The sequence below is a fragment of the Molothrus aeneus genome, chromosome 7 (genome assembly GCF_037042795.1).
Source record: "Molothrus aeneus isolate 106 chromosome 7, BPBGC_Maene_1.0, whole genome shotgun sequence".
NCBI lineage: Eukaryota > Metazoa > Chordata > Aves > Passeriformes > Icteridae > Molothrus > Molothrus aeneus.
This window is the reverse complement of record NC_089652.1, coordinates 27,807,211-28,095,568: the sequence shown is the minus strand read 5'-3', so window position 1 is coordinate 28,095,568 and position 288,358 is coordinate 27,807,211. Positions and strand designations below refer to the sequence as shown.

The 288,358-nt window shown below is 42.2% G+C and overlaps 1 protein-coding gene across 1 annotated transcript; it reads left to right on the top strand.

The window, feature by feature from the left end:
* Positions 1-93,352: 93,352 nt before the first annotated feature.
* Positions 93,353-283,312, top strand: SEMA5B (semaphorin 5B). The gene is made up of 23 exons (XM_066553378.1): positions 93,353-93,445; positions 102,754-102,814; positions 154,080-154,285; positions 168,488-168,587; positions 183,394-183,439; positions 206,676-206,738; positions 215,814-215,912; positions 216,642-216,855; positions 219,417-219,702; positions 223,980-224,115; positions 227,584-227,791; positions 229,898-230,105; positions 244,393-244,510; positions 250,007-250,188; positions 253,195-253,338; positions 254,802-254,949; positions 256,198-256,423; positions 257,064-257,282; positions 259,143-259,313; positions 260,209-260,358; positions 261,263-261,307; positions 264,430-264,635; positions 281,544-283,312. The coding sequence occupies exons 3-23, from the start codon at positions 154,132-154,134 to the stop codon at positions 281,697-281,699; spliced, it is 3,279 nt and encodes a 1,092-aa protein (XP_066409475.1). The 5' UTR covers positions 93,353-93,445; positions 102,754-102,814; positions 154,080-154,131; the 3' UTR covers positions 281,700-283,312.
* The last annotated feature ends 5,046 nt before the right edge of the window (positions 283,313-288,358 follow it).

The following is a 288,358-nucleotide window of genomic DNA, read 5'->3' as shown; positions in this document are numbered from 1 at the left end:
ACTCACATCAGAGGGAAGTTGAGAAGCATACGAAGAGAGAGGCAAGGGACACACATGGATCATGGAAGTTAAAATATGAAAAGCTATGCACCTACTGAGCACCCTCTACCCTGTACACTGAAAAAGGAAAGGGATTGTGGGGAAAAAAGTGTGGTCAAATATTAACAGATGTCTGTTTATCTAAGAAAACCGTTTTAGAGGAAACGAGCAGTGACAAGACAAGAATGTGTTCAAAAACATTCTGCCAAGCCTATGCAAAAATGTGTTAAGGACCCATAAAACAGAGATAATGATACTTTTCCTTGCAAGAAAAGTGCTTGGAGAACTGCTGGTGAAATCTGCTACAAAACTTAATGCATTTTTCTTTTCACAGGAACTGCAAGATCTTACCAAGTGACTCCCAGATAACTCAAAGGATGAATCTGAAGACAATTTTAGTCAGTGGGAAGTTAGTTAATTTCAGGGATTTTGGAGCAAAATCCGTGAGCCATCAAACCCAGTTCAATTTTATGAAGTGGCTTGATGTCATGAACTGTACACCCTAGAGACAAAACCACAGAGTTGAGGTTATTAGGGTGACATAAGCCAGGATCTGGGTTTGGTTTATTTCTTAAACAAGCCGTGTCTTGGCAGCAACCCAGAAAAAAAGCAATATACATAAAAACAATAAGAGAAAGGATAGCATGGTCATAAAACAGCCACTGAAGTTTGTGAAGTATAAGAGGGGGACAGCACTGAGTCTCCACAAAGGCATTGTCCAGCTGAACTAGTAAAAAACAATAGAACAAGGCTTAGCTGGGGCTGCTGGGGTCACCTCAAGCTCATATCCCCACGCATGCTGCAGAAGGAACTTAGCTGAAAGGGACAGGGATTTTTCACTTTTGTCAGTTATCCAGCGGGAAAAGTGAGCCCCTGCTGAAGGCTCTTGCCAGTGACAATCAGCAAATGGTAGCACTAAAAGTGCAAGGCAATACAGTGAATGTGATCTGAGAAATACAGGCCGACAGTGAAAAATGCTGCAGATTTGAAGTGCACCATAGTTCTCCAAGTTTATGAAAGCAGTACATCTGGACAGCCCACAGGGGAGACAATGACAGGGCATGTCTGTGATGTTACTGTGGAAAGACAGAAAATGCAAGGTGCTACTCATCATTTAGAAATGGAGTCTTACTGCGATAGTGAAGAAAAGAGAACCACATTACCCCTTTTGGTCAAATTCCTGGGCCAATCCTGTTGCCAGATTTGCAGGTCCTGCTCTAAGTCAGCTGGACAACTGTTCCTAGTCAAAATACTCCTCAAGAGGCCAAGTACCCAAAAGCTTCTGCCTGTCACTGGCAAAAGATGCATTCCTCTGTGAATTCCCATGTGTAAGCTTTTATCTCACTTTGCATATGGCTTCTCTGAGCCCCACGGAAAAGGGCTCCATGTACATTAGTGCTGAAAGTAAGAGGGAGTTACTGTCATTGCAGCTCCTCTGTGTAGGTGAGGGCTTGATGCACTGGGTGTGCAGAGTCTCCAGAGGTAAAGGGACACCAAGTATTTTCTTGAATAGGTTATGCTTAAAGCCAGCTCTGAGGAGAGCATGAGCAATGAGGGATTCAGTGAATTTGCCTCAATGAAGAATTACCAAACACTTACATTCTTCTAGCAGACCTCAAGACAAGAGCTCTAAGGTATAAGCACTTTAATTCTGCTGTCATGTCTTTGGAAGAGGAATCTCCTTTTCACATCTTGCACTATAGTGTTCTGATCTGATTAGAAAACCTTCACACTGCTGTGTTGCAAGTAGTAATGGTAATATTTATTTTCCTTTTCCTTTTGATTCAGTCCTGAAGTGGTCAGAAAAAGACAGAAATGGAAATATTCAACTATGTGTCATCTATGAATTCTTCCTTATCACCTTATCTTCCACCTTCCTTACCTTGAGTTTGTGCCTTTCCCTGTTCCATTAGTATCTGATTGGTTATGTATGCATAAATGCCAAACTTTTAAGTAGGAATGAACTTATTTTTAATATTGTGTACTTACAGGAGGATTTTTAGGGCAAAGACCTTTTCTTTAATTGGCACATAGATATAATGTAATTGTCTGATAAGGAACATAGATATATTTGGATGACATAAATCAAAACACTCAGTGTTTATACCACAAGAGGGATGATATGCCTTATGCAATGGAAAATCATGACTCTCATATCTTCTGGAATTAAAACCCACAGCTTTAATCAAAATCTTTTGGCTTTTTCCTGTTAATACTAAAGTATTACAATACATGCAAGATAGAGACATATTGAGACTCAGCAAAACAAGTTAATTTTTCTGCAATGTCAATTCATGTTCCTTTCTTAAGGCATGTTGTGTGGAAAAAGCACAGCTGACTTCTGATACAGTTCTGCTTTTGTAATTGGATTTACATACTGTAGTAAGATGCCCTTTTAAATTTCCTTCTTTCCAAATCTGTTCATTGTTTTTCTCTTATCATGTTGACAATACTGCCACAAAGCCTATTTGATTTATAACTGCATTTTGGCAGACAAATTTGTTAACATAAACATCACTTTTTTTTGCCCACATTGCTAGTAAAAAATATTTAAAATTATTTTAAAAATCCATTTGACCTTTCACTTTTGAAATGTCGTAGAGTTCTGAGGAATTTCACCAAGTGTATGAGTAAGACAGCTTCCTTCCTTTGGATTGATTTTATGTTTTATGCAATAAGAAATACAGGGAAAATAAATGTTCTTTGTTTACAAACAAGAGACTCCTATTCAAGTGTTGAACAACAGTTATTATTAATTATTTACATTGTTATAGCTCTGCAGAGATACCAGCATGGAGCATGGCTCTATTTCGTTAGCTGCTATACAAACATAGATGAAAAAGATGATTGGGACTATTTCATATGCCCAATATGCTAAGTTGCTTAAGGTAACAATGATTTGTCTATAAAAAGCAGGAAAAGGCTTGGATTAATCCAAACAAAAAACCCTAATTGTTCTGCTAAAATAATTTGTGGTAAGGAAAAGGGAAACACAACTAGAAAACAATGTGCTGCATTAACCTCACATCTGTTTACTTCTAATAGAGGGATCAGCTATTCAAACCATCAGAAGGGCCATTAAAAAAACAAGACTGAAGAAGAATTAAGGGGGTCATGAAAGGAAAGTGAGACATTTTTAAATGGCTGCTTCCTGCATCACCTTTGTGCTGAATTACACCAAAGCACTGCTGGAGCAGATCAGGCTCTGGAGGAAGCCCTTGGTGACTTGTGACTTTTGCCAGCTTTGGCCTAAACCCGAACAAGTGCTGAGTTCCTGTTCATTGAATCACTGAATCACAGAATATCCTGAGCTGGAAGGGACCCACAAGGATCATCAAAGTCCAACTTCTGGCCCTACACAGGATACCCCAAGAGTCACACCATGTTCCTGAGAACATTGTCCAAATGCTTGTTGAACTCTGCCAGGATTGGTGCTGTCACCACTGCCCTGGGGAGCCTGTTTCAGTGCCCAAATACTCTCTGGGTGAAGAACTTTTTTTGTGATATCCAACCTAAACCTTCCTGGACACAGTTTCATGCTGTTCCCTCAGTTCCTGTCACCAATCACCAGAGAGGAGAGATCAGTGCCTATCCTGTTGCTGTTTCTACTGGACCTTTTTTCTCTCCAATCTCTTTCTTCTGTATCTTTCTGTTTTTAGCTTTTTTTTTTTTTTTAAGTAAGGGTCCTGAGTCAGCCAGGATCTCAGGCCTTGTTGCTGGGACACTAAGTAAGCTGAGATCCCTGGATTCAAAATCCCAAATCGTGTTTAAATTTTTAAAACTAGACATGGACACACTTTAGATTCACTTATCCTATCAAATTTTTAAAAAACAGTGATGCAGGAATCTACAATCTAGCAGCACTGCACTAATCTAAACTTATAGAAAGACTATTGTATGTTCTAATTTTGGACCCAGAACTATTTAAAAGTGTTTCTGTTATTGATAAAACCAGCATCAGAAGGTGTTAATCCCTAAGAAGTTTCAGGTTTAAAAGATGGATGTAGGAAATCTGTGGCATACCAGGACACTGAAGTCTGTAAAACTACAGGCTAGCATTATCATGACTGGATTTCTTTCTCCTAGCACATTGCCTTTCCAGTAGATTTGATTCATTATTGTTGCTTCATTTTCAGTAAAATGCCAGTTTCTGGGACAGCCAACACAATATACTGGGTTCCACTGAATTGTCCAGAAACAACAGCCCCCCACAAAGACCCACTCCCTTCAGAATGCCTATTGAAGATGGGATTTGTGTGTCAGAAAACAGTCAGGCATGCCTTTCTCTGTATGCCTGCTAGAAGATATTTAACATACTGTGCCAGAATCTAGAGAAGGCTGTTTTCCCCTACAGAGTTTTTCTGAGGAAAAAATTGCTTCCTTTCTCTCTAAGAGGGTTGTTTCCATCAAGCTTTTGGAGAAGCAATCTCTGCTAGAAGGCATGATCATGATCATAAAGGCATCTCAGCACTGCAATTCATGTATGAGAATTGGAGGGAGCAGCCCCCATCATTTAATCTGATTCACAGGGGGCTGAGAAAGAAGCAGGCAGAAGCAGTGTCTGCTCAATTTGTCAACAGGAAATCTGACCAAAAACTGTGCAGTTCTAGTCTGGTTTAGGTGAAAAGCTGAGCTTTTGATAGAACTGTTTTAATTAAAAAAGCTTCTGGTCAATGGTGCTTGTTCTCTGCAGAGAAATGCAGCTGAAGCAGTGAGAATAATTCTACAATTACAATTTTGCAACATTACTGGGTCTTTCATATATTTACTCTGGTTGTCTTATACTGTTCTTTTTAGGCTGTGTCATGCCTTCATTGTGTTGTGGACTGCTGTGATGCACCATTTCCTTGTACAAATAAAGTGGAAGAGGAGGGCATGTTGGTCTACTTATTTATTACAGGGAACCTAACCTACAATGAAGAATATAATTTTGCAATACCTGGACTACATTTCCCAGGAGACAGAGCAGCTGTGTTTAGGAATCAAAATATTTTTCTTTTTTCTGCCATTTCAGGCTATTTTGTACAAATCAAGGTCTCCTTAACTGCCCATTTTCCAGGCAGTGCTAACCAAGGATCCACAACGACACAATAGAGGAGACCTACTTAAGGGAAAAAAGAAACCTAGACTTTTTTTCATATTTCAACATCTTCTAATGAGTTTATTTTCTTTTATGTGAGGTACTTAGACTGATTCTTCAGAAAAATTGGAAGTTAATAATGATCAATCTACATTTACTCTGCACATAACTGTAGAGGTTATGATGCATGGCATAATTGCAGTGTACTGAATGTTTCCCTTCTACAGCTGGCTGCAGAGACTGTAATAGCCTGTTACTCATTTCTAGATGAAGGAGTTCCTCCTTCAGTTTAGGAATTTGTGCTTCTGCTGCTGAAATGTCTGAACTTGATCCTGACTGGTAGTTGTAGACAGCTGCATTTAATTATCATACAAACAACATTTATTTATCATTCTCCATTCAAAACAACCCAAATACACCTGACAACAGTACTGTATCAAATAAGCCAAAGATGCTCTTGGAAAGGAAGTTTTCCTTAACGCCCTTCTTTACAGCTAGTAATTCATCATATGCTTTAAGTGCTCTTGTTTCTTTGTTTCATTTCTCTTTCCCTCTAAGACAATAAAGAAGCAGAGAAGACTCAAGGTTAGATCTGGCATAACTCCAACACCAGTTTGCCTCTTATTCACCGATTAATTATTTATCTATTTTCCTGAGAAAGACAAACAACATGCAAACAAAATCAGGATGTATTATGTGTATTTACAAGCAAGTGAAACACAACTAAGATAAAAGAAAGAATTGAAAATTTAAATTATTCTTGAGGAAAAGACACCAGGGATGAAGTGAAATTTCTGAATGCATTCAAGTACTTTGGCCCAAATCCATGCCAGCTATTAATCCATAGCTTGCAGATGAATTTGTTTCACTGTTATTTGAAAAGAGAACAAAACCTGAACTGGAGCTGTTACAATGAGCTGACAATCTCGGCACAGAGCACAATGTAGTGGATTAGACCAGAGAAAACACATTTCACTAGAGAGCTGTCGCCAAAGAGTCAGGATGAGCTTGTGGCTATGGCTTTAGTGATGACTGGGAAGGCTGGATTCACATCTTGTGACATGAAAATCTCCCTCTCCCTATGGGTCTGTTCCCTGAGTAAAATAAACCAATTTTTACCATTCTGCCCCACGCAAACCTTCAGTGAAGATGAGATGTGCTGCCATTTGAGACAATGCCTGGGCTTTGGAGAGCAAAAGCCCTGCACCTCTTCTGCGTGAAGGCCAATCCCAGCATTCTCCCAGGTCCTCAGGCATCTCAGCCAAAACGCGGCTAAATTGCTAAATTTTGAAGGGAAGGACGTGGAGATGCTGTTATCTGTGCTGGCCCACAGACGGGATGAGCAGACCTGGCCAGAGATGCTGCACAAGAGGAGTCGCCCCTCAGGGGGAGTGAATCACCCCTCAGGAGGAGTCGCCCCTCAGGGGGAGGGAATCGCCCCTCAGGGGGAGGGAATCGCCCCTCAAGAGGAGGGAATCGCCCCTCAAGAGGAGGGAATCTCCTCCCCTCAGGGGGAGTCGCCTGGGGGCAGCGCAGTCCGGCCGGAGACCCTGGTGCTCTCCCTGGGCGATGCTGCTCCCCGGACAGCCGTGCCCGCATCCCCCTTCCCTCGGACCCGGTGTGGTGCCCTGACGATGTCGGGCATGCAGGCAGGCGGAGCCGGGTCCTGCTGCCATCTCAGGAGCTCTCCGGTGGCTGGCACCCAGGAGGAGGTAAGGCTGGAGGCAGGGTGTCTGTCATCACTGGGGGCATGGCAGATCATGGTGTTCAGAGCTCCACATGCTCGTTTATAACTGATTTAGAGAACCTGTGAAAGGGTTTCCTGGGTTTTTCGGGGGAAGCCTTAGACTGTCCCTCCTGACCAGGAGGTCTCCGGGTGGCCATCGGGTCCCTGTCACTGCTTGCCTGACCCAGAGGTGTTTTCATCAGTTTTGAAGGGACAGGATGGTTTTGAGGAAGTGCTGCTGGAAGGTCTGAAGGGAGCCCCTGGAGCCCAGAGGTGCTGAGGGCACTGGCCCTGCTTGGCAGAGCAGCCTCTGGGAATGTCCCACTCAGGGCAGCAGTCAGCGCTGAGGGAGGGAGCTGCCAGCTGGTGGGGGCCGGGGTGTGTTACAGTAGGCTTCTCTATGAATTCATAACAAATATTTGGGGAGGGGAAGGAAAAGAGAAGCTTTATTGTGCTTGTTCACCAGGAACATGTGACAGGGAGCCATTAGAAGCGGCCCCTCCCTGGGTTCTGGAGGTGGCAGGACATCCCTTTCCAGGGACCACAGCAGTGGGGGATGCTGGGCAGCTCCAGCTCCAGGCACAGAGTAGCTCCCTGGGTGCAGGGATCAGCTTGATAGGACCCATGGACAGAGCTGTGGGGAGCTGGAGACCAGTGCTGTTGCATCCCCACGGGCAGGAACTGAGGGCTCCAGGGCCGATCAGAGCACCCAGGTCTAAAAGTGCACTCAGGGCCCTGGCAATGGGCTGGAAACTACTGCACAACTGAGTGAGAAATTAAACAGCAGAGAATTCGCAAAAGGAAGCATCTGATAAAAATAAGCACTTTTGCTGACCATGGAACATACTGTCACAGAAAGCCACTGATGCCAATACCTTAAAAAGATTGAAGAGGGTTTGGTCAGTTATGTTATAGTAAGATTGCCCAGCTTTGGCATTATTTATGTCAGATTTCAGAGAGATTTTAAAGCATGTGCTCCAGAGAAGTATTGAGTCTCTCAAGAGATTAACTTGAGATTTAAAGCAGAAAAAAAAGTACCAGATTATTTCACTGCCCTCTTAGACTACAATTAGAGAGGATACTGATCTGAACAGATTGCCAAGTTGAAAACATATGACAATTCCTATACTCTAGGCTGAGTGCAGCCCTGGAAAACAACAGGGAAAGTGAAAGGGACGTGATTTTGGATTTTGCAAGGCCTATGGCAACTTATCTGCTGGCAATGGAAAACATATCTGACCTGAGCATCTTTCAATCAGTGAGGTTCCATCCTTCAGGAAGGAGGAATAACTGACAAAAGTGTTATTGCTTCCACAAACTAATTCAGGTTTCCTGCTCTTTCATCTGGTACATAGTGCTTTGTTCTCTCTCTCCTGCCCTCGTTTTTTATTCTTGTATGCATAGGAGACAGGAATGCTCCATCACTTAGGTAATCTCTTGTATTTACAAAACCAATCTGGTCTTGTAACATTTCTGATGACACATGAAAAATCACCTCTGGATGTGCCAGTGTATCAGCACAGCAAAGAATAAGCAGGACATGGATTCCTTTGGCAACTCACACATCAATTTAGAAAAGTTATAATACAGGAATATGGGAAGAAGGGTGCCATTCCTACCAGCTGTCCTGCTGCCCTTCCCAGTTTGGCAGTAATATGGGGTTCTTTAAAATATACAGGCTACAAATTGACCTTAAAGAATTCCTGGGTAAGCCTTAAAGTTAAATTTGCATTAGTTGTATCAAGCTTTTCCCATAAAGCATGCATCTGTGTAAAATGTAATAAATTAGAAATATCTTTCTTTATATACTTTAAACTCCACATAGCAAAATGCCCCAGCACTTTGGGGGCTGTTGGGATCCTTTGCCTGTCACTAAAGTGCAGTCATTCCTTGGCTGCAAAACAGCAGTTGCTGCAAGATCCACTAATGAACAGTTTGAATATTGTGTGGGAAGAATATTATCTCTTGCTGAAACCACATGGCAAATATGAACAGTAATGCATGAATTTACTGATTTTCAAATACTGTGCCATCACAATCTGCACCTCAGATCTTTCATGGATTCTGTTTTTCTTTCCAGTGTCACAGCCTTTTTCTCAATACTTTCTAACATACACTGGAGTTGCCATAAAAATAGTTAAGCAAAATTAGAGTGACTATTGGCAACAATATGAAACTGAGCTTCCTTCAACAGGAGGTGTGCATCTGCTTTGCTGCACCCTGTCATTCAGCATTCTCTTGGCAGAAGTGTTAGGAATTTACACTTGTTACTGGGGACTTTTTTTCTATTGCATGCAGACACACAATTTTCTCTCCAGGTCACTCAGTGTGTTGGTTCCTTCCTCTTGTTTGTTGCCCTCTTGTTTTCAGCACCGGCTGAAAGTTTGCTCATAGCTGGATTTTTGCCAGAGATACCTGATATAGACACAGCTCAAAGAAATATTCTGATTTCAGAGTCTAGCTGGTCAAAAAAACCCCAAAACAAACCAAACAAACAGAAAACCAAACCCCAAACAAAACAACCAAGCTTCAGGACAAAGGGAAAAAAAAAAAAAAGAAAAACAAACTCAAAAAGCTTTTGGAAATCTTAAATGAATTGACCTGAGCTCCAAGCAGCAGCAAAACATCAGAGCCTTGAAATTGACAGATGTTTTACTACTCTGGCAGCAGTGGTCTTAGTAGACTGGAATTTGGGAACTGCTGCATTTGCTGATTGCCTGGAAATGGAACTGCTAAATATTTGAACACCTATGCACAGATCTTGCCTGGCTTCCTCTTGCTGTTCAGAGGAAGAATTAGGGATGGAACACAGGTGAAAATCTGGATTAAATTGAATCTGAACTCTCATAAAATGTGTCTGGCTCTGTCAAAAGATGTGATTATTCAGACCCAGCTTTCAAACTTGGGAGCTGAGAGAACGTAAATTCTAACACTGTTGTTGAGGCTCATCCGCTGATCACCTCTGAGTAAGTACAAGTGGGTGTAAAGCAGGACATGCAGTGGTAAGAGGTAGAGGATGGTGTTTCAGTGCTGACCACTGCACCTCATGAACCCTCAGCACCATCATTTGTAGCAATGTGGCACCAATTTCCAAGGCTTGTTTCAAATCACGCAGTGGAAAATTATTGGTGCTTAGGCTGGATAATCTTTTCCCTTGTTATGTCAGGAGCAAATGACAGTTTGAAGTGAGTACTGCTGCTTCAGCTCAGCATCTGATGGGTTTGCTTACCTGATGCAGTGTTCTTAGGCAGTGATTAATGACAGCTCTTGAGTCAGAGCCTGTAACTGTGATGAGCATTAACAGGTAAACCTACAAACAATAAAGGAAAAAGCTCCTGAGACAGCCAAAGGTACTGACTGGCATCTCAGTCTGACTGCTTATATATTGGTCCCAATCAGACTGTTCAGAAGTCACTACATTTCAACCAAAGCATCTTAAGGGTCTAAAGATATTTAATCATTAGAATAAATGTTTATAGCCAAATCTGGCCCTTACAGAAACTGGTGGCTAATTTCTCTGGTTTAATCAGACCCAGGCTGAGAACTCATATTGGAATGCTACTTTTCTTCTGTGGCAAAATCAAAAATGCCAGCAGTATAGTTCTATGTAGAAACAAGGAGATGCAGAAATGCCTGCAGTGTTAAAAAAAGATGGTGGAAGGTCCCTGTTTTATACTCAAGGATGTACAAATAAAAATACCCCAGATCATTATGCATTTAAGCACATGCCTATCTAAGCAAGTGCTTGAATATCACTGTCCTTCCCTGAACTTTAATGGGACTTTGGGCCTCTGTTCAAGGATAAATCTATATTTGTGCTTCTTGTACACCTGAGATGGGCTTGCTTATGCCTTTTTTTGCTTTGCTGGATCAGGGTTTATAACCCTCTAAGTTGATTTCTATCCTAGTCTGTTTAAATATTTCAAACACATACACAAAAATAAACCTAATCTTCTTCCAATATTCCACCTCTCTGGTCTCATGACATCCAGGAAACAAACCACTGATCTTTCCAATGATCTGACTTACAAATCTAGTTTTAGAAGGTACTGGCAGCTAATCACTCTGCAGCTGGAATACCTGCATTACTGCATCTCTGTTGCATGTGACTAGCTTGGAAAATGAAGTTAAACTTGTACAATAGAAGTAATTTAATACATGATTTAGAACTTTAACCATCTTACTACAAATTAATTTGCATGCCTACAACCCTTTACTTGTATGAGTAACCGTATGTGTTTTGATGAGGAAGGAATATTATGAGCCTGTTGACTGTAGAAATGATTGTATCATAGATCCATGATAATATTTACATGAAATGTAGCAGTTCCACTCATTGTTCAGGGCAGAACAGTTTCTATCTTTTGTCTTTTCTTCCTTCATTACTACTGCTGAATCTCACATTTTTGAAGGAAAGGAGAGCAGAGTCAAGGTTTGTATATTTCATCATGTTACAATAATCTGAATATAATATATAGGCAATCTAATAATTGATTTCACTTAACCTGATTACAGACCAAATCAAATCAGAGCTAAGATTTAGGTAGGTCACTGCTATAATAAGCCATTTCTGTTGACCCCTGACAAGACTTGAGCACCTTGTATAGCTAGTGGAAAGGACACTTAGTATCTTATGGAACCGCATTTTGTGAGATGCATTCATAGAAAACTTTAGGTTGGAAGGCACATCTGGAGTTCTGTATACCAAGCTTCTACTCAAAGCAGGACTAGCTTCAAAATCGGATCAAATTGCTCTAAGCCTTGAGAAGTTTTGAAAACCTCCAAGGGTGATGACTGAACAGCCCCTTTGGGCTCCTGTTTCAGTGATGCTCTAGTCTCACTGAGATGATTTTTTTCCCTTCCCAATTAGTATTTCCCTTGTTGAAGCTTGTGACTGTTGCCTTTTGTTCTTTTGCTGTGCACCCCTGAGAAAAGTCTATGTCTGTCTTCTCCAATGGATTAAGATAGTGGAAGACTGTAGCTACATCCTGTCTTGGGCTTCTTGTCTCCAGCCTAAGCAAGGCAGTGGCCTCTGCCTCTCTTTGTACCTCAGGTGCTGTGGTTCCCTTATTGCCTCAGGAGCCCTTCCCTGGGGTATCTCTGGGCTGTGAGCAGCTGTTGTTGTGTGAGCCCCAAACTGCAGCTCTGGGGCTGTTTGCTTAGCCCTCAGGCTGGCCTGGCACATGGGGCACTTCTGATCCCAGTGCACAACTCCATCTGGCTTTGTTGAACCTCATGAGGTGCCAGCTAGGTTGCTTCTCTGGCTTGTTGAGGTCCTTTCAAATGGAAACCCTGCTCTCTCCAGTGTTCCACTCCTCCAGTTTGGGTGTCACTTGATGAGGTTGTGTTGTGTCTCAGCATCCAGGGCCATATGGCATAGCAGCAGAGTAACATATTGACTTAGTCAGCGAGTGATAATTTTCAGCTTATCTGGCAGGAATAGAATTCTTGATAGTTGTTGACCAGAATTCATGGAATATTTTTGGCCACTAGACTAGACTGAGTATAAAATATACTTTGCAGTATGTGTTACACTAATTAAAAGAGAGAGAGAGAGATTGTATTTTGATTATACATATCCAAATGTGTTTTAATCTAGTAAAGGTTTTTCCGATGAACAAATTTGCATGGAAAAGAAATGGAAAATAGATAATAAGTAATATATCATTACATACACAGTGTAATGAAATGGTTGGGATTATCTGAGTAGAATAACAGTGCATTGCTTAATACCTGGGACTTAATACCTGACTCAGTACCTGACCCTGCCTGTTCCAACACCCTGATCTGTGTGGCTGCACCACGTACCTTCAGAAGGCACTATGAAGCTCTTGCTGGCTATTGAGATGCCATCACTATATGTTGAGATGGCCAAGCTGAAGGAAAGATGTGGTGTTTTGGAGAAGTTGCAGTGTTTTTAATTATTGAAAATACAAAGCAGAAAGCTTCTCTCAGTGCACTAATCTACTGTGCTGCAATCATTTTCCTTTACTGACACTCCTGGTGAAGGGAAGCACGCACTTTGTTAGGAAGTGCAGCCTAATGTGACAGTGTGCCTGGCTTTCTGTTACTGCAAGGTTTGCAGTATGCCACAATCCTTTGCTGAGGTACTGCAAGAAAAGAGTTGTCTATGTCTTTCAACTTTTTTCTCGAACAAAAACAGGTTACACACTGTAGAAACACCCAGGCCAGCCTATTCCTGATTTACCAATGATAAAATAACAAGGAACACTCATGTTTAACATATTACTTCTCAACCTAGGCCAAAGATTCTCCTTCATCACAGAGCTTCTTCCACCACTCTACTCTTTGTGTGGGTGAGAAGCCACCTTGCCTCACTGAATCAAACAATGAAAAGGGCAGAGAGGGCTTTTTTGGGAGACTTCGACCTCTTCTCCAATGCAGGGCCTTCCATTGCGTTGCCAAGTCACAAAGGGGGACACTGTTTGCCAGTTCAAGGGGGAACATGGCTACAATATTTCCCTAAAATAGCAGGAAGAGCTTTTTGTGACTTTTCAGGTTTGTTGTTGGGAAATGTCTCAAGCTGTGAAATTTTAGCTAACCTGTCTATGAATTTGGAACCACATTTTCCCAAAAATCATTGACCTGTCTGCATCAGTTCCAAGGGGCCTATTTCTTAAGAGATTAAAGACTTGGTGACTTAATCACAACCACTGTAGGTGAGAGTACAATACAGTTTCCCCTCTAAGCCCTTATTTTCATTATCAATCTGAAAACCTGCAAAATGGAGGGCTGAAATCTAAGCTGGTTGGCATCTGCCTAAGGATAAAAATATGTGTTTGAAAGCACTTTATATTTTGATTGAGAATACTAAAAAAGTTCAATTTAAAAAATATTTTTCTCCTGGTATTTTAGTTTAAACAGCCCTGCGGCCAAAGTGGGTGAGATTTGAAAATCAATTTGTTTTGATTTGAATTATAAGCATCTGAATATCACAGACTGAGTAGGTACAGTATGTTTCTTAGTTAAGTTCATAAAAAAAAATGCAAGTATGTAAGGCCATTGTATTAACTGAGCGCTGTGAACTTCTTAAATCCTCAGAATGGCTTTCCAGATCGTGAGTTTCAAATACTACAACAGAACTACAATCTGCAGAACAGATACTCAGTTTTATCAGCATGTTCACATTCCCATTACACTGAGAATTTCATTTTCCAAACCAGACACTGCAAGTTGCATTATCAAGACATTGGTCACCATGTAAGCAAGTGGAGGAAGGAATAATAATACTTGCAAAACCTCCTCACATTTAGACTCAGAATTTTCAGCTTGCTGGACATGACAGTTCATTGTATAAGTGGGTCCTTGTAAAGCTTTTTAATTTAGCTTTTCAAAGGAAAATTAAAATAAGACAAGGTACTGCAAAGGCTGTAATGGGAACTTGCAGTGTTGAGCTCATCTTTCAGCTGAATTGCCTAAGGTGGGATATGAAGTCAGTAGATAAGCTGTCAACAGTCCTGAATTCACTTTCAATTAAAATGTGTTTTTTCTAGAGAGTGTTTAGTCTGATGTGATGTGATGTGTTTAGCACATCAGAGATGTCTGATGTGCTAAACGACATGTCTTTAAATAAAGGTTAAGGCTAATTGTAAAGGTACCTCTAATTCCCAGAGAAAAGAAAATAGAATTCCCACTTGTATTTAGCAAGGAAGTTTTCAGTCCCTCAGATAATATGTGTCTAGGGCCACCATAAATGTGTTCGGTGCTAGGTTTTACACTTCCAGTCTCAAGGCAAAAGTAATATACCATAAACACAGTCACTAGGCTGAAAGCTTGAGTTAGAGGAGGGGAAAAACAAGTTTTGATGTAGTGTTAAACCTCCTAATGGTATTGTTAAAAAACTAATTTTTCACTGCTCTTTTTTATCTGCCAACAAAGAGGTGACTGCTAGGTGCTGTATATCTTACCTCAGTGTGGATGCTTACTGGGCAACAAGAAGTATCTCAGTTTAACTTTCCCTTCCTCCTAGTGTATCATTGTGTTAACGCAACTTTTATGTTTCACAAGTCTTTGTCTGCAAAGAGGGAACTTTCTCCTTTTGTGAGACTCAGTGGGAATACTCCGGCCTGCCTTTATGAAGTGTGATGACATTTGCTGACTTTGTCATGTCGAGTGACATATGAAGGTTGGCCCCTTCATATGTCAGGGGGGAAACAACTGTACAGCACTGGTCTGTAGGCTTCAGATGCAATTCTCTGAAAATAAAGCAGTTGTCCCAATTTAAGCCCGTTTCATTTCTTTCCAGAGAAGTTAAATACTGTTACTCTGGTGACAGTGTCAAGTCATCCCTATATATTATTCTATTTGTTTCATCACAGTGTCTTTTCTCCAGGGAGCTCATTTGTATTCTCTTGCATTAAGGTCATCTGACTTTTTGTTAGTGTCATGGATTTAAATTCGACTTATCTTTAGTAAAATCTAAAATGTTGCTGTCACCACCAGACTGAGCCTGGAAACCACAACTACTGGCTATTTAGCAACCTATTTTAAATTCAGGAAAAAAGCCATATACCTAAATATTTTATGGCTAGTTGCCATTTGGCTTTAGATCTAGATCTCAGTATTCAAGATAATGGTTACTATTGCTATTGCTGCATGCCGCTGCTTCTGAGTATTTGCTGATACTGTGTTTAGCAATGTATTTTTTCTCTTTTGAGGAAACTGCATTAGAAGGGCATTTGGGCTCCACTCGGGGTCAGGCATTTGAATCATCAGAGATAGTCTGCTGCATATATTTTGACTGTTTATTTTCATGGCAACTCTGCTTCTTCCCTTGCAGTATGATGGGGAAACAAAAATGTGTAGTTGGCCAGTGTAGTGATTGTCTGAACATATGTGTCCAGCTCTAAATTCCAGCATAGTTTAGAATTTTTGCCACTGATATATGCACTGTCAGTCTGTGTGAAATGGTCTGGGTATCTACAGCAGAAAGAATTTTCTAATGAGACTGTTGCTAGTGTGGAGTCATGGTCCAGGCATCAAGTGTGGGTCAATGTTGTTCCCTAGCTTCCAGACAAAGAGGCCAGGGTTGATATTCTTCTAGACTGCCCTCTAAAACATCTACCAGGAAAGCTTATCTGAATGCCCAAAACAGCTTAAGCTCAAGAAGGTCCGTGCAGTCAGTTCAGTCATGAACAGACTGACCTGTGTGCAAATGGGGGCTAAAAGATGCTCTGGTTAGGTTGCAAAAATACCATTCTATCTGCAATTTGGGGGACTGCCTTTAGATGACCCAGCTCATAAAAAGCCTGAGTTTGGTCTCTTCTTTCCCAGAGAGGTCTGTTCTACCCTTGCATGTCCTCGTGCCCACGAGAGCCCAGCTGTATCTGTTACCCTGCCTCCTTCTGCCCTGTAGCCCAAAGCGCTCCCATCCGACTCCTGTCCCTCGTCCCTACAGCGTTTCCGCTCTACTGAACTCTCCCCCATCCCTCTCCGTGCTCTGCACCCCTGAGTTTGAAGGCAGCAAAGGTGGGAGCCCCTTCTCCCTACAGCGTTCCCGGGACGCCTGTGCCATACTCGCCGCTGCCCTGGCTGGCCAGGCAGGCTGCTCACACGAGTGCTGCAGAACCCACACGGGGTGCGGGCTCCCGACTCACGGGGTGCGGGTCCCCGGCTCACGGGGTGCCCCGCGGTCCGGCTGCTCCGCACCGGCAGCGGCGTGAGCGGGGCCGGCGCTCCGGGAGGCACCAGCAGCCCCTAGCGGTGACAGCCGCGCCGAGCGCCCGCTCCGCCGCAGCCACTGCCACAGCCACAGCCACAGCCACAGCCACTGCCACAGCCACAGCCACTGCCACTGCCACAGCCACAGCCACTGCCACAGCCACAGCCACTGCCACTGCCACTGCCACTGCCACAGCCACAGCCACTGCCACAGCCACTGCCACAGCCACAGCCACAGCCACTGCCACAGCCACAGCCACAGCCACAGCCACTGCCACTGCCACAGCCACAGCCACAGCCACAGCCACAGCCACAGCCACAGCCAGCCGCGTCTCTTCCCCCGGCGGAACGGGCGTTTCTCCAGCGGCGGTGGCTCTGGACAGGGTTACAGTTCAACACCTCTGCGAGCAACTGTGAGGAGGCTTGCCATGACCTCGGCCTCCGCCAAGCCCGGAATAGGAACCCGGTACATCCTCTCCTTAGGAGAATGGAAACAAATTGTTTGATACAGATCACTTCACATGCAATACCCTGACTTTTCCCATGACATTTCTCTCTTTTTCATAGAATTGTAATTGTAGCGCTTTGCGTCACAAGCCCTTTACTAAAAGGATTTGAGTAGTTTCTCTGTCTGGCCGGTGATTTCCCGGATACCATGCTGTGTAAAGGCATTAAGGTGTCAGGACCTGACTGTCCATGGAAACATTACAGAACTTTTATTTATGTGCACATTTTATTAGTAAGTCTTTGAGAAATGCATACACACACATGACCAACAGAACTGATCCCAGCCTAGTGGGGGAAACAGCAAAGTAGTAGCAGGAAAATGCTAGAAGATTTTAGGACAAACAATCTTTTCTTTAACAGAAAAGTACTATCCATTATATCTTTAAATGTTGACAGACATTTATGTGGTCTGAAGTTCAATGCTCAGTGCTGCATCTTGAAGTCTTAGGATGAGGAAAGGTTGAACTGTCTTCTGGAAATTGCATATGAAGTTGTGGCATTTGATGAGGTGATCCTGAGGCTTAGATAACCAAGTGACTCACTCTACAGTAAAACTGCAAAAGGAGACAAATAGTGTCCCAGCACACAGCACAACCTTCACTGTTCTGCTCTGTCCACCCAGGCTGTTGTACATCATTATTTAAAATTCAATTCACTAAATAGAAAGATATCATCCTGTATATTAAAGAAATGGAGGGGCACTTACTTACTATTCACATGTAAATTAAGACAATACTCTAAGAAGATACTATTACCAAAAAAAAATCAGCCAGAGTTTTTTCAGTATTAGGAAAGATGGGGAAAAAGAGAGGCACAAATGTGATGACACTGTGAATGAGGCAGTTTACTCAGCACTTTCCAGACTATGTCTGACTCAAGTCTTCTTCCAGAGTTTGAGTTTTGAACAGAATACATAGGTAAATTGCAATTGTTTTGTATTCTTCACCTGTTCTATGCTTTCCAGTGTGAGTTTTAAAATGGAAAACAAATAAAAAATGATATGCGTATAAATAATATATTGACTGCTTCACTCAAGGTATCAAAAAATACATTACTGCATGAGCAGATGTAGTGATATAGTTCCTTGGTTAAGGAAGAACTGAGAAATTATGAACAGGCAAACAATTACATGTTGTATAATCATCATCTCAGCGGATCTATGCAGTTACTTCTCTGAGATGAGAACTGGGAGCACACCCACTGCCGCCACAATTGGCTGTCACAGCACTGATGAGCCATCATACAATTACACTGTTTTTATATAGCTATAACATACTGTCAACATGAATGACAGGATCAGTTTACAGAAGGAAAAAAACCCCAGCCTCATTATGTATGCACATATACATATGCAACGGCATCAGTGCAGGCCGTTCTATCTGGGGATTCAGCTGATAAATAACTGAGGCTCCTATCTGGCGATTTTAAAATGTCACTAGACCAGCCCAGATGTGTTTTTATCCTTTGACTGCCGGGCGGCTTGTCCATCAGCAGGGTCCATCCTATGGCTTTATGCGGTTGTCGCTAACGGCGTTCGGGCGCTGTGCATCAGCCTTCCCAAAACCACATTTGATGCAGCCCCCCCGGCCTCGCAGCGATTCCCCGCGGGCGGCCCCCAGGCAGCGGTGGGGCCGCGGAGGGACAGCGCTGCTTCTCCCGTGCGCTCCGCGCCGCGTTCTCTCCTCATCGCGGATTTTCCGCCGCTGTCTGCTCTTCGGCGTGAGAAAACTGTCGCTTCTCTCCCCGGGTTCATCTCGACCCCATTAGCCTCCGGCAAACAAGGGGACATCGGGGAGACGTGGCCACAGCCCCGGGCCCCAGTGAGGGGGCTCAGTCAGGGCAGGGGACCGCGCTCTGCTCCGCGCTCCGTGCAAGCCCCGGCCGGGCGGCGTGTCCGGGCGGCCGCTGCCGCGGGGGCTGCAAGGGAGCCCGGAGCCCCACGGCGCCGCTCCGAGCCCCAGCGCAGCCGCTTACCCGCGCCCCTCTCCCATCACAGCCACAGCAACGCAGCCGGCCCTGCCCCTTCCAGCGGGGAGGGAAGAGGCTGGATTTAAACGCAAACATCGCTCCGCCGCTCGGTGGATTATTTTCGCTCTTGTCTGGTGCCTCACCTCCACCCTCAGCCCTCCCCACAGCGGCGGCACTTGAACCTGCCCGCCTGAAAAGTGTGCCATCCTCCATCCCCGACCCCCTCCTTTTGGGGCCAGCCCCGCCGGCTCCCCTCCGCAGGGTCCGGCCGGGAAGTGCCGCTGTGCTCCGCGGGACCCCCAACCGGCCCGGGGAGGCCGGCTGCGACCAGCGGGGAGGGCGGCGAGGGCGATTCGCTCGCTAGAGAAATGCCCTGTTGAACTTTGAATATATTAGTTGACATCAGTGCGAGTTGGGGCTGCCAGCCCCTAGCTCCCTCCTCCTTCCCTACCTCCTCCTCCTCCGCCTCCTTCTCCTCCTCCTCTCGGTCTCCGATGGAAAGAGTTGAAGCCGTGCTGATAGGAGCCGCTTGGAAGAGACAGCGGAGCGCCCGGGAGGACTTCGGTCCCAACTCCGGCCGCACCGCGGGGACGCTGCCCGCCGCCGCTCGCATGGCCCGAGGCGGCACTCCCTGAGCGCCGGGCTGGGCAGAGCCGCCGCTCCGCTCCCCTGCTCGCCCCGAGCCGAGCCCAGCCCCGCCGAGCCGAGCCCAGCCGCGCCGCGGCTGCCCCCGCTGCTGCGGCAGCCGGAGCGCGATGTGCCGGTGAGCCCCGCACCGGGAGCCCCGCGGCCACCCCGTAAGCGCAGCGCGGCGGCGGCCCGGGGGGCGGGCGGCGGGACGGGCCGGGGGCGCGCAAACTTCCCAACTTGGCGGGGTCGGGGGGAGCGGGCGGCGCTGGGAAGGGGATCCGGGAAGGTGGGAACCCCCGGGCAGCTGCGCGTCTCCGTCGCCCCCGGAGCAGCGCCCGGTAATGGGGGCCGGGGGCAACCTGCGGGGCGTGGGGGTGTGTTTGTGCCCGGCGCTCGGCGCGCCGTCCCCCTGCCCGCCGGGGAGCCTAAGGGGCTTGTTTTTTGTCGCTGTGTTCGCGGTCCGGCAGCGCTGGAGAGCACGCTAGCTCGGAGGTAGCAGTGGAGGTGTTTTTTTTTCCCTCCTCTCTCCGCCACCTTCCCAGTTCTTCTTAAACCCGCTGAGGGAGGCTGTGGCGGGAGCGAAGGGGTGCAGTGGTGGGAAGGAGGATAGCCTAGACGAAGGGATATCAATGATTTTTGTTTTTCAGATGGTAATTTGTCTTTGTGGTAGGGGTGGCCCATTAAATTTCAGCTCACGTCCAGATGGAGATCAAAAGCGAAGGGGAGAGGGAGAGGGAAGCAGAGAGCCTTGTGCTGCTCCTTAGATCCGCTCATTGTTAGAAACTTATGGGGAGTATATGGGGGGGGTAGGATTTCCAGAAACAACCTTTGTAGATCCAGCTCAAATATCTACACCAAAGTTGGAGAGCTGTATTTTCCAGCACTACCATCTGCTCCTGGTGCTGCCCAGGAGCACGCTTACTGTTATGCCTCAGAGGAAACAAACAAAAGGTGTGCTTGGCAAGTCGGTCCTGAATCTGTCTCTTCATGGGCTTTTAGGTGGAGCATTAAGTATCGAGGAGTATATATGTCCTAAAGGTTCACTGTCCTCTGTTGGCTCAGTTTAGACTCTTTGATAATTTCCTGTCCTTAAAAAAGGTCTCCAAACATGGTAGATGCCAGGTCCTGTTTTATTGTTTGGTTGGGGTTTTTTTTCCTAATTTATTTATCTTTAAAACTATTTATGTATGGATATATTGGTTAGAAACCACCATACTAAAGTTCCTTATTTTATTGTGGAAGTGCTCCCTCTCATTACAAAAAACACTTCCTAAATTATAGTCTGAGCTGCAAGAGGTTTGATGTCTTTGCCTCTGGATGTGTTCAGTGGTAGGCTAAGACCCTGGCTGACTGCACTGTGGACAAAATAGAAACCAACTAAACTGGAAGTTGTAAGGGCTTTGATTCTTGCTGCTGCTTGAGATCACTAGAGATCCCAGGTGAGCGAAGGAGGAGGAGTGAGGGTAGCTGGAACAAACTACTCATACAGAAAAGTACTGTTGTGATTATACATCTGATTTGTAAGCACCCAAGGTAGAAAACCGGTCATAACTGCAGACAAAGTGGCAGTGGATAAGGAAAATCCTGAAATCCTGCTGATATTTAACTGGATTTTTAACAGATTCAGTTTTTAAACAGACATTTGAATCATCCCTATCTTTCATCTTTTCTCCTTTTGCACTAAAACTTTTCTGATGGATTGGGACTCGGCACAAGGCAATAGTGGGGAATCTCTGTGTTTTATGTTATGCTTCTTGCATTTTCAGTGAAGTCTAGGCACATTGTTCTGTTTTTCTCTCTACCTTTTTTTCTTTTATTAAAAAGGCCAAGTTTTTGTCCTCCCCTGCCAGGGACTCACTAATCCTGAAGTCATGGGGGAATGAGATCCCACCCATCAGAATATAGATATTTGCTTTGTTCATCCCCCCCAGCCTGTTGGCTGATGGAATTGGCGGTGGCTGCCCTCTGTGACCTCCCTCCCTTCCTGCAAAAAGCTGGGGCAACCAGGGAGGAGAAAATGTGCAAACTCCAGCAAGTGAAAAAGCGCAACCCCAGAGGACAAAAGGCTTGAACAGAGAAGATGCGGGGGATGAGGTTCTGCACAGAAAATGACTTTTAGCAAACTGGCCTTGATCAGTTCACATTGACTGGAAACAATGGCATGGGGATGGGTTCGGCAGGAATGTGGTAGCCCAAGAGAAGCTCGATGCAAGGGTGCCGTGGAATTTTAGTTGCTTTGCAGTAAGATTAAAAAAGTTTCCAGACAGAATGGCTTTGGTCATCCACTGTGATTGCCCTTTATTCCCCAGGCCGACAGCTGACCTGGGGGAACATACCCCCAGACTATAAACTCTTCTTCTTACCTTGTAGTCAGTTGTAAAAGTGCTGCTTGACTTGGGCTGACACACCATAGGGCCCCGTAAGAGGGAAAGTTCCTGGGAAGCAGGCACTCTGTGACATTAAACATGGCTCAAACAATAGATTTCTATTTTAGTCAGGACAAATAATCATGCGAACAGACATACTAGGGTTAAATAAGACCATCTGCATGAATATATCTTCCCGAAAACAAATAGATGCCGGGCAAAGTTTCAGAGTGCAGCCGGGGCTGTTGCCTTGCTGTTCGGCAAAAGGGGGCAGTATCCAACAGTGCCAGGGAGCGATCTGCCGCTGCCGCCTCCCTGCCTCCCGCGCTGGCTGCTGCGTGCTCTGTCAACTGGGATCTGGGAATTTAGGGTGTTATCAGGTAGCCCGTATTCAGGTGATGCCTTGTAACGACATCGAAGAGGTTAATTGACTGTCTAAAAGATGCAAGATCAAAGCTGTAATTGTTTTACTTTGTGGTTGCATCACTTCCATATGCTGGTGAACGACTGGAAATTAAGGACAATGCTGTATGATTGCAAAGCTGGTTTTGTTCACATTTAGTAGTATGACAGCAGTAACCTTGCCCTGTTTTTACCGTACTGTTTTTAGGGAAAACATGGTGAAGCCTTAGCTTTGAAGTGCTGTTGGTATAAATGCCCTCCAAGGAATTATCACCACTGTTTCTGTAGTAAGAAAACCAGACAATTTCTTCTCTAAATTTAACTTTCTTTGAGAACTTGTTTGTTTCCAGCCTAGAGAAATATATTGATCCATCTCATAAAATACTGGTTTTAGAATGCATTTAAAAACCTTTTCACCTTTCATTTATCTGCATGCCTGCATTATTAGATTAGCATTTCTTAGTTCATTTTTTACTAGAAGCCATGGGCAGTTTTACTGAGGGTCTGTCATTGGGAAGCCACGCGCTGGACTCCAGCTTTGTCAGGTCTCCTAAGTGCTGCTCACTGCCTTCATGACAAGAGCTGCAGCAACAGGGGCAGACTGGCCCCAAGGGAGGGGACGTGCTGAGGAGTGGGAGGTGTTCCACTGCTGGAGTAGTGCTGAGATACAGAGTTTAGGTGTCAGTGTGAAGTCTTCAACTGGATTTTCCTTGCTGCAGATCATGCCCACAAGATAATTTCTGGTGTAAAGCTGAAAAAGGGAAATTTAATTACCTGCAGAGAGTGGTGGAGACAATTCAGAATGGTTCTCTATGGGTAAAATTCATCAGTGTTCATTGTGTGTAAGTACCAAATCACACTGAAGTCAAAAAGTTTTAAGTGATGGACTTACCTTTTACAGACTGACTACTGTGAAGGTGAACTGCCACAATTTTGGGTTGGATCCCTGTGATTTAGTCCAGGAGACAAACCGTGGCATATTGCACTATCCCTGCTGTGCCTTGAAATGGGCTGTGTCCAAGCGTTGTTGCTTCTGAGGATCAAGTCAACAGCTCTTTGTTATTGTTCTGTTACTTAAGGAAACAAAAATCCGCTCACTGAAGACACTGTGTCAGTTTTATTGTTGGGATTGTTTCTCTTGCTTTTAGACTGCTGACTTGTCCAGTGTGCCCAGTATCAGGAGTCATCCCATCTCTGTCCCTGTTGGCAATTTTCATTAGTTTCAGTTGGAGCTAACTGTTAGACTTTGACTTCTTTGAGCCTGCAAATGTTTGGACAGTGCTTTGCTTGCTGGAGATTATTCTTCAAGCACAGTTAACCTCAGTATTTATTTCCCCACTGTTCTCATTGTTGTCCAAAAAAAATTTACTTCATGACAGCCGTTTTTTCTTACCCCAGGCTCAAACCATGAGAGTAAAGTGCAGCAGAGCTCTGACTGCACAACTGTGACTTTCAGCACGCAGGGTCTCCTTGACTACAGCGCCGCGACTCCCAAAGTTACCTCTGCTTCAGAACTCATTTAAAGCACAATTTTTTAAGGTCCACAAAAAATCACTCAAGGTGATTTTCTGAAGATGAGTATATCACTAGTAATAGTCCAGAAATATTTCTGTTGTCAAAAATGTATCTACAAACCAAGTGGGTTTGTTTTGTTTCTAAATGTAATTACTCAGGGAGGTGATTTGCATGTGAAGGATGTTACCAAGTTACAAAGTATGACTCTGAATTGGTGGCAGGGCTATTCATGTGCTTATAATTAAACATGTACCAAAGCGCTGTGCTGGTTAAGGACTGGTGTGTCTTTATTTACTTTTTAGTGAGCTGTAAATCAGACAATAAGTAAACATGCTGATTACTAGTTTTAATCCCCAAATCAATTGTCAACACCTGTAGAGTTTATAAATCATATGTGTAATTTCATTGGTGTTCAGAAAGGGGTCATTTGTGGAGAGAGCACAGAATATTTTCTTCCCAGAAGCTGCTGTGAAGAAGCTTGATCTTACAAGGTGCTGCATGTTCCTCATTGTTGGTAACGCGTCTCCAGGAAACAGCACCCGGCACAACCAGACCCTGATAAACAGAAACTGCAGCAGTGTCTGACCTCCGTGGCTTTGTTGAGCAGGCAAAATACTTATGGGCTTGTTAGTCTAGTTAACATACTCCCTATTAGGCTGTTGCTGCAAGTTAAATAAATTGCAGAGTGCCAGTTTCAAAGGTTTGACTTTATCCGTGATGCAGCAACACGTGACCAGCCGGGACATAGCCACCTGCAGAGAAGAACCTCAGTCATATGTTTTATTTCTGCCAAATATTGTGCTGCACTCAAAAGCTTCATCACAACTTCAGACTGATGAGGCAAACCCATTCCATAATTGAGAATATCATGTGAGCATCTGGTGATGCAGAATTGATCCTCCAGTAGCCTTGGACCCTCTGCTATGGAGGATGTACCCTGATGCCAGATTGTCTTAGATGTTAAGCAGAGATGCCACCTGCAGTCTTGCAGAACAGCCCAGCCAAGTCCTGCATAGATGATCTCTAAGCCATTTGCAGTTTAAGGGTTTGTAGCTTTGGACGTTTGTGTATTTTCCAGATTGTTTGTGCCACAGTCTTCAAAAACTGTTAGCTTTTAAGACAACCAGATGGCTTTAACAAAATATATTTGCTGGCACCTAGAACAGGTGGATCTGGAATCAATTTATGCAGTGTAATTTTTTCCACACCCCTTTTGGAATAATTTTATACCTTGGAGCCACCTAAGGTGCTTATTATGTAGCCAATAGGGAACAGCTTCTGTCTGACTACATAAGATTTTACACATCTTTTATAGCTAATGCCTAGATTGAAATGCAAAATTTAGTGCTGGGAGTGCATGTGAATTTGTGAAACTCCCTGGAGAAAATGTGGGTGCATGTATCAGTGAATGAATTATGCTTCTCCACAGACAGAGAGAGTTTTTTTTAGTGGTAACAAATGTCCTGTGTTCAGTGTTTGTCATTTTAAAAGCAGTATTTTTCATTTCAAGTGCAAACCTTGTGCAAACCCTGTGCAGGTTTACTGATGTAGAGTGAAAATGAAAAAAATAGCTTCAAATTTATTTGAAAGGATAACAGAATGAAAACTTCTTATGTGGTATGAAATTGTCCTGACTCAGAGATCAAATTGGTGGTTCCATAATATGGCTGTGACAGTTATGACTAGTTTTGTGGGAAAGAAGCAGATCCTGCCTGTTTTCTCAAAGTGCAGAAAACAAACTTCCATGAGATTTTGGCCACATCCTCATTCTTGCAGCAGATTCAGGGACAACAAGTTTACCCAGATGTGTGGATTCATAGTAACTTCAAAGGGGTTTTGAGTGGGTGCTGTGGAACCATCTGCACAACTCAGAGGTAGGATTAGAAACTAAATCTGGGAATACTTTGGCTCTTAAGGGAAGAGGAGTTTGACTACAGATGGCCTGTTGGGCAGGTTTAATTGCTTTGCTGTGTTGCTTGGCCACGTGGAAGCTGTTTAGCCTGCTGTTTCACCTAAAGGTTGCTTATTTTTCTCCTATGGTGCTGATTTACAGCACATCAAAGATAGGAGGAAAAAATAAGGCAAGAAAGGAAAGAAGAAAGGAAAGGGTAGGAAGTTCTCTCTGGATAACTCAGTTTGACAGGATAATATAGTAAATTCAAGAATGCCGAAGGAGATGCTTTTGGGGCCTGTATATATATATATATATGTATATATATATATATATATATATATATATATATAAAACACATGGAAGGAAAACTCGGCTAGGTCTCAGAAGTTTGTTAGAGTGATTACAGATTCCCCTGCCCTGCCTCATGTTCCTTTCTCTGCTCTCCCTTCCTGACTAAAGATTGTCTGCCAGAAGGAGATTTTCAAACATGTGGTTTGGACAGGGCAATCAGTCTATATTTGTAAAACACTTAATATTTCACTCTCTGACTTTTTCTGGTGTCCATTCCACATATGAAGGGCATTTTCATTAGAAACACAAAGCTGAGACTCATTTTTTGCCTGCATCCAATGTGCTCCTCCACTCCAATAGAGCTTAGCTTTTAGTTGTAATTGCAGCTTGTAACCACCTACTTAAAATAAAAGGCAACAGGGGGAAGAATATCATTAGTGGCTTGTGGTTGGATAAAGATACATACTTGCTGAACATGAGCAAAATAGGAATATGCACTGTGACCATGTGCTGTTCTAATACTGACAAAGGATGAGGTGAGGTAACACATAATATGAAAAATTTCACAGTTCCTGCTTTGTGAGGATAATCAAGTGATATAATAGTACAACTTAACCTTATTTCCATTTTAATATCCACGCTCAGCAGTCAGAAGTAATAATCATCAGGGACAGAAAGTGAGGCATAAAAGGACTGTGGCCTGGAGAATTTTGTGCTCATCTGTTAAAGGTATCATGAATAATGATGCAGATGGGCGCCAGGTAGGGTTGCCAGCGACTGAAATCTGTACAAATTAAACTTTGAGGTCTGTAAAAAGCTGGTCTTATGCAACTTGCTCAAGGTCATAGAGTGTGTTAGTGGCAGAGGCAAGATTACAAGCCCTGAAAAGAGTTATTCAATTACTTAATTCTATAAGTGTAGTTAAATCCTATGAATGAAATGTTTCATCTTGTTGCTTTCCTGCCTCAAAGCCCTAAACTCGTGCCTTACAAGACTATGCATTTATCTCCATGGTCAACATTGCCAGTACATAAGTTTATTGTGCAAATCCTTTACACAACTAAACAGTTCAGTGTAAGTTAGTGCAACTGTGGTTCAAGAAAATAAGTACCCTGCTTGCATGGGCACTGTCGGTCCCAACATTTTCAAGATGAGCTAGAGATTATTCCTGTATTTTGCATTTTCATATGCATACCAGACATGCATCTATACAGGTTGAAATAAAACAAAAACAAGTGATTAACATCTTTAAAATTTAACATTTCCCCCTCTTAACCAACAGAAATTGCTCCCAAGAGAGTAATTTACTAGATACATTCTGTATTTGTCTAGGACTGTACATCAGTAATACAAACCATGAATTTGCTAACGCTGTGTGCTCCCTCTAATGAGTCTTTGAAATATTAAACCAGCTTATATTTGGAATGAGTTTTGCACACTTCCTTGTCTATGGTAGCTTTGCAAATCCAGGCTTCACTGTTTTGCCTCAGAGAATTATGAGTTTATTATACTCCTGGAATGCTAATAGCGCTTCATTTTCCCCCTAAATTTCTTCTTCATATTTATTTATTGATTCTTCATTTGAGCACAGTTTCACAGATAATGATGGTACTACTGAGAATAGCTGGTGTGAGTTAATTTTAAGAAGGCTGCAGTTACAATGCCATCCTTTTTTGCCAAAAATTTCTCTGCAAAGTTCATACGCTAAGGCATCCAAAATACTGAATTAGTTAAGATGACTGGATAAGATTACTGCCAGTGCTTTATTTCATTCCTGGTTTCATCAAAACAAAGCACATCAAGGCTGACAAGTTTAAATTTAATTTTGCATTGAAAACTCATGGACACATTTGAGGGTGATGTGCTTTGGGCAAGCAGTCTTTGGTCATTTGGTCTTTATTCAAATGGAGTTCATTGACCTGTGAGAGTACATATATGAACAGGGTTTCTAGCATTTTACCCTTTAATTCTTACCATTTTACTTTTGATTCCTAGGGTTCTTCCCCATCTAGTCCCTCCTCCCACAGTGATGGACTCCAGAAAGGTGCTTCCAGTCATTTTTTTCTGCCTTCCCTGAAGGCAAAGAACTTCCCTGAGCCAATTCATGTTCAAGCTTGTCAATTTTTCTAAACAAACATCCAATTTTGATTTAAATATTTATGAAGAGAGACAACATCTTGCAATTCTTGGTTAAGTGTTTAAAATGTAGCAATTCTTGTGATTATGCTGCCCCTTAGTTGCTAGGTTCTTGGCCCTGCTATGCTTTTATCCAAAGAGGAAAGCATCACATTTTCTTGCTGTGGAAGTACTTTGATCTGCAGTCAAGTAATATCTTAATTTTCTGTGATACTTCAGTATGATTCTGGATTTTCCAATGGTTTTTGCAATCCTTATTGCTTGATGGCTCTTCTCTGAACTTTCTAAGGATGCTAATGGCCAAAGAAGGCCGTAGAAGTGACAGCTACAAAGGTTTGGGAGAACTGAAACAGCAGAGGTTGTAGAGCAGAACTGAGCAGATAGACATCAGGAGATAAGGACTGCAGAGTTGGAATGCAGAAGAAAAGGATAGTGGTGGAGGAATCTCTCGGCATGAGAGGCCTGGTGTGTTCCATGCCTGGTGTAGAGCTGGAGTGGCTGCAATGGTTAAAGGCAACAGCAGGTTTTTACTGGCAGAGGAGCATGGCTTGGAGCTGGGTGGGGATTGCAGCAGCAGCACTGCTTGTAAATCAGAGCAGTGTTGTATCAGGGGAACTCTGCAGGGAAATGTCAAAACATCTGTCTGCACTTTGCGTGGGCATAACCAGACTCTCATTCAGGAGCACTGCAATGCAGGCAAGGTAAAAAGAGACACTTTAAACTAACTGAGGGCAGAGTTCAGGCAGAATTTCTGGTGAAGAAGACATTCTATTCTTGCAAGTGTAAGATCTGAGCCTGCAGAATAAAACTCACTTTTGCAATCTGTACAAATTCATTTTAATTTCAGTAAAATGACCCGTGGATGAGAGTTTAATGGCCTGAGTTCTTGATTGCTAACACAAGGCAAATTATTTGAAAAAGTTATAGTAGTATCAGGTTGGCTTGCACTAACCTTAACTGTGATACCTGTGGTTAGAGAGGACTAGAATCTTCCCATAAGTACTACAATTTCTGTTTTTAGTTTGGAAAGATGTTATCATTTAATGAAAACCCTTTGTTTTCTGGCAGCCTAATCTGCTATCCATTTACAAAGCTCTCAGAGGGCTTGGATGTCCATGAGAAATGCAAGAGCCCAATTCTACTCACAGATAGATGAATGCAGCCTCAGTGAAGAGCTGTGGTTGTGCTTGGCTGAGGACTGCAATGCAAGCCCAAAAAATCAAAGACAAGTTGGTACCTATGGAACCAGATTGCATAGGGATGGTATTGGTCTGGAGAAGCTCTCCTAAATGAGGTCTGCCAGATTGTGCTGTTGCAAAACCCAGCACCAAGAGAAGTATTTTTAGTTTTAATTAAAACAAAAACGTGAAACAACGTAATCTCTATTTCTGCTGAATTTTTGGCTTCCACGTGTTTGAGCATAAGATGCAGAAGTAATTGATTAGAAACAGAAGTAAAATAATGAGGATTGCTTTTTTTTTTTTCTTTCCCAAACTGATTCAACTGAGGAAAGAAAAAAAAAACCAACTGCTGAAGAGTTAACTTGAGATGAGTAAGACTTTTCTTCACAAATAGACCAAATGAACTACTGAAGTGCTTCAGTGAAGTTATCACAACAGCCTTGAGCCAGCAGGATTATTTCCATGGCAGACTCCTATTTGATTGAAACAGGGGTTTGAATTAGCAGTTTAAAGAATTGGAAAGAATCTGATACATGTAGTTCTAATGGTCTAAGATATTTGTTGAAGATACAAGAGCCTGGCCCTGCAACAAGGGACATCAGTAGGAAGAGTTCAATTCTTGTGAGTTAAAATTTGATTTTTCATCTTAAAAAACCCCAAAAAGCTTGCATTTTTCAGTTCTTATCCAATATTTGGTTTTGAAATTGGCATACTACCTGAGTCAGAGCTGCATGAGATAGCCCCACGTTTTCAACCTGACAGTGCCACTTTAAAATGCAGTGGTATAATTTAGGCATCACTTATTTGTTTTGAATAGCAGAGCTTACATGTCTGTCAGTCACAAAGACTTGATAGACATGATTAGAAGGCAGGAGATCAGGAAATGTGTGCTTACCACAGCCAGCTCTCCCCAGTGAAGAAGTGAGTGGCTTGGTAGCATATTTACAATTAAGGTGTAACTGAAAGCTTTTTAAAAACTGTGCTTTGTAGACTGCATTGAAATAGTGTTTTCTATTATGACCAGTTTCTGGAACAGATTATCGTGATTGTAGGAAGCACTTCAAAGCAGATTGATTTAGGAAGATCTTTCACCAAAAACTTCAGCTTCTCTGTAAAACAGAAATCTACAAATGTGTCTGCAATCTGGGTTGTTTCAGCTACAACAGCATTTATTTTATAGAAATGGTCTGCTCTTAATTTCCAAAGTACTACAAAGCTCTTTTTATTTTGCTGGCCCCTCCATTTCACAGTGGAGTTCAAAGGTTGTGTTTCCTTTCTCCCATATCCTTCTAAATTTCTCTTTGGTATTTTTAAAAGGCTAAGATTTAAAGATTATAATGAAATACTGAGCTGCATCTGATAAAGTCAGACACTAATTTAATATATTGGTGGCCAGACTTTCATAGAACTGACTGTAACATGTTGTCCAGTCCATTCCCCCAGCTCAGACAGCATCAACCAAACCTCCACCATTTAGGTGAACACACGCTCAGCTGAACTAAACCATGGTAGGAACTGGAAATGCCCTTAAAATGTATTAATTTCTGAATTTTCACACAAAAGGCTAGTGATATTGCATTTCATGAAGACTGCTAAAAATTTTGCTTGTAGGCTAAAGTCTCAATTCTCTTTGAGAATTGAAGTCTTCTGCTTACTAGCAAACACCGGAGCAAATGTGAAAAGTCATTTTTCTGGTTGGGATAAAACCAGGTGGTAACAGCACATTGAACTGTGGTGGGATGCCAATAAATTCTTCTTGGTTTTCAAGGATGTTGAAAAGAGAGGAAGCTTGTGCAGAAAATAAAAGGCAGCTGTAAGAACAAAGAATCAATTAGAACTGTCTTGCTCCACTATATTTAGTAGCACATGCAGAGGACAGGAAGAAGAATTTACAAAAACAGTCATCATTGTTATTTTGTGCCTTATCCAGCTGTAATATAACACACTCATTGCATTGTCCTTTATGAGTCTTAAGTGAACAAATTGATTTTTACCAGGGAAGAAGATGAGACAAAGAGAAGTCAAGCTACTTGTCTAAACTCGTAGAGGGCAGCAGTGAAAGACAGTCCTGCAGCCACAAACATTTTTTCTTGTTTGACAGCAGAAATCTGATGGATTCTTTATATTAAAGAGGGGCCTTGAAATAGTCCCTGTACATTCTGGGAAATTATTTTTTTCCTATAAAGCAAGGCTGAATGATGTTGAAGAATATATTATGAATACTTATGGTAAGTGCTAAAAAATAAAAGATTTTTTTATCCTCAGTGTCATTAAATGAACAATTCTGACAATTCAGAATACAAGTTATTTATCAAATGTGGTGAGTAAGTTAAGTTATCTTATGCAGAGGACTTATTCTGGTTCTTTCTGAAAAAGTACAGATCACACTCAAATAGGCTTCTAAACCAGACAACTCTGTGAACACTTCCTTACCATTTCTTTTCTCCAACATAGAAAATTAATAGCCAAGCACCAATTTTGTCTCTATTGTTAATGAGCATAAATTAATCTACTTAATATGTAGCATGCTTCTTGCACTTACACATAATTAAATCATATTTGCTCTTAGAAGCTATTCATCCTGTGTAAACCTGCTTCCTGAGTAAATATTTCTTTAATTACTAGAACAAATAGATTGTGGGATTTGGAGTTGATTATCACAGCATTTCTTTCCCTGATGTGTGCTTCAGATGTGCACAGCAGAGAGGTGTGCTAAACACAGCCAGGAAACACAGCAACCAGCTTTTTTGCAATTTGAAAATAAATATGTCTTATGAATACTTCACACCTACAGAATGCTTCATTTGGGGATTACAAAGTGCTTTGCCATGCTTTGTGGATATTATTTATTTCCATTTTTGGGAAGGATAAAGGGAAAGGAAGAGAGAGATTAGGGCCCATTTGCAACATCCCCATGTTGTATTAATAGAGGTAGCTGTACTAAAATGTATATGGTTATATGCTACTTGTGTAGAACAGCAGAGGACATGGCTTTTCCTACAGGATAATGAGGTACAGCCTCTGTTTTTGTATGTCTGGTAGTGCATTTCTGGTCTCAGGGGTCCTGAAAGCTCAAAGCAGGGGGAAGTCATGCAGAGTTAGAGATACTAGGGATCTCAGAACCATGTGTCTCCAGCAGGGCACCTCAATGGCTTATGACTGGGGTGTGCAGTCAGTGGCAGAGCTGAGAGAGAAGTGCAGGTGTCCAGTTTCCTGGACATGCTGTGCCAGAACAGAACAATTTAGTCCCAAATGCATATCCTTGTCTTCACTGCACAACTCATCTAGGAGGTTGGAAGCTCTGTGTGAATAGTACAACAGCAAAGCCATGTGCCTGTCCTCAGTGCCTGTGTGCTTGCCTCTGGGAAGGTGTGTGTATCTGTGGGTGTCACTGTCTCCCAGGACTTTTTTTATGTTGAGACTATATAGGAGTAATTCCCCAGAAGTTATGGGAGAAATATATTTCCTGTGGGAGGAGTGTTTAAGAGTTGTCAGCATCTCCATGTTTCTTAACTGCAGAGTAAGGAGTTTCTGATAGGGGAGGGTAGATTTTGAGCTCTGACTTTCTCCTGCAGAGTTAATTAACTGGAGTTTAAAGCACTTCCTCTCCTGAACTGGAGTTTCTTATGTGGGAAAGAGAGGTAAGAGACCATAGTCAAATGAAATCCCCAATTAAGAATGCAGGTGAACAAGGCTTGTAAATGACTGTCTTGAGTCTGAGCAGAAGACCGTGTCTGCCAATAAAATACTGTTTGGATATACCCTTAATGAAAAGAAAAGGTTTACTGGGGAGTCAGCAGCAGCCAAACCACCCTTTCTGCTGTTAGAGTGCAGCATGTCACATGTGCTGAGCCTCTTCTTGGCTTTTCTTCAGGATTGCAGGGAATGGAGTAGGCATTTGGAGGAGACTTTGGAATATCAGAGCTGAGAGGGGCAGTGGGATACTGCATGATACCATGTAACTGGGAAGAGTTTTTGGCACTTGTCTTTTGATGGGTTAAATTCATAAAATCATCATCACTCACACGTGTACTTACAGAAGCCTTGTCTTCTGACAGTTGCTGGTTTATTTTTTCCTCACTGGAGCTTTTAGAAGTAGCTGAACCTGGTCAGATGATAGACTGTGAATGAACAAATATATCACTTAAACTAAAACCTCTTTAGCATCTTTAGGTTTAGGGTTTTATTTCTCTGTGCACATCAGCTCCAAAAGCTCACTGTTTCTTCATGGCCCCTGAGGGCTCTAGTTCAACAGCAAAGGTGTCAAGTGCCCAAGTAGGCACCTGGATGTTGGTAGTGCTAATACAGCCTGTGCCTTGTCAGCTATCACAGGTATACCTACCTGTGCAGGGGGTTGCATCTCCTGCCTGAGGTGGAATGGTAACTGAAAACTGCCTTTTTGTGGCTTAGTGTAATCCTCTCAACCACAAGAAGATACTCTGGCTGTGCAATGCAGTATCCACTCAGGGAGTTAATAGGAATTACCTATTGCAATTGAGATTTACATTATTGGGCAATAATTTCCTTTTTGCAGGAAGCTCTAATTGACACAGAGGTCAGATGATGCTGGGACAGGAAGTTTAGACCAGCTCCAGGAGGATGTCTGATGAGTACTCTCTGCCTCAACTTTCAGTGAATGAGTATTAGAGTACTTTTAGTCTGTTTTGGTTTTTTTGAGATCAAAAGTTCTTTGGGGATGAGAAGTTACTCTGTGGATAGCAACTTGTGCAGTGGCACTCATGTGGAACATCTGCCTGACTCTAAGTCAAATAGCAATGGAATCCATCTGAAATCCAAGCACCTTGTGGTTTAAGGGCTTTCTCTGTGTTTTCAGATACCAATCTCTTTAGCTCTTTGAGGCATTTAATGAAAATTGTTTTAACAGGACTGCAGCATCAGAGAGAGCATTATGTGTGTTTTCATGCAGTGGGGGGTGCAACCATACAGTACAGCTGGAGCTGGAGCATTTTACTGTGCTGTGACAGGTAGCATCGATTTTACAGTTAGGTGAGACTGATTTCAAATGTTCCCTTGTTGAGTTTATTGGCACCTACAGCTAACAGTGTTAAAAGGTTAAATGGTATGTACGTTACACTGCACACAGCCCCAAAATTTGTTTAGAGAACAAAACAATAGTCTCTTGTGACTGGTCCTTTCACCCTACAAAATTTCTGTATGTGGATGTCTGTCCTTAATGAGGTTGTCTGAGAACACACCACCTTACATCTTCTCTGAGCCTCTTATGGAGAACATTTCTGGCTGAAAACTGAACTGAAGGAAGGGCAAAATGGACTCGTGAGCTGAACATTGGCTGAAGACTCAGAGAATGTCGCGTTACGTGGGGATGGTGAGATGAAACATCGAGGTTTCATGCAGCAGAGAGAGATTATGGGTCTACGCAGCTCTTTATAAAGGCCATTCAAAAGACTCTGGATTTGACTCTGACTGGTTACCACCCAGCCCACTGACCAGTTGTTACCTGCTTGCATTTATATCAGGGGTTGGCTCTCTAGCCAAACCCTGCTTCTCTTATGAGGCATACAGACCATCTGCATGCTGTCATAAGAGAGCCCTTGAAACACCTGGGAATGACATGGACTCCATGGCTAGCATCAAGTCCTGTCACATGCTTACTCTGTGAATATGAACATGTCCCATGCACACTCCATCATTCGCTACTCAGTCCCCTTACAAAGCAAATAGTACCTCACAGGGATGTTGTAAGGCTTTGGTATCTGGGATTTGTAAAGCTCTGGGAACACTGATTCTGGGCCAGCTATAGAATTGCAAGTATTAATATTGGTTGCATTCAAGTAATTCTGTATAAATGTCACCTGCCTTAGTCTGTGTTAACAGTTAGAAAGGGACATGAATTGACTGAGAGACATGTGCTGTGATTGCTTAAATAAAAACCTGGCAGTTTGTGAGTTTTAACTTCTAAGCTCATCTCTACCAGCAGCTCACTCAATGCCTTGGGCAAACACTGGGAAGTCAGTATCAGGTTTCTCTGTTGAAGTAATAATGCTTAGGGGGGAAAAAATGAAGGTAGACATCATTTTCTAGAGCTGTAAGAATTAATCAAAGATTGTTTTAGAGGATTACCTGAAAAGTGCTATGTATTTTATTTTTTTTCTAATCCCTGTATATTAGTTATATACATAGGAAGTAATCAGTCTGAATAACAGCTCCCATTTGGTGAAATCCATTTGAAATGACCCATCAAAACAGCAGAAAGGACAGATATGTGCTATTAAAAACAAGATGTTCTACTTCAAACTGGCAGCATTATCTCTGAAACCCGTCCTGCTGGAGCAGTACTTTCAGAAAAAGTAGATTCCCAGCAGTTAGCTGCTGCTAACTCTTCAACTTAATTCCCCAAGTTTTTTGCAGAACAACTGGTATTAGCTGCCCTTACTTCCTTTGATCCAAGAAGTTTGCATTTCCAGTTCTTAGATTCCTCCACATCTGTGCTCCCAGTAACAAGCAGTGATCAGTGGTGAGTCACTTTGACACATTGAGTGTCTAGTGTTGGCTTTGCTCCTAGTGACATGTGCCAGCCTGGGTGGAAAAAAAAAGAAATGAAAAGAACATAGACCCTAAAGGCATGGTAACTTGAATTATTTCCCTTCACCTCTTCCTGAAGTGGAAATCCAGCTTGCATATGGAGTTCACGAACTGGAAACAGGCTGCTGATTCTGTGGCTGCTGTTGGCCATGAGCCTCCAAACCTCAGCATTCAAACTGAAAGCCAGACCTCTCTGGTGCATTGAGACTCGCAAGCTAGCTTTAAGTGTTGAGCTTCCTTTCAAGACTAAGAGATTACTAAGGAGTTGCCAAAGCTCTCTTGTCTGTATTCCATGTTCCTGTGATTCCCTAGATAACTTCACTTTGAAGTGGGCTGCAAATGAAGATGCTCCCCATTCTCTCTTCTTCAAATGTACATCCAACAGCCGCTGAAGTTTCCATCAGCTTGATTAGTTGGCACCAGCTCTGACATGTTCTGAAATGATGACAGCAAGTTTTCTTTATAGACTATCCCTTTAAAAGTTACTCAAGAAGTTACTGTATTTGTTCCTCCTGAATTTAAAACCTATGGATTGCTATGAACTTCCAGCTATGGACCTGATGCAAAGACCACTGACATAAAAGGGAGAGTGTGTATTAAAATTCCTTCCACTGTCTTCAGGTTAGGTTGTCTTTTGAATATACTTGTCTTCTAATCTCAACCAAGTGTTCTTGAGGACTGTGCATGTCTGTACTGTTTCAGAGTTTTTTCATTTCACTCCTTTCATGCATGCCCAGTTAACAGTTCCTCTCATTTAGAATGGCTTGTGGTCTGTAGAAGCAGGTTGGTTTTCATTACTGCATCCGACATGGATGGCTACCAAGATTGTATTTTAATAGAAGGTAGAATAGATCAATGCTGTACAATTGAAGTTGCAACCAATAGCATATTTTACCTTTAAACTAGTGAGTCTACCAAAGTCAGTATTCTTTAAATTGGAACAGGGACTGTACATCTGTGCAGTACAGCTGGAATACACATCGTTAAGGGCAGGGTGTCCTCTCCAGGGCCTGGGTGTAGCACTTTATATGCAGTCCACCTGCGAGGGACTGTTTTCACTTGGCTGCACTCGACTGTGGTCATGGTTGAAAATAAGCAGATTTGTTATTTAATACCTTTGGCAGTCTGACAGGTATTTTAAGTAAAAAATCTAAAGCATGCTTGGTTGGCATCCTCTTCCCATCAGGAAGGACTCATGTAGCCAGAGATCCCTGTGCTTGTCCTCTTCTGCTAGGGGTGTTATATCTGCTAGGGAGGGAAGGACTTCTAGGGTGTTGCTGTGTGTTGAAACCAGTTTGAGAAGAATAATCACAGTCACTGCTTCTCAGAAAGAGCCTTTTGGCTCTGGCTGCCTTCATTGGTCAGGGGTTTGAGGATAGTGTTTCTCAGCCTAGAGTTCCTGATGCATGCAAGTGTTTTTGTGTTAGCCTCCCCTTAGAGGTTGTGGATCTGTTCTGCTGAATGCAGGAGGGCAGGTCTCTGTCGTTTTTCTGTCAGAAAACCCCCCAAGAGGGAGAGCAAACTTCAGTTGAATTGCCTCTCTTAGAGGCTCTTTAAATTATGTGGCTCTTTTAGATGGAAATGGGCTGAGCTCCAACCTCTCTCATGCTGTTTGCCCTGTAACCTCTGTTCCTTTCCCAGTTCCCATCTGCATTGTCAGAAATGGGCAAGCTCCTGTCTGCTGCAGGCTGGGCTGCTGCTGACAGGATTGCTGCCCTTCCAACAGGGCAAGGCCCTTCCCTCCCTCTGCCCAGTCCTTGCAGACTGCAGTGCTTGGATGTTGTCCTTTGCTTTCATCCTCAGAACTGTACCTAATCCAGTGAATACAGCTGTTTGTGTTCCACCAGAAAGCCTCCCCATCTGTCTGGGGGCAGGTTGGGTGGTAAGGGAACGAGGAGTTTTCAGCTACTCCAACCTTGGGCTGAAGTACAGACTTTTAATGACATTTTCTCCTGAATGTTAACGTTAGCTGGTTATGAAGCCAAGAATGTGTCTCTTCATGCCACTGGAACACTTTACTGAGGGTGAGGGCACGATTAGTCATTCAGCAGGCAAACATCTGGTGCTTTTGTGTGCCCTGCAGCTCTTCCTAGTCGGGAGGCCTCACCTCGGCCTGGCTAAGCCAGGAATGTGTTACCACAGGCATTCTAATTTTATGCTTTTAACCACCATCATACACGAGCAGGGAGTAAAACTTGGTTTCTCATGTGCTCTTTTTCAGCTCCGTACCCTTGTATTTCTAGATCCCAGTTCATTCTGCACAACAATTTGTCTCTCTAGGTATGTGTGATAGATAAGAAAAATAGGATTTTCAGAGAATTCCTAAGCCACTAGCTCTGTCCTTTCATGCAGAATAAGCATCAGAAAACTAGGGAGAATAAAAGATGTCCATATTCAATCTCTGCTCCTTTCCTTCCCATGCTTGGCTTCTCTTCTGAATCCCAGACTTACCCTTTGAACATGGCAATTCATGACTGATAGTTGAATCATTGCAAAACCTCCTCCTTTTATTTCTTTCCCCTGACATTGTTTCCTTCCTTTCTGCTAACCCACACAGGCTTTTAATTCTAGAGTGACAACAAGTTTCTTTGTTTTCCACAGATGGGGAAACTTCCTTTCCAAATGCCTCTCCTTGCTGCTTGCTGAAATAACTGGCTTCTCCAGCACTTCCAGCTCTTAGCACACCTTTTTTCCCGTCTGTACATAAAGCTGCTCTTTTTGTCTTTTGTTTGTGTCGTGTCATCTTCCAGGAGCTTTGTGAGATGTGCCTGGGCTCTTAGTTCACCTTGTCTAGGGCTGACGCACAGTGTGTTGAAGTTTGGAGCCTGAGCTGAAAGTGCATTACAGCTGCTAGGAATGCAGACAGTGTCTGTAGCCAGAGCCCGGAATTGCTGCAGGTATCTCAGTAGATCTTAATCACAACCTGTTTTCTTCATCCAGGCATAACTTCCAGGCACACTCAGACTCAAAAAGACAGGGTGCAACTGCTCTGTTGTTTTGAAAAGTGCAAGGAGGTCTAGTTAAAGCGATCCTCACCATCATTTGGCAAGTAAACTCTCTGTGGTGAAAAGGATTCACTGCATTTCAGTAATTGCAAGGTGATAGTGCAACACATTGTACAGGGAGAACTTTTACTCTCTGTCTGTTGGGTAGCCTGCATTTATGGAGACCAGTAAGAATAGTGGGGGTCTGAACCTTTTAACCCAAAGAATTATTAGTAAATCATAAACTAACTAGAACTGGAAAAGGCTGTTAGCCTATCCACTTTATCTATTACTTCTGTGGAATTGTTCCCTACAATGCATTCTTTCCTGTTGGCTTTAAAAAACCAGGCACCTGTTTCTTCCCTGGGGAAGACATATAATGGACCAGTAGTGAACTCTAACAACCAGCCTAAACGTTCCTTAATTTTTTGCCCATTCCCCCAGTTAACTCTTTCAAGACTTTTACACTTTTCCAGTATTTGTAGATGGCTCTGTTGCTACCATACTTCGTGTGAGTAATCAGTAAGCTTCATTCTTATAAATTACAGCTTAATACTGCTACAAGTTTCGCTATGGAGATGTACATCTTCCACTGCCACCACTTAATGCTCAGCTCAACCTCCAGCATGTCCTTTGTTAAACCAGCTTGTGCATCTTATGGGCTCTGCATAAATCTCTTTCTTCGGATACCTTTGAAAATGTGGCACTACAGGCTTGGAACAACATGAGTCTGTGCTGTGGAAAGCCACTAACTCCCTTTTTTTTGATATGTGAGCACCTGTTTATTTCGTTGCTCTAGGAAAGTGATTTTGCTTGAGAAGTCAGGACAGCTTCTGAATAGAGGTTTGTGCATGATTAGTACAGATTGCTGTTACAAACTATGTCTGGGCATGTCTGTGTGTGTGTGTGTGTGTGTGTGTGTGTGTGTGTGTGTGTGTGCGTGTGTGTGATACATGGGTGCAAATGAGATGCTTCAGTCTTCCCAGCTCTGAGTTAGGAGTAATGTCAATTGCAGGGACTATTGTAAAACTTCACAAACCAAATACTAATCACTATTGTATCAAAAATGTGTCTTATCTTCAAGATAGGCTCAGCTACCACCAAATCCTGGAGAAACCTTTCCTTTTGTCTTTACCAGATCTGCATTTGAAAGGTTTCAGAGGAAATACTTCATTTTAGGCTATCTTTGCCATCCTTCAGCCTAGTAATTAGGCCACCATTTTCTTTTATTTCAGCTCAATGACCAAGCTATCTGGAATTACATATCAACCCCTGTTTCATATATTTTATGACTCATTGTAATTTAAAAAGAGTCCTTTATTAGAAGCCTGGAATTTTACTGGTGGTTGAAGATCCAGAAAATCCATTTAGAAGAAAAAGACTAGTAAAAGTAAGAGAGGATAAGAAGCATCAGTGGCTGTGTCTTTTGGTGTAAATCACATTCATTTCATAAAAGTCTCGAACACATCTCTTAAACTTTAATACCAGAATTTCAAGCCCAGCAGTCAGTGGAGTTTTTAGCACCAGCCAGAGAGTGCTCATAGTTGGCAGGCAGATGGTTCTTTCCCCTCTTTTACATTCTTTTAACACACTATCGCTGCCAGTTGGGCATTTGAAAGCCTCATTACTTTTCCTTGCCGTTTGGCAATATGACCTTGCTTGTTCCTTCCTGTCTTCCATTACAGAAACCTGTGAAGTTTTCAGATTGCTCCTACCTGTTGTTTTGATGTGGGGCTGGATTATTTGCCTTGCTCAGGAACCAAGTGGTGGAGAGATGTTGAATGATGTAGAAACACGCTGAGATGTGGTGTCAAAAGCACAAGTGGTTAGAGTGTGGAGAGGAGAAGTTTGGTGTGTTGATGCAAGGAGGGAATTAGAAATGAGAAGGAAAAGGACATGTCAAGACAATATTGATGTTAGATCCAGCAAATTCAGAGAAAACTCTTTTCTCTGTGTAAATTGTCTGTGCTTTGACGCTGTGGAATAACGGTGGTCTTTTTCTCTACTTTCTGGGGAGGTTTCAGGTTTCTGTGAAGCTCTGGAAGTACACTTAGCTACAAAAAATACTAGTTTTGCTGAACTTCTTTTCTTCCCCCCCCCCCCCCCCCAACAGAGAAATGCTTTACAATGTAGCCATCTTTAATAAAATGAATCTGAGAAGTGACAGCATGGGGCCCCATGCTGAGTGGTTTCGAATGGGACTATATCTCATTATCCAGGTTACAGGGTAGATTTTTGATTACCTGGCCTGCAAACTCATTTTGAGACAGGTGTGTTAAAAATGCATGTGTCCTTGGTTACCTGGAGAGAGCAGAGGTTCTTTGTAGCTCAGAGTTAAGTTAAACGACTAAAGCCTGTATTATTAATCAAGACAAAATCATTTTCTGAATCTGGAAGAAAAAAAAGCTGTCTTGTCTTTGAAAATCATTTTTCTGGCCTTGATTTTCCTCAGGGCAGCAAGTAGAAGTCAAGTTTAAAACAGAGATTAAAACTCTTTTTCAGTGGGATCAAGAAAAGTAAATTGCCAGCAGAACCACTTTTGATCAAATGAGTGTCTGCTGCAGGAATTGACTGTGCTGCCTGTGCAGCACAATGTTACAGCGTTCATCTGCTCTCCAGTCAGTTAGCACCGCTTTGTGCTCTCCTCATGGTGTGCCTGGCAAATTGAGAGAGATGGATGTGTAAAAAAGGTTTTGTCTTTCTGATGTGGACTTCTTAAAGGTGAAGAGCTCACTGATAGATCAGCAGCAGTTGCCTCTGTCAGCACAATACAGAGAAACCAGAGGTGCTGGGGATTCGTGGTACCAGCACCTCTGCTGATATCTCAGCAAACAAACAGTCCCTTGTTCTGTCACAGCCTAAAGAGGATGTGACTGGCATTCTGCAGATCTCTACCTGGGGTGGCATTGTCTGGGCTCTCACAAGTTTAGAGGAGCCAGATACAACCAGATCTTCAGTGCAGAACTGAGAGTGATAATTATTGTTCATGTGTTGAGTTCCTCTGCCGAAGGGTAGGATGTTGCTGGAGTCATTATCTTTAAGGGACGAAGTAATTCTGATAATCTGAACTGTCTTATCACAGTCAGTATCCATCCATTTCATACCTCAGCGCTCTTTGCTTTTGAGTCCCTGAGTCCTGACGGGTGGCAAATTGGATCAATTTATATTCTTGGTGCCACAGTGAAATACAGAGGAGAATAAATCTCCAGAGAAATGTGTGTTGGGTTTGTGTGTGAGTAGGTGCTAAGCAACGTCACCAAGGGGACCAGGGCAGGCACAACTGGGGGGAATGTGTGTGGCAAATAAAAAAAGTAATATATTGATTGATTTTCTTGAGCTTTTACACAAAGAGAGAGGGGCTGTGCAGAAGTTTCTCCATACAAATAATTAGAATTGATGAGTTTGGATAATCTGTATTCATATTCACTGTTGGTTTATCAACAATGCCTCTCTTTTAAATTACACTCCTCAGACTTGTTACAAGTAAGCTCATGAACCAGCTTGTGAGACACAGCAAAAAATAATATATATATTTTCCCTAAAAATTCAGTTGATCTCTTTTAATTCTTGATGCCAGTGATATTATTATTTTTTCATTGATTCTCTCCTACCATACTGGTAGTTAATAAGGTAAAACCAGAAGAGATACAAGGAGTAATTTTAGCCTCTTCTCCAACAGGAAGCATTCCAGGTGCTCCCTACAACAGGAATGTTCAAGTTAACCTGTATTTGAGTCTGCTTGTAATTCTCCATAGCATTTCAACTGGTTATGGTGTTCTTTCTCTTCTCTCCTAAAATATTTGTGCATCTGTATGATATACAGGTAAACAGGAACCTGTAACTGTATTGCTGGGCAAGATGGAATGTCTTCTAAGGATAGTTCACAAAATACTTCATCACTCTGAGCATGAGATAATTCTACCATGAACAGCATATATCCTGCCTTCTTAATAATTCTCAGACTTGTTTTCTTTTAATGGATTAAAGAAAACCTACTATTTTTCTTACTCTTTTGTAAGCTGTACTAGTTGTCACCCAGATTCTTGCAATAGCATTTTGTTTGGCTGCTTTTTCTTCTTCATTATATACCAGAACTTAATTGAACTGAATGAGCTATACATGAACATGAAGTGGTGATTACTCAGCCCTGCTCGTGTTAATTCCCAAATATAATTTAACAATTTAAAAAAGTCTTAACTTCACTCAGTAGTTTTAGAGCATCAATCACAAAATTAATTAAAGCTTTCTAAATACGTCATGCAAATTATGCTTTACACCCCCAAATACATAAATCATATAGAATTCATAAGTGTCAGGGAAGGTTTATTGCTGCAGCTGCCTGCAGTACACTGGTGTGACTACTTACATCATAGCACCACAGTGTAATGAACTACTCTTTGATGGCTGATTCTCTGCACAGTGGAGGCTGCCATCAAATGTGTTGTAGTTGGAGTCGACCTAGAGTAAGATGTTATCACTCCAGCTGCTTATCTCCAAAACCTTGCTAGAGGTTATTTATTTTGGTTTACATGCTTCATTCATTTGCAATGGGCTAGGAGCACTCATGGAGTCAATTTTTTATGTTCATCTGCCAAGTGGTAACATGTTAGCACAAGATTTACTGTTGTTTCTTTATTGTATAGACATAGCTATTGCTTAGACTGTAGCTGTTGCATGTTTTTATTTACCTTTTTATTAATGCTCCTGTTGTTGAAGTCTTTTCTTTCTCAGGTGCTACTCCCCTCCAATCATTCTGCTCTCAAATCTTGTAATCTTCCCTTAAATTTTGGCCAGATTGTTTTATTAGTTTTTAAGTAGGATGCCTTTTGAATCTATCAGGTAAGAAAAGACATAGGAAAGCTGCAGGATACTAAGAGTCCATAATTTTGTTATAAGCCCATGGATGGTGGGACTTTTGTTCCTCACCAAGGCTGGGAAGTCTCAAGTACCCCACAGGATAAGACTGGGATGACATCTCCAGACTACTGACCCTGCTCCCTGTTTTTGATAGATGGTAGGTTGCTCAGTCCCAGCAAGAGTCACTATTAATACTTGTGTTGTTCCCACTATTCTCACTGGAACATTATTAAAGAAACTCAGCCCTTTAATAGCCAGAAATATTTTTGAAGGTGTAAGTTAATACTATTCAGAGACAACTAATATAATTTCATTTCTTGTATGAACACTTCCTATTAATCTAAATAGCTATTTTGTACTGATATATTTATAGTTAGTAATCTTTTCCCCTCTCAACTTTTGTTCTCCTTAACCAATCTAAGCTCATGAGATCCATAAACTGTCTGATAGCATGAGTAGTTTTTCTCTGGGCCTACTGAAGTTTGAATTCCTCTGCTTTGGGTACAAGACAGTACTGCATTGAACAGCTCTATTAATGCTTTTTCACCTCTGTTAGAAAAATGGTTTTTTTATACAATGATATAGCTTCATTTGTCTTTGTAACAGCTATGCCCTGATAATGGCTCAGGTGGCTTGTGAATGCAGTTATGAACCCAGGTCTTTCTCTTTTCAGCCGCTTATATCCACAATATTCTTGCTGGGTTTTAAGTACTGTACCTTGCCCTTTGCTTTATTTAACTTCTTGATTCATACCTCTTATGTCATGTATGATATCACTCTTCCCTGCTGTATCACTACATTTTTTGAACTGTGAATCAGCATCACCTTTGTTTAGAACATGCTGTTGAATTAAGAGCATGTGAGATGTAGAACTGGGGCTGCAAGTTACACCATAGCTCTTGCTGAAGTCTGCCTCATCTGCAGAACTTAGACTGTAATGAAGCTACAGAAGTTATAATCACAAAGTTTTCATCTTTCAGTTCATGGTAGCAGACAACTTAGCTCTGAATATCTTCAGTTAAATCCCCAACATACCTGTCATGTTGGTTTCCACAGTGTTGTAAGATCTTGTGCTGTGCTGGACTATTTCAGTGTGTGCACGCTTCAAGGTACTCAGCATATGCTAAGACAAAGCTGCTTTGCTCAGGGTAGCTTTTCAGCAAGATACATTTCTAGAGGTGCCCATGCAGAATTCTTTGCAGGACAGTAGCCTAAATCACTTTCAGTTTGATTGTAATACAGAATCACTTTCAGTTTGACTGTAATACAGATGCAGCCTATGTCAGGCTGTGTAAGGGTGTTTGTGCCTCCCTGTGTGTGCAGAATTTGGAGGTCACCTGCTGCGACCCACTATCATTCCACTAATGAAACTGGAGCAAGCATGATTTACTTCAAAGCAGTGCAACTCCATACGGACAAAATTTATGCCTGTATGGAGCTCTTCAATAAAGCAGGATTTTATGCAATATTACTCGATCTTCTAATCTAGACAAAGACTGGAAATTCCGCTTGTTGGCAAAACCTGAAACTGGTCAAATTCCGTATTAAAATTGTCTATTGCAGGATCCCACTGTCCTATTCAGTAATTCAAGTGAGGTTACACCAGGGGATGAGTCTGGCCAGTTAATTTACCCTTGATGACAGCAGTTGTGCTGCTGATCTACACAATTGGATTGTGTTTTGGCATTGGAGGGACTCCGGGGAATCTCACGTGATCTGTGCTGTGAAATTAATTTGATAATGCACCATTGTTTTTCCTGAGCTTGCTCATTCATTCCCTGCTGAAGCTAAGGCCCTCAGCATCGGATTCATCACGTTTAGAAACCAACTACAGCTTTCCATTTACAGGATGTCAAAATCCCTGTGTGGTCTTTCTCTTAGGGAAAAAACAAAGCACAGCACTGTGCAAAAGGAGGCCTGACGGAGGTTTCTGCCAGTGAGGGGCACATTATCATCCCTCAGGCTTTGCAGTTTACTGGGAGCACTGTAATCCATAATCACTGCCCCATGAAAAACTGGCATCATTGAGTTTCCTCAGAGCTGATCGTGGGTGAATCTGCAGGTGCTCATTCATGAAGGAATTGATGCAATCCATTCTGATGAACGTGAATCCTGCCAGGTTCAGAGGGAAGCATCCAGTCCCTCCAGGCTGCTGTCTTTCTGTATCATGCCTGCAGATTTTAGCTGTGCCAGCTGGAGGCATGGGGCCAACTCCAGCCTTGGTGTAAATCCATTAACATCAGTGGAGTTGCCTGCACCTACACTTTGGCCCACTGTGGTTAAACTTCTGTGAGTATTTCCGCTAAGCCCTTTTCTTTATTCATGGGTTTAGAAGCTGGCTGTAAAAATGTGCTCCATGCTGACATTTGGCATACAGCATCTCCTCATCCTGGGAGTACAGAGTACAGATTTTCTCCTTCTGCAAAACAAAATAAAACAAATAGAGTAGCCAAACCCCACTGAGGAATTTTAGTCTGATTTCCTGGATTAGAAATAAGTAGGAGTTTGTTTCAGACTTTTTCGTATTCACCTGTGTCTCTGGGGTGGATTTGTGTTAAAGATTATCATACCAATCTGTGTGTACATACGGAGAATCTGGGTTTTTTTCTCTCATCTGTGTGTGATGAGAGCTTATATTGCCTGTTTTGGTAGTTGGGGTGCCATGACCCTTTCAGAAAATGTAATGTGTTGCTCAGGCCACTGCATCCATAAATCAGTGGCTTGTGCTAAACAGGGAGCTTCTTTGTGATTTGAGATCCCTTATCTAAATCACAGCAACTGCTTTCAACAAGCATAGCTCTGGTTTTTGTCTTCACACAGGGATTTGTGACTTGATAAATTTGTTTGTTACTTAAAGTAAGTGTTCATATAGGCTTTTATGGAGACAAATCTCAGTTTTAGAGTTGCTTTAGAGTGGCCAATTGTGGTTTTGCATGGCTCTCATTTGTTGGTGGCCTCTGGTGTAATGTACACAAGCCACATGTGAATCTGTCATCAGTCTGAGTGAATGAGAGAAGTGTTCACTAAAAATGGGGGGCTTAAATGAGTCCATTTTGCAGATGTTTATGCCAAAGCATATTTACAGGAGCATTCATGAAACTGCTAGGATTTCCTCAGTCATAGTTCTTCGTCTGTTTTTTGGGGTTTTTTTGTGGGGTTTTTTGGTACAAATGCAAATGCTTTATGTACTACAATAAAATCAGCCCTAGAGCTGTCTGTATACTGAAATGTGTTTGCAGTGCTGGTTCACAGGAATTGGCTGGAGGGAGTTCAGAGAAAAAGGGAATGTGCCCAGTGCTACTGCCAACACCCAGGGCTGAGATCAGTTGAGAAGTAGGTGCAGTAGAGGCAAACTGATTTCTGCCCTCAGTTCTGTCCTGGATCCACTATGGTTACAACAGACCACACAAGGGTAATTAGGAAATCTAGGTGTGGAAGGAGTGTGTCTATTAGAATATTTATCTATTTCACCAGGATATTTTGAAAGATAGTCATGTCCATGCATTTTAAACAGCTGTACTGATTTAGCTTGTTACTGTCTCTCAGCTGTTCATTATCTGCTGCTCAGCTGACTGATCATGTAAGTATTCCTAATTTGTTTCAGTACAAAGTGAAGCAATTCATTTAATGAAGCTTTTAATGAAGCTGATAGCAACAAGGGATGGCCAGACCTTAAAACACAATTGTTTTCTGAAATAAAGATAGGGCAATAACTGCAACATTTGCAAAAGTTGAAGGTGCAGAGGAAGAAGTGATGGTTTAGTTCATATTTTTAAAGACGTGTCTTGCCGTATATCCATAGGATATACTGTTTTTAAAACATTTTATGGCTTGCTTTCTTTCCTTTGTAACAAAATACAAGGTCCTGGAAAATAGAGCCAAAGAAAACTGGGAAAAAAAAAATGTCCTTGTAAAGTGCAGACTTATTGGAAATTAAACCCAGACATTACAGGAAAGCTGTAGATTCAGACTTAACAATACTCATATTCCTTATTGCAGCAGTGTTTACATGGCCAGTGATGGAAAAACCCCAGTGTTCACAGATCTTCTTTTTTAGACTAGAACCTTCACAGATTTATGCAGTGCCTTGCCATTTTTTAGCTCATAAATCATCTGTCCTGGGGAAGCATATGTCCATGGACCTGTGGGCAGCAAGACCTTGTTTGGTTCTTTGTAATGGAAATATCACAGCCCATCTGCTTTTCCAATTGTGGAGCTGTCCTGGTCGGTGTCTCACTGGCAGAGGAGCTGCAGGGAGCACTAGACAGATACACATGTAGTATTAATGTATACTACACATTCTAGTACCTTTCACACGCTCCTTTGATAACCCTTGTGCTTTAGTTTTCAGTGCTTCTGAGGTTAGTGAAATATCAGGCCCTGAGGATATGCTGGCTCTACTTTTGAAGACTTGAGCTTCAGAGGCAGCCAGTGGAAGCTGTGGGGGCTCAGGACCTCTTAAAGCTAAGCCACAAGTTGTGCTGTGTTTGCTCATGCAAAATTAGTACCTCATCTGCAAGTACTTCCGCTTGCTTCAAAGCAATCCCCAGTCGAAGGAGGTGCTTTGCTGTAGGAGTGAGCCCTGGGGCCAGATGGCTGGAGTCGCTGAAATAAAGAGGGGTGCCCAGGGATGTCTCAGCTCTTTTTGGAAGGGTCAGTCCAAGGATGCCTTGGATCCTGATAAGATATTTCTGCATGCTGTGCACCCACACCAACTGAAGATCTATGGCCAAGGGATGAACATATTCTGCTGAATGAAGACCTATTGTTATATTACACAATTGTTTTCAAAATAGAATGTAATACCCAATGTTACCATTATGTTTTACATATGTTTTTTGGTTTGGGTCAAAACCTCAAAGCTAGTTTGACTTTTATCTTTAATAAATTTCCCTTTCCAGTTCTGTGTTTTCTTCATTACTGTTTTTCCTCTGTACTCCTGGAATGATTTTAAATATTTGCACAGAAATAAAAACAAGTGGAACTGTTTCTAAGAGTCTCCTCTGTAAAGAAAATCTTGATATTGTTATAAATGTAGGATAAATAACCAGTTTAACTTTGAAAGCACTTTGTGATGCTCAGCATATCATAGAACATGTATTTGTTAAAACAATGCAGCATTTTTCATGGCCACTGGTTTTTACTGCTCTACCCTCTGAATGTCCTTCACTGAGTTTCTGACCATTTTGGTGCCTGAGCACATTAGAGTACCTGATGCATTAGAGTATAATGGATTTGTTTCTTTGCTTATTAAATATATGACCTAGTTCAACCTGAAATTATGTCCAAAATGCAGGAATTGCAGGTGATAGTCTGTACCCTGAGTAATTCAGAAGGTCATCATAGCTTAATCTGTCTGTAAAATATAACAATTTGTCTAAACTTGTGCAAGTATTTTAAAGTACTGCAAGGTACAAAGTAGTCTAAACACAGTGAAGAGCCACCATTCGAGAGGAAATGACAACAGCCTGGCTTGCTTGGCCCGGCAGAGCGGAGGTGGAAAGTGTTCATAAATATATCACGAGTGTTAATGCCAGGGAAGGAAAGAACAATTTAAGCTAAAATACTAGGCTGGCACAGGATTAAGAGTGTATCCACTGGTTGTGAGTTCAGACTGGGAACTGTAATGTTCTGGCCACTAGAGAAGTGAGAGGTAGTTTTCTGTCACAGCTTCTGAAAGGGAGAGTGTGTTTAGTGGGGATCATGGTTGTTTATGAAAAGGATCAATAGTGTGGTTGTGTGCGAGAGCGAGAGACTGGATGACCCAGCAGAGTTCAATAAAGGAGCACAAACAGCCAAACTTTTGTTACAGGCACTGAAGTGTCCGATTCAAACAAACCCCAGCAACACTGCAGCTCAGCTCATCCTTAGCTTACCCCACTGCACATATTTCCATCACTTTGTAGAGCTGAGGTCTGGATATTATATGTAAGATTTTACCTTACCTGTAAAGTAAAACTTGACGTTCTCATGATAGCCAGAAGACTGCATGGTAAGAAAAGAAGTATGTTTTCCTGCTTGCCATTACTTTATTTAGACATGATTGGGTAGAATAAATCTCTTGAGTTATCTTCCATGTGCAGTACTCTGTATCTTGAGTGAAGTTTAATGAGAAAGCAAGGTCACAGAACAATAATGGGAAATGGCTGTGTTCAGCTATGAAGAGAAAAAGATTGATCCAGTCAATAGCCATTCAAGTTGGAGGAAACCTTTACATTGATTTCAATGAAACTGGATCAGAGCCTCAGTGAGTAAATTACTGTCTGCTCTCAGCGCTGTGTCTGTCTAGTATCGTGATATAACACAATTATATCTGTGAGGACATTTTGCTCAGTGTTTGTGCTGTAAGGCATTAGGAATAAAAGAAAAAGTGATCCCAGCTGGAGCATTCTCTACACTGCAGAGGTCATTAATTTTTATCTGGAGCTGTGAAATATAATTCAGAACTCTGTAGAAAATGGACATTGGCGTTTGTGAGCTCTTTTTTAGAAACACTCATTTTCCTTCTCAAAAAATAAAGCAGATAATCACTTTTCTTCGATCAGTAAGGAGAGCTCTCTATATGACTGGTTTCAATCAAATGAGGAATTTTCTTCCATGGTGATTTAAACTACAGATGAGTCCAACCTGAAATGTTGGATCCTAAACCTATGACTCTGGGACAGGTTTTTAGATTTCTACAGGTGTTTAGTTGAGACTACCAGGGGAGTGGCTGTCTTAGTTTATTCTTGTTAGTCTAGCAAAAAAAAGCTGCATCTGAAGTGAGATCCACAGAGTGGTATTGTTATAGTTGCCCAAAATTGTTGGTACTTTTTCAGCTGTAGCACAAATCACATTGCCTACTTAGAACTCCATTTTTGAAATCCATTTTCAAGATGATAACCAGGGCTGCAGCCAAGTCTGAGGGACTGAGCAGGGGTCAGTGGCAGAACCAGTACTGACCCTGGATTGTCTGTGTTGCAGTATTTAATTCTAGACACCACCATTTAGGTCACTGAGCTGCATTTTAAATTTATAGCTTTCTCTAGCCTCAACAGGCTCCCGTGTCTTCTGAGTGTGGAGGAAACAGCATTTTTAAGAAAAACCTTATTTTCTCTCATTAACTCTGAATGTTTTTAGAATGTGGTATGTTGGAGGCTTCCAATAGAAGTTCCTTTTTCACCTTCTGTGTTATCAGATAACAGACCAAAGCCAAACAAAGGAGAAGGAAAATCACATGGCAAATTAAACCATATGGCAATTCTGAACATTTTAGGTATGCCATCCTTTTTTCCTTATGCAGACAAGATTGTCCTATATAAATTGACCTATCAGGTCTTCAGGGATGGGACCCTCCCATTAGAACACTGTTTATGTGTTAGCATTTTGTTTCTGAGCCATCCACAGAGAATACTTGAATCTGACTATTGTGTTTGTCTGGGCAAAGAGACACCTCATGTATTCTCTTTGGTAGCACTGCAAAGCCTTCACTTGGGATGCACACACTGAGGATGGCTTAACCTGCCCTTTCCCCCCATGGAATATGTATGGATCCTGGATGCATTTGCATGCACTTACATTGAGCCATTCTGGCAGGTTTTTATTTTGTACAATCACTGTGGGTTTTCCAGGCCACAGAGGGATGGCTCCATGGGTGAAGGAAAGCTGATAGTCCTCTGCTTTACAACAGATACTTGGATGTATGTGTTTAACCATTGCTGAGTCAGAGGCATAAAAATTTTCACTGTTGTGTGAGAAAATACTTTGAGCAGTGAGGATCACGGTCATGTACTGGTCACACCTGTACTGGCTGCACATCCACAGAGAGCTCTCTTTATCCCTGAGAGCCATCTGCCATCCATTGGCTGAGGAGTGCTGGGACCTCTGCCCCATTTGGTGAGCCCCTGTTGAAGGTGCACCTTGTCAGTGCATCCTTCAGCTCACCAAGGGCCTGTGCTTGGAGAACAGGGCCAGCACAGTGTTGGACCCTAGCATGGGCGTGTTTCCCAAAGGTCTCCAGAGCTGTGTGATCCTGTGTGTCAGGCATATCCTCTGTGTTAATTGCCGGAGGAGAGGAAACAAGGAGTCTCCAAGTGCTAAAGTTAGAAGCACGTTCTCTCGAATTGCTCAGAAATGTAGAGGATGTTCCCATGGTACTTCTGCTTCTCATCTTCCATCGTCCTCAGAGAGTTCAGAAAATACAGAGCTGTCTTCACCATTTTCACTCTGTTTTCTCCAGCTTTTAAATGTCAAATCTGTGTTCCCATATTGTCTTCAGGCTCCAGCTCTGCTGGTGTTACTGCCCTCTTAGGTCAGCTGCTCATTAGGTGGTGTGAATGCACCCCACTGTTGTGGTGCAGATGAGCTGCAGTTGAGTATCTACTGTTTCAACCTAAGTTAAATGACATTTCTGCTTCAGCTCTCCGTTTGTTGCTGAGGTATGGCTTTGCTCATCCCACTGCAGTGGGAGCTCATGTTGAGTTCCTTGTTTGTTCTGACTCCCTGACTCCTTTCCTGGAAAGCAGTAGGTCTGCAAGCAGTTCTTTAGCTTTCCAGGATGCATTATTGTCTCTAGATGAATTATCTTCTCCCAACATTTGACTAAATTAACTGTATTTTTTTTTAGTAGAACCAGAATATATAGAAGTCTGAAGCATATTGTACACGCTTGGACTGTGAGGACCAACTGAATACATCTCTTATCAAAGGCAGCTCCTACTTTCTCTCATTCCTTAGCCAGGTCCCTTTTTTTGGCTTTGGTGGCAATCTGTTCCTCAAGAACTGAGGGTATGATCAAATTCAAACAGTTAATACCTGTGGACCCAAGAGTTACTATTCCAGCTAAGAGCCCAGCTCCATGTTCCGGGATCCTCTTTGGCATGCGTTAGCTCTGCAAGTGTTCTCTCTTGTCACTCTTTGTCAGATGTCACTTGTCACTGCTATCACCTCAAGGCCATTGGGGTCAGACAGCTCACATGCTGTGAGGAGAGCAGAGCTCAAATGCTGCAGTGCTCAAGAGTGCACTTTTGAGATGGGCTGAAGCAAAACTGTCAGGGAAAAAGAGACCTGGTGAGTGTGCAGATTTGAGAGATGTCTGTCTCCCCTCTCCATATTGATGAGTTTAGCTTTAAACTCTGTAGCTCCACTGTGTCTGGCATTTTCAGCAGTGCCACAACACTGTTGGTAAGGCAGGAATTTCTTTAGGAGCTCAACATGGAGAGTTTCCCCTTCCCTAAACCGACATTGAACATACCCAGCAGAGAGAACTCACAGGAGTCTGGCTGTTAATGCAACCAGAACTGGAACAAATAGGACATATGTGTGAATCAATTCCTGACTTCCCCATGCATGTCTTTATACTCTCCCATTTCAGCAGTGTGGTGGAAACAGACAGTATCCTGAAGCTATTTCTTCTGCTTTAGCATAAAACACGCAGGATACAGTAGAGATCAAATCAGAAATGCATATAAGCATATTTTATGCACAAGCTAACTTGATAATCTCCCTAGGTAGGAGGCATTTAAAATTATCCCAGTACATTCAGGAGCACTAATGCAACAGTTAAAGGAGTTGATTGTAGCATCTTCTTGAAAGATAAGTGTAGCTTAGTGTATTTGGTGCTGGCCTAGGACTGGGGAGCTGAGGTTCTGACTCTGCTGTCAGTTCTTCCTGTGCAGTTTTCCTGTTTGTAAATAAAGACTTATCTCCTTCTGGAGAGCTTTAAAACCAGTTAAGGAAATTCATGGGAGAGCTGTAATAATAAAGAGACATCTTCGTTCTAGAAAACAATCTGGAATTTTAAATTTTTGTATTAATATCTAAGCAGGCTCCTGTTCTTTCTTGCCTGGGGGGTCTCTGTTAGGAGTTCAGACCAAACCCTGAACAGAGGGGCAAGTGTTCTGTGCAGCTTTACAGACCCCAGGCCCTGTTGCAGTTAATAGGACACTGTTTCCATAAACAGTTTGTGGGATGGATGGATGCCTAATTAAAGACTAGAGGCAATAAGTGAGCATTGCAGTAGCAGAGGAATGGAGAGGTAACTGGAATAAATGGGAGTAGCTGAGCAGTCCAGATTGCTCACAACTGGATTTCCAATTCTGGTTTCACTTAGGGGAAAAAATCAGCTCTCTATGCATGCACTTCTGCTTCCATTTAAAACTAAAACTATCTTTAAAAACTATGTTTATCTTCAGAAACCTGTTTCTGCCTGTTTTCATTTAGTTTTTTAAATTACTAGTTTAACCCAGTAAGACTTACCATGGATTTTCTTAAGGGGAAGAAATGGATTCTGCAATTTCAAGCCAATAATGATCTGTCCGTGTATAACATGAAAGAAAGAAATGGAAGGAATTTTTTGACAAGGAACAGACGTCTCTGTAAACTAATCTTTTCTAAGCCAACTGTGGAGAGATTTAGCTTTCTGGTGTTTCCCATGGAAGCATACTTAACTCAGTGCTGCTGAGTAGTTTCAGGTCACTTAATGGAGTATAATTAGCAATACGTAATGAACTGGTGAACCTACTGCTGGTCTTGCCAGAAAAATGTTTAGGATTATGCAAAATGTCCTTTGTATATCACAGGCAATAGTTGGATGCATTGAGATATTTCTCCTCAGTTCAGAAGATGCATTTGATGCACATATACATGTGGTGTGTATATGGGGCATGGTGCAGTTACAGGAGAATGTGACCACATCAAAATTGGTGCTTCACTAACAATTTGGGTTTTGTGAGCTGCCACCACTATTCCCATGGATGGGCTAGAGAAGAGAAGCTGCCAGGGTAGGATGGGAAACAGAGAACCTTGTGTATAAAAGAGCTGTGTGTGTGTGGTGGTAAAAAAGCCTGAGATAAGTGACAGAAAACCCCTCAATGAGTACTCAGGGATTGCCTGATTCTGCCCATCATTAGAGGGAGAAGGTCCGTGGGAGAGCAGATGTCTTCTCCAGAACTAGTCACTGGAGTTTGGAAAGGATCTCAGGGAAATCCGCTTTATACTCAAAAGCACATGTTTTCTGAAATGCTTTCTGACTGTGCATGTTCAGCACTAGCAATAATTTAGGCCCCAATCCAATACCCACAGAAGTAATGGGTGTCTTTCTGTTAACTTCTTTTTAATAGACCAGCCCATAAAGAGAAAACAAGCATATTTTTAAGAGCCTGCTAATCTGTGGAGCATGTGTTACTTTGAGTGAAATCCCCTAGCACACTGTGAATGGAATGTTTCCAAAAAAAAAAAAAAGGAAATAAAGAAAAAAAAGTAAATATCCATTTGTGGAAGCTAAGAAACTGAGAAACTGCAATGGCTGAAAAAGGAAAGGTCAGCTGCATTCCAGGCTGAAAACTGATGATCTTCATGGTTATGAATGTGCTTTTTCCATGTGGGAATTGTGAAGATGCCTCAATATTAATTTTATAGGGGAGAAATCAACAAGAAATCCATCCAAACAAAGCCCTAACCTCCTCACTTTACCTCAAAATAAATTGCATGAGTGGAAGAAGCAAGGGAGCCAACTTCCTTACAAATAGTTGGAAAAATGTTTTACCTGCTGTTTTATAATCAAGCTTTTTTTTTTTTTGCAAAGATGTATTCTAAATGTCAAAAAGTAATGATAGTGTTGTTACTACATTGCATGTTTTTGTAATGTTATTTCATATAATTTCCATAACTTTATTGTGTACTTATTTTTCTTTTTAAAGCAGAACAGCCTCTGAGTGTCTAGTTTGATTTTCTGTAAAACTTCAGAATATGGAATTTCATGGGCTAATTCTGGCATTTAATCCAATAATATATGACTGTCTTAGAACATACCTGTACTAGGGAGAAATTGACACTTTTGCATCTAAGAAATTGACAGTATATGGCATCCTGTGTTGAAGGAGTAGGTAAAGAGTAAAATGTCTGCTTTTTCCAGTTTGTTTGTCTAATTTCACCTTCTAGTGCTTTGATGTGCCAGATTAAAGAACTGCCTAGGACCAGATACTGTGCAGGTACTTAAAGACTGTGATCAAATCTTCTCTTAACCTGCTCTTTGATAAGCTAACATGATTGAATTCTCTACATCTCCCACAGAAAAATGTTTTTTCCAGACCATAAGTCATTCTTGGCCATTTGTTTGATACTGTTGCACCGGTGTAAAATTGGAGGTGTCCAGTGGAGAATCAAGCTCTGTGCTTTATTCATTTTGTAGAGGCTCTTGTTCTTTGAAAAATACTAGGCATTAAATACCTTCCAAAACGTGACCAGCTCTGTATTTTTGCCTTAGAAAAACTGACAGTTGTCTAGAAGCATCTTCCCTTGTGTAAATCCACAATTTTAAGTATTTGCACACTGGCAAATGTTTCAGAAAGGCAGTTATGGTGAAGTCATATGCACTGAGCCTCTGGGGTGCCTGAAAAGCTCAGAAAGAACCAGAAAATGTTATGGCTGGACCAGTGTGGTATGAATGCCCACATGATGTTTTTATCAGCTAGGTAAGTGAATCATCTGTCTTGATGATCGTGTTGGTGATGAAATCAGTTTGAGGAAGTCCTCCTCAAACTCCCATGGCAGGAAGAGAGTATCCAGCCACTGCCATCTCCTTGGAGGCTGTACCTGCTCAATCCAGCCATCTCCATTCTGTGACAACTGCACTTCTTGGGAAATCCAAGCATTAAAGTATTACTGTGCTAAAGTAAGTACTGACTTTTTGCTGAGATCTGGCTGCAGATTTTGCTGGCCCAGACAGAAGGAGGTCCTTTGTTGTTTGTTCAGTGTTCCAGTAAAGAAGGAAAGTTGCCTCTTGGTTGCAGTAGTACAGGATCAAAACTGACAGCCATCAAAACCATCAGAGTTTAGAAGTTCTCCTCTGGGTCATTCACTAGACATAGCACTCTAAAGCCCCATTTCTCCTGGTGTCTGCTCTGACAGCAGGCAGCTGCAGATGCTCAGGGCAGAATCTATGCAGCAGGCACTGCACCAGTGTATAGAGAATTCATCCCTAGAAAGCCCTCCTTGCATCCAGGGGTGATGTCTTCTTTAGTGCTCCCACCTTAACCCATTTTTAAGTTATATTGTTTGAGCTCATCTTCAACAGAAGATAAATCCACAGGATTTATCTATTTCCTAGATAAATTTCCTTTCTATTTCCAGCATTAGATTTAGGAATACAGGTTTGTTCAACCCACCCGTCGAGATGGTGGTTAAAGTTTTTGAGTCCTTTTTGTCTAAACTGTGCCATTTGGTGTATGGTTTGGAAGCTTATGTCTTGTGGATGAGGAGATGGGTTGCAGGATTGAGGGATTAAGGTTTAGCCAAAGAAACATAATATGTGTCCTCACATATATATTTAAAGGTGGAAAGTAGGTTCTAAAAGGAAACTCAGATCCCTTATCTGACTCTAATTAAAGGCAAAGGTGCAGTGTACAAAATTTTGCATCTTATTTCCTGGCTGTACAAAGGAATAATTCATGTGATATTGGGGAAGTTATTCCTGGTTGATAACCAAGTAAATGACAGCAGAAGCTAGCAGTGAGCCTCCCTCTCCTACAGACAGGTTCCCCAGAGTCTGTAATTGAAAAACTTCCTGGGACTACAAGCAGTCAGTGAGAGCTGAATGCATTCAGGGTGTTAAAACTTATATACCATGAGCATAAGGGGTTTGGTCAAAGCTTTAAGGTAAGGTATAATCATCTGTGCTAAAACAAGTTTAAATTCTTCCCCTGTAGGCAGGAAGCTGCAATGCATAACGCGTACATGAACACTGTCAATATCCAGCTACTACAATTAGTACAACTTTAGCTGAAGTTGCATTGATCCTGAATGAAGAATTCCTGTTTATGGCTGGCAGAGGCAGCTTGCCTGCAGGATCCACTGGGGTTGGCACATTAAGCACTCTTCGGCCTAAATGCATGAACTTCAGCCTCTTTTGCTCTGCTTAGGTTTGCTTATATTTCAGATAAACCACCAGCAGTTTGATGTTTATAGTGGAATGCAATCTGAAAATCAATGTTCCCTTGTCTGCTTTCGCTATTGTGCTCCGTTGCTCTTTGTGGTGTTATGTTATTAAAATTACATCAGGTGTGTGGCTGTATTGTTTGATTTGGTAGTTGAAACACAGATAACACTTGGATTATTGGGTCAGACATATTTATTATCTGTTCAGAGGCTGGATATCTGATGTGAATTTCTGGAAGTGTCTGAGTCAATTTTGCAGGATGAGGACAGCTTCCCCACCATTGGCTGCTGTGTGCAGACAGTCCTCTGGCTGCCGCTTACCTTTCCTTTATCGTCTGCTCCACTGGAGCGTAATGAGCATCTATTGGAAATTGTCTGTGTGGGGAGAGGCAAAAACCTGTAGATGGAATCTAGCATCCACTGATTCCCTGGCAGAGGAAGAAGGGAATAGATGTTTCTTGAACTTTTGTACATGCCATGTGGGGCTGGCACTTGGCTTTGAGCTCAGACATTTCTGTCTGCACTTACTGAGGGTCAAGGGAGTGGCATGTGTTGATACAGGAAAATATCTCCATTGAGCAGGACAGTAATGGGCACTGAGCAACTGGGTGTGTTACAGTGACGTCCTGTGACAGCTGTGTCACTGTTACCTTTCTGCCGTGTCCACGCTGCACTCACGCAGTGTCTGTGGATGCACACACAGCTGGGTGTGTGCCTCGGGGCAGGTGGGGCAGCATCTCCCTCTGTCAGGCAGGAGTTCCAGCTGTGGGCAGCAGCAGATGGTTTGCTACGGTACACAGCTCACCTCGGGCAGAGCAGCATTTCTCAGAAATGCCCAGGTGAGCCCAGGAGGTGCCTGTTTAGCAATGTAGAGCCAGGTGACGACACCAGGGTGATACCTTTTTGGGTTAATTAGTCTTCCTTGGAAGCAGGTTGCATCAGCTTGGCAGTGTGGTTACATTGCTCCCAGGTGCCAAACAGAAAGCGATTATGTTTCTCTCAAGGCTCAGCGTAGCTTGTCGAGAGCTGTCTTGGGTGTCTGCCCAGCAGTGCACTCCCGACACCTACTCTTGGAGATGGAGGCAAGTTTAAACAGACTCATCTTTGCATGGTGAAGAGAAGGGAATCATCCAAACCAGCTTCACAGTGTGTGGCTAGACTTGTGCAAAGGAGTCACAGCCAGGATGAACAATTTGGCCTCACTTTGGAAGCTGAGTAATGGAGAGGTACATGTGTGCCTGGTGGCCTGGTTTATAGGAGCCAACACATGAAAAATCCCCAGCCTCTTCCCTCTCTTCAGTCCTCTGTTCACAAGCAGAACCCTGCAGGTTCAGAGAGACTTCAAATGATTGAATCCCTTACAAACTCACATTCAGCTACCTTTCCCTCCCCAAGAGCCAGCTCCCTGCTCAGCCTTTTCTTTTAGGAAGATGCAGGGTTGTCCTGCACCTCAGCTTCTTCACTCAGGTGCCAGCAAGCTGGAGAGGGGAGGTACAGTGCCTTCCAAGTGAGGAGGTGTACTCAGCCAGCAGCTGCTGAACTTCCCTATCAGGAGCTGACACTTACAGACATAAAACATTGAACCCAGGTTCACCTGAATTCTTAAAAATACTTTACAAAGCTGTATGCATATTACTCACTAAAACAGATTGCACCTGGCCAGCCCTTGCAGCTGTACATCAAAGGGATGTACACAGAGAGGAGGGAGGGAGAAAGGGAGCTGGGGAGAGATTTCTCATTAGATTATCTAGGAGATGATGCTTGGCTCAGCAAGCCTGTTGTTCCAAGGTTATAGCTGAGATTTTATTTTTTTGCTGCCACTGTAAATGGCTTCTGGCTTCTGAGTATAACTTGTCAGATCTTCTCCCTAGGATCAGGTATGGTCTTTGTCATACACTTATTTGGCTCTTCTCTGGCAAGGTCCAGTTTGCAGGGCAGCTCTTTTTGTCCTAATCAGCTCATCAGGAGGGACCTACCATCTTATGAGTCATGTTTGTACAGAGCTGTCGATATCAGTTGGGCTCAATCCATGCTTCACTGTCTTGGACTTTGAGATCCTTCTCATGCTTCCTTCAAGGTCTTGTTTCCTTCTTAATCAATTCCACCCTTGGGCCTGCATACAAATTTTTAATGATTCTTTCCTTCTCTGCTAGGTCGGTTCAATTCTCCTCAAAGCCAATCTGGTAAAAACAACAAGCTCTTGGTATCTTGTGGTTTTACCACTTGCCTCTGGGCAGCTGCAGTGCTGACTGCCCCTGGGAGCTCTCTGTACTGAAGGAGAAGCTCAGGCTGCCATGTCCCTGTCTGCAGGTGCCAGTGGCACTAAAGAAAGGAGGCTCACACATGACTGGGGAGAGCCCAGATGTTGCTCTCCCTCAGGAGAGGAAATAACTGGTGCTATCAGCCCAGTGCCTATTAGTGTGCCATACACCACAGTGGATATTTCTATAAGCAGTAGTGCCTGAATTCATTTTGATCTACCTTGGTTCTGGATTAAGCTTTTGCCGAGTCCCAGTTTTCTTTTTGTGAATCCAAATTTCCAAAGCAAAGGGAACACCTGGGGTGGAAGATACTGCAGATGTCAGAGATTCAGGCTATAAAATTATAGGATAACTTATTTTTCTCAGTGTGTGGTTCAGCAGCAGCTAGGCATCCAAGTATTTAATTTTAAACTATTAACACATAACATGGATTTGAAGCTCTATTTTCAGTGCAAATATTTTATAAAATATTGAAATTTAACACAGCTCTATATTCCTTGTTACAGGATAGTTAAACCTATAATGGCAGTTTCTTTCTTCACCAAATCCTGTAGAATCCTATTAGCTGTTGAGCTATAAAATCCAATTGGCCTTTTTCCCGTAAGATCAGCTGAGAAGATGTGATATAAATTCAAAATATTAGCACAGACTTTAGCCTAGGGCAAACACTGTTCTCTGCAAGGATATAGGGCCTTCACCGTACTTACACTAATATTTGTGACATACCCTTTACCCTCAGTTTGAGACTTTGCTTTCCCAATCAACAAACCTGTCAGCTTGAGACTTATTTGATGAAGCAGTTGAAGCATCCTGCTGTGAAAATAAGCACAGCATTCAAGGGTCATTTGAAGTCCAGCTGACCAAGTCCTTTCTTTAAGACCACTTGAAGAGGGAGGGAAAATTGGAAAAAAACTCTCTGAAGAGAAAATTTACACCAAAGGAGCAATTTGAATAAAAATATTAGATAGCTGCCTGAAGTGGTAGAAAAAGATGACCAAACAGGGTTAATTGCATCTGCAAAGTGTTTTCACATTTAAAGAAAGAAGAAAAATGTTAAATCCTACACTTTTTCTTGTCTGCCAAGTCCATTTATAAGCTTCTTAAACTGGCATGTAGCTCTGTGAGCTCTTTCAGGCCATAATCATGTTACAGGTGTGGTCAGGGTGGCCCACAAGACACTTGTGTTTCCCGTGGGAGAGGGGAGAATGTGTGCTGTAAGCAGCACACTGAACAGGGGGTCAGGAATGGTTCTGGCACAGCTGGAAGCAGGAAATGTGGCTGGGGCTGGGTCCAAACCCGCAGAGCACTCAAAGAGCTCTGTGGCTGCAGCCCCCATGGGCCTCATGTACAGAAAGATTTCCTTACACTTAGGATTTGCTTGTAAAGGACCTCTGTGGGGACTGAGCATGTAAGCTCAGCCTAATGAGATCTGGGGAGCTGGTGCAGATCTTTTCAGCTTTGTCTCAGAGCTGGCCATGCAGCATCCATGCTGATTGACAGTAGTGAGGTGTCTTTATGATTTTCATTTTGTTGTTGTTGTTTTCTGTTTCCTGGGATATTCCAACTTCTTGTTACTTTGGATAGCAGCATGCAGAGGGTGTATGTGATCAGGTTTTTTTTCACATAGCTAGAACATAGGAATTTAACACATACCTTATAATTGGCATTCATTATACCAATAAAAACAGCAATTAACCTGCTACCCTTGTCTGAGGTTGACAAAACAAGGAATTAAAGTTGTTGCCCAGCAAAATGGGATCTTTTACTTTCTCTCAGAAATAGGAAAGTTTAAAAGGCAATTCACTTGACATCACAAGAAAAACCAACCATCAAGGCACTTGCACCAAGGAACTTGAAAACACATTGATGGCTTTATTGCTAAAAATCTTGTATTTCCATTACATTAAGGTATAGATGAAATATGTAAAAAGAAGCTTGCATTGCCAAGCTTCTTGCTTAGTGAGTTTAGTAGCATAAACACCTCCCTACTTCATCCTGCAGGTGAGGTCTGGGTTGTACACACCCAGTAGGAAGCAACTTGAGGGTCAGAGATGATTCTTGCATGAGATTGTTACTTCTTTGGCAGGATGTGAGTCAGCAATGGGTCTTGTCTAAAAGACATGACTGGAGGGGGTGAATTGGGCCATTTTCAGTGATCAGCAGGACAGAAAGCCCCAGCTCCCAGCAGTGTGTAGTCACAGCCTTGGGCACATTGTGCCCTTGCCAGATCTTGTATAGGAATTTATATTTGAATAGGTCTGGTCCTAGAGAAAGACTCTTTAAAGGTGTTGGCAGATGATGACATGGATGAGAGAGGTGTTCCTGATGAATTGGTCAGGCATGGTGTCACTAGTCCTCCCCAAAATACATAAATAAAGTTTCTGACATTTGAAATCATTAATTATCACTTAGCATTTTTCAGAAATGAAGAGGTCCTTGTTCCATTTTGCATAGTTATTTCTTGCAGATATAATAGACTAAGAATTCATGTAGGATTTTCTTCTCTGTACCATTTAACAGCAAATGTGTATTAAGCAGTGGCCACAGTGATCTCTAGCTCCAATCCTTCTCCAATTCATCCTTTTTCATACATGAGGCCTGAATTAATTCAGTGTAGAATTGTGGCCATAGTGTATAAGACACCATTATATCTTCCCAAGGAAAGTACTGTACAAATTCAAGATCAGTATTTTAAAACGCCCTCCAGGTCTGGACTCCTGCCTTAAACTCTATCTGAAAATAAGCAGAAGTGCCAGACACTGCCTGTTTTGCCCTGCCGCTGGCTCCCCGCCTTCAGAGCAAATTAGGAACAAATGTGGAACTCACAGGCCTGCTTAAACACTCCAGCAAGTTTAAAAGCAAACATGATGATAAAAAATCAACAACCATTTCATCGAGTTTTAACTCTCTCTAACTCATTAGTAATGATGGAGATGTATTATGTAAAATAGAAATGTAATATATATTCATTTCTTCATGATGTCTCTTTATAGTTAGTAAAGGAGTAATGGGGTAATTGAGGGGAGGTATTCATATATTGTTGGAGGAGATGAACGAACTTTTTCCTCACTGATATCTCCTCCTGTGAGAGAAAACACATTCCTTCTCTGATGATGTTGTGACTTTTGTCACGTTCTGCTTCTGAGAGTGTTTCTTAATTGGCACCTCTCAGATGAGCCTGTCTGTCAAAATCACATGTAGCACCTGGATGCATAGTGTAACAAAATACTCCCAGTATTTGAAAGGAATCCAGATTTAATATCATATTCTATAAATAAAGACTCCTTGTTGATATGAGATTGATGTGATATGCCTTTAATCATAAAAATGAAAAGTCTCTCTGCATTTTCTTTCTAATGTTGAAGCTTTCAGATCCCAGATCAAGACAGAACTTGGACCCACAAATAAGCACCACTGAAATCAATGACCCCTAGACATATGCTGAATTTGAAGTAAATGCTTCTTACATGCTTAAAAGTGAGGCCCCACTTTTCATTTTTGGACTTTATTGGTGCCGTAATTTCCGTGGATTTGGAAATGTCCCTAAAATGGGGATAGACTATACAGTTTCCACAATACTGCTTTGGCCACCATTCTGCAGCCACATCCAAAGAGTGCAAACTATTTTCATAGGAACAGAGGTTTCCTGGATGCTGTACAAATCTATAATCCCCTTCTTCACTTGTAGCAAGCTAAACTTACATCCAAGAACATATGATCATGCAACCCAGTTCACGGAAAAAATCATTGACATTGGAGGAAGGGCTCTCTATTAGCGTGTGACATTTCCCAAGTGAATTACATTGTCTGTTCTCATGTCCTGTGCTCCATATTAGCAGCTTTGAAGGTTGCAGGTATGCTTGAACCTCTTGTTTAGTGATAATGACTGAAATAATTGAACACAGAGAATCTCAGCTAAAGACTGTGGGGTCAGTGAAAAGGTCCTTACTGACTGGTTTTGATGATTACCTTGTTTTCTCTTCAGACCAAACACTGAAGTAGGAACTGAGTTTATGAGAAAGTGTCCAGCACTTCATGCTGAACACAGGTGTGAGTTTGGAGTCGTTTCCCTGGTAGGTGGAGATCTGTGGATATTGAAAAGAGAAGTGTTCTGCATTCTTACTTGTGTGCACAATGTGGGAAGGCTGGAGAAGCATGTGGCTGAGCATAAAAATGAAGGATAAAGTGCTTTCCTTGCGCTGATGAGAGTGAACACACAGACAGAGAAATGCACACAGACAGAATGAGCCCTTTCATGCAGGGAGTGATGATTTACTGATGTGCTGACTGCATACCAAGTACAGCTGTGACAGGAGCAAGGCTCTGCCCCGCGGGAGACTGGGGGCAGACACCCAAACACCTCAAGTCCTGTTTTCTTCCTTACACCAATATTGTTCCACTGACTGCATGAATTTCCTGCTGACCTGTACCAGTATGACAGTTACGATTTAAGCCCCTTCTCACCTTCTCTTCCCTCTATTTCCAAACTGGTGTAAAAGGCAGTCAGTTGATACCAGCAGTTTGCATGGCTGTCAGTATAATGTGCTTTGCTCAGGTGTGAATAACTTTGGTGGCCGAGATATGGACCTATTTCCTTTAGTACTGATGATCACTTACGTTGCTGTAGACACCACTGGGTCCCATTCTGCTGGTTATTGCAGTGACTCTGAGGAAGAGGCAATCCCTTTGCCAGATCAAGGGCCTGAATCTGATTTCACGTCCTCCGTGACAGGTTAAATGGGTTGAAGTCAATGGAGCCATGCAGGGTGAGAGGAGAATGGAGCATCCAGGGTGATGGATCTACCTACTTAAGGAGTTTTTATGGCTCCCAGAGCTGTGATGTTTGAATGCCTCACAAACTTAAAGACCACTCCTGTGAGAGATGGAAGCACTGTCATCTCAGCCTAACAGCTGGGGAGCTGAGATACAGTGAGATGAAATACCTTGGCCAAGGTCACTGTGGAAATCTGTGACAGAGCAAGGTCTGCCAAATTAAGCCTTGCCAGGTTTCAAGCTGGTATGTGGACGACTGGGCCAGATTTCCTCTTAGCATGAGGTGAATGGGCTGTTCCTGCCTTCTGTCCCCCTCTGCCCCTTCTCTTTCTTGAGTTGTGATGGTGGGAGCTGCCTACCTGCAGGCCACTGAAAAGGATCAGCCTTTGAGATGCTCTCTCCAGCACAGGTTGGCTGAGGTCCCCTGAGGTGCAGCCAGAGGATGGATTCCTATTTCCCAGGAGTGTGGGAATCTGGGGTCAGCACACCAGCAGCCTGTTCATTACCAGAGTCTGAACTGTAGCACCTTCCCCTCTCACATTTCTGTTATTTAGGGCGACTAATCATAATAACAAATTGATTAAGGTTAACTGGATAAAGTCATCTAAGTCATATTTACTGCTAAACTAACTGCCCAGGGAGGTGAATTAATGATCTTTACAGAAACCTTTTATGGTTATTTGGCCACAAGGTGCGATCTGGTTTGATCTTTTATGCAACATAAATCAGTTTAATGGTTAAATCTGTGCAGCTAGCTGTTGAATTTAAATGAGGGCTTTTTAAATGAAGTATGATGCTTTTTCACACACAGAGGGACATTGAGCAGGTGTATATTGCAATTAAATGGGAAAACTTACAATTAGATAATGTTAAGTTTGTGACACTGGCTGACAGGAGCCCAGAGATTCATGGTGAAGGTCCATGATCAATCATTAATCCCTGCCACTGCGGAAGAAGTAAAATTGCAAATGGTTTCAGCTGAGGTCAGAGCAGTGTGGGAGAGTGATGTGGGTCGTGCAGCGGATGTCTGATATCAGCCATTCATTTCAGTAGCCTTGGGTTCAAATACTCTGTTGAGTTACAGATGGAAATTATTTGATCTTCTGAGACAGCTCTCAGCCTTCTAGTATTTATGCTGTTTTGGTTAACACCCAGGAAGGTCTGGCAGAAGCCAGGATCTGTTACAATAGGAAGCTACAAACACGTCCTGATGTCCTGGGAGATGGCTTCAGATGGTTGCAGATTTTCCAAGGTGGGAAAATGCTAAAAAGGCATTGGTAGCTCTCCCATCCTTCCTGCACTTTAGCACTGCTCCTAAATTGCCTGATGTAGTCACAGCCTGTCCTCCCTCATTTAGATAGCAGTAATATCTTTCCCAAGGGCTTGTTGTTTAAATAATGAATGCACTTGGGGAGGCAGAGGCTGACAGACCTGTGCCAGTGCACCACAGATCAACAACCCAGATCTGGAAATGAAACCAGAGCTTCTAGTCTACACAGCATTGCCTGCTGGGTCTCCCATGAGTCCTGTCTTCACCCAAAGATGGAAAAGGGATCAACTGTTAGACAGGACAGCTTAGCCATGAGCTACTTCCCAGGGATTTGCTGGACCTGAGAGCATCTGTTAGACACACCTGTTTGCTCAGGTGTTTCCTAAAGAAAGGGAGGAGTGTTTGGGATGTTGACTGAGCACTGGGGAAAAGCTGTTTGTATTTGGGAAGGCATGGAGAGGAGTGAATATTTCCTGTTTGATTGACTTCTGTTCTGAGAGGTCCTATGTTAATGTTTTACTGGAGATATTAAAGAATAGGCAAACAGCTGAGATGGGTGGATGTAGGTGAAAGGATTCAAAAATGCTCAGAGGAGGATTGGCCCAGGCACAATTAGACACTTCTTTCCCATCCAAGTGGGGCATGATCCTCCTAGTCTTGTCTCCTTGTTGAGCAGACAGCAGTTCCTTAGTTTTTCCTGTAGAGCTTGTAGTCTCGAAGTGATTTTTAAAAAAGTGATTTGGCCAGGTCTTCCTGCACGTTTACACTCCCTGGTGTGACAAGGACAGGCAGCACAGCGATGTGCCCACAATATTGAGCTGGGACTTGGTCATCCAGTTACAGCCTTAACTCTTGTGTGTTCCCCACCCATGTCCCATCATGGCAAACAGATCTAGTAATGCAGAGTTCTGGGTAAATACTGCTTTCAAGTATGAGGATGAAAATGGCTGTGTAAGAGTTAAGTCTGCTTCTCATAGCTGTGTCTTAAGTTTACTGCTTGAAGATATAAAGATCCACCTGTGTGCAGGGTCAGAGTGCATCATGGGCACTTCTTGGGTTAGTTTTCCAGAACTGCCAGCCAGTTTGCTTTGTTCCTCTCTAGTGGTTCACCTGTGCTGAAGTTCTCTCCCAGTAAAGTTAGGAATAATGTTTTAACACTTACAGTAATCATTTACATCTTCAAAATGAGTTGCAAACACAAATGAGGAGGTGTTTTCAACCAAGAAATCAGTTTTGCCTTTTTGATTTTCAACTTACTTTCTTAAAAACCCTACCTGAGTACTGTAATAAATGCTGCTCATAGAACAAGGAAAGGAAGATTCTGTGGATTTCTTTTTGTCTGCTTTTTCTGGTCAAAGTTGTGATTGACAAAGTTTTAATTCATTTTTTTCTTTATTAACTGGCTTGATACACAAAACAACATGAAAAAGAAATTAGCTGCATTCCCTCCAGCCTGGTTTTGCTGTGACTTTGCAGTATTGGAAACTGGGGCTGTTTGGATTCTAATGCTTTTACCTTTAGTTCATTACCTTTTTGTGTAGAACAAAATAGAAAGAACATCACAAAAATGTGTGATTTTTTGGAGCCTTAAAAACAGAATGGGGAGGTTCAGGGTAGTGCCTGAAACTGCTTCAGACATTATCTTTTTGAATTGCATTAAAGTGCAAGTTGGTGTATTAAATCTCCCACCACTTTGGTGAGGTAGGTAAATATTATGATCCTATTTAACATATGCCTCAAGCCATATAAAAAACCAACTAGAGACTTGGTGTCCTTGGAAGTAAATCATTAAAACTGCAGCTCATTAAATGAAGACTGAATTTAGTCTGAGGAGAGGATGTTAGGACTGGAATTAGACTTGGTCATCGACCCATCTCCAGTCCACCAAACTGTGATGTAATGACACAGTGACATATGAAAAATGGCACTGATGATTCTGATGGCATTTCAGATGCTCACTGTCATGATTTTCCCCTGTTTTTATATTAAAGTTCATAGTTTCTGCTGTGCTTGAGCTTGTATAAAGGGTCATAACCAGCCTTAGATCTGTCTGGCTTATACTCAGGGGAGTTATTGCCTGGAGCCCTGGTACTGTGTGAATCTGGGACCTCAAAACAAAGTTTGAAAACTTGACTGGCTCCAAGTTCAGTCCCTGTCATGGAGAGCATAGGATTTCCACCAAAGTCCATGAGGAGGCTTAAATGCATGCAGAAATTTTTTTAAGCATGAAGCAGGGCTGTTGTGGCAAGCTTGGAAAGTGGTTTTGTTTGGAAACAACCTATTTTCTGTAGAAAGGCAGTCTGAGGCTGGGCGGAGAATGTCGGGTGCCAATTGCTTTGTTTCTTTACCACTTCACAGAGAAATTGGCTTATTTATTTTATTATCAGGACTTTCAGGATTCTGAAAATGAACATAATGATTGCCCTGTGCCAAGCCTGCACTGGTCTATCAGTAACTTTTATGTATATTTCAGGATGGAAATGAAATCAGAAATCATAGACATTTTGTTTCATTTCCAGACTAATAAAGTTGGCTTGTTCATGTCATTTTGATGTGAGGTTTACATTTAAGAAACCTCCAGATATGGCAGCTAAATTCTGTCAGCAGAGAGAGTGAATAGTAGTCATCTGAAATATCTGGCCCTGAAAAAATTACTCAGGGATGCATAGATCAGTCTCTGCTTTGATTATATGATTTGATTTTCTTAATTTGATGTTTCAAGACTGATTTTAAAAATATAGTTATCCCATTCTGCTGAAGAAGAGATGTAGTCACACATCACCATAGCCTCACAATTTAGGAAGATCAAATGCATTTTCTTCTTTCTGTCCCACCTCTCAAGGAGGAAACCAAGAGGAAAATGATTGTGTGGTCACTCTCTCAAAAGACTTGCAGAGTGTCAGCAGTTACCTGCCTCAGCTGTGCTTTCAGGTTTGCCCTGGCAGAGTTGTCCAGTTAGAAATAAAAAATAGTGTTGGAGCCTTACTGTGGAACTCAAAGAAAATGCCAAAGTTAGTAAGCATTCAGCACTGCTCCCAATTAAAACTGCTATAAAACACAAAGCAGATGTTCAGAGGGGATGCAGGCACTGTGAGAAGCAAAGCAAGTGAAGGTAAATCAGCTCTGCTTGCTCAAATGTCCACATCTCCATAACTCTGCCAGATATGCTACAGAGAGGGAATGGGGAAGTGATCCAAGCACTTCAGGAGCTGGAAGCAGCTTGCAGCTGAGGGAAAGGAGGTCTCTGGCTGTAGCACATCTTCATTAATTGTCAAAAAAGTTTGCCCACTTGACACAGCTGCTCCAAGTGCTCTGTTTTCAGTCCCGCCTGGCTGTGCTGTAACTCTCATTTTCTGCTTGTGCTGCAGGAAGGGAATAAAGCAGCATTGCCACTTTCCCTGTTTTGCCCTTGAAAGGTGAAGACACTCCATTAGAGGCAGAGAGGAAAGGCCTGTGGTAAGGGCACTATCACAGGACTTGGAGGATTCTGGTTTAATTCTTGCCTTTGCAACAGATGCTTGTGTGACCCAAAGGAGTCTCCATGTCCTTTCAGTACTGCAGTTGTAGGGATAATCCTTCTCCAGCCTTTTCCTTCCTTGTCTTGCATATGAGCTGCTCAGGGCAGTCGTGGTCTCAGCTTCCTTTGCCTAATGCAGTAACTTAGGGCTCCGTGGCTTGCAGGAAAAATGGAACAAAAACCCAGGCCACTGTGAGCTGATTCAGGCCTCAGACAGATGGAATCAGAGGGTGGAGAGCTGGTGCTTGGCAGATTTGTGAGAACTCTGCCCCATGGGTGTCTGCAGGAATGTTTCTCTGGGGAGAACTCTCACAGTTGTGCTGAATGTCTCTGTGTTGTGCTGGAGGTGAGGACTCTGTGACGCTGCAGTGCCCTGTCAGTCACAAGGGATAATGAGGTGCTCTGCTGATAGGAAAAACTATGTGTGTGCTGGGCAAATTCCTGTGGGTCCAGATTCCAGAGCAGTTTCTAGGCAATAAAATTCTACTTGCAGTTTTCGTTTCATTTCCCAGGCCTGGGACTTGCTTTACTTACTGAGGTTCACAGCACATCTGTTAAGGTTCAGAGGAACCTAGAGGCTAAAATGGGATTTGTAACTCTGTAGGACAGACACCATTTGAGTTCAGCCTCATGCTGGAAATGACAACAAGAGACTGAGTTCTTATGGTGACAAGTCACTTCCAAGCTGGAACCTGAAACAGTTTGCCACAAGTCCCAGTGGCTGCATTTTAAATGGCCTCGTGGTGCTAGGTCACCCTTACACATTGTACCTGTTACAACATCTGGGGCTGGCAGTAACTCAGTGCTGAGCCCTCCTGAAACAGAAGAGAGATTTGTAAGGCAGCTGCTCCCCAAGACAAAGCAGAGCACAGAGGGTAGGAGAAAACAAACAACAGCAGAGAGAGATGGCTACTGGCCAGGTTTGATGATACAATTTTTAGGAAATTGTGAATGTATAGAGAAGACTTCTGTTTTCCCTGACGTGTTAATGATTCTTGTTGCTCCAAAGCATTTGAGTAGAGAGGCAGCATGAGAACCTCTATTCAGTTCTGTGGGAATAAATAGAAACCTTGTAATGCTGTGGGACAGCCCCAGCCCTCCTTTGCAGAGGAATCTGAGTAACAAACCAGAAGTGGCCCAAGCACATGTTGTGAGCCTGCAGACCCAGCCCTGCTGAAAAGCTCTTGAGCACGTTTTGAGTAACCTCAGAAGGGTTTGTATGTTTGATTCGGATCTGGCATTACTTCTGTCACAGCCTTGATTGGCAATGTCCCTGCAGTGACTGGGGCCTGAGCAATGTGATTTACAAGGGAAGTTGCTATGTTAAATAAAAGTTACATAAGGAATAATTTACCCCCAGCCGCGCACAATAATGCTGCTGTAATGCCATCAAGACACTGTGCTGACTTCAGAAACTGCCCGTGTGAAGTTGAGTATCTTGTTTTTCTCTCCAGGCCTCACAGAGGGGCTTGGAGCCGCAGCTGTGCTGCTCTGCTGCCCGTCCTCCCCTCGCAGGCAGGCGCAGCACGGGAGGCACGGGCACGCAGCCCTGGCAGCAAGGAGCCTCCCAGCACCAGCCATCCCCCACGCAGGGTGGTGCGGTTTGGAGGGGGAATTACCCCATCTCTCCACACTTCTGGCTGGCTGGGTGCAAGTCAGCTCCAGCCCCGAGGCTGCAACCGGAGCCTCGGCATGGCACAGAGCTAAGTGCCTCCTCGGGACTTATTAACAAACTCCCCTTTGATGCTCTTTGAAATACAGTTCTGTGGCTCCTGGTCTGCATCCAGAGGGCCCGGGGTGTGGGTAGACCGTAGTATGAGCGCGCACACCTGACCTGCAGGCGCGATCGGCAGCGTGCCAGAGCAAAGGCCTTGCGGGTCTGAAGGGCAGCTCTGCCGCCGGGCTCGCTGGATCCTGACATCTGGCTGCCAGTCCTGCAAAGGGCTGGGATTGTGAGCTGGGAGTGTGAGCTGGGAGTGTGAGCCATGAGTGTGAGCCGGGAGTGTGAGCCATGAACGTGAGCTGGGAGTGTGAGCTGGGAGCGAGAGCTGGGAGTGTGAGCCATGAGTGTGAGCTGGGAGTGCAGCTGCCCCGTGCAAGAGTGGCTGAGCCTGGAGCAGTTTAGAGCAGGCCCTTGTGCTGTTCCCTTCCTTGGGCCCCTTGGACTGTTTGCATGCTCATGACCCCCAGACCCTCTCCAGTGGGACTGCAAGCTATAATGTTTCAAATGAGAGAAGGATGACGGGGGGGATAAAGAGGAGCAAGGGAAAGGCACCTAATACGATTTCAGAGAGCCCTCTGGCAGTCTGTCCGTGGGAGGCTGCCATGTATAATAAGGAAACAATTTGTCTGGGAATGATTCAGCATGTAAAATTCTCCCTCCCTGACCTCTTTCTAAGTCCCCAGCATGGGATTGCGGGAGGTTTCCAGCAGAGGAGAGCCGATAAGGCGCAATAGTTTTCATATGCTTGGAAGAGAGGTCAAAGTGTCCATGCTGAGGCAGCATTCTCACTGCCATGTGGGGCTGCGTGGAGCCTACATTTCACCTTTACTCCATGGAAGGAGGTGAATTTTGCTTTGCTTAGAGACACATTAACCATCAGAGAGCTCTCCTTCCCAGCCCTTGGGCTTGTCCTTCCCACAGCCTCTCCCTCTGCCCTCGGGACCATGGTGAGCAAAACCCCACCAGCAGCTGCAGAGCTCCCTCCTGGCTGATTTTTGCAGGGCTGCCTTCTCACTCTGAGTTGGCCCATTGGTATTTCCCTGAGGTTTCCTTCCCTTTTGTGGAGGAACCACAGGCTGGAGGCTGGAGCAGCTGCCCTGTGGGATCCTGGTACTGAGGGCTGGTTTTCAGCAGGGGAAGTTCCTATGAATTTTTTGGAGCTTGCTCTAGATATGAGGGTTGAGACATTCTTGCTTCTCAGGTGCTCTGGGAATTCCTTCTGTCCTGCACTATAAGCCTGACTTGCACAAGTGATTACAAGACTACTGTTTCTTGGCATTTGGATTTTATAGGTTGTCAGGCTCTCCCATCAAGTGTGGGAGGGGAAGAGGAGAGACAGCAAGAAAGTAAACTCAGCCACCCTGAGTTTGCAGATGCTGACTTTTAATGCAGTAGCCACCTGTGTGGGCTTCTCTGTACCCTAATATGCACCTGACGTTTGCAACCTTCTTTCATTGAAATCCTTATCTTCTCTTGGGGTGGGATCTTCTTTTGCTGCTTGTTTTCTGCAGTAAGTTATACTAATTTAAAAAAAGATATGGAGTGTGAGCAAATCAAAATGGGCAGCCTGAGGGGGCTGCAGGTCCCTGCCTGCTGCCACTGTCATGTGGGGAAGGAGCAGCTGTGTTTTGAGTAGTTCCCTTCCAGAGCACTGCAGCTGTGTCCAGACCTAGGGTTGCTCCTTTCCTGGAGCTGAATGTAGAGATGGCCAAGATTCCTGACTCTACAAGTTCTGGGCAGTCCAAATTCTCCATGTGGCTGAAGGCCATGAAATACGTACAGCATGCCTTGGGGAGCTGGAGGGGGAGCTGAGCCTAGTTCAGAGATGGGAGAAGAGACAAGATCTGCAAAGGTGTGACCATTCTGCTGCAAGACAAGGCTGGAGTGGGCATGCAAAGGGGTTTCAGGGTGAAAAATGAGTGACAGTCAGCTCACTTCACCTGCAGCAGTGACTTATGCTTATACCTGCTGCACTGCTGGCAGTGTAACCTGCTCAGCCTGGAGGCTGGGTTTGAAATAGTTCTGAGTGTGCAGCTCAGAAGCTGCCTGTGGGCACCCCAGGCTTAGTGAATTCACAGGGTACAAAGCCAAGGTGAATGAGGCACCCAGTGTTAGCCCACAGAGAGGTTGATGCTCAGCAGTGAGGAAGATGTCAGAAGTTCAAACCAGGGTTTATGAATTCACCTTCTGAATGCTTGGCTTTCCAGGTCCGTCAGAGATACAGCATGGACTGCAAGTGAAATAACTCTTTTCTCTGTTATTAGGTGATATCTATTACCAGATACCTCAGTTTCTGTTCCGCTCCTGATGGGGACATTTTGGCCAGAAGCAGTTTCCACTCTGGCAAGCACAGCAAAAGTATTACAGGAAGGGAGAGAAGTCCAGATCCATGGAGGAAATATTTTTATTCTCTTCTTCTTGCTGGTTTGAAAATAGCCCCTAAGCAGGATATGTCAGCCAGAAACTGAATTGTTTCAAGTTCCCTCTTCATATGTATCAGCTAGTAACAAGTCCACTCTGCACTTCTGTCTCTTTTCTGATTTTGGTGGGAATTTTAGAAAAATCTGCCCAGATCTGGATTCCTGCTTGAGCTGTGCATCTGCTGGGTCTGACACTGGTAAAAATTGGCTGCTTTGTGGGGTGTGTGCATGCAATAAATGGGTCTCTGTGAATGTCTTCTCCCAGCTCCTAATATCCAGGGACTGGCTCTGAAATGGGTAGCATTTTGCCAAAGCTTTTGCCTCTCCCTGTCTACAGTTTGCCATCACAAAGCTGGATAGACTTGTTACCAGTATGAATGCCCAGTCCCAGCTCTGTGTTTTGTACTTTCTCCACATAGCTGCCAGTACAAATGTATTGCAGTCTGTCACAGCCAGGAGCAGAGGAAAACCAGGGAGTGTGGAGGAAATTTGGCGACTGTCTGTCAGTCATCATCTTCCTTGCTCTGCTGTTCACTTTTGCTGTGTAGAACAAATCACATAACCTTTCTGTGTCTCAATTCCTTCCCATATAATGAGGACAAATATTAATTTGTCTCCTAGTGACAGAGGTGTGTTCATACTCACAAAGTGCTTTGGTAATCACAGGTATTCCATCAGTGCCATGTATTGTTATACAGCCATCTGAATGATCAGGGTTTCCTGACATCTGGCCACATGGAGCTGGCTCTGTGTCGTACTGCAGACCAGCTTCCTGCTGTACCCAGGTGCTGAGTGTGTGACAACCAAGAAATGGTGGGTCTGGATGTGGCACCTGGGTCTGTGCTGCTGCTTTCTAGCCTGGTGCATTGTGAGCTATGGAGCTGCTGTGGCAAGGACAGTGTGTAGCTCCATGGGGAGAAAAGAGGATGTACAGATCCCTCTTTCTCTTCCCATCACCCAACCCCAACCTTTTGTCATCACTTGCTCTATGAGCCCCTGTGAATTCTCTGGTATGCAGCCATGGCTTGTGATGGGATGGTCAGCAAACCCATCTGCTCAGGCTCTGTGATCCTGTGCCTTGGCATAGTGGGGACTTGCTCAGTGGTAATTAACAATGTGCACTTCATTAGCACTTTCACCATGACTTTTCCGAGCAGTCTGTGTCACACCAGTGCTTTCTTCATTACCTTTTCCCACTTCACTGTTGAATTAATTCTTTCAGACCTCTTCCCAGAGGAGCTACCGCTCACTCACTGATATATTGGTATTTCTTAAAGCCCAGCTTTTTCTGGTTTTCATACCTTGGATATTGTTTCCTATCTTACCCTGCCTTCCCTAGATATTTAACACTTTGCATTTCTTTTACAGTCCCTGTCTGATATTTTCTCTCTGCATTTTGTCATCCCAGTCTTCTTTTTTAGTTTTCCCAGTCTCACTCTTTTATACAGGAAAATGGAGTTTTGAGCATTCTTAAATCATCCTGTAAAGTTCTGCAGAACACAAGTTCCCAGCAGCAGCATCCTAGGTGCTGGGAAAATTATTCCCAAAAGCCTTTCATTCTTTTCTTTAAATACAGGTTTTGGTCCTTTCTGTAGACCATGGTTGCAGTACTGCAGAAACTCTTAGTTGCATTTATGTTCAGAAGCCCAGGACTCTTCCACATGGACATCTGTGCAACCACAAGGGAAATACTTTATTTTAATTCTCCTAAGAGCCTTACAGAAGGTAATCTTCACAAGAACCCCAGGATCTGGGGTCTTGCACAGGTGGGAAAGCTGGAACACAGATGCTTAACCAGGGTCACAGGAGGAAATCAAAAGCAGAAATGGGATTGGGATTTTTGCACTGCTGCCTTGAAGACATTGTTGGAAACATTCCAACAACATGTTCAACAGTTTTTCTGCTGCTCCAGTGCATGCACACCATCTACCCTCTACCAAATGCAATGGAAACTGCCACCAGGCATGGACAGCTGGCAGATTTTGAGCAATAGGTCTGAGGTGCAGCTTTGGGAGGAGCATGGATTTATGATGACACATGGTACATATTATGATGTATGACACGTAGGATACATTTTGTGAAATGTCCCTTAGTTGACTAAAAAAAAATCAATTACTTGCATCCAAGATTCCTGCCTGAAAGGATTTCTGTCTACAAATGGCCAAACAGCATAAAATTTAACTGCTCTAATGTAGCAGGCCATTTGCCCTCACACCCTATTGTTGATCTGAAGAATAGTGGCTTTGCACAGGGTGGGAAATCTGTATGGGTCATTTTTAGCACTGACTTGTCAGGCTGTCTGGAAACTTATCTCGATGGGTTTTCCTGGGCTTTGCATCTCTGGCAGCACCCCCACAGTGCAGCAGCAAACCAGGACTGGCTCTGCCCTTGGCTGCAGGCAGCAAGTTACGCTCCCTCCCCAACACAGCTCTTCTCCCTTCTCTACTGCTCAGGGTATGGTGGGGCTATCTTAAATGCTGCAGTGCTCTGGCTGAACAGGCATTTCTTCTTGTTCCAGATGAGATCTGGGACTTGGGCTAGTCTGCTTTAGGTCACCTTGGCTATATGTGATGGTTACTGCAGTGCGTTTCTTTGACCTATCTCTGCACCAGTGGTCCCAAGCTGCTGGTTTGTACACAAGAAGCTGGGATGCTGCCGCTTGCCGAATATTGTCTTTTGAATCTTGCTGCAGAGTGAGCAAACCAGAGTATAGATTATCTGATCATGTGGCATGTGGATTATTGCTTTTTAGTCATAAATAAAACAAAGCAGAAAAACTGAGATGTGATGTAGAGCATGAACACATAACCAGTCTGGATGTTCGGCTTTTGCAGCTCAGGCCAGTACCTGCAGAACACAAAGGGTTAGTTATTCTTGCAGTAGCATGATTAGGTGCTATGAACACTAATGATCCAAAAAGCTCAGTTTTAGCTTACGTGAGAATTGTATCCAACTTTTTCATGGCTGTTAAGTTTGCAGACAGCAGAGTTCCAACAGGAGGCAGAGATCCAGGCAACTACATGAAAACTTACTGCAAATGCACGTAGTGTCTGACTAGACCTGTGGTCCGTGGTGGGGAGTTAGACAAGGTGAGACTGTAAAAGGCTGTAATTGTACACAGGAGATGGCCGTGATTGCTTTGAATGTGGAGCCATTGTCAGGAACACAGAGGGAAAAGCACTGCCTATTTGAGCACTCTTATCTCAAACTTCTGGCTAAGTGAAGTCAGGAAATGATTGGGGGGTGCTGTTGTTGTCTGTACATTTTCACCCCTAGGACTGAAGAAACTTGGGATTTTGTGCTGCCTTTGGCATGGCTTTGTTACCTTTTGCCAAGTTTCGTTAATCAGCAGCCAGGGGTTACATGAAGGGTATAGTGTCTACCCGATGGGAATTCAAGGACCACAAGGAGAGGTTTCAGTAACGTTTGTTTAAAGGCACTTCAAGGTTTTTAAATTATTTTTGGCTCCTGAAACATAACTGCCATCCTTTAACTATTAGCAATGGCAGTAGAGCTTCACACAATAACAGCATGCTGGGATCCATGAGAGTGTCAGACTGGCTTGCTGTTATATGAAAAATGTCACATCTTTCGGCATCTCAGCTCTTGATTTTTGTCTGGTTTTTAGCACTTTGGAATTTGATGCCGTCATATTATCAAAGGGAAAAATGTCTCAAATTAGAGCCTGCTTTAAACAGATGCTTGCAGTCTCGGATAAGTACAATTTGTAGACATTACTCAGAGAAATTTAAATGTTGAAGGCAGCGACCCTCACCAAATTGCTGGGATCCACCTAAACTGCTGAATTTTTACTTCAGATTCCCATTACCCTGTGAGGAGATCTTTTCCTTCTGAGGCATTCCCCTCAATTTGCTGTTATCCCTGAGACTCTGGTATCTTCTGTGCTGAACAGCAGCACTATCCCCTTGTCTTTGAGTCTCCTATGCATCACTGTTCCCAGTTGTGTGATGGTGGTGTTGCACTTCATACATCTCTCTATGTGGACAGAAAGCTTAATTATGGCACATTAAATGGAACAATATGTAGAGCCTGGGCTCAACTCTGGGATATTTTTAGTCTTTGTTGGCCTTGTCATGGCCCTTGCTGTATTTCTCTGGGAAACAGTTGCTGAGTATCATCATTTAGCTTGTCCCACATAACTCCAGGCTCTTGGAAAGCCAGTTTCCTGCCAGGCTTGAGACTTCTGGGATGGCTGTTTTCCCAGTGGGAATGTGCCCATTTTAGCATATAAGACCTCATGCTTTATTAATGTTTTGATGAATGTTTGGGGTGGAAAGGCAATCTCAGAATTAGTGTTGTATTTGGGGGGAGTAAACCCCCAAGGTAAAGAGTTTAAACCATGGCTAGGTTATGTGTAGCTAACATCTGCATCCCCAAGCTCCTTTTGCAGAGCAATTGGATCACTGGATCCCTGCTATTGATGGTACCTGGTGCACAGATACTCCCCTGGAAAGGGACAAGAAGCATTCCTGTGACTGAAAAATGAAAACGCTGTAGTCAGGTGGAGGACAGGGAGCCAAATCAGTGCCTCCATGGAGAAGCAGCCATCTGAGTGCCATGGTGGCTGACTGGGCTGGGCTGTCAGCTCAGGCAGCATTCAGCTCTGCATGCCAGGCTGTTTGGGGAGAAAAACATGTTCTGGCTGGGGCTGTGGGACAGAGTCTGTCATGAGGGAATGTCAGCAGATTTGGAGGAGGGATGTTGCAAGGGCAGGGTGGAATTACAGAGGACATTGAAGAGCTGAGGTTATGGGGTGACTGAGCAGGGAAGCCAACCTGACCTGGATCCTATGGCAGCATGAGCATTGCAGCTTCCAAAACAGCTTGTGTGAAATGCTGGGGTGCAAAATGAGGGTGCATGAACCTGGGGCCAGAGAGCCAGAAATGTGGCTCCACTGTCTGTCCAGCCCTGTCTGTCAGGGCCCTGTTCCACAGCAGAATAGGCAGAAGGGAAGATAAGCCTGGGCTGCCTCCAGCTCTGTGCAAAACCTCCCCTTTAGCTCAAACCTGAGGCTGATGGTTGTGCACTGAGATACGTGGCTCTAAGCTGTTGTGCTTAAGTGCAGACACATGTTCTGCTCTGCCCATTGCCTCAAGCAATGGAAACCTCTAGCAAGTGGTTGAGGCAGCCATCTGGGGATGGTGATGTCTTAAACTGCTGTAACATGATTTGCTAGGGCTGGTCTGGTTTTTGAACCTATGGTATTTTTGCCTTTGCATTCTCCTCTTTCTTACTCTGTGCACTAAAAGCTTTTTTTTCTCCTTCCTTTTTTTTTTACATTTGGTCTAATGAGAATTTTGTGTAACAACATGGCTCCAGGAACTGCAGCTTTATGAAGAAGAAAAAGTTATGAGAGATCGTATAAAATCATGCTCTATTATATTACATAAAAATTAAATAACGCCACACTTCAGAGACAGACAAGCACTTTTATTAGCTGAGAAAACACACGTGAAATTTGAGTTTTACATGCAACAGCACACGGGGTGGGTAGCAGGACTGGGAGCAGAACAGACCTCTTCCATATCTTAACACAGGGAGGGGAAAAAAAGAGCAGCTGAAGATCCTGAACATGGAATTCTTCCTTTGCTGGGCAAAGAATTAAATTAAGAATTAGAGCAATTTATTTTCTGCAGTCATTAAACTTGCTTAGCAAAAGCAGACCTTCTATATTCTACTTTAAAACTAATTGTCCAGTTTTAAAACTTCTAAGAATCCAGGGAGTGAATTTAACACAGAGTTTTTTGAAGAAGACACTGCTATTCCCAAATTGAACCAAGACTTAGATTAATCACAGTCTTCTGTGCAATAGAAGGCATTTGAGAATCCATCTAGTTCATGGGAAAGTGATCTTGGAAGAGCAACAAATAAATAATATGACCTTTTGACTCTGCTAGCCCTGGAGCTGTGGTAAGTTTGCAGTCAGGCACTTGGTTCCAGACAGGAATTTTCATTGCTGCAGTGAAGTAAATCACCATGAGGAGGAGGCCTCTTTGGCCCTGTCTGCATGGAGATATTTTCAGAGCTCTAATTCTCTGTGAGTGCCCCCTCCATCAGTGATAATGTAAATGAAAGCTGAATGGTAGACCCGCTCAGGAAGCCTGAAATACTGGCATCTTAAGCCACCCTAGTTGAGGCAATACCAGAAATGCCAGCTTTATCTCTGCTGTGGTCTGCAGTGGGTTTTGGCTAAATCCCATCGGTATGGGTTGGATTTATCCCCAGGGCAGATTTAGTGAGGGAACAAAGAGTACTGTAGTGCCTTTCGATAGCATCATCTTGATGTGGCACTTGTAGGACAGATTCTGTTTGCCATTCATGTGCACATATCTTTAGCAATTCAAAGAGGCTGAATTAATGATGGGAAAGAAAATAACTTTTGGAAAAACCATTGGTTTTCATGATTATTAATTCAATGATCCTTAGAAACAAATGGTTTCTAAACCTTATGTTTGGGAAAGGTAATTTCTCTGAAATTAATGTGGCTGAATTTTGTTTCTTTGTTTTGCTTCTGTAGCCAGGCAGGGCTGTGTCTTCCTCAGTCTCAGTTCACATTTCAGCTTTTCCTGGAGCTATATCCTGTCCAGAGCTTGTGTTCATGAAATTTGTGAGAACATACTTATCCTGGGAGCCTCCACTCTTCTCTGCTCTGGATAAAAGCTGGTCCATGAGTTCTCAAGTTAGTAGGAAGAAGAGAAAGTCATACTGCAAGTTTGGCCTCATTTCCTTAGGAACCAGGCACAGCACTCATTTTTGTGTAACTATAGAAACCAGTGCTTTAAAGAAATGACCAGCCAGTGCAAGATTTGGGATAAAATTGAGCATTGACAATGATGGTTTCTCCTGATAGGTCATCATGCACAAGGGAATAAAAGGCCTGATTACCACTGAGGCTGCTTGAGGAGACAGTCCAACCAGGCTGGATGTTGTTTTGTTCTGCTTGATTGCCATGGTCTCTGTGAGGGCTCAGTGTGACACACCTGTCATGTGAAGAGAGTAAGAGGGGTTTGTGCTCTGTGTAGTCATTGCCAGCTTGTCCAAGGAAAATGTGAGGAAAACAGCTTTTCTCAGCATTGCATCTCCTATTAGAGAACCTTCTGCACCAACAGACTTAGTTACTCACTGGTACAGCTGCATGAACAGGCACCTGCAGCAAATGTTCCGTCTTTGTCTTTATGGGCTGTGTGGGCTCTGTCCCTACCCTCAGTACAAGACTAGCCATGTTAAACATGCTGAGAATACATTAAAATGAGTCCATTTCCTCTAATGTTTGCAAAACTGGTGCTCTCATCACTGTCATCCCTGGAAGTCTATTATGGAACAGTTCCTAGGATTCAGCTTCCGAATAGTAGAAACCCCTGGAAAAGTACCACAGCCTCTGCTGCTGGCTGTAGAAACCTCCTCTCCTTCCTCAGCATATGTGCTCAATCTGAACCTGTGAAATGCTGAAGAAACAACAGCTATAAACTCACTTCTCTGAAATACTTCCTTTTCCTCTTTTCATCCTCTCCCATCTGCTCTTTTCTTGTACTTCTCTCCTTTTGGTGATGACAAAGACCCCCCCATATTCATTTTGTGGTTTTCCTCTCCCTTAGGCAGCCAGTGAAAAGTACAAATGGTATTTGATGTAAATCAGAGTAAGATTCTGCTAGGTTCCCCCTGCCCCCCTTTCCATGCTCTAGGCATTAGTATAATAAAGAAGGCAATGATTGTTATTTAATTTACATTCTTTAAGGCAGATGCCTTTGACCTGTGAGGGATGGGAAAAGACTGGTCAGTGTGGCAATGTGTGAATGTCTTAAGTCTGGACTGAGGGTCATTTTTCATGCATTTAGGCAAAGACAGGAATGTACCCCTGCCTTCCTTCTGCAGATCATCCTCACCTGCCATACCCTCCCTTGTCACCTCTTTGTGGGCAGTGATTCATGGGCTCCCCAAGAACAGGGCAGCTGCTGCTGGTTCCAGTTCCAGGAATGGTGATGACAACTGCAGCACTGCTCCCGCACCAGCTGAGAGACCCTCTGTAACTGGCCAGAGCAATCACTCAATGAAAGGAGACATCCCATGGCTGAGAGCTGTGCCAGGGATTTTCTTATGCTATGCACAAAAAGAAGCCAGACTGGAAGAGCTGGGTTGGCCTGACCTGTCCCTGTGCATAGGGAGTAGAGTCTACTCCCCCACTGTGTTGTCCACAATATTTCCTCCTGCACTGGCTCATTTCCCCATAATGGAGTGAAGGGAAGCAACAAGCTTGGTTCTGCCCCTTGTTTTCCCTGTAGAGTGGCTGCACACAGCCTGATGCTTAGCGTTTCTTGCAGTGAAGTGGATACAGCTTTTCTCTGGCAAGACTGAGGGAACTGGAACTGCCTGTGCCACAATTTGTTCCTTGGATTCTGCTCACTGGGAAAGCTGGTGCCAGCCTTTATCAGAGCACATGATGTCTTACAATCAAGATGTAAGTGATTGCACTATTAGGATTTTTTTCCAAGTCAAAAATGGCCCTCCAATGACTTAAAATATTTCATCCTTGATCCTACTGTCATGGGTGCATTGTAGTTCTTCTGCTCCTCCAGCACATCTTCCATTTCATATACAAAGGTACACCAATTAACTCATTTACGATGTTTTCTGTCTTTTAAATATTCCTTAAATTTCCATCACTGGGAAAACATTTAATTGCCCTAAGCCTGCAACATGGTTTTGAGACTGGTTTGTTGAGGCTTTGAGGCCAGACAACTTTATTAACAACAGTGGCTTGCTTTGCAGATAAATCCTCCTTTTCAGAGAACATATTTACTAAAGAGTTTTACAGCTGATTATGGACACAAATAACTCATCAGAAAAAGTTACTGATACTCAGTGCTTGGCAAGCCCTGAGTCATTATCCAGTTAATGCTGTGGCACCGTGCATTTCCAGCTGTGTTGCAGTGGCATGCAGACCTCAGCAGCTGTTGCAGAGCTCATCAAATGGCTGTTGAGCATCATCCTTGATTTGTCATAAACCTGAAGGTTTCTCTGGGGAGTGAATGTTATCGCCTGCCACAGCCTGGCTACACTACAGTGGTGATCCGGCACTGTCGTTATCTTACATACACTGCTTGTTTGAATGCTTTCCCTCTCCCTTTTGCTTTCATTATTTCTCCTGGTTGTTGGGATAGTTGGGATCAGATTATTCATAGCCTTATGCTTCTAACTGGCTTGTCTGAAAATGCAGTCTGGTGTACGCTTAGTGCTGTCTGGCTTCATGTCTTCCTCTCCAGATGAGTTTATATTTAAAAAAAAAAAAATTTAGATGCCTAATAAAGAGTCACAGAACATTTGGTGAACTGCTCAGGTACATTGTCCCTACAAAGAAGAATGGAGTTTTAGGTGTAAGTTATGGTATGGACAAAAGCTATGTTTTATGGAGGATTTTAATGTTTGCACTTATTCTGAATAGGATCAAACACAGACAATTTCAGAACTGGAAAGAAAATTCTTAGGTGAGGGAGGGAGGAAGCTTTGTATGGGGTTCACAGAAATGCTTTGTTTTAAGAAATGTTTATTTTCAGATGCATAATACAGAACATGCAGAAGCAAAACCTTATTTCAGAATGTTTTGTGCTTCTCAAAGCTTTTCCATGTCTATTTTCCCCTTTTCATAACTTTCCCAGTTTTCTTCCCTTTTTTGTCTTTCAGACACAATTTTAGCAGAACTGATAAGGTACCACAAATTGTTTTGGCTGAAGGAAAAAAATTTTCCAAAGATTTTCTGACCATTTCAGCCTTACTGCTGCTGGAAACCCTATTTCAGTACTCATGTGCTTCCTAGAGACTTGAAAAATCAACCCCATTTTCTGCTGCAAAAGGTGTTTTGCAGATGCAAGAGATCACAGTTAAGTTTCTGATCCTGGTGGCCAGATTGCTTAGACCCTCTATGCTTCACAAATTTTGTGATATTATGTGAACAACAATAAAGTTGTTTTTCTTTTTGGCTCCTATGATTGTCTCTGCAGGATCTGAATTATTGCAGTGCCAAATTTCAGAGCTCAGCTTTTTAACTCAACCAACACCCCCTCGGTCTTTTACTTTGGAAACACCTTGTTCAAGTCTCTGCTAAGTGGCCCTTATGTTTGTATGGAAACCTTATCATCAAAAGAGATGGAAGTCACTCCTGGCCACATCTCTTCATCTCTGAGAAACACCTTGACAACAGTATTTTCCTCCCTTATGTTGCACTGTAATTGCAAGAGATTTGCAGTGGTCACTTCCAGGGACACCCAAGTGTCTCAGAGGAAAGAATTTGTGTGTTTTCACAGAGAATTGTTAATTGTGTGACTGTAGTTCTTGCAAAACTTGCCTGTCACCATGATTGAGCCGTGAGTGTCCCTGTGATTGCTCCATAAATAGCCTGGGTGGACAGAGACCAAACAGAGCACTTAAGCAGTAAGGACTTCTCTGTTGGGCCTGCTGGGTTTGTGCAGATTGTCATTGTCACTGTCAAAAACAGGCTGCAAAAAGTATTTTCAGCTGCTTGAGATAAAATGGGCAGAGGTGGAGACTTTGTTTGGGCTCAAAACATTGAGATGCTTTCAGGCCAGAAATGTTCTTTCTGCTGCCAGGCTCCTGAAGACTTCTTTGGCCTGAAGGCTCATGTGTTACAGCTTATATATTAGCCCAATAAAAGATTCACGATCTGCCTTGTCTTGCTATCAGTCCATCTCCTAAAAAATGTTGCTGCAGCTAATAGTGGCTCATATTTGATTTCTATCCAGGGTATTTTAAGGCTGCAAAACCATGTAGCAGGATAGGTGTCTGTCTCAGTGCTATCCTCTGCCTGTTATTATGTGTGTTTGTATTAATGATGAGATATCCTGCAGCATTAGTTGATTTAAATATTGAAAACAAATGTTCTCCTATTTCTCTGCCTTGGGGCTAGGAGTAATTATTCCAGCCTCTTCAGTGTACAGGAATCTGCATCTGTTGAGGGCTCTGTTCTGCTGTGAGTCCAACATATGAGCTCAGTTTGCAAATTCATGCGAGAAATGCTAAAATCGGCACCTAGTTCTGCAGGTACCTATACCAGTACTATCCCATGGTCAAAATCCTGCTGTGCTTTAGAAATGCAGGTTTTTTTAGACTTGGCCACTTGGGTCAACATCCTTCTGTCTCTATTGTTTACATCTTGATGTTTCAGTATCACCAGGAAACATTATTATGACCCTGGGATGCAAACAGTCCACTGCTGATGGTTTTTTTTAGTAACTTGGCAACGTTATCTAAAGCAAAGCAGACTCTTGAAATTGGGACATACTGCAATTCACAAGGACAATAAAAAGTATTTGTGGTACAGAGTATTTTGCACATTTGAAATCTCTATTGTATCAATCTTAATCAGAAAAGAGTGCCTGGAGCAAAAGAAATTGCAGTTTAATATTTCTGATAAAAGTAGTATTTGCAAAAAAATACATTTACAAATGGTATAAGAGTTTCACACAGTAGCCTTAACAATGTTGATAGTGTTGTTTATAAATATGTGGTTAGGGAGACATAAAATTGTAGATCATTGACTTGCTAAGTTATAATATCATTTCCCGAGCTATTTAGGTGTGTCGACTGAATGAATGTTTAGAATCCATGCAGCACATGTAGTAAAAATTTGCATGAAGACCATATTGATTTCAGGTGCAGGGGAAACATTTCAAGGCAGAATAGATGAGCTGCTGGATTTATCTGTATTCTCAGTTGTGAGAATGCAGAATTTGCCCAAGGGACCCCTTCTAGTCCTAATGTGAGCTGGTGCAAGGCAGGGAGAGGCATCGCATACGAGATGTATCGAACATCTGCAAGCTGCATCTATTGGGTTTGGTTCCTGGCCTCTCCTGTATATCCCAACAAGGCATTCTGTGGTGGATTCCATCAAATAGCCTCATTTCTACCCCTTCACACAAGGGAAAGCTGCTCCCACAACTACACCCAGAGAGGTAGAAGTAGATGTTACTCCTGAGTCTGCTCATGACATCAGTCTAGTGCTGAGTCACCAGCACTTTTTGGTGGCTGCGTGCTGGTTTTGGCATTTGGGGCTGCAGAGTTGGGATACCAGCAGCAGGAAAAGGCACAGCCCTTGCAGAGCAGTGGGTCAAGGGAGAACCTACATCCTTAGTGAGTGGGCAGTGAAGAGAGCTGGAGGAAAACAAGAAAGCATGGGGAATGTTGCTATTAGTTGCAGAGAAGTAACAGGAATTGCAAAAAACTGATGTTCATGTGGTGATGTGCCTTTTATGATGAAGTGCCTCAAGTTGTCAAGATAATTTTGAACATTTTGTTTCTTCAAGCCAATGTCAAGATCTTTTTGTGTCCTCAATCTGGTGCTCATTAAGTGTATGACGCATGAAAAATTCTGTTTATCTCTTAATAATGTGATACTGGGGAAAACAAACTCTTAACCCCATTTTCTGTGGGACACCTTTTGTATTCCAAATTCAATTTCTTTCATATATGTGCACTCAAGTATTTGTATACATGTCTTGCTGTGTCTCAGTGTGAATTTGAAAGTTGTTCTGTGCAGAAATCTCACCTGGGCATTGAGAACAAAATACATAAGCGCATAGCTCTGTCCACCTGAGATGGCCTGGGATGGAAACACCCCCTTACTGCCAGTGTTACAGATGGGTATTTCTCTGGAGGGAGATAGTGAAGGATGCAGTGCATTTAGGAGTTTGTTGTTGCCTTGCTTCAAAGTGAGGAGAGAATCAATAATTTGTTAGGCTGTGAGCTGACGTCTTGTCTGAGTGCCAGCTCTGGTGTCCTCCAGGATAAGCTGCCAAAATGTCTGAGGGAGCAAAGCGGGATGTAAATTCCACAAGTCATTTTCCTGAAACTCTTATGTGGGAAACCTTTAGAAGCCTCTCAGTAAGGACAAAATCCTTCCAGGCTTAATGCTTGTTTGAGCAAAATTCCTTCTGAGGTCAGTAGACCTAATCCTGAAGTCTTATCACTTGTTTACCTTGATGGGATTTGAGTATGTGTGGGGGGAACAGAGGGTCTTGGGACAGGGTGTGCTGGAAATGCTTTCTTGGGAGGCTGGAAGAAGCCTGCCAGGCTCTGCAGAAAGGCATGTTTGAAAGGGAGGCTTGCTTCAGTAAAAATCACCTTGGTTTCCCACTTTCTAGGCAGTGGTAGAAAGGGCAGGTGAGGATCTGTCTTTCCTCTGAAGGCTGTTTGGTGCCTATGGATGGCCCAGCCCCATCTCTCAGGGACGGTGCATCTCCCAATTCCATGTGTGTGCTTCTAAAGTGGTTTGCATCTCAGACTTTCTTTTGCATCCTAGATGAAAAAAGCTTCCCAGGCTGGCAACCCCCTCATATCTTTTTAATTGTAACATAGCCCATCAGAGTGATAAATAGTGTCAGATACAGAAGCAGATAAGAACTGAGATGTTGGTTTCTCTTATGCTTAAGCTGGAAAACAAGCTCTGGGTTTGCCGTGTGGCTCTGGGGGAAGAACCTTGCAGGGGGCTTTGGAGCAGGTCCTGGCTCTGCTTGCCCCATGTGCTGTCATAGTGAAACCCCATAAAAGGCCCCTTGTCCCTGCATTACAAGTCATGGCGTGCCAAAAGTGCCCTCAGCAGAGATTTTTCCTGCCTGTCTGTTTCCCTCCCCTCTTTCTTCTTGCAAATTGAAATCTATCTCCTTTATAACAGACTCAGCCTTTATTAGCCAAAGATCATGCCTCTTTATTAACCTTTCAGTAAGGCTACATCAGCTGAGTGAAACACCATTCAGCAGAGCATATGGTATCATAAAAGTCACTGCTGGTGTCACACAGCTGTGTACAATTTTGTTTGGTTTGAGGCTTGTTGCTTTTCAGTAAAGAGATGGAAAATGTTCTTTTCTTCTTTTCTGCTTTCTGGTGAGTGACTTATAAATAGTCTGTATGAAATTGGCTCTGGAAAATATAATCAGAAAAATATATATAGGCTGTTGCATTGTTTTTCTGAATTTCAGGTCATGGTACAGGGGAGATTCTGTGGTAAAGTTTCATTAAAAGTAAAGAAAGAACACTAAAAGCTCTGCAACTGACCCAGGAAAAGTAAAACATTGTCAAGACAAGTAACATTGGGCCATCTTGTACTTTATTCCCTGCTGCTTATCTAAAGCACATTACTTACATTCAATAGATTTCTACTTCTGGTAGTTTATAAGTCCCTGAGTTTAAGAGCCTTTGACTAATTAAGAGCAGAGAGATTTTCACCATGCTGTCATAGCCCTACTGGAAGAATAATTTTCAAATGTTTTGTTCTTTGGGGGCATATGAGGCCAAAATTACAAATAAGTGTCTGTGTAACTATACATATATATTTATACTTACATACATAAATATGCAGACATGTACATATATACACACATACATAAATATGCAAACATACACACACACATACATGTCCATATCCATATTTGTTTTAAAAAAAAGCCTTAGAAGTGAACAGCTTTGGCAGGCAGAATGAAGGTACTGTTAGCAGTCTTCTAGGTGGGTCTCTGGTTGGGTTATAAATTATTTGCAAGTTAACCATGGAAGAATTTCAAGAGGTTTGATCCTACTGGTGAAGAAGCAGGTGTGATTGTGTGACTGCATGTGTACACATGCAGAAGGCAGCTGGGAGGGATGTCTGTGCCTGAACTGAACAGACAAGTTTTCTTACTTCTGTCCATTGATGCTGATTTGAAATATGGGAGGCTAAGCCTATTAAGGTAGCTCAGAAATGTCTTTCCAAAATGGGGTTTGGTCCAGGACCAGAGAAAGACATACAGGAAAGCATATGAAAAACAGCTAAGAATATGTAAATGAAGAGACAGGCAGCTCAGTTGAAACTCACAACTGCACTAACCTTACTGTTGTTGGATTCCCAATCCCACAGTAAATCCTGTACCCCAGAGCTCAAGATTTAGGAAAACATAAGAGTTCTTAACTTCATTCCTGTTTGACAGCATAAGCCAGTGCTTCTCACATCACTGTGAACCTGATTGCCAGCTCTCTCTGCCAAAGGCTTGGGCAGTACTGAGACCCAATGGGTTTTTAATTCCATGTGTAGGTGTTTGTGGTGCCACCAGGGAAGTGTCTGGTCTGAATCAGCAAATCTGTCCTGAGATGAGTGGTGCAAAATGAAAGCAGTCAGGAAAAGAAGTATTTGTTGATGGGAGTTATCAAAGCACCATTCATTTTAGTGAAGGTTGAAAAGCAGCTTAGTTGGGATAAGAAAATTTACAAATGTGTCATTATGCTGTTGCTAAGATCACACCTGTAGCATCATGCACCAAGATCATGCTCTTAATGATAGAAACCAGACTCCAAAGGAACACTGCACCATTAAAGGAAATAGAGAAGCAGGAATGAATTTAGCCAGTTTCATCTAGAGAAATGCTTAATGGCAGCATGATCATCTTAAGGGTCATTTAATACCAGGAAAAGGAAATGATACATAACACAAGTAGTAACACAAAGAACAGTGAATTCAATTTAATAAAGGGCAAATTCAAATTGGAAATGAGGCTAAACTTTTAGATGGTTAGGGGCCGGCAGAAAAGGGAAATCATTTGCTTAATGAGGTAGTTATGACAAACTAGGTAGAAATACTTTGTTTTCTGAAATCAGCAAGTGTGACATTCAGTCTTTCCTGCCTGATACAGTGGGTTCAACAGCAGAGTCTAGTGGTGTTTTGTCAGCCTTGTCCATCATGACCATTAGTTGCATTAATAATCCGTGTTTGGATAAAGGCGCTATGGTAGCACTGTAGAATCCTTCTTGTTTCTCTAGCACCATTTTGTATCTTCATAATATGAAACAAAAACTTAAGTGTGTCGGGGTTGTACAGGTGATGGAGATTTACAGCCTCATGACTTTTGTGCCTGGTCAAAACTGTGTTATAGAAATCCTGGGGGGAACTCTTCATGGGGTTGTGGGGGGTTTGGGTGCTTCACTCTTCACTGTTTGAGGACAGTGGACACCTCAGAGGTACCTGCTGGAAATCCTACTCTTGTATTCCACTCCTGCTGTTTCCTTGAGGCAGAGCTGACCCCATGGCTGTTGTTACACAGTGGGTGATCTTAAATTCCCGACCTGCAGGGCTTGCTGCTCCAAATGGGCTCTTGGGCTCCTGCCTGCTTACAGCACATTTTAGGAGCATGTCTGAAAACAGTCTTGTCTCTGTGTTGCCAGGAAGGCTTTATGGAAAAAAGACTACAAATGCATACTGCCAGAACCTCACATCTGAGTAAAAGTGAGCCAAATGAGTTTCCAGTGCAAATTTACTGCAATTGGTGAACAGTGCAAGAACTGATACTGATATTTAAATCAGGGATTCTGATACAATAAAGACAAGTGATTAACAAAACTGTTTATCTTTTTGTAGCACAGATATAGAGTTGATAGTTCTTGCTTTATTTTAAATATATTGATAGGCACAAATTGATGAGGTTGCATAGGGATTCCAGCTAACAGTTAATGACTGTCAACTGATGAGTTTTGCAATGTCTGAAAATGAAAGGGTAGCATCCAGTGCATGGAAGTGGTTTCTATTGTTCAAAACAGCTGATCATTACTGTGTTTAAGAAACAGAATTCTCATAAGGATTTGAGCTGCTCAAAATTTGATGCAATTTTTCCAGGACCTAGATAATCATCAGGAAATTAATGTAAAACTGTGATCTCATGTCATTGGGAAAATTAATGGAATAATCTGATGGGCAGAGCTTGCTAGGGATCTAACTGTACACTGGAAAAGAAGTCTTTAGGCCTTGGTCTCTGTCAACAGCAATAGAAGTGGAGAAGACAGTAGATTTTATTCTGTAATTATCTGAAATGAAAATGGGAGGTGTCCTAAAGAGAAATAGAGTAGTATTGCTTTCAGCAAGGAAAATAGGGCAGCCTAAATACTAGCACTGGTTATTACATGCTACTATGGATGTGTGTGTTAGAGAGCTGGCTGAAAGATAAATTTATTCCTGTAAAAACATTGCTTTATAGAGATCTTGTTTGAGCTTTGAGATTTTCATTGGAGAAGTGGAAAATTAGCAGTTTCCAGCTACCAGAGATTTTCAGATGGAAACCTGGTTGCTAGTCAAGTTTCTTTCCCCAGTGCAAATACAGAAACACTTGCAGGAAATCATCTGTACTGCTGTGGACATTATTTCCTCTGCAGTACAAGTGAGTCCATTTTTACAATCTGTCCTGTCTCTTGGTTCTGCAGCATCCCTTACTGGATGTATAAGTCACTTTAGCCGCAAACTCTCACTCCAGTTGTGAGATTTCAAGTTTTTGCTTCTAGGTTTCTGTTGCAATCAAAAGTTTGTATGTTGCTTGGAGAACTTGCCATCCCAGTTACTCCCAGATCTTCTCTGCTCTTTGGTGAAAATCAGTAACAAAGTGTTTGTGATGTTCTGTGGAAACAATGGCAGCAGGTGCACTGGCAGTAAATGTCAAAGAAAGACGTGTAAAGGCTGAGGAAAGTAAATGTGAGTTATCAGGAGTCAGCACAAGAGATTTTGGTGCAGTAACTCAATGTTTTTGGCTGGGGATAGTCACAGATTTAATCCAGCTCTCATACGAGACGTTGAAGCAGTTGAACAATAACCTATGAAAGTTATACTGGCAATATTCCAGTGCCATAGGAAAGATAGCGCTTCCACAGTGTTTGGCCAAAATATTTTTTGGACCTATATAACACATGACAAATGTTTATCTACTACTGTGTAGCATGTACTGGACCCAGCTACGTAACTGATTCCAGCTTTAGTCCTTTATGCTGTGACATTGAGCTGCTCCTTAGGGTGCAAATGCCAGGTGGTCTTCCCCCAGCAGACCCCATCTGTATCCCTATGTAAAATGGGCAGTGCTTTGTGGGGGAAGTCTTTCCTGTGTTGTTAAATTAAGGACTTACTTAAAATATCTTCCCTCCTTTAAGTAGGTGTCCGTCACATTTTTTTGGGTGAGATACCATAGACTAGTTCTGTGTCTGCTTTGGGTCTGCAGTTGAAGAGAGTAGTTCATCACTGGGGGAAACAAGTCTTTATAAGTGTTTATAACTCTTCATTTTATCTGGGCTTGTCAATGTCTGGCAGATTCTCCATCCTTTGTGCCATTCCTCTTCAGCTCACTAACAGAGCCATCATTAGCTCTGCATATAGGGGCAGGCTTGGGATTTCATCACTCTTCTGAAGTTTCCTTCACTCTTTCTTGGGCTTCCTTTGAAATTTATTTTCTATATAGTTGAAAAAGGATGGGTTCTGCCCTGAATCTGGTCTTTGCTCTGCTCTTAGCACTTGTAATTATTGCAGGACTGCACTGACCTGAAGTGGGGCTGCAACTGTGCTTAATGTTTCTGCTTGGAAAAGCATTTATGAGATGCTGGCATGTGCATCTCATTTTGATAGGTTTAATTGTACTGTTTAGAACAATCTGAGGAGATTTATAATTGCTTGTTTTGTAATACAGATACAAAGAATTAAGTAAAGGCTTTATAAGTAATCTCTTTTTTCCTCTAGCCAAAGGAGCACTGTCATGTTTTCATATATCATCTTCTTTAGGGTCAAAGTTTGACTTCTCTCTGAATTTGATAGGCATATATAAGTGCTGCATCTGAGTAGTTCACAGAGGGATTTGGCACTTTGATTTTTAAATGCAGTGCCAAAAGTGTGGACAGAAAAGTGTGGCTTGATTAGAATGGAGCCTATGCAATGACAGGAGGTAAATTTTCAGCAAAAATTACTGTGAGAGGAGACGATGACTTAGGAAACCAATTGCAATTAAAATTGTTGTAACTGAGTTGATACTAGAGGCAGAAAACTGCTCTTGATATTTGCTAGCTAGGCAGAAACTGAGAAAATATGCATTTTCTGAGAACAGAGATATGGAGGAAAGATGGTTTATGTTTAAGGCTCTACACAGGGACTCAGAAAATTGACTTCAGTTCCTTTCCTGGCTGCCTCACAAGATGCCTCTGTAGTCTTGGGGACGATTACAAAGTTTTCACCATATGTTTATGCTGCATCTAGTGATCTGGAGCCCTCATTTTAGTTGGGTTTCATGAAATTCTAGCCTATCAAGTAATATTTACTCACTTGTGCATACCAGAAAGTAAAAATAAATGGTCTTTGGAAAAATTAACCTGAGTTATGTTTACACTGAATAGGGATTCTGTGTCCTGGTCGGTGATGGAAGAAAAGTAGGCCCTTCAGAAATTATGACATATCAGACTCAATGCTCAGACCCAGAATGGGATAATTTTAATTGATTCAAAAATTTTTGTGAGGAGGGAAAAGGGAGAAGGGGAGATGGTGCTTACCATGAAGTTTATGAGCTATGTTCCCAGGATCTTTGTCACATAACTCAGCAAAGAGGAAGGACATGAAGTAGAGAGATCCTTCCTCAAAGAGGCCTTTGTATCACCATTATTTGTGTCAGCCAAATGCAGACACACTTCTTTTTTAATGGAGGAAAAATGTGCCTTTTTTTTTTTTTTTAAATAGATAAATCATCCACAAACAAGCTTATGTGAAAATTAGAAGGAAGAAGTCCAAAGAGGCATGCCAGAGAAGGAAGTTTGCAGAGTCCAAGGGATTCAGAGAAGACTGCAGTGGGACTGTCTCTGAGAGGGAGCGTTTACATCACCCATTCTTGACGGGTTTACCTTCTGGGACTCTGACCTTGGACTGCTGCTGGGACATTTGTCTTGGACTTGTCCTCTGGGCTGGTGAGTTAGTGATGGAATGACACATGTCTCTGTTGGGCTGAAACATGATATTTTCAGATGGCTCAGTGTGAGGGGTTTTGGTCTCTGATCATTCTGTCTCCTGCTCCAGTGATGAGAGGATATGTCAAGTAGTTAAAGCACAAATCTGGGAGCTGGAAGACTTGGCCACTGTTCCTGAGGCTGCCACAGCCTATTTGTGACTCTGGAAAAGGCAAAGAATGACAGACATTAGATGCAGCATTTTCCAGTGGCTCAATGACTTAACTCTGCTGTCATTAGACTCAGTGGGACTTTCTCTCTTGACTTTGTTAGGAACCTTATATTTCAGACTGTCTATAAAGCATGTATGTTCGTCTAATCATTTGGTTATAAAAGAAACGTGTGTCTGCTGCAGTGTAGGGAATTGACGCAACTTTTTAGCTGCTGTATAATGGGTGGGAAAATCACACTTGACTAAAAAGGTGGATCACTGCTGCAGACCCTGGTTATATACTACTTCAAATCAAAATAGTGTTGGTGTGTTTTGCTAGAGTTCATTGTTACACAAGAACCTACTATGACAGATAGATGTGATGTAGTATAAGCAGGGGAATGCTGAGTGGAAATTGATTAGTTTGGTCCTAGAATATATCCCACAAAAATTCAACAGATTTTCCACAGAAGCACTACAAGAAGGTACTATTTATAGTTTGTGCTTATTTTGTGCTGTCTGAAACTAGGAAGAGTTTCCACTTTGGAAAGGTTGTAGTTTAAGTTTGGAAAATGGAAAGGCATTTTTGAATTCCTTATTGAAAATAATTTTTTTATTCTAACAGAAATATAAAATATTTTTGTCTGATTTTAGTAGAATGATGGACCCAACACAGAGTTTTCCAGAACAACTGATCTGGTCCAATCATGTTGATTCGTTTCCCTTTGGTCTGTCTGGTAAAGACATATGGGTCCAGAAGATGTTTTTCCAGGGGAAGTGTCAGTTTCAGTCCTGCAGACAGCTCCCAGGCTGGGAGTCCTCTGAAAGAGAGGAGACGTGAAGGAGGCTGCAGGAATCAATCAATCAAGTGGTGCCATTAGCAGACAGCAGTCTGCAGAGACGTGTTCAGAAAGCCCCAGAAATCCCAGATACACTATTCTTTTGCAGGTTGCTATACTGAGCATAGACTTGGTCATCTCACAAGGGAGAATGGGATCATATGGCCTAACTCTGCTGCTGGACAAAAATACACATCCAAAGGGAATGAGTGCCACAGTGCCTAGAGAAAAAAAGGGATAGTCATGTGCTCCTTAGGCTCCAGAGGCTTGCTCAAGCAAGTCTCTCCTGTACCCTGGGCAGTCTAGGGGCAGAGGAATGTTATTTTATTGAGAACTGTTTGATTGCATATGAGGGATCCTAAAAGCCCTGTGAGTTTGATCCTAAAATTTGCTTGTACTTCCAGTGTTTGGTTTGTGGGCTGGCTGTGCACTGGCCTGTAAAAGCTCTGGTCCTGTTGCTGTTTTGCCCATGTCCTGCAGCGTGAGCTGGTGGGAAGCCAAGCAGTGACAGGACCAGCAGCAGAGGCTTGGTCCCTTCACATCTCTTCTTTGAAAGACCTGGCAAAACCAAAAGACTGGATGTGTCAATATCAACAGATAAGCTTTAATCAGAAAAGAGTCATGTTGGAGATTTCCTGGGCAGAGTTGCTCTCAGTATCCTGGCTCTGGCTAAGAAACAATGCGAAAGGTGAACTTGGCTCAGTGGCTTTTACTTCTTTGATCTTCCTTGCCCAGAGTGGTACCTTCTGCGCCAGAATGGTGCAGCTGTACTCATTGGAGGAAGAATAGGAATTTTATTTCACTAAAAATGTTTGCAGTCATTTCCTGTCTCTCCTTGAATTCTTTTCATATTCATATTCACGGATTTAGTGCTAATGAGAACAATAACTATATGTTAAAAAGATCACCTGTCCCTTAAAAGGTCTCTTGGAGTACCCAAAGGGGGGGAAAAAAAGTAATGAACAACAGCTCCCTCTGAATTTTTGACTCATCTAATCACCTATATTAATCTTAGTGATTTAATTAATCTTAAAAAATTCTTAGTGTTAAAGAAAAGTGTGTAGGTTGGTGTGACCATCCAGGACATTCTGTCTGGCTCCATGACTTACCCTGCCTTGCCTGTGTATCCAGTGTGCTCCGGTGTGGGATTATGCTCTGTCCTCAGGTGCCTGCCATACTCAATGCTGTGTAATCAGACTGAATTCAGGACTAGTGTTGGCTATGACAGACGACTGTTGCCAAGCAGCTGTAGGTCTAGTTTAGGCCTTTTAGGATCAAACTTTCATCTCCAATTTAACTCTACTGAAGGAAAGAGTTTATCTTTCACAGCTATTGAAAGTAGGACCTAGAGCTAAGTATTGTCTTCAAGCACTATCCTGGGCCCTGCCTCTGTGACCTTCCATGGATATGTACATGGTTTTGGTGACAGTCTGAAGTTAATAGTCATGTCTGTGTATGGAAAAGGCAGGAATGAAAATAATGCCTAACTTCAGGTTGTTCTTGCAAGCAATGAGGAATTGTGTCTGGGAAGCATTGGCTGGTAAGTTGGGGTTTCCCCCTTCCCCCAGCTGTGCCACTGGTCTGCTGTAAAATCCTTTGCAAATCATTCACCTTCTCTGAAGGCTCAGTTTAGCTTTTGTGCAGCAGGAACAATGATTCCTTTCAGCTCTGCATCCACAGTGGTGATTGCATGGGGCTAACGAGCAGTAATGCAGCCTTCAGGGAGCTGCAGTGCTGAAGCCACTCTAGCGAGTGTTTTGTGCTAGGAGAAGAATAGATCCTTAAAATATTTAATCAACAATCACTGGGTATATATTCCCCCACTTCTGGATTAAATACTGTTAGTGATTTAGGGGTCTATTATGTCTTTTCCTCTTTTGTTTATCTCCTGCTCTCATCAATCAGAGCTTCACTTAGGACCATGATAAAGCACTTTAACCATGCCTTTACTGGCTATAGTTGTTAGAAAATCTTCTGCATATTTTTAATAGTTTTAAAATAGTGATTTCATTCTCACTTTCTGAAATATCTTGACTTTTTTTAAAGGGAAAGAATAATGAATTTCCGTATGTGTTATACCTTGTAAAAAGATTATCTCCATTTGCTCTTTTTAGAAACTTTTCAGAAGGGAAGGCACTGTCCCAATGCACAGAAGCAATTTTTCTTTTCAATGGATCCTGTGACTCAAATCTAAACCTTTGCTCTCAGAGGAACACTTTTCAAATGTTTACTTAATGCTTGATTCCTGATAGGCAGTCTGGAGAAAAAAACAGATGAGGTGTTACTCCTGAAAGTTATACTGCTTTATATTGTTTGAAAGGCAGAGATTGAACTGATTTGTCTAGCAGCTTGCCTTTTCTCAGCTGGGGGAAAAAGGTTCCTTTGTAGCTCAGGCTTTTATCAACAGTCCAATAAAAGTGTTTTATATATATACATAAAAAAATCATACAACATATAAAGTCTTTTATCTTGATGGCTCCAAAATAGTTGACAAATTTGTCAAGTAATTTGTCAGCTACTTCCCAGCAAAGTTATCTCTTACTCCAGAAAGTTATCACGGAGGTATTTCTATGGTAGGTGAAATTATTCTTGCTACTGATAGCTTTGAAATAACAATCAGACTTGTAATGCATGCATTACAAAATTTTAATCTACAAATTTTAGAATGTTTTCCTAGGCCTTTTTCCTAGCTGAAACAGGTTGTTGTGGATGGGCAAAAACTGCATGAACTGATGGGGATGCCTGCTCCTCTGTGGTACCTCCAGACCCATCCCAGGCTTGGAGAGGACCCTCTGGGCAAGAAGTGAGTTGTCTTCAAGGGCCTTGTGAAGTTCTTCAGAGCAATTTGCCCTTTACCTCACCAGTGACACCATGACCTTCCATGGCCACTATTCCATATAAGCCTTATATATCAGCAGCGTTTGCCTCTTCTGGCAGGGCTCTGGCTACACATCCCACATGCACGCACGCTCTGCATCTGTGAGGCTTCACCAGAGGATCCCTTGGCTCCCGAACCTTTCCCCTGTGCAAGTTGTTGGCTACCTCACGAGCAAGCTGGTTGCAAGGTGGCTGAGGTTTCGTGAAGGGATCCATAGCAGGAGTGTGTTAATGGACTCAAGTGCTATTTATTGGCTCCAGTGGATTTCGCTGTGCCCTTGGCGCGTCCGTGCTTCCTGTATGAAACTTGGCTGAAGGAGCCAGAACTGCAAGACATCATCCCAAATTCCAGCTGGGATGCGTAACTTGGCTACATGACACTCTCCCCTCTTTACCCCCCTTAACTACTTCCCATGTTAAATAGTTTCTCAGGACTCAAAGGGGAAAGAGGAAATAATCTCCAGGCCAATGATTCTCATAAGTAGAAAAGTTGCATAAATAAATTAGCAATGATTAATAGGAAGAAATTGTCACTTGTCTCACTTGCCTGGAAGCTGTAGCTTGCTGAAATGACAGTCTTGGTGTCGAGGGGTTGGGATGCAGAGAGTGAGTGATGGGGGTAGGGATTTATTTTATATATATTTTCAAATTGAAAAAAAAAGTGTGATTTATTTTCCTTTGCTGCAGCTTGCTCCACATTTTCAGTTTTACATTAATAGCTGTGGGAACAGCAGTTCTTACTGCCATATACTTTAGCTATTAACACTGTGTCTGGTTTGACAGTACATCTCTCAATTTATTTTTTTTATTCCCTTGTGATCATAAAATATGTATCAGCCTTCCTTTCTAATCTCCTTTGGCATGTCCAGCTAGCTATTTTGTATCTTTTCTCTGTTTGAATTTGATTTTTCTAGCAACATATACTTAATCAGAAAAAAGAAACCCTCTATTAAAACTCCCTTTTTTAAAAATTTGAAGCCTGATTGAATTCATATATAATGGAATGATTTCTCTAGTAACCCCTAACAGCTTTCTACCCAAAATGTTTGCTTCACTGATATTTTAATTGCTGTAATAATCAGCATTCTGAGTACGAGGTCTTTCCTCTAGCTCAGTAAATCCATACTGGCTGAGTAAAGCATGTCTGTGATTTATGTGCAGATAAACAGCTTTGGATCCTATCCAATCACTTCATCAGTTTTAATTCGGCTGCCTAATCAGTAGCAAACAGAAGGATTGCTTTTTGCTGGTTTGGTTGTTGGGGGTTTTTTGCTTTATTTTGTTTTTAACAGAGTTGGGGGTGTTAATACAGGGTTTGGCATGTTCTCTAGAATGGCACAAATAGCTCCCCATTTCTCATCATCTTTGTGTCAAAATCAGCTGTAACATTCTGAAAGAGTTTCTAAGAAGGGGATGAGATGCCAAGCTGTGCCTTTGGGCTTTCGGTGGTATCTAAGGAACCAGGCAGATATGCAGTCTGAACAGAGAGTCTGCTCTTATCTCATGGTTTATAAAGGACTTCCCTCAGATGCCTGAGAAAAGTGGAAGAAGCAGATTTTGTTTACTCTCTGTGTTTAGGGGTTGATGCCTTCAAAATCATTTCCACAGCAATTATTATACTGCAGTTGCTGTTTACTACAGGCAAAGTGTAAGGGTCCTGGGAGGGTCCTAGGAGGTACAGGGGGCACTGTGGGGTGCAGCTGTGCGGGAGTGGGACAGCAGAGCCCACTCCCACTTTGCACCCTCAGCCTTTTGCTTGCTGCACAAGCCAGAGGGCTCCAGATGATTCCAGACAGGCTCTTTGAGATTAAGGCTCGTGACCAGAGTTCCTGACCTCATTTTTGTCTAAAATAACCTAAGCAAATGCCTGTTAAGGTTAAAACATTGCACCATTTACATTATCATCTATTAGTGCCATGTGTCAAGAGGTGAAGCATTCTCTGATTTATAAGCAGCCTCTGAAGGATTACAGAGAGTAGCCCCATTCTGGACATCAGATCTAGGGCATGCAATACCATCTGTAATAACAAAGCTTGCCTAAAGAGCTTAGAATGGTTTGAGTAGTAAACCATGGCTGTGTGTCTATGAACCTTGTCAGCTCTCCTGGCTGCTTCATTTCAGTGTGTAACTATGCCTGGCCACTCCATTTACACTGGGAAACTGCAAGAGGTATTAGTAGCTCTTCCTCTGCATCTGCTTTTTTCCTGTTTCATAGCAGCACTTGCTATACAAGCAAGGAGCAGACTTGGGAAAGCTGAGCTAGGCTGTGTGGGTATCATTGGAGTGTGGGAAGGGGGACGCTGGCATTGCTGCTGTGTCTTCTTGGGGGTTCACATCATAACCCAGTTGATACATGCCACCTTTTTCCATGTCAGGGTAAACCCTCCCGGCTCTGTGTAAAATTTCACTCTTACCAAGAATCCAGTCAACTTTTTGGCTCAGCCTTAATATTTTCCACACACCCATAGCCGTAGGCTTTAAATAGACTTTTGAATCATCATGAAATTTTGAATCATCATGAAATTCAGAGAATTAGGCTGGGCTGGAGGGAAGGGCAGGGCACTGGATATGTGGCATTTTGGGATCAGTTCTCTGATCCCAATGTGGGTGTCCCAAGGGACCTTGGGTGAGGTGTGTAATTCATCTGATGTGTTAGATTTTTTATAGCTTGCAAAAGGGCAATTAAACCTTGTTGCCTTTGACTGGCAATGAAGAGAGAATAAAACCCATTAATAAAGAGAAAGCATTTAGACCCAGTGGTGGTTCTGGTACAGCTCCACATCCACTAACAGCACTTACTGGGCTATAAAAACCAGTGCTTGAAGAGTTTTCAAAAATTATTTGGCAACATGTGCGGAGGGGGAAGTTTGGCCATTATACTGTTGTTTATATTATGTTGCTTCTTTTTAACTGATGACAGCCTGTGGAGGGACTACCAGGCTTGGGATTCTCCTGGCTTTGACTGAGCACAATCTATAGCTTTGGTTCTCTTAAACTTAACAGGAGCTCTGAGTATTCCTGTAAAATTGATGGGAAATGAACTTCAAGAGTCCTGAAAGATGAAGACTATCCCATCTGTCTATCTGCTGCTTTAATGGAGAGTTGAGAAAGGTTTCATGCTGTAACCCGGCAGGGAATTCAAATGTCTGAGAAGAAATTTCAGGAGAAGGCTCAGTGTCTTGCAGATCAAAGGGTTCATTTAGGGAATCCTCTATTCTCTAGCCAAAGGGGAGCTATTATGTTTAGAGAGGCAGTGTGCAGACCAGAATTCTTCTGCCGATGAAACTTCGAGTTTGTGCTGTCCAGTGGCTTTCTGTATAGGAAAGAATACCTGCCAGTCCTGGAGGTTTGAGCTAACAGATGGATCTTGTTTTCTCACAAGCTGGTGTGCTGGGCTCTGATCTGCCTCCTGGGATATCACCAAAGGAGCATTTCCACTGTCACCATTTTAAAGAAGCAGGAGTTATCTGACAGTGAAGACTGAGTCCTTTTGGTGGGTGCTCTATCACCCCTGGGCTCCTTTGGGTGTCCCACCTTCAGGATTCAGCCCTGGCAGAACAGCTGCAGAAATGTTCTCATCTTCATCCCTTTCCTATGATTTCTTCCATGAGGAAAAGACTGATAGGAGAAAGAAGGAAATGTGAAGACTCTGTATGCATGTTAGTCTTAATGTTGAAAGAGAGGACTGTGAGAGACTTTTCTGGCTTATGGAAATGTGATGAATGAGGTTTCTTGAAGGAAACAATTGCTTCAGTCCTCTCAGTGAACTGCGTTGACTGGTTCCTCTGTTTCTTCAGTTTGGTTTTTTTCAGATGGTGCTACATTTATCATGTCTTTCCTTTATAATGTTTTTTTCCTATTTTCCCTTTTTACCCTCCCTTTCCCTGTTTCTCTTTCACTTTTCCTGATTCGTACTGTATAGAAGCCATTGTTCAAAAAATAATTACCAGGGTGGTAAGAAGTCTGCCTATGGCTAAAGCCTGATGGCCTGTCCCTCAAGCAGCACCTAAACCTACAGAAGCCCTCTGGCATTATATAGAATTTTGTCAGATCAGATACTAGTTTCCCTGGAAAAAGCATTTTGTCTTTTTAGTATCTCTGCTCCTTATCTATGATGTAGCGTTAGCAGCATGTGCTCCTTCTCAGGAGCACAGTGAGGAAAAACCCATCTGGTTTGTGAATGCTCAGACATTGCTCTAATGGAAGCCATGTAAATAACTAGATAAATTATTTCATTGAGCTTGTCTGTTGAGCATAATGGGTAGCAGGGTCAGAATCTCTTCACAGTGATTCATTTCTTACTGGCTGAGTGGGATTTGTGTTCACAAGCCATTGTACAGAAATGTCCTCCAATTTTTACTGTCTCTGTCTTTTCCCTGCCTACAGTTTTAGCTCTTTGATCTCTTGCTGGTGAGCTCCAGGGAGCAGAGACTACCACAGCCAATGTCTGCACTGTGCTCAATGCAAAGAGTTCAGGCACAGGATAGGCTTTTTGGTGCTGCCATAACTAAAGGATAAATTTGTACAAACTAATCTACAATTTCTTAGAATTTCTCATAATTTTTGCCTTTTTACTTTCTGGAGACTGTTGTGGGGTTTGGATAAGACATGAGGGTGAAAACAGTGAGAACAACCTTTCAGATGTGGGTTTCTTGAGCAAATGTGTTCATTCTGAGCTTTGCTTTTGGTGTTTCAAAGAGGGGATTTATGGCTCGCAGCCAGTGTAGAGGCTCTCTGCCCTGCCACGCCTGCTGTGAGACTGGGAGCAAATCGTGTAGGCTGCACTCACACAGCATCTGGCTGCAGCTCCTGCATTTACTTGAGCAATTCAAATAATTCCTGACTAATCTGAACACATCTGTAGTTCAACTGGCAGAATGGAAGGTGCAATGAACACCAGGAGGAGTGAATGATGGGGCAGGGTGATGGATGGTGGGGACAGGAGTGTTCCCAAAGAGAACATTTCAGTGAGGAGTAAGATATGAGTTCACAGCTTATATTTCTCACTGGTGCAAATCTCCCACTTGGAAACTGAGACAAGAATGATTCCTTGTCTCTTCTGTGAGGATGAAGCATTTAGGATTATGAAAAGTTCAGAGAGGGCTGCAAAACTTCTCAGTCAGATTGATTGTGTTAAAATATTTATTGTTTCCACAAACATTTTCTGCTACCCAATCTATGGGCTAGGATTTTTTGCAGAAAACAAATAATTGTAGCTAAAGCTCGTTTTGAAGCAACCTTCAGGTAAGCATTAAGGAAAAATTTTTACATTGCTTTGTGGTTTAACTTAAATAATATTTTCATTACATTTGATTTCCAAACAATGTCAAATTTCTCCCCTATCTGTTAGAAGATGTAGTTAGAAATATCCACTAAAAACTGGTTTTCTGGTGTTTCCACAGGTCACTTAAGATTCTTCCCGGAGCATGACTTCGAATATGACACTTCAGTAATGCAGAAGCTGTAAGTAAATAATATCTTGTTTTCAAGGCCTTGTTTAAGAGCTGTGTTTACACTCTTTCCAGAGCTTTGCTAGAACTCATCTTTGCTAGACCCTGTCTACCTCACAACAAGCTTGTAGGGAAGTCACTGAGAGCAGACATGCTTTCAAAGTCAATCGTACCATTTTAGATGCTTTGCTTTATCATCTTCTTGTTTAATCTAAGAACTCCAGTAATGGTTGCCTAATCTGCAGGAAGAAAGCCCAAGACATCTGTCAGTATTGCAGGAAATGTCACAAGCAGACAAAATTAAAAATATCTCATTAGCAGTGAGCAGTGAATAAAGTGCAGTGATACATTACCAAAAGCTGGCATGCCATAGGTTCCCAGGCACAGAACCTTCCTTTGCTCGTGATGCTAATTAAAAAGGCCTACTAGAAACTGAACAAATGAACCCTAGAGGCTGCTGACCTGGTCATGTATTTGTTGGCCTTTGGTGACTTGATGTCAGAGTTTAGTATCCTAAAAGTCTTATCGCAGAGATATTTCACATTGATATATGCAATCACAGAGATTGCTTTTGGGCAATTTCTGGTTGTGAATGCATGAAAAGAATACAGTTTCCTTCTCCTTCTCAACTTTTTCCATCTTTTTCAAAGGCGAATTAGTAATGTGCTAATTTTGGTATCTCTTTTCTGAATTCTGCATTGTTTTTCCTAATCAATTCTCTCTGATCTGCTCAATCTCTATTTAATTCAGTCAGCCACTCAACATCCAAACCTTTTGTAATAAAGAGAGTGCTAATTTTTCCATTTATTTCAATTGTCTTTCATCAGGTGTTATCATATAACTCAATCATCTGGCATTGGAATTTGTAATTTAATCAATAAAGGAGGCCATTTTCCTCAAGAAGATCAAGGAAGAAAGATCTTGAGGAAAATGCACAGTGAAAGGAAGATGAAGAACAAAAAAGGGTGATAGGAACTGTGGTTGGCATTTAATAGCTGCACACCTTGGTGGCTATACTTGCCTGGCAAGTAGCAAGCAAAAGAGGTATCACTACTTTAAAATTAATGGGTATAATGATTTTGCCTGTGCACTCATCTTGAAAAATCTAGAGGGACAATCATGGATAATACTTAAGTTGCTATGACAAGCATCTTGCACCATCTCCAGGTGTTGGCAACCCCATAGATGAGCAGTACAGTTCACAGGAGCAGTTTGATATCAAGAGAGACATCAAGAAAGAAACTTTGCTGTGTGAGCCCCTCCAGCCTTCCTGCTCACATGGTTTTTTATTGTGTTGCTGATGCTTTAGATAAGGGCAGAGGAGGGATGATCTGCAGCCTCCCTTGATGTGATCACTGAGGGGCCCAAGGTTTTGCAGCACAGGGATGTCCCTGCCCACACTAAAAGGTGGCTGTGGCCTGTGAACCTGCTCAGTCCCTGCCTCTGCCTTTGCTTGCAGGGCTTCTGCAGCCCCAAGGGTGTGCATGGTACTGTGCTCTGCTGGCAGGATGAGGGGATGGCTGTTCACTGCTAGCAGTGAGAGCTGTTCTGGCTTCCTGCCCTGGCCCATCTGAAAGAGCATCTCTGCTAGTTCTGCCAGGGGTGTGCATTTTGCCCCGTGGTGAGGTTTGTTTTACATTCAGCCCCTGGAAGACAACATGTCTTTTGCACACTGCCGAGCAGCTTTGAGAAGGCCTGGCTGGGAGATTGAATGCCCCATTGGAGAAGTGTAGGTAGAGTTTGTGGTAATTGGGAGTGGGGCTGTGGTGAGCCTCATCCCCAATGGGTACAGCTGTGAAAAGCAGATGAACAGCACTGAAGGTAATGAGCCATGGAGTGCCCAGGGGCACTGACCAACCACCAAAGGGAACAGAGGGCACACAGGTGCAATGCATCAACATGAGGGGTATAAAAGGTTGGGCTAAAGAGCAAGAAGAAGATGCTTGTAGACTTCTGAAGTAGTATGGTGTTACTCTGTTTGGGTGAATGCTTAAAGCTCTCTGAAATTGTATGGTAATACTCTGTATCATAGCTGTCTCAGCTGTGGCACGTGCTGTGGCAGAGAAGCACTTCTGCTGGGCCACAGCTGGGAGTCTTTCCTTGGCCACTTGACTTCACAGTGGGATTACCCAGGCAGGTCTCAAATATCAGGCCGCTGTAGAGTCAGCCATGGTTTTGCTGATAAATTGCTTATAAGTATTATGGCCTCAACTTGGCAAAGTCTGCAAAACACAAGATGAAAGATATCAAAACTCTTCATTCAGGAAACGTTGCTATTTAAAATTATAGTAAATCATTTGGTGTTTAAGGCACATCACTGCTCCTTTGCTTATGTCTCTCACGAGCTCTGGTTGCTAGTGCTATAGATGCATTTTCTGCAAATCTAACATTGAGCCAGCCATTGAAACGCCCATCTTGTGGGATATTTAGAACAGGTCTTTTAGTTGAAGCAGCCATCTTAGTAAAAAAGACTTAATGGTACAACATTTTGGGGAACTTTTAATATGTGGTGTTTGGCATTTGTCTTGAAGATTTTAGTGCTCCCCTTGAGTGCTACTCCAAATTGAATAAACAGGTATTTTGAGAGTCTTCAGGTGCTTATTTTCAACCTTCATTGACAAACTTTTCCTGTGGTAAGCACAGGAGAATCAAGTGTAGAGCTCTACAGTAAATAATCTTACTTCCCCATCCCTTCCATCCCCAGCAACACCCTAAGCACTCTACAGTAGAAGCTGTCTCTTAATGGGTACAGGGTCTTAGCTCAGGGTTTATTAAATAATGAACTTCATTGATTGAAAAATGCCTGGACAAGGATTTCATTGGAAGGAGCTGCCCATGGAGGTGGTGGAGTCACCATCTCTGAAGGTCTTCAAGAAATGACTGGATGTGGCCCTCAGTGCCATAGTCTGGTTGACAAGTTGGAGGTCAGTCAAAGGTTGGACTCGATGATCTCAGAGGTCTTTTTCAACTTAAATGATTCTGTGTGAGTTGGTGAAATGAAATGGAGATGAAATTGAAATGGCTTGGTCCTATATTCTCAGCCACTCTTGAATTCAAGTCCTGCTCCTGTTTAGCACAGTTGTACCAGAAAGTTTTGGACAAGGAACATGTGGAGTGTGCTAATCAGACAGCTACAAAATCTACAGAACTGCAACTAGATGACAAATCACTCCCTCTGTCCCTGGAAACTTATATGAGCAATATTGTAAATATTGTTCATCTTTTTTTCATAAACCTGTGTTTTGAGTCTATTCTCCAACCTTTCAATGGTGCCAAAGGATTACCAAACATGCACCATATGATCTCTGGTTCCCTTCTTGTGCACTCCAAATAATGTCATCAAAGCTGGTGCTGCTCTGCCTGTTGTGTTTGGCCAAACATGAGAGCAGAGTTTCCAAGGAGTAGCTTAATGTGCTGTATTTGAAGATTGACTTTTGGAGCAATGACTCTTTGACTGGCCAAAGCAATCAGTGCTTTGCCCAGCCAGCAGCCCAGGGAATCCAGGTCTAAGAAGCTTTCTGATGAGAACTGTGGCTGAAGACATTTCTTGGGGTTAATTTAACACTCAAGAGCTCAGAGCTTTGTGGAGCTGGAGCATCTTCAGAAGTAAGCAATGGCACATGCAGATTGCTGCTCTGTCCTTCCCACAGTAATGTCTTCCTCTTTTCACCTAAAAAAGAGAAAATTATGAAATATACTTTAGTCCTGCTTTGTAGTGGTATTTTGCACAAAAATCATGCCAGTGTAATGTATGTCCAAAAATATTTACATAAATGTTCATGAATTTTTGTCCACTTGCTTTTGAGCTGCTAAAACATTTTTAAACACTTGGTTTGGGCTTTTTTTGTCCTGCTCCCAGTACCAAATCACCCATTTTAGTGATGCAATGCCAATCAGGAATTTGAGGGGAAAGAAAAGAAAAACTGCAACCACTTTTAGCTCATCTCCTAAAGGAAGCTGGATTTTGCTCCCACTGATTTTTAATTCAACAGGCTGCAGAAGGACTGGGTGTCATTTAGCTATTAGAGATTTTTGTTTTCCTGATCATTGTGAAGTAGCATCATTAACACAGGCAAGTTTCCATGCTTCACTGTGCTGTGTCCATGGTACATTAAAGGCCCTTTTCCATTGGTAAAGCTGAGTCTATTCTGTAAAATCAGGGGCCCATTGGCAGTTCTTTGGCAAGTGAGACAGAGGGACTATTTAATGGGAAGAAGAGTGGTTTAATAAAGGGGAAAAAGTCGAACATGACAAGTGCAAGGAAAGATAGCAGAATGTTAGTTTATAAATCACTGCATAATTGGGCCAAAATATTCATCCATTTTCACAGGGCCAGGGAGAAAGAGGACAGCAGTTTTGGGGTGAATGAGTTACGTGATTTTTCCAAAGTGCCTTTTAGAGAAGTCAAGCACTCTATCCATTTCTCTTCCCAATATGAGTGCTGTGATTTCAGGCTAATGGAAAATGGTTTGTATTGCTGAATTTTCTTTTTTGAAATGGTGTATTGGCTCTTGGTGAAGAAATTGGACTTATGCTTGAATATATCTGGATTTTACAAATACATTTTTAGCTTAATAAGATGGAACCAATTAACCAGAAAAGTCATTGCCAATGGATTTTACAAGTACATAAAAATATATTGCTTTTTCTTGAAACATTTCATCACCCTTTTGAATGTTCCTTTTTCTTCCCTTTGCCGCCACTGACAAAGCACTGTGATAATTTGTTCCCTCATGCCTTTTCCTGAAAACATTGATCTCTGGGCCTGATTGTGTATGTGTGTGTGTGGGGGAAGGATATTAGGCATGTATGTATGCATCTTTTTGTTTCTGACTCAGTGTTTATTTCTTTCTCCAATGTTGTTCAGTGTGTTTAACTTGTGGCCTGAGGAAAAACAGGGGACACAAACGATAAAAAAGTTGTTCTGAAAAGGTTGCTTAAAGTGGCACAGGACCCAAGGGCTAATGAGCAATCTCTCAAAGCCAGGTATTAATGCAACTGCTAAAACGTTTGGCACAGCAGCGGCACTGAAGAAAGCAGTAGCACCCAATTCCCAATTGTTACCCCTCTGGATCTCTGGGAGTGGACATGTCTCCTGGAAACTCTTCTGAGGTCCCTCATTATGTCAGCTGTGCCTTGCAAGTGAGGGGGGGACAGAGCCCCACTATCCTGCAGTGGCACAGAGGTCTGTGGAAATGAGTTCTGGTCTCTGCCTGCCTGTCTCTGAACAGGAATGCTTATTTAATCACCTATAGCAATATTTTACTTGGAGGAAATTTTAGCATGAGGCCCCACCAGCCTCCTCTACCCCTAAATTTCCATTAGCTCTGCCTGCAAAGAAGGGCTGGGTAACACACAAGACATGGACGCATACTGAGGAGTTGTAGGATTTCTATTTCCATTACCTCAGCCTTCCCCATTCCCTTGTAGCCTTGCCTTCTGCTTAAAATGCAAAGGATATTAATTTCTATGAGCATGTGGGGCAGTAACCCAGGCAGGCACTGCCTTGGGATGACATGGTTTTCCCTGCTCTGATCAACTCTGTAAACTTAAGCACAGAGAGCCTGCTTTGATCCTTAATAACTTTGCTAGTTTGCTTTAGTTACCAGTTGATACAGAAATGACTTAAACACGGTACTTTGGGGTAAAATATTGAATATTTATCCAAGTACATGGCAATGACACACAAAATTAGCTGTTGCAAACAGCTCTGTTTGCATCAACTGTGTTCCCATCAACTTTGTCCAATTTGTCAAGAAAACATCTGTATCATCTAAAGAAAAACAAACAATAAATTTGGGTAACAGGAAAGGCTTTAATGCTTTTCTTCTGCAAACTGTGGGAGTGCCCTGCAGGACAGTGCCCTTTTTGCATCACTGCTTTCATTTAGCTGTGGTTCTCACATTTTAAAAGTAAGTTTAGATATTTTACCAGCAGTCTGACATCATTACTAAGTCTCTGCATGTTTACCACAGAACTGATGATCTAGTTGAAGGAAATTATTACACGCAAACTTTAAAGGAGATACCCTTTCAATGGGGTGTGAACGTCAACACAAACCTAACAGTTGCTTAAAGTCCTTCTGGATTTGTGAAACTGTCCCATGAGCCACACCAGTTGTGAATGATGCTGTCCTTCAAACAGCCAGGACAGCCCAACACCTCTTTCCAGTAGCTGTGGTGTGAACAGCATGTGCTGGTTTACATCCAAGCTCGTCCACTGCTTATTTAATTCTCACTTTTTATTTTTATTTTGGCCTGAGTTGAATTCCTGGCCTGTCCTTCATATTAAAATGACCTTGTTCCTCCAGGGAAACCTCCCCTGCTTCAAACAAATGGTACCAACACCAAATAGCTGCTTTGTGGGATCCAGTTTTGTCCTGCATTTGTTTTAAAGCTTCCCAGGAACCCTTGGCTACTTCGCACAAACTGTTAACTTGAGGGTAATAATTTTGTCTGGGTTTTGTCACAGAAATTCAATTAAGGAGGATTATGAACACAGTTGTAGGCCTGTTTCATTTACAGTTGCAAATGAAACCCAGGCCACACACTGATTGTTTATATAGGAAAGGAGATGCTGTGTAGTTTTGAGTGACTGAATTACCTGCATGTTCCTTTGTGTGGCTTCACTTATTGCAGAAGGGAGGGGAGTGAGACTTGCAAAAATTATTTAAAAAGTGATATAAAGGCAGGAAAGAAATCACTAAGGGAAAAACTACCCCCACTGCTTTTCCCTGGGAGGCACACATCCCTTCTACACATAATAAACTCCACAGGGAATTTCTTCCTCCTTAGAAAATGTATCCCAAAGGGCAGGAGTGAGTAGTCATTTATTTATTTATTTTTAGTAAACAAAGAGCAATATTCTGTTTTCATGGCCTTGATTTGGCTCCAAGTCCCTGAGCCACTGGGGACAAGGCATAAGGTTTCACTTTTTTTTTCAGTTCTTATTTCTGGGCCATAGAAGCCAACATTTTATTCCAGTTTTCTCTTCTCAAGTTTTTCTGCAAGCAGCTGAATTCCTCAGGTAGAAAAGGGGAGAGGAGGGGGAAGGGAAGAAAGGACATTTACCATATTGGAGCAAAATGGTAGCTGCTACAGAGGCTGGCTCCAGGTGGAAGGGAAGGGAAGAAGGAAGGGAACAAGAAGGGAATTTGTTTATTTGGGAGATGCCTTTTTAAGTTATGAAGGGTAAAACAAAGGCAAAACTTGTTTTGATGTCCTCTGATGAAATGTCTGTGTTTGTAGAGGAGCAATATCTCTCAGCTTTGCAACAACAAACTTGGGAAATACTTTGCACCACTCAGGAGATATGTGAAGGGCATGGTACTTGGGTCACCCCTTCTTCCTTTTGCAGGCTTTGTCCCACAGCTTTGGGCTCTGCCCTCTAACCTTTTGCCTGGAAAATCCCACACTGATTTCCCCAGGGTGCTGCCTGACTGGAGACATGAAGGATAAGGCTTAGCTCCCATATATTGATTTTTATTCATAAGGAGTTATCACCATTTTGCAGATGGGGAAGAGAGAAGTGCTCAAAGGTGGAGTCAGCCCCAGGTGAGTGCAGACTGGGCACAGTCCCAGGCCGTTCCCTGTATGAAGTGAGTGCTGCAGTGTCTGCTGAAGGACCTACCCAGTGATTACCCAGCACCTTTGATTAAAGCTCTCCTCAAGCATACTCTAGCAACTCGTTTGCCTCTTGTTTCTTACTTTATTCCTGATCCTTCAATTCTAGGAGAGGTTATACTGTCCTTACTATGGTTTCAACTACATGCCTAAGAGGCTTACTGGATTCTTCACCAGATGAGGGGAAATAAGCTCTTTAGTTTCTAGCTTTAGATCAGATACTGTTTCTGTACCTCTCTCTATACAGACTTGACACTGTTGAACACTGAAAGAGAAGCAGGCAGCTTATTAACTCTCAAAAACTTCAGCAAAATTCACTGTAAGTGATGCAGTGAAGTGTGAAAAAAATCTGGATGTGAATGCTTCACATTTGGGACAATTCATCCTGTGGTGAGGGGCTGTTACAGTATTTTATATTTCTCAGTGGTTTTGTGGTAGAGTTGTCTGGTGTCAAACCAAACTTCTTGTTGAGGTAAAACATGGATGAAAATAGTGAAAGGCCTTATATAAAGGATGATCTGTGAGTCTCTTGCATTTTGGGCACCTTTTCTAGAGAAGTTAGGACAACTGAAATCAGTATCCTCAGCAGCTTTCAGTCCAGGTGAACATGGACTTATGGACAGTATGGATGGATTTGCATGTGAATAACCTTGCAGAAGTCAGTGGATTTATGCTGACACAAAAATAGTGGGGGAGAAAAAGGGGAGCATCAGTTCATGTAGCTATCAGATTGTTTTGTTACAACTGATTGGGACAGTCTGTCATAACCCAGTTTTGTTGTGTAGTGGAGGAAGGAGATGAGCCTCTCCAGAGGGTTTCTCACCAGAAGGGCCTTCCCATGGGTGCCAAGAGGTGACCTTTGGGACTGCTGATCTCCTGCTGACATACCAAGGCCTTGCAGCCTAGCTTAGCTAGGTGAATAAAGTAGGGTGAGATGAATCTCTGCCTACGTTTCACTCACATATTTCATATTTGGTAGAGCATATAGAAATAGTCCTTTTTTTAGCATCTTTCAATCTGTAGATAGTAGAGTTGGATCCTTAGCCAGCATAAATGAGATAAATGTCAGTACTAAAGAGCTGACTTTGATGGAGTTACTTCTGCTTTGGTCTAGTTCAAGCAGTTTCAGTCTCCATAGAGTTTTCTGGGGTTGTTTCAGTAGTACCTCTGAGCTTTATACCTAAACTTCAGGAAAAGGACAGAAAGAGGCTGCATGGTATGTAAAGTACACATGATTTCAGGTGGTACCTTATGATTTAGATAAAGCATTTTAGATTCATGACATCTGGCAGCATTGCTCTCTCAGAGTGTAGCAGAGAAATAATCCTTTCGAATCAATTCTGTTGGAGAGTGAAACATTTTCACCAGCCTAGTTTAAAAATCCTGTCTGAGCCTTTCTCTCCTGCTAACTGGTTCAGCACAAACAAACAGTGCATACAGGATGTAGCTGTTTCAGCAGTTTCCCTGGAACTTGCTGTACATTTAAAATATTTTCTAGCTTTTTTTTTCTTTTCTTTGAGCAAGTTTTATTTTACATAGAAGGTAAAATGTGTAGTTGAATCACAAAACTAGATAAAGTATTGTGAGCCTGTGTTGGCCTGAAGTCCTTTTCATCCAAATAATGACTTTATCTGCTTATTGTGGAAGAATTGAAAGAAGTGTGGGAAAGTAAGACCAAAACACATTCAGGACCCTATATTTCAGCATTGTGGGGGAGGCTGACCATTAATATGGGAATTAATAACCCACCAAAGCCACCTCATCTGAGCAGCAGCAGTAGGAACTGGTAGTGCAAAATGCACAGACTAATTCTCGTTCAGAGAAGCTAAAATTAAATGTTTGTTACAGCTTTAGGTGCATACACTCTTAGCAGGAGCCATTTTCATTCCCTTTAGGCAAACTCAGAAGAGGTTGAACATTTAACAGCCTTGAACTACCCAGTCTGTGTGCCATATGTACACAGCACTGAGCCATGCCTGTGTTGTCAGTCTTCCTGAAAGGTGGAATCTGGATGGTTGCTAGCAATCCATGTCCTTAGAGGCACTGGAGCAAAATGCTGATGTTGATCAGAAGGGGAAGGTCTGAAATTGTAAGCAAACAGAAAAGATCCATCATGCATTTTCACAGATGATAAAAGGCTGACAGTGGCAGTCTGCTTATCAAATAACTAGATTTATTGAAATAGCCTGTGCTCTCATTAAATAGTTTGCTTTTTGTGTTTTTGTTTTATTTCATCTTACTGAAGCTGTCTGGGTTTTTTTTCCAAACCTACTATTGCTGCCGTGGCAAACTGGCTAATTTAGACCATTTCTGCTGTTAATGCTTAAAAGCAGCATGGACTGCAGTGTTCTCTTCTCACTGACATTGCAGGACCTCAGCAAAGCCAGTCCCTGTCATGAAATCTGAGATTCCAGGAAAATAAATCGGGAAAAATAATGTAATAATTATAAGTTTGTTCATTCCAAGATAATAGTGCTAATGATAGTGCTATGCATTTCATTTAGCATAAGCCTAGTGCTGTCAGCTATGCTGAAAAAATGGGGTAGAATTGATAATTTTTAATCAGTAGAGAGAAATGAAATGCAGAAACAGAAATGTTGCTAGCATGATATGACATCCCTTTCCCAACTCAGTAAGGTATCACATTTGGTGGTTTTGTTCCCAGGGGAATGAGCTTCTGCTTTCCTCCTTTTCTGAGAACATTTGTAAGATGGGAAATGGAATATTAATAATTGAAAATGCAAGTTGCAGTAGTGCCATTTGCATAAGGATGTTTCTTGACCCATGGAGGATATTCACTGTTTGTTGGAGAAAATATCAACGGAGGAACTGTGGGAGGCGGATGGATCTAAAAGGCTACCTGGCAATAAATTTATTTCTCAAATGAATCCTAATGTGGTTCCCAAGACTGGAATTCTCCATTTGTATCTGCCCTTTTTCCTGGAAGATGTGATGCACTATCAAGAGATCAATATTCCCCAGGTACTGGATGTGGTGCCAGTAAGCAGATATTTAACATGAAATAAAGGGTTTTTTTAAACAAAGGACATGGAGACAAGTCCTTCCTGCTGCAGAATTTGCTTGTTGAAGTTTAACAGTCCAAGTGACCTTCGCTGAGAAAGCATTTTGACAATGAACCACATGGAGCTCAGCAGTTGGGGTTGAGACTGATTTGACTCTGCTGATACTTTAACCTGTAGTTTCAGGAATTGTGGTTTTCTGTTTGGACCTTTTTGGGTGTTGTTTGTTAAGCCAGATGCTCATGAGGCAGAGCTATCCTTCCATGGTGTTTTGAAGGCCAGTGTTACCAAAACATTCCTCATAAAATGCGCACGCAGTTACGATTCGTGACTTTAACTCTCGGCATATTTATAGGCCTCATTTCCATTTCTTGTGGTCTCATTAATGGAGCAGCAATAATAAAATGAAATGTTAATGGGAGATCATTTCACCAACAGCAGAAGGTATTAATGAACTTGATACAATAGTTGAAAGGAAAATAGCTTTTTAGTAGTGTAATTTTTTTAACCATTGCCCCTGGTTCTCTCCTTCCAAACATGTGGAACTGGGACAGTTTCAAAATTATGGAAATTATTTCATGCAGACAATCAGCTTCCTGGATATGTTGCATGGGAGATGCACTGTTTGCAGAAATTCCACAGGGGACAACCATTCTGTAAGTGAATCATGAGCAGACTTTGCTGTAGTCATGGTGGTAGAGATAGAAACCCAAAAAGCACCTTTTGTCTGTGTGAATTAATGAACTTCATTAATGGAGAGTGAAAAAAGTGGTCCTCCTTGTATGAAGTGGGCATTTCACACCCCGTTGTGAAATGCCTGGGGATAGTGTTAAGATGTGGTCTCTAAGGGGACTTCAATTCCTCAGCAGACAAGGGAATTGTACCTTAGGGTCCCTTGGGAGCACTGTATCTCAGTTTTCCCACTGGTAAAGCTGAGGGCTTTGAGCTAATGGAAACAGCTGGATATTAAGGCTTGGTCAGTTAGTGTCTGTGGAGAGTTAGTGTCTCCTGAGGGAGAGGAGTTATACTGTGGGGCAATCCTCAGCTGGAAATATACAGTACCAGACACCATCCAGCACCTTCCCCAGTGCCACGTTGTTGAAGACCTCTGTGCTGCAATCAATTACAGCTGTAAAGACATTTCTGTGTGCATGCTTAGAAGTTGAAGGCTAACATTTGTAATACATTTGAAGTAAATTTGCATTCTGGCCCCTGGTACAGAGCATGTGTTTGATGCTTTTGCTGCTTAGTTCTAGAAAGTTTGTTCCCACTGAGTTTTCATCTGAGTACACTCATTAATCCTTTTTGGACTTAGCTTACCCACAAATATAGAAGAAGCTTTGAAGTGGATTGGCAACTTTTCACCACCCTTCTTTCTTTTGTTTTGTTAAAGAGTAAGTTTAAAGGTACTAGAGTAGGTCAAGAATTGCATGCTTAAACTGTTTGTTTCCTGCAAGAAGAGAGATTGGGATTTAAATGTGCCATTCAAGCTAATCATCTCATAATCAGGAGTTTACTGACCTAGAAACTTAATCTAGTCCTGTGAGTTCATATATCTGGAACTTTTTTTAGAAAACAGAAAAAATATTCTTTTCAAATGAGGCATGTGATTAGTCTAATTCTCACTTTTTTGTAGATACCATTAATTTGAAAATTACTTCTGTGAGGAGCTGTTATCTTGTTTCTGTGCAGGCAAACTGTGAAGTCTAGCCCCCTGAATTAAGCAGAAGGTGACCAAGTACATATGAAAATGGACAGATAAATGCCAATGCAGGCCCATTTGAAACAGGAAGAAAGGAAGGGAAAAAAAAAGAAAATATAAAAGAGAAGATTATCTGTCTAGCCTTATTGGCAAATGATCAGAAAAGTGACTGAAAGCATTATATTGCATTTTTTCTTTCTTAGGGTTTGATAAAAAGCTCACTAAAATAAATGGGAAACTTCCCTTGATGTTCTTGATTTTGGACTGGGATGCCTGATCAACACTTACTCTGTCTCCCTGCAACAAATTGCTAAGTGCCTGTAGCAAATAAAGATATCATCAACAACCACCACTGTCAATACTACTCTGCACTGTTAAAGCAAACTCATCTGTTGTTGGCTAAAATGGCTCCTCAACATGTAGACAGGAAAGCACTTGCTTTGAATATGGATATAACCCAGTCATGTGGCATGGAACCACATATGTTCAATAAAGAGTCATTTTTAGATAGACAAGTGACCTTGAAATGCTTTTAACAATTTTCTGCATCATCACCTTTTACACTTCTTACTGTTCGGCTTTAGTTCAGTTGTATTTAATTTTTCCCCCGGTTTCTTTATGTTTTACAACGTTCAGTGTGTGCAGATTTGGTTTGGGAATGGAGGTGGAGCACAGCTGGTGGAGTGGAGGAGCAGGGAATGAGATCTTTTTTAAAGCAGCTAAACTTGTAACCGGAGAAGATACTGCATTTATAATGTTCCCATTCTTCTCAATACTTAACAAGAAAAATGATTGTGTGTGTGTGACGTGAATATTCAGCACAGAGCTTTGGTAGCTGACCGCTCTCTTTTCACAGCCATCCAACCGCACACACATTCCTAAGGGATTACCTCACTGCCAGCGCTCCTCAAAGTGTGGGATACGCCGAAGCCGACCAACTGCAAAGCTCCTTTCTGCCTGCTGCGGGGCTGGTTTTAGGCAATGACCTTTAAAACCACAAATCTAACCCTATGTCTACCCCCCAAAAGGTTTTTCATTTGTTAGTTAAATGGGAGAGATGCTGGGCGTGGAAATAGGGTAGAGTCTGTAGGTTACATGCAGAAATTCCTTTCCAAGCTTTCCACTCCCCTTTGGCTCCAAACACTCAATAACTTTCCAGCCAGAGAATGTTTGTCCCTTCCTTCTCCCTCTCTTTTTTTTGTGTTCTTCCCTTGTTTTGCATATTCTGACAGCACTGTTTACTTCAGCCTGCAGCTCCCACTGCTTTGTCTGCTTTCTCTGTCTCACAATTGCATAAATAAATCACTAAAGAAAATTTGCATTTGATGGGAATTTTTAGCTGATATTAAGTTTTATGGGTGAAATATAATATATGTGGGTTGGCTTAATTAAACTGAATTGTCATTTGTGACATGGAGGTCTTTATCTGTACAAGACTATTTTTGCCTTTCATATTTTTTGCTATTAAACATGCCAGTGGATTTGAAAACCCAAGGATGACAGGTCTCAGAAAGTAGCATCTCTCTTGTAGCAAGATATCTGCTTATGCCAAGTGAAGCAAATCAGCATCATCACAGAGCTGAACAGTTAATTTATGCCATGAATTTCTAAGTGCCAGGGGATGGAATCTGAGGCCCATATATGTTGTAGCACCCTCTAGTCGCCCTGTTGGTGATCACACTAGAGGAGAGATGGAGTCTGGCAAAATGGTTTAGATCAAGGGAAATTTGACTAAAAGTTTGTCCCCATTTTCTGTGCCCTGATATCCTACCTAGGCTGAAAGAGGCTTCCTGCCCCTCCCAAGCAGCCGTGTGTGCCCTGGAGTGCTGCTGCATTTGGCTTCTGGGAGTGCAAAGGGCTGGCAGGTGGTGGACACAGCCTTCACTGGGTGGGCACAGCCCTCAGTGGGTGAGCACAGCCCTCCCTGTGATTGCCAGGCCTGCAGATACACTCTGCCCCTTCTGCCACACGGGCTGGGGTATTAACCCCTGCACAGCAGTGGGGAGCACACGGGAAATTCATCTCATCAGCTGCTGCAGCTTTGTTTCAGAGGCAGGAGGATCCAGCCTCCCAGTTCCCATTTTCACCCTGTTCTTAAATATCTGAATTGAAGAGAAGGATGGAAATGCCATTTTACCCTGGAAATGCCATTTACACATGCCCAACTAGAGCATGTTTAATCCATCCCTCTGCCCAGGACCGTGGTCTGTGATACTTATCCTTCCATGAGAATCAGGAAGGGTGTGAGCCTTCTGCAGATCTGGCTTCACAAAGCACAGGTTCTTGAGAGGGCTCCATACAAGTTCTGAATTTTTGATTGTTTTTCTGGAACAAGGCTGGCAAAGTGTAGCCTGAGATTGTCACACTGATTAATAATAATAATATCGGTGCAGCTCCCCAAAGTGTGTGAGGGACTGATGGAAGTACTAGTTCCAATTTATTTATTTTTCAGGCTAAAGATTTCCACACTTGCATAACTCTTCGCTGTCATTTTCCATGCAAGGGGTCTGTGTGCCCCTGAGACTGATACTGCATCTGCTCCTCTGTGAAGACAAAGATAAACTGGTTCCTGGTGTGTTGTTCTTTCGCTTACTCTTCAGCATAAGAACAAGCAACAAGAATGCATTTTAGATGTTAATGAAATTAATGAAAGCCAGATCTCGGAAACAGCTGAGATTGTTGACTGTCTCAGGCAGATTTTTACTTCATTTCAATTACAGATGAGCCACAACCAAACCCCTGATTAGAATTGCTCCAAATTTTGGATCCACATCTCTCAGCTTTGCAGTTTTGACCAGTTTCCAGTGTTTAATTTTCTTCCTGTTTTATTTTCCTTCTGGTTTTACTCCAGGTTTTTTAATGTTTTCATTTTGTATCCATGAAAGAGTGGCCTCGTGAAGGACATGAGACATGCAGCCCTAAGTTCCACTGGGGCTGCAGAGGCATAATTTGGTTTCAGGATGTGCCTGTACATGCTGGGAGGGCTCACACTAGATTTGGGGTTGAGAAGCATTGCTGTGCCATCTTGGCAGGCAGGTGGCTGCTGTCCTGGTAGCTCAGTAAGGCACAGCCCCTGGGAAGTCCTAAATGGCAAATGTCTTTCTCACTGGCCTGAGATGGCCAGTGACTCTTGAGAAGTCCTCAGCTGCAGAATCTTACTGCTGGCTTGTTACCATGCCTTCACCCATAACTCCAGGCCATGCCATCAACAGTGCTGTGTTCTCAGTCTGCACATATATAAATTACATCATAGATTTATACTCTGATTAAAAAAAAAAGCCTCCTGGAGAGAGTGTATTAATAGTAACAGATTCTTTTTTATGTCTCCTGGATATAAGGGGACCTCAAGCCTCTCTCTAGGGAGAGAGAGTGGTCTGACCAATCCAGTTAGAAACCTCAGAGGCAGCAAGCACACAGGAAAGGCTTGTTTATTGTCCTTGTTCTTTTATTGCTGTACTCAAATCCCAGAAACAGGTTACTTTGGGTCCACAGATATTGTGCAGTGTATTTTTAGGGGAGGTTGAGAAGAATCTGATCATAATGGTATTAAAAACATTGATAAAAGAGGAAGAGGAAAACATAATTACATTAAATGCTACAGTACTTCATTTACACAATATAATAAAAAGCAAATGTTGTGATTCAAGTAATGATTGCAGGTTATTAAACTGGGCTTTAAAGGCTTCATAAATGAAAACCTTTTAATAAATTGTGAACATGGTTGATAATGCTCTTGGAAATAGAGAGAATCTTTATTATGCTTGACACATTTGTTCTCCACCCACGCACTTCATTGTTGCTTTACTTGGTCCCTGGATCACTGTCATGAAAATGCGCCAGTGGGACAAAGCTTGAGTTGGGATACGAGATGGGAAAGCACCACTTCCCATGGTTGCCAGGGCCTGGAGAACATGACAACTTGGGAGGAGACTGCAACCCCACAGATTAGCTCTGGTCAGAGGAGTGGTTGTGGGGCAGCTGAAGGAGGTGGGAGCCAAATTCATCCCCAGATGGTTTCCAACCACATGTGTAAGAGAGCTCTCCTCTGGCAATTTTGAAAGATGGAGGGAGCAGAGCACTCACTGACACATGAAAGTTGCTCTTCCCGGGTTCCTGTTCAGTTGGGAATTTGGCAGCTGGTGATGGGAGCAGGCATGGGGCAGAAGGGCAGAGCAGGGCTGGGCTTCTTTAGGGCCTGATTTAGGGCACAGTAACACCAGTGGGTGCTTTCTCACTGGCTTGAATGATCTGGCCTCAGCAGTGCCCGAGTGAGGAACTTCGGCAATCATTTCACTGTTTCTTTATGTTTTCAAGGGTCTGTTCTCACTGGCATCAGGTTGGGACTTAGTGACCCAGAGGGGAGGTGGCAGAGGGAGAGGCAGAGCCGAGGCAGGCAGCAGACAATAGAGCCTTCCTTCCCTTGACTGATAATAAACCATGTAAGGGAAACTGTTCCTGCAGGTACAGCCTTTTGATTAGAGATCTGAGAGTCATAAAAACCTTCCTGTCATGAGGGTGAGCACATGAGACAGCCCTGCCCAACTGCAGTTTTAGATAACTTAATTTTACCTGCTCAACTTGCCTTCTCATAGAGTGGAATATTCCTCTCTATTTTGCCTAAATTATTAAAGACTGATGAGGTTTCCAACCTCAAAGTGACTGCATTTCAGTGATGGATGAGTTGATTCTTCTGTGGATATAGTAATCAAGGCATTTTTCAGCATCTTCGGCATGAAAGGCACAATATAAATGTGAAATATTATTTTGTGCCATGCAACTGCTCAAACCTCAAATACACATTATGTCTCAGTAATATAGACGGTGTTTAAGACTGTTAAATTAAACTATTAAAGCCTATCGAAAAAACAGAGATGACAGAGTGCAAATTAAATCTGAATAATCGTTAAATTGCTGTGCCAGTAGTTTTCAAACACATTCATGGTGACCTGGAAGAGAGCAGGGGGAGTGGAATGACATTCACACCTCCTAATTGGAGTCATTATCCATTCTTTATTATCGTGCTGCCCACAACAAGGGCATGGCTGGGACACCAGTGACTTGGTGGGGGCACAAGGATGCCTGTGGACCACAAGGGATGTTTTGAATGTCCTGCCATCTCTTTGACTTAAAGTCAGGACACAGCCAGGCAGTCAGATAGATAGTTTTTAAAGGCAATAAATGCCCGCAGGCTCTTTTCTGTGCATGGCGACTGGGGGGGTTTGGGAGAAGAGAGGGGCATGGTGCATGGCTAAGTTGTGCTCCTGAAAAATGTTGGTGTCCCAAGGACATGTTGGTCCTCCCTCCCCTCTTCTCTTCCCTGCAAACAGCCCAGGCTCACTGAGGGCCTCGATGGACCAGGGGTTTGTAATAAAATCTATGGGCCTTCTTGGAATGTCAGATAGAAAAGGAGCTTTTTAAGTTACCTAAATGATCTGCCTGCCAAAACATGAGAGCACCTGATAGTATGTTCCCAGGTACTTTTTCTGGTTCATTTCTATCCAGTTGCAAGTGATGAAATTTTCAGAACTTCCTTTGGAAGTTTATCTCTGCTCCATTCTCTAATAAACACTCCACAGTGCATTTTCAAATTAAGATTTTGCCTTTGTTTTCCTCAAGTCATTACTCACGATGGTATCTCTGTGTACCTCAAAAAATCCTTTTCCATCCTTAATCTTTACAAGCTTGCAGGCATGTGGATATCTGTTTATTGTGAGTAACCTGATGCCAATCCATCAGTTTGCTTCTTGGAGGACTATATGACAGCAGAAAGTGATTAATTTTCAAAGCAGACACAGCCTTTAATCTGCAGAAAAGGAAACAAACTTTCCCCCTCTTCTTTGCTGATTGAATCTGGAAATGAATGAATGATACCTGACTCAAATATGTTTCTAAACTAGTTTTCATTAAATATATTTTCATTAAATATATTTGCTGATCATCAGAACTGTCTTGAAGATTGGTCTGTGTATGTATATGGTGCTAAAGTCAGAATAAGCTTAGTGATCGATATTCATTCAACATCTTAATCTGCTCAACAGTATTAAATGGATTGCCCCAATGTCCTTGCAAAGCAGGGAAATAATGTTAACTCTTGAGCAGGAATATTAAAGTAGAGAGGATAAATGTGGTGTCCAAAGTATTGCTGAGCAGCTCCTGACTTGTATCTTTGTGCCCATCATCCAGCTGTTTGTTGTCATAAACCAATGCAGTTATAACTGTGGAAAACTCCCAAGGATGGCCAAGAAAATCCAAGACTGACAAAAATGAAGTAAACATCTCAATGTGGCTCCCTGTATGTGCTATTGTATTCCCAGATCTCTCAACTTCTTGTCTCCAGTGGCTAAATTGTTACTAAACCCAAGTGCACACACTACTCTAGTTCTGAGTACAGTTTATTTGTTGTCTGGGTGTTTTATTAATCTTTGGGCTTCTCTTTGAATGGTGTGAACACTGATCTTTATCTTTAAGTCCATTCCTTGCTTTGCTGTTAAAATATATTTCCTGTTTCCAGCATGGGACTGAGTCTCTGTCCCTGAGAAGTTGAAGTTAAATATGCAAGTCATTTTACAAACTGCTCCACTATAAAAATCCTACTAATTTTATATACATATACAGTTAGCACAGTAATGGCTAAAGATCTGTGTTCCTCCCTGGACTTACCATAGGCGATTTCTTCAATTTCCCTGCTGCAAAATGAGAGGGTAACAGTGTATTTAATTTAGTTATTTGAGGCCAAGACTGCTACGGGACATTTCTCTGTGGCTATGTCTTCTGGGGAGATTTGAATGAATAGCCAAGAAGAATCTGAATCATCCAGTCATGCAAATTAAACCATTTCAATAATATGAGGGCTACTTTTCCTGATCCATAGTAATTGATGAGGCTCATTATATGTTAATATCACTCCTTTTTTTTAATCTTACATGTAATTCGCTACAGTGTTTCAATGTGAAGGTATAATTAAGATTCAGATGGCAATTTCATTCTAGACTGCTCTCTACAGTTGCTTTAATAAAAATTAGAGCTTGGGATGCTATTTTCTCTAGAGGCAGAAAAAATATTCTTTTTGATACGTCAGATATAAATCCATCCACCCACTGCTGAATTTGCTTCCAGGCAAGCACCACTTCTCTTCCCCCTGTGCATGGTTCAGTGCCCTTGCTGAAGTTCTTGTGTTCAGTGCAGCAGCCAGGACTCAGTTCCTAAATGCTCAGAAACTCTGACTTTCATGTCAGCCATGCTCAGATCCTCCATCTACAAATTAATGTTAATTACCAGTGCCCATGGTGCTCCTGGTACAGCAGCCAGCTACTCCAAGATTTTTACCACCAAGCTGCTGGGGGGGAGACCTGTGTGTGAACCTTAATGAAATTTCATTGATACTTCATTTACATATCAGGTGCTTTTGTGGGCAAAAAGCCTTTGCAGTGAGGGCAGGAGAGGCACATGTGTGTCTGTGCCCTTGCAGTGTGTCATTGCGTTGTGCTGATCCTTGACTTTACCAACAGGATCTGGCTGTATGTGGGATTTGATGGCTGCCTACCAGCTGATTACACACATGAGTTTATGGTGGGGATGCAGTTCCCTGTTGACAGAAATGCTTTGGAATGTAGCATATGAAAAGAGCAAACCAAAATGTTTCTGTAATAGCATGCGAGGAAAGACAAATGTGGGTGTACATGAAAACATCCCAGCGAGCCTGCTGACACGGGCAGGGAGAGGGGGAGGTGGGAGTTTCTGTGCTTTTGTAAAGAGAGTAAAATAGTCACCACCTGGTAGTGGGAATTTCTGAAGTGGATGGCAAAATCTCATCTTTTTTATAGCAACCCTTTTTTGAAAGTGACCGTTCTGTTACTGTTTTGTGTAGGTTGACATCAGGTGCTTTGTGAACCCTCTCCAGAGGTTTTCTTTGCTGGGTACTTGAGGAGAATGGGTGTCTCTGTGTCTGGAGCACAAACCCAGTTCTGCTCTGAGCTGGTGCCTGGCAGGGCCCATCAGGTCTTTCCTCTGCCAGAAAGGAGATGAGTATTTTACAGAACTCTCAGCATGAGTCCTACGGGGTTCATGGATTGGAACATACAGAAATGATCCCACCAAAGCCATGGGAATAGAAGAAGAGCAGAAGAGGATATCCCTGGGGATATCCTTCTATCCCTGGGGATAGAAGAAGACCAGAAGAGGAGAGGCTGCTGGTGGAGGGGGGCAAAACCCCACCTCCACCTCAGTGCTGGAGGGGATGAGATAACATGCACTTATCCCACTTCTTTTCAGAGAGATAAATGCTGGGGTGATCCTGTAAGAGCCAGAGTGACCATCATCTTGCTCAACAGTGGGGAGCACCAAGCAAAATCACTGAGTGGCTTTCTGACTCAGTTTCCCCTCCTGTAAGTTGGAGGAGATCTTTCCCAAAGATGCAGTAAAGATAATTAGGATTGCACTGATGCTGTGGTGTGAGGGACCATGTGAGTCCTCCAGAGAGAGAGCTTTCTATCTGACAGCTGCTTTAAAGATGTAAAAAGAAATGCAAAAATTTGGCTTCACTTTGCACCATGTGGAAAAGCAGGACGTGTCTTTCAAGAAAGGAATTTATGGCAGTGTTCTGGTTCTGAAGGACTGCAAGTGGTGTGGGTCCTCTTCTCCCTGGGTGTAACTGCAGCTCCTGCACCAGGCTCACACAAACTTGGGAATCTGGGGTTGCCTGCCCGTGCAGGTAGCTGCAGTGGGAGTGTGTTGTCTCTGTGCCATGTGTTGTACCATAATGTGAATTTTGGAACCAAGCCCATTTTTAATAAATTGTACCTTTCCTCAACTGCTTCCTGTCTAAATACTGTGTGTTAACCCAGAAACGAGCAACCATCACAGCAGCTGTCAGTGGATTTTTGTATGCTCTCAGCAAAGACCCTCTGAGGAATTTCCTTGTTAAACAGACAAGCTATCAAAAGCACCTTTTCCTGCCAAAAAGGGCAAAAAAGCACAGAAAACTGAGTGAATGTTCAGTGAAATTCTGTTGCAGTTTAATGAGATCAGGCCTTGGAAGGAGATCTCTCCTGACTTGTGCCTGCTGCAAGGAGAGCCAGAATTATACGTGAGAATCTTGAGCATATAAGATTCCTTTATCATCTTTGCTTTGACCCTTTCAGGACATACCATTTGATGTATTTCTGGTGGATGCTGTTGCTCCTGGAGCTGAGCTGGGGGTGTTTGTAGGGCATCAAGTACAGTGAGGTCTTGGCTACTCATGGACAAACCCTGATCAGGGAGGCTGGGGTGTATTGTTTCAGCCTTCAGTTGCATTTCAGACTTGATCTTGAGGAGGGAAATTACTGACCTCAATTGTAAGAAAACAAATGAAGTTTATCACCAGGCCTGTCTGTAAATGAGTAAAACAGACCAGGACTCTCCAACCTGAAAAAGAGATGGACCAAGTGGACATGTGGTAGAGATCCAGCAGATAGGAGAGAGTGTGGAAGCAGACAAGGAGAGGGAAATAGGAAGGATGTATCTTCAGACACCTGGAAGTCACCATTTTTCTTGCTGTCTTGTTTTATGGTAAATTTCAAAGGAGCATTGGTTCAATATTGCTGTTGGGTGGAAAGCTATGAGAAAATCAGGATGAGTGGTGATATGGAGGATTTGACCTAGAAAAGTGATGGGACAAGGCTTGATTGAAGCAGTAGAAAGGTAGAACCTGGATTTTTGGAAAGAAAGAAGGAAAATTATCTGATTTGAAACAGAGGGTGATATTAAAGAGAAATTCTGTGTCTGAGAGGCAGACAAATTGATCACATGAATTAAAACTATTAATTTCAGTGGTAGTAGAGAAATGTGCTGTCTGCTTTTATTCTGTCTCAGCCTGGGTTTGGCCATTTTTATTCTGAGTCACTGCTGCCCTTCTGTACAGAATTCAGGAAAGGCTCTATACTGAATCTAAGTCTGTCCATTATCTTATTTCCTTCCTAAGGGAGCAAGATTGATTCCCAATAAAGCAGCTGGTTAATTTTTAAGATTCTAGGACTTGCCTATTTGCTTGATCTTTGGGTTTTGCATTTAACTGGTTACCTGCTCTGTCCCGCCTCTAAATGACTTTTCCCCAGCCTGTGGGCACGGACTGCAGCTTTGTGTCCAGGCTATCACACACTGCACCACTTCTCCAGGGATTCCCTCCACAATGTCAGATATGAAAGCTAATAAAAAGTGTTGTTTCCCCTTTTCCTTTGGTGGTTTTGATTTTTATTCAATTTGTCCCTGCCTGTCAGGACTGAATGACTGGAAAGAAAGGAGAGGTCACTGAAGCTTTTTCTTCACATACCCCGAGTGTGCTCTGCTTCATTCTCCTCATATTCCCAGCAGTTAATAACCATTTTTTTCAAACTCTTGTATTTTCTTTATGCTTATTTTTCAAGGCAGCCCTTGTTGCCTTGACTTCTTCTTCTGGCACTGAGATCTTCTTCTTTGGGGTATTTCCTACTTCAGTGAGTAGGTTTGGCAGTAATGAACATCAGAGCATAGTCCAGGCCAACAGTGTAATACATACCTTGATATTTCTTATTTATTTCTGATCAATGTTCACACACTAAACCCAGCCAGTTTCCAGGTTAGAACATTTTTTTTTCTTTGTCTATAACCACTGCAAACTCTTCCTTTTATATAGAGGAGAAAACAATTTTTCCTCCTGCTTTTTAAAGGGATGCAGTAGCACTGAGGAGGCTGGGTTAGGAAGCTGGCTGGTAATTTTGCATATTATAAACAGGGCAGAATAGGACAATGTCTTTTCTCCAGAGCTGCTTTGGTTGTGTAGCACAGGCCCTTGCTTGTGAATGACACAAATACTGTGCAGATGAAAAAGGGAATGTAACTGTGTCTGGTATTGAGCATTATTTTTTAATACCTTCCTGAAGATAACTTTCATGCAGAAGGATGTTGGTTACTTGACACACCATATCATTCTTGTGGGTGGTACCTTCCTACAGGACTCCAGAAGTCTACTGGCACAACAATTAAGGGTGCATATTTTAAGCAGTGCTTTTTGACAGATGCAGATAAAACTGGCAGTCCTCTCTGCGGTGTGCTGCCAGTGGCAGTATCCAATGTCACATGCTTTAGGGAAGATGTGAGAAGTTACATGGTGCCATAAAGGAGTTTCCTTTGCCTCACAGCCATCAGAGCTGTCTGGTGTCCTGAAACATGTTGACGCTGTGCATTCAGGGATGTTAGGAGGGAGGTGCTGATGTTACAGAGCAAAGCAGTGATGGAAGCAAAGGTAGATGGACCAGTATGGCTGGCCAAGTGTGCAGCCAGGGAGGGTTGGGATAAATTTAAATAGTGCAGTGGAAATGCTCAATTTTCATTACATTTATCATTTACAGTCCATACAGTTTAGTCCTTTCAAATGGATAAATTAGGTAAATCACTTATGCAAGTCCATAGGCAAATATTACAATAATTTTTCTCAGAATTAAAATAAGCTTTGTTAATGAGTTCTTATGGTCTATCATGAAGCAGTGAAGACTTGTGAGCATCTGAATTACATAGAACTCAAATGAAAAATAGGTGTGCTTTTTTCCTCATTACTTAATTAACCACAGTCTGCTTTCACTTTTAGCTGCTTTTTTTATATTTGAGTGACTGTGATTTTGCTCTTTCCTCACATATTTGAGTCAGCAGAGCGATCACTCAGTTTTGATATAATAACCATGTAGGAGATCGGGGCCGCTTCCTGTAATTTCTTAATTCCCACCTATCGAAGAGAGAATTAAGACAGAATTGATACAGACAACTTGGCTATAACATCTCAATGTATAGGATGTCAACATCAGCCTGAAATATTCTTCCTGCAACTCAGACCTGAGCATTGCCAACCCTGACATCAACTGCCTTGGGACTCTGTGCCATATCATTCTAGCAGGTGGATCCTGGTAACAAAGGCAGATTAAATATCCCAAAGAATTCTACTCAGCTGTGTAAAACATTATTTTAAAAAACCCCATCTAAATAAGGTTTGTGTGTTTCTTGCTCTCTGGCTGGGCAATGTCAGGGTGCCAGGCACTGCTGGCTGATTTTGTAGGTGTGGGAGGCACAGACACAGTGTGGTGGTGAGACTGAACTCCTGCAATTTTAAGGAGGCATTTGTTGGAGAAATGCCCACACAAGCTGCAGAATTGCAGCAGATTTAGCCATTGTTAGGTGGGCAAATCCATTTTCATCCAACTCTATCAGCAGAGTGAAACTGAGTAGGACTGCAAATAATGGAGTACATTGGCCTGTGGTGTAACAGCAATTGCCCAGTTCTGCCCTCAGGGACAGGCAGACCTTGCTGCCCAGGCAGGCTCACAGGCACCACCCTCCACCTCTTGTCTTCTCAGATAGAAATCAACTTGACTTGGTGGGCTTGGGTTTTTCTTGTGTTTTAAAGCTTCAGCACATCTCCAGTTTCTGAATATGAAATAGTTCCCTGTAGAAAACTCCATCAGACAGGGCCAATACAATGCCTGTTTCCCACAATATTGAAGTCTTTTATTCTGGTCTTCTGAGAACTTTGCCATTCAGAGAATCCACATCAATAAGGCAGCAGTAATGCAGAAGTCAGCCTGTGCTGAAGTGCCTGAATTTGGTGGCTAACCTGTGCTGATGTCTGTGTGTCTCAGCTCAGCTGCCTTCCCTTCCAGATGTAGCTAAATGAGACCTGGCCCATTTTTGTCTATACTGTGCTGCAGTCGTGCAGTTCCATTAGTTTGCAGCACCTGGTACAAAATTATGCTTAAACAAATTTAAAAGGCAACTTACAAAAAATTATATGAAAAGGAAAGAACGGAGAAAAATATTAAAAGAACATACCTAGGTCAGCTGCATGAACAGTGTTTCATCATTATAGGAAGAGAATAGCAGATCTTTCTTTAATCAGCAATTCCAAGCTGCTGAATTGCTCTGGAATATCTGATTTGTCCAAATATCCTATCTTACACTGAAATCAGGCTCTAACTGTTGCTTATACACTCCTCTTACCGCTGAAAATCCTAAATAATTGTAACATTTCATCTACTTTACCCCTTTGAACAAAAATAATGGAAAGAGGATAGAGGAATAAAGAAAAACACCTATGGGAAGTAGAATCAAATCTGACTGATGAGACATAATATAGTTAAGTAACAGATGTCAAGCACCTTTAACTGATTCTTTATATATTCTTCCAAAGACTCATCTCCCCTGACTCCTACAGCCGAGATGTTTGGGTGTGTGTACAGCAAGTTGGTGCAAATCAAAAGCAAAACATCTGTCCACAGACTTACAAGGAGTTCTTCAGTTAACAGTGGTGGTATAAATGCCAGCCTGATCTGATCTAGTAGTGCAGTTGAGTCTAACCTCTCTAGCCTCTTAAACATAGAAAAACAACAGCTCTTAAGTGACTGTGAGGTTTCAATTACATTTGCACCCCAGAGGGACACAGCAGTGACCTGTTACTGATGGATTTATGAGTATGTTGTCTGACAAGAAGGTGGGTTTAAAAACAGTTGCTGCACCATTTGCTTAGTTATTACATTAAACTACTTTCCTTGACTTGGACATCTTTATTTTTCTCCTCTCATCAGGCTCAGGTAGTTCAGGAGATTCCCACCTCTGATACCAAGATTCTTCCTCATTGATATTCCTGAAATCAATATGAAAACAGAAGTAATTTTAGATATTAAAAAATCATATACCAACATTTGAACCCCTAGCATGGTAAGAAAACTGCTTCAGATGTTTTCTTTTAAAAGCTAAGAAGATTATTTTCTCTGACTAGTCTGAGCAAGAGTTATTTCAAATGTAAAAGGACAAGTTAGATTTTTGGGAACACTTTTAAATCCTTAGAATAAACATTGTCTTACCCACATTATATAATAAAAGAGCTTGGTTTACTTAGCTGGAAGCCATAGATGATTTTTCTTGAAATGAATTATGAATTGCTTTCCTTATTCCTTTGGAGCCTTTTATTCTCTTTTAGAGCTAACCAGTAACAAGAGAAGAATTAAATATTGATTGATAAGGCAAAGATTTTAAAGGGGCTGAAAAATATGGAATTGTCATGACTCTGAAAGTGTTGAAATGAAATAGAAATATTTAATCTTTCTTTAGTATGTCACAAACTTACATGCGTACATTCCAGCTCAAAACAAATGTCCTGTGTAATGGTTTTGGTTTTACGGATGTATTCACTATTAGCCTATGTGTGAAGACTGCTAAGCAGTTTTTAATTAACTTATGTTGAATGTTGCATTGCGGTACATCAACAAGAACTTAGAAGAACAAATCTTAATTCAGCTCAGATCAATGCATGTATGTAATTCAGTGCACTTGTACAGAAATATACTGCAAAGACACCTTAACTCTGACCCATGAGGCACTGCAGACAGCAGAAGTCTATTTCAATAATTATTTCAATAACAGAGATGAATAGAAATACATCCTCAGATGCTTTTGCACATACTAGTAAGTTGCCCATATCTATCTGCCTGCATTAAATTGGGTAAGTTACCTCTTGCAGAGCTAGGAGCTGAACTAGGGGTTCCAGCCATGGTAGCTCCAGTTCACATCCTTTTGATCTTGTAGTAACTTGGTGAAAGTGAATGGCTGTGGATTCATCTGCAGGTATCTCTTTCTTCAGCAGACTCTAGCTCTGCCTTTTCAACTCCTTGGAGCCTGCCTACCAGGCAGTGTTAATGTGTAGCTATGTGCTGTGAGTTTGAGTCTTTCCAGCAGCATTATGGCTTAGATATTCCCAGGCAAGATGTGTAGCTGTGCTCCATCCTGCCATGCCTAAATTGCTGATGATACCTGTAGTACATCTTTGGAAGATGGTGGGAATGCATCTGCACCTGGCTTAGGGATCCCAGGGTAAGTCAGCCCTAAAATGTGAGAGGCTTCTCACTTGAGCTGGTGAAACTGCAGAACATGATTGTACTGTCCAGAAGAAGGTAGTATTGAAACTTTATAAGCTATTAGTTTTGTATGCCAGTAAGAATTACCCTTTGGGAAGAAAAAAGCCCCAGTATTATTCACTACGAAACACTTTTGAAAACACTCCTGCTTTGCAATGCTTTTGTCTTGGCCATTTTCTTTTTTCTCTTGTGGAGAACAAGTGCTTGAGTCTGTGACAGTCTCAGATGGTTCAGGTATGCCTGAGTACCATCACTGAATTTCTTACAGTGGCCTGAGTGCCAATACCTAGCCTGAAGCAAGTGATAAAGAGATCACTGGGTGGGTTTTTTTTGATGAGAGCTCACTGGCAGCACTGCAGCAAGAGGAGATCTGCTCATAGGAAATCAGATCATCACAGTTGTGTGGACTTCATGTGTTGCACAGAAAGAAGCCTGACATGGTCAACAAATTTCCTGCCTAGCCAAATTTTCCTCTTAACAGTAAGTGCATGGATCAGTCAGGAACATGATATATCTACTTTCATAATTTGTCCTTATTCCTATTGCCTTTCAGGTCACTGAGGTACAAGGATGAAAAAAAATGTGTGAATGGTCAGTATCAAATGGCATTTGCATAACCCACTACCTTGACAGACCTCTGCAGCAGCAGCATTTCCAGTCCATTTTCTCTGGCTGATCTCTGCTTCTGTACAAAACAAACCAGCTCACAACAAACAGGAGTGTGTAACTTATCCATCCTTGAACATCTCCAGCAGCAGCCTCTTGCTGCATAAATCAATGGACTGTTTACATGATGGGGCAGAGAATATGAAGTCAGGGATTTTCACTTCTCAGTGTGGTTCCTATTTGAAATTTGTGTGATCTCCCTGTTACTGCCAGGTTAGCAGCAATAAAACATTTTACTGAGAATGTTTGGCAAGGAGGGGTTTTATTTTGTTCTTTTCCTGTCTGACAGATGGTTTTTGGTTGAAGTAGGGGTAGAAATTCCCCACAGCAGTTGCAGGGAGACTTGGCCACATCTACTGGCATTAATTATAATAATTGTCCTTTGTAATTAGCTGCATGCCAGAGATGGAGGCACGACGTCGCCTCTCTGCTGACTCTGATTGTTGGGTCCTTTTGTGGATTGCTCTCCCACAACTGGGAAACAGATTGTTTGGGCTGGAATTAGAGAGTTGTAGGTAGGCAGCAGCTGCTCTTGAAATTTTTTCTAATATGCTAGTTAGATGTGTGATTTCAAATTGATTTTGTTCATTTAGCAGCCTGTTCAACTGGGGAGGAAGAACAACACAAGCCCCTGTAAGTGGTAATGCTCTGTTCTGATAGAGGCTCTGCCTTAGATGACACTCAGGTGTATTTGCAACTCTGAAAATGATCAGTTCCTGTTCCTCTGCAAAGGTAGAAAAGAAGCTCTGCAGGTAGCTGCTCCTGGCAGAGAAACCCTTACCCATTGCATGTCACACTAGCCAATGCAGGTGGCATTTGAGTTAATGAATTTGGTGTAAGCGTTTATTCAGTGAAGCAGCATTGCTGAAATTACACAGGGATTTTCTGCTTTCTGATTTAAACCTGGAGCTGATTTCACTGTTAAGACCCTCACATTTAATATATCAGCCTGTGTATGAAAAGCAGGGCTTTCATCCCAGCCTAACTAGGTGAAGAACCCAGGCTTACACATTTATTTGGCAGGGTCCCCTGCTTTCTAGGTTAGAATGAAGACAGTCTAAAGATTCACAATTTTTCCAAAAAAGATTTCCCACCAGTGGGAACAAGGGACTTGGTATCTCTTAACAGGAGTGATAATCTTCACTAGAACTCTGAGTGAATGTTGGAGGTGGGCTACTGCAATAACCCATATAATCATGCAGATAGCCAGGTTGGGATGATAGGGCTTATACTATTAAATTTTCCTCTGAAATTTAGTCCTTTATATCATGCCAATCATATCAAGTTACATAGGGCAGAAGTCTGTTAGCATTCCAAATTGGTAGAACTGTAACATTGCCCACAGTGTACAGCACATTTGATCACATCTGCAGCAATGCTCTGACTCCCCACAGCCTGTTTTGCCCTCAAATCTCAATGCATTTCACAAATTTAAGTAACTAAGATATTTTGGTAGGGTGAGCAGGCAGTCTAAGAACCACGTCATCAAAAAGCAAGTTAGTGTTCACAGAAGTTAGAAAAACTGCCCAGACTGTGTTAGATTCAAATCCAGAGTTTTTACTGGGCAGTCCTGCCCCTAAACATCAGACCTGGACCAGGTGGATCTGCTGATGTGGATGATGCATTTCTGCTCTTGTCAGTGGTCTTGGACTGAGTGACAGCTGTGCAATCTGGCTCCTAACATGTTGTGTGCCAATTGGTGTTTTGTGTTCAGGATATGGCATCAGTGCAATATTGAAATGAAATCTGATTTGTGTCACACAGCCCTGACAGTGCAGAAACTGCAGTGATGCTGTAGTGAGTGAACAGGTAACCAACCATGCTGAGCCACAGGATGGATGTTGTCCAGAGACACTCCTATGCAGTGTTATGAAACCTCAATGATAAAATGATTAACTTCTCAAAGCAAAACAAAGATATTCCACTTTATCTGGAGAAGAAATGCAGGGTGGCTGCCAACCCTGCACTGTGGGAAGAAATCTATGCTCTTTTATTTGGCCCCATGCCAAGCCAAGGCTCACACCAGGGGTGGCTCTAACTTTGCCCTGTTTAGTTTGAATGTGTAGGAGCACAACAATACAGATTATTTTGGTGCCTAAATCAAAACTTTCAGAGGATGAGAAAACCTACATTTTCCTCCTGCATCAATTGCATCAAATGAACTTCATCTTATGATATTGCATTGCATTATTAAAGCAAAACTTCAAGGGAGCAGGTGGTCCACTGATGCTATTTCACCTCCCAAGCTGGTTGGCAAATCTGTCATCTTAACATCAACTGAGAATAAATATTGGAGGTTGCAGTCAAGGGCTTTTTTCAAAAGTAGGGAGTTACTAATGATAATGGCTATTAGTGTTAAATGTTTGCTTTTTTGCAAAGGAGTTGACTATGGTTTGTACTAATTAGTGTAGAGAGGAAAAGGAGACAGCGTTTTCTCTGAAGCCATTCAATTCCCAAACCATTTTTGGGAGAGTTGGTACTACCTCTTCTCTAAATTTGAAGTGATGTGTTCATGTTGAGGATTCAAGGGTTATTTTTGCAGGCTTGACTTGGAGGAGAAGGCGTGGATCAGAACAAGAAATTCTTACTTGTTGCCTGTCTGCATTCTGCATAGTTTAAATCATCTCCAAATTGAAAAGAAATTTAAGTAGAAAGAAAACCCATATCCAGCACTCTCAGTATTCAAGGAAAAAAACCAAAACCACAAACAACACAAGGGAAAGAATCTGCATCGCAATCTCATTGTTGCATTAAAGGAGATACACTGAATTTGCAGAATGGCTGCAGCAAGTTTTGAATAATAAATGAAAGAGGAAAATTGCTTCCCTGTGCATAGAGAGAATGCCAACAGCTGTGCTCGTTGCTTGTGTGCTGCTTGCACAGATACACTGGCATCACTCAGGACCCATGAAGAAGAGTGTAGCAAGTCCAGAGTTCCTCAGTTTTCCCTCCTGCTCTGGCTCAGTCCTTAAAAAAGTTTAAAATTCCTTTTATTGCTTATAATCAATTTTTGTTGCTTATCTCTTCTTCTCTATTGGCAACTGGCCAGTTAAAGGGAGGGGAAAGGAATGAGAAACAAAAGAGGCTAAATAAGGAAACACAAGTCTAAATACTTTAGGGTTTTTTCTTTTTGAACTCAACCTTCTCTTTTTCAGTTTTGTTGTGTATTTGCTGTAGATGCCATAAAGACACCACCTAACTCAGTCCAGGTTTTATTTTATGAACAGGAGATAATCAAGAAAAAAAAAATTGAGGTCTGACCTGTGATGCATTGATGCACCAAACTTACTTTGACAGATTCTGAGTTGTCATATCAAATTTACAGAATCACAGAATCATCTGGGTTGGAAAAGACCTCCAAAATCAGCAAGTACAACCATTAATCCAACACTGTCAACGCCACCACTAAACCATGTCCCCAAGGGCACATCTACAGGTCTTTTAAACACCTCTAGGGATGATAACCACTTTCTTGGGCAGCCTGTTCCAGTGCTTGACAACCCTTCCAGAGAAGAAATTTTTCCCAATATCCAATCTAAACCTCCCCTGGCACAAATTCGGGCTTTTGCCTCTTGTCCTATCACTTGCAGCTTGGGAGAAGAGACGCACCCTCACTTTACCACAGCTTCCTTTCAGGTTGTATATAGAGAGCAACAAGGTCCCCCCAAAGCCTCCTTTTATCCAGCCTAAAGAACCTGAATTTGCTCAACCACTCCTGATAAAGACTTGTTCTCTAAATTAACTACTCAAGATAGTGACCTTTGCCAAGCCCACTAATCCTGATTTCTCATAGGACCAACAGGACACCAGTCTTTTTTAGAAGGTTATCTGAGCTCAGGCCTTTGGAAGAGAAGGTGAAAGAACACAAACCCATTACTTACTTAGCTTTCATTTGAATAAAAGAAGCTTTTAATTTTTTTAAAACAAGCTTTAAATCCTACACTGAAAATTGAAGCAGATGAGTGAATAGCAAAACACAGCTCAAAAATCTGTCCCTCACTGCCAGGAAAGCCTTTTGTCTGATGTGGCAAAGAAAACACAGACAATTAGTCATTTTTATGCTTTCAAAGCATTGGTTTGATGGTGCCAAACTTTTTCTGACAGATCTCATCTACTTCAGTTATCTGCCACTCCAGTTTATGAGGTTTCTAGGGCAACTGTCATCTTCATAGTGAACCACCCAGGATTCATAGAAGGCTGCTTTTCCTTTAGCACTCCTAGAATTCAGTAGCTGTCTTTTTAAAACACAGTAAAGTATTATTTTCTAAGAGCACAGGCAAATGATTTCTTGTTTTGGATTTTTGCAAGCCTGGTGGTTAGGAAGGCACCATCTTTCTCCTCTGTCAAGTGTCTTCATAGGCAAGGAGTCTTGGCCATGAATATTGTTGTAACTCTCTTGAACTTTGTTGCGAGTAACATTAGCTCCATTGCTCTGGAAAAAATGTAATTGTCTGAGTCTGGGAGCTGGGCTTATCTGGGGAAAAAGAGGTGAAGAAAAAGGCAGGGAAATAAAGAGCTCTGAACTGGGACTGCAGAGAGGGGGAGTTTCTGCAGACTGTTCCTGAAATTGTTTCTATCAAAGACTCAGTGCATCTGAGTAAGATGATATAGGATTATTTGTATTGGTAGTATCCAGTCCTAAAAGAACAGGCGCTCATTTCCTGGCTGAAAGAGATGGGAGCCTTTGCTCTGTAAACCCACAGGCTGGGGGGAGTTCAGTAGGATACTGTGGTTTTGGAATGCTTGTTCAAATATGTTTATTCTGTGAAATGGGAAAACCATTAATCATGCTACCTGGAGGAAATAAATAATCTGATTCGTCTGAAATTCTATTTTTTCTGGGGGAAGACGTGTATACATGCTATGATAATTAACTATGTTTGTCTCTAAAGTCAAGTCTCTGTTCTTAAAACACTTTCTTGTGAAATGAGATCATTTTATCATTCCAGGTAAGATGGATTGATAGTGATAAGGAGATGTAAAGAAGCTGCACCACAGCTGGGTGCAGTCCAGACATGAAGTGTGGAGTTCCATTGATTCACAAAGATGTTCTCCTGTGTGTTAGTTTTGTGTTCCAGTGGTGCCTGGGAGCTCTTTGACAGCACTTTTAGGCTGGATGTAGTGTATTTGAAAAGTATCTAGCATGTTGGTGGCAGCTATTGAGGAAGGAGTATTCTTCACTGCCCATTGGTATCATTCTTCCTGCACTGTGCAGAGGCAGCAGCCGAACAGCATTGATCATTCAGGTCTCAGTTTCCAGGCCAGAATGTAACAAAGGGGCCTTGCTGGCTCAAGAGCTCGCTAAGGATAAATGGGTACAATGCTTTTCACCAGACCTTCTCTATGAGGGGGTAGAGGGGCAAGGAAATGCAGTTTGCTATTGAAAATAATTGATAAAGTTGCTTGCTGTTCCAGCTGGAGCCTGTTTGCTGACACCATCCACCCCAGCCACTAATGCTTCCCACTTCCCTGATGAGTGGCCATTTTCTACTGCTGGCTTGGTGTAAGAATAGCATGAATAGGATTTTTTATTTATTAGCTGTGTTAATGTGGCACACAGGAGCTGCATTACGTTGGGCACAGTACAAACACATTTATTTAGACTTGTGTGAAAATTACTAATGAGAGAAGATCGCTGGCCAAAGCTCTAGGCGTTCTGACACCTCTGAATAAAACAATGACATCCCAACAATGTTTAAAGTGATGATTCCAGCAGAAACTCAGCCAGCTGCTTCCAGAAACTCCTACAGAATAACATTAGCCTTCTCTAAATACTCTAAAAAACAGAAGAGTTCACAAATGTTAGGAGATGGTCTTTACCCCGAGGTGTTTACAGTCCAGAGCCTCCATCCTTCAGAGAAGTGTCTGCTTATTTGGTGCATCCAGGGAGAAGTGTTGATTCTTGCCTTCTTTAAAATTGTGCATGGGTTGGGATGGTCAAGACAGAAAGTAAAGGGGAGAATTAAGGAAAACTATTACTTGCTTTAAAAGAAAGAAAAAATGGAGACTTAGAGCTGAAAGGACTTGCCTGAGGCTACAGAGAGAGGCGGTGGCAGAACCCAGAATAGAAGCCAGATGTTCCAAGTCTGTAGCAATATGACTTAGCCAGATTTTAACAGAGGGATGTTTTCCTTCAAAGTCTGTTTTCATCTTTCTTTTGAATTATTTTATTTTATTTTATTTTATTTTATTTTATTTTATTTTATTTTATTTTATTTTATATCTAAAGGGTAGTGAGGGGAGTTTCAAATAAAATAATACACTGAGGAACCTGAGCTTTGGGATGTTTGGTACGATTCTGATTTACCATGAGCAAGAAGAGCAGCTCTGATGCTAATTCTTAGGTAGGAACTTCAAAGATTGCAAGAGTCTATAAATATTTGCTTTATTTGCAGTGAAGAGTACAGGAAGTTCTGAGTTAGCCTAATTTAGGCTTCAATATAGACTATTTATGTACTACCTCCTGGGACCACCTCTGATTACTGAAAGAATGACCTTATTGGAAACCAACAAGTAGGTCTGCAGTTAATTATAAAGGGTTCAGAGCCTGCTGCAGAACCTAACAATGGCATTTTTGTGGATGATGTTATGTGTTTTTATTTAGCTGTTCAAGTCAGGAGAGCTGAAACAGATGGCACACACTTTCCTGCTCTCTGAGAACACCTAGAGAAAGACACTGATAATAACTGAGGGAGGCCAAGCCTAACAGGTCAGGAGAAATGGCAAAGCTCAGGCTGTCTGACCTCACTAATTACCATCTGAAAGCAATAATGAACTGGTCAGTGGGGTCAGGAACAGGTGATGCTGTGTGGAGAGGGAGAAAGGGGGGTTTGTTTGTCTTCTGCATTTGGAAGAAGTGGTTTGGACATGTTGCCTCTTTTTTAACTTTACAATAACAACAATGACTTAATGTAATCTAAATGTGGCTTTTGGAGAAAATCTGCTTTAGAACTTATCCAAAATAATTTCCTGAAGGAAAAAAAAAATATCAGTACAGTTCAGGATGTCTGAAGACAGAAATGTAAAAAACTGACTTACAGGGCAACAAGTTTATACATGGGATGATGCTCCTCTGGGGCATCATATAAAATGATTATACCAGATTTTGTTCATCAAGGCAAAGTAAGCTAAATCAGATACAAGGCAAAGCCCTTAGGAGGAGGAGGAATGTATTCAATTTAGTGAGGCAACTGTGATAGTAATTAAAGCCCAGATGGAAACCTTTGAATGTGTCTGGCGTCTGTGCATCCGCTGTGTTTTTTCTGTTAACTTGACATTATAAAAGGAGCACCCAAAGAATAAAGAGATGGTGTTTGAAATTTCATCAGTCAAACACTGTCCCAAATTTGATTTATTGTAAACAATCTGCAAAAATTGCTTTGGGTATATATGATACAGGCAAGGAGTTTTCTCAAGTGGTAATTCACAAAGAGAGAAATTGTACATTATTTCTAGATTTGTCTTTGCTGAAATGCAGTTAGGATTAATTACACCATTTGACAGCTCTACTGTGAACCCCTTATATTTTGGACATATATATAGAATTTTATTCTGCTGTTATATATTCTCTCTGAAGCAGAGTGCTATGCTGGTTACTTTATAAGCAGATACAGTGCAAGATTTCAGTAAAAAACCCTATAAAATTAAAAAAAAGTAAAAATCGGGAATTAAGAAGGGAATCATTGTCCTACTTTTTTTCCTGTAATACACAAGCCAGGAGCAAAGGATGGTACAGTATGGAAACACTGCTAAAGGGTAGCAAAACGTGAGGAGTGATTTGCTATTCCTGCTGAATGGAGGGCTGGGGGCAGCTGTAACTCTGCTGGGCTGTCGCACACACTGGGAGCCTCAAGTGTCTCCTGCCTTGTGTTTGAGTCATTACTTTATCTGGAGCAGACAGGCTGCTTGCACTCCCAAATCCTCCAGCATATGCACTACTTGATGCCTAGTACAGGCATGTATGTGCTGCTGAGATTTACTACTGGCCCCTGAGTGAGTGGAGAGCTGCAGCCCCTGCCCAAGTCTGCCGGGTTTGACAGGCCAGACTCAGCGTCCCAGGCTGGCCTCAAAAGCATGGAGGAAGAGCTTGGTGTTTGCAGCAAGGTAAATATAGAAAAAAATAAGGAGGGGAGAGGGAAGATGCTCCTCTTCAAGTGTGATAAATCACTTTTCCCCTTATCATCTGTAAGCATATATTTAGGGACTTTTGAAGCAGTCTGTTACTCCCTAGACAGTTTATTGGCATGTTGTGATGTTACAGTTCCAGGCAGAGCTGTAGTTAAGTGTGTATAATTAGTGGCAATATTAATGGTCTTTAATGATACTAACTCCAGGCAGAGGTGTTTTCCCTTGGTTTTCATTACCTTTATGCTGATAATGGCTTATATCCTTTGTACTAAATCAATGTTGCCAAAATCCTCCTGGTGGTTTTCACTTTAAAAAGTATCTCTATGTGAGCATATTCCCCCCACATACACTGTCAGTCTTCATTATCTTTTTTTTTTTTTTTTATGGAAGTACATGGAGCCTCTTTTGCAGTCTATATCCTGAAATAACAACAAAAAATCCAATTTCTTAAAAATGAGGTTTGCTGTTAATGGAGATTTTTTGAAGAGCTCTGTTCCTAATCCACCTGCTCTGTAGCTTCTGAATTCCCTGCAAGTGGTTCACTGCTCATTGATGAGAAACCAAAACCCAGAGTCCCACAACTCATGAATTTGAGACGGATTAAATTTTCAGATCTAATTTTATTTTAATATTTATTTTACCTCCAAAATTGATATTATAGGGCCTCACAAGTGATTGTCTATGGAAGGTGGTTTTTTTACATGAGTCAGGACAGCACCTATAACCTTTTAAGTGGAGTCTCAGTGTTCATGGGCTCTGTGATCAATCCTCCAGAAAGGGATGAGAAATTTGCAAGTTGATAAAAGACTTATGTGTAGTGCAAAAGAGGAGCCTATTCCTGTTCACCTTTTCAATCAGCTCTTCACTTCTCATCCTCTGACTTTGTTTAAAGACAAACTAATTGTAATTAAAAAAAGAAAAGAAACAATGGCCTTTTTTATTCCCTACAACCAACATCTTCTAGAGTTTTTAAGACCACAGGTTATATTTATGGCTCTTATATTTCCAAAGGGGGTCTGTGATGCTTTTGTCTGCAATATCATTGCCACCATGGGACTGAGGTCTGAATCTTACATCAGTGTACAGAAGAGGAGGCTTGAGAGATTTATAATGGGAAAATGCTGACAGCTCCATAATTTACTGCCGGGCTAACGGCAGCACTGTAGCTCCTGACAGCTCTAAACCCTTGTTCTGTGGGTTGGTTTGTTTCTAATACACTCCCTTTGCTGGATCTTCCCCCACCCTCTCTCTGGATGAATGGGCCTAGGCCTGTGAATATCTATATTGCTGCATTTTCCTTTGGTATTTTAACAGCCTTTCACTTTTAGGATTTCCCATTGTTGAAATTTGTAAAAGATTTCAGGAACTTCTCAGCAGAAAGGCTTTTTCATATAATTTGCCTTTTTTCTTGTTGTTCTTTCTTTAGCTTGGAGTATCTTACATATTCATTGTCACACCGGATACTCCAGCAGCAGCTTTACATTTTCAAGCCCTGGTACTTTGCTGTGTCCAGAAAATGGGTAGACACTGAACAATACCTACTTTTAAACTTATTTGAGTAGAATGCTGTGCATCTACATAATGGTTTCACACAGAAAGTGCTTTATCTTCATGAGTTAGTGAGTCAGTTTAGGGGTATTCTATTGGCAAAAGCTTTCAGAGAAATTATGCATGGTAAATTAATGAAGGCCGTCTGAGGTATTATTGTGTGTGAATGCACATGCCATTAGAATCAATGGCTGGCTGAAAAAAGTTAACGGTCATTAAGGGGCTGTTAAAAAGGCCAGTGGACACAGATTTACTCTCTTGCAGGGCTCTGGTTGGGTTAGGTGAAGACAGAGATTGCTATTTGCCTCCAGGCCACAGGACAGCCCAGGCTTTGTGCTTTCCTGTCCCATTTCTCTTGGCTCCTATCAGTGGCAGATTTAAGAGAGACTGCAATAGCCTGTCTTCTGAGGAGGTAGAGAACATCTTCTCAGCAGGTAAAGACCTTTGCATGACTTTTCCTTAGTTTACAAGTGGTTGGTAACAGAAAGTCCAAGTGGTGGAGCTTGAAATGGCTTAAAACAGTGTCTCAGTCGTGGTGTGAAATGGAGAGCTTGCCAAAGAGAAGGTTCTGTTGGTTTTGGTTGATGCCACCCAATCTGATGGTGAGTCTTTAAAATGTTGCTCACTCGGGTTGTGGGGTATTGGCTCCAATCAGACAGGAAGAAAAGAGCCCTGCAGCAGATCTGACCATTAGCCAATGGTATGGGAAATGCTGAATGCCAACTGGAGATTAGGCAACTGTGTGCCACTCCTGCCAATACAGCCAGGAATTTGTCATAATTGAGTATAAGTGACACAAACTGGCTTTCCTGGGCACTTGTATTCCCCTGGGCTGTGTCCTTTCCCTTGAGAAATGTAGATTTTTTTTTTCCTGCATTGTATTTTGAATGCAGTGATTCTGACTGAAATAAAATGCATGGAGAAAATTAATGATTTGATATCTCCTTGCTGCTGCCAAAAGAAATGTAAAAGAGTCTTTGATCTGGTGGCTTTAAAAAAGTGAGCTGGACCAGTTACTGGCATTTACTGACCTAAGTAAGTGATAAAGCAACTGTGTCGAAGTTTAATTAGTCTTGATCAAGATACGTTTTTAAGATTTAGAACTAGTGGCCTTTTGAAGAAGTAAGGCTTCTAGTTGTCATTTATGTCACAACATGTCCTTTTATCATACTTTCTGTGTCTCCAGCAGGAACAGTTTTTATTTTAAAGGAAAAGAGAAATGGTTCATTTGATGGGGATTAGCACAGACAAGCTTACTAATATTTGAAGGCAATTTCTCTGCCTTACCTTTTTCCCTATTTCATATCCCACAGAGATTACCTCAGACTGCCGTTGTTAGTCACTGTTATTTATATAAAGATATGTAATGCATTTGTGCTTGAGGGGTCGTCTGTAACGAGGTGTGCAATTTCAGACTGTAGAGACTGGCAGGAATTACTGTGAAGGATTGCTTTGCAGTGACAGCTTTATCCTGCCTGTAATATGTCATTGCGTGTGACTCTCAATTAATCACGCAATAACAAAACATTGCGGCTGGCGACAATGGTGTGTCCATTAATATCGAGAGGTAAGGCTCAGCTTTATGAACACAAATGCTGTCCCCTGCCCACTCGTGCACTTTAATCAGCAAGTCTCAGCCCAGAAGGAACATTTTTCTCTTTTCCTCTCCCCCATCATCCTCTATTGCGATCTATTAAGCTGCAATCCATAATGTCTCATGTCTCTGTAATGGCCTGATGGCGTGTGGTGTTAAATGATTGCATGAATTTGACTTTGTCTCGCTCCGCCTTGACCTTGGTGTCTTCAGTGGCTTCCCCTCTCTCATTTTCAAATCGGGAATGGGGAGTTGGAAGAGAAGATGGAAGAGTGACAGAATGGAGATACTACAAAGGAGGTTTGATGTTGTTCTTTGAGGAGATGGGGGAGACAAGAGGTAAGAGGATCCATTGCTAGGAGATGAAAATGCAATGATTTGCAAATTTGCAGGAGAAAAGCTATCATGCTTTTGAGCATAACCTGTTCCACAGACTGAAGTCTGCCACGTGCAGGACCTCATTGGTAAGCAGAGTGGAAACCTTGCAGTAATTCTTCCCCTTGTTTGTTCTGCCATTTATAATACGATTGCTAAGTAATATATCAATTTAAGTAAAATCCCCAAATCTCATTGTGTTTTACAGCTGTATTTATGTCCTGAACAGAAACATAAAGAGGCACCTGGGTGTTCTGTGCTTGGGCTACAAAGAAAGACACCCCAGTCCCAGCCACCAAGTGTGAATCCCTGTTATTACATCCAGCCAGGTTTAGACATAGATTCTCACTCCCTTGGTAACCTTAGTTTGTTTTTTTTCAGTTGATTTATTTTGAGTTGGCATTGAGGTTTTACATCCTGTGCAACACAAATAGGAAGTCTGGTAGTAATTAGTGTCAATGTTTTAGGGTTTTTTTGCTAAGAAAACTAATTTTTAAGAAGTGCTTGGCAGGACAATCTCAGAAGAATCTCCTGAACATCCTCAGTTTGGTTTACACCAAAGTATTGTCATGTTAAATGCAACAGAGGAAATTAATTATTCTATCTCTTCCCATGGGTTAACGCTGTTTGTGAATTTGTGGCACATTTGACTGGTAGCCTTGAAAAGTGCACACTGATAGAGGCATTTGGATTTTGACAATGGTGTGTCGGGTGCATTGCAGTACTTTCACTTTTTGTAAATAAAAAACAAAAGCCTTTGGGATTCTTAGCAATAAAAAGGTTTGTAGCTCCTTGGGGAATTCTTCATGGTCTTCATTGCTGAATCTCCCCATTGTCTCTGAATTATCAGCCAGACAATAAAAAAATAGTTAATCCAGGGTTTATGTCAAACATGGTTATTCTGGAGTAAATGCAGTATTATACCAGCACCATACAAAGTTCTTACTCCCTCTGGGCAATGTAACTTCTGCCAGTTAGCAAGAGCATTGGTTTTGGTTCTTTAATTAAGTCTAACCCTATCTCCCCTGCTGGATGAGCAGTGGATCTGACAAGATGCTGAACTTGCTAAACTATATAAAATAAAAGCACCTGCCCTCACATGAAATTGAGGGCACTCAGTAGTGCAGAAGGTGTTCTCCTTGGTGATCCCTGGCAGATACAATCCAGCACAGCTTCATAAAGCCATTTGCTGCCAGGTGGGTGTGGGGATGCATATTTGCATCAAGCTTTTCCATCAGGTGAACGCTGTTAGTTCATGTTTAGGAGCCAAGCACACATAGGGGAGACCTCCAAGAAGGAGGGTTTGTAATCAATTTCTCATTCCCAAATTATTTTTCCAGGGTCCCCACAGTATGGTGTTTGAGTAACAGAATAATTTCCTAGCTATTAAGTGCCTGAAAATCAGCAGTAATTAACTTAGCACAAGTTCTTCTCTTCCTCTCCCTCCTCTTTGCTCAAAAAAACAAACAAACCCCCTTTCTCAGCAGAGGAAATGCAGATGGAAGCAGTCTCTTCTGCCTGAGTGCAGTCATGTACAGATTACATCTTTTTCCCCCTTTCGGTTCTGTGAATAACATAATTGCTTTGTTATCCCTCAGGGGATTTGTAATATTAACATTGGTTAATGACATTAATTGAAGTTTTTACCATTAATAAAATGGCATTGCTTAAAATTAAGCATTACATTTCAATTAGTAGTCCATCAAAGACTTTAATAGTCTGGAGCATTAAAGTGATATTTTTTTAAATTTCTTATTAATTTTTTATTGTATCATGCTAATTTCCAAAGAGTGATTGAAAGCCCAGCTGATCCAATGGACGACCCTATCTGCCATGTTTCTTGAAGGAACTTCTTTCTTTTATGACATTATGCAAAAAGGTCACATTTCCACAAAGCAGGAATCTGTTTCAGTCACCTCTTGAATTCATTATCATCCTTTTTACTTTTTAACATGAGGCACATGATATACAGGCACCCCAGGTGGACATGTTTAAATTAATCTAGTAATAATTGATTCAGAAGAGATTTGGAGGACAGAATTTGCATAAAAGCCATAATGAGAGCAACTCCTCCAAGGCCAGACTGAACAGCTAAGTCCCTGAATAACTTACATCTCCTAAACTAATTTGGTTATATATGCAGGATGAAGGTGTGGGGGCTGGAGCATCATGTGATTGGAATTCATTACAAATAATTCATCTTCTCTAGGAAGGCTGGCCTCAGAGTGTATTAAAATTATATCAGCTCCCAAATGCTTGCTCAGACCCTGCCTCTGGAAGATGATGACAAAGTTTCTGTCTGAGGGATTGTTTGGGTATTTTAAAGCATTTCTGAGGCAGAGAGCTGACACCCCAGGGCTGGGGTATCCTCTGGCAGGCTGCTTCTCCTGCCTGGTGGGAAAGTATTCAGATACTCAATCTTGGCTGGACATTTCATGGTCAAAAACATAAGTGCAGAGGAAGATCCTAGCTTTCGGTCTCAGATATTCTTCCCTTCAATTCCAGAATGGAATTTCTTAGCTAAGTTGTAGATCACTGGATTTGCATCAAATCCGGGATCACTGTGATGTCTTTGGGAATTTAGGGAGTCCCACTGCAGGATGGGGACTCTGTACTGTTTAGTTAAAGTAAATCTGCAGACAGAGAAAATGACAACTGTTCAGTCTATTAAAAGAAAGCAGCCAAGGCCTTTTTGAAGGTCAGCTGTCCTGCTTGACTTTGCCTTTGCCTAAGTACTCTTTTTGAGAAAATCTCTAAAAGGATGCCTCCGTGACCCAGCATAGTAATGCCTGTGTTCTGAGGCTGGTGAGCTTCAGTTAGCAGGTAACACAGTACCATGCTCCTGGTATCAGAGAAGTTGCATAGCCTGTGTGGAAGGAGGGGGAAATTCAGCTCTGTCTTTTCAGAAACTGTTGATCACCATATATTTTTCATGGGAAAATTGATGTCACTGTTGTTTTCAGCAGATAAGGAATCCATCCCATTTTGTTTATACACAGCAGTCGGTAATACCCTGTCATTTTTGAGCTGTGTATGTTCTTCAGTGCTGCCCTGCAGCCAAGAGGATCTGGGAAGGGCAGATCCTGCTTTTCAGAGTCCCAAATACAGTGCAAGAGTTGGGGCAGATCAAAGCAGCGCTGCTGCTCCAGTGAGGGGAACAGTTAACAGAGCTCAACTGGTACCTGCTGTTGCAAGAGGTATGAGAAAAGCTGAGCATGGCAGGAGAAAAAAAGACTCTGGCTGACAATTATTGTTTTGTCTGTTCACATTTGGGGCATATAGAGGCTGGCTGAATGCTTTCTAGCCAAAGGTTTCTGTATGATAAATGATGCTGTGCTGTGCCAAGAAGACAATGCAGCAAAATATATTCTTGTTTCCAAACAGGCTAAAACTTGGAGTTGTGCTACAGGGATGCTTTATGCTTCTTCTCCTAGAGTTAAACCATGAGTATGTGTTATGTGGCACTGGGTAATCACAAATCTTTGACAAAACAAACAAGCTCTGGTTTCTCTCTCCTGAATGGGCAAGCATTAAAAGAAAAAGTTCTTCTCATTCTGTTTTTCCAACATAGTGGTGGAGGAAGGAGCTGCAGGGAGGGATGAGTTGGGTTTGCAATGTGCAACAACTGCCTTTGACTCTGGCATGTGGGGCTGTGTCAGTGATGCAAGAGGATTTGCTGGATGGAGTAGAAGGAAGTGGGTAGCAGAAGCTGGAGGTAGTTTCAGAGGTTTTAACAGGAAAAACTGGAAAAGGCCAGCCCATATGTTATGGCTGACTCTCAGGCAGGAGGTTCATTGGTGTGATGATTTCATGGCTTGGTGTTTGTCTTCTGGACACTTGAATTGTGGGATTGCTTTAGGTCAGAGGAAAATTAAGTGGTTTGTTGTTGTTGTTGTTTTATTTGTTTGTTTGTTTGTTTTAATTTCTGCTTTCTGTTGTTTTCCCAACTCTGTGGACACAGGGGCACCACAGTGACTGCTACATAGTTTATCAGGATTGCTTATCTGCAGGGCACAATCTGGGGACTGTACTTGTCCCCAGATTGCTATCCCAGTGAGGAAGAGAGAAACTTTGTGAGTTACCAGCCTGTATTAGGTCTAATGTAATTTGGAACTATTGTCACCAACTTCCTTACTAAGCATCCCAAGGGATGTCTGCAATAGACTCTATAATTAGAGCTGAATAAAAAAATAGTGTCAGTAAAACATTGGTTAATACTTTAGTAAGTAAAAAAATTCAATAGCATTTATGGTTTTCATATTAAACTGTGAGACAAAAGATAAGCCCATACAAAAATCATTTTGAAAAGTCAGGAGGAATTAATTCCTCTTTCTGTCTCTGTCTAAAATTGTCTGCAGATACTAGTGACTGAGTGACAAATCTGTGTCCTGCCTCAGTTTCCAGCATTGTAGCATCACAGCTGCAGTGGGGAGGTCTGTGAGCAGGAGCACCCCATGTCTGGAAATCACTGCAAATAGAAGATTGTCTCCAGACTGTCAAGTACAAGAGTGTGTTGGAATGACAGTGGCTGTGCAGTGTGGTCCTGGAGACTGTGGCTCTGCTAATTTGCACATTTACAAACCAACTACATTGGCAGGGGAGTAACTTGAAGAGAAGCTGCTGTGTTGGTATTTCTGTAACAGCTACAGGCGTAAGGCATCGGTCTATGGGTTGAGTACCAAACCTCAAGCTAGAAAGAACTCTTGCAGCCAGGTGATGATTTGCAGTAAGTGTGATACTTGCAGAATGTAAACAGCGTGTCTGATACCTTGGATTTACAGCCCCCATGCAGGGGATTCCAAATCACATGTTCAGTGAGAAAGGTGACTGCCCTGCAAGGGGTGCTGAGTCCAGTGCACGCTCCCCTGCTGCAGACAGGGCCTCTGGAATAGTTATTCCTGCTGTAGCTGCTGCTCCATGAGCCCCGGGGTGGCTCCTCTCTTGGGCTGTGTACACTCTTCCTCTTTTTGGCTGAGGATCTGGAGACTTTGACTGGGAGTCAGGATCTCCTGATTCTAGAGCTAGGCTCCAGTAAATGTCAAGTCTGAGCTGCAGTTGTGCTCAGTACCATAGCATCTATTACATTCTGCTGTCGTGTCAGGCTGTGCCTTCATCTCCGTGTTTCACAGATGGAACACATAAAAATAATTCCATAGCCAGTCCAGGTCTGGGAAATACCAAAAATTTGGTAATTCTTTGACAAAACTTTGACATCTCTCAGAGAGTTCATTCTGTGAAGAGTAAATAGCTGATATTTCCATCCCCCCTGTAGAGGCACTTTTCTAGAAGAAACAGTGGCAGCACACCACCAGGGAGATAAATGAGTGTGAGCCTTCATTGCCAAATACAATCTTTGAATAAACAGAAGACTTCAGACTCCAAGGCACCTTTTCTCAAGTGCTAAATTCATACCCCAAACAAATGCTAACAAAGCCTCTCATGTCTTTATATTAAGGGTAGCCTGTAAAAAAAAGATCCAGAGTTCTCTGGGGAGCCTCTTGAAGCACTTGGGGACACACTCAATTTGTGGTCAGGTTAGCACTACTCAGAAGCAAGTCTTAGTGTCAGCAGAGCAGGTATTTATTTATGCCCACTGGATTTGGCAGGAGCCCAGAGGTACAGTATATTTTGTGCTGTTATACAGACTTTTATTGTTGAATCAGCTTTATTTAATGGAAGGTCTCTATAATAGGGTCTTGTTTTGGAGGGCTTCCTCTACAGGTGAGGAAACAGTTCTGTTTCCAGGACCTTGTGGCAGTGGACTGTGCTACTGAGGCCCAGAAACCAAGTGGCGGCTGATGGTTTACTGAGGGCCCACACCAGTCCATAGAGAAGTGGCCTGACAACAACCAATTCATTTTGTGCTAAACCACTATTAAGAGTTTTGTCTCTGTTACCTGTTCTGAATGAAAATATCCCATTGCATTTTGTGGCCTTGGTTTTGGACCATGACCAGTCCCGAGTGGCTTTGATCAGCAATCAGAAAGAGCCCTAGAAATAACGTGCCCCCAAGTGCACTGTCAATTTTTTGTGGAATGTAGTCCTAAGAACATCAAAGTATAGACTATTACAATTCAGCTCTACTGCAGGATTCACGAGCCATGAACCAAAGAGTATATTAGGAAGAACTGATTTCTCCCTTGCAAAGAGTTACCTGAATTATTTATACAGATCTAGATAATAGAAGGGTTTCAATGAATTGACCTGTCTTGCAATATCTTGATTGTTTTATTCCTGATACAAAACCCACTGTGATACTGCCAGTGGTGTCCTGCAGACTCTGTGAGGCAGGAGCTGTGAGAGGGGTCAGCATGGAGCTCAAGCTTCTGTTCTGCCACAAGACAGCATATTGCCTGGACACACTTGTGATGCACCCTGCTGCTGAATTGCAGGGGGGTTTGAAGATAACCCTTGGATTATATGTATGAAAATGTGGGTTTGTCTTCCTGGGGTGTTGTGAGAGCAAGATCAGTGTGAGACTCATAGATGATGTTGCAGTTGAGGCCATGGGAAGCCCTGAACAAGGTGGGTACACACAAGCCTGGTGACAGCCAGAGCAAAACCTTTGGAATATAAACTGCCATGCAATCCAAAGTGAGCTCACCGATTCTTCTGAAGACTGTAGGGTGATTTAATTAAAGCAAAACAAGATCTCTTCACAGATTCTCATCTCAGCCAGAATTTGACCATTTCCACAGATTTCCCTCACAAAGTAAGTGAGAGAAGCTCAGTATCCACAAGTCCAGTCTAACAGTGCATATGAGATTTCACCTCTGGACGTGAAGTGCAGCATGGCATGTTTTGGCTGTAAGACAGATCCATGGGCACAGCTGAAGGCTGAGCGTGTGCATGTGGCCAGGGGCAGAGGGAAAAGCTGTGCTTTTTCTTCGATAGTGTGGAATGGCCCTTGGAGCCAGTTGGGTGGGATGGATTCCAGCTGGAGAGGGAGGGAAGCGTGAGGAGCATCAGATGAATAAAGGACCATAGTTTTGTTGGTCTTGGAGCTATTTTCTAGGGCAGAGCTGCCTGTGCCAGCCTGTCATAGCCACATTTCTGAGCTGTCTTTCTTTACAATGTTTATATTTATTTCCCTTATTCTTCCAATACTTTTTTGAATACTTTAATGTCCACATCTTTCCATTTCACCTCTTCCCTCTGCTATCCCAGTCTAATAAAACCATAACTGTGGCAATCACAAAAGATCCTGAACAGAAGAATTAAAGCTTTTGCAGGAGGTTCCTTTTTTAGTCTTTTTTAAAGGCATGTCTTTCCTTTAAAATGAAAGATGAAGCATTTTCTTTTATCCTTTAACTTTACTGTCACATTTTATTAAGTCAAAATGATAGTTACAGTCAGAGGAAAGCAGGATATGAATTCCTGGTACAGCCATTTTTAAAGTGTGCTTTGTTTTAAAGCCCTGAAGATTGATTGAAGGTATTTTTCTTTTAGACACAAAGCTTTAGTCAAAAGGGGCCTGATCTGAGTTACCCTCTGTAAATCAGGATTAGTTCCTGTGAAATCAATGGAGTTGCAATGATACAATACGGGGTGAGTTGGAAAAGACTCATGCCCTGGCAATAAATGAGGGAGGGACTGTGGGCGATCCCCTGAACGCTGCCCTTGCAGCCACAAGGCAAAGCAGAATTATACCCTGTCCCTCTTGGGCTGCCATGGAATGTCCTGGCTGGGAGGTGGGCAGGTAGAGTGGGTTTGTGCTGACACAGGCACTGAGGTTGCAAATCTCAGCTTTGGAGATGCTCTGAGTGTGCAGACCTCCTGCCTTTCCCAGATGGAGCAGCAGATTCCCTGCCACTGCCACTGCCACTGCAGGCAGGGAGGCCCATGAGCTGAGAAAGCCTGATTTAAGAGACAAGAGGATGGTGGCAGAAGTGGTGCTCTATAAAATGCCTGACTGTGGAGCAAATGTCACCAAATCCAGTGTAGCCCGAATTTATCAACCTTTTTCTGTCAGAGGGCTGTAGGAATTCACTGGGTGGGGTAGAAAACGGGAGAAAGTTGCCCCATCACTGGCCCTTGGGGCTTTGCAGAGACTCAGAACACGGCTTTCATGAGCGAGAAGACAGATAAACTTGGACAGATAATATTTTTGGACGTTTTTATCTCTTTTTAATGTGTCTGCATTGGGCCAGGGAGAAGAATAGCTAAGGTGGTAACTTGCATCAAGATGAGCAAATAAAGAATTGAAATGATGTGTCCTGTCTGAGATTTCAGTTTAACCAGGGATTTGAGCTCTTGTCTCTCATCTGCACTGAAACCTTGACAACTGATTTCTTGAGCCCTCAGCCATTCTGAGCAGACAGTCTAATAAGAACAGCTCTTTTTATAGCATTTAACTGTATCTAAATGGCTTAAGGCCAAGGCAAGTTCCAGCACTGCAAAGCACGACTACTCTGGGCTGTGCTTGGGATGTGCAGTGTTTTAGCAGTCTGGATGGGGACTGGCCCTAAGCACTGATCATACTCCAGGCTTCACAGTGAAAATCTGCACAACTTGGGCAAAATGGGAGGCTTGGATTTGGCCACCTCCAGTGCAATGAAAACATTTCATTTCATTAAAACACTTTATAACTGCTGGACTCTCCCAAGCAGTTACGAGCTTGCTCTTGGCATACAACTGACCTGTGCTTGCACATGGCACTGCTTCATATTAGGAGTGTGGGGTTCTCTTTGGAAATGCATTTGCAGCAGCTGGGAATTACCAAGTTAGAGTCTTAAAATATTGAGAAAAAGTGAACAAGGAAGCCTGGGAAAGGACAGGTTGAAGGACTAAGATTTTTCAGTGTTATCCACTGTCTCAATATTGTTCAGCTCTAGGGCTCTGACTTCTGTTGCCCTTGATCAAGCTGGCATTTACCCACTGACTCTGACTCCAGTTACACACCAGCTCAGGGCTGCTGCACATGACACTGATTTTCCTCAACTTTCCAGCACACAAATGCTCCACACATTTGATGAATGCAATTGGACATAGGATGTAGAGAACACAGTGAAGGATATGATTTTTTTATAATGTCACCTTTTTGGTGACATTTTCACCCTGGTTTGGTCATTATTACTTTCCACTTCAAGTTCGAAACCAATATTTTTGTGCACACTTTGGATTTCCCTATGACAATAAGGAAAAGAAGATGGAACTTTACCCCAAATACTGGTTACAGCTTTCTAAGGAACACTGAAGTCTCTTGGACTGTGGTAAAATCTCCCAGGGAAAGTGGCAGAAATCCAGATACTTGGCACATTTTACAACTAGTCCAGACAAAACACTAGTAAATGTACTCTGCTTTGGCACAGAATAGGCTGTGGGATGCTATGAAGCTTCCCTGTATGCAGCTTTTTATAATTTCATGACCATAATGAGTGTGAAACTTGAATTTACTCATCTGCTGATTGCACACCACACAGGTCTGTAGAGGACCATAGGACCCTATCATGTGTCTTTGTTTTAAGATTTTTTTTCACCTAGCTTGAGATCATTGTTTGGACGATTAGTACATGAAAATGGCCGTATTGGCTCAGACTAGAAGTCTGTCTAGTTTAGTACCTTCTTTCTAGGATTAGCCAGTAATAGCTGCACTGGGAGTAGTAGAGCGTGCATAAAGTGAGATTTCTATGACTGTCTTTTCCAGTTTCCAGCAAGGATATCTGACAGTGAAAAAGTCCTTTTTGCCTTTTGTGCATTTCCCACAACAACCATCTCCTATCTCAGGAGAGTTTGGCTTTGACTTTAAGTGTATCCGAAAGCTATACAAAATGCATCTCACTGGCCTCCACATCTCTGTGCTGTACTTCATTTCTGGATTTTTACTGGAAAAAAAAGGATCATTTAATCCAGTGGTTGAAAATATAATGTGAAGCTTCATCATCAATAATTTTTATTACAGTGCGGCTCATACAACATGTCCATCATGTGAGGTGCCACAGTACTCAGTGGTGTACACCCTGCAGTATGCTTGTGCTTAATGCTGTGCTGGCCTTAGCTTTAAATGATTTCACATCTCTTCCCTCTGCCAGTTCCATTTCTTAATTTAACATTATATTTGCTGTGTTTTTCAAAACAGTCACCCTCTGTAGTAAAGTGCTGTAGAACCTCTTTTGGAGAGCTGGAAAGGGATTTTATATATCACTGCATAAAATCTGCATGTATATGGGGATGGAAAAAATGTGAAATGTTGTAATGTCTCACTCACACTGGTTGGGAAACCAAGTCCCTAGAACTACCCCGAGCCCTGAATGCCAATGCTATTTTCAGTCAGAGGTATGGAGCTGCTGCTGAGGACGTGCAGAATGGATGCACTGGCAACTCATCTTAATGCATGTTTAAAATCACAGAGAAATACAGTTAAGAATAAAACACAAGATCCATTTTTTCAAACCAACTTTCTCCCATTTCTGGTGTAAGCAGTCCCTTATTGCTCTTGTGATGCCTGAATACCTTTAAAAGTTTCTTTCAATTCCTTGATGTCACAATATTGTCGTCTATATTGGAGTTTGCTCCAAGCCACAATCCTGTCATTGTGCATCAGTGCCTCATGTTACCTGCCATCGCCTGCCCATTTCAGGTCACTGAAAGTGTTTTAGAGACTTCAAACAAAAATATAGAGGTATCAGATACTGCAGGTGTTGACTGTTACACTAACTTTATGAATAACATCTGCAGGAATTGAAAATCTCATTATGTGTGAATTTGATCAGAATTAGCTTTATCACTAGATAAGATTTAAAGGTAGGAGACTCTATTTGTTTGAAAACACGTGCTTGCAATAATTGAACAAAGTCACATAGGAAAATATACTATGCACATCAATAAGATTAAATTTAGCAATGCAGATTTTCTTAAGCTGTAGCATCATCTTGGGGAGCTTGTGGCATGGGCTAATTAATCCTCCATCCACTGTCTCAGGCCTGGTAGGCCTGGGAGAATTTTTAGAGCTCTGCCTTAACTGCTACTGTTGTTAAAATGCTCACGTAGAAAAGGCATGACTTTCCTCTCTCCTCGCCTGAGAGTGAATGCTCCTCCTCTTGAGCTGTGCCTCAGCTCTTGTGACTGGGAGCTATAGCATCCCATAATAATGAAGGCAATCAACTCACTTCTCACCATTTTCCCCTTCAGATTATTCTAACTTTTATTACCTCAGTTAGCACTTTCCAGTATAAAGGCAAGACCTTTATACTGGCTTGTTTTGTTTCAAGACATTTTAAGCAGCAGTGTTCAGATGTATGAATCACATGTTAGAACAGAGTTTTCATGGTGACTGATGTTGGCCTTTCCTTAGCAATCTCTTGAATTTAGCATGGCATTTACTATGGACACATTTTGAAATTGAAGAGGGAGGTGTCCACACTGGGGGAAACATTTACACCTGGGATATTTGAAATTTCATGTTGTCCGTGCCAGCCATTGCACACCAGGTGCTTTATAAGACAGACCCCAAGGGTACAGAGATAGGTGTTTAGGGAGCTGTGCACTTCCCTTCTTTATGGTTGTAAATTGGGGTGGGCTTTTTGATTTTTTATTTTTGTTGGTTTGGTTTGGTTTGGTTTTTTTGTGCTGTTTGTGGAATATTACCTTCCATACTTAAGCACAAGTGGGGTTGGTAGGAAAGGGGAACTCCACCCTTCCCCTTTCTGGGGAAGCATTTACCTTTCTGAAAGTGGAACCTTTCTGAAAGAGGAATTATTTGTATTTCAGGTATCCTCCGTGGGCCTGTCTTGGAAGCTAGATCTGCAGCCGCCCTTCAGTCATGATTGTTTCAAGATTAAAGGCCATTTCCCTGTCATTGCCAAGCCTTTTTCTTCTTGCTTTTCATCTCTCAGCATCACAGAATGTACCTGAATACACTGAAGCTGAACATCAGCAATGTGTTAGGAAAGAACACCCCACAATTGCTTTTGAAGGTAAGAGCTTCTATTCCTGTTCCAGATTCCAATTGGATGATCCATTTAGGTTTAGTCTGTGCTGTTTTTCCTTACAACTCTGATCCACAGGCCAGGGGAAGTGGCCTGACGAATCATTTTCCCTTTGATGCTTTACAGTGTTTTAATTCTGAGGTTTCACAGCAGTCACTTAATCCAGGCTATATTGGGACTACTGGTCTAAGAATCTCAATTTTCTACTCTGTTACAGGCTCCCTGTAATCTTGTGCCATGCTGAAACCGTGTTTCAGTTTCCTTTTCTCTAACTGGTTTCAGTAATGCTTCACCTGGCTTGCTGGAGCCAGACACTTAATAAGTGAAATGTGATAGAGAATTTGGACACGCTTGAATGCAAGAGAAATGAGTTGATTTAAAATTGCAGGGAGTGGCTGTGCTTTTGTTTGTAGCAATCCTGGTTTGGTTTGGTTTTGTTACGTATTTGTCACCTGGGCTAGTAGTTTTTCTGTCCTTCATCTGGGCATTTAACTTGAATGTGAGAGGGAGCCTTTGTGTTGCAATGGCCAATTCTTTTCCTGTTCTTTTGAAGCGTGGGATTTTTCTTGTCCTTATCCACTCAGATTTTCCATGACCAGACATGTACTCCTCAATTGTTGTCTATATAATCTGTCCACTTATCCACAGCTAGATCTTTATATTGGTACCACTATTATTTGAAAATTCACTCCAGACTGGTGTGTTCAACTCAGTGTGCCATCATCAGCAGCTGCTGAGCTTCCTTGCTAAAAATGGTTTCCTCCAAAATGTTGGAATATCGATTTTGGTTCCCATTTAAGACTTTGCAATGCATCTCCAGTTACATTCTTTGCTAAAGGCAATTGAGTACCTTGCAATGTGTGTCTAGTTAGGTTCTTTGCTAAAGGCAATTCAGCTGTGGTTTTGTGACCTTTGAGATAGGGTTTCCAGGAAGAAAGTAGTCAAAGGCTTCCTTGCTGACCTTTCAGGGTTCTTCTAGAGAGCTTTACTATTCTTCACAGAGGAGGAAACTCTTGTCTCTTAATTTGGAAAGTTTAAGAGATTTCTTGTCTGTTTTCCATTATCCATGCCTTAAAGGTTTAAGTAGATTAAAATAAATTAGCAGAATCTTTGAGCCTACATGATACAGCACTGGCTCTAACCTTGGTCTGGTAAATAAACCTTGATTTTAGTCGCTAAATAAATCTAACCATCTGTTTTAAGTGGGGAGAGCCAAAAGGAGAAGCCCTTGCTATTAAAAAACAGTGAAATTCAATTCAGTAAATAAAAAAGTTATGAGAATATTATAGGTATAGAAAAGAGAAAAAGTGTTGCTCTCTCTGTTAACCAGGAGCATCAAATTTTGAGTTTAGAGGATGTGTCTATGAAATCCTGCATTGAGGTAAATCATTCTGTAGGGAATATTAAAAGCCCCAATTCCTGAATTTGAGGAATTGGTGGGCATTTCTTGGAGCTCAATATGAGTGCTACTCTGCAGAATTGATGGCTGTGTAAACACACTCATAATCTGCCAGTTTGCTTTGTTTTAATACGGCATGAATATTTCACAGGGAAAAAAAATCTGTCCTCTTCTTTCACTGTTCTTGTTCCCTTCCTTTTTTCAATGATAGAGGGCAAAAACTGGTGAGTTAATTAGAACCTGACAATTGTGCAAAAGAAAGAAAGATTTAAATTGCAGATGCATCAAGAAAATTACCCGGATTATCATTTGAGATTCTTAAACCCAAGTTAGATTCAGAGTTATGGTTTTTTCACAGCACCTGTTTCCTTGTGATTGTTCATGATACAGTTTCATCTTGTATTTTCTGCTGCAAAGCTCAGCTGGAAAATACACTGTAGGAATTAAATTAAAGGCACCTTTTGTCCACTGCACATAAGGCCTGGTGAAGAGGGCTCACATGTCCAAAACCACATCTCAGTTCATAATCTGATTTCTCTTAAAGCTATACCCTGTTCTGATGCCAGCACACACAGGTTTAGGCTACAATGGTAGACAAGTAGGGGAATCTAAATTTTATGTGGTGTTCACAGATTGCTCTGAGGATGTCTCTGCTTAACAGTGTGCCTCAGGGGCTTTCTGTGGCTCTCCAGATGCATGGACTCATGAATCACAACCTGGTACACAATGGGAGTGTGTGATGACTGAAAGAGTGACCCCAGCAGAGCCCTTCTGATGCTCCTGCTGCCAGGGGAAGGGATTATGTTACACCAGCAATTTTCCATGGATGGGCCACAATAATAATAAGGCCTGTGACCATTCAGTCATACAGGGTACATTAATTTACTGCCAGAATGAATAGGCTAACAAAACAGTTTATGTTACAAAGGGGTTGAATAACTTCTTTTTCACAACCTTGCTAACCAGGCTTCCCATCACCAGACAAATGGGATGCCATACCATATTTTGTGTTCTCTAATCTTCAGTTCCCACTTTGCTTGTGCTCAGTCGTTTTTTATTATACTTTACCCCTAGATTATATTCTTAACATCTAGTTGGATAATGTCTTTGTTGTAGAAGAATCCAAGTAAAACTTCTTTCTGTCTATTTTCCCTTTATTTCCTGAGAAATTCTGTATTTTTATGTTCTTATTGTATCTAATCCACACTAGCCAATCATCTGCCTTATGGGGTTTGTATCTCTTTGTCTTGCTGTGAGGGTGGGTAAGAGAGATAGAACCCAGTACATGTCCTATCCATTTAAGAGAAAGGAGATTATGTATATAAAATGCTTTTACTTTAGCTGTGTTCAGACCTGAAGAAATGTTTCTTTACAGACTCCATTCCCAGAATTATTTGTGCCATTACATGTAACATAGAGAAAGTGGCCTAGACAAGTCAAGGGACATACATTCTGGTTCTAGATGTACAAACTTTAAATGCTAAAGATAACATTGCTCTGCCAGGACAGATGTGGGCTGGGGAGGGAGCATGAGCTGAATGGTTTATCCTCACAGCCTGCATGGAGATCCTGAGGGACACAACAGGAATTTTGTGCTTCAAGCGCTGTCCTGTGTGTTTGCACAGTACCAAACTACCACAACGGTGCCCCAGTTTCCCTGGGGCTTATAAATGGTGCTCATTGTACAGTTCCAGCAATAATAACATACCCAGTTTGGGCTTTTCATAATTAGATTGTTCTACTCTATGCTTATAGGAAATCCAGTTAAAGTTTGATTTCTCTTGTTAGATCAATAAGAAAATGATCTTCTACTTCCCAGGAGGCTGTTTCTGGGTCTTACTACCTATTTGACTGTTAGTGGGTAGCTACATTAGGGATGTTGCGTGCTTGTTTGTTTTTCAGTGAGTTGAGAATTTAGTGAAACAAGTCAAGTGTATTCTTAGTGCATCCCTTTTTATTTATACATGCGTGTACACATGCTTCCAAGTCCCATTTCACAAAACAGTTTGTCATTCCAGCACAGCTCCCCTGTGGTCCACTCTGGTAAGCCAAACACCAGAGAATTGGTTTCTACTTCTTGTCAATCATGTTCATATTTCTCGTTTTTTCTGTATTGGTTTTACTGCCAATAGATCAGTGCCTGCATTTGCAATTGGGCTGTGCCTGTGTCCTACTGTCCTGGTTGCCAGCAGTATACTTCATTGTTGTACAGCTCTTTCTTGGATATAAAACACTCTTGCTATTCCTTAAAGACATTTGGAGCTCCTTTGTAACGTGCCTTTTGGGAAAACCAGAATCATCTTCCATGTTATATCTTCCTTCCCATATAAGGTTTGTTATTTCAAGAGCCAGAGCCATGAGGGATGTGCACTCATGTTTGCAATAGCTGCAGAGTGTTTGGCTTCATCTTGTTTACCATGTGCTTAAAACTTTGCAAACTCATCAGTGCTATGTGAATCATTTGGATGTTCACAACTTCACTGGAAATGAGTTGTAGACAGGTTTCCACTTGCAGTTCTTTCCATTATTTATTTCTCATTAATTTCATCCATTAAATCAGTATGCTCAGGAAAAAGTATGATAACTTCTCTGTTCTGTCTCTCAGGACTTTTTCCCCTGGGTCATGGCAGTTAGGGTAAACTGGAAGAACATAATTTGTCCCTGCTTTAATAATTGCAGCCTGCCTACATCCATAAAAACACTTCAGCTGATCCCATATGGAGGCACAGGACAGAGGTGGACTTGGTTATATAGCTTAGATCTCCTCAGGACTGCAAATCTCAGCTTTGAAGACTGTACCATCATGACCAGTGTGAGTTCTCAATGCATGGCATGTGATCCATTGTCTAATTCTCAATCTCTCCTAGATGCAGACAAGTTGCTCTGTCTCTCGCTTCAGGTTTTCGAAGTGATTTAGTTTGGGAGTTTACTTCAGACTGTCTGTAATTATTACCTCCTACCAGATAAATGTGATTCAGGTGACTTGAATGTAGCTTGCTATGCATTTTCTCAATATTTTATTTCTTTAAACAACATTTTATTGAAATGTGTCCAGCTTCAAACACTGAAACCTGTGGGGAGCAGCTAAATGTTTTCTTGTATTGAAAGCAAAAGCTATTTTAACTTTGTGGGCTGCAGGATAATAAGGTATGATTTATTTGTGTAGAAAGTTCTTGACATTTCACCAAACACTCCCACTGTTGTTGAATTGGTCACTAATACATTATTCCCTTTACTGTATACTGATGGGAAAAAAACACATTAGCATTCATCAACTCCAAAGGCCAGCTGGGAAAGCCCCACAGGAAATTCTGGTCAAGACATATACTTTTCTCGAGCAAGTGAGATTTTGACAATCCAAACCAAAATTTTAGTTAAAGAAGGATGAAGATTGTGAGGTGAAGTATTAGAGGTGTATGTAAGCATTAAGGGAAGGGACCATAAATTATGGGAGAGTTGTCTTCTAGCTCATAGCCTTGCTGCTCTTGGTTCTCCATGCAGGGAGCCCAAACATTAACTAATGATGGAGTTTCAACTGGAAACTGGTAGCATCCTGTGAATGCTTCTGAATATTTGACCTTCAGTGCGTTTCAGTATGGATTTTGTTTCCATTAAGCAAAGCTTGTAGCAATTTTACTTTTAATCTTGGAAAACAGAACTGTGGCAAATGGAAACTAGAACTATCTTATTTAGATTTGATTTAGAATTTGTTTGAAAATTATGGCTGATAAAGCCATAAATATACAGTAGTTAGGGAAATAATTGCTCTCAGGCAAAACTTCAGAAAATTACACCCAACCGCTCTCAATATATTTTTTATTCCAAAATAATAATTGTAATAGTAATTATGCTAGTTCTTTAAGACTTCCTCATTAATGATGTCCAAGGCACTTCACAAATAATAGCAATGAGATTTGATTGAAAAAATTACTCAGTGTGCTGTTTCTTGGGACCTCAGGAAGATAGTGAGGGTTGGAAGAATGCCCTTCACTCACAAAATGCTTTAGATGGAATGAATCATGAGAAGCAGGAGAGAAAAGAAAGACTTTGCAGTGAAGATTCAGGAAGTGAAGGGATCAAGTAACTTAACGTATGGGAGTGAGGGAAAGTAAAAGTTTAAAGAGGTACAACAGCTCAAGGGAAGGAGCAGCCTGTGACCATGAGCGGTGGTGTTGATGTGAGAGAGGCATCCTCAGCAGCAGGACTGAGTAGACTCAGAGTGTGGAGGAACAGGCACTCAGGCCACCATTCTGCATGGACCAAGGCCATGAAAAACTCCTGTGAGCAACAGAGTAGCTGATTGATATTTTCCAGAGGTACCACTGGTGTAACTGAGGCTAACAGCAGCATGTGCCTGGTCCTGTCTTTGGCACAGGGGCTGGATCCAGGACATAGAGATGGGCAGCCTTTTTTTTGGATTTTGGGCACACATCAGAGAAAAAGAACAGGGTGGAAATCTAAAGTGAAGTGCTTATCTTCTTTTTCTGTGGTTCAATGCAAACAAAGACATCCCTTGGAGAGACCTCATTTTCAATTTCAAATATTACTTAATATAGTTCCCTAACTGAACAAGTTTGTGATACAGCAGTGGTACAGCAGACCTCATTTATTTAGCACATATGTTTCTGGTGAGTGTTAATGTAGCACATTCTCCTAAAACCTTCCATTCAAGGATGGCATTATGCTTTGATAAAGTTCCCTTTAGTACTAGCAATCTCATAAGAAATATTCTTGTTTTATCATACAGGGTTCACCCTGGAAAGCCCACAGATAGTGTTATCTCAGTCAGGTTCTGAATATGTACTTTTCTTGAAGCCAGTGGGGTTGTTTATTATTAGCCAGTTTCCAATTTAAAACACTGATTCTTATGAGAACAGCCTAATTTCAAAAGTCTTTCAGGAATTTACAGCCTGTGCTCTCCTTCTTTGCTCTAACTGCCTCATGGTGGGAGTTTTGTCTGCAGAAGACAAGAGTCCTCATAGGCCTGGCAGCTACACAGCACAAACTGTGCATTAAACCGGGCATCTCCAGTTCAGTCTTTGGTTAGCCAGCAAAGAGGATCACCTTCTGCTTCAGATGTTCACCACAATCAGACACTTCTGCTTCTGTGGCAGATCTGGTTACCTGCAGGAAAAATTCAAGGAGAGTTTAGCCCTGCTTTCTCTGCCTTCTCCTACCTTCTCACTAGTGAAAATGGTTGTCCTGAGCACCACCTCTGCTGGCACAAGTGCCTGATTTAGACATGTAGCTGTAAGGATAGTGAAAAAACATTGCCTTCAAGTGTGGAGGAGAGAGACTGAAGGATTCTTGAATAATGACAAAGAGGTGTTGATTTTTTTTCCCTATCAGACTGCAGTGGCTGTAGAGGCCAGGATGCAGGTTGCTTTCTTGTCTGAAGAGAGGGATTATACTGATCAGAATGTCATAGGAAGCTGCAAGTGATGCATGAGCACTCACTTAATCTTTCTCAGCGAGGGAGATTGCGTGACAGCTGCAGGACTTGTCTCAGTAAACAACAGATCACAATACTTAAACACTCTGCAACATCCTCAGGAGAACAAGAAGTCTTTGGGTTTGCTCACAGTGGGGCTGTGTGTGGCACTGCTCAGCCGAGTTTCACCAGCTGGTGGTGGGGTGCAGGGCTGTGGCCACATGACACAGTGCAGTGCTCTATGAGGTTGCAGGCAAGGCTCTTGAGGAGAGGAAGAAGTGTCAGGGTGGTGCTTGTCCCATCTGGCAGCCAGATGAGGAAAGCCAAATCTATTCTTTCCATACAGTCCTGTGCTATGTGGGCACACGCCTTTGGTCCTGTAAATCTCAGGCAGGGCAAACGGACACGCTTATGTCTCATGGACACACATCCAGATCCACCACTCTTGCAGCACTGTGGCATCCTCTCTTGTTCTTTATTGGCCACAAGGAACACAAGTGAAACAGAGAGGGATGAGACTGACCTCTGTGATGGAACGGAACTGCTGCATAATGTAGAAATGTGCCAGATTGCGAATGTAAATTGCAGTCCTTCAATATCCTTCTTTGAGGTGGCCCCAGGACAATTTACCAGCATACTGTCCCATACTGGAAGTGAGCACTCGTTCATGTTTACTATTTACTGTTTTCTTTATCTGGGATTGAATCCCTGAGTTCTTCCTCATATATTGGTGTGTTTTGCCATCTGTTCCATATTAATAATAAAAAGTAAATAAACAAGCAGTTATAATTGTACTTTTGCAAAAATTTGGTTTGAACTGAATTATTTATTCTTCATATTGAAACAATTTAGCAACATTTGTTTTGAAGAAACAATTAAAATTTAGGAAATAAAGAGTCAAAATGCTTGGTATGCAATATGCAATACTTAGTGCCTCCTGTACATCACATGCATTACCAATAATTACACGTTGATGCACCAGCCAGTATCCCTAAACCCATTTAACAATTGGAACCACTGAGACATTAAATAGTTTCATGATTTGCTCAAGACAGAGAACTCCTGTGTCAGTGCTATTGGGCTCTTGGGACCATGCCTACATCTCCAGCTGTCATCTCTTGGGGTGGAAGAAGCTCAGCAAGATCTGTTCAGAGAGAAGCTGTAGACATTAAGGGAAAAGGCATAAAATCATCCAGATCTTTAAATTTTACTATGTTTGTTGTGATTCCTATGGCTCTGTGGAGGCAAGACCTGAGTCTTTGGTTTGGGGATTTTTTTCCTTCAGGATGATAAAAAACAGAGCCTTTTCTTCTGTGCTGTTCTATTCCTTGGTAGCTGAGGAACAGGACTGTTCCTTCTTTTACAACACCAAGAGAAAAAAGTCTTATTCTTTATTTTCCCCATCATCTCCTATCCACATATTCTGGGACAGTTTGGAGAGGGACATTAGCAACTCTTGCTTCTTGGATCTCATGGAAAAGGAATGGCTCACTGCAAGCTGCTATCACAGTGGCTCACAGGCCACTCATGGGTTAGTTCATTGCTCTTTCATTTGAGAAGGGGCTTTGTAGTTGGTCAAGACAGGAAAAATTGTTTGAGTGGGCAGGAAATGAGGTAGAAACAGGTCTAGAAGGTGAAGACTGCTAGGAAAGAAAGCAGGAATAGGAGGAGAGGTGAATATGGGGTCAGAAGGGTAAACTGAATGAAACCATGAAACTGAGACAGGTGGAAGAACATCTGAGTTGGGTTTAGGTATTGAGGGGAGAGAGAAGGAAACTGCTGGTTTGGCCCATTTTGTAGCAGGGCATGTATTCTTGTAAGTCCTCAGAGCTGTGAGTGGAGATCAGAGATTTGAGAAGACAATGACACTGGAAATTGCAGCAGTTGGGATGAGGACATATTTAATGTACAATTAAAGATTTCAATGGATCAGGTTTAAAGAAAGAAAGAAAGAATACCAGCAATGAGGTGGAGGTGGTGATGGGAAGACAAGACAGAAGGGTGATATGTATGTGTAGGAGGACTTCTGGGGTAAAGCCAGATTGAGTTTTTGGCCTCATAAGTAAAGTTGAGCTCTGAGTGCTGACACATTTGTTTGCTCAGCTCTGCCCATACAGCAAAAGATTTCTCCCTCCCCTGATAAATTTGCTAAATTGTGGAGTGGTTTTGCATTGTGGAGGCTACTCTTAAAACTCAGCATGGAGTTGGAGTAAAAGTTAATGTCCAAAGTCTATTGCACTAACCTGTGGTGTGACCTACAACTGAGAGCTAAAATTTAAAATGAAGCTGATATTAAAATATGATTCATTGTCAGTCCAATAAAGATAATGCTGTAATTTCATTGGAACCTCTATGCATTCTTGGAAATGTCCACACTTGCAGCATTTGAGAAGACAGGTGATAGCATGGCTGGGTAATTATTATCTTTCTCAGCTTTGGTTACAGCCTTGTTTACCTTGTTTCTGATGGGTCTGGTCAGAGGCCCACACACAATGGAAACTGTGGCCTCAGTCTTAGCAGGCAACTGTCTGCTTCATGGAAAAGCTGTGAATACTGAGGATAATTGAAGCAGAGGATGGTCTGAGATGGTAGGTCTGATTCTGAAAAGGGGACATTTCATCAGTCTGTACCAAGAAGAGAGCCTGAGGCCTTTCCTTGTTTTACAATATGATTTGCATCTCTTGGTCATGGTTCAAATCCAATACTGAGAGTCCTCCAGCCTAGTGGGTGGTCTGAAATAAAACTGAGTGGTTTAATCACTATACATCATCTGCCCTGTGCCAAGGGTGAAGCAAACCAAAAGGGGATATTGTACAAGTTACAGGAATCATGGCTGTCATCTAAGCTTTGCCAGGAGTGCTCCAATACTCACACAGTAATTAAGCATGTCCTGAACTAGTAAGCTAAGAGAACTTAGAAGAGACCATGCTGCGGCAGTAAGGGAAGCATTCAATGTGTGATCAAGTTAGCACTGCACAAAAGTAGGTCTGAGTATCTGCAGAACAGGTACTCCTTTATTGCCATTGAGTCTGATAGGTCCAAAGTGCTGTGTATGCTCGACTTCATTGCACAAACTTTTACTATTGAATCAGCCTGTTTTACAGAGCCTTACATAAGGTATGGGATTCAGGTAATCTTTTCTGGAATGGGGACCCTCTGAAGTCATCTCTCATAAGGTCTTTTTATAATTTCTTTGAAGATTTTCTGTGTAGTCCTAGGATAGGAGCATGGTTAGTCTGTGCTGGTGGGTATACCCTTATTTTACACAAAGAATCCTTGGTCCTGTTCAGTTTAGTTTCTTTTGCTTCAAATAGGAGATCCTTGCTGAGAATTATTTTGCAAGACCTGTTGTTGAATAGCACTGTGGGTAGCCACTCCATGCACCTACAAAGGCTTTGCAATTTTAAGGCATGGTCATTTAACATCTCTGCTCTTGTGCGATGTGTGCTGGACACTCAAAGCTGTTACAGCCTGCTGGGGATGGGAGTGACACGGGGCTTAAGTGAGATGAAGCAGTGAATGCTGCCCTTCAGAGAGGGAAGCCTCAGCTCAGTCTTTACATATTTCCTTCGTCCAAAACACAGAGTGAGGGTGAGGTGAGGTGCAGTTGCTTTTGACATCAAGACTCAAGTATTACCAGGTTTACCATATCTTTAGAAGGTGATCCAAAAACCATCAAACTCAGCAGAAAACTGCCAATGATTTGGAAAGCTTCTGGATCAGGCCCTTAAACCCAGCTCCTGCAAATTGGCTTGCTGTGCTTTGTGCTGCTGAGTAATCCTGGTCCCAGCCCTGTGCTCTCAGGAAGTCAGAGCAGAGCAGTGTGCTGGAGGCTGCAGGGACTACCCTCTGAAATGGCAGAGACCCTCTTTTCACCCTGCCTTAGGCTTGCAGAATAGCTGAGCACTGCTGTGCCTGCAGACTTACATTTCCTTCAAAACTTTTGTCTTTGCAGCTGAATACCTGAGCCCCCTTGAGCTGTAGAGGGACTCGTGGGGCTTTCGAGGTTCTGAATCAGATATCTGGAGATGGATGGTGTTGGAAACTATTAAACTTTTGTTCATTAGTTTTCATGTGGAGGAAGTGAGAGCACAGATCTTTAACCCCCTGGAAATGATTAGAGACAAGAAACACAAAGGAGGCCTTGATGAACATTTTGCCCCTAAGCCATGTGGTTCCAAGTTTTCCATCTCCTGCTGCCGACATGCAAAGCCAGAGCCTTGGTTTTTAATTTTTCATACTGTTTTTAAACAGATACTTTTGCAAATGTAAACATACCCCAGCACTGAAGGTTTCCAGACAAATTAAAGAGTCAGCACTGGAAAAATCAACCTTCAGAAGAAGGTCAAATACAAGCAATCTCTGGAGTTCATTGGGTCCATATGTGTAAACTTCAGCTAATATGGGGTGGACCTAGGGCAGCATTTACCTTGAAGTACTGAGTTAGTTTCAGAGTGAAGTTGAAAATGTTTTTAGGGATGCCTGTGATCTGAGCAGTAGATTTGAATGTGTTGAATGAAAAAAGATCCATGTCCTGATTCTTGGTTGTAGTTGCATTCCCTCTTAACAAGAAGAAAAAAGTTTGGGAAGGAAAATGTGCCATTTGGCATTAATTCTGACGACTTGCATTTATACATTGTTATGTGGGACCATGCTGGGTTTAATAATCTCCAACTACATGCCTATAAAAGCTTAATTTTGCTATGAGGATGCGTGCCTTTCAGCCTTTAATTTAATAACTGGGAAGGGTTTCTTTATAAGTTGTACCACCTGCAGTACTAATAGAAATCAAGACAGTGCCTGTTATTTCTTGGGCTTGATTGACATTTGAGCCAACTTGGAAAGATTCAAGCAAACTACTGCCTTTAATTTTTATAAAATTATTTTTACCTGTAGTTTGTCAGAGCTTGCCATTAAAAGGAAGCACTGATGAGTGTACCTCTCTGAAGTGATGAACTTTTGCTTAGAGCAGCAGATGAAGAAATATTCTTCCTGCTACTGCACTGTAATAGTGGGTTAGTTAGTAGGAAAGAGTCAGTAAAAGAGGAGGTAAAATGACAAGAGAAATTATGGCCTAAAAGCAGGATCCTTAAAAGGTATCATCATTATGTAGCAATTCTCTAATCCTACCCCCATCACCAAGAGAAATGCCAGAAGATCTGCAGCACGTCAGCCAGCTAACCTGCCTGAAAGGTGTTATTGTTGCTGGTTCTGCTACTTGGCTCAGAAATGTCTCTGCAGCTAAAGAGCTACAGAAAAAGAAGTCAGAGTCCCATTAGGAGAATGCCAGAGGTGAATCTGCAGTGCCTCCCTGGTGCTAGTACATCATTAAGGGTCCCAGAGGAGTGTAGGAGGATGCTTGAAGGTTAGAGGAGTTATTCCTTAACTCATGCCTTTTCATTGAAGAGCAGAGGAGGTACACGTGTTGTGTGTGCTTACATAGTGTGACAGGAATGCTGAGAAGGGCTGAAACCCTTCAGCCTCAGCAGCAGAGTTTTTATTATTGTGAGGATGGAGGTCTCACTGTTGGAGGGGCCCTGGCAGTGTCCAGTTAGGCAGGGCAGGGGGCCAGGCCAGATGGTATCCAGCTCTGTGGTGAGGGACTATAGGAGCTGTTTTGAAACATGGTGGTGTTCGGGGCAGAGGCAGAAGCTCCATGTCAAGGTCCTGCTTTGGAAAGAGAGGCAGGCCATGTAGACTTCTTATATATGTTTTCTTGAGGTTTCAATAACTTAAGGGCTTGATTAAGGTTCATCCATCCCTGGAGGGAGAAAGGACTTGAAATTGCACCACAAAAATTCCTACCTCAAAGGTTTCAAACCATTGCACAACTGTAATCCTGTGAAGCATGCCAAGACACCACAGGCCTTAGTGAGATCCCTCATCAGCATTGTCGTCTCACCCTGTGGAAAGGGATACTAATGCCTGCAACAAAGTGTTCGAACCTGACTGCCTTCAGTGAGACTTTTCCATTTATCTTTGGGGATATAAAATGGAAGTGGAGCATATTTTTTTCAGAGCTCTCTTGAACTGGTCTAAACTGCATCATTATTGTTATGAGTAATCAGGTCATTGGCCTGTGTAGTGGTATCCTGTTGGCATGAGACCAGAAGATATTACCTTCTATGCTGAGCCTCCTGGATCTTCAACAACCAGTCCTTGAATGAGGCAGGGCTACTTGTCAACAGGTCACGGAGGGATTAGAGTAATACTGATTTGGTCTCATCTGTGCCTTGCCCCCTGAGGTATTTGGTATTCTCTGTGTATTTTACAGCCAGAGTAGTTAACAAAATAAATTCTCAAGAAAAGTCCTCACAGTAAAGCTGGATGACTTTCTGAAAGACATATTTAAATCTATTCCCAGTTATTTTGTGCAATAAAGGTGTAAGGTGGGAAATTGAAATTCTGTGATCTGTAGTATACACAAGGTCAAAGTTGGTGGTGGTATTGAAAGATAGGATGCTGTGAATGCCCTAGCATCATGCCTGAGGGTACCCTAAAAGTAGTAATTCACATTTTTTCTTTTAAAACATGTGTATTATTATTTTTTTTTACAACAGGACTTCCTACCCTAGATTGCTCAGTTGATGTTAACAGATGTAACTTCTAAAAGAGCTTTGTCTCTCTGAGCAAAGCATAGCCAGATCTATTGCTTTGCATTTAACCTGTGTGATTGCATTTTGGATAGTTGCCTAGATGGGCAAATCCAAAGCAGTTGATAAAGTCAGTCTCAAGCTTTTGCAATTGCTCAGCCACAAAGATGCTGTGATGACACCCAACATCCCACCATGTAAAAATGAAGGAAGGATTTAGCTGATAGGCTGTGAAATGCTAGGTAAAGTGAAACAGAACAGAACCTAAGACCTGAAAGAGAAGTCAAAATCTGTCATTGAAGCTGCCAGGTCTTGAGTGCAGATCACTAGTATTCTCTAACTTGATTCTTCATCATTTGGCACAACCTTCTCTTTCTGGCAGGCAGCAGTTTCCCTTTGATTAGCACAGAAGGCAAGGCTGGGGAAGTGTTATGGCAGGCAGCCTCATCCCTTTACACCACTTAATCCTGACACTGAAGATGTTTCCTCAGTTTTAACCTAGTAAAATTGAGCTGCTGTTGTCTCTGAAACCAATACTGACACTCCATTGTGGATGTGATAATAACTGCTGAGACGGCCTTGTGTTTATGTGTGGGTTTTTTGCACGTTCTGCCGAGAATCAGAATAAATAGAAACCCTTTAAAGAGGTTATTAATTAGCCTTCCCTTGACAGATAACTCAGTAGGAAATCCATTAGTGGATGTCTGGGTGAACTCACTGCTTCTGGAGCAGCTTTACTGTTTTCTGCTTTCTCGTTTCCATTGCAGATCTGAAGCCCTGGGTGTCGAATTTCACCTATCCAGGTGTGCATGACTTTTCTCAGCTTGCACTGGATGCCAACAGGAACCAGCTCATTGTGGGAGCAAGGTAAAGATAATATTTTGATGAGTCTAGGGTTGCTGCTCAAGCTCCTTCCCTTCAGGTTCTGGCTTCAGAGGAGAGTGTGTATCCAGCTTATGCGGCCAGTTTTCCCCTCGAAAAGAAAGCTATAATTTATGTAGAGGGATTTAGACATCCAGTATAATTGCAAAGAAGAGAAAATTACTAGAATTAAAAAGAAAAAAAAAAAGATGCTATCAAAATGACTGGTTAATGAAGCAGAATGCTGGCATCTCACTCAGTATTGTGAATGTTAGAAGAGCTACAGTAAATCATTCTGCATCATCCCTCTACCAGCACAGAATTTGACTTTATTCTTTATTTGCCATGGCAAGACTTTTGCTCATCTACACACCTTTGAGTAAGTGATAGAGCCAAGGTAAATGGTTGCTTTCTTCTCTCTTAGAATCCACTTCAGAATCTGGTAGCTTCATCTGGCTGATGTAGTCAGATCCTCACCCAGTGTGTTCTGGTGCAACTCTTTCTTCTGGCCCGCTGTATATAATTATCATATATTTTCCTTTATTTTTAAACATTATTTTTATTTAGGATGTCACAAGAAGAGAGGGGAAACACATAAGCACAGGCAAGGTCTTACAAATTTAGAGCTGCATTTGTAATGGAGAAAAGAGCTGTGCTTCAGTGAAATAATATATGTCAAAAGTTGTTGAGTCACAAGTCCCAACAGCAACTATTTTTTATTGCATAATAAACAGATAAGACAAGCCAAAAAAACAAAAAGATACTAAGCATGGGCTAACAGATCAGTTAAAGTGTAACACTTAGAACATTGTGGTATCAGTCACTGCTCTTAACAAAAATTGGAGGGAGAGTGCTTTCTTCCCAGTGTATTCAGCAGTAGAGGACAGGGACATGAGGAACAGAGGTGGAAGAACTCATGGTACAAGCAAGAGAAAACAGCAAGATATGTAGCAGAAGGAGAGTTTTATGCTTCACAGAAACAAGTGAAGTGTGATTTAATATACATTTTCTGCCTGTATATGTGCAGTAAATAACAACACTTACCTTCCTGTAGCTGTTCAAATTGCCAGAGGCCCTCCTGCTTTTCATACAGAAACATTTTACTATTCAAGCTGAGGCTTTACTTGTGCTGGGATCTTTAACCAGAAATTATTAATATTTATTACTTCAGAGCAGCATTGCTTTGGGGATGGCTGTGAACAGTGCCTTCTGTCAGGCATTGCTCAGGCACGGTGCTCTGAGGAATTTGTGGTTTACATAATTGGGCTGCACGGCAGGTTTCCCCCACGCAGTCCCTCACCCCTCCCCAAACCCCACAGCACGTCCTGAAGGGACTCTCTGCCTCCCGGAGAGTCTGTACGAGCCTGGTTAGACAGGGGTACAACATCATCACAAACAGGGGAGTGACAGCAAAGCTGGCTTCCCACTGGAGGTACACTGTATTGCAGGGTATAGCCTCATGAGGAAGCAGTGACAAGTATTTATAGAATTTGCTTGCAAAAGTCAGTTTTCATGAAGCACTACCCACCTGACTGGGAGACTGAAAGTGTCAGTGGTGCCGCACGGCTGCGCCCAGCGGTGCAGGGTACGTTTAATGAAGATGTCATTTCCTAGGGTGGTTTTTTTTGATTGGATACACATGCTTGGTGTGGAGAAATTGGGGAGAGCTGAACCCATTTCCTCATATAAACTCCACCCTGTGGAAGGTGATCGGGAGAGATTCTTGAAAATGGGGTATGGATGGGGTCCTTGCTGCTGTACGGCTCTGGTTGCACTGAGCTCCTGCTGGAGCTGTGCCTGAGAAATGGGAAGGGGAAGTAAAGCCTTTTCTGTTCCCTCCTTCCCTGATAAATCCACACCTTGTTCTGGACTATTTTTAGGGGTGATTTTTTGAGTCATTAGTTGCTCGTGCACCATCTGCTTGAATTTGCAAATGAAACAATACCTCAAAGAGATAGGAGCTGTCTCTATCCATCTTTGCAGAGTGTAATTTATGAAACCTAAATTTAAATGTTAACCATGTTTAAATGTGCTGCTGTAGATCATATTAGTAGTAATGCCAGCTATTCTGGGGTTGTGGAAGGAGTTTGGGATCAGGGTGGCGTTTATAACTACTCCCACTTCTCAATTTCCTGGTTAACATCATTCTCTTAGATGATAGAGTTATAAATTATTTCAGCCTGCTTCTGTCTGTCTCTATTTAAAAGCAGTATGACCTCACCACAGCATCTCTTTGGCTTAGTTTGTCCTGTGTTTCAAAGCTTCATAGAAAATACTTCCTAGAAAACCCGGGGGTTCACAAGAGTTTTTGGTTTCAGGAATTGGACACAGCGTGACTGAAACTGTAAGAGGTATTCAGGGCATGCCATGCAGACAGGCAGCTAGAATAACATGAGGCTTGGATTTTTAATGTTTATCCTTATCTAAGAGCCCTCCTTGAATGACTGGTGCTGTCTGAGAGTAAACCAGAGGAGTTTGATAACTCCACTGCACCAAACACCTGCCAAGTTAAAAACCCAGAAACAAAAGAATTAGTTTCAAAAGCCCACCATGGTTTCTAAGCAACGTATTTACTTGTCACATCATTTGTAAAATCCAAATGCTTGAGAGAAAGGATATGAATAGTTTAGAACATTGTAAATCTACACTCCCTATATTATGAGTCACATTTCATTAAGTATAAAAACACACATTTCAAAAATTCATGACCTTCATTTTGACTCACAGTTCACATGTTTTGTTTTTGTTTTGGGTATAGTGTTAGTGTTTTAATGTACTGCTTTTCTTCTGTGAATGAGTGATTGTTTTGAAATATTTGCTGCTTTTTTTCAGCTCTTGAGCACAAGTGATTGCCATTCGAGCTTACTTTAATGGGAGGGAAAACTATAATCTAGACCTCATTATTAGTGAGAAAAAAATTGAAAATACAGTCACAGTGATTTCACCTGTCTGTTGGAGAAGCTGTGCTCTGCTGTGTTACCTGTGCTGTAGGCAGGGTGCCCAGGCCCCAGGGAGTGTGAGTTTTGTGGAGGAGGGACATGGTATAGCTGTGACATTCCACCTCCTCAAGGAGCCTTACTCCTCGAGACTGTCTGATTGCTGGCTGGGCACAGACAGAAGCCAGTAAAGTCAAAGACCCTGCATGGAAGCAGGCCAAAAATCATACTTCACAAGAGCTCCCTGGTGAGGACAGCATAAAAGGTGTGAAGGAGGGTGGTTGAGACACCGTGTGACAATCTGGCACAACAGCAAGCTGAAGGGAAACATCTTGGACAACGGGAGGATGGCACCCAAACAAATGACTGTACAGTGAGTGGCTGGGAAGTCCTAAGGGAAATATTTGACTCTTCCCAGAAGGAAACTACAGGGGTGTGAGCTCAGGGCCATAGCCTGATGAGGCAGCTGATGTGAGAGGCAGGGCTACAAGGGTCAGCCATTTACAGTGAGTGGAGGTATTACTGAGGGAAACCAGCCAGAAAACATCATGGCCAGAAGCCCTCATAGTTCTGCCTGCCAAGAGGGCTGTCAGCTCCATCAGGAGATGGGAAAGGATCATCCCCCGTGGCTGTCACACAGGAAAGTGCTGCTCAGGAGCCCTTGTCACAACTGGCTGTTACCAACAAGAGCCCAGAGGTAGAGAGGAGGGAGCAAAAGCTGCATCAGGGACTCAGAACTGGCAGGTAACGTGCACATCATTATGGACTGCCAGACTTCTCAGCAATAAATGTAAAACTGCTTAGCTGCAGGTGATGCAAGTCTTGATGCTGGACAGAGGTGATTTTCATACTTGATTTAGAGCTGATCTGAATGTGCCTGTTATTGCCAAGTAGATAGGTGTAAGGGAGGAGATATCACAGAGTGATAGAAAGGCTTGGGTTAGTAGGGACCTTAAAGATCATCTAGTTCCAGCCTTCCCACCATGGACAAATATGGCACCCACTAGATCAGGTTTTTCAGGGCCCCACTAAAGCTGGCCTTGAACACTTCCAGGGATGGAGCATCAATATGGTTGGTTTGGGGAGCAGGGAAGGTGCTGTGTGAAATTTCAAGTGTTGTTTTAGGGGAAGCAGCCTAGGCACGCCCTTTTCTGACTATTATGTTTCTGGCTGTATAAAAGCATTAAAAAAGGTCTGGATCATGTAGGCTTAGGAGCTGAAGGCTGTGTAGAATGACTGATGTCCCAAAAGAGTTCCTTCAAGTTGCATCTTGCAGAAATATGGCAAATTGTAAATATATTCTAGGACCCTCAGCCAGCAGGTTTGGCACCCTGAGTTTATTGAAAGTCTCTGGTGTATGATAGATTATTCTGTCAGGAACCAGGTTACATGCAGATTTGTGGCTGAACATAGGCTCTTTCCTGCTTGTTTGGCAGAATGCTCCAGAGCACTGCAGTAAATTGCTCAAAACCTGTGCTTGTCAGAAAATATCACTCTTACCCTTGGGCACATTCAATCCTGTCCACATCTGGGCTGCCACTAAACCCTTAAGTCTCCATAGATAATGTCTAGGCAAAAAATATTTTGCAAACCAGGAAATTCAGTGGCAGCAGTTGGGTCAGAGTAGTTCCACAGATCCACAGAGTGTAAAATCTGTCAGCAATACTTTCTATTGCTAAATGATCAGGGCCCCTCACCAACATTTGTTCTCACAGGGCTTTAGTGAGGCAAGAAAGCACTAATAATTTCACACTATAGATGGGAATCCAACGCCAAGAGGGATTAAGAGCCACCTTGCCCTGTGAAAAGGCTGTGATATTGTGGCACATGAATGTGTAGCATATCTGAAAAGCAGTGCAGTACTGCACCTAACACAGCTACTCCTGCAGTGAGACTGCAGGTTCTGAAGATACCAGTCAAGGTATGCACAACCTCAGTCTGCACTTCACTAATGTGGACAGAGCCAAAGTTCTTCTCTGGGCTCAGACAATCCATGGCAGAGGTGTAATTTGGACCCCTTACTCTTGTATTGGTATTTTAATCACTTGCTCTTAGCCTTGCTTCTCCAAAGATGCAAAGTGTTCATGAAAGCCTGTGAGTCCCATGCACTAACACTGGGAAGTGTGACTTCAGCATGGCCAGACAAGTCAAGTCTCTTATAGCACAGGGAGACTCACATGCACACAAGTCAGCATTGGGCACATCCACATGGGCACAGCCAACAGCTATGTAGTCCACAGGCTTGCCCTGAAACAGGTAGGAGTGGTGTGCCATTGGTCCCTGTTAGCATCTGACTACAGGATTTTTCTCAGTACTTTTCTGAAGCAAATGGACTGAACCATTTCTGGTGGCTTTGGGCTTATTTTTGCACAGTCTTACGCCAGCTTTACCCCCTGCTAAGTCACATTGGGCTGAGAAATTACCTTGCCAGTAGAGGTATTAATGAGGACATGAGCAAGCAAAGAGCATGATAATTTTTTTGATTACATCATGATCATAGGTGGGCAGCTGAAAGTGCTAGTGCACAGAAATGGAGAGAAACAATTGTCTTCCTTCTCACTGTGATTTTTCCTATCAGACAAAAGAATGGTCTAATTGAAGTTGCATCCTTGTATCATAGACTGGACAGGGGCAGATAACATGATGATGTGAGGGGAAAAAAAACCCAAATCAGTCTTTGAGTCTTTGAAATGAACAGAAACTTTCAAAGGACCATGTTTTTTTTTTAAGACATTGCTTGACCTGTGACGTAAAGAATGTGCTGAAGGTGAGAAAGCTGTCATTAGACACTGCAGCTAGTTAAATCCATAATTGGGGTGCACAGTTTCTTTACAAAGGGAACAAAAGTGTGATTTAAAGTGCAGGTTTTAACCTCCTTGGTTGAGCCTGGGATAGTTCAAAGGGAGATTTTCCTCTCTGATACTCTGCCAGGTGAGGTCAGCTCAGCCCTTGTATAAATTGTGGAGGGTGAAGCCTCACTGGGGTGTCCTTTTTTTACCTATAGGGTTTGCTTTCCTCTGCTGGTCTGCAACCAGTGTAAATTTGGCATACCCTAAATCTATGCTGTTCCTGACTTATATCCCTTGGAGAGGAGGGGAAAAGGTGTAGAAAGGATGAAGGACAGTTTTTGTAATTATGGGATTCTGGGGGGTTTAAAGCCTGGTCCAAATTTTGTTCAAAGTGTTTTTTGGCTTTTTCTTAGTTAAAATTTCTGCATTTTTTCAAGCAAAGAACATGAATTTTAGTTAAGTCAAAGTAAATAAATCAAATAAAATGCTATACTGCAACACTGTCAGGTTGTTGGAAAGCATGACTGTACAGAAGAATCTGCAGCTGGAGGAGGGCAAAGGGGCAGTTTTGCACATTAATATTGTACATGGAGAAGAGGATGAGGCAGTGGCAGTCTCTGGTCCGTCATCTCTGTCAGCAGGGAAAACAGCTGCTCCTTCAAATTGCCTGCAAGGCAGCACCACCCACCTCTCTGCAAGTGACCTCAGCATTGCTGTGGGGCTGAGCACTTTCACAGCCAGTGCCTGCACAGCCAGTGCTGTGTGAAAGGCAATCTTCATGCAGCACAGACTGATAGGAAGCATCTTTACACAGCAAATTGCAGGCCTCACTAGAAAAATATCTCATATTCCAGATAAAATGAAAATTGGTGATACCCTATCACAAAAGCAGCCACCCATGAGAGGCTCACTTGCTTTAGTAATGCACTGAGAATAATTAAGTTTGAAGATTGCATTTCTGAGAGTGGGATGGGTGCAAACCCAAGGTCAGGATACTTTGGCAAAAGCCTTGGAGACTTGGACATAATGTGTTCTACAGCATCACAGAATGGGGCTGCAGAGCAATTTTCCTCTGCATTGCTGAGAATACTTTCTCTTGCTCTGGTTAAGGTAGAGATGTGTCAGTTTTATATGGTACAGCTCACCACAGTGGTTTGCATACCACTTTGCATCCAAATGTTTAGGTGCTAAGCCTACTGTTCTGTGCCACTGCAAAGGTATAAAAACCCAGCAAAAAGAAGGGATTGCTGGGCAATAACTTAATCTCACCAGCCAAGTCCATCAGTATTTACATACAAGTCATGTTGAATACATCCAGAGAACTGAGGATGTTTATCAGCCTAAGTAGCCAGGTGGGGAGGCTGCTAGGGGAGATTTGAACAATAATCAGTGCATCAGAAGAAGAGGAATTTTATGTTGTGACTTACTGAAATGATGGCCAAATAGGAGAGCAAAGGTCTCTGTGTGTCTTGGGGCCATATCAAGGTGCTGTAAGTGCTCTCTGACTGCAGCTGGATGAGAGAGGAAGAGAGGCGCTGTCAGCCACATGTCAAAAAAGACTTGAGGTGGCATTTGGGATAATATGTGATGGTCTGAGAGAAGGAGTCACTCTTCCAGAAAAATAAGAACAAACCCACACATGCACTTTGAAAATTTGTCTCAAGTTCTCTGAGGTTTTAAAGAAACTCATCTAGTGAAAAAGAGGGAAGAAAATATAGTAAAACAAAACAAATAAAAGAAATTGACCCTCATTTGATAAATATATTCAAACAATATTACAAAAAAAAAAATCCCAATCCCCATTCTTTGAAGCGTCTCAGGAGTATAGCAAATGCTATAACCCCCAAAGATGTGGAATCCTTTTGCAGTGAGGCTTTGCTTCTCCTGCCCTGGGGAAAGAGAAGGGCCAGAGTCATCAGAGCCAACTTGCTGTTCCCTTTGCAAGCTGATGGAAGAGGGGGTGAGGCTGTAAATCCAAAATCCAATCCCCTTTCTGCTTCTCCCTTCCCCAGCAGCATCCATCTATCTAGATTTCTGCATATTGGCATAGCCCAAGTGTGCCTCAGCTTTGCTGTTGTCCTGCCTGCTCTGCAGCTGTGTCTGCCTCTATTGACTCTTCCTAGAGTTGGCCCTGAATATACAGCATCTAGAGGAGCATAGCTGTGCCATGTGCCCTGTGCCATTAAAGCTGATGGTAGTTTTCCACTGAATGCAAAATAGAGGAATTTCATCCTTGCTTCCACAGAGAAGTACTAACTGGGCTTCAGTGCAACACAGAAACAGTAGCTGAGCCCCTGGCTTGATTTGGAAGCTGTTTAATACAAATGATATGCTGCCTGCATAAGGATCCTCTTCTAAGAGGTTGTTTCTCCAGCTCCAGCTGAATTTATAACCGAGAAAAGTTGCATTGGGAAAAGCAATGCTTCATACAGCAACTGCATCATATTACTGTCTGCCATTTAGTATGGTTCTCTGTTGTACATCTATTGATTTTTGAGGAAGAATGATGTATTGGACAAGTTTTTCTTCAATAGAAACAAAATTACTAGTGAATAAGGATCCAGCTTGTAGGGTAGCTGCTGGTCCTCCGCTCTTCTCCAGCAAGTGTTTGCCAGGAGCTTCAAATGAACCACTGGGGTAACATTTGCAAACAGATTGTCACATCACGCTCTGGACCAGGCATGTAATTAACTCCTTCTGAAAGCAAAGGCCAGAATCATCCTTCAGGAGCTGGGTTTCTTGGTATGCTTGGCTAGTTCCGAAATGTGGATAACCATCTGAAAAGTTCAGCCACAGCTGGACCTGCATGAAGGCACTGTGCGTTAATCTAGCATGAGATTTGGTAGCCAGGAGCCCTGGGGTCTGATCTCAATTCCATCACTGCCTTGCTGTGTGCTTTGGAGAAGGTCATTTAACCTTTCTCTGGCTCATTTTCTCCATTAGTGTAAGGGGGGCAATGAGACTAACCACCTCCCTGGGAGTCGTGAAGCATGACTAAGCTGTGTTTGCCATGTAGTGTGGAAGTACAAAGTATATCTAAGGCCTCCAGGAGCAAAGATAGGAAGAGCTGACAGGAGTTGCTGGCTCCTGGCCCGAGGCTCAGCCCCAGCACGTGGCTTCCAGGAGCGCCAGAAGGGAGCATTAGTTGTCATATGCATAATTCTGTGTCTTGTTTCATATCACCCAAAGGACCAAAGTTCTGTTAATTGTTTTCCTTATTATCTACTCTGTGACAGTTGTGAGACCTTCTTGCAGACCTGGACCCTGATTGCAGCACAATCCCACCCTGAGGAGGGGAAGTGAGAGGGAAATGCAGCTCTCTTCTTCCTGGCATCCAGTGTTAGATAGGATGCACTGGGATGGTTCAAAAGTGTGACAGAGAAGGTTCTGACTGAACATTAGGAAGCATTTCTCTACTGACATAGTCTATTTTATTTTATTTTATTTTCACAAGAAACCTCTTCCCAGAGCACCATGAGCCTATCTGAGGCTCCAGTTCCTCACCCAGGCTGTGTTGCATGACGGGAGCAGTGCAATATTAGTCCCCAAAAGGGACAGTAACTCTTCACTCAGTTCTTTTCAACTTTCCCTGTCCTGGTTTTTGTTGGAATAGAGTTAATTTTCTTCTCCATAGCTGGTACAGGGCTGTGGTTTGGATTCAGTATAAGAATAATGTTGGTAAGACACTGATGTTTTAGTTTTTGCTAAGCAGTGCTTATGCTAAATCAAGGACTTTCCAGTTTCCCATGCTCTGCCAGGGAGCAGATGCACAAGAAGCCAGAAGGGTGGCCAGGATAGCTGGCCAGAAGGATATCCCATACCCTGGAACATCATGCTCGAGCACATTAACTGGGGGCAGTTGGCTAGAAGGGGCCAGTTGCTGCTGGGGGATGGGCTGGGCTTTCAGCAGGATGGAGTGAACAATTTTATTTTGTAGCACCTGTGTTTCTTGGGCTTTATTCCTCTGTCCCATTATTATTGTAACAACAACAACAAAAATTGACCTTGTTTCAATTATTAAATAGTTCTTATCTGAGCCTGTGGGTTTTACCTTTCCCCAGTTCTCCTCCCAGTCCCACTGAGGAGGGGGGGAGTGAGTGAGTAGTTGCATGGCTGGGGTTAAACCACAACATTCTCTCAATGTGTATTTTTTATGCATGATCAAACATTATTATCAGCTTCTGTTGGCTTTGTGTCTACTTGCAGAGTAATTGCTTAGAAAGAGAGGGAGCTTAAAACAGCCAGCCCAGTAAGGAGGAAGGGGAGAACTTTTCACACTTACTGTAAGGTGCAGGGAAGTAGCAACAAATGAGCAGATGTAACATGGAGTGATAGAGACCAGCTGAGTTAAGGCAGCATATTGTTGGTTTCTGTGTCCAAGTCCTGAGAGGTTCTGGTCGTGGTCAGCATTTGGGCTGTCATGGCTCCAAATTTGATAGCAGGGGTTATTCTGAAATATAGAGATGTTTTCTTACCTACTTAGTGTGTGAGGAGTTAGGAAATGTGAACAAGCTTCACTCATTTAAATATCAAAAAACATCTGAAGCTAGGATAGCCTTTTATTTATGAATGATCAGTCCATCAACTGCAGGAATGCTCCCCCTGATCTACCACAGCAGAACTGAAAAGCTGCTCTCTCTTAATTAGGAGGAAGCACCTTTTAATCAGCCAGTACAGTGCTGACAGATGTGGTGCCTGAAAAGAGGCACTGAGGAGGAGGCCTGAATGAGTGACTGAAGCATGCTGCAACGCTTATGATTTCAGAGCTCCTAAGAGGAAGGGTCTCTGTTGTTGTTCAGGCACTCTTATTATGTGGCTTCCCAATAGAAAGGCTTAAATTTGTCTTGTATCTCTATTGCTCAGTGGCATCATAGCCAAAGTGCTCTGCTTTCAAAGTTGTTTCAAGGCCAGGCAATGTGTGAACAAGTGCATGGGCACCATGTTACAAAGTTCACCCAAGGTGCTATTGGCTACATGAAATGAATACTTAATAAGCAGATTTGACTTGGAATTGCCATGGCAAACAGATTTACATGGGTATATTCTTCCACACCCTTTCCTGAATCACATCTCAGCTGCTCTCTTGCTGCTCTGGTATGTGTGTTTTGTGGTACCAGGCACAGTGAGCACTTAATCATTTTACAAGCAGCCAAATACAAATTACTAAGCCAATTAACAAATACTTTAATTTAAAGGATTTCTGCTGCAGCTTGACTCTGTTCATATGCACACAGGATAGAGCTCCCAGATAAGAAAGTAATTCAACCTCTACTCATGAGTGTAAATGACACTACAGCACAGGTTTACATGCTGTGCCCCAACTTTGGGTGCAAGTTATTCTCCTAACTAGGGCATAAACTAATGGTCCAGGAGATCTTCTCCTGGTTGGGCTGCAGATATGTTCTGTGATATTGGCTAAATTGCCCAATCTATGCTTTGAATTTAAATGAGTGATGTATCTTTTTCTCTCCTCTCTGTATATCCAGATGACAAATTCTTTAAGTCTAGGTTTTATAGAGCAGGACAGTCTTTACAGAAGCTAACTTTGTATATCTGAGCTGGGGAATAGTATCCCACTGCAATCAGAGAGAGGATAGAGAGGATCTGCCCTCAGGTTGTTTGAACAGGCATTGGCTGGGAATCAGTCTCCAGAGGATCCATCATTAACTCACTCTGTGCCTTAGAGCAACAAAACCACATCCTTGCTTGAGACTTCAAGGCATTACTGTTTAACATGGGCATTTTCAGAAAGGCACTGATGTTTATCAAAAATAAGGTTAGTTGTAATAGTAATTAATAGTTTGAGGCATAATGTCATTTGTAGCAGAGTACTCAAGAGTGTTGTCATTTGCTCTGGAGATGGCTGAAATGCAGCCAAATCTGGGGTAAAACAAAGCTTGGGTTTAATACTGTGAAGTTGTGTGGCCTTTTAGGACAGCAATTAAGAAGGTTGTCCTATCCCTCCAAATTTGTGCACCAGCTTTTCATACAGAAGCAGGAGGATATTGGAATATCCTGGCTGCGCCAGGCCGTTGCTCTTCTGGCCTAGTCCAGTGGGTTCAGTTCAGGAAAGAAAGGAATTAACCAGCATTCACTTACAAGAGAAGATGGGAAGGAAAGAAAAAGACAGAAAAAAAAAAAAGACCAGGAAGGTACCTCATGCATTCATGTGGAGATCTAGAGTTCTTTCATACTTCTTAATCATACTCTAAAGAGTACTCTATTTAGCTGCTCTAAATTATAGTTCAGCAAGGTATTAAACAGACATAACTTCAAACACAAGCAGAAAAGAAGGACACAAATGGGGCAATTCTAGCTACACTAAACCATGCCTGTCATTCAGAGATCTTGCTCATTCTTGGACTGAAATTGCAGTTAAAATGCAATTCATAAAAATGACATTCTCTGATTCAGCAGATGTTTTCCTTTGGCATTTTACTCCTGGTACAGCTTTACAGAACAAGTATGGTTAAAAGAGCATGTTATTAATGAAGGATTAGTCAGTTCTAGCTGGGCAGGTCAGCTGGAGTCAGGAGGTGTCTGATAGCCTGGTTTGCCTACAGGTGTTTGTACTGCTGCTGTAAGATGTGAGAAGGATCAAACAAACAAAAAGAAACTGCCAGTGCCTGTACAGACACCAGGTGAGGGAAGCTGATAAAAAAAATGGGGAAGCCCTCCTTTCGGTAAGAAAGCCCTAAGGTCAGACTTAGAGAGCTAAGGTTAGTATAAAGCTTTTGGAAAATCTTTGTGCTCTTCACATTAGCATTATGTTCCTGCCTGGTTCAGGTCTCAGCCACCCCAGTGGCTTTGTCCAAGTGCTACACAGCAGTCAGTGAGAGAACAGACTGGCTTTATTGAAATGGACACTATCCCTGTCTGCATCTGTTTTGGCTGAGTGGAATGAAAATTGTGTCCTTTGGATATGTCTCTTTCATTAAAGATATTTTGGTTGAATTTGCTCTGCAGTGCTTTCAGGGAAGAAAAAAAAACCCCTAATATTAAAACTTATTACCTAGTCAAACTGTCCAGCTTTTTGCAAGCCTAGAACAAGGAGCTGAAATCTGCATTATAAGACTTCGAAAATCAATGCATTTAAATAGCATGCTTAACAACAGGAGAGAAACTCCAAGTCCCTAGTTATGAGAACTTTTTTCCTGAGGGTATTGTAAGATTGGAGGCCTTTCCCAGCAGAAGGCTTGTTCCATGATATCTCATGTCCTGGAGTTGCATTAATATTTTGGTGTGAGTAGGCATGTGGTATTCTAAGGGAGCGGCCACATCTGTCACTGGATGAGAATTTAGCTTCATTTTGAGATTTTAGCTGTGTGTAGCTTAGTGCTTCTGGTCTGCTGCATGCACTTTTATTTAAGTCTGGTGCTAAAGAGTTAATAATTTTGGGAGGAAAGTATGCAACCCTTTGAGACAGAATAGGGTTTCAGACTGTACAAAAGAACTGCTGGATCTTCAGTGACAGAACCAGGAGAAAGGATGGAGATTTCCTCTGTGTCTGTATACTTCTCTGTGTACTTACAGGAGGTATAAAAATCACTGATACATTTTCTTCAGACACTGCTATTGGGTCTCATTCTTCTCTGGGTAACCAGTCCCAGTATAGAATACAATGGTGCAAGTCAAGAGCAAGTCAGAGCTATATCAGCTGAAGATTTGGTATCAGGAGGTCAACTTCCCAAGTTCCCCATCATCCTTGTCCCCATCCTTCTTTATTAACAGTCAGCAGTGTTTGAGAGATTTTGATTTATTTATAGAACTGAGACAAGTACAACTCCATGCTTATGGCTTAGATGGTATATAAGTGATACATAACAGGAAAAGGAAAAATTGCTCAAGCCTTGTTGTGGTCATTGTGACCCGATATGAATCTCTCGCTAGAGAAGTTTGAATTACTTTTTTTGCCTGGTCAGGGTGTGCTGCTGTACTGACCCTACAAAAGGCTCTTCAGAAGAGTCCTTAGGACATTTCCATCACTATAGAATCTTTCCTCTGGGGTAACTGACCTGGGACTGGAACTTGCATTTTCACTAGGTGGGGCAATGTCTGTATACTGGCATTTCTAGAGCAGATGAACCTATATCATCAAAGCTGCACTTTGTGCCATTTAAACAGAGCCACTTCCAGAAGTATGGTTCAATTCACCTTGTATTTCATAAATGTGTGTTCTATTGTGGTGATGTTGGAAAAGGATTACAGCTCTTTGGACCATGTGTCAGATGGTATGCAAAAATATGAAGTTAGATGTGACCAAAAGCCTCAAGCACACAATCCAGTCCATATGGCTTAATATGTCATCTGATTCCTGGTGACTGCATTGTCTTAGCAAGCAAAAATGTGAGATAAGTCATGTTAACTAAGCCTTATCTATAGATGTTTATGCAAATATGTGTTGCCTCCTATTTGTGATGGAATATGAACATTCAGAAGGGTGACGGGAGCTCAGCTGATATGTGATATCTCATGCTACAGTGACTTCTGTCAGAAATTCCCTTGCTTTGCCCGTGAAGAGACAATGACAGGAGGATTGGGAATATTTGCAGTCACTGCCTTGATTTCCCTGCTGATTTTCTGTGCAGAGAGATTCCACTGAGAAGTATCTGCTCTCTTCTCTTCCACAAAGTCCTGAATGGGAATTCCCACAAGAACAGGCTTGGGGGAGCATAGTAGGAAGTCAGCTCTGCTCCAGCTGGCTTCTGTCCAATCCCAGTTTTCTCAGAATTCAGTGAAAAACATGACTGCAGCCCATACGGACCTCAACTAAAGCCTGCTGAGAGTTTGCAAATGGCCCTTTGTGACTAGGATTTCATTGTGGTTCTTCAGTATGGATTCTGGAATATTTAATGCAGTAGAATTTTATATTCTGCTGCTCAGAACTTTGTTACAAGGTTTACTAAGATACTGATGAACAAGTCAGTGAACAGACATATAACTGCTTTTGTATTCTGTGGAGAGGAGTCCAGGAAAACCTTTTATTTGTAGACATGAATGACCAAAAAACTCTTACTTGCTTTAATAATTTTTTCCTTCCTTCCTTGGTAGCCTAATAGTTTGTAATTTTTCTGCTTGTTCACACAGGAACTACCTCTTCAGACTTAGTCTACACAACGTTTCTCTTATTCAGGTATGTTCACTTTTTACTCTCTTATTTTATTTGACTTGTTAATGAAAGTTCTGTAATATTTGATGTACATTTTCAGAAGCCTATATAGTGTAAATTTGCCCAAACTGGTGCACCAGGGAGAAGACAGAGTCAGAACCAAATGCTTATTCTCACTCCAGTGATAATGCTGGGGGAAGGGTTCTGCTACACTTGCCCACATGGAGGGTGCTGTCTGGTTTTGATTGTCAAGTATTTGGGTGGTAATGGCGTCTGCCAAAAATTTGGCATCTTAAGGAAGAAAGCATGTAGTGTGACTGATACAGGCTTAAACAAAACAATCAGTAGAAATCCTTGGCTTTCTTTAGAGATGTCAGTAACATGCTGGAGAAGGTTTTACTATTCTCATCCATCTTCATTTTAGCCCTTGCAGGCCTTTGTGAACACGGATTGTTGAGGAGCTGTGTGTTGCTAGATGCATTACTAAAACCATGATTGGACTTGCAAGCATTCAAGAGGCAAAAGGGGTTGGAAAATGTGTGTTACCATTGCCTTTACCAAGGAAAAGCAGCTGAAGTTTGAAAGCACTTGAAAATATCCAGCATTATTAGGACTTTACTCTCACTGCACTGAATCTGGAATTGAAGGATGCAGCAAAAATTGTTAATGAAAACACCAGCTGCTTATCTTTAAATAAATTAACACTTATGCTCTGGGATACTTACCATCTCCTATAGTTGCTGGATCACCAAAGAAGCATTCAGCATTTTTTCAGACAGACTGAGAGGCCTTGCTTCTGTACCTGACCACACAAAGAAGCCATTAGAGTAGTATTGCCAGCCATTCTGATGTGCACAAGCCTTTTGCTGTTAGTAAGAGTTACAAGTATAGCTAGAGAGAAGAAAAGATGTTTAATGGTTGTAAAATGCATTGAATCTTTCTTTAAAAGGAAAACAAAGTGCAGAGTTACCAATGACAACAATAAAGAGTTAGAGAAGCTGCTACTCCCATTTGGCAGTGCCTTCCCTTTTGCAGAGCTGCATTAGCATGGCTGGAAGGTTTCCAGTGAGCACACAGGAGAGGGAAGTTCATAGTCATGAGAGGTGTCATACCTTCTGCAACGCCTGTTATCACACGGCCTGACACAGCCTCTGCTGCTTGTCAGGGATCCCCTTCCACAAAACCCAATTGTGAATCTCCCTCACACACTTCTGAAGCCAGGCTTGGCCCTCTTCAGTGCAGTGAGTTTCCTTTTCTACACTGCAAAACATGGGAAGTCTCCTTCTATGGCACTGGAGGCTGCTGTGGGATCTCCGGTTAACATAATGAGCTTAGTCCGCTCCTGCTTTCTGGGTGTATCCGGTTACTTTGCCAAGACTTTTTGCATGACAAAGAGAGCATGGAATTATGTTGACACACGTGTTGGGAATGATGGAAGTGATTGTTTCCCAACCTAATGGTTGCCTAAGTAGCTGCTTGGCTTGACTCCATAAAGCTCATGATGCTTCTTAAAGGCACCACCTTCCCTTCACCGTGCATCATTTTAAAGGTCAGATCTGAAAGTGAGACAAGAAATGCAAGGAACTTGCATTTAGTTCTATAGGGGTGAGAGTGCACTTCAAGAAATAATCACAATGTCAATTTGCATTTTGTATCTCCTTTTTGCTTGTAAATAAAATACAGGGTGGATCTTTCCAGGCCTGAATTGGGATAGTTTTTCATCTTGAGATTGTATTCTGATTTATTTCTGCTCATGAAACCTCATTGTCACCCTGCCAGTGGTGCTAAATCTGCTTCACGGTGCAGGTTTGTGCTGACAGGTATCTGCTCCCTTGCATTTGTACTTCCACAAAGTGAGGGCAGAAACATGAGGAGCAGGGTCTATGGAGAGAGACATCAGGATATGCTGGCTGTGGGACAAAGCCTGGCAGTGAGAGAAATGTACCCCTCTAAGCATGGTTTGATGAAGTATAAAGCTGTTCTTTCCTAAGTGTTCTTGTGCTGTATCCTGTGGCTGCACAGTTCCTGTGGGAAAGAGGAATGCCATGTGGTTTAGATAGGAAGTTACGGTCTTAGAATTGCTGTAAACTAAAAGACAAAATTTTGTATTGACTGGGAAGTTGTTGATTAAGAATTGTTTAAAAAAGACAGCATTACCCTATAGAAAGATTTTGATTTCAGGGGAGTGAAAGAAGAGAGGTCAATTTTGGATGTGTCAGCTCTTGGGCCCCTTTATAATAAGGGGTCAATTCTCTTTCTTTCTTACCTCCCATCTGCTCTACTATGTGTTGATGTTTCCTCCTCACTTCGAATTTTCTTTTGGTTCTGCTGAGATTGTTTCTCCAAGGCACTAATCTTTTACATGAGAGCTAGTAGGTGGAGTGGAGGAAAAAACTGAAACAGGACAAGCTCACTTCCTGCTCCACAGAACCAAATGTCCCAACTTTTCAGAGATTTTTCCTCCTCCTCTCTTTGTTTCCAACATGTGTTCCAGAAATTTCATTTGGAACCTGTGAAGCTTTTCACCAAATGAGTTTTAGTTGCATGAGAACTTCTATGGTGGTTAATACTTTTGTGAAAAACATTTCTGGCTGATCTTCTTCTTCTTTATATCCATAAGGAAGTTATGGCCCAGGTATTTTGGGGATCATTTGTGATTTTGTCTACCTCTTTAGGTGCCAAAATTGAAGCACCTTGTTAAAGAATTACTGAAAATCAGCATCTTGAGGTGGGGTTTCCAAAATACCCGTTAATATTGGAAACTTTGGCAGTAGCATTCAAATTCTTGCAGCAGTCAAAAAGCACCATTTTTAAATGGATACTCTTTTAAACAAAATCTGTTTCATGTCTGTCTTGAAATGATTGTCTTATATGTATTGTAAACTCTTGTTACTAGACATTTAATAGAACACTTTTAAATGATGTGCACTTGGAGAGCATGCTGGTTAATTTATGGATGGATCTGAAACAAGGCTAGCTCCTAATCTGCAGCTTTCGAGGTGAGGCCATAGAAAAGTCAGTTTTATACTGGAGTTGGTAATTAATAGAGTAGGTGGAAGAGTAATTTTAAAAACATAAGCCTTTAAGCAAAATTTTTAAAATTCATAGTACTGATTGGGATTTCTTAGCAAGGAATGCTATTCTGGAGTGTGTTAAAAGCAGGCTATTTGGCTGGCATTTCATAAATCACAGTACAGTGCCTACCCCCTGCTCACTGTGATTTTACCTGGATTCTTAGTTCTCAATTAAACTGAGTAGGAAATTGTTTTTGCAACCTTTTTGAGATACAAAGACTTCCAATGTTTTTGCACTTAGATGAAAACAAGCCTCTGACATTTTTCTAAAATCTGAAGGAGAATGAGATAGACATGTGGTTAATTGGCATGCAAATACTCTGGGTCAAGTTATTTTCTGAAGCATCAAAAGAGAACATTTACATGTGCATTTCTCTCATCTCAAATAATTGTTTTTGTTTGTTTGGGGCATCCTTTTGCCCCTTCCCCTTTCCCTTCCTCTTTCCCTTTCCTTTTCATTTTCATTTTCCTTTCCTCTTCTTTTCCTTTCCTTTTCCCTTCTCTATGGATCTAAGGTGTCCTTCTGGACTCTCATCTGATAAGTGTAATAGAAAATGTGGGAATTTCATCAAATATTTTGGCTTCAATTGTTTCTTTTAATGGACGATCTCTTATAAAAATGTTTTTAAGCAGCCCTGTGAAGTCTGTGTGCTGGTATGTCAGGCTAGTAGTGTTTCAAGTATTTAAAATACTTCAAGAGTTTGTACTGTATTTTAACAGACTGTGAAAGAATAAATAAGTGCACCTATTGCAAAACTATTTGGAAGACATAAGTTATTTCACTTAAGAAAAAAAAATTGAGGTCAAAATATGCTTTAGTTGACAATTCAATATTTTTTTTCTAAGGACAAAAATGGAAGTATGGTTTAAGCACAGAGAGAGAGTGTGTGAGTTCCCCAGTAGTCATAAACCTGAATTAGGAGGGATTGCCTGTGGAGTTCCACACTGTCCAGTACCACCACCACCACTAGGTCTACAATTACAGATCTACTGGTACCCCACTGCAAAACACAAAATGCTACAGAACACACAACTTCATTTGCTTCTGGAATTTGACTTCACATTTCTAAATAAGATCCCCTATATTCACAGGGGCACTTTGGATAGTGCTACCCAGTCACTAGGGGAAAACCTGAGGTACTTATCAGTCCCACTGAGGCATAAGACTTAAAACCAAGTTTAAAGTAATTCATCAATATACTGGTGCAGTATCAGCTCTTAAATCATGATCTGAACCTTACTGAAATAAATTTCTTTCTGCTGATATTGTTGGGGTTTTGGAATAAGCATTTTTCAAACTTGAAATAGAGACAAAACATTTCCATAGTGTCCTATGACAAATAAACTGCAGCCACCTACCCAGTGCGTTTCTGATAAGGATGTTTTTACTCCAGTTTTTCTTCCCTCATTCTGAGAAGCAGCAACATCCCTGCTGCAGAGATGAAGCTCTTAAACTGCACAGCTGCTCCTGAAGACACACTTCCCTCCCTGCTACTCCCTGAAGGGATCTTTAGCTTTGTGGCATAATCACTGGTAAATCAACAGCATGTATCAACAAACTGTAGTTAATAATAATAAAACTTGCCTATCAGTCCTCAATATGTCACATAGCAACAAACGGAACAGGTTTTGTCTTTTGCACTTTGAATCAAACCAAGCATTAAATGCATTATTTTCTACATATTTAGGGCTCAGTAGTGCCACGCTTATGTCTGCTGATGAGAAACATGCTCTGTAAGTGTATAGAAGTGTGAGGAGAGGTGGCAGAGTTTAACTTGGTTTTTCTCTGTATAGTTGAATAAAATATGATAAACAAAATCAACAGGGAACAGTGAGTAATATAGTTTACAGCACAAGTTGTCACTCAAGTAATCTTTCCTAGTGAAAATACTTCACTGAGAAATATTAAGGATTCACAATATGTTCATAAAGCCCTGGCACTTACCAGAAAACTTGCAAATGTTAGAAAAATCTTCCATCTACAAGAGTTGCTGGATAGGCACCAGCAACTCTTGTTGGGTTGGGGGGCCAAATTCGTGCTGCTGGCTCTGCCCATGGATGCCTGAGGTAAAGTTAACCTGCCCAGGTTGTCTGCCTGGTGTTTAACATGTGCAATAGGGCTGCAGCACTCCCCTATAAAGTGCTGTGGGGGTTGCCAGTAGAAGAGAGGTAAAAGTACCGTATTTCAGATTTCCTTGCAGAAACATCCTTGAGCCAGAGCTGTTCCTATTTTTCAAAATATCCTTTCAAAGATCATGAGAAAATTAGGCATTAATATTGCAGCGTAAGCCCAGGGCTGGGCTGGCCCAACTTTGCTGAAGATATTTATTTCTCCAATCTAGTTGGAATGTGAGCTTATTGTCCAATTTAAAATCCAGTTTGGGAAGTAATTTTGGGAAAGAGTAAGAATACTTTGCCTATCTTTATGTACCATTGAGTTGCCTGACAGGAGCTCTATTTTGAAATGTTCAGAAATAAGCTTCACTTTTCAGAAGTAGTTTATTGTTTGTTTCTTGCAGATTCCCAGATCTGTGTTTGAATTATGCGGCACATATTTCTAGATACAAAGTTTATTTCTTTATTTTCAGGCTAGTGCAGTTCCCTCATTTAAAAACATAATCAAAAGACATCTACTAGAGCAGATGCAGTCTTTAATATGTGGCTCATAGCTGAGTCCTGGTTGTCACATATTTTATCAGTATGAAACATTTTTTATTAACAGATTAACATATAAATCTATTCATAAATCACCTTCCAAAGCTGCACCTAAAACCTCTCACTCTCAGCCTGGTGGTTTAAAGCTATACCATAATAAAGCTTATATTGGCTGGAAAAACTTTCTGGTAAATTCAACTATTTATTCTTATGGTTTAGGGTCCCCAAATAAAATCTACTCCCTGAATATTCCCTTCCTTAAAATGACTGGTCAGGAGGCAGATTGCAGCTTTCAGGTGCAAGTCATCCTTCCCAAGATTTATGTAAGAGAGAAATTTCTATGTGGAGTGAGAGATGAGGAACAAAAATAATGCATGTCAGACTGAAGGTGACAGTGTCTGAAGGCCACACCTCATCCTTCAAGGACACACTTCTCCAGCTCCTCACTGCAGGGAACTCTACTCTGTGATGGGCTGCAGCATCTGCTCTTGGGAACCAAAGTTCTGCTGATGTTACTCATCAGCTGAAATTCAGAGAGCCGAGAAAGCAAATCTCTTCTCACAGTCCATAGTGTTGAGTGATTTCTGAACACAATATCCCCTCTGTCTAAGAGAACCCAGCTCATGAGTCCATTTATAACCAGTAAAGCTTTTAAGCCCAAGTTTAGCTTTAAATAAATACCAGTTTTCTTTTGAGAATCCTCTGAGTTAAGAACATACTGCATGCTCTAGTGAGTAAAAATGTTTCAATATGCACATTCATAAGACTGCTGAACTGGCTCAGAGTCTACTGTCTAGTCATGATCAATTTAATTGCTGTCTAAAGTGAGTATTTAGGCATAGTATAGGAAGTTCTTATATATATAAATTTACATATCTATTTTTATATATGTACCCATACACAGGAGGATCATATACATAGGGTACAGCACCCCTATAGAGGAGGTCCAGGAACTGTACCTGTTTAGGTTTGTACTTTAAGCAGGACAGCCCTCCTGAAGTCAGTGAAGGCCATGGAGCTGATTTGCATCGGGGGGAGCTACCCTGTTCTGCTCACACAGTAAAGTGAGGTTTACATGATGGATGTCAGCTGTGGATTGCCAGCTTGCTTCCCTGGGTAATTTGTTAGCTGGCATTCTCTCCTTCCCAGCCTCACCTCACCTAGAAGCCAAAATTACTACAGGGGTTTTGGTCTTTGTCAGCAGACATTATGAGCAGGATTTAGAAACTGAGAATTTAATTAGCTGCTGAAGTCACTTACTGATAACTGTAGCATATTGGACTCTTTATTTGATAAAACCCTGTCAGGCATTATATGTGTAGGGAATGAAGACTAATGCTCTTATTTCTTGCAACTTACAGTCAGGACTATTAGACATACTTTAAAAAGGGAAGAGAAAAATATGAAAATCAAAAGAAAAATAAATTCCTTGGTCTTCTCATTTCCTGACACTACTGTTGCTTCCTTATCATTGCAAAATATATTTTGGTTTGCATGTTTAGCCCTTTTTCTCTGTGGGCTGCTTCCCACTCCAGCAGATCCAGGAGGTTTTGGGGGATCTCAACGTGCTTATGGCTGTCCCCTGCTCTGACAAACTCACTCATCTGTGGCTGCTGTCAGCAAACCCAGCCCTGCACATGTTCTGAGAGGCAAATCAGCCTCTTGTTGTAGGCAGCACCTTACCTAAGCCAACATTTATACAAAATGAGATTTATACAAAAATGTGCTTTTAAAATCCTATTACTTTAGGTATGTTGGGATATTTTTTAGGCGCGGGAGTGGTTTGTTCGCTAGCTGCAAGGCACGGACCGCATTTCCGAGCCGCTCCTGGCCCGGTGAAGGCTCCGTGACACGATCGTTAGCGGGGCTCCGGCACAGGATGGCTTTAATGGCACCTCGGCCCGGAGCGCTCGATGCGGGGGCAGTGACCTATTGAGCTCCACACGCGAGCACTGCCAGCTCCTGCCGCACCCTGTCCTGGGGACGAGGGGATGCCTCCCGCGCTGCTCCCGCTCAGCAAGCCCGGGCTTGTGGCGGGGGAGCTGCCCATGGATCCCGGCAGAGGCCCGCACGCTGCTGGGGCGGCGCTGGGGCTGCCCGGCTCGGCCGAGGGCTCCTCCTGACCCATCCCTGCCCGGGAGCTGAGCCGCACATGCTGCGAGTCAGGAGTAAGGGAGTCCTTGAAAACACAAAGGACCACATTGGGCATCTTACAAGATGAACAATGGAGTACGTGGGACAATTACTGCAAAAAAAAACCCAAACAAACAAAAAAAAACCCCACCAGGTTGGCGCTTTTTAAGGACTGAAAATACAGAGGAATATCTACATTTTGTTCTCAAGGCAGAGCTTAAGCGAGATCTAAATGATTCATGTCCCTTGCACTGGCTCTCTGCACAGGATTAAGTTTGACCCTGTTAGCATCCAGTCATTTATAATGAGAGCATTAAAAAAATCGCAATTTATTGATTTGCATCTCTCAAGGGCCCACAAATGACCTCACGTTTCCTCTAAAACCAACTATTGAGCTTTTTGCAAAAAAGCAAAAAAAATTTTTTATAGTAAATACATTTCATATTACTGTGTGTATTTTTTCCCTAGGTAAATAATCCTACTTTTCTCTGTTAGTAACAGTTTAGCTGATATGTTTTACAGCTTCTTTTAAGCACAGCAGTTCTGAATGACTAATAGGAGGGGATTATTGGAGCTATGGAGCAGTCACAGACGTGGTCTGCACAACTGTTACCAGACACCCAGAGCTGGGGAGCTGGGATGGGAACAGTTTGCTCATCACTCCCACAGGATATTGATCCTGTCTCAGCATGGCAGGTGCAGCTGAATCCCGGAACCCTTTGAAAACCTCAAAGAGCTTTGGCCTCCAAGGTTTCACCTGCCTTCCTCAGGCTGAGCTGAAGGAGAGCCCAACCCACACCCTAAGAGGACAGATGGGTAAATGGGCACAACCTGGACTATGCCTGTGGCATCTCCAGCCACCCTGACTGGAGAAGGATGGGAAGTTTGCATCCTCAGAAACCATTCTTCGGGGCTGGAGGAGGGTCAGCAGCAAACCTTCAGCTGAAGGAGATCAGGCAATAGCTGCTGTGGGTTGCCTGCTACTGAGTGGGCAATGGGAAAGGAAGGGTGGGTTACAACACTGGAGGAGGGTGAGGAAATGTGGCTGTGGGGTATAAATGAGTTGCTGGGTGCCACTGCAGCTTGAGCAGTTAATAGGAACAATTATCTTAAGTTATTTTACTGTCACTGAAATGCTTCTTTCGTGTAGAAGATACCACACCATGGTTATAGGTACCTATTACATTTTTATCACTAACATGACCAAGTAAGAGACTATTCTGAGACTGCAGAGACCAAGAGTGGTGAGTTGGGGGGAAGGGCACATGCAGAAAAATGACATCTCTTTCTCCATTCTCTGTAAGGAGAGTTTGGGTAGCATGGACTGGCTGCTTCACTTGCAGACAGCTGTGAACAGGTAAGGTGGTTTCCAGCTATCTCCAGTTTGAGCTTTCCTTTCTCTAGATATGAAGCTGAGATAATGACACTTTGTCCTTTTGAAGTGCTCTGAAATATGTGGCATTTTGTTTAAGATCTAACTCTTATATGTGATTACATGCACTTGTAAATATAGGAAATTTGCCATAACTGTGAGCCTACAAAATTGTCATGTTCTGATTCATAGTAGATGTAGTATTAAGCAGTTGTTATCTTCATCTCTTCTCTTTAGGTAAGCAGTTAGGCAATTCCAGCATATCCATGTGTTTAAAATGGACCCCTTTTTCACCACTTGTTTTCTAAACATTTTGAATGAAAACCTTTGAATGTAACAATAGAATAGTTGGGGTCTACTAGGGGAAGAATGCTATACAAATGTATCCCTTCAGATAAAAATACTTAGAATATGAATAAACCTGCAAATTTGTGTAAAAAAGAGAACAGCTTGGAGGGAATGTGGGGGAGGGTTAATAAAAAATATGCTTTCATCAGAAACACTTTTCTGTCAAGAATTCTATGCACTAATTATTGATTATTCACCTCAGACAGGAGACAAAGCAAGATTTTGAGGTTTTAGAAAAGAAGTATTTTACTTCCTTATGAGTAAGGAAAAGGAGCTAACAGGGCTGCAGCTATTTGAATAGGCTGCAAGGTCGTCCAGAGAAAAGTGATTTAAGCTTTATTAAGAATGTGAAAAAAAAATCCTAACTTAGCCTGGGAATATTAAGAGACAAACTGCAATTGCCTAAGAGGAGAGAATTTTGATGCATGGGGCAGAAAGGAATGATCAATGGTTCATAAATATAATAGTGGTAAACACAGCGACAGGAGAAAAAAATGTATGTGGCTAATATAATTGTTACAAATTTAGTAGCTTTTGCTGTGAGATCAGTTATTGAGGATTTAATAACAAGGCAAAAAAAGAAAAATAATTTTTTTCAATAGAAGATAAATGTGAAAGCTTTGAAAACCACCAGAAAGGAGTTAAGAAGAAACACAAAATATGCTGCATTAATCCTGTCGTAGAATCATTTTGTATTCCCTCATCTTAATTATAAAACATATTCTCAAAACTCATTTATGGAATCTTTGACCTTCATAGAGGTCAAATGCAAATGTGCTGGAGGGGACGTGAGGGGAGAGCCAGGTGGAAGTGAGAATGTAAGGGCAGGACTCAAACTGAAGGAAATTGAAAAATAAATCCTGGGTTGGCAGAAGAGTGCAGACTGGAGAACAGAATGGAGGATCTGGGAGGAAGGAATAAAAGACACTGTACCAGAGCCATGTTTGCAGGAGAAGGAGCAAATACATTCCTTGTTGAGATGAAGCTTGGCAGAGCTTACTACAGCATCAGGTGCTGACGTCTGGTGTTGGAAAAGAGGAGGCAGAAGCAAGGCAAACTGTGACAGACCAAGCAGGGAGTCTGAAGGCATCTGTTTCCCAGCCTTGGGAGGAAGAGGGGTGGATCAGTGCCCTGCACAGTGGTCAGGTTCTGGCAGTGGCAGCAGGCAGGGGCTGTGTCCAGCTGGGCTGGGCACTGAGGGGACAAGAGGGCTTAGAAACACTTGAAATTTTGGTGGTGGGACAGGAGTGGCAGAGAGCCATTGTCCCTAACACTGCAGTTCAGTTTTGATTAAATTGTAATGCATTCCCATTAAAAAATAGACTTGAGAAATATCATTTGGATTCTTGATAAATCAACCCCATTGCTTTTTTCCCCCAAACTGACTCCTTGTTCTTCTTGAGACAAGTATTTGATTTACACAGATCGAGTGCTGGACTCAACCACTGCATATGTTGCTGGAGATGTGGTGGTTTTTGAATTATGAAGCTCTTCATATGAAGAAATTGAGAGATTCAGGTCCTTTTTGCCTTGTCATTTCCCCACTGACCACTGAAAAGTATTGCTGCATCAGAGCCTTCCATAGTATTTAGGACTGGATGTATGTTGGCTTCACACTTCATTGGAAATGCTGGGGAGAGGAGGTAAAGGCAGGATACAGGGAATTCTGCACTTTTGGTTCTCCACTTTCTCTGTATTTAAGTGTTCCTTTCTGATGGAGCACAAATAGTCTTAGATTAAGGAAAATACATGCCAGAACTGCAGGCTAGGCTCAGACTGGGAGTTAAGCTTGACATGAAATAAGCAGAAGGCTGTAATTAGCTGATCAAGAGCGTTAGGCACTTGGTGGAGGAAAGCAGAGATGTAATGCACAATGTAGCTGTAGAACAATAAAAAAATACTGAAATCTCTTTTATGAAACATTGAAGACTTTTCATTGCTGACTTTCTCTTCCAGCCCTGCCTGGTAATTTCAGGAAGGTCCTACTTATTCTTGGTTATTAGTGATTTATCAAAAATGGCCTTTTTCTGACAGTTTATGATGCTGAGCACCAAACCCCATTGAAGCCAGAGACTCTAAAGGTCGAAATCTAAGTGTGTTGTCAACAAACCATCCTGGGAAGCTTACACCACACTTGCCTGTGCACCATGTGAACTCCCTGATTGCAGATATCCATTGTCTCACTGGTCCGTCTCCTTCTTTCTGCCTGTTTTTTCCAGCCACATGGTGGGTTTCACCTCTATGCTAGTATTTAGGCCCACTGGGGCAGAATTGCCTTTTAATTTCCAACAGAAATGCCTAGCAGTATGCAGCTGCCCATGTGCCTCTGCAGTTCATGTCAAAATCATACTAGGAACAGGGTCTGGATCTTTTTTCTAGGTGTGCTAGAAAACAAATGGCAATTCTCACATACATCTGCTGAACTGAACAGGGAAAGTACCTTTCTAGTTTAGGGTTTAGAATTTTTTATCCATATTATTGAAGCTCAAAAATGATTACTTTAAATTGGAGAAGAACAAATGGGAAAGTCTGGTTTCACTTAAGTTCCTGTGGTTCAGGAAGGATCTCTGTTTTCAGCCTGCCTTGCAAAACTTTCCCAATCTCTTTGGCTTGCACAAAACTGGCCTTGGCTCATTAAAGGAGTCTCAGAGCTTTCGTTTGGTCTCAATAATGCAGCTTTCACTTAATTAAAGATTTCCAGTGCCTTTTTTTTTTCTCTTTTGATTGTACTACACCAAGCATAAGTGCACAACCAGAAAAGCATTTTGATAGGATAAAATAAATCACATGCACATTTATTTGTTTAATTGTGCACTGCCCTCTTTTTTTTTCCAAGCCAAGGCAAGACTTAAACCATGTTCCACCTCTTACACAATTTTAATGAGAATATATTGCAGTGTTTGTCATCTGAAAGAGTATTAGCACCCCCCAATGCAATAGATGTGATTTCCCTAAAGAAAAACAGGAGGCACAGAACAGTGAAAATGTCATCTTAGTTCTACATTAGTCTCTTTAATACTGCAGGAAGTGCTGATTTTGATTCCTGAATCTTAGCCTAATTGTTGTAAGAATCAAATCCAAATTGGACAGTTCCTCAAACTTATTTTAGCTTCTTCTCAAAACAAACAAGTAAATGCTGAACAAGTATATTCAATGATGCAACCTGGAGAGGAATAAAGAATGCAAGACTTCCTCACTTTAGAAAGTTGGTAGTACACGGCATTTCCAAGTGCTTCAGTGGTTGCATTTTTGGTTTCAAGCTTATATGGAAAGATTGCGTTTCATAGCTGAACCCTTAATGCAGGTGCACAGAATTGCACTCAGTTGACTGTGTAGGATTTGTCCTTAAGCTGAGGGGGAGGGAAGCAAAAAATGTATAGTAGAGAACCCTTAACATCTTTCCACAAGCATTGAGCTTCAAAGAGTTACAATGGCAAGGAAACCCAGAGCAGAAAAGTGAAGGAGAACAAAATCGCTTTGCTTGATGCAGAAATACAAAGGAGACTATAGCCATGGTAAATTGATTTTGTACTGAATATGGGCTGGTCCATTGGAGGGGGTTTTGAACCTCCTACTCCAGAAATCATTGTGCAAAACAGTAAGAGGAGGCTGCTTAGAAGTCTTGTCACATCTATCAGCAGAGGCCACAAAGAAGTAGTAGGGATTTGGTTCTGAATGGCAACTCTGCCAAAGAACATAAAGGGGTGGAGATGGACATCTTTTGGCGCTAGAGGAGCCTTGAAAGAAGAATTGCCTCCACTCTATCAAGGGAAACCATTGCTGTGACGACATTCATTGGCTCACTTCTTAGAAATAGCTTGTTGTACCTTGTTTGTATCAACTGAAGAAAAGAAACCCCAAAACAAAGCCTGCTCTTTACAGAATAAACAGTGCTGGTGCTATGAGAAATGGTTCTATGTGATACCCACCTGGCCAGTGACAACTGCACCTGCCTCTGCATCAGCTGTACTTATATTTCTGACCTGTGCTTAACAGCAGTGAATTTTTTCTTTAATTATTTTCCCCTCAGTATATTTTAACCTCTTTATTTAGTTATTTTATTGATTTAACATATAATCTTATGTCTCTGTAATCTCCAGTACATTTTGTAAATGTTTGTTATCCTAAGCTGTAAACGGAATGTGACATGGCAAGAAACCAAATTCTACTGTGGCAGTTAATTACCCAGTGTGCTGAAAGTCTCATCTCAGTTTCTGTATGCTTTCAATCTTCACTAATAGGAAAAACATTGTCATCTTTCCCCAACATCCCCTCTGCTGTTCTCCAGTTCTAGATGTTGTCATTCACTTTAAACTGGCTATAGGTGAGAGCTTCAAGGTCTTTTTTCACTATCATCCCAGTTTACTGAGACTGTCAATTTATATTTGGCCCCATCCATGCTTTTTCATGCTTAAAAGCAATAGCTTTCAAAAAAAGATAAGCATTCCTATATAGAACTTGCAACTAAATTATTGCACTGTTAAGCACTTTCAAGCAAAAGGAAGTAGATCACCAGCTAAATGAAATCATTGGCACAGACTGACATTTTTCTTTACATAGAATGATAAAAATACAAACACTAGATAGTGGGAACTGAAATGCAGTGCCATCTTTATCTCTCTTCTTCAGAACTGTATCTTCCTTGCAAAGCTTCGTGTTGGTGTGTTCATCTAACATTGCTGTGTAAATATGCAACTGTCAAAGCTCAGCACACAGGCAGAGCAGAGTGTGCCCTCCTTTTTTCATCATTATGGACAGCTCTGCAACCCAGCATCGTTGTACCCTTACACTGATTGCCCTCTCTTTGGACCTGTCCTTGTGGCATTGCCTTAGTGCTTGTGTTAACTGTAAGGGTCTTCCACAAACCTTCTTATCACTCTTAGTGAGAGATTTAACCCACTCTGAATCAGTCCATTAAGCCAGCACCTCTTGTGCCTTTAGTTAATGTGCATTCTCCTCTTGCTTTTTCCCATGTGTTCCCTTTGGGTCTCAGAAGAATCCAATCCTTGATATAATAAAACACTTCTGGTTATGAAAACCTCACAATGAGTTATGTGGCTGGTGAGCTGTGACCTTTCCCTTTTGTGTGGTTGTGCTCTGTTGTCTCTCAGTACTCTGCTGTCCTCTGCTACCTGATGCCCCATTTATTATTGCACCTTACTTATAATGCATTTTGACAAGGCTGTACCTACACAGGCTTGCATGGGGAGTCTTGGGCTGCAGTGGAGGCTCACAGGTCCTTTGAAAACTGCAGATTGGGATGACAAAGTTCCATTATGTTAAAAAGCTCAAATTCTCCTCTGTATGGGATTCAGCATCAAGTTACAAATGCTTTACAGAAAAGTTACTGAAAATACACTTCAAGCAGTGGCAAGACAATCTGCTTGCTTCGGATATGAATTTTAATTTGACAGCACCTAAGACTGAGCCGGCTGCTTCATCGTAACATGTTCTTTGTACACTAAAATTCCTGAAGAGCTGAAAAAAGCTGTAACCTGTACATGACTATTGTTTGTCTCTTAGAAAACACCATTTTAGTTTTAGTATTTGGTATCAAATGTTCTTTACTAAATCTTTAGACAATCATCTTTAATAATAAGACCTTGGACTTGTACAGTACTTCCATTTGGGTACACTGTAGAAACCATGATCTGTTAAGCCTCACACAATGCTCCTTTCAGATAAGGGAATGCATAGTCTGGAGTTGTAAATTCCTACCTGACATTGTAGAGAGGGGGGAGTGTCAGATTTACAGACCTTATGTTGTTGTTTAATGGAATCTCCTGCAGGACAAATGGAAGTTGAAGGCACAAAACCTCAAATTTCTTTTTGTAGATGAGACTGTAGCCATGCCCGAAGATGTCAGAAAGAAGAGGACAGGACATGGAGTCTTGCCCATTGTTCTAATCTCTAACCCCCCTCCCTCACACACCACTGATTCAGTGGATGTATTTTGTGACACTAGCAAAAGAAAAAACGCTGTCTAAGAACTCATTTGTGCTAGACAGGAAAGTTTTTAGTCCACAAGAGAGCAAGGGTCAGTGCTCATCTCTGCCTCTGACATGCTCGGTGGCTTTTCCTAGTCAGTTGACCTCTTTGTGCATCTGGGTTTCTCTTCCTCCCATGTGCCTGTGTTTTCTGTTTAGATTGTAAGTGCTCTCAGGCAGAAATTCTCTCCCACAGCATGTTTGTATATTGCCTAGAAATATGGGGTCACAATCTCAGTTCACTACGTGCTTCTATAATACAAGTAAATAGCAAGGGATTTTGAAGCTGTGAAAGAGAGAAAATCAGTAGCATTGACCACCAAAGAAGAATTCACAGCAGCTAAGAACTTTCTCTGAAAGAAAAACATTTGCAGTTGAGAGCAGATTGTGCCTTTAGGCACAGATGCCCAACTGTGGCACAGGAGCTTACCTGTGCACAGGAGGAAAACTGTGAAGCATTTTACCTTGCATCTGAGATACAGGAGGACCATAAACAGGGTGAGTGACCATGGCTCAGCTGAGGTACAGGACCTCGTTTGGGCTGAGATAACTTGATCAAAAGAGCAAGAGCTCCCTTATCTGGAGTCTGGGGCCCTGTTCTGCCAGGTGTTAGAGTGGTCCTGTGTCCAGTTGTGCCTGGAAACATAAAGTGAAGGGCCACACTACTCTAAATCAACAAGGCTTAAGAATGAAACCAAAGAAAACAAAGTCAGTCTTCTGAAAATGCTCCTCCCTGTTTACTGGTCAAAAGCTGATCTGTGCAATAGGTGAACCAGGGCAGAGGAATGTACCTCAGACTATTGCATTTCCCTTTGCAAGGATGTGAGAACAGTCCATGGGACAGAGAATCATGAATATCCAAAGATGGTATTACTTGGAATTGAGTAACTATCCATTCTTAAATGTCCTTCTTTTGATGGATTATTCCATCCTTACTATGCCAATATGAAGCATCCACTTCTCTGGCATGAGCAGAGTGAGCAATTGTGTTTAGCAGCCAATAAATGCCAGGCCAAGAGCCATCCCTGTACAGTGAGATGCTGACATTTGTTTGTAGAGAGAGGGTCTGATTCAGAGATTAAGGTTACAGGACCTGAAACCTACTGATGGATTTTTTTAACTTGTTTGTTTGTTTGTTTGTTTGTTTGTGAACCTCCATCTTCCAAGTGTTATATTTGAGGTCTTCCCCAGCTGAGTTACTGTCCAGCCACTCCAGGAGAGCCGTGTCTGGGCCATTCTGTTGTTAGGCACTATGGGTTTAAATGGAGCAAACAGCTTGAATTTACTACATCTTGAAGGATCTGAGATCACTTAAGGGAAATCAATTAATAATTTGATAACACACAATGCAATTCCCTTCATCCAAACCCCCTCCTCTCCCTGCAATGAATTGACTGAATTCCATGATCATTCCTCATACCTGTCACTGCACGCAGCAGTGATCTGCAATTCGAATACTGCAGTGTGAAGCAGAACTAATTATTGAAGTTTGGCATCCTGTTCTTTTGGTATTAGTTATCTTTTTATCAGACATGCTTATCACAGTTTTAATAAATTACCAGTGTTGAAACTTCAAAAATGGCCTCTAGGGCATTAAGCTACTGTGCTTTATTAGATTTCAAAAAGTTATTATTTATGGAGCACTGTAAATGTTCCTTGTCCTCAAGAGACAAAAACCAATGCTTCAAAAAGGGAATTTAACTTTCCACTTTTAGACTAAAACAGCAAGTATTTATGGAGAAGTTCTGGAGGATTAAATAGGGGAGAAATAGCTAAAGTGTTGTAGGAATGTTTTCACTGTAAACATCATAGAAATGGAATAACCTCTACATGGATTTTCTGCATCCAGCCTATAGAACTTCTTTGAAAGATTTTTTTCCTTCCAAGTGTTGTAAGACCCAGAATTTATCAAATTCTTTAAAATGCTGCAGCATTTGCCCAGAGAAGGGTAGATCTACACTGCTGCTATGTTATGTTAGACACTACAAAGTATATTGAAACATAGGGAAACACTTGTAAAATGGATTTTTCATTATCAGCAAGAATCTATGGGTGATACTTTAGAGATCTATAATCTGTTCATCAGTGTGGATGGAATATTGTGGCTGGCATCTTGTAAGGGAATGAACCAGCCTCTGAGCAGCCACTGAGGGAATGACTCTGCACTCCAATTTAGCAAAGTCCCTAAGAACGTGATTAAGCTAAACTGGTCCAGTAGGGTGTGTAAATATGTGCTTTATTTACATTGAAGTTGGCAGATTCTAAATGCAGGATGGAAACATAGTCCCTCCATGTTATTCTCTCCATAGACTTGAAGAAAATCTTCCATGCCTTACTGTAAAATGAGCTGATCAAAAAAAAATTTATGAATGTAAATAAGAGATGAAGAGATTTTTGGTCTGAAAGCAAGTTTTTGGTTTGTTTTTTTTTCCAGAGGTACATTTTTCTGAACATACTAGTGCCTTGTACAGTTACTGGAAAGGAAGATGTAAATAAATACACTGGGAAAGGAATAAGTCTGCCAGCTCAGATCTCTGGTGCACAATAGCTATCACAGCACAGCACCTCCTGCCCTCCTTCCTCATGTGTAACTCAGCAAAGGGTGATGTGACTGGCAGGCTCTGCTCGGGGTGCCCCTGCAGCACAAGCAGAGAACCAAAATCACCTCACATTCCGTGGGCAGGCTGAGAAATCTCCTGTGGGCACTGTGGAGAGTTGATGGAAATGGAAACTCCTGCGTCAGCAATCCCTGCACACCCGATCCGGGGACACAAGGTGCTGCTTTTGCTTCTGCATCTGCTGACAGGAGCAGAAACGTGAGGAACACAGTACCTTCCAGAAAAAGCTGGCATCTCATGGAATCAGTACCTGATTTGGGGGGTGTTCGCTTGTTTGTTTCGTGGTGGTTTTGTTTGTTGAGTTTGTTATTTTTTCTAGTAAGTTTGTACTTGAGGGATTTTTGTTTCCTTTCAGAAATATACAATGTGCATTCTGGTATTACACATTTTTCCCCTAAAAGGACTGAACAACATGGTTGTGGGTCTGTCTTCAGGCATGCAAGTGGTTTGCATGCAGCAGTTGTTTCATGGAAGTGAGGTTGGTAGCAGATGGATAGGTTTGTAATAAAACACCTTAGATGTGTTTAACAATGTGTTTAATTGATAAATATGCATGTAATATATTCTCCTCCAATCTTAACGTTCCAGTTTTAAAGCAATGGTTTGGTTTTGCATGAAAATCTGCAACCTCTTATTGTGCAAGTACAGTGCAGGGATTAGTGTATACTTAATCTATAAATTCATATTGTGGTGTTGAAGTATAAATTGCTGACCTGAGTGTAAAAGCTGGTCCATAGAAGTCTAAGAAACTTTCACATTAACAGTTGAGGATACACATAACTATTGATAACAGGACTTGCTAGTGACAGGCAGGTGCTTTGGAAGCCAGCGCCGGGATGTGCAGGTAATTAAATAAATGTATCTAGAAAGCTTCTCTCAGCAGTGCGTGCTGAATAACTGATGTGACAGCACATGATGAGCTAGAATTCTAGAGCACTGCTGATCTGCAGTCAGAGCTGGTAGCAAACTGTGATGCTTATAATTTATTGGGAGAGACATTAACTCTTTCTTTCTGTGTCCAGATGTGACCTCTGAATATTCAGATATGCACTGAATAGGGTTAGCTATTGTGGCCCCTTCTGTTGATTTCTAGTTGGGCAATGCCACCCCAGGTGCATGTGATTGTACACATGAATGCTTCTCTGTGATTGTCTCCTTCATGGGACTTCTAAAAATGCAGAAATAATACACAAACATGCAATTTAAAAAAAATATTTGAGAAAATCTGCCTGCATAGAACTCAAGAAACAGAGATGTGAAAGACTAGCTGTCCTCACAAATAGGCTGAAGGAGGGCACGTTTATTTGCATTTTCAGTTCAGGGACAAAACAAAGTTGTTTGTCCTCTGGTGTCTGTCTGCACAGGTGGCTGGGCAGTCCTGCCTGTGGCCTGCATGGCTCATCTTACAGAGCAACTGCAGCCCTGAGCTGTTCCCTTCACATGGCACATGGATCTGGGTACCTCCATCATGCAAATGGGCCATGTGGTTATAGAGGAGGTCCTCAAAGTGGCTGGAAACACTGTGAGAAACTGCATTTATTCTGGAAATGCATGAGGGAAGAAATACTTGAGAGTTTGTAAGGAGGTAGCATGAGAAGCTGGAGTGCTCTCTATAAGGATGTCATGGGAAGAATTGCTGACACCCTGACAGCCTAAAAAGCTGTTTGCTTGGTTGCTTAAGCACATGGCTAGTACACACTGTCCTGTGTTTGCATATAGCCCTGCTCCCAGGTTTGTCACGTCTTCATCCAGACTGTATTCCACAACCCATGCCATGAAAATTGTTTTATTGCATATGGGTCCAGAGATGTGTACTGCTTTTGACTGACACATGTAGCAGGAGGTATAAAAATAATCCCAGATGTGTGTTCTGGGGCTGGGAAACTGAAATGTCTCAGACAACTGAGAAAATTAATCATAAATTCAGGATGATATCCCAACAGAGTGACCGAAAACATCTGGTGGATACAGTTTGTACCTCATCCAAGTGTGCAGAGGCAGTTAAAGCAGTAAAAAAAGGAAAAAAATAATAATTTGGTTTATTGAGAGATATGAGGAATGGGAAGGGAGGCACCTAAGCCATTGTTCAAGAGAATGGCTTTAGAGAAGCATTATGGTCAGGTAAGGAAGACAAAGTACAAAGCATCTCTTACAGTGCTGAGGTGTTATGCAAGTGTTAAGTAGGTCTGTGCCTCACTGATTAATATACAGCTACACACAGATGCATCTCAGAGAGAGAGATCTTTCTGAAAGTTGCTCTGTCAAATGTCCAGTAGTTTGATCCTGGGGCAAAATGGATCTAAGGCAGAGGAAGAACATATGATCATCTGTGGAGGAGGGGCTTGGGTTGGAGACACCAGTGAGAGGACAGAACACCAGCATCCATTGAAAAGACAGCTGATCAGTCAGGTAAAGAAACTGAACAATGCTGGAGAGCTCATGTGAAAGCCCCAGACTCAGAGGTCTGAGCCTAGCCAGGTCCAAGGCACAGGCCATGGCCACAGATGTGTGTGGACTCCTGGGAGTCCAGCACAAGGCCTGGTCTAGTCTGTAGGTCAGTGGACTTTACAGTACAAATATTTAAGTGCACATTAGCTGTTTGGCTTTGCAATTATACTTTTATTATTTTCATGATGTTCTGCTTTGCAGGGTCATGAATATTTTCTTTGAGTCACCAGAGGTCATTGGAGTTACTCAGCCCTCAAGCTAGCTCCCCCCTGTCCTGCCAAAGACATGTGTGGGACTTGTAAAACACACTCTGGCTTGCCATATTGCTTAATTATCCTCTTAGCTCTAATGAGATGCACCCTGACTAATGGTGTAGTCACAAACAACATGTTGCTATAATTTGGGCCATCACTAAGATCTTCTTTATCACTACACATCAAGGTAATGCCTCAGAAGGCTGAAGGGCAATGTGCCTAATAAAAGAAAACATTTAGGCACATTAGAACATGGCTGGAGGAGAGCAATGCTCTGACTAGAGCTGTGTTTGCAGCCTGCCTCAAAGTTCTGTGGTGCAGGTGTCTGGCAGGAAGAGCTGAGTGACCCCTGGGAGGCCAAATTCTTGTGTGTTGCACTGCTACAATCCCAAATGACCCAGAGTATTTGCAGAGAAGCAGCATCGATTGCTGGAGCAACCAACAATTTTTGTTTTCATTTTCTCCTGTCAAGCACTGTTAAAGCAAACTGGGCTGTATAATGGAAAGTTCTCTGTCTCTGGTTTTAAAATGGGAAGAAGGGCCTCACAATAAATGATCTCTTTTCTGAGTATCTTTTTTCTTTTTCTTTTTTTAATTAAAATTGTCAAAACTTGATTGAAGGTACAAAGACACTGTGTTTTAATGAGCATGGGCTAGAGCTGGGATTACAGATCATAATCCTACTGTGCAGTTGCTTTGCTGATGTCAACGGCTGCTGGTAGTCAGCAGGCAAAATTCCTTGCTCTCCTGTGATGGCTTACAATGTGAGCTCTGTCATCCAGTGTCATTCCCTCTCAGGATATGACTGAATGATCCTTTTCAGCAAGGACTTGTCCCAGCTCTCATAAAAACACTTCTGAGGCACAAGCTTTTGGCCTTCACCCTGGATTGGACTGCAGTATATGGGAGATATTTCCCAAGTGGCTTCCAGGGAAAGACGTGCTCCTCTCTTCTCTCACCAGACCTTTGCCTGTGCTCATGAAGTCTTTATTTCAAGTCAAAATGAATGGAATGCTCAGCTAATGAAGAGATGGGGTGGGGTTTTTGGTTTTGTTTTTTGGGTTTTTTGAATGAGATAGAACTATCCCTTCCCCTAATGTTGTATATAAATGCATTTCCTGGCTGGTTGCATTTCTTGTACATCTGAATTAGTGTCTTCATGGACCTGAGCTAGGAGTTGGAAAATTCATCTTCTCTTTTTAGTGGTTTCCCAACTTTCTCCTGCAAAAAAATATGGATTTATCATGTGTCAAGAGGACAATTTCTATGGCAGCCTAGGTTTTAAAAAACATACTGGCTGCAGTGAGAAGTTCAAGAAGAGTTCAGATCCGGACCGAACTTTGAAGCTATTTCCTTTGTTGGTAATGGACTGAGGAAAATAAAAATAAAGAAAATCTGGCTCTGTTAAGGGAGCTCTGGGTCTTTATCTTTACTTTGTGAGCCTGGCCTTTCCCTATGTAGCAGAGCTGTTTTTCTGGTACTCAGAATGATGTATTATGTATAGTATGGATATTTATATGTATTTTCACCTCCAGCTAACAATACCTGCTTGAATTTGTTAGGACTATTTTTAAAAAGTGCTGAAGGGAGAAAAATTGAGGAAGGCACTGAATAGTTGGATATGTTGCTAAATATTTTACATTTAAAAGTTCTCTCTAATGCAGCTTTTCTGGTCTTGACTTTTCCTGTGAAGGAAGGGGCCTCTTCATTCTGAAGCAGTCAGAGGTCACTGGGGACCCCACATGCTCTCAGCCTCCAGTCAATAGTGCCCTCAGCCTTAATGTGTTTTACTCTACCTCAGGACCTGACCCCACTTGTCTGGCATCACAAATCACCATCAGCCTTTCTCCCCTCTTCCCGTCTCTCTGGGTTTTACCTGTCAGCTCCCAGTTTTGATCCAGCTTGATTCACTGTAGGGTTACTTAGAAGGTGATAATCTTGGGGGTAAATTTAAGAAGACCAACAGATTTGTGCACAACTGCTGGACTTCGCTGTAGGGAACTTTTCTTTTTGGCAATGAAAGCTTGGGGTTTATACTGCACTATCCTCTTTAAAAAGAATGTGATGACTTGGTGTGTGGGGCTTATGTCTCGGACCTTCCAGCTGAATGATGATCAGAAGTTATATTTACATGTAAATTAAAGTCTGTCCTCTGTGAACATTCCAGTTGCCACCGCCTCTGAACTTCTCATCTATTTATCATTTGTGTGCACTGTGAGCACAGTGGGAGTTAGATACATGTTTACTGTCACAATGCTGCTTTTAAATTGGGCTGTGTAAATTGGCTGGAGATGCTTGCTTTTGTTTTGGGAGTCTCCAGACATGGTGGTTGGTGGCATTCTTGTGTGACTTGTGCACTTTGGTTTTTCAGGCAACAGCATGGGGTTCAGATGAAGACACCAGGAGGTCCTGTCAAAGTAAAGGGAAAACAGAGGTAAGTTTTGCTTTGTTATAATGATGTTATGGGTAAATATACTTGCAACATGTGAAATCCACACAGAGAATGTCTGACACCAGTTTGAGCTTGCAAATTTGCAGCAGTTTAGCTGTACTGCCACATGGGTATGAGCACCACCAAGCAAGCCACTTCAAAGGCCCCCTCTCCAAGTTATTACACTTGCTCTGCATGAAATTTAAAGGTGATTTCACTGCTGGAGAGGACACAATTTGTGACACATCAGGGAGTGGAGTGGTGGCAAGCCAGGGGTAGCATCCTGCAGAGGGGTGTGAGGCCAGGCAGGCTGGCTTAGCCCAGGTCCTCAGCAATGAGCCACTGGCATTCAGCCACGTGGGATTCAATGTTTGCTTGCAGTAGGAGTTTGTAGCTGTATAATTCCCTGAAAGGTGAGAATTGAATCTGCTCACACACTGCAATCTGTTCAGGTTGAATATCACAGAGCTGCTTGGGAGGCAGGTGCACTCCGTTAAACTGCACTTTAAAGTAGGAATTGCTTGAACTTGCACATGCTGTCCCAGAAGTTCGGAGTTTCAGGCATTTCTGATCCAGCCATAGGGCCTTTCCACCCTTCTTCTGAGAAGCTAAAATGAAGGCATCTATCTAAAAGCAGGAATTTTTTTGATTTTTCAAATGCGATATTCGTGTACTTCAAAAATCTTCAGTCCTCAACTGAGAGGGTGTCCATTGTCTTCAGTAAAACACTGCAAAGAGCTTTCAGTCCAAACCAGAGGAGCTGGGCAAGAGATGAGACACAATAAGCACAATCTTTGCTTAGACACAGACAGTCAAGCACAGAGTGATTGTGTGGCTAGTCCAAAATGCTGGAATCTGTCACATTCTAGTTTGCTGCTTTAAACACAGGATTATCTGATCTCCCATTGACAATATTATTTACATATAATAAAGTTCAAATAATTACTGTGTAAAATTGTATGTACACACACACAAAAAAAAAAAAAGCTAGCTTGAGTTTTGCCAGATAGGCAGCAATTTGCTTCATGCAGCTGTGGAGAACAGGACTATGGGTATCCTAGAACATCTGTTAGACTTTCAAGTAGAAACTACATGATGCAGGAAATCAACATGGAGGCAAATTGGGTTGGGATGGGCAAACACCAAACACAGGCAAGAATGAGAAGAAGTAGGACAAAATTGAAAAACACCAAAATTCAAGACATGAGGAATTTTTGAATTTGTGGTATTTGCACTTTAGATGTGCAAAGAAAGGTTTTCCTCTTTTCTTCCACTGTAAAGTCTTTGAGATTTCTGTCCTGTTGTTCATGAAGAATTTGTATTTATAACCTAGAAATATTTTGTCAACCCCTGGATAAAGCCATACATGTGACTGAATTCTAGGGTAATTTCAATCTCTCTTTGTTACTGTTATGTCAAAAGTAAGCAACAGTCTGAGTATCTTCACTGCTGCCTTCTCACACTGCAAAGGGTTTGCAAAAAAATGTCATGAGCAATGAGCATAATGCTCTGAACTGCTGAGTTTATGCTGATTGTGACACAGAGTTTGAAATCATTTGGTGGGTGCAGTGATCATGAGTGAAGTTTGGAGGAATGGAGGTATTCAAGCAGACTGTTAGGCACTTCTTGACATACAATTAGTGGCAAACAAAGGTGTTGACTAAGACTCTGACAAGAAGACAGGAAGCTACAAAGGCAGAAGGATTCTGCAGTAGCTAAGTAAACACTGATCTCCCAGGTCTGTCTCTACACTACCCTGTGAGTCCACAGCTGAGTCCCCTATACATTCATTGTTAGCTATACTGCAGAGAAATGACTCAGCACCAGCTAAAAAAGACCAGTTCAGTCTAGGGAGCTGATGAAGCTCTACTCCAGCTAAGTCCAGATCTGACTCAGGATCTCTGCCCTTGGCTGGGTAAATGCAGCAGGTGAGGGCAGCACCATTGTGAACACTTCTGATTCTGCTGTGCAATGGTGGTACAAGGTGCAGAGATCTGTCTGCCTCAAGCTTGACTAATGGCAGGTTTCTACCCAGCACAGATAATTTGATGATAAATGTGTTATGGATTGTTAGACACTCAGATATGTGGTGATAGAGGCTAGAAATAAGGAGAACTTTTGGATCTTACATTAATTCACAGTGTAATTGCCTAAGTTATATGGCTGGTACATTTTCCTTGCCCATTTAATAATGTATGTATTTTAGGTGAAGCTTTCAAAACTGGCTCATGTATTAAAACACCTCTTTTATTGTGCCTGTTAAGTATGAGAAGATTCTTCCTGCTGCTTAGAAACTCTCTTCCTAAAATGCACAGAGCTGTACCCTAAGAAAAATAAGAAGCAGGAGAATAAAAGCCACAAAATGCATATCACAGAAGTATAATTATTATGATATAATAGTCACTTTCCATTTGAGTACCTATTGTCTAGAGGAGAGGCAGATGAAAAATCTGGGTCTTAGATAAAAGGTGAGAAGGTCCCTTTTTTCCTGACACCTTTGGCCATGAATTTCACTTGCTTATTCCTAAATTGAGCTCAGTGTCTATGTCTGTCTGCTGTACCTTTTTGAAAAAGATGGAAAGTTTTGCTCTGAGGGCCTGAAGCAAATGTGCTTCCTGTGCTTTGCTGGATTGTTCTAATGGCAGATTACCTTCCCTGGTAACATGTACTTTACTTTTTATTTGGATATAACTTCAGTTTTGAGTGAATGGGCTTCATTTTGCCCTTCTCTGCTAGATTAAAGAGCCCTTTAGTTATCAGTATTTATTTTTTACAGAGGCACTTACATGCTCTTTTCAATGCAGTACTTTGGTTTTTTGGTAAAATAAAAAGATGAATTCTGCAAGCCTCTTTCCCTAAGTCATTTTTCTACTGCCCTTGAATACTTTTTGTCTGTTTTCTGTATATTCCAATTTTTCACCTGTATTCCCTTGCAATTTCTCTAATGCCTAAGTGTGATTAGAACAGCCTCCACCCTCCTCAGTTCATATACATGGCAGTTTTGTAGCTCCTCTGCCTAAATCCTTTCACAGTTACTAGTTTTGGGATGAAATCTCCATGTTTATACATAAAGCCCTTTTGTTCCTCTTTCTTTGATGCATTGTATCTTTATAAAATGGGACATTGGCCTCACTGATAGTTGCAGCTTTTGCCATCTTTAGGTTAAATGTATGTTAAGAAAAATGTTGATACTGAGCTGGTAGCACCCCAGCTGGGGCTCCACTAGGACAGCAAGTTTATGAATGATTTCACTTTGAGGATTTTTTTAATCACAGTAATTTATCAGATTTTAATCACTTAATGTATAAGTTCCTGAACCTGGTTTTAAAATTAACTCTCTGCAATATATCATGCAGTATTAAAACAAACACCTCAGAAAAGTCTCTTTCATTGAAGTTATTTTTATCAACTGAAACTTGTGGTTTCCTCAAAGAAGTGTATATGCTTTGCTTGCCATGTCTCTGGAGAGCCATGCTGACTTCCACAAGTAATTTTTTTTTTTTTTTTTTTTCAGCATTTATAAAGTTTAGCATGATCAATATCTTTAAGCTGTCCCCTGGAAAACATCCACATTACTGAGACAGTGCAGAGAACAAAGGCAGTGTTATGTTGCCTTTCTTTGTGTCTTCCAAAATCATCCAGAGGTTGTAGTTAAAATGAACGATGGGTAGAGCAGAAGGGGAAGAGATGTATTATATTTCATTAGCAGTTGCTCAGTTCCTTGTTTGTAATTGGTTTGTCTCTGCGTAACAGTCGCCATCCACCACATCTAAGGAATTTTGCCTAACATGGAAAATTGTGGCTTTTTCAAGATTAGAACTTTGGTCTTTCTTTTGTCTAAGCACCAAATTATTTGTTAATGTTCCAAAAGCAGCACACCATCACTTTAAACTGTTTAAAGAAACCATTTGTGAAAACAGTGAAAAATGGCAGTTCTTACATTCTGCCCTAAGAGCTTTGTGTAGCCAGGAGGAAGATGATGAACTAATAACACTTCTGGAGCAAGAAAGAAGTGAGATTAATATCTGATAGGCATCCAACAGGGTTGTCCCACTGCACTGCCAATATAGCTTCTTCCCTCTTTTTGTGTGGTGTCCTGTTGCTGTGGATGCACAAGGTTACAGGGAAATCCTAGCCAAGGCTTCAGCCCAGTGGAATGGGATTGGTACATAGAAATTGCTGAGCTAAAGGAGGATTGAGCTATTTCAGGCCTTCCAGTGGTCATGTGTCACATAGAGGATGCTTATCTGCTTATCTGGTGGAACTGGGAAACTCCACACCATTTAGGAATAATAGACATCCAGGTAGGAGAGGCACCACAGAAATCCCCAGGGAAACAGAAATAGCTGGGAGGCCATCAGCTATTTTTACCCACTTTGTAACTGTTCCTAGAGACCTGAACCTACATTCCTATTACTTCTGCTAAGTTATCAATGCAGAATCAGCCCCCAAATGAATTTGATTAGAAATCTATTAAAGAACATTTGGCTAGAAAAATCATTAGCAATTCTCTTTGCTATCTGTTCCACTCAGAGGAGAAGGGTAGTGTGGCTGGGGTCTTGACTTAAACTGAGTAACAGACTTGCTTGTCCAAAGAAGTAAATACAGATATCTGAGAGTGTACCAATAGCAAGGCTCAAGAACCAAGTTGAGTCTTGATTATTTTTTATAAATTGGGATAAGCCCCAGCAGATAAATTAAATGTTTTCTGCACTCTAAAGTGTCACAGAAGAGGTAACTTGGAGTTCTGCTGGCTGATTCTCTGAACTCCAGGTTGTGCTCCAGGAGTCTGTGTTTCTCTACTGAGCATAGTAGAGTGTCTGCAGCAGCTATTTTACTCATACAGTATATAACTGTAAAACATGTCAGTATGTGATGAAATAGTGTTAACCAATAATTAAAAAGGAGATCCCTGACAACAGGACTTGGGTAGTTTATTTAAACAAGAGAGCCATTAAAGTAATGCCTATATATAGCTATGCTTACAAAGAAAAATTCATCTGTACAATGAGATTAGGTTTTATAACATTTTAGAACTCTGCTGTTAAGAGATGACAGAATAAACAACTAAGAAGCATCTACAGCTGGCTTATTTGCAGCAGCCTGAAACTTTTTGAGTTTTACCTCAAATGGAAGCTGCAGGTCAGCCCCTCCATTGCTGATCTGTCCACATGAATGAAGGCAGTAACAGAGCACCACTCTTGCTTCTCAGGTTTGAATTGTTCTCTCAAAGCAACCTGATGTCTCTGTGAGCTAGAAAGAGACCTGGTCCTGTCCACAGTCATGGACATACAGCATTCACAGACAGTGCATGAATAGTAATTCTAAATGCTACAAAAAATAAATAAATGAGAGTAGTCTTAAACTGAGGAGGGGGCAGGAAGGGGCTTCAGTGCAGTTTGTTCTGACTGAGATCCTGTGGCCTGTAGTGTTGAGCATTAGCAGTCATGACCTCTTCCTTTTTAGGAAAACAAGGGTCATTAGACTGGAGAAAAGTGATACCTTCTAAATTTATGGCCCTATCTCAATAAAGGGATGAGTACCAGGTAATTTTGGGGAAGGAGCAAGAACCTCAAAGTATGTAACATGCAATTCATAGGAAAATCAGAAATATGCTTAATTCTTTGGCAGTAAGCCACAGGTTTTTATCAGCTCTGCCATATATTTAATAATAATCCTAACTAATATAACTAAGTTATTCTTATTAACCATATAAATATGCAGTCTTCCCCCTTTATTTAAAACCTTAATCTCTTGATCCCTGTAATATCTTCTGGTGATAAGATTTGCAGACTGATCATACACAGATTTAACTGTCTGCTCCATAATGTGAGAGCAGGATCCAAATATTGTCTTGTCTGGACAGAGGTGGGTTCAAACTTGCCAAATTTTCTGCTTATATTACAGCCCATCTGATTTTTGCTTCCTCTGTGCCTAGAGTTTTCCAGCCACATGGAAGAAACTGCATTAAATAGCTCCTACTTTCTGTAGGGGTTTGTGAGATCATTTTACTAACCAGTTGCCTCATCTATGACTTGCTGCAGAGAACGACTTTTCAGAGCAAATCCAGGCTGGTTTAAGGAACACAGAGAGGAGGCTGTTCCTTGCTATTTATTTTGAGAATGGGGTAGAAAGAGAATCTAATTAAATCTCCCAGACACTGTCTTGAGAAAAATCCTGCAAGCTGGAGCATTTCAATGGTTTTGTTTCTTTGCTTTTGTTGGAGGCTTCATAGACTGATGTGACTGGCCATGGGTACAGCAATAAGAAACACGAGGTGAGCACTGTACTCTGCTTTGGGCCAGGCAGGTTGGAGAGATGTGGTCTGATAGTTGGACCTTTGTGTGTGTCCTCTAACCCAGTGTGTCACCACAGAGACGTTAGCACCTGCAGTGTTTCCATTCCCCCAGCTGACAGAGCAGGGCAGACAATGTGCATCTGCTTCAGAACATTACTTTAAGTGTCTAAATTGCTTTGAGACCAGTGCATGGAATGAGCATATTATCACTGCTCTTCCTCCAGGAGCATGCAGTGCTGCTACCATCATCAGTAAGGCAGGTCTAGGGAAAATGTCTGCTCAGTTAACTCATAGGAACAACTACAGGTGGACATGGCCTACATCTAGCAGCATTATTTTTAAGCAGTAAAAATGGAGTAAAAGTGTGCAACAGATTAATCACTGCCAGTAGTCTGCAGCATATGGCCTTCCACAGAAATTCTTTTTGCGTGCTATCTTCTCAGCTGGGAAGATTTTACAGAAATTGAAATTTGTTAATCTGTAATTCAGCTCTGTGCAAATAAAGGGAAATCTGCAAATTAGGATTTTATATTTTTTCTGGGCCGGGCTTTAGTTAGGAATACATTGTAGTACCTAGGCAGGAAAGGGTCCAGCAACATAGCTGGTCTTAGCTGTTTTGGGTCAGAAGCTATGCTCAGACCTTTCACAAAGCAGAGAATGGTGGCAGTGGAGGGGGAGCAGGTAGGTATTCTCTTGTGTGAAATTTGAGTACAGAACTGCATTCTAGGTTAGATGGCAAATAAATCATATTCTGAAAACAACACTCTGTTGGGAGATGACCTAATACTTTTTTTAACAGCATTTGTTCGAGAATTTTTAGTACTTTGCAGTCAAATATATAGTGGTCCTAAAATTATGTGGGATTGAATAACTGCACTCTACAGAAAGAGGAATTACTTAACCCAGTCATGAAATGCAGACATCTCTTGGGCAGGAAGGAACTGACAGGGCTCCCAGCACCATGCAGCAATGATAAGAGAGGACAGAGAGGATGGCAAGCCCTTTGTCTTGTTAAAGGAAGCAATGATACCATTATTCTCAACACAGCAGGTGGGACAGTGCTTCTCAAGGTCCTGTTTGATAGACTGATGCACAGTCACCATGACTGATCTGCTTCTGAAATAAAAAGAGTTGACTCAGCTATGAATCTAAGCTCTCATTTTTGGGTGCTGGGCATTGGCTATCTGATTCCTGCTGCCCCTGCTGCCCCTCAAGACTGGCAGCATGTGCTCTGTGGCACTCAGTAGCCTCTTTCCAGACTGGGCAAGTGCTCCTGGGCAGGCTCTGGAGTGGAGTCTGTGCCATTCAAAAGCAGGGATCACATATCATGTCCATGCAGTTGCTGTCTGTGGGTAGCACTGGCAGGTTTCCTGTTGGATCCTTTCTGTACAGCAAATGAAACAAGATAGTGTGTAATTCAGCTAAGCAAGCCCCTTCCTTTCCAGATGATAGGGGGTGTTTTTACACTGCTGAGTCTTGCAAATGAAGTCTTCAGGGGAATGATCAACCTTCCCAACATGGGAGCTTGCTGAATGATTGCTGCTTACAGGAGGGAGAAGTGGTGTCTGCAGCTGTAGGCTCAACTCAGTGGCAAATGATCTATTGGAGGGAAGAAAGCAAAGCAGCCTGGGTAACCCAGCTGAGGTTGCTATTTTTTAACAAGTTTCCTTTTCTGTTTATGGTATAACATAATAGATTTTCTTCCCTTGGAGCCCAGTGGGTGCCAGTCATTGCTCATATCCTCTCCTCTGAGGTGGCCCAGGGCCTGGGGCAGGCAGGCTGGTGCACATGGCTCATTGGGGCTCTTTGGGTGATCCTCGGGGCAGGTGGTATTGCAGCCTCCTGCACTGCCTCTGGGAATTGCATACTAGTCTCTCACCTCCCTTTTCCTGTGTGTAATGTTGGAAAGTTCCTGCCCTATGTGGCCTCCTCCACTCCCATTGCTTAACTCCAGGAGATGCTCAGTTAGCCTGATTTCCACAGGTCTCTGGCTATAGGGACAAAGAGAGACCATGACTCTCTCTAACAACATGAAGGTTATTTTCTGAACAAAAAGGCAACTGCAGCCTTGTGCTGCCACCCCAGCACAGTGTGGGACAGCAGGACCCCCACGCCTTTGGGGACTGGCATGTGGAGGGAGTTGCCTATTGGTACCAGCAATTGGTCAAGCAACTGACACTGGGAACTTGCTATTTCTCCTATTTCTCACTGGCCTGGCCTGAAAGAGAAACTCCTTCTACCATGGAAAATCCTGAGCACACAATCCTCTGGGAGGCAGGAAGTAACAGCCTGTTCAAGCACGAGATTGTCTGACCAGTCTGGTCTATTAAAGAGAAGTTCCTGCTGTTTTCCTGCTGGCACTGGTTTGAATTACAGTGTAGACAGACCTGCTGTCCTTCACTGGTGAAGCTGGTGTCTGGGTAATGTTTTCAAAGCTGCAGCATTACCGGGAAAATAGGTCAGAAGTATCATCATGGAAAGAGGGGAAAATTTCTCCTCCACTCTAAGCAGAGCACAGAAAGAGGCACTTGTAGCTATGACAAAATTGACCTGATGGCTAACATCCTACCCCAGGACTGTGCAGGGCTATGGTTAGAGAAATAACCAGCAAATTGGGCTTGCTCTCCTAGACTGCTGGCTCCCTACAGCTGTGCAGTGCTTGAGGCAACAAACCTCAGCCCAAGTTAGAGCTAAGGAAGGTGCATTCCTGCTGCAACACAGGTATTTTCAATGCAATAATATTTTAAAAAATCCTTTGTCTCTGTCTTGTGTCCCTATAGGAAGAGTGCCAGAATTATGTCCGAGTGCTGATTGTTTATGGCAAGAAGGTTTTCACCTGTGGTACCAATGCCTTTTCACCAGTGTGTTCCAGTCGACAGGTCTGTTCTGCCTCTTCTACAATGATGGAGAGGGTTGGATACATGCTCTAGGGAAGGACAGTCATTTGGCAGGCTATCATGGCTGCACAAAATATGTTCTAAATGTAGCTGACTGAAATTATGTTGGTTTTTGTCTTTGGGCTGCTTTGGGGCAATGACTGTGTCTACAGTTGGGGAACAAAAAGTTCGTGTTATGGGTGAGTTTGGTCTGGACAAAGTGCTGCTCATGTAAACCTTGGGTATGGCACTGAAAATGGGAAATATAGACAAGCTTAGCTCTGAGTACCTCCTGAGCTAAACACTTTAAAGTTTCTTTAAAATAAATGGCAAAACTTCCTTTGGGTTCAAGGGAGGCAGGAGCAGGTCCAGAAAAAGTTTGTATGTTTTTTTAAGGCCAGTATATATTCAGGAGGTGTCTATAGAAGATTAAAAACCTGCACTTGCACAAGGAGCACCTGGTTACACCAAGGGGGTTTGGGCTTTATTGACTGGGAATGACCCTTTGTACAAAGCAGTAGGATCAGTGAGCCTCAGACACAACTTCTTCCATTGGCAAATGTTGGCTGTAAAGATCAATTTTCAGTCATCACTAAGATTACATTCTCCTAGCTACCTGATTTTTAAAAATCAGGGATTTACTCATAGGTACTCATGGGCAAACCAAATTCTTTATACCATTAAGAAAGTCAGATGCTCTTTAAATTTTCTTCTCTCTCCTTTTAAATACAGGTAGGAAATCTCAGCAAAATCATTGACAGAATTAATGGAGTGGCTCGGTGCCCGTACGACCCTCGGCATAACTCGACAGCTGTGATTACATCACGAGGAGAACTCTATGCTGCAACTGTGATTGATTTTTCTGGACGGGATCCTGCTATTTACCGCAGCCTTGGAAATGTTCCCCCACTTAGGACAGCACAATACAACTCCAAATGGCTCAATGGTAAAGTCATGTGGGTCACATCTGAGCAAGAGATGTATTAAAGTCAGCTTGACAGGCTTGTAAATCTTTCTCTCTCTTTTCATATTGAGATCCAGAGTTATGATGGGGAAGGGCTTCCGGAGCAATAATCAATGCAGCTTAGAAGACATTTAAAAAGAGCCTGGAATTATTTCAGAAAAGTTGATTTAGAATATGGAAAGTGGGTCTTATAGGCTACTTAACATATATATGGGTCTCATCTTGTGAGATGACCAAATACATCATTTTAACAAGAAAACCACTCAAAGATTTGAAGATCAAAATCAACTTAAAGCATCGTATTGTTGACCCAGTTCTGCAGAGTGATAGGCACTCTTTACTTCCCCTGACTCAGCTGAAGATGCCTGGTTTCAGTGCAAGATCACTCCAAAAATGAGAAATTTCACAGCACGTTATGTTCCATATGAGTCCATGCTGATGTGGATTTATAGTTATTAAAATCAGCTCTTACCCCAGTGTGATAATACCCTGCATCAAGCAAGCTATAGAATTTCAACCCTGCACTGAGTCCACACCTTCCAACTGGGGCAAAGCACTTCTAGTCTGAGCAGACTATAGTGATGGAGACCCCAATATTCCCCCTATCTCCTTTTACCCGGTAAATTGACCAGATATTTTAAATATTTCTATTAGATTTCAGGACCTTTCAATTAAAGATAAGAGCAGTGGGACTGTGCACTCTCTGGAGCTTAATAAGACTGAGCTAGGCTTCTGCAGGCATCTTGGAGTCAGTATGGAGACCTGGAGTGCAAAGGAAAGGATGTCATCAGGAAAGACTGTGAATTAGGAACAAGAAGCATCATAGCCCATATACACTCATTGGAAACATGTTCCTTTTGTCTGTGCATGAATGCAAGATTCAGAAGGAAGCCACATTGGAACTGGGGAGTTTAAGGAAGACAAACAGTAACTGAAGTTCTCATATGTGACCGGAAAAACGAATGTGACTCTTGGATTTATAACCTTGTGCAGCATTGGTGACATTGGAGTAATTTTGTCCTGTTCTGGCCACTTTTCAACAAGAAACAGAAAACCTGAAGGTGATTCAGAGAAGAGCCATTCAGTGATTTGAAACTTGGAAAGCCTGCCTCACAGTGAGAGCCTTAAGGAGCTCAATTTGTTTATCTTTCTGAAAAGGAGATAAAAGGTGTTTTGTTCATGATATGGAAGTACTTACATCAAGAGAAGATTTTGGAAAGGATAAAGTTCTTTAATCTAGCAGACAAGTCATGACAAGAACCTGTGATTGGAAGCTGAAACCAGATAATGTCAAATGGGAAAAGAAGTACAGGTTGCAGCTGGGTCAGTCTTTAGTGATTTGAACAAGTCCCTGAGGAAAGTGATGGATGTAAAGCCGGGTGACATTGTCCATTAATATCAGATCTCCTTCGAAAGATGTGGTCTAATTCTCCTGTTAGTTACTGCATCCAATGGTGGAATTACAGGGTGAAATTCTCTGGCTTGTGTTAGACAGAAGGTCAGATTGGGGATCACAATGGTCCCTTTAAGGTCCATGGTTAGTTTGAAGGAGAAGTTTGATAGGAGATGATTTGCAATGCCCTCCCCTCTGTACCATCATCTGCCTCCCAAATTTGCCTTGCAGCAGAAGTGGGCTGCCTTTCTGTGTTCTCCTTTCACTCCTGGGCTGCAGCTTTAAAGGAATCCTGTCCTTCCCTTTATTCTTCTTCCTTTGAGCACTACTCAGAAATTAACATTGTGAAAACACCCTATTAAACCAACAGGTATGGGGAAGGTTTGTTTGTTTGGTCAAATATTATTCATTGGCCAAACTTTTCCTTTTACCAAAGAAACTTTTAGGATAAAAGACTGTACACTTTAAAGCTTTGTTATATCCCCAACTAAAATATTTATTATTAAACCTACTAAATTCAAAGTTCTTTTCAATTCTTGTGAAAATAATACCAAAAATTTTAGGAGAAAAAGCATTAAGGAGAGCACATTTCACTACTGTCTGTCTCTGGCATGGTTTTGTTTTATGGACATAAGATAATCTTTTGTGCCTAGAAACTGGAAAGGTTTGATGATAAAAGCCAGATGTGACAGTGCTGGGAGAGTAGCTTGAATGTTTCAGTGCAGCTGTCTGGGGAATCGGGCGGATCCACGCAGCATATTTAACACATCATAAGGTCCACTTCAAAAGTGAATAGGTGAAGCAGCCCAATGGGGAGACTTTATCTTGTCAAATGAGTATAGGTACAAAGAATAGTCATGCATATGCAAAATGTTGAACTCTGCTTTCACTGAAATCAGTAGCAGCTTTGCCAATAAAGTGGAGAAACAATGGGACCTTTCCAAGATTTGAAAAAAGGTACTAGAGCTATATCCTCATATATCATTATTCCCATCTACTGTTTTTATGTCCTCTGCTGATTCCAAACTCCCTGTGGTCCCAGCTTTGACAGGCTGCAAAAATGGAGCTGGCAGCGCAATGCATTGAGCAAGTCAGTGAGCATGGATTGATTTCTAACCTATATAAATCTCTTTAAATGTTTGTTTTTCAGAGCCTAACTTTATTGCTGCCTATGACATCGGCTTGTTCACCTACTTCTTCTTCCGTGAGAATGCGGTGGAACATGACTGTGGGAAAACAGTGTATTCCCGTGTGGCAAGAGTTTGCAAAAATGATATTGGAGGGAGGTTTTTGCTGGAGGATACATGGACAACTTTCATGAAGGCCAGACTGAACTGCTCCCGTGCTGGGGAAATCCCTTTCTATTACAATGAATTGCAAAGCACCTTCTACCTTCCTGAGCAAGATCTGATCTACGGTGTCTTCACTACTAATGTGTAAGTTACACTGGCTTTACTGCCCTTCCTCTATTCCCAGCAGCCTGAGACTGACAATGTATTGATTTCTTAGACAGTCTGAGCAATCATTTTTGAAAGATCGTTTGGTAAACATGAAAGAATAGATAGATCTGTGTTATCCATCATGACAACATAGTCTTAGGACAGTGTTTTTAATCCATGGTTCAGATTCCTGGAGTCCATAAAAGGTGACTGTGCAGTTTTAGGGTAACTTAATTTGATGTAAACCTGGGCATTGACAGACCTCAGACTTATTGTAGGAACAGTCCAACTTGTGTAGTTTAGAGTGATGATCTAAAAATGACCCAACAGAAACACATTAATTTCCAGCCAGGCTAATTGCCTGGACAATCTAACACATTTGTGTGCACACTGGAGCTGACCCATGAGATGGACAGGTACACACACTTGGGAGAGAAGGGCTGGAAGGAGAAGAATGAGGCACATGGGATCACAATAGCCTAGACTGAAAACAACATCTATTGCAGTTGAACAGCACTGTAATAGCAAGGTCACGAGGGCCACAAGGCATTTAGCATTTCCAAGGCAGGATGGGGGGGGACTTTACTTCTGGCAGACTGTTTGAGGTCCACAAATCAAAAGCAGTGATGGAACTCTCAGGGGAAGGTATGATTTCTGATACTTCATAATCACCTCTTCTTGGCTTGATATTGAAAAAACTTGTAATTGGAATGATTTAGTGTAGCTGTGAAAGCAGAAAGGAGAAGAGGAGTTAATTAAAAAATATATTAAAAAACTCATAATGTATATTTTTAAGTCAGGAAAGCTCAAATAACTTTTTCTCCGATGCCTAAGGCTAGGATGATAAGTTTCAAGCTATAACCAGTCTGCATGGTATTGAGTTTCAATAATACATGTTCTCCAGGGGGGTGTTAGCCTGACATGTAAACTAGAGAATGAAAATCTGAGTAGTTACTCCATATGGCAAATGCTCAAAGTGCCTTCCTTGTGCTGGGCAGCCAACTTGTTTGGGGTTTTTGTGTGCAGTGCTGTCCAATATGAATAAGGGCCTGTTCCCAGGGAGCCCACAGAAAACCAAAGCAGTGAAGCCCTGCTGAAGTACAAACCCTCCTGTTTTAATGTGTCACCTCCTGGTGTGACAGGGCTTGAACTTCAGCCCTTGAAGTCACAAAGCATCAGCCCCAACTCCTTGAGCTAAAGCGCTGTTGGGAGCCTCACTGTGAGTCAACAGAGCCTGAATGTTCTTCCCCCTCTGTAAATCCCAAGAAATAGGTAAGTGTTTGGCCACCCTCATCCTCTTCCATGTTTTTTTTTCTGTTCCATTGCCAATGTCAGTCAAAGTGAGCCAGCAGAGAAGCAACTAGAAAAAATAAACATGATTGAGCACTGCACCTTGACTGTGGGCTAGGGGAAGAACTGTCCTCAGATTGAAAGGCACATGAGTCATTCTTTAAAATCATTTAGAGGATATTTGCCAAACTTCCTGAACATTAAAAGGAAATCTGGCTACTGCTTTGGGCACTTGAGCTGACCCCCTCCATTTTTTTTTTTTTGCTGTTGGAGAGGACTTCTGTGCCCATAGTGATAATGTTTTATCTATCCATTTGCACCTTCATCCAGCCAAGAATGGAAGCTGGAAATGAGAAAACTATTAATAACTGTGTTTTATTTATCAAATTGGTGATGTTTTTGGACAATCAAAGGGGAGGCATAGACTAGCTTTGGCTGGGACAGTTCTCTTCTGCTGTGTCCATCTCCCAAGTTTAACATGAGATGTGATGAGTGTTACCTGTCTCCTCAAGGGACACTTGAGCATTCTTTGTACATCAGGGATGTAGGATCTCTCTTTTATCTTTTCAATATAATATAATATGCAACATTTGTGTAATTGAAGAAATTAGTAATTGATAACAACTGAAGTTAGATCAAATAGCATTTTGGGTCTACAACACAGTGTTCTTTTAAAAGTTCAAAGAGAAAATGCCCCAATTTGTCATCCAGCTAGAGAAATAATGGTAATTATTCTTTTAACTTTCACTGGGACTTATATCATGCTACATGAGCTCTGCATACCAAAGAGGGTTAATTTATGCACAAGTCTGAGATTCTTTGTGATAAAATGCCAACGCAACACAAAACTATGGTTGTGGTGTTTTTTGGTTTTTTGGGTTTTTTTTTTTTGTTGATGTTTACAGGTATTTTTTACTTTGGAAGGTTCATGTTTATCAATTTAGGGTCATCTTATAAAAAAGGGGAATTAGTGGTTGTGGCAACACCCACGTATAGATTTATTGCTTCATGTTATGTTATAGCCAGCTGAATCAGTGGGAAAGAGAGCTTTTGGGGGAAGCTGCTGATGAAATATTTAAGATGTTTTTATTAAAATTTTCTGGGAGGTAATAGAGAAAATGTTAAAACCTCTTTGAACTTAACCCATTCTTTAAACCAGCTAGTTAGTCACAGGAGGTAGGAGGTGGGAATAAAGGAAGTTGCACTTCACACCAAAACACAGGGGCCAGCTGCACCAGTTGATGTCACTGGCTTGAGACTGGGATCAAACTTTTCATAAGGAGGCATGGGAAATATGCCAGGCCACAGATGGAAAAGAAAATGGTCCACAGATTTAATGGAAAACCTCTTTCCTTTCTCCTTTCCAGCCAAGAGAAAAGGTTAAACTATGAAGTCCTTAGCAGGTCCCTAAAAATATTCTTTTTTTTTCTCTTTCTTTTAAGTATTTTCATTAGACTAGTGGAATTTTATTCTTTCTTTTCCTTTTTCATTTTCTCCCTCATTGTCTTTTTTTTTCTGTGTGTGCCTCAAGGCATTTACTTGTCATCCATCATTAAGTTTGTCTTAAAGGCTGCTGTCTGTGAGCATGCACTGCATCAGCAGTGTTCAGACAAAAGTGGAGAAAGGTTTGCCTGGCATTGCTTTGACATGTTCAAAGTGAGCTACTCCATCATTCTGGGGATGCAAGGGGCAGGGGGGAGCAGAGAATGGGAAGGCAAAGCAGGAAGTTCTTCCTAATGTTGTATTGCTAGGAAGAAATATGCTGTGAAAGAATCTGTTCTTCTGCTTTCCAGCCTGGAATGGTGAAGAAAGGCTTTTTTTGTGTGTGCAAGAGAGTGTAATTATTGGTTTAGTTAAAAAAAAAGCAAAAAAGTGTTCTTTTCAGGGAATTCAAATTGCCTTAATTAGCAAAAAGATTCATACAGAAGGGCTTGGGTTATTTAAAAGGCACCGTGATGAATCAGTCTCTCATGCTGGCCCTATTTTTAGTTTTATTTTGATATATTTTTCTCTAAACTGTGTAGTTTTTCTTAAAAAAAAAAAAAAAAGGGAGGGGGAGGAGGGAAGAACTGGGAGCAGGTTTGAATTTCAGGTCATCACTTATCAAATGTCCCTGTGAGTCAGTTTTGTTAAGGTCACCATCTAGGAAGTGCCCTCCAACCCTCTTGAGGCAGGAGGCGATGAGCTGGCTCAGGTCCCTGCAGAAGTGAGTCCTCCTGGCCTGAAATGGAGCAGCAAAGGCCAAGTGATCTGTGTGCAGTGTGACTGGGCAGCCCAGCATCGCTAAAACACACTCCTTTCCAAAGAGTCCTTCCCACAGCAGCATTTCCCTCATCGTGCTGTGCCTCCCCTGGCTGAGGGTGCTTCAACAGTCTGCCCCAGACAGATCCTGTTCCCACCTGGGACCACACAGAAGTGAACTGTGGTCATTTGAAAACAGAGGTTTTCATGAATTAGCCAGACCTTTTTGCATGCTGAGCTGCTGTCAGAACCAGCTGGTTTGTCACTGTCACCTTTTCCCTTCCACTGCATATATATAAATATAATACTAGGTGATATATTTTATAGCTGAAGATTTCAGGAACCTGTAGAAACAGAATTTCACCTTGAGAAATCACAAGAGATTAAAAATTAGCTTGTTTGTAGATGGGTTGTTAAAAAAATAAAAGTAAAACCAGACACAATCCATGCAAATTAAACTGTATTCACCTTTCTTGTCAGAACTGCTTCCATGGCCCTTTAATCTCTGACATTTTAAAACCAAACTTTAAATTCATTCTCAAAATTGTCACGCAAGTCATCTGCATTTTACAGTTTATTTATTTATTTATTTATTTATTTATACTCCCTATGAGATTGGTATCACTGTACATCTACCTAGCAATTTACATGTATTTTATTTGAGTGGAGTTTGATGTCTGTTATGATGAAAATGTCAATGTTCTAATGATTAAATTGATTTTTTTTCCCCTCCCCTTTTCCAGAAACAGCATAGCTGCCTCAGCAGTGTGTGCCTTCAATCTGAGTGCCATTACTCAGGCATTTAATGGCCCCTTCCGCTACCAAGAAAACCCAAGATCAGCCTGGCTGCCAACGTTGAACCCCATCCCAAATTTCCAGGTACTGCTGTTGCCCTTCAGTTTGCTGCAGTCCCTCTGATGTTCTGTCCCTTCAGGGGGTTGATTTGTGTAGGGCTCATTTTTCCAGGTAGACCCACGGTACCGATAAATTGTATTTTTCCACATTTATGAGTGTTTTAGTCTGTGGAGCTCCTTGCCACAGAATTCATGGCAAAAATTGAATGGTTTAAGGAATAATAAAAATGTTCTGGGTTTTTTTTATAATAATGAATGATTTAAATCTCTGTTGCACTTATCACTGACATGTGCTCTGAGGATGTGATTCTCACAAGAGGACATAAGGCATGTCCCTACTAGAACTGGGGAGGACTGAAAGCTGAAGCTGGACAAAGTCAAACTAGAATGGAGACAATCTATATTTTTTAAACAAGAAAGGTAATTAACCACTGTGACTCTGCAAGGAAGTGATGAATTTTCCATCACTTGATAGGGGCCCTAAGGCTACCAGTGCTTCAGTGGAAGATGAATGACTTTCTAACACATGGTAGCTCAGCCAGAAGCCATGGACATGTTGCCACAGTAACTGGTGGAAGGGGACACATGAGGATTGTCACAGGATTGTTCCTTCTCCTTTTAAAAATCTTTGAGTTTATGAATGAGTAACTTTCCAGGATTATCAGTTAAAGTAATTTTGAAAATTATAAAACAGCTTCAGTTGCTTTATCACCAGATCCAGTCAGTGTAGGGCAGAGTATGTGTATGACAGCCCTGACAATCCTGAGTCTTCTGGAGCATGAGCCCATTTTACAGCTCAGCTCCTTCCCAGAAGGGGAATCCTGGGGAGGATGCACTTGTCTTCATGTCCTTGCTTCCCCATGGCAAATCCTTTCAGCCTGATTTTCTGAATCTGGCTCTCCTTTATTATGGCAAATATGCTGAGGCTGCCTGCAAGTGCCATCTGCCTTCAAACTGATGATGTCAAGGACCTTCCAAAAAGAACTCTAGAGTTGCCTGAAATCACAGCAAGAGCAGATGGGAGACAGGTCTCTGCTGCAGGCAGGGACAGCCTTGTCTTCCTGCTGAGGAACCTGATTTCTTCTCCTGAATTCCCTCTTGGCACCTGACTGAGGGCTCCTGCCTGTATGAGGTGGGACAGGCTTGGCCTCTTGATCACCCTCTCAGCTTGGTGCATTCAAAACCAAGAAACAAAGCCCTGCTGAAGGTCCAGCCATGCCCAAACATAGCTAGGTTTTTGTTGTTCTTGGTTTGTTGTTTTTTTTTTTTAATTTAAAGGGAATATTATGGAAAACTGAGAATCAAGGAATTTCTGTCCCTTGCTTGGCTAACCCAGAAGGAATAGTAAAGGACTTTGGAAGGCATTTCCATGTAGAGAAAAGTATCAGATAAAATGTGGAGTATAAAGATTGCAGCAGCAAGATGAAAGAAAAGGGTCAGAGGAAAATAAGGAAAGGAAAAAAGAGGTATGTGGTAGACAAAAGGAAGATTGCAAGAAGAGATTAAGATGTTTTTCAAGTACAGAAGGAACAAGAGGTCAGTGAGAAGCCTTAAGGAGATGACAAGGGTAATTTAGTGACAGAAGAGGCAGATATTGCAAAAACATTAAATTAATTTTTGTGCCTCAGTGTTCACAAAGAAAGATGAGGGAAGCATGCCAGAACTTTTTTTCTTGCAGAGAGGAAGGAGAAATACTGAAGGATGCAGAAGACCAGGACAGTACAGATAATCAGGAAATTAGAACAAAACAACATTAAACCAAATCAGAGGGATGCTGCGTCAGCACATGAGCTGCCAATAGACCAAAAGAATTATCTGTGACTTGCTGAGAACAGAAAACAAAACCAACAATGACATTCCTGCTACTGGGACTCCTTTTAGGTGATGCTCTAGAAGGAAAAGTGAATGGGGAGAAAGGTATCCAAAGGAAGACAGTGGTGAGAACAAGGAGCATAGGATACAACAAAAGAGAGAGATCTAAGTACTCTTTAGAATCTGGGATGAGTCAAGAACTAAAAAAAGACCATTGCAATAGAAAAAAGTTTTAAAACCCACCTGAGGACACATAAAAAACCCACAGATGTTTCCTTAATCTGGCTATTCAGGAAGATGCTTAAATTGATTTTAAAGTGACCATGTTCATAGGTTGTGAGAATCAACATAACTGTTCTCCTAGTTCACACAACATCTAGACTATTGTAAAGCTTAGTACACCAGCCACTGGAATCCATATTTACTGTGTGAATGTGTGTTAAATCCCTGACAACTCATTTTAGCACACAGTGGGAGAAGGGCTGCGTGGTGCACCCAGGAAAGGCAGCAATACCTCCAAGGGTTGCTGTGATGTGTATGGAGAGTGTGCACATGGGGAATTTGTACACTGCAGCTCAACTGCTGTAAATCAGCATCCTCATTAGCAGTGTTTGACTTTTCTTCAAGGAAAGCCCAAACACCTGGATCCAAAATGAGGAAAAATAAATGTGTAGGATTTTATTTCTAGTGAAATTGCTCAGGTGTGAGTTTCATTTAGTGAGTAGTGAAGTTGTTAATCAACTGAGTATGGGACTTGGCAGGATTTGGTTGTACCACTGTCTCCCATGGTCTTGGGAAGATAAATAACCAGTCACCCTGCTGCCTTTTGGAGTGATAAATTTTTTGCCCTCCAGGCATGATATTGTAGGGAAGAGTGAGATCCAGCCCCAAGAATTGACATCGACCAAAAAAGTAGCACTGGCTTTTGAAAATATTGAGTTATAGAGATTAATCTAAGATGGCAACTCAGGCCCTAAAATGCATTATCCACTGGTTTAAAAGACACAAGATGGCTGTTTTTCTTCCCAGATCTTGCTGTACAAGGGAATTGAGTCCTGTTTCAGTGCCTCCCTTGGTGCTGGAGGATGGGTAGTCATGGCTTGATCTGGTATTTGCTGTTAGGAGAAAAGGGGTGGGGGGAGCTTGTTGTGAACCTGCCTTGCTTCAGATGCAGCTGGGGGAGCCTGTCCAGAGGGGAGCACATCAAAGACAAGCAATGTGGCAAGTTTAGTTCTTTGATGCAAAACCAGTCCATTTTTAGGTTTTTTAAACTCCAGGTTTTGTTCATTGTACAGACTGAGATGCTAGGTAGTGTCTGAAATATTTTAAGGATTTATCACCACAAAAACTTTCTCTCCACTGCTACCTTTAAATGTTTCTACCGCTAGTTTTAATTCTTTCTTTTTCTCCATGGTTTGTTGAAGGCTTTTGCCCTTCTGTTGTGCTGGTTGAGGGTATCACAAGGGAATGAAACTCCACATTGCTGGTCAGTGGACCTAGGAGAAAAGTTTTCATAGAGTGGGCTAAAGGCCAAATCTGGGCTAAGGAGCTATGATCAGGCTACATGTCTGATCCTGTGACCCTCACACAGACCCACCTCCCCAGGAAATCAACAGGACATGAGTTTCCATGCTGGGCTGGGTAGATGAAGCACTTTCTGAAATGCAGTTTTCTGGTTTAGTGTGGGACACTGAATGATGACAGCCCTAATGAGAACCTGACGGAGAGAGTTCTGCAGGATGCTCAGCGCCTGTTCCTGATGAACGACGTGGTGCAGCCAGTGACCGTGGATCCCTACGTGACTCAGGACAGCATTCGCTTTTCCAAACTGGTGGTTGATATTGTTCAGGGGAAGGATACCCTCTACCATGTCATGTATATTGGAACAGGTAAGAGTGTGAGGGCTTCGAACAGTTCCTCTTGCTTGCTTGTAGATCTAGCAGCCCTGGGAGCCCAATTGCAAAGTCCTTACACAGTTGTCATTCAATATGATTTTGGTACAAAACTGTATGGAAGTTGTTTGCCTGAGTAAATTAAAAGCAGGATGGAGGACTTGAGGCAGAGTCCCAAGTGGTCAGACTATAAATCTCCATTGTGTTTAAAAAGAACAATAATATTTTCTCCCTCTAATATAAACACATTTCAACTAATCAGGCTAATAAATAAAAGTGGGGAAGAGCAGAGATGGCTGGAATGCTCATGTGGTTTCATGCATGTCAGTTGCCTCTCAGTGCTATGACAGACCCGTCTCTAAATAAGCAATAATAATGCATAACCTCCAGGCTTGCCCAGGGATTTAATTTTGTCTTTCTTTGCACTTTCATGGTCCCACTAGTGTATAGCTCCCAGTGCTTTTGGGAATGGGCATTCACTGAAGTTTAAGGCAGATAGGGAAGCTGAGTGTTTTTTTTGTGGGAGTATAGCAAGCCAGTGGTAGAATTAAGTGTATGATTTAGGCTCTTGATTTTGACTTCCATCCACTAATTAGCAGAACCTGTTGCCTCTTCTGAAAAGCACAGGTATCTTGGATAAGTGAAAATGCTGAAGAAGGACAAAGTGTTATAAATGGTTGTCTTAGCCCATAGTAATACTAATGATACAGGTTAAATTAAATAGTTTGATTAATCAGAGCATATGGCCAGCCTCTTGGGTATAATGTTGTTATCCTCTGCAGCAGAAGCTTTGACTTTAAAATAAGATGGATAGTTTCCATAAGTGTTCATTTAATCCCACATCTGAATGCAGAGTCATTGCCTTATTCTCATGTTTAGGAGAATGGATCTTCAGGACTGTGTTATAATTTTTTTAACTTTTACCACCACTTATTTCAAAAGTGATTGTCTTGGTTTATTATTTATATGTTCTAGCAATACTCCCAGTATGGGAACTCCTTGAACATTGATTATGATGAGAGGATTGTACTTAAATGGAAATACAACATGATTCTGCCAATATGATATCTTGATATTTAAAGTGAGGGGTCCAAGCTACAAAGCCTTACAGAAAGTTGGAATACTTCCTGCCTCATATCATTAGTGTAGAAAGTTCCAATGCCATAACCTTAACTACTTACTCTTGTTTGCTTTATGGCCCTGGTTAGTGGTGGCTGAAGAGTAAGATCTGCTGAAAATGTTTAAACCTGTGAAATGCTTCAGTAGAGGCAGCCCTGAGCACAAATTCAGTCCTGAGACTAACTGAGCCCAAACTTTTGTCTTGTTCCACATGTAAGTGAAAGGGAAACTTCACATGGTGGCCAACCCCAACATTATAAATTGCTGAGCTTTGGCACCAGTGCAGAAGTTACTGGAACAGAAAGATTAAGTTTCATGAACCATCCGGCTGACAGTCCTCTTGGGAGTATCAGTGAAAAGTGGTGTGCATTAATCTCCCACAGCTTAGCAGATCTTTAAATTGTTTATCTAAGAGCACTGTGAGCACAAACATGTATGTTTCTGTGTATGCGCTCCTCATGCCATAACATCCCCTTGTCAAGCTGGCTTCTTCCAGGAAGAGGATCAATTAGGTCTGTGACCCATGCAGTCATTATGGAGGCCTCAGAGATTTCCAGCAGGGCTGCTGCATCTGTTGTCATTTGTCATGACATCAAATCACACTAATCTGCTCCATAAACCACTAGAAATACAGACTAAAGGCACCAGAAATGATTCTTGCCATCCTGGGTCACCTTGCTCTGTAACTCTCTGGTAACGGGACCGGACTCCCCTGCCTCAGTGCTCCAACTGGGAAAAACTGCCAGGTGCTCACTGTCCAGATGGTTCCCATCCTTCTGAATTCCCATTTAAGTGCATTCTCAGGTGGTTTCTGCTGAGGATTGTAACGATGTAGCTGGAGCTCTCTACCATGGGCAGCAGGTGACTCAGAACTAGGTTAAACCAGCTCTGTAAAGGTGACACTAATATGTCCCTCTTTAGGCAGGTATGCAATGAAGCCACTGCCTCTAAGATTTACTTGTGCCTTGTTTCTTGTTCTATTAGAGTATGGCACCATCCTGAAGGCCCTTTCTACCACCAACAGGAGTCTGAGGAGTTGTTATTTAGAGGAAATGCAGATCCTCCCTGATGGACAACAGGAAGCAATCAAGAGTCTCCAAATCCTACACAGCGACAGGTCGCTCTTTGTGGGTCTAAATAATGGAGTGCTAAAAATTCCTTTGGAGAGATGCTCCATGTACAGAACAGAAGGGTAAGTAAATTTACAGCTCTAATATATCCCTGCTGGAGTGCATCTCCTGACAGATACATGCATAACAGGAGCAATGAGGATAAGCAATATAAGCTTTTTTTTTTTTTTTTTGGTAAATGTTAATTAGTCCTCTTCAGAAATTAATCATATGTTTACCAAGTAAGGGTTTACAATATTTACTTCTGCTTTTGTGGGGTTTTTTCAACATCATATTATAGTGTTGCTTTTATTAAGTCCATGTGTTTTCCTGGTTCTTATTGGCAGTATGGCTGAGGGTTTTTGAATTTGGGTTGCAGCCAGCCTTTCCTTGCTTATCGGAGTGATCACCTCTCAAACATAGGATTAGGCAGGGCTGGGCTCTGTGGCAACTTGTTATTGCTTTTGGAAATCAATAGTTCATCTCAACTATGTGTGACACCTCTTACACCTGGATAGATTCTGTGCCTTGATTCTACCTTATAAAGAGAGTAGGAAAAATGACTTTTTCCTAATTGTCTGCCTTGGGTCCAGAGCAATCTTCTACACAGGACTATAGAAGGTTTTTGCATCCAAATGGTGCCTCTCCATTTAAGCAGGTGAAAATGTGATAGCAGCTGTTTGAGACAGATGCTGAAATATTCTCACTGGGTGCTATGGGCATTTACTTGTTTACATCTCTTTAAAATACTTTTCCTTCTCCTCTCATACTTTTGCCTTGCTTCTCTCTGTGAGAGTTTTGTGTGAAACTGATGTCCTCTGTGCTAGACAAGAGGAAGGATTTTGTTAGCAACATTTAAACAGATTCCCTCTTCCATGGCCTACTGCAAGATGTCCCTGTTCTCCTGCCAAAAAAACTGATATAGAAAATGTCACCTTAACTTTATTTTCAACAAGTAGAGTTTATCTATCAGCTTGTCTAAATCCATGCATGTCTAAAACAGACGGACACAAAAGTGTTTAGTAAGAGAAAACCACAGCTGGAAAATGCCATCCTTTCCTTAGCCCTTAAAAGCAGAGATTTTAAAAGGTAGAACATAACAGCTGTCCTTTTCAGGCTGTCCTGTAGTCTCAGTCTGAGAATATTTATGTGTGTATACATATATATGATCCAGTTTCAAGAGAAATGAGTTCTTCCTTTCCTTTCCCCTTCCTAATCTTGAGTTCAGCTTTCCAGTAATTTATAGATGCTGTCCTATTTTCAGCCTGCCCAAGTACTTTGTATGACACTTCCATTAAAATTCAAATGTTGGATGTTTGCTGAATTGCCTTAAAATGGGGCAAGCTAGAAAAAAGAAGTGACTGGAGAGCAGACAGGTGGGTTATCTCACAGGACCACCATATTTAGGTCCTGGAGGCTGCAGAGCAGCCTTGTATAAGCTTATCCCAGCAAAACAAAAACCTTTCCTCACAGAGGTTCCCTTGCCTGCTGGTGACCAAAAGCAGCCTCAATTTTATGCACTGTATGGCACTGAGGCCTGGCTGAAATTACTGGGAAGTTTGTGTACCACTGCGGGTTTTTTTTCTAAAACAAACTTCCTGGAGGCAATTTTGAGTGAAATGAGAAAACGGCCCAGTTCTTCAGGGTTGGGAGACTCAAATTTTGCCTCCATTGACTAGTTTCATGATAGAAATCACCATCTGGGCAATAGCAAGGTACATTAGATAGGTCCTGATGGCATGGTGGGGTGTGATGTGGGAGGCCAGAATTTGCTGAATTTGAGTGCTGACAATTTAGTGCTCTTGTGTACCTTGCAAACCATCCTTGTGAGTGAGTGTTGTGCATTTGGAAAAAGGAAGGAAAAAAAATGCAGGAAAGCCAAGAAATTCCATCATTTATTTATTTGTTTGAGAGAATGTTTATGATATTATTATTACATTTTAGACTTAGAGTTTTCCTTTTTTATTTTTTTTTTTATGTAGGAAATTTTCAAGTGCAAATTTTTCAGCTGCAGGTGTTAGAACCCTTCCCCACCTTAGCATCCTGGCTCTGTAGGTGATAAGTCAATTTGACCTCCTTTGTATTTCTTTCAATCCTGAACAATATCAAGAAGGATATTTTAATTTCCTCCAGTGCATTCCACCTGGCACTTCTCCTGGGCTGTGATTTATTGCTTATTGTTGTGTCTATATTTAATACCCGCCAATATTCAGCCACTATGGGTAGAAGGGCTCCCGCCCCTACAATACTCCCTGCTTACTTTTTTGTTGTGCTGTGACTTCGTGACTGGCCTCCTTGAAAAGCTCTGGTTTCAGCAGCTTTTATAATGTAATTGTTGTGGTGGGGCGGCTCGGGAAGCTTGGAGGTGATGGAGAGAATTTGTGCCTCCCAGGCAGGAATACCAGCGTTGTTTGTTGTAGACTCTGCCTTCTCTTATCAGGAAACTTTTCAGCCTTTTAGACCCTGGGGGCTGATGTGGGTTTATGATTGCTGATACAGAGCTGTTGCCTTCAACCTGCCTTCCTCTTCCTCCTCCTCCTCCTCCCTGGAACAGGCAATCGTATCGAGAGAAAATTGACCCTAGCATTGATCATGACCAGCGATCTTTGCTGCTCTGCAGCTTTAAAACCTCGGGGCTTGCTACTGAGGCTCACAATTGGGGCAGAGGGAAAAACAGCAGCAAACAGCAAACAGGAGAGATGGAAAGGGATAAGAATTTCTGCCATCTCCTTTACTGTTTGTTTATTGACACGGCACCAATTTAATCTCTTAAATGGTGACCAGTAAGTCAGCCCCGTGTCTTGATGTAGTGGGTGTCTGAGCAGTGTTTTGTGTGTGCCCACTGACCTGTCTCAGTCTGTCTTTTCAGAACAGCCACTCTTAGCAACAGGGACACAGGAAGACATCTGTAATGTCAGCTGCCCAAATTTACAGGCTGGACTTGGCTGCAGGGTGTGCGTGTGTGTTTCTGGTGTTTGTCTTTCCTGCTCTCCTGAGTGCTGCCGTTCCCCACTCACTGGAGACTCTTAGGAAGATGTCCAACATGAGCAAAATCTACAAGCCCTTTGAATATGCAGAATGTTTTGAAGGTTGCTTTGCTGGGTAGTAGTTTGGCTGTGCTTGCTGCTGAATTTTGCATGGCTTTGAAATCTTTGTAACTTCCCTGCAATTTTCAAATGAGCTTCAATTTTTTTACTTCAAGTTGCCCCCAAGCTTTGGTGAGGAATATTTGAAGAACCAGTACTGCAGCCTTATCATTGACACCACTGTATCTTTAGAATGTGCCTGAACAAAATCCCAAATCTGAATTTCAGAGCTGAGGACCTCAGATCTGCAGCATTATTTTCAGGTGGGATGTATCTGTAAGGCATAGTTTAGTAATTTTTTTCAAAGGCTGAGGTGCAGTTATGCATTTTTAGAATTGCAATCAGACAGATAGGAAAATAAAGCTGGTTGTTACAAGGAATAGTTTATGATCTCTTTCTGTTGACTCTTTGCAGCATCAGAACCATGGGCCTCTGAGCACATGGAAACCCTGAGGTGGGCCAAGGATTTTGATTGCACATTTAAATGAGGAAAAGAAAATGTTTGGAAATAAGACCAGACAGCCTCTTGAATACCCACTCCTTCTCCTCTCCCTGTCCTGAGCAGTTTTTTTTAATGTACTTTATTTTGATATTCATTTCTTCCTCTTTCTCCTTCCATAATTTTTTTCTGCATAAAACTTGCAGTTAACATGAAGCAGGTTGCAGTTTTGGACGTACAGCATGGTTCTGGGGATAGTTTGGCTTGCCTGTGCTCTCCCTGCTGTGCTGTGAGCATCTCCCAGGTTGTGGCAGTGCCACCTCAGGTTACCTTCATGCCAGTGTGGATCCTCCTGCTTCCAGAGCCAGGTCCTCTTGCATGCAGCTATGACATGCTCTTACCTGAACCCTTGCCTGCTTTTTGACCGGATTGTAGGAATTTGCTCTTGAGTGATGGTGAGTTTTTGCCCTCTTACTTGGCCTAAATTCTTCTGAACATCCCCTCCAGCCATGGTACTTAATGCAAAGCTGGCAGAAATGACTCAGCTGACGAGGACTCTTATTTGCTGACTTGATATCTGTGAGAGAAGCACAGCTCACCTCTAAATAGCTCTGGGCCAGTGATCACACAAACTAAGTACATATAGGTGAGTAACTCCTGAAATGGCTCCAGGGAGTTTTTGGAAGAAAAGGGTCAGCAGCTACACTAAAGAAGCAGAGAGTTTTCTGCCTTCTTTGTCTCTCTCCAAAGTGTTACTGTAGCTCCAAGCACAATCACTGTACCACCTCCACCTTTGAGGGCTTTGAGATATCACATGGAGGATTGCTTTGGAGTTTAATGGTACATTCTTCTTTTTTTTTTAAGCCTTATATGAGGTAAGATCCTCTGTAACAAAGGAGTGAAGCACTTAAATGTAGGATTCTAAAACCTGAATTAGAGGATTACCATATTTCAGGACTAAAGCTATTGGGGAATTTAGTTTGGAGAAATAACATAGTCTGGGAAGAGGTAAAAAAATTTTCCTGGAAATCCTCTAACTTCTTCGTCAGAATGATGATAGTTCCTTGAAGGACAAGCAATAAACTATTGTTGGGTAAAAAGAAAAATGTTTAAAAAGGTAGGGGAGGGAACAACAGGGACACTTGCTCAGTGGAGCCCAGCATCCAGCAGATCGCTGAGGCGACACTGATGGCCAGATTGTTCATCAAAGATCTTGAAAATCCAACACTTTTTCTTAGCTGAGGCTGTTGAAAATCTGGCCCAGATTTTGTTTTGAAGATCTTCTGCCTGAGAGTTTAAAAAAATATTCAGCACATTGAATATCCGTTTAAAAATAGAGGCAAAAGGAAAGGTAACAGACTCCAAAAATGTTGTGATAAAGCTTAATCATTAATTTCCATCTGTTCTGGCTGATATGGCCTCTCCACAATTAAGGGAATTAGCTAATTATTGTATCACCAATAATGCTGAAAAGCTTTGGAAGACTTCATAGGCAGAAAGGAGAGTGCTCAGCCCAATGTTTTGTCATCCACAGTATCCAATAATACATCAGAATAAATCACTAAACATCTGGTTTGACATTCTGGTTGCATTTAAGAAAATAGCGAGACTCCCACTGACAGAGAATGAAGACATCAAACAGAACCATGATCACTAAAGCTCTTGGAAAGAATGAAGTTTGTAGATGAAATGGATCTGTGTTCTTTAAATAGAAGTACAAAATTATACCATTTTCTCTATCCTGACAACACATTTGCATCTGCTGTAGCAGGCAATTACTCCCATTTTCTTTAATGTAGCTGTTTATATATGTAAAGTTAAGTGCATCCATACTATTTGCAGGATATGGACCTCTAAGGTTTGAAGGGATGGTAAGGTCTAAGGAATGTGGCTTTCAGAATAGCAGTCAAAGAGCTTCACTTGAATGGTCTGGGAAAGGAATGTGTCTGAAATTGGAAATAAAAAGCAGACAAGGATAAGCAGTGAGGTAGTGAGCTGGGGCATGTTTCCTGTAAGATGCCAGAGAGATTGGTTTTCAGTTTCATCTTATTTGACATTATCTTTAATGGCATGGAAGAAAGAAAATAGCATACTTTGTAGACGGCATTTAAGTATGAAGGAATCACAAATTACAGTGAGGAGAGAAATGCAGTGCAGGGCCAGCAGGGAAAGCAGCAAGAGGCTGAGTTTGAGGAATAAGCCTGTGCTGAGATTTCTGGTGTATGTGCTGCTGAAAAAGAGACAGGATACAAAATAGGAAGGGGCTAATTCATCTGCTCCCAACCAGATGAATTATTACAGTTTTTCTCATTTTTACTAAATGCTCATACCAATTACATGTATTATATTAATTTTAAGCAGCCTGTGCACTTTTAGGCTCCCACTTTTAGTTCTGAAGTCTGGAAATGACCCTGAGTGAACAGAAGCGGAATTTAGCAGTAGCTGGAGTCCAGAGTAATACAATTGCTGAAACAGACAAAGGTCATTTCAGAAGAAGCCAAACAAAATCAGCTGATTTCAGGACTCACTTCCTTTTGTCTCCTTCCTATGATTGGGTTGCCAATTCGTTTTGGGTTTGCCAGGAGGGAGGATACAGGTTGAACATGCCAGGGCTTTTGTTTGCTCCCTATTTTTAAAGCATCCTGCCAACAGGACTTAGGAACAGTTTAGTGTACGGATCCTTTTACCTCTAGGAGGTTGGCTGTAGGCCAGCTCAGATCAATGCTGTCTAAAAGTCATTACCATCTGATGCCTGCTAGGTGGGCTGTGTGAAATTACTTTCAACACAGTGGCAACTGACAGGAAAGCATGTCGTTTTCTTGGAATATGTTATGTTAGGATGACATCAATGCTATTGTTATACAAACAAGATTAATAACTAAAGCTACCAGCAAGCCCTAGGGCAGATATCCATTGCATCTGTCAATTCTTGCCATTTGCTACTATTTTGTCATAAGATTTGTATTCTAGGCAATGGTCAGATTCAGTAACGTGGCTCCTGATGAAAGGTCTGCAGTCTTACTGCTGCTGTGGCTGGTTTTCTTCTTGTATCAAGCTTCAGGCAGAATTTGCAGGGCAAAACACAAATGTGTCCAATATTAATACTGAGTTAATGTATTGCTACAGATGCATCATTAACTTTTTATCAGGACATGTGCTGTTTTACCTGTTTGGGGAAGAGGAAGTATCTGGAGTCAGAGCAAATTGGGTTTTGCTGGCTTCAGTTTAAAACTGAAGTACATATAAATACATAAAATATGTATGGGTTATCAAAAAATGTAATATTGTACAGTCTGATATCTTCTATCAAAATACCAAGTATTGTAGAACTATTGGAACACTCCAGTCTGCAAGAGGTAAAGGTGGATTTCAAGAATATCCGTTTACTTAAGTGATGTTCTCTTGTTAAAAAGAGGAATGAACATTGTTTGATGGTGTTATTATAATTACATGGGAAGAAACACTGGAGAATATGTAGGAGAACCATTTTGCCCCTTATACAGTGTTAAAATATCCCTGCATTAGAAGGCAGATGTGTTTGATCCTCAGGCTGTAATGGATGGTCTAATATTTATTTGACTTTTCCAAGATACATTAATCTACAAAGGCTCTATCCAGTTTAATCTGCATCTTGTTGAGCAGAAAATAATTACCCAGATCTTAACAAAATCCTACTTTCACAAAGGAGCTGCTTGAATATGGATTATTTTGTGCAGCCTAGGTGACAACTGTAGGCTATTTTCAGGTTTCTTTATCATCGTTCACACTGCTTTCTAAGTTTTCTGTCTTTGCATTTTTCTTTCCCATCCTAAGTTCCCATTTTAGTGTAACTTGTGTTCTTAAATCATCAGCGTCGTGCAGAGGCTACATAAAGCACCTGTCTGCCTCTCATGCAGTGGATTTGCTCTTGCCTAAGCCACCCTTTGCCTGTCTCCACCCACACCACCAAACTCCAGCAGTTTGCTCACAGAGATCTCAGATCTGCAGCCACAGAGCAGAAGCACAGGAGCAGAGCACGTCTTAATGTGACAGCTGCCTCCAGACACTGACTGACACAGGGCAGAGACAGCGAGTAACACTTGAGTGCACTGATCTGCCCAAGCTGCCTTTCCAAAAGGATGCCTGGTCCCCTCTGCCTCTTCCCATATGGCAGCCCTGGGGAGCATGTTTTCTTAAGGCTCAAAAGCTTGCTGAGGCTTGGAAATGGTGGTACTCTGCAACCCTGACAAACATGCCCTGCATTCAGGAATTCTTTCTGGCTATTCCTTTCATTAGGACTTCAATAGTATCTGAGTTTTCTTGTGGATGAATGATCCTGTCACTGGTAGTCAGAGACCCTCTGTACTTTTGTTTTTATTAGAGGTCAGTTTTGTTTGGCACAGTGACAAGAGTTTCTAAAAGTGTTCATGAAGGAACACTCTTTTTTTTTTTTTTACTGATCTGTTTTACTAATGTAAACATAAATCCAGATTTAATCAGAGATGGCATTAATCTTCATGTTTGAATAAATGGAATGTTGTTTTATTTCACAGCTTTAAAAATAAAAATAAATTCCTATCCAATAAAGAAGTCACTGTTGCTAGAAGATGATGGAATGGGATGTCAGAAAGTAAGAAATGGAATAGTTGTGTAGCTTGTGCGGGGCCATAATCTATAAACCTCAATCGATTAAAGTGATATTGAAAATGGTAGGCCAGAAGGTGAACTCTAGCAAGAGTTTCCCTGATGTGGAAAAGAAAATGAGATGAAACTGCCTGAAAATCCTCTGTCTGTGCACTGCTTTTTTTTAATAAGTAACATGTGTTTGACTCATAAATGGACTTCAGTTTTGGAGGTTGCTTTACACCATGGCTTTAATTTATTCATTCAAAATAAATCATGTGCAGAGGAGCAATCACTGATGCTAAGCATGTGTGGGTGATAAATGACACATACCCATTTCAGCTTCTCTGCCTCTGCATCCAATATCGCATGCCAAAATACCAAACCTTGTCTGTCCAGATTAACATCAACTGCACCCCTCACAGTGGTGGTACCTGTGAGCTGCAGTATGCTCTTCCCAAGCAGGGCTCTGCTCCACAAATAGCCCTGTGAATTCCTTATGTAGTATGTGGCTACTGGTCTTGAGGAAAGGGCAGTAATATCTGGCATGGAATATGTTATATTCACCAACTGAAAAATGAAGCTACTACTTGACCAGCATCTGACTAAAGCAGCTCAGTTCCACTTGGCTTCTCTTCTTATGGGGAAAGATAATGAATTTGTACAGATCACTAACTCATTTCTGCAGTTTGAATTTTTAAAGGTATCAAAATTAGGGGGATTGTTAGAATGTCTGGTGCTTTTTTTTCCCTTTACAATCTTATTTTCTTAAACCACAATCATCCTTTTGATTCTCGTTCTTCTCTTTTCATGCCATCTGGCTTTGGGGAAGACAGAGGTCCACTCTTCCTTGCACAAGCTATTGAGGTTGTCAGTAATTATGATTTGGTTGGCTGGAAGCTAATATGGTTATTTGTTTAGTTCATCCCCTCTGCAGGTTGCTAGCAATGGGACAGTAAGCTACCCTTGTCAGGAAACAGCCAAACACAGCCTCATGCGTACAACTAACTCAGCTAAAACCCCTTAATTGCTTGCAAAGGGCTGTTCCCTCACAGGTAACCATTCTAAGAGTGCAACAAACCAGCGTGGAATTGGAACTCTGAGATCTTATTCCCCAAAAGAGCAAGGGGCACTCCTGTGCTGCCCATGCTCCTGAGATGCTGAGCAAGGATGAAGCTTGCTCAGTGCCTTGCAGGATCAGGGTTATAAATGTTTGCACTGCACCAGTGGACGTGCCTCTGATGGACTGCCTGGTGATGCCCATGGGGTCTAAAGAACCAGGTACAGAGACAGTTCTTGTGTCTCCCTGACAAACAGGACCTTCACTGCAGGTTCCAAGCTCAAGAGTGAAAATGCAGAACTGTCTCCTGGTGCAGTGATGGTTTTGTGAGCAAACACAGTTTGGGAAGGAACTTCTCAACCTTTGAGTCTAGAGCCTTGCCTCTGCACATCATCATGTCCTGCCATTCCATTCCTATTTGCCTTCAGTCATAAAAAAGGAGTGATAAAAAGTTAAATGAAAGAGAGGAAATGAAAACTGGGAGAGTAAGCACAACCTGGCAGATGAAAGGAGCAGAGGTCTTTGTTGTAAATATTTTGAATGAGTTTTGTGGCTCTTGGTACAAAATGGCATTTTTATGTGTCTTCTGTCTGGTAGTAAGAATGGGAAGAGGCTATGGTAATTCTTTCTTTCCTTTGGTCTGTCAAAGCCTAACCTCTTGGGTCTGGTTCCATTGATTTGATGATTCATTTTCAGTCTAAAGTTTTAACTTTCAGGGAAAAATGACCAAAAGATGAGGTTGTCTAGACCCAGAGCAAATTAAAGTGGGAATGAAAAACTTTTTAAATACAGATGTTTAAGCTTTAATGAAGATTCTGAAAGAAGATGTCATTCAAGACATTACGAAAAAATGGATCTTGGGCAGCATTAGCATACTGGAAGCAGAAGCCCTTTTACAGCACATACCATTAGTGAAGGCTCAGCACACTGGCTGTCAAAGACCATATGAAAACTCTTTTGAGTCTTAGGTAAGAGTTTCCATTGACTTTAGTGATAGTGTCCCTGTTGCAGAGTCTTAATCCTTTGTGTTATCCCAGATCACTGCTGTAGAAATGATTGCAACAGCCAACAGCAGGGAGGCTTATAGCTCCCAAACAGCTGGCAGCAGGTGAGCTCTTAGGAGCAAAATCTTATTTTCATGCAAATGACCTTAGTAAGTGAGAATGAGGAACTGGAGAAAAAAACCACCTTGAATAGGAGACACAAATGGAATTGTTTTTCAATTGAACTTTTCAGTGTATGCCTTTATGCCTCACACAAGGCATTTATTGTAAGACAATGAATTAAAATGAATCACTGTTGATAGTAATGCCCTATCAAAATAAATCCAACCTCTTAGATAACTGTCAGGAGGTTCCAAGTCCTAACTGAATGTGAGATTTCTAGATGGCCAGAGGGAAACAGGGCATGGGCCATGTGGTGTCATCATCATCATCATCATCATCATCATCACCGTACTTTCACAAGCATCTCACTTAGTAGGATTTCATTAACTAAGTCATTAGCAGTAAGAGAGTCAGTGTTAACCTGCTATGCTCAGGTAGTCTTCTGGGATAATGGGTTCCCTCTACCCCTGGGAATTGTGGTGGGAGACAACAGAATAGTGTCTCATTAGTTCCTTGAGTCATTCCCAGCCTGCTACTGAGGAAGCTTAAGTGAAATGTTCCCTTTATGTACAATATATAACCTGGGCAACTGAGCCCAGGTGGGCAGAAGTTCCATTGCCTTTGAAACATCAGAATTTCATTGTTGTATGTAAACTCCTTTGTATCTTATTTCACACTATTTACATACTGCCCTGCAAGACTGTGGCCTCTGTGAGATTTTTCAGCAGTATCATAATACAAAATGGTATTTACATGTAAACATTTCAATTTATTTTGTGTTATGAGCACAGGGAAATGCTGTGATATCTTTGCATTTTCCACACCATGGTGCCTGATCTACTAAGAATGACAGTGTACTTCTGAAACATTTTGATTTGAGTATGCATGTGTGCTTGCATATATTTGTCTTTTGGTATGTGTTTGCTCATGTGGTTTTACCTTTTAATGACACAAACAGGGATGTATATATATTCCAAAGATACTGTAAGGATATAAATTAGGATGGCTTTTGAAGTGTTCACTGGAAGTATTTGCCAGAAATGTCATTTTCTTGCATTACATACATTGTAATGCTTTTCCTGCCTAAAAAGGGTAAAAAATGGGCAAAATTTTGCCTAAGTAGATAAATTTCCTCTCACCCCTAAGTGTATCACTGTCAGCTGATATAACAGGTTTCTCACCAGAGCTGAGGCAGATGAGTGTGCTCTGAGTCCTGAAGGGAGGCAGACAGCATAGCTATTTTGTTTTTAGATTTCAAATGGTTTTAAAGGCCTGCCATGAGATGAGAAGTCCCAGGCTGTGATGGTTGTTAAATTACAGAGTGTGTGTTCTGACAGCCCAGCAGAGCCCGGGCTGGGTGCAGGAACTCGTTACACCCCAAATGCAGCACATGGGGCTGGCTGCAGCTCCCAGCCAACAGGTGCCATGCCAGCATTTCCCAGTGCCCATCACCATGGCCTGCCATGCCAGCATTTCCCAGTGCCCATCAGCAGGGTCTGCCATGCCAGCATTTCCCAGTGCCCATCACCATGGCCTGCCATGCCAGCATTTCCCAGTGCCCATCACCATGGCCTGCCATGCCAGCATTTCCCAGTGCCCATCAGCAGGGTCTGCCATGCCAGCATTTCCCAGTGCCCATCACCATGGCCTGCCATGCCAGCATTTCCCAGTGCCCATCAGCAGGGTCTGCCATGCCAGCATTTCCCAGTGCCCATCAGCAGGGTCTGCCATGCCAGCATTTCCCAGTGCCCATCCCCAGGCCCCTGGCAGCCGTGCAGCTCGGATGCTGATGGCAGTCAGCTGGGGGTCACGGCAGTGGCAGGGGAGTGCAGGCTGTGATTCAGTGAGAGCTCTGTGAGGGATCCAGAGCCGGCTGCTCCCAGCCAAGAGCAGCCCATTAGCTCCATGACATACATTATGGCAGTGCCAGCAGAGTGGTCAGTGCCTAGCTGGGCTATGCTGCAGCCTGCAGAGTGGCTGAGGGCTGCAGCACAGAACATATGGAGATTATTTCCTGAATTTATGCAGCACATGTTTTCCTATAAATTAAATTCAGAGAAAATGTGTATCATAATAGGGTGATGCTCACAACAGCCTTCCCCGTTATGAATTACAATGACCTCTCTCAACTCGCTGGGTGCCCAGTGAAATGGCTTCATGCAATTGGGAACAATAGTGTATGTGGTGTCAGGGTCTGAACAATAGTGTATGTGGTGTCAGGGTCTGAAAGCCTGACCAAAAGGCTCTCTGAAGAAAAGCAGGACCTTCCCCCCTGCCCCCCCACCCTCCACTGCTTCTCTTTTTCTACCTTTTAGAAACTGCCCAGTTTCCTCCTGAGGTGCCAAGTTGTCGCCTCAGAGTGTGGGCAGATGCCCCAGGGTGTGCTCAGTATTGAACTGGGTGCTGTCCTTGCTGAGGGGCTGCTGTACAGCAAAGGCAGCTCTGGATGTGGCAGCAGCCCCCCTTGGTGGGTGAGGGTGGTGTGGGTTGCCAAAACAGCAGGACAGGGGTCTTTAGCCAAAGTAATGAGCAAAGCAGCACGTGTCCCTTCTGTGTCCTTGGACTGAGGATCCCAAGCCATTTTCTAGGTAAATATTTGATGTTCTGTTCCCTGGGGCTGGGGTAAAATCATCTTTGCCTTTTCCTTGGGCGTGCTGAAGCAACTGAAGGAAAAATACAGTAGAGACAGTCGCTGTAACTACCTTCATAAAGCATGAAAAAGAAGTTTTGTTCCTTACAACTCTGTGTGTGAAATCTTTAGTAGAGGAAATGTAGGAACGGAGCAAACTGGAAGCTCATAATTAAAATATAAATGTGTCTGTGTATAGATATATATAAAGCAATGGGTACCAGACATCAAAGCAATCTGGGGTTTGCTTTGGGACAAATCACTGTGGAGTCAGTACAGACTAATAGAGTGTTCTCAGCTGTGTGTGAGGGACTTGCTTTTTCATTTGCAGCTGATTACAGGCTAATAGGATTTCAAAGATTTCTGGGAGGGAACAGTTCACATCTCATTGCATTTGGGGGGGGGGGGGGGTTTGATGTTTCGTTAATCATACCGATACCTTGCCTTAGATTACATTTTATTACTCTCCTGTTTAGCTTCTCAAACTGAATCTTTCCCCTGGTCCCTTGCTGCTGTCTAATTGGCAGTTTTCAAGTCATTTGGGATTTTTTGAAAGATCTTATCAGCCTTTTGTGTGATGAAGAGAATGGATCATAGGGATTAAAAATAGTCTTGTGAATATTTTTAGGTTTAGTCCTCTCTTTGTCTTTCACTAATACATGCATGATGTGACTTGTACCTTTATATTTTCTTACTGAAAATTAACAATTTGAAAGCAACTCATGGGAACGACCAATACAGCTGAATTTTATTGGTACAGACTACTTCTGTGACTGATCTTCACTGTTAAGTGACAGTAATAGCCCTAGATATTTTTGTTTAGCAGCTCACATGTTGGGAACACACACTTAGCCTGTAAATATGGATTCAGGAGGAAAATGAATACAGCAGTGTTCAAAGCAGCCAAAAGCTTAGAAATAATGTTCTGCTGTGACTTTTCCAAACTGACATCTTGATGCTGGGATTATAAATGAAACCATTGTTCCAGCAAAGACCAAGACTAATAGAAAGCCTTTATTACCAGTCCATTGGCTAATTCTGCTTGTCTAACCCCTTCGGATGGACACAGTGTCAGAAAACATAGTCACAGAAGTCGCTTTGTGTGAGATTTGGCCTGCTGTGTGATTACATGGGGGCTCAAAGATATCTCAATGACAAGTGTTCTTTGACTAAAATTTGTAAAGTCATTTTCTTTCCCTAGGCCTTGGAGAAGAGTGAAGTGATTTTTAATCTACAGCTTCTATGAGTGATATTTGCTTTGTGTCCTATCACCCTCCTATCCATTTTTCCTCCCTTCCAAGCAGGTAAACCTCTGCTTAAAGAAATTGTTTCTTCTGCTGAGCCTCAGTGCGGTTGACAGCTGTCACATACAAGGACTATACTTGAATACATGTCTTTGGAGCTAGACAGTCTTAAAGGGCTTTAATCTTTTGTCTTTGCACATGCAGGGAATGCCTGGGAGCCAGAGACCCTTACTGTGGCTGGGATAGCAAGCAGAAGCGATGCACCACCATTGAGGACAGCTCCAACATGAGCCTCTGGACCCAAAATATTACTGAGTGCCCAGTAAGTGGAAGCAGTGGAAGCATTTTATATATACTGATGTGTGTATGTGTAGAAGGGAGAAGGGAAGGGGGGTGTGTGGCAGCCTGAAGAGGTCTGGCTGTTCTAATTTGACTCCAGCAGACCTGAGACCAAATCTACATGATATTGCAAAGAGATGGCTTTTTTCCTGGTTCTGGTCTCCAAGAGATGCAAATAGAAAATAACTGTCTCTTCTTGAATCAGTTTGAGTTGCCTCTCCAGCTCCCTTCCCAGCCACCCACCCTTCTCTGATGACAATATCCAGTTCCTGGCTGTGATCCCCAGAAGCTGTCTGGCTGAGTATAATTCCTGCTGCTTGAACTGTACCTCCAAGATGGCTGGGAATGAAAAAGCAGTCTTGTTAAATAAATTGAGGGTGGAGGAGAAATTGTCATTAATGCTCATTGTTATTATCTAACGTCAATTAGCATGTTAATACTGCTAAGTCCAGTAGATAGGGAGAGAGGACTGGATGGGTTATATCTTCAGTACGCTATTTCTGTCTGGAGGTGCTGGGATGTTTATTCCCCTTATCTTCCTTACTTGGAAGATATTTTCGCAGGAAATATTAGTCATTACTTCAATCCATCCTCAGCTTGGCAGGCTTGAGTTTTTCACTGCTAGATTCAGAGGCTTGTGTGTTTATAACCCTCCTGTGCTGAACTGGGATGCAGTGCTTCTTGATTGCCCATGCTGTTATCTCATCCTGCTTAATGCCTGTGTCTGTTGATAGGTGTGTGAGGTGTTAATCCTCTAGTTTGAACATGTCTGCTGTGGTGCACACTAGGGAACAAACTACTCCAGGTCATTGTTTCAAGGTCATAAAAATCCAGCACAGAATATTCAGGAGCTTTGACTGCTCTTGGGGTGCATTTTACATTTGTTTTAAAATTCCATTGTGTCTATTTTCTGTGTAGACGCTCCTATTCTGTTACATATGTCAGCCTTGTGCTCTTTGACTGACAGGCTGCCAAGCTGTTTAAAATCCACATGCAAGTGCTTCCTTTTCCTTTAACCCCTGCCACTCACTGGAACGAATTCACACTGACATGGAGTGGGATGGCTCATTTAAACACCTGCATCAGCAACATCCAAGTATTTCCTTGTATTCAGTGCAGGACAAAGGTCATGGACAACAGAAGCAAGGGTCTAGAACAGCATGTGCAGATGAGCACTGAAAGGGAAGGGGAATGTAGCGACCCAATGCCAAACTTCATTCCTGCAAAAGACCTGTCTGTGAGTTTAGTTGGATGAGTTACTCTCATAAGAAGTCCTGGCTTTTCCCACCCTACTTTTCTGGGCTGAGCACCAGGCACTCAGCTGTGCTGGTACAGCTGTATGTGAGATCACAGTCAAGTGTGAAATGGTGTAGATTAAAAGCACCCCTCCCAAATAAACTTTTCCTAACCCAGCTAATGTCAGTGAGTTCTTCTGCAGCCTAGCCCACAAACAGATGTCCTGGCACAGCTGAGAGACTGGCATTCAGCAACTTTTAAAGCCAGAACTGGCATATTATTGAATTATATCCTACATGGGCCAGGCATTTGTATGAGTCAACCACAACACTAACACAACTTGACTGCTGCTCTTGTGCAAACAGGCTTGTTCAGAGCTAGTCTGAACATCTTTGTACAGAACTACTTTGTGCCACAGATCCCCACTCTCCAGCTTTAATATTAAGGGACTTTAGATGGAGGCTTAATCATGCAGTGTTAACATAATACATGGGGTAATGGTTACTGTATGGTATTACTAGATAACATCCAGAATCTCCTAAGGGTTACTGAGATTGCAGTCTCAACCATTTTAACATTAAGAAATGGTAGCACACAAATTCCACAAGCTAAACTGCTCTTCCATGTATGTGCCCATAGTTTACCAGGGAGTCCTGATACAGGATTGTACCTGCTTTCTTGGGAGAAGGGAGTGAGGTGTGCTTTGATTTCAGAAAAACAGATGCATCCTATTTTGTGGTATCTTACTGATGCCAACATGAGCCACCAGCAGGAAAGGAACTTTAACTTTAGCTGATAAACTGTTAGTCAAGCTCATGGTGTCACTGTTAAGGGTGGTTGGCAAGTCAGGAATTGAGTATTCCCAGTAAAGTGTACCATCCTCCTTATCCTGAGCCAAACAATGATCTTCCTTCCAGGTTTTCATCCCAGTCCCACTCTGTGTTTCCAGCAAACCCCTATCTTACTCATATTGCATCTGTTCCATGCTGCCTCATTTTCTTGTTATCAGTGGCAGTTTCCCCACTCTGTTTTTGGGTGTCTTGTACCCTTCTGTCAATTCATGTGGACTCAGCTGCTCAGAGCTGCAGTGCTCAGGGTGATCCTACTCCTGCCCACACTGAAGTATCTCCTGTGCACAGAAAAGTCTTTGGGTGCTGGGATTAAAATCTATGAATCTCTGAAAACTGAATTTTCCCCATGTCCTAATGATTTTATACTCTGAACAGTTTTGAATGGCTTTTCATGGGAATTGCAAAAAGATGTTACAAGGACATGAAGTTCAGTTCCTTGCTCTGAACACTAGTTTGTTTCAAGGAAATATTGCAACTTATGGACAGTATTTTCCTCTAAATTTGATTTTATAAATGGTTTAAGCAGTTTGACTGAAACTTTGCAAGAATTTTCAGCTTTCATCAAACAGCTAACGTGGCAACTTCCAGATTAAGTAATTAAAGCTTGGCAAAATTATGAGCAGTTGATATCTGAATCCCAAGATAAAGAATAGATGAATTGAAAGAACAAGGAATGCTTCCAGTCTTACCTGTAATATCAGAATAAACATGGAAAATATCCTGGTAGCAGAGATTAGGAGTGGTCAGTCTGAATTTTTAGATCCTGCGCTTGAGCTTTTAGATTCTACAAGGAAGAAAGAAAAATATTAGGCCTTTGGTGTGAGTATGGCAGTTTATAAAAGACAAGAATTCCAGAAATGGCAATATTGTCGGGTGAGAGAAGGGCATTTGATCAGATGTGTTTTTATAGATGTCCTCTCTGCCTGATGGGCTTCAAAGGATTTGCCTTGTAAAGGTATTCCTGAAAAAGATCAGTGCATATGGGTTTTTATCCCACTTCCTAAGTTTACTCTTTTGAAGATATTTTTGTGGATTTAAAGATAGAATGATAATCCATATGTAATTTCTTAAGTATAAACTTCCCACACTCACAGTGTGACATGTTTATAAATCTCAGCATTTTGGTTATGGTTGCTTATTTGTTTAATTTTTGGGTTGTTTCCCAGTATCACTTATGAGCCAATGATTATTTGCTAGCTTTTTTTTTTTAATTGATGCCATGGGCCACATCATCCCATTGATTTCAGAACAGAACTCCCTGCTGGAATCGGCAAGGCTTTCTGGCTCAAAAATGAATAGAAATGATCTAATACTTGGATTATGACTTTTCTAAGGCAGGAGGAAAAATGAGATTAAAATCTAGTATTAAATACCTCAAAGTACTTATTTTGATTCCCCCCCTCCAACCTCTAGAAACCCAACTGTATTGATTTTTAAACAATGTTTAAAACAGCAAATTCAACAACAACAAAGCTCAGTGATCTCCTCTGTGGGCATCTTGCCTTGTAACCTTCAGCCCAGAGCAAATTTTTACAACTACATGATAATCTATTGCAAACAAAAGCTTACAGCAAATGCCTGAAAGCCCCAGCTGGAGCCTGAGGAGTGCAGTATCAGATCTAAATTGCTTCCATGCCACTGCTGCATATTTTTGATGCTGCTGTAGATGGGTGAGAGGGGAAGATGACAACCCACCAGAGGTACATTCGGAGTGTTTAACGTAGTGCCAATCTTGGAGAATTAGCACAGAGCAGCATGTTTCAGAGGATGAATGCTGGAAAGCACTCTTCCCATGGCTGTGGTTGGCTCCCTGCATGGCTGCTGAGCAGGCTCACAGCCCCTCTGTGCCTTGGTTTACTTCTCTGTAAAGCAGGGACAATCATTCCCCCCTGGGGCAGCCCAGGGGACTGATCCTGCTGGCAGCAGGGCTCAGTGGAGCATGGCACTGTGGGGTTTGTCAGGGTAGCTGGCTCAGATATGGGGCCAGGGCTGCTTGCCAGGGGCCCAGCCTCTTCCTGCCTTCACCCTTCGTTGTGTGAAACACTGAGGCCAAATCCAGTTTTGCCTTTGCCAGAGGCTTTACCAAAGCTGCTGAGCACCCCACCACCGCATGGGTCACCCCACAGGCATGGGCTGCTTGCAGGCAGCCACCATCTGTACCATCTGCCTGCAAGACCTGGCTCTTTGGGATGGGGCATGGGGTGGGGAGCATAGACGGAGCCAGCAGGGCAGAAGTGCATCATGGTGCTGTGCTCTTACAAGGGGGTATCTGTAGGCAGGCAGGGCCAGCACCAATCCCTTTCTGCATCTTGTTTCTCAAGTCAGTAGCAGAGGGGATGCCAGGACAGGGGTGTTCAGGGAAGCTTTCAAGACATGGTCTTGGGCTGCAGGATTTTGCAGTAGTGGTGGAGTGGGCACAAGAAGGCAGTAGTGGCCAGGAGGGATTCCAGGAGAAGCAAGTAGCTCACATCCTCTCCAGACAGCCTTGGGGGCAAGCAACCCCAAGGGTCCCAGCAATCTGGTCTCCAAGCCCTCAGCTTAAGGCTCCCCTAGAAGCACCGGTTAAGCAAATGGAGAGCAAACTCTGACACCCTCTCTACTGGAGAGTCGTCACCAGCCCTGAAACAGTTCTGTTTCTTATGCTCTTGGTCTGCCAGCACTACTGTATTTTTCCCTCACTACAGAGTGCAGGAAGCTGTCAAGTCCCAGACTGTTCAGAGCTGTGCAGGCATGAAGCAAAGGGCAGAGGGAACAGATAGCAGGATGGTCTGGTCTATAAATTGTCTTGAGATGAATTCTTAACTCTGTAGGTGACTATGTGACCCTCAGCATTAATGCTAGTCACCATCATGTCCACTTTTTGTTCTTCAGCCATTTAGGCTGTGCCTCAGTTTAGAAAGGGAAACAGTTGTTACTGCAGGTTTGGGCAGCGCCAACTCAGTGAGGCCTCTCAGCTGGTCACTATGGTTATAGGAACACTAACTTGGAAAATACTCTGCAGGAAGCCCTGCAGAGGCTGGAATATGATGGAGTGGGGTCAGTCAGTACTGGCCACAGTGTTGCTTGAAAGGCTGAATCTGTGCAGTGTGGAACAGGGAGCGTGGTGTTTGTGTGGTGTGGCAGATGGATGTTGCTCCTGGTGTGGTGCTGGCTGGGTCGGCTCGGTGCCTGTGTGCACATGTTAGGTATGCAGCATGGAATTTGGAGGGTAAATATTGATGTGGCATTGTCTGAAAACAACCCTCTGTTTTGAATCCTGCTCGCAAGCACAGACAGCTCCCATCTAAGATGCATCCTAATCCCCCCGGCAGCTTTGTTTGGCATTTCTATTGTGGGCCTGTCTCCAGAAATGTAAACTTGCTATTAATGACTTTTTTTTCTCTTAAAATTAGGTGAAAAACCTGACAACCAATGGAAGATTGGGGCCTTGGTCCCCATGGCAACTGTGTGAGCACTCAGATGGGGACAGTACAGGCTCCTGTATGTGTAGGTCACGTTCATGTGACAGCCCTCGTCCTCGCTGTGGAGGTCGCAGCTGTGAAGGGGCCAGGATTGAGGTCGCAAATTGTTCAAGGTACCTCAGCATCTTTGTGCTTCTCAAGAGAGCAAGAGTTGTGTGTGTGCACAGCTTAGCTCCTTCCTTGTGACCATGTCATTGTATCCCAGCCAGTGTGACGTGTGTGAGGTCCAGCTTGAAGTTAGTGGAAAATGTAGAAGCCCAAGCGCTCTGAGCAAAGGGCCCTCAGGCAAAGATCTTTGGAAACCCCAAATTACTGTACACTATACTGTGCCTTGGTTTCCTTCAGCTGTAAAGTGAGTAGTCACGCATCAGGAGGAGGTGAGTAAGGCAGAGGTAGTTGTCAGCCAGCTGAACAGCAGACTAAAAAAATCAACAAGCCCATAACTTTTCAGAGTTTGGGTTCCAAGGCCACTTTGCCAAAACCAAGCAGAGCTCCTCCAGAGCAACACTTGTAAGGACAGGGCTGAGCCTAGCTCCAGGCAGGGCTTGTTTGCCTTGTTCTGTGAGTCTGTGACCTGTCTGCAGCACAGGCTGTCTGCTGTGCAGGTGAGAGCAGCTCCTCATCCTCTGGCTCATCCTCTGGCAGCCAGCAGGTGCGGGAGGTGACTGCCAGGATGGTGCTGGAGCAGCACAGGCAGCTCAGCTGGGGCCAAAGCACTGCCTGCCCACAGAAGCCTGAAGCTTAGCTCTGGCAGTATGGAAGCTAAATGTCCTCCTGGAGAGTGCCCAAACATAGCCATGGTGTTTGTGTCTGTGGTGCCCCACCACCCTCAGACCAGATCACGTCATGACTCAAGGGAAGATGATGCAGTACTGTAAGCACTATTTAATCAGGGTGGGGGCAGACAGGATTTTGGTAAATATTGGGTCAATATAGTTTTTATCTACTTTATCTCCTCCATAAACATTCATTCCATTAAGGACAGCTGCCTCTTGACTCATCCCTGGAGATCAGTGCTGACCTTGGCACCAAAAATTCAGCAACACTCATGTTTTAACTGGCATTTTCCCTTCCAGTTATGAGCTGTGTTGCCCAAAAGGTGTGCAGTCATTCCTACCCCTGTGCTGCCACTGTGGGCTGAGCAAAGCCTTTCCCAAGCAGGCTTTTTCTGTCAGTGGCAAATGGAAAACATGCCAGTGGGATGGATTTCTCAGCACTGCTCTGATGCCTCTTAAGGCAGGAACAGCTTCTAAGAAGGGGATGAAAAACAGATTATTCAATCTTAAGACATACAAAAACAGCATGGTTTGAAAAATAGGGACATCTGGTCATCTTACATCCGCTTCAGCCCTCAAATTTCCTTTAATTGACTTCATATGGCATTGAGATTTCTTTCTGCAAAGAGGGAGTAGGATGTTTAAAGATGAGTTATATTAAAAAGCTGGAGATATGAAAGTGGAAGGTATCTTTCTTTCTGTTAAAAATCCTGAAACACAAATGGATGTTGAGAATTGTTGGGGTTTTGAGGATTTCTTTAGTAGAAGTTACTTGCCCTTTTTGCAGCAGTAACAGCAACCTTCCATTTGATCTTTTTTTCATGATTTTACATATAATGGTTCTTTTGAGTTAAAGAGTGGGGAGGTAGTAGGTAGTTTAAAACATGGCAGAATAATATGGAATAGTAGGATTTTTATATGAGTGGATTTCTTGTTCTTTGACCTTGTTTGTGGTGGGTGAGGGGAAGGGAGAGAGGGAGAAGGATGAGAGAACAAGAAGAGGAGGGGGAAAAGATCTAACAGGGTTCTGAAATAAAGCTGCCAAGAACAGGCAAGAGTTGATAAAAAATACAAAAACTGTGAAGGGCAATGTGGGTTTTAACTTTCATCCTCTGCCCTGATTGGTGCTATGCCAGAAAATACTTCTTGCCAGCAGTGTTATTAGTTCAGTAAATGCTTTGAAAATTAACATCTGTTTTCAAGCTTAGCTTTCAAGAGTCAGAGAGCACCTGAGTTGTTTTTTGAGTAGGTTTTTTTAGAAAGGTTTTTCTTTATAAAAAAACACACCCAGGGAAAGATATTTTTTGGCTTAAGGCACTGAAGTGTCAAGATTAGGCAGTTTTATAAGAATGAGCATTACCACTGGCTTCATATGAAATGAAACCTGCCGCACAGAATGGATGAGATATGGTTCCTCCTCTCCTGCTTCAAGGTCCAGTGCTGCCAAATCAGAGGAAGGTGAGCTTTAATAGATGCAAGATTTTAAAGATGAAAATGTTGGCCTCTGTGTAAGCACATGTTTAGGCACCTGCACGTGCTCAGCCTCTCACAGGAGCTTTGCCAATGTCTCCAGCGCTGAGGTGTGAACTAGGCAGTTTTACATCACACTGGCTTCAGGCTGTGTTACCACTGTTCAGCAGAGATGTGATCGCTCATTAAACCATGAAACTCGATCCTGCCTCTGAGCTCTTAATTGCCTCTGGTTTCTACAGATTTAAGGTCACACTACAGTGACGTCTTCAGGCGGCCATGAAAGCTAGAGGCAATTATTGTTATTTTTAATGAAATTTGAGATTTCCACTTAATAGGATTCAATGCTGAAGGCTTTAGGAAAACACAAGATATTATGAGGTTTGTGATAAAAACATGGGAGCTGGCAGTGGTGTTGCTGTAAAAGATTTAAAGCATCAGTACCTACTGAATTACCAGAGGGTAGGTTTTTTACATCCTTCAGCACAACTGGCATTCGTGATCCTTAAAACCAGAACTCTTTGTGCAGAAGAGTTTGGAACATACAACTTTGGGATAAGCCAGTAGGTCAGAAGAGCAGGGTTATGATACATGGGGAAGATGATGGGGAATAGTCAATGAAAATTACACTAACCACACTATCACCCAGTAAATCCTAGGAGACATTTTCAAAATTATTCAGCATTGGCTTAGTTGTCTTCCTTTACAATTCTTAGAGACTTCAAAGGAGGAAAGTTAGGCCACTGCTAGGCACTTTTGAAACTCCCTTTTAAAAAACTCCCCCAATACAAAGACTGGTTGAAATGAATGATCTATTCTACCATGAGTTCAACACTTTTCCCATAGTGTGTTCTCTCTCACCCTTTTTGCTAGAAATGGCGCTTGGACGCCGTGGTCTTCCTGGGCCCCATGCAGCACCTCCTGTGGGATCGGCTTCCAGGTCCGGCAGCGCTCCTGCAGCAATCCCGCTCCACGGTACGGGGGCAGGGTCTGCGTTGGACAGAGCAGGGAGGAAAGGTAAGGGCTGTCCATGATGGTGTATGTTCATTCCTGGGGCTGTAGTGGTGCTGGGAAGGCAGATTGAGGCTGTAGGGCTCAAAGTGCAGAGCGGAAGCAGTCCTGGAGCATGGGAGGGATGCGGCTGTGTACGTGCATGGACACCCTCTTTCAGTGAGCCTTTGAATATCAGACACTTCAGAGCTGCCCTCACTCCCAAGCAGGACCCTTTAGACCTCTGCAAGTATTCCTGTCCCAGACAGAGGGCTGACCTCCTCCCCAAAGGCAGAAGCTGTGCCTGCTGTTGGCACTGTAGAGTTTATGGACACAGTTACTCTGCTCTGATCCATCCCTGGAGTGGCAGCTGAGTATGTGCAGCTCACTGCCAGTTGCACCATTTCCAAATCTCTATTACTTGTGCTGATGCTCTAAAAGCAGTTCAAGGCAAAATAAGCTTAACTCACAGATTCAGGCTTGAGTTTTTGCAGGGTATGGTATCAGAAAAACATCTTTTTCCCCCTCTAAACTATGAAAATTTCACACAAAATTACTAAAAACCTAGAACTTTCTGAACCTACAGAGCCATCTGCACTATAACCCTTCTTCAAGCTTGGCCCCTCATGAAATACATGCTTCAAGGCATCCCAACTTCCTTCCAGGCCTGACATTTCATTAAAGGTCACCTGTACTTGGCAATAGGCTGTTGCTTGTCCCTTGAGTGGTCACTAAGACATATGTCTCTGCATTTCTCAGAATAAAAAGAGCAATTCATTTAACTTCCATGTTTCAAGACATTTTAATGTTTGGTTTGATTTGTGTCCATTCACAATAGTCCTTTTTGGGTTTAAAGACTAGACTACCTCTGAGTCAGTTGCAGTTCTATCTGATTAAATTTGAAAAAAATATTGATTAAAAAGATGAACAAAATCACAGTTACTTTTGACACAGAACATGAAATAGCATTCACTTAGGGCCTGCCTTTAGATGCACATAGGATCCAGTTGCAAACTCTAGCTTGTTAGGGCTGAGGCAGCAGTAAAAGCCAGATTGTGTAAAAAGAAGATTGTGAGGTGTTTAGTACCTGCTATTAGTGACAGATCACTGTTGAGTTGTCCTCCTACCAGTCATCCCATTTAGAATATTTGCTATCCACTCTCTCTTTGTGACACTTGGGCATCAGTTTATGAGCTCTTTTGTGGACTCAGTGTTTGTGGAAAAGTTTTGAGACAGAGCACTTCAGAAAACCTGATCTCAGCCATTTACTCCAATGAGCTCAGCCTGATTAACCATTCCCATTTGGTACAAAGGCTACATTCCTCTCCATGGACAGGAATATTGCTAATCTGATGTTGTGTCAGCCACTGCTGGCTCTGTGCATGCATCAGTTGTGCCCAAATGCAGTGTGCAGTCTTGCATCCCACACCGTTTCCTTCCTTGGATGTGCTGACGTGGAGTTTTTTAAGCAATGCACTTTCTTCTTTCAGATTCTGTAATGAGAACAATCCATGTCCATTACCGATTTTTTGGTCTTCCTGGGGACCCTGGAATAAATGTAGCGTGAATTGTGGTGGAGGGATTCATTCAAGGCAGAGGTCCTGTGAAAATGGAAACACATGTCCAGGCTGTGCTGTGGTATGTATTATTTACTGACATTGCATGAGGGGCACCTATTGACAGTAGCATTGGGGAATGTGGTATTTAGTTTCTCTCTCCATTGTGGTTTTATTTCTCAAGCAAGAAGAAAATGCTATCCTCAGTTTTTTTCTGCAGAGAATGCTGAAATGAACTTGGAAACAGAGGGGTGGCAGATTTAGGGACAAACTTGTATACAATGCTTTTCCTTAGGCCTCTGTAGGCTGATATCAAGTCCTTTACCTGAAAGCTCTAGACATGTTCTTTTCTTCTGTCCCACTCCCAGGGATGATCCTGCTGAGTCAAGGAGGCCACACAAACATCAAAAATGAGTTGCACTGTCACACTTGAGTAAACTACAGGTCCAACATCCCATTTGCTCTCTTTACTTTCCCATTGCTGTTCCGACAGCTGTTTCATGCAGCCATTTTAGTTGGTTGTGTGGGGCTTCATTTTGGTGTAAGCAAGTTTGATCTGGAACCTCCCGTTTCTTACCAAGATATTTGGCATTTACAGTAGAATCATGAAGTCCTGAAGCATTACATTTCTTCCCCTCTACCAGAAGAGGGTTGTTTATTTAGTTAATTTAAATCAAGAACACAAATGTTTCTCGCTGGAATTCTTCCCATTAGTGATGAGAATTGTAAAACCCTCGAATCTCCCCATTCCCAGCCAGCCAGAATGCTGTCTGTGCTCAATGGCTGCTCTAGACCAAGGATGGCAAATGGTTCATAACCTTCACTAGAGAGTTTGAAAAGCCAACCAAACAAAAATAGCTGTAAAATATCTACTCTAAACCCTACTATTAAAAATAAAATTATAAACTTTCAAGGAATAGACCTTACTGACATTTTGTCCTCTTGAGGCTTCTCTAGGCTGACCCGAGAAGAGCATCTCAGGGTCAGAGCAGAAAGCTTGTTTGCTGTTATTATTATCTCTTGCCTGAATTATTCTCCTGCTGATAATGAACCAGGCTGTTGAAGCCCCACAGGACTTTGAGTCAGCAAAGAAACACAAACCTGAGGGAGACATAAAAATAGCAAGCACAGTTTACCCTTGAGGTCCACCTATGTAGCACACTGCCTCCATAATCACCACATTTTATTCCTGTGAGGTCAGATAAGGTGGATGGGGATTGTTTGAGATCCAGAGAGTACCCCCGTTATTTTCTGAAGTGTAAATAAGCCTCTGCCAGTTAGGCTGCTGCTGTTTAATAAGTAAGGAAGGAGTGGTTTTCCTTCTTGGCAGGAATACAAGACCTGCAACCCAGAGAGCTGCCCAGAGGTGCGCAGGAACACCCCCTGGACCCCGTGGATGCCTGTCAACATCACCCAGAACGGGGCCCGCCAGGAGCAGCGCTTCCGCTACACGTGCCGGGCCCAGCTGTCCGACCCCCACGAGCTGCAGTTCGGGAGGAAGAAAACCGAGAGTCGCTTCTGCCCCAACGATGGCTCCGCAGTGTGTGACACTGACTGTACGTCCTGCCAGCTCACAGGGACCGTGGGGCAGGCCTGGGTGGGGTGGTGGAAGGAGAATGCTCTTGGAACAACAAGCCCCTGACTGTGGCTGTAGTAGTGTCCACATGTACGACTGGTGTCACTGCAGAGTGGCAGGGATGGGGAGTGCCCCGTGACACGGATATACAGACATGAGCTCTGTGCTTATGGCAGTGTATAGATTTGTTCTTGCTCCTGCTAGGCTGCCCCAAAGACAACAGGCGAGTAATGAGGGTGTAAAGAAGAGAAGAGCTGTTCTCAGGACAGCGTGTCTTTTCTTTCTCCCCTTGCACACTGTCACTCAGGTTGTTCCCTGCAGGACTGCTGTGATGCAAGGCAGCATCTTGAGGGCACAGCCTGGATTGCCACAATTTGCTGCCCAGGGAGGTGATTTATCAAGGTTACCAGCAGACTCAGCTTGTATGTGTACAAATTTCTTTTTCTGTCTAGTTTAGCTGTAGCTCTGGGGAAAAAAAACCCTCTTGCCAAGGGCTTTCAACAGAAACTATTCTGCAGGGCACATAGATCCTGATTTTATTCATGAGCTGAGCCCCTTTTTAAAAGCTCAATAAATGATTAATTTGTGATCTTATGGTATCTTGTTTGTTTTCCTTGAAGCTCTTGTTGATGACCTCCTCAAGACTGGTAAGACCTCTGCACGGATTATCAATGGGGGCTGGTCCTTTTGGGGGGCCTGGTCTTCCTGCTCCAGGGATTGTGAGCTGGGCTTTAGAATCAGGAAGAGAACATGCACAAACCCTGAACCTAAAAATGGTGGCTTGCCCTGTGTGGGGTCAGCGATGGAGTACCAAGACTGCAATCCTCACCCCTGCCCAGGTAACCATGATCACCTTCCTGCATGAAATTCAGAGGTGTTTTCCGAAATCTTAGTGGTAGAGCAACAACAACAACCACAAAATCAGTATTTCTAAGCTGCCTTCTTTTTTTCTTTTATTTTTAATTTGGGGGACTTTTCCTTATGTTTTTTAAAGTTATTGTAATGACCCACATATGTTATCTTTAGTGCTGACTTAGGTTTCACCTTGGCTCAGAGGGTAACACAGCCACATCCTCTAGAGGAAGTGGTATGGTGGCTTGTAGCAATCCTTTGCTTCAGGAAGGTTTGATGCTCCATCCAGTGGAGGGCATCATGGTGCATCTGCTCCATGATGAGAAGGCAGACTTAATAAATGTGGCTTAATACTGTATAGAGATGCTTGATGTGGTGGTTCTTCTTGTGAACACTTATTTCTTCCCCCTCTCCTGCTTACGTATTGTTCTTGCGATGGGCATCTACTCTTGACATCAGTTACCATTTCCTGCACAGCCAGCAGGGAGTATTCTTGCCTGGTTTCCTGGTTTTCGAGTTTGTCCTCATGTTTATGTTGCACTCCTGGTCCAGAATAGTAGTAATAGACCATTGACAACTGTATTCTCTCTCACTTATCCTTCTCCTTGCTCTGTAATAACTGTCTAAAGTAAATTTAAGTGATCTTACACAAATTACCTTGCCTCTTTGCAGTTCCAGCAATTATCTACCTCTGGCAATATAGTTTGAGGCCTACACTTGAAAATGCTCTATTATAGTCGTACTATTATGATTCTAAAATTCAATACAAAGATAAAATTCAAATGCAGATATGATCAGAATGTGCAGCAAGAGTATAACAGGAGTGCCAAATATTGCACTCTATGGCCTATAAAAAGGAAATAACTCTAGCACTATAAAGGCAGCTATTAGTACTATTTTGGAAGCTCTCAGTGGCTTTTTCACTAATGTCTGTGCCCCTTTTCTGTGCTGTTTTCTCCCCTCAGACACTCTGATGTTTTACAATCTGTTCTGAGTGCATGATTACTATTTATCCGTGTCTCCCTCCTTCCCTGCCTCACTCAATGTGTATACACAAATCCTGGGTTTATTTTGCTCTAAGTCATCAGGTTATTATCTTCTGAATTAATGGCATGTGGACCTGCAAACCAGGCAGTTTAGTGGGTGGGGGGCGGGGGATTCAGGGATCTTAAGTACCTCCCTAGTTTTATAATTAAACTCTTATGGGGTTATGCTTAGATCATAGAGTGGTTTGGGTTGGAAGGGACCTTTTAAAGGTCACCTAGTTCAGTGCCCTTGCAATGAGCAGGGTCAATAAATAAAGCCTCTGAGTTGCTGTTTCCTGAAGGTTGGAACAAGAGGACTTGGGCCTCCCACAGAAAGGTGCCATATAAGCTCAACTTCTGTGCTACAGCGCTTTTTTCCCAAGTAAATCTGCTGTTGCTATGAAGTTTCAGGAGACAATATAGTAGTCGTTGTTGTAGTAATGGTAATAATAATAATAATAGTAATAATAATAATAGTAGTAGTAGCAGGAATGCTGTTTCATAAAAAGGAAAGGAAGAGACTGGAGTAGAATGTTTCAGTGAATGACTACAACAAAGAATAGTTTCTGGTTTTGGCACTTTATGATGCAGAGTCTTTTTCTGCATAGATTTCATTCTGCATCCACAGAGTGAAGTGGATTTGTACTTTCTCTTCATGTGAAATTCTTTTTGTCAGGCCCAAATGTCCTGGGGTGCAGGAAACTGCTAGCTAGTGTGGGCAGGGTGGATGCGCAAGGTGAGACACTGGGGATCTCCAGCTTTGTCACAGTGAGAGGAGTAACCAGTGGCCTCTACCTGTCTGTGCTTTTCAATATCCTCCAGTGAAAGGCTCGTGGTCTTGCTGGACTCCCTGGTCTCACTGCTCAGCCACCTGTGGGGGTGGGCACTACCAGCGCACACGGACCTGCACCAACCCAGCTCCGTCCAGCGGGGAGGACATCTGCATTGGGCTGCACACCGAGGAGGCCCTCTGCAACACGCACCCCTGCCAAGGTAGCTGCTCCTCATCCCTGCTCCAGCTGGCTTTCAGGCTGGTGGGAGCAAGGCACAGCTGCAAAATGTTTAAAAAACAGATCAGAAACACCACCAGTTACAAGTTTTTTGGTCATTTATTTGATGTCTGTTGAGCCAGAGGATAAGGAGCCATCCCAGTATCAACTACAGTGAAACCCCTTCCTCTTTGTGTGCTCACTGGCCCTTGCTCTAGCATTCTGGTGCCGGTCAAGCAAAATTTTGCTAATGGTTGATGCCTTTCAAGTAATGGAAAAAGCAGGAGCATGGTTCTTCAATGTGGAAGTTGACCTGACAAACAAAAGGAGTCATGAGGCAGCAATCTGTACAATTGCTGAAGGACAGTCCTTCCTTTTTGTTTCACAGACAACAGATCAGCATGTGCTACAACTCAGAGGATAGGGTTTAGACTTGTGCTGGTTTTGAACTACCATTGTGTATTTCTGATCCAGTGCAGGCTGACTCCTGTCCTTACCTCAGCAAAACTCTGTGAGCGCTCTAATTTGTGCTGGCTGCTTGAGGTATCTTTGGGAGGCCATATCAAAGCTTGGAGGTCTTGGTGCAATGTTGCCCCACCCTGATCCTTGTATGTCTTTGACCAGAGAGCTGATATAGGAGCTTTTAAGACAACTTTGTTCTGTGCAGTGCTCCACCAAGGGTTAGTTTAGTCCACATTAGGAGAACTACAACCTGACAAGTAGGGTGCAATGCTTGCACTGAGAAAATTAAATCCACTAAGGGCCCATGGAAAAGATGTGTGAGAGAGGCCCAGGCCAGGATCTGGGATCCTTCAGCAGGGGAGAAGTCTGCTATCTACAAAGCATCCTCTTCCCTCTTGGTGATGCTGTGTGTGTGTTTTCCTGCCCCTGGATTGCAGGTGGCTGGTCAGAGTGGTCAGAGTGGAGCCTGTGCAATGAAGAGGGCATCCAGTACCGCAGCCGCTACTGTGAGGTGCACAGCCCGGACTCTTCCCAGTGCGTCGGAAACAGCACTCAGTACCAGGAGTGCCTGTACAATGAAATTCCTGGTATGTACTGTGTCATCCAGGAGGGCAGGGTGGGCCAGTTCGGGAGAGCAGCTCATGCCTGGACTGTCAAACTAGGCTGAGATTTTCTCTATTAAAAACTGGGCTTGGATGCATCTAGAAAAACAAGGAAATAGATAAATGTTATAAATTCCCTTGTGGCAGGCATGGGATAAATGGCTTTCCCTTAAGCAGCTTAGCATTTCTTTTAAACAGAATTACCTTGATCCATAACGAATAACTAGTGTTGCTTCACCTGAATTGAAGCTTTTAAATTTGTATGGTTTGTCTTAGGCTGGGTTATAAAAATTGTCTCTGTTCTCAGTATGCATATGGGCAACAGAAGGCCGTTGATTTCAGGTATCCAAAAAGCATCCCAAAAGAGATAAGAATTACGGTGAGGCAGATGCAGAAAATTGGGGTATGAAGGTGGGAGATTAATCTAGGGTCTAACAGAGCAACACTGTTGATGGACAGATGGTCATCAGCATATTCCACCCTGTGCTTTCTGGAAATTGAATCTCTCAGGCAAATATCTGATATAGGTCTAGACTGAATAATGCCTTTCCACATGTTCTTTTTTTTGGATCACATTGCACTGACTTAAAAATCTGACATCTCTAGGCAATGGTATTCTTTTTCATGGTTTTTTCAGCTAACATCTTTTCCCTAAATTGAAGAAGCTAAAGAGTGATCAGGTAACGGAACTGGAATTATAAGATCTTCGGAGAGGTTTTGTTGCATGTGTTTCAAACCATGAGCATATAATTCAATCTAGAGAGACTCTCAGCTTGCTGCAGAACATATGAGCACCTTCTTGTGTCTGAAACACAAAGGGTTTAATTACTTGAAGAAATAAAGGGATGGCAAAATTATAACTTTCTCCAATCTTCTTTTCTTTGTTTAGTGATCCTGCCAGCCTCCAGCATCGATGAGAGCACGAACTGTGGAGGTAGGTTACCACTAACTATATATCTTATTTTTATCTTAACCTGACTTCTTTTCTCCCTGTGCAGTATCAACCAAACCATTAATCTATGCAGCTCATATCCCACTGATAGCCTTAATTCCACTGGAGTCTTGCTGTCTGAGTCAGACTGGAGGACTGTATCTCATGTCCACTTGTCAGGTCCAAGACTTTTGTTTATTTGGAAGTTTGGGTTGGCCACTGAGGGTCATTAATTACTAGAGAGCAATTGCTTGTGTCTCTCTACCTCCAGGGTAAATGGTTCAGGTGGAAGAAAGGGTTATTCCCCATTCACCACTGTAAGCCTCCAGCTGTTTGGAGGCAGGTGTTTTTAAATAACCCATAAAGATTTCAGTGAACAGAGTCTCTTAAACAGATCCTTTGCTGATATAGGATGAGATTAGAGGTTTATACTTAACCTCCAAGCACTTCCTTTCATTCAAGTTCTCATCTCTCACAGAAACTGTGTCTCCTTTCTATATGTAACATGGAAAGGTCCAGCCATTAGAGTCACTTTTCCACTGCCCTGGGAACCCCTATGATAAAAATGCAGACTGAAGAAAATGGCAGGTTCCTTTAATGTTTTAAAATGCTAGTTTCACACTAATGGCCATGCCAATTCCTGCTAGCGTCACATCCCTGCTTTACTGAAATCTAGATGATCTTCAGGCTGCCAAAATCTCTTCTCCCTGTAGAGATCATGGCAAAAACAGGCATGCCACCTGTGGCATGGAAATGTGGCTTCTCAGTTTGCAACTGAGGGCAATCAATGCAATTAAGATTTCAGCTCCTGCAATGTAACATCTGGCTTCCTGCATCACTCCTCCCACAGAGGGTGCAATGGTTCTGCTTTGATTCCAGGACCCCTTGCTATAGCTTGCACTCTGCTGTTATGCACTGTACCCACATTTCCTTCTTTTTCCACCACCACTGTGTTTGCTGTTGCTATCTACATTTTTCCATAGCTAATATTATTTATTAATGTAGTGTTCTACAATATTTGGCAAAGAAGCCAATCAATAGAAATTCTGTTGATGCATCTCAGAAAATCTATATTTTCAAAGTCATGAACCAGAAAGCTTTCCCCTGGGGACTCACATGTGGCAAACAAAATAATATTATTTTTCCCCCCCTAAGATACAGCCAAAACTCATTTGAAAAATCAGATGGGTGTTTCAAAGGTGAGAGAGAAATAGAAGAGAGCTTTATGTTGTGACTTGCAAATGTGGCAGTGAAATGAAACATTCACTGCAATATAAGCAAATCTGGGCAGGAGGAGAATGTGGCAGCATGTCATGTGGCTTTACTGAACACAGTTGCATATTCTATGTTTTAGGTCTCATGAGTGATGCAAAACAGGCAAAGGTTTTTAGAAAGGAAATTTATTTTTTAAAAAGTCTAGTGACATTCAGTAGGAAATTATAGTATTTCTGCTGGGTTTTTTTGGACCATCATCCAAAACAATAGAAAATGGTAATCTTGCAATGGAATTTTATAATGTGGTTTGAAAAATAAATCTAGCTCATCAGTTTAATAAATTCTGAATGGTCCCTACTGTAATTATGATTGAAGTGCATTACTTTGCTGTAGAATTCTACTGGTTTTGTTCTTTTTAAAATCAGAAGGATATTTTTAAACGAGAGATTAGACGAGAGCCATTGACTAATGGGAAGAATCTGCTATTTGAAAAACATATCACTTAAAATGTAAGATGGCACCAAAAAACTGCACACCGTGATCAGACTAAGAATGAGCCTCATTTAAAGCCAGTCTCTGAGCAGCCCCATTTCTCTGCACACAGTCAAGTCAACACAGCAGTCTGTCCAAATGAATTGGCTTTTTAAGTGTTAAGGGAAATTTACCGCTGCAGTAGCCACTGAGGCGATGTAACTGACCCAGGGATAGCTGCCCTGGGGCCAGCAGTCCGGGGGTCCCCTCGGGCTCTAGGGCCTCCGTCATTCCTGTTTGAAAGATGGCAGAGCAAAGGCAGAGGAAAGGCAGAAGCATTTGGAATCAAACAGCTGATTCCTTTCTGTATAGTCCCCCCTGCACATAACAAGATACAACAGGGTCATAAAGTTTTGCCATCCCATAATGCCTCTGGTTGCTTTTATACCTTGGTGGCTCTAATGGTCGCTGCTGTTGGTTCTGTTATCAGAGATCTGGTGGTGGTGTGTTTTACTGTGAGGTGTGAGACTCAGTGAGGTGCCGGAGGAATGAGGAGTGCTGTTTGACTTTGCCTTCCCCCTCCAGTCAGAGCTGTGAGTTAGGTGCTTGCCAGTGTGTGGGATGCCCAGCTACAGCTCCTTCCAGAGCTCAGTGCTGGCCTTGAAGGGTGCTGTTGCAATCCCACATGGAGAGATCTCTGCAGGAGGCTTTTATAGTCCACACCTGCCTGCAACTGATTTCCTATCTCTGCAATTTGCTGAGAAAGCCAACAAAGAAGTGTTTTTCAAGCACTGTTCCCCTTTCTTTTGTCCACTTTATCTTTCCTGTTCTCCAGAGGACCTCTATTTCACTGTTAGCCCCATAAATACACCTCAGAGGTAACGCAGACCAACTAAGGCAATGCCATCCCATGAATAAGCAAGAGTACTGAGCACACTTGGATTACAAGGGGGAGGAATGTGTATCTCCCCCACCCCACACACAGTCCCATAGGCATTTTGGGCAGCCGACAAAAAGTGCTTTTCCCTCCCTTCCTTCCCCTTCAGAGAAACACTGAGCATTTTTATCCCCTTATTTCCATGACACGCACATGCTTTGGAATGCATTAATGTGCATTGTTTTTATGGCTCATTTCTTTAGCTGTCAGCTTAACATAATGTTTAGTTTCAATATCAATAGAGGGGAGAGAGGAGAGACAGGGAGGGAGCTTTGAGAAAACAATGCATGAACCTGTTAAACTGCACAAGGCAGAGCTGCAGTGGGGAGACCGATTTGCAGGGAGATTATGTCAGTTTATGTTAGAACGTAAGACTCTGGCTTCAACAGCTTATTAATGTTGATCCCGAGATGTCACTGCTCTGATTTGCACCTGTGGTCTTGTCAGGGGAGGGAAAAGGGCTGTTCTTTAAAAATAGCATCTCTTGTCATTTCCCTTGCAGGTTTTAGTCTCATCCATCTGATTGCCACTGGGGTCTCCTGTTTCTTCGGCTCCAGCCTGTTAACATTTGTGATTTACGTGTATTGCCAGCGCTGCCAGAGGCAGTCTCAGGAGTCCACTGTTATCCACCCAACCACTCCCAACCATCTCCATTACAAGGGCAACACAACCCCCAAGAATGAGAAGTACACCCCTATGGAGTTCAAGGTAGGGTACTTGAGGAGAAATACCACAAACAGCTTGATACTGCCTAAATAAATTCTGTATTCATATCATGTTTTGAACTGGGTAGGTCTGTGTTTCTGTGCCCAGCTGATGGCATTATACATGGGGTTGAAAGGGCATTTAGCTGTGCTGTCACAAAGGGGTTAAAAAGCCTCATTACTGCAGTGGGATTTTGTTCTGTTTCACAGTCCTGATGAATGCCAGTCTGGCAAGTACATACCAAGATACTCCAGCCCATTCTGACTATTGAATGTATACAAATTGTCCTCTAAAAAAATCAGTAAGAGTTCAGTTCAGTGCATTGTTAGTGCATGGTAAGAGGAAATGGAGGGGAGGAAGAATAAAAATGGAAACTTCATTGCACAAATAGCTGGGAAAATGTGCATTGGTAGAATGAGATTTTGGAAATTCTTTGGTGACTGCCAAATTGGAGTGAATGAGAAAGCAGAGAGGGTTTTGCCCCCCTCTATCAGTACTGGACAGAAACTTACCCCAGGCAGCTGTGCAGAATTCAGTGACAGTAGCAGAGTGGGGAGCTGAAGCCTGTAGGAGATGAGTGCTGAAGTGGCATGTGTTGTTGGCATGTTGGCTTGCTAAAGTGAGCATGGCCCATTATCAGAGCAGATAGGACCCAGGGTGCTGCAGACAATACCCTGAGACTGGACTTAAGCATCAGCCTCCTGGTGAAGCGTGGGATCAGAGCAGTGAGCGGTGGCAAGGGTGGAGGGGCTTCATGTTCCTCCTTCACAGGACGAACAGCCTGCCTAGGGTCACTTGAACAGTGTGGAGCATGATTTGGGACAGGAACACAAGCCAGAAGGAAGCCCTGCAGCTGCTTGTTTCTTCGTACAGCTACGTGCTGTTGACATTTTGATTGGCTGCCTCTGCTGGTCTGGCCTGGCTTCTCACTGAGACCCAACAATAAGATCAGTGGTGGGACTGTTGCCACAGTCTAAACTCCCTGGGTGTTGAGGACTGTTTCTAAGTAGGAATTGGGAAATGCTGGGCACAGTACAGCTCCTGATACATAGCTATGATTTGCAGTGTGAATGCATATCAGAAATAAGAGCTTGCATCAAATAATTTGAGAAGGGTCAGTGTTGTTTTGCTGTTTTAAAGGAATACAGTTTGAGCTAGAAAATAACTGACCAGTGTGGTAATAAAAATGTGGTGAAATCCTTGCTGGGCATTGCAGCCTCTCAGAGGATACTGCTGCCTATAAATGCAGTCTCAAAAACACATTTGCTAGCAAGCTTAAGGCTACAGTTGCATACAGTTTAATAAGAGTCCAGCATCATAATGCAAGTCAGCATAGATTTGTGGAAAGTAAATCATGTCAAGAAAATTGGATTCCTTTTTTAAATTAAATAAATATTGATCTAGATAGGAGGGAAGCAGCAGACATATTGGGATTTTCAGAGACTTTTAACAAAGTTTCATGGGATGCATTATTCTACACACTCTGCATATACAGGTTCAGTAATAAATTATTAGGACAGGTAAAGAGCAGGGACTTGATCTTGGAAGCATCAAACTTCCAAGTAATCCTTTCAGTTATGGGAGCTGCTGTGGCAAAGTCAAGACCCAGATTAAAAAGGCTTGCAGAAATAAAGAAATGAGCAAGAGTATTCCCTTGTTTCTTATAAAGCAAACAATAAAGAAAAGACACAAATTTATTTTTGTGGCCAAAAGCAGGTAGTTAGAGGGCTGGATTTGTGTTAACATTTTCTTTATGATTTATACTGTGCTATCATGGGTTATCAGATGATGCTAAAATAGGCAGAATGGTTAAAATTTAGAAGGATGAGGTTGTTCACAGAACGATCTTGATCAATTGGGTAAATGGGTTATGAAATGCACTATGTCTATGTCAAGTGGTGCAGTGAAGTAGAAGTAATAACAAAGCTAAGCAAAGTTTAAAATAGCAGCAGATTAGTTAATGTGGTGTCAGGAGGGAGTTGACCTCTTTGATAGATCCATCTCTGAATATTTGATCTAGTGTATAGTAACAGTGAGCAGCTGTTAGAGTCTTCTTTCGAGGGACATAAAGAGCTTAGGCATTAGATCAAGGTTTGAAAAGTCTGGTTTATTTAAAGGGAGGCATTAGCTAACTGAGACTGTATGACTTACATTCGGGGAGAAGGGACTTGGACACAAGGAGAGATAGACCAGATGGGGCTTATTTACAGAATGTTAGGAAGTGAAAGAGTTCAAGTGCATAAATCTGCAGTCATTGGACAGACCAAAGCTAAATGTTTAGGAGCAAGGGGCTACTTGCTGAGAAAAACTCAAAGTCACACACTTCAGAGTGGTGAATGAGGCAAAGAGATTTAGAGAAAGGGTAAAATCTATTTGTCAAGTGAAGCCTCCTTTTCTCCATTCCTGTTGAGTATTTCCTTCTGCTCACCTTCTCTATTGCCCCTCCTTTCTTAAGCTCTTGGCTGAAAATTTCTCATTTCATACTACAGATCTGCCACTCCTCAGTGTTCCCTTGAAGCATATAGCATTAATGAAGTAAAAGGAAAGGCTCTGTGTGCTCTGTGCTGTGTAATTACTTATGGAACTTGTTATTAGCCAAGTTTATATTTAGGAATAACTGACAGATTTTTTTTTTAAGGGTTAGGAGGGAGATTTTTCATGCCTTCAAGGAGCATGTGTGGTTTTATTGTGATGCCGCAGATTTAACATTAAAATGATGGAGAAGCTAAAATTCACCTTCTTGATAAGGAGGGCTGGACTGAGCTTGGATGTCGGCCTATCTGAATTTAAAATGTGTACATGTGAAAGAAAGTGGAAGCACCTGAGATTCCAGATTCTAAACCCAAATAAGTTTCTCTTCAGCAGATACCAAAGAAACCACCCTCAACATTTTTTAATGAAAGCAAAAGAATAATTGTAGGTTTGTATATGTGTGTATCTGTGTGCAAGAGTTAATAAAGGATTAAGGAAATAGAGGGTGTGTAGACTACTTTTCAGTAACAAAAAATGATAATACACAGTGACATGATGGTAGCAGAAGGCTGGCCATACGCACAAATTTATTATTTTCCATTCTTAGATAATAATAAGCCTTCTGCAACCATCTTTAGTTTGTTTTCATCTTGAAATATCTCTGCTCTACAACCAGCAGGTGAACATTGTAGAAAGTTTGGCAGTGTTACATTCAAATGTACAGCACTGAATGCAAACTCATAAATCAAGGTAAATTTTATATGAAGGCATATTTTAATGAAGGAAGTGCTAGCTGATATGAGCCTTGTTGGCCATTCCAGCACAGCAGTGCAGTAATGCAGATCAGATGTAAATACCATACATAATGGGTGACCTATTGATCATGTAGCTGATGCTAACTTGCATAGGCAGTGTTTTGCAGAAGCATGTTTTATTTTTGTTGGCTCCTTTTCCCTTCCTGTTCTGCTTTCTCAAGAATGATGTGAGGTTTATTATTAGCTATTTTAGCCAGGATGTCTTGAAAGATTTCATGCATATGCATTTACCAGCAACACATTGATTTTGATTTGGTATTCACAAATCGTAGGGGAGAGACCTTTTGGGTCACCTAATAAGCAGTTCATGTTTCATTAATTGGTTGAAGTTCAAACAACACTCTGACAATATTGAAGACTGTGCAGAACAAAAGCATAATGAAATAAAAATTATCTGCTCTTCACGTTTTGGCATGACGGGTTACAGAACCACCTACAACCTTCCCAGTACTGCCACGCCAATTAAATAATAACTGACTATCAAAGCAGTGAGGAGATCTTCTATTTAACATCTTGCTTCAGCTGCTCCACGCCTTGTGTGAGTTACTTAGCACAGATGTGCTGATGGAAAGCCAGATGATCCTGCAGTAGAAGCAGGAGGATGTAGGGTCAAGATTGAGCCCTTGTGAATTAGGATCTCTTGGAAGAGCCACACATGGAGAAAGGGTTTGGACTGAACTTCTTCCTATTGCTAAATCGTCTGCCAATAAAGAGAGCCAACATTTTATTCTACAAGGGATTTGGACAAAGGCGTCTGCATATTGGGCCAAATCCAAAATCCAATGGCCTTTGGATCTGGCCAGATGGGATCAGTGAGAAACATAAGTTGCAGGATGGTTTTGATGATGATTCTGCAGATTTTCTTTGCGATTGTGCTGGACAGACCTCCCTCTGTCCTTCCTTCCTTCCACACAGCTTTAGTAGTGAGTCACACAGTAAAACTCTCTGTACTGATGCCTCAAATAAGCTGAGGAAGCACCTGAGCATTGCATCTTCTCTGGCATCAGCACTGCTGCTGTAGGAACTAAGGGCCAAACACTGAAGCAAAACAGTCATTTATGTCAAGGATTAAATTTATTGTGGGAAAAGATGAAGTGAGATTGCAGGATATGGCAATGAAAGAGGGAAACTGAGTGTTTGATGTATTGCTTGATATCTGACTTTTCTAGGACATTAGAACAATACACATTAACTTTAGTAGAACTGTGAGTCCTGAACTTGCCTAAAATTATACAGCAAATATAGATGCAGTTACCAGAAAATGGGGGGAATAATCAGTAGATCACTTGGACTGTATAAATTAGAAGCTGCAACGAATATTTTCTAATGAACTGAGACCAATGCTGTTGGGAAACAAATGATAGAATGCAGAGCAGAACCCCTGCAAAGGACTCCGAGCCCTGTGATCCACACTTCATTACTAATCCCAAATAATTCATGGCAATAAAATACTAACATGGAGAGCTGAGACACAGAAACCAATTCTGTCTTTGGAAGATGAATCCTTCTGAATAAAATAACACGCTGCGTGTTTGGGGTGGCTTTCAACCTTGCAAAAATTAGCAAAAAGATTAGTTCAGTTGGTTCGAGCATGGTGCTAATAATGCCAAGGTTATTCTGTGTGAGCCATTCTCCTGAGAGATGGACAGAATAATCCTTGTGGGTCCCTTCCTGTTCAGAATAGTCTGTGATTTTATTCTGTGAAAAAAAAAGTAGAGCTTGGGGTATAGGAAAGTGAATCTCTGTATGGATTTTAAATGTCTCTCTCTTGGTGATGGTCATTTTCATTGCTGCTGAAAATCACACCTTTTTTATAGAGAGGAAGCAGCCAGTAGTTTAAGTTAAAGCTATTTAAACTGCTGTCAAGTGCCCTAGAGGAACGTTTGTCAAAGTCAGCCTTGGTCTTTGAGGATGTTTGCTTCTCCATGGAAAATTTGGTGTTTCAGTGTCCTGCCACTTAATTTGATGTGTTGTTACTTCAACTAAAATTGGCTAACCCATTTATTTTTGGTGATCACAGCATATACATTGATAGCACTGTGATATAAGCTTTTTTCTTTTCCCAGTGACCCTTTCACTGCATTGTTCAAGCCCCAGGAAGTGGCTGTAAAGTTCACATATAAAGCAGTAGTTGATGATACCCAGTGTTCTCAAGAAGTTATCAACAGTGTCCCTGAAGTATTTGCTTTAGCTGCATGGTGTTAGCTGATGTAATCAGCTGGGGGGAAAAAGCCATATATATATGTATAGATATAATAAATCAGATTGAAATATAAATTCTGTTCCCAGTGAATTGCATGTTTAACAAAGGCCATTTCCCTTGAACAAAGTGGCATTTAAGAACATTAAGTGCTTGAATGGTAGAGTACATATTTTTAGTACTTACCATGAGTATAGTATTATTTGAAATAGAATAGTAGGGGCAGGGGGTTGAATTGGCAAAGAAGCATTGTGCCCTTTCTTGTATGATCCTGCAGTTGCAAATATCACTTCAGGGGACTCTTGATTTGCATAATGCCTACTATGAAGGGAAAGCAAGAGAGCTTACTGATGGGGAAAAAAGGATTAAGTGGTGCGTCTCAGTCAAAATCTATTAGTGTCTTTTCTCCCTTTATATCATTGGCTCGAGTCAAATTGAGCAGTCAAGCATGCCTGGAGGTGTGGCTGTCCTGGGATGGTTGTGCCCAGGGAGGGATGTGCCTCTCCCGGCGCTGTCCCCACCCCCTGGCAGCAGGGGCTCAGCGGGTTGCTGTGTGTGAGTCACAGATAGCGCACTCGCGTAGATAAAGTATTTAAGAGTAGGGGAGACCGCCAGTTCAGATCGGAGTGTTACCTTGCTCCTGCTCCCTCTGGGATACTAAGCAGCTGTTCACAGCAGTACCCGATGGGAATTGAGTCCCTGCTCCATCTGTTTTTCATGCAAACCCTTGCTGCTTCACAGGGCTGTTGCTGCTCCCTGTAGGGTGGGAATCCTCACTGTTTCCTTTTCCCCACCATTTTTAAGAGAGTATGGCTTTTGAGATGACTTTTTGTTTTTAAGCCACATTAAGAAGTTTTGACACTGTGGGTAGATGCTTCATAGTATCCTGTCACATTTTTTCCATTTATTGACTCAGCCTTCTCTGCTTCCCCTTTACAACCAGGCATATTTCTACAGCTGGGTTAGGGATATGGTCCATGCTCTGCCCTCTCACAGGCTAGATCATCATGGATGCTTATATGAGCCTTTCTTTGGAGAAGTATTACTGCAGCTGTGATAATCTGTTTGTAGGCAGACAAGTTTTGGTTTGTTTTTAATTAGATCAATGAGTGTAGCTGGAAAATCTGGCAGGTTTTTGAACATGTGAGCTGCTGTTTCAGAACTGAAGACAGACAGATGTGTTCTAAAGCTTATCTGATTTTTCCGGCTACACCAATTGATCTAATGACTGATATTACCTTTTTCTTGCAATTTTCCCCTTTCCTAATTTCTCTGAGGTTGACATGTACAAGCCTGCACCCACCCAGCTGTGCTGGAAGAATAGTTAATTGAAGAACAACAGGAATGGGCTTAACAAAATTGCACTGGACTTGCTGCTGCTTACTTACATGACTTCCCTCTACTGGTCAGCAGTGGAATAATTCAAATATACCTTGTCCTCATTTGCTAGAAGTTAATGGTTCTCCCTTGGTCCAAGTGCTTGGGGTGATTCTCTCCTCTTTGCCTTTGTTCTCTCCTCTTTGTCAAAGCTCTGGCTAGAAGTGTTATGTGTATTAGCTGAACTAGGAAATCCTCAGTGCCACCAAGGTGCGCAGGAGGAATTAATTACATGTTTGCAGAAGACTTAAAAGGGAGCCATGAAAGAGGCAGGGAGCTAAAGTAAAGGGAGAAGGTAATATTAGACAAACAATAAATATCAGAAAACATATAACCTTTGTGCTACACTTAGAGACGAACTGCCTTGCTATTTCTCTTGAACAGTTCCACTTGCAATTAATGGATTCTTAAGTAGAGATATAAAGAAATTGAGCTACATGGATACAAAATAAAGATAGCTGTGTCAGTATTCAGGACTAGAGCTCAGTTTCCAGAGTGTTTGGCAGCTCTGAGTGAGGACAGATTAAATACTTGAGCTTTTTTTTTTTCTGGACCATGACCACCCAGTCCTGAAGAATCATTGAGAGCTCAGGGCTGCTCAGGATGCACTGGCCGCTGCCACAGCATGAGCTGCACAGGCTGGGGAAACACTACAGCCACAGCCACTTTCCCTGGTGCATCATTTGTATATACACGAGAGGTTTGGCCTAGGGGAAGCAGGAGTAACTCTGCCTGTACTCCCACAGAGCTCAGGGAATCCTCACTGAGTGAGTCAGCTCTAATATTGTCCTGAGATTTGGCACAAAGCATGTGAATAAAGGAAAGAAGTGAAAATCTGTGGGTGAAGGAATCTAGATGGACTGTATCCCAGAGTCTCTGAGAACCAGCTAATGAACAACTCTAATTACCTTTGTAAATATCAGGGACCTTAGGCAAACCCCCAGTGCCATGAATTGCAAAGGTAATACAAAACTGTTAGTGAGAAAGCAGGCTCATTTCTGCCCTGCTAATTGAGTTACTGTTAAGCTACAGAAGTGCAATGCACTGAAGTCCCACAAGTAGCTTGAGTAAGTCTGTGTGGGAAATGTCAGTTGGATTTGGGGATCAGACAGAACATCTGTGAGCATGCGGGCCCACAATCGCTAGAGAAAGCCTGGGCCTTCCACATTCAACCAAGCACATCAATGGGGTGTTAAATCCTGCTCTGTCTGTAAAATTTGGCAGCCAGGGCCATACTAGAGAGTGAAACCAGGAGAAACAAATGGGATTGACTCGACTGTGCTTTCAGTTACAGCAATGGAAACTCATTGAAACAAATCTGTGTCAGTATTAATATGCAGGAAGATCTGAATTAATATTTGAGAGGCAACATATCACATACCCTGATGAAATGAAAGGTGGTTCAGCTGAGCTGACAGCTGAGCCAAGACCTAATGCTGAGCAGGGAGAAATCAAACATAATCACTTTTTGCACAGAGTTAGAGCTGCAGATTCTCAGCTGGTTAAAAATGTAGCTTCACTCGTCCATACATCTAAAGCAAAGAGGGTGGTATTGGTGTCTTAAATAATCTTGTGATGTGTAAATAGAAATTGGCTTGGACAGGAAGGCTGCTGTAGAGATTGAAACCTGGCTAATGGACTGTGAACATTGGGCAATTGTTGATGGGAACAAACAGGGCTATGGGGAGGAGTTGTTTGGGACGCCGCAAGCAGTAATGCAAGGTTTGGCTTTATTTAATATCTTCATTAACGACCTTGGAGAGAGTGCAGTCAGTGTGTTAATTAAATGAGCAGAAGATATTAAACTGGGAGGTGTGTCAAAAAAACAGCCACTGGTATAGGACTAATGGAAAATGACCTGAGGAGGTTACAAATGTACAGAGGAAATAACAAGGTGAGAGGCAACATGGGGAGAAAATAAAGCAATCCTGAGGAAAATAATCAAAAAGCAGCTATTTAGAGGGTGGGAGAATTTGGAAAGCAGTAAGACTGTAAGAGACTGAATGGAGTTAGCAGATGGCAAATTGGGCCCAGTTTTTACTTTTATTTTTATTACTTCTTTTTTCACCACTGCAGTTACACCTTTGCAATTCTCAGTCTAAATGCAGCACTGTGGGCTGGCACGAGGCTGCATGACTTGTGCTGGTAATTCACCAGAACAAGCAGCTCTGAGGCCATCCAAAACCTTAAGGCTGCTTGCTCCAGTTTGAGATCAGGGGGCAGTGGGAGCTGTGCCCCCAGACAGCCCCAGACCAGTTACCATCAGCTGAAGCCCAGTACAGCCCAATGCTCCAAACCATCATCTGAACCCAGAGTGATTAATATCAGTTTTAAAGGGCCATGATTATGCCTCTGGTGAATTTGTCTGAGTACTGGAGCATGCTGAGCCTCTCTAGTAACACTCTGTGTGCGTGGGGCACCCAGGAAGGGCATTCACCAAGGCACAGGAGCGCAGTGAGGAGACAGTTTACACCTTCCCACACAGCTGAGATCATGTCTGCTATATCCTGTGCATCAGCTATATTGGGAAGCAGTTGGGGCAGCCTTGAATTCCTCTTTTGTGTCTGGACACCACGTCATGGGTGTTGCCATCCCCAAATCATAGGCAAGCTGGGGCTAAATTGCAAGCTTTAGGCTAGACACCTGCACTTGCCAGTGGGAAGAATTTCCATGACCTCCTCAGACTTTAGTTTCCAGTTCAGAAAAATGCTTCAGTTTGCCTTACTATTACATGCAGTTTGTTTTGCCATCTTACTTATGTGCTTGAAGTCAGAGATGTGCCAAAGCATCCTTCTGACAATGGTCCTTCATGCTGCCAGCTCTGAAGGGTTTTATAAGTTTACAATGGCAGTAATATAACTTCACTCCCTCCTAAGTGCAAGGATAAAATAGCTATTTTCAAACAGCTATAAATAACTTTAGCTATTCATTTTCTGATAATTGGATGTTAGTTCTATTGTCAACCTGAGCACATCTACAGATGCTGCCGTCATTTGGGGGTTGTTTAATTTATTTACCAATAACAGTGAACAAAGAATCTCCAGTCTAAAAATATGGTAAGCTTTCATCCAAAAAGAAAACGCAATCATAAGTTTAGTGTCCCAGTGGGATTTTTTTGTATCTCTTTTTGAGATGAATAACCTTCTTATATAGAAAATAGGATCCTCATCTGTACATCTACACTTCACTGTAAATCCTGCAAACAGCCTTATTGAATTCATCAGGAAAAAGCTCAATACATAAACCCTGGCCACTGCTTCCTTTGACTCCATGTAGGCAGAGCTTAAGAGGTTTTATAAAAGCATCAGGTGAGATAGTTTGCTTGGCATAAGACACTAAGCAAATTTTAAAGAAAAATCAGAAAGAGGAGTCATTCAAGTCTTAAAAATCACTCCTAGCTTGGAGTAAATACATGGGTCTCATAAGGTCTTCCTGGCAACTTTCCATCTTTCCAGGGTTATTTGTAATTCTTCGCTCAAGAGGCACAGCAGTGTTGTGGCATCCAGTTGATCAGAAGAAAGGGAGCATGTGGGTGGGCCAGACGTCATGTATTTTCTCAGTTATTGCCAAAAGAGGTTATTTTAGTTGTATGGTTTATTTTGTTGAAATGTAATTATTATGCTAATTATTCCCAAATTTACTGATTAATTATAATTCTGAGATCTCTGCCCTGGTACTTCCAGAGATGTACAAGCTTTGGGAAATGTTTCATAATATTAATATATTTCCACAGCCCTGAGTCATTTGGCTAATGTTCCAGCAATGCAAAAAGTAACATCCTTTAACAAGGAGGCATGTCTAGCTCCATGGAACAGCTGATCTGCATCAAAAAGGCACTTTGCTCAATCTGATTTCACTGCAAGAAGCAAATGGCTTAAAAGGAGCACAAAAGAACCTAAATGTTGGATCTTGGTTTCATTACATCATTGCACAATTCCCTTATCCCTCCATTTTCCTGGGGAATGAGGGGGCGTAATGGCCATCCCACTGTTGCTACAGGAGGTCTGTTGGATGCTGTTACAAGGGAAGTTGGAAAGGTTGCCTCAATTCTTTTAGGGATAATTGTGTGGCAAAGTTCAGCAAGAGTGTTGTCCTTGATTTCTGCAGCGGAAGGATGAGGGATGCACAAGGGCTTCATTTGGATATACTGAGAGGAATGGGTTGGCTACAAAGTTGCTGTCTGCTCCCTGGACCCTGATTTTAGACCTTCTGCCGTGTTCACAGTGGATGACCAGGGTTAGCAGTGATTGAAGTTCTTACCCCTGCTTCCTTCATGCCTGCACTCATCCTGGGGTGAAGGAAAGGGGAAGATTTCTCCGTAGTACACTGGGACGTTCAACATTACAAACAAAATTCCAAGGTGGAAACCTAAAGCTGTGCAGCCCTGGCACAGGCAGCATGTCTCTGATCAGCCATGGAAAGGTGTGCACTGCATTGTTCAGCCTCTTCAGAGGCTAAAGTGGTGGTAACCATAAAAACTGAAAAAAAAAATGTTTGAAGCTGCCCAGGGAAGATCCCCCAACTTTTCTCTTTTTTACCTTTTTAAAGAGGAAAGTGTCATGGGTGGGAGGCAGAAGAAGTGAAATTATATCTGTTTACAGAGAAATAGTGGAGGAGCTGTGAGGCTGGAGGATATTGTCCTTGCTTACTGACTTCACTGGGATTCTGGTGCTGCATAGCTGGTGAAGATTAACCTACAAAACTCCTGGGAAACTTGCTGACTCTTCCTCCACAACCCTCAAAATAGAAAGATCTGGAGCTCAGAGAGAATGTTGAGCTCTGCAAAGCTGAGTGCTTTCTACATGAGCAGATTAAGGAAATCTTGCCATCATATGTTACCCTGTGGGAACTACATTATGTCCCTAATTTTAGTATTAGTTGTACGAGTATCAGAAGCTTTTAGAAGTATAATTTTCACTTAGCTTCTCAAAAATATATGGACTTCCTTTTAATTGTGAGTAGGGAGATGCACATCTACTTTTTAAATCAAGTTTTGAAATTTTCATGACTGCATATTGGAAATTGAAACATTTGATCTGTTTATGTGTGTAAGAAATGTTTACATAGCTTATACTTGCAGCTGTGGGATGGGAGTTGGGAGTAGTACTGGAAGTCCCATACTGTTACGTGTAAAGATGTTTTGATACATCTGGGAGAATGTAAGCAAGTCGGTCAGTGGATAATGACTTAATGATTTGGAGCAGAGGTAGAATTTGGGGAAGTAGTGGCAAGGTCTTGCTGGAGAAAAATGAATAAGTGGAAAATCTGAATGATAACTTAGGCTAAAAATATCAATGGAGAAATCTGAACAAAGTTAAATGTATGCATATGCTACAACAGTCATGTTTAATACACCCAGAAATGAGCTGTACCTGGGAGAAGCAGCCTGTGAGTGCTCTGCCTATGGTGTGACCCTTCTTCTCAGACTCCTCCACTTCTAATGCACACTTGCATGAGTGTTCAGATTGTTCATATAATTCCATAAATATTGAAATATTCAGGATTCTGCTGTGCTTGGCATGGACGTGCAATTCACTAACAAGAAGACTGGATCTCTTGGTTAGTTGACAGATCACATATAAGGGAGCAAGCTGCTGCTCTTTTACAGTCTGTTAAAGCCATAACCATCGTAGGCCATCTGAAAACATCCCTCCTTGACAAAGCAGAGTTCCTGCATCAGAGATTTTTTCCAATTATATTAGTCATACACCAATGCAGCCTGAAGGCTGTGTAAGGTGTCATTTAAAGAAAGCAGTTAAGTTGGGCTTGCTTTTGAGTGATCCACTTGGCTGTGTTAAAGCATGCTGGTGGCTTTCCTTCTGCTAGCAGGGCCTTGAACTGAGGTTAGTGGTGAACAGACCAAAAGAAACAAATTATATCAGCTGTGCCAGGATGTCATGGCTCATACTGTGAGGGAGGAAGCAGGTAAAAGAAATAATTGTTAGTTGAATGGAATACTTTTCCTAAGTGCCTTCCACAGGTTTTCACATTAGCTCAGTCTGGCCTCACTTTTTATGTGGAATATTATGCTTGCACAAATACCAGAAGCTTCTTTCTTCTCAAGGTAGGATAGGACCAAAATGAGGGCCTAAAATGCATTTTCCTTGGTGTTTGGAATACATTGTGTGTATGGCATGGAGATTTTGCCACAACTAATTTGCAGCAGTGAGCATTGATCAGGCTTTTGGTTCTTTCTGCTTACTGAGCAGACAGTTGTAAAAGGTTGTAGTTGCTGGCAAGAGCAGTCAGTAGTGTTTGATATGGGAGGAAGCAGACAATACGAGGAAGATATAGGCTGAGTGTCAGGAAAAGTGTCATTGGAAGGGTCTGGAGGTGCTGAGATGACTGACAGATCTATTGCCCTGGAGGGTGCAGGATGATGGTGCAGGAGGGCTCAGGTTGCAAAGGCAAATCTCTTTTCCTTCCCTGAAACCTCTGGTGAGCTCTAGTGCTGGCTGGGCTGCTTCAGTCAGCTTTGCTGCTGCAGCCACTGACAAGTCCCTGCAAAAGCACCAAAGGACTGTCCCTTCCAGGAGGACATGCTGGGCGTTGTCTTCAGGAAACACTTCTTGGCCCTGATCATACTGGGGACCTGGCTCAGGGGGGGCTGAGGGGATGAGACACTGGCAGGAGTTGGGCTGGGAGCCAGGGTCTGGTCTGTGTTGGGTTTTGTGACAAGCTGGTGACAACCTCAGTGACAACTCTCACCTTTCCCGTTGGGACTGATCAGTACTGCTGGGAGCATCCATGGGTGCAGCAGGATGTTCCATCCCACAGGAGCTGCAGTGAGTTCAGGCTGTCAGGAGGCTCTGATCTCAATGGCAAAACCCGCACAGCAATGAGGAAATGCCTTCCAAAGGGAAAGTTGTTGGCCATCTCTGTACTGTCACTGTGAAGAGCTGTGGGATGAGAGCAGGGGTTAAAACTCTGAGTAAAGCAGCACAGGAATCGACCCAGAGAGATTTAACTGCAGCCTCTTCTCCTGCAGTGAATGCATGAGTGTGTCTGTGTACATCTCTAAATTTCACTGCTGCCTAATTTCCCTTCTACAAAATATCAACTAATTTCTAGTGCCAAGGAACCTAATAATCTATTAAAATGAGACAGACAATAAGTTTGTGGGGGGAAATGTTAAAGCAGTGCGCATTGATCATGTTGATTTAGGACAGTACTGCCACTGCAGCATTTCCAGACACAAATTATTTGTGGCTAATTGTATTATAAATTCCACTAAGCCATTTTATGAGGTATTTACTTTAGATATAAACTCTCCATCCAAAATAAAACCAAAAAGAGCAAATGACCGGTTGTGGTGTTTTTCTTAAGTAAGTACTACATGAACATAAGAAGAGAGAGAAGGAAAAATGCAAATCATGTTAATTAATTGCTAAATCTGTTGTAATGGGCTAGTTTTTAATACTGTGTAACATGTTAAAACTCATACAGATTTTCCATCCCAAAGCCAAAGAAGTTGAGTCCTGAAGTCTTTGTCCTCATATCAAGATGGTCCTGAGCTATTGCAGGTCAGGGTTTTCATCTCACTAAGTTTCAGAGGTGGCAATCCTGTCATGCCATGAATCTTAACCAACCAGACAAGGCCTGGATGCTGGACCAGAGAAAGTCAAGAGAGTCCAGAGAAACTGTGGCAGTGGTACTCAGCCTCTTCATCTTCCTTCCTGCTGTGGCCATGGAGTTATGGTGCCAGCAGAGGGTATCCCAGTCTAGGAAACGGCAGCCATCGTGTACGGTGTGAACACCTGTGGGGCTCACCAGAGAGCAACTCCCCCAAATATTTGGTGGTAGTACTTAGAAAAGTGCCTTTTTACAGGGAATCTCAAACTTTGTTTTTCTCAAGCTGGGTCAGAAGACACAGAGGCACAGAGCAGTTAATTGGATTTCCCAAGGAAGCATAGCAAGCACTGGAGGACTGAGGCTGGCTTCCCTGTTTCCCAGTCTCCAGCACAAAGCTGCAGACTGTTGGCCACACTACTTTAATATTTCTTTGGGTGACTGCGAGCAAAGCATGACATTTCCTTTTTTACTTCCATATTGAAGGGCACATATTCTCATTTCTTGAAAGTATTTGTCACTTAGAGCATGCCTATACAAATTCTCTCATTGGTTCCTACAAGTGTTGTGCTATGGGATCAGTTTAGGGAGTCCAGGCAGGGGGAGATTGCAGTCAGACCAGGAGGGGGCTGGGTCTCCTCCAGTTTTCATGTATGAGATGTTTCAGGCAGTGCTTATTTCTGAAAACCTTATTTGGTGGTTCAGCAATTGGGAAATTTCTTTGCCAGGGTAGCTTTGGTACAGGAAAGCTTTTCCTTCTAACATCTTGTATGAAATTGGGAGTTGTAAGCTCCCAAGGTAGCTGTAGCTGTCAGTCTGCTGATTAGAAGAAAACATTTTCTTTTCTTCCTCCTCCTCTCCCCCTCCCCATGCAGTAAAATGATTTGATTACAAAGAAATAGGGAGATAAATGTACTGCCTGTGGTCTTGTCTTTGAGCCCAGGGTAGCTGATCCTTTCAGTGCTCACAGCTGGGATGTGGATGCAGCCTGACTGTGCAGCAGGGAGCCCACTGCTGTCAGGTCACCCTGCTGCTGGGGCTGGGCAGGACAGAGCCTTCCCCAGAAACTTCCACCTGCACCTGCCCTCAGGCAGAGAGAGATTTCTCACCTTACTGAGGGAGCCACTTTACCTGAAGTTCAGTGGGTCAAGTAAAGCTGAAGGAGCTGGGTAGTTCATGGATTCAAGCATTAGTTAATTAGTTCTCACCTTGCCCTGAGCTGGGTCAGGCATGAGGGGTTTGTCTCAAGGGGGACCTGAGGTGAAGTGGTTCCTCTCTTAAGCAGCATCAGATCATGCCAGAACAACCATTAGGGGCCAGGACTAGCTGGCTCATTAGACCCCTCCATCTCTGCTCCTGATGGAAGAGATGCTCATACTCTCTTAAATGTGCTGCTAATTAAATGTTCCCTGAAGATAAGGATGCTGTAGCAGCATGCCTAGTGTTGACTCCCAGATCAAAGGAGTGAGTTCCCTGCACAGCAGCCATTAAAGGTGCACTTTGGAGTGACATAGACCAGAGATAGGCATAAGAAATTTAAGCCAGGGGTTAGGTGAAAAAACTGTGATAAAAGTATCTCAGACAAATTCACAGAAATCAGATGACTGTGAGGAAAGAGAAAGTTCCATAGAATTATTGCACGCATACACACAAAGTGTGATTTTATCCTTGCACATAGGTAACAGCTGGCATAGCAATGGTCTTTAATCTGGGGAGAGGGGAACATCTGCTTGTGGGTGGGAAGAGGGGAGGGATAAAAAAAAGCATTTCTAAATTTTTCTGGTAAAACGGGCATTTGTCGTTCTAATTTTTTATGTTATTGTTTCCAACAATTGTTACGTGGTTGTTAAATTTTTTAAAGTAATTTTAGATTTTCCAAAAGTGACCATGATTTGTTACTTATACTGTAGCTTACAGAAGTGACACACTTAATATCGGGGGGTCCAAACCTGGATATCTACCAATGGAGATGGAGATCAGGTAAATGCACACCTGCTCTTCCAAAGAGGAAAAGGTTGGCACCGTTTGGCACCTGGTTTGAGAGGGAGCCACAGGCTGTACCATGAGCATTTTGGACGAGGTTAGAGCTGAGCCATGAGCATTTTGGATGAGGCTAGAGCTGAGTGCTGCCGTTAATCGCCAGCCTTCGTGTAGGCCCAGCATGGCTTTGTGTGACAGTGGTGTTCAGACACACCATCCACCAGGAGACTCCGTATCCCTGGAGAGGGCTCTGGCTCTATCCCCAGCAGTAGCTGAGCACAGGGCAGCTGAGGGACACCCGGCAGGAGCTGTGGTCCCCAAGCCCAGCCCGTAGCGAGCGCGAGGTGCCAGCTTGCTCTCCCAGGCAGAGGGAAGGTGGTGGTGGCCGCAGCAGAGTCCGTGCTGGAGAAGGCAGGTGAGAGGGAGGTGCCTGCAGGTAGAAAAGAGTAATTGTGTGGCACTGTGGCCATGCCCATCATCTCCTCTTCTCTTTTACAGACACTTAACAAGAACAACTTGATACCAGATGACAGAACCAACTTCTATCCGCTGCAGCAAACAAATGTGTACACGACAACCTATTATCCCAGTACACTGAATAAATATGATTACAGGCCCGAGGCCTCCCCTGGAAGGACCTTTACCAACAGCTGATGATGGACAGATCCTATGGGACTGGATGACTTCCTATATGATTTTTTTTTTTTAAATTGATTTTATGGACCAAATACCGGCCCAGCTTCTAGATGTAAATATTGTACAGTAGGGTCTTTTTTTTTCCTTTGGTTAATTGTGTTTCTTGTAAACAGCACATCTCCTTACAAGGACAAGGATTCAATGGACCATTCTGCAGAGCTTTTGTGGATATTTGTCTGGAGATGGCTCTTCTACTGCATAGAAGTTTATGGCTGGAAGGTCAGCATGCTGTCCAAGGCTGAGGTCGTTGTGGAAGGGGCTGTGTGCTGGGCTCCTGGCCACTAAGCAGCCACACACAACACATGGGAGCACTCCAAGAAGGCAAGAGGTGGCCTCCTGGAGCAGGGCTGGATACATCATTCCTGAGCCAGGACAACAATGGTGTGCTAGATGACATACAGCTCATGGGACAGGCCAAACAGAATTCCATCACACCAACAACTTGAAGAACATTTTCTTTTTCCTTTTAATTTTTATTTTTGATTTTTTTTATGTTTCTGAAAAAAAAAAAAGTAGTAACGTTCTAGGGCAGTGTTCCCTATATCTTCAAGAGAATCTTTTCATATTACAGGAAATACTCTCTGCAGCCTTCTTTGGTAATATGCAGTTCAGCTGATGAGAAACAACACACAAACGAAGTGCATTATCCAAAGAAGCTTTCCAGAATGTTTCCAGTCTTAATTAAAAGAAAATTATACAGGCAGTGAGACACTGAGAAAAGTAAATGTTGGAATAACATTGGAGACATGAACTTGGAGTGCCTAACAAACAAAGATGTTTATATCACTGGAAAAAGAGATGTGATGATTGCCGCACAAGAGCCATGGGCTTCTTTTCTTTCTTCTTTTTTCTTTTTTTCTGAGACAGTATTAACTCTTCTTGTTCTAGGTTTGATCCTGATTGTGTCTGCCAGGAGAGGCAACTTTAGAGGCCGCACTCTTCTTGTGGGAAATCACCTTGCTTTGGGCTAATATTTCCTCTTGTTTTATTATTGGGTTTTAGTTCATATACTTTCAAAAAATGAGGGATTCTGACTTTGCAGGGGGAAGGTATTTTTTAAGGAATGTTTCCATAGTCTGACATGACCCAGAAAGTCTGCTGCACATTCTTACAGGGTCTTCCACTCAGTACTCTATGAAATAGTAACACAACTGAGTAAAGTGCGTTGTTTGCCAATATTTCTTTATTTTTTCTGAGAAAAAAACAACCCAACAAACAAATGCTGCTGCAGTTATTGAAGTAAATTGGAGCGGTGGCATTATTAAACAGTATATCCAGCCTTGAAATGTAATTTTGTGTATGTGTGTGACTGTGTCTATAAGAACTGTATTAGTCTGATGCAGAAGCCATGTTGTCTACAACCAGATGTTTGTCTGACATAATTGTTTGGCAAAAAGGAAACTTATTGCTGGTGCTTAATGTACAACTACATCCAGTGTGTTAGCAACGTGAACAAGTTCACCGCTGTTACCATTCAGTGTTTCTAAATATTTATGATGAACTCCTGATGCTAAGTATTTTAGAATGTCGCAATACTGAGCATGAGATAAAAGTACACCCTGAAATACGCATGAGCTCCACGTGGTCCTGAGCTTGGCTTTGTTGTCTGCACCTTCCCCGAGCAGTGCCCGGCCCCGGCTCGGTGTGTTCCCAGCAGTCCTGTCTGTCCCCGCTTGGTTTCGGATTTCGCTGTGAGCCGACATCGGTTGTTTCTCAGTGCTGTTCCTTTGCAGTTGCTTGTTTGGAAGCCCAGCTTGGGCCGTGTACTCAGCTCTTTCACGTAGGCAGCTGGTAGGAAATGAAGAAAGCCTGTGCTACTTGTGACAAGTATATTGCTTTTCCTGCGAGGAAGAGCCCAACGTGACTCTGCAAGCCTGTGTGTTATGGTGGTTTTACCAGAGGGCAAGTATACAATAGCCTCCCATTTTTAAATTACTTTGTTTGACTTCAGTTTGCAGTGATTGAAAGCTGTAGGGATATTTGTAATAAAGTGGGGTTACCAGCACTGCTGCAAGGACACCTTAGGCTCAGCACTGCCCACCATTTTCAGGAGCTGCTTTTCTTATTCAACAGCCCACCCTGTTTCTGCTCAGGTGAAATAGATGGGGCAGAGGGAGAGAGAGAGATGCCCTTATAAACAGATTTTAAGCAGCAGAGTCAGGAGCTGATGCAGACCTAGAAGAATGTCTGAAGCAGTGCTGCAGCTCTCCAAGCTGGCACAGTGGTTCAGCAGCCCTGAACCCTCAGCAGCACAGCCAGGCAAGAGCAGCTGGAGCAGAGCAGGATCACCAGGGAAGCAGGAGAGCACTGGTGGCAGGCAGCCTTCAGGGAGGCTCTTCCCAGGCCCTAAATCCCATTTGAGGAGTGATGACTTCGTGCCTTGTGCAATAAGGAGTTCACTCTGTCTCACTGAATTTCCACATGCCCCTCAGCAATATTTAAAATCCTGACTTAATGTAGTTCTAACAAGTATGTAGCCCAAGGGCTGGAAATCATTTCATTAGACTATCAGGATGGGATTTCCCAGCTTTAATTTATGTGATTCAGGAGAAAACACTGGCTCCCAAGATCATTTCAGCGATTTTAAAATCAAAATCATCTCTGAGCTTCCCCATCAGAAGATTCCCTGTATTAACACATTCTGCAATTACCACGCACGTGGCAAGATTGCAGCTGGAGTCTGAGGCAATGCAAGCAAGTCAAACCTTGCAATTATCTCAGTCTTCTGTTTTTCCTTTTCTTTTCCCCTCTCCCCTTTTAATTTTTTTTTTCCATTTTTGGCTTCATGGAATAACATGATGTAAACTGATTTCTTTTTTGCAGAGTACCATATGAAATTATTTAAATGTTCAAGTGTTCAAGTCACCAAGATGGGTGATTATTGCCATTGTGCTCAGGAGGTGGATATTTTGTAGGCTGTTGGAGGGCAGATGCTATGAGGGTGGTGCATGTGGTTATAGTTTCATCAAGACATTCCTTCTTATCAGCCATCCAAATGGATTCAGCCCTTTTTCATATAATTGGCAATCACAGCAAGGGGCTGTAGTCTCCATTCGAGCAGAAAGCAGAATCCAGGAGAGAGTGAAAAAAAGAAATCAGAACACTGTATTACTCAATTAATGTTTGCAGAGGAGTGCAGTTCTGTAAGGATGATGTTAATGCAGTATGAGAGTTGCATTTTTTATGAGCTCTGCAATGTGTGGCAGGTTAATGACGTGATGTGCAGGGATGTTCTTGCAGTCCAGGTGATTTGGCACCTTGAGCATCAGGTCTGTAATATCTGTAGAAGTTTGAATTGCTCCTGCAGCTGGATGTTAAACTTGCTAAAAGTTCCTATTCCTAATGCCATCTTAAACTGGAGTGGAAATGCATTTCCTTTGGGAGCATTTCCATTGCTTTCCAGAAAGTTCATTATGCTATATATATTTTTTTCCTTTACTTCTAAGGCAGAGAAAAGTTACCCTAGGTGGTTCCTCTGTAGGTCTGGAGACACTGTGTCTCTGCAAACCCTTTGGATAGGATTCAGGTGTACAGGACATGAAATATGATGGAAATCTTACAGCCAAGTATGTAGTGGAAACATCTGCAATTAGGCCATTCTCTCTTTTTCCATGGAAATGGCTGCCTTTCTCCCAGCTGAGGGGCTGTGCCTGCTGCTGTTATCCAGGGATGTTGTGCCCTTGCTGTCAGGTTTTCCTTGAGCAGTTGCCAGTAACTCACAGCTCACTGACAGACGAACCACTTGAGGATCAAACCCTCACAGAGGAGGTGCTGTTGCTCTAAAGGTGCACTTGAATGTTCAGCATATGAGCCAGGGCTGCTCTTAAATGTATGACCTGTACAGATATATAGGAGAATAATAACCTTTATTGTCTAACCACCCCTGTTCCTACTGCCTTATGTTCAGAAAATGAAGTGTTTGCTTTGAAATCAGCAGAGAGCAGGAATGGAGCCCATGTCTGATGAAGACAATTTGATGCCTCTGGTGATAATCTGCTGTTCAGCCCACCTGGAGAGAAAACTGCTGTCCATTGAGATTGATTTATTCTTTGTACCAAATGTAGCAGGGGAGAGTTTTATATATATATATATAAATATCTATAAATATATATATAAAAATGTAAATGTAAAGTTTCTGTAACAACTTACTCTTCTTTTTGTAACAGTGTATACATCTATCAGTGGATAGATATGGTATATATTTATAATATATACACACGCAATATATATATTTAGCAAATGCCTGCAGAGGAAACTTAGAATAAGAAAGGCAGTGCTGGTATTCAGATTCCACAGGGACAAACTGAAGAAAAAATCCTATAAAAATCTACTACCCTTTCCATTAGGTTTAAAAACACACTTTTGAGGTAAATGAAATATAATTTTTTAATTGAAAAATGAATTGATTTTTCTAGTTAGAAATGCTGATTCTCCCCTAAATCATTCTGGTTAAGAGTTATTAAGAAAGAGATACTTGATACTGTTTATATTTTCATAATAAGACTCCTAAATTTCTCATGTGTACACTCTATTGTTCTTGTAATTATAAGTAGGGAGTAATTGTGCAAAGAAAATTAAAATAGCAGGTAGGAGTAACAAGTCTTGTACCATTAGAGCATCTGTTAGAATGGGGAAAATGTCATTTTCCATGTTAAAGAAGTCAGTAACTGCCTTCTGAGTTATTGATCAGCTTTGCAAACCTTGCCTTACAGTCACACCAGGAGGTTTTATCTGAAGTGTAGGAAAAGAAGCCCTGTGATCCCATATATTTTGTTTTTCAGAAGGGTCCAAAAAAGCCACCAGGCCATGGAGGCACCTGGTGCCATGGGTGTCTCTGTAGCTTTCTGGAGTGTCAGTGGCCAAGGCTCTGCCCCACGCCTCACCCTGTCCCCCCCTGAGCCAGCCCTCACACACAGCAGGGCACAGCACCCTCAGAGCTGCCTGGCATGGCAGAAAAATACCCAGTAAATCAGGTCTGGAGGATTCATTCTTCTCCAACAAATCCCTTAAATGCCCTCATGACCAAAGCCTAAACTCCCAACAAATGAATCTTTCCCTTAAGCATTTTAGAAGGAAGCTTCAGTTGGCTTCAAGAGCAGTTTGGAGGTAGCTGAGAGAGCTTTCTGTCCAACTTTGTTTTTCCTGGTTGCCAGAACCTTCAAAACTGGGCAGAAACCCCTCTGGAGCTGGGTCCCAGCGGGACTTACCCAGTCTCAGCTCTTCTGCCTGGAAATTCCTTCTTTAGAACCTTTGGGCAAAATTAATTTTATCAACGCATTAATGCTGGCTGGAGGAGCAAAACCAGCTACTCACTATTTACAGAGCCACAAACATTTGTGCTCAATAGCATTTGGTGTAAATTCGGGTCTTGAACCTGTTACTGTTTCCATTCTGCCCCCAGCCTCAGCTGCAGACTCACCCCTGCTATTCAAGAGGATTCAGTGCTATAAGAGCAGCATCTGGCTTTGTGCAGGCCCCAGCCACGATTTGGTTTTAAACAAATCTGGTCATGAAAGTATTAACACTGCACTCTGGTTCTGATGCCTCTGTCAGCAGGACGCTGCTGATTCTCAGGCCACGGAGTCAAGCAGAGGTCGGCGTGGATGGGCCATTAATAACTGGAGCAAAAATGTTATTAGTACCAAAATGTCAAACAGTGTAAAAGCCAGCCAGCTGCACAGCAGTGTGCTTTCTTTCCATACCCCTCCTTAGACAGCATCCAGACCTGCCCATACCTAAAAGCCATGTGCTTAATTAGGAGCATTCCCACAGAGGAAGCTTTAGGGAGGATGCATGGTATGTGAGATGGAAATGATAGGATTTAGCTTGTGGTTGAGGTGGGAGAGTGGCAGATGCAATATTGGATCTTGGATACATGGGAAACAATTATGTGAACACAGAATGCTTGCCCCAAAACAATAAAACCTGGAGAGTGTTATTGGACTCTGTTGTGAAGGCACATCACCTTTCCTATGCAATCGAACTTGATGGTACTTTAGCATAAAGGTGACCTAGACTATTATCACTGCCTTTAGACACTGTGAATTTTTTTTGGGTACTCTGTATTTTTATATATTGTACAATGTAAAGAATAATTCAGAAATAAAACAGACCAACCTGACAAGCCTGTGAGTTATTTCTCCTGCGTGGCCAATGCGTGGTGGATCTGGGGCTCCTGACAGTGCTGGCAGGATGGGCCAGCAGGAATGAGGAGGAGCTTCCTCCTGACCTTTGTGGCCAATGGCCATGCAAAATCCACTCAGCTGCCTAAATGGGGATGGGGAATTGCAGCATCCATCCTGCCTCCCTGTCTGCACTTTGGCCACATCCTGAGGCCCAGGTGTGGATTATATTTGTCATGAGCTGCAGTCTCTGGGGACACCAAATTGTGTTACTGGATGTAAGGCTCCCTTCCCCCATCACAGCTTCAAACATGGGGTGCCTTTCAATAAAGGTATTTCTGAGTGAGGTGCCCACTGAGGTAAGATTGAATGGGATTGAATGAAATTCAGGGTGCCAAATCCTTGTCCAGATCTGCAGTAAGTGTCTCCCTTGTGCTCCTCAGTTCTCTGCAGGTGACACTGAGCCCCCAAGGGCACAACTGCTCTCTGTGCCAA

What these genes read in the sequence shown, in the direction of transcription:
- SEMA5B (XM_066553378.1), top strand. Translation starts at nt 154,132, where the DNA reads ATGATTGTTTCAAGATTAAAGGCCATTTCCCTGTCATTGCCAAGCCTT. An exon ending in TGTCATGTATATTGGAACAG is followed by an intron (nt 227,792 to 229,897) that starts GTAAGAGTGTGA and finishes TTGTTCTATTAG; the next exon opens with AGTATGGCACCATCCTGAAG. An exon ending in GAGGTCGCAAATTGTTCAAG is followed by an intron (nt 250,189 to 253,194) that starts GTACCTCAGCAT and finishes CCTTTTTGCTAG; the next exon opens with AAATGGCGCTTGGACGCCGT.